At 48.1% G+C, this 283,018-nt stretch overlaps 6 protein-coding genes across 8 annotated transcripts in view; 3 read left to right on the top strand and 3 right to left on the bottom strand.

The window, feature by feature from the left end:
- MAPK4 (mitogen-activated protein kinase 4) overlaps positions 1-17,787 on the bottom strand; it is a 51,244-nt gene extending 33,457 nt beyond the window's left edge. The window contains exon 1 of one of the 2 annotated variants that reach the window (XM_041423586.1): positions 17,602-17,787. The gene's annotated coding sequence lies outside the window, so the exon portion shown is untranslated. Of the gene's footprint in view, positions 1-15,639; positions 15,836-17,601 lie in introns of those variants that run through there. The other variant, XM_041423587.1, reaches the window with a different exon arrangement.
- A 22,617-nt stretch (positions 17,788-40,404) lies between these two features.
- On the bottom strand, positions 40,405-55,843 carry SKA1 (spindle and kinetochore associated complex subunit 1). Its single transcript, XM_041423578.1, has 7 exons — positions 55,591-55,843; positions 54,713-54,816; positions 53,952-54,076; positions 52,885-52,976; positions 49,251-49,388; positions 44,390-44,559; positions 40,405-40,679 (listed from the first exon to the last, which is right to left on the bottom strand). The coding sequence occupies exons 2-7, from the start codon at positions 54,810-54,812 to the stop codon at positions 40,531-40,533; spliced, it is 774 nt and encodes a 257-aa protein (XP_041279512.1). The 5' UTR covers positions 54,813-54,816; positions 55,591-55,843; the 3' UTR covers positions 40,405-40,530.
- Positions 55,844-57,674: 1,831 nt separating this feature from the next.
- Positions 57,675-74,393, bottom strand: LOC121346095 (tetraspanin-36-like). Its single transcript, XM_041423574.1, has 7 exons — positions 74,334-74,393; positions 72,111-72,129; positions 62,515-62,633; positions 61,955-62,050; positions 61,202-61,354; positions 59,783-59,866; positions 57,675-58,954 (listed from the first exon to the last, which is right to left on the bottom strand). The coding sequence occupies exons 1-7, from the start codon at positions 74,391-74,393 to the stop codon at positions 58,868-58,870; spliced, it is 618 nt and encodes a 205-aa protein (XP_041279508.1). The 3' UTR covers positions 57,675-58,867.
- An 8,998-nt stretch (positions 74,394-83,391) lies between these two features.
- On the top strand, positions 83,392-99,414 carry CFAP53 (cilia and flagella associated protein 53). The gene is made up of 8 exons (XM_041423594.1): positions 83,392-83,495; positions 84,464-84,693; positions 86,896-87,072; positions 92,686-92,989; positions 95,779-95,997; positions 97,039-97,255; positions 97,688-97,790; positions 99,192-99,414. The coding sequence occupies exons 1-8, from the start codon at positions 83,397-83,399 to the stop codon at positions 99,412-99,414; spliced, it is 1,572 nt and encodes a 523-aa protein (XP_041279528.1). The 5' UTR covers positions 83,392-83,396.
- Positions 99,415-105,428: 6,014 nt separating this feature from the next.
- Positions 105,429-251,675, top strand: MYO5B (myosin VB). The gene is made up of 40 exons (XM_041423573.1): positions 105,429-105,455; positions 134,125-134,235; positions 138,355-138,526; positions 141,164-141,308; positions 156,167-156,323; positions 158,258-158,401; positions 159,839-159,920; positions 163,896-164,003; positions 166,017-166,126; positions 167,680-167,945; positions 172,762-172,843; positions 174,778-174,918; positions 182,102-182,224; positions 183,407-183,490; positions 188,663-188,812; positions 189,920-190,017; positions 194,417-194,503; positions 202,824-202,935; positions 204,421-204,632; positions 206,402-206,558; positions 209,572-209,811; positions 214,527-214,766; positions 219,635-219,719; positions 221,258-221,406; positions 222,151-222,270; positions 223,339-223,476; positions 225,014-225,076; positions 231,370-231,621; positions 232,432-232,529; positions 239,163-239,240; positions 241,436-241,634; positions 242,288-242,381; positions 243,390-243,533; positions 244,830-244,981; positions 245,334-245,423; positions 247,471-247,621; positions 248,478-248,757; positions 249,322-249,496; positions 250,496-250,576; positions 251,344-251,675. Exons 1-40 carry the CDS (start codon positions 105,429-105,431, stop codon positions 251,494-251,496), a joined length of 5,550 nt encoding a protein of 1,849 aa, XP_041279507.1. The 3' UTR covers positions 251,497-251,675.
- Positions 251,676-258,680: 7,005 nt separating this feature from the next.
- On the top strand, positions 258,681-276,682 carry ACAA2 (acetyl-CoA acyltransferase 2). 2 transcript variants are annotated; one of them, XM_041423584.1, is made up of 10 exons: positions 258,681-258,747; positions 262,848-263,014; positions 264,961-265,089; positions 266,821-266,937; positions 268,312-268,459; positions 270,732-270,907; positions 271,834-271,963; positions 274,139-274,209; positions 274,754-274,908; positions 276,044-276,682. In XM_041423584.1, the coding sequence occupies exons 1-10, from the start codon at positions 258,732-258,734 to the stop codon at positions 276,126-276,128; spliced, it is 1,194 nt and encodes a 397-aa protein (XP_041279518.1). In that variant the 5' UTR covers positions 258,681-258,731; the 3' UTR covers positions 276,129-276,682. The 2 variants fall into 2 exon arrangements, with proteins under 2 accessions (XP_041279518.1, XP_041279517.1); XM_041423583.1 differs by lacking the exon at positions 258,681-258,747 and adding an exon at positions 262,569-262,764.
- Positions 276,683-283,018: the final 6,336 nt, after the last annotated feature.

Below are 283,018 nucleotides of genomic sequence, written 5' to 3'. Positions count from 1 at the left end.
ACTCAGGGAAACAGGAATTCTCCTCCTTAACAGCTAGGGCAATTGTGGACAGGCCAAAATACACTGAGAGAAAAAAAAAAATAAAAGGAGAAAGAAAAATCAGACAACGCTCATTAGCTCACAGAAAGAACAGAAAACAAAGAAGAACTTGCTGACACTCACAGGGGCTTTAGGCAGTGTGGGAAAGCCACCCATGTGTCCCTGAGCAGGCAGCCAGCCCTGGCCAGTCAGCCGTGGAGGGGCTGAGCAGAGCCCAGACGTGGGGACAGGCCTCGTTGCCTGGCGGGACCCAGCGTGTGAAACAGCTCTGGGCTCGGCTGTCTGCAGCCAGACAGCCACCAGACAGTGCCTGAGCAAACACGGCCGGGCCCGCGTGCCCGGGGCCAGCAGGGCACCCTGCTGCCTGCCACCCGCCCCTGGCACGGCCCCTCGCCATGGGGACAGCCACCTGTGCCACCCACACACAGCTGCACGGCCCAGCAGCTTGCTGTCCCTGCGGCTCAGCACCAGTCCCTGGTCAGTCCCTGGCCAGTCCCAGCCCATCTCCTTGGTCAGCTCCCATCCCTGGTCAGACCCTGTCCCTGGTCAGCACCAGTTCCTGGTCAGCCCCTCTCCCTGGACAGCCCCAGTTCCTGGTCAGCCCCTCTCCCTGGACAGCCCCAGTTCCTGGTCAGCCCCTCTCCCTGGACAGCACCAGCCCCAGTCCCTCGTCAGTCCTTGTCCCTGTTCCTGGTCAGCCCCAGTCCCTGTCCCTGTCAGTCCCTGTCCCTGGTCAATCCCTGTCCCTGGTCAGTCCCTATCCCTGGTCAGTCCCAGTCCCTGGTCAATCCCTGTCCCTGGTCATTCCCAGTCCCTGTCAGTCCCTGTTCCTGGTCAGTCCCTCTCCCTGGTCATTCCCAGTCCCTGGTCAGTCCCAGTCCTGGTCAATCCCTGTCCCTGGTCAGTCCCTGTCCCTCGTCAATCCCTGTCCCTGGTCAGTCCCTGTCCCTGGTCATTCCCTGTCCCTGGTCAGTCCCTGTCATTCCCAGTCCCTGGTCATTCCCTGTCCCTGGTCATTCCCAGTCCCTGGTCAGCCCCAGTCCCAGGTCAGCCCCAGTCCCTGTCCCTGGTCAGCCCCAGCCATGCCAGCTGCGGTTCCCATCCCGCACTTTTGATGACTGACAACACATTGATTTAAAACCAGCAGAATTATCTCCGTTACCAAAATAAAGCAGTTCCTGGAACGGATGACTCAGAAGCCTCTCCCCTCGCCATAAATCAGAGCAGAAACATGATACCTCATTGGGGCAAATCACTTTGCCCTTTTGGTTTGGCACCTACAGCCTTTTCTTCCAGAAAAAAAAGAGATTAGAAATCCACAATCTGAGCCGGCACTTTGTCAGAGAGCTGAGCCTTTCCTCCCCGGGACGCCACGGTCAGGGCTCTGCCTGTGTTATCACTGGAGGGGCTGGACGAAGATAAGCAAAAGCAGGATAGATATTAAAAAAATAACTTTTTGAAAAACATACAGAAACAGCCCTAGAGGGTTTTCTTACTGTCTCTGAGAAGCCTGTGTGAGGAATTTGCCCCAAAGGAGGTATGTGCAGCATGTGCCAGCAAGGCAGAGCCATGGCAGAGCAGCTCCTCCAACCCTCCATGGGCCCCAGAGATAGGTATCTCTGCAGAGAGAGCCCTGTCCTCTCCAAACGCTGCTCTGGGATCTCACAGAAGTGCCTGCACAGCCGGGCTGTGCCTCCCCTTTAATCCTTCTGCTTGCTGACAAATCTCACCAGCTGGCTCTGGGGCAGGACCGCTCGCAGATCTGCACGCTCAGCGTGGGCAAACAGCGAGGACGGGCTTTTTGGAGAGGGGAAAAAGCCCCATCTGTCTGCACAAACCCTCGGGAAAGGGTTCACCCTGGCTGCTCACACTGCTGTGCCCCACCAGGAACACCCCGTGCCCTCAGCTCTCCCAGGAGCTGCCCCAGGGCTCAGGGAAGCTGCAGCCTCGGGGAGCAGCTGACTGCGGAGACACCCACCCGTAGCCAGCCCTGTGGCCAGAGGGACACTCCATGGAGGCCAGGGGGCTGCAGGCCACTGCTGGGCAGCAGGGCCATGGAAAGGGACCTGGGCGTCCTGCTGTGGCCAGCTGGATCTGAGCCAGCAGCGTCCCTTGAGCCAGGGGGGACAGCCCTGTGCTGGGGACATCAGGGACACCAGCGAGGAGGGGCACGGTGCCACTGGGGCTGCCACAACGTGAGGAGGCTCTAAAGCTGTCAGAGTGTCCAAAGGAGGGACACAGGGATGGGGAAGGGTCTGGAGGGGCCACGTGAGGAGTGGCTGAGGGCACCTGGCCCATTCGGGTGGAGGACACTGAGGGGAGAGCTCACTGCAGTTACAGCTTCTCGTGAGGGCAACAGCAGGGGCAGACACTGATCTGCCAGAGGTGACAGGGACAGCACCCAGGGCACGGCTGGAGCTGTGCCAGGGAGGTCTAAGTTGGATATCAGGGAAAGGTTCTTCCCCAGAGGTGCTGGCACTGCCCAGGCTCCCCAGGGAATGGGCACAGCCCTGAGGCTGCCAGAGCTCCAGAGCCTTTGGACACCCTGCCAGGGATGCTCAGGGTGGGGTTGTTGGGGGGCTGTGCAGGGCAGGAGCTGGGCTGGGTGATCCTGGTGGGTCCCTTCCAGCTCAGGGTATTCTGTGATTTGATGACGATGGGACAAGACCACCGAGCAGAGCCAGAACCCAGCACAGCCAGCACCAAGCAGAGCGAGCACCAAGCACAGCAAGAACCAAGCAGAGCGAGCACCAAGCACAGCAAGAACCAAGCAGAGCGAGCACCCAGCACAGCCAGCAGCCCCATACCCCACGCTGCCCAGCCAAGGCTGCCCCGGCCTTGGGGAGATCAGCAGGACCCCCAGCAGAGTGCCCAGACCTAGTGGGGCACAGGAAGCACAGCAGGGCTTGGCCACCTGAGCCAGTCCTTGACCCAGCTCACAGGGGCTCACGGAGCCTCTCCTGGGATCTGCCCTCTCCCAGGGCGGGCTGGAGCCCCCTTCCCAGCCCAAACTGCCCTGCTGCTCCTCGCTCAGCCAGCTTTCTGTGTGCCACACATCCAGCCTCCCTGGTGAAGCTGGGCAGGTGCACCCAGCGCGGGGAGGCATCACTCAGCACCCCAAAATCCAACTTTTCCTTGGGCTGACTCCCTAGAGAGAGGGGCCGTCCCACACCTGCACACAGGCACAGCGGGAATCCCACACACATGTGGCAAAGCTCATCTACTCTGCTGTGAGAAACCATCTCTGCTGCTTTAATGCTGCCCAGTAATTTTGGGAGACCCTGCTGCACAGCCATGGGGTGCCAGCGGCCAGCAAAGCTGAGGGACAGGGGCAAAAACGCCCTAGCATCGTCACAAACAATGCAGGACATTTTTCCCTAGGGAATCAAAGCAAAAATATTGTAAGTCCTGCCCCTAAAACACACCGACAAAACCCAAAATGTGCTCCCAGCGACTTTTAGCCACCCACATAACTGACAGGGAACAAAAGGCTTCACTGGACCACTGCTAGAGCTTGCTGTCAGTATAATCACCTACCACTATAATGAGATTACATGGATTAGCTGCATTTTAAGGAAACATCAATGAGCTGGACAGCCTTTCTAGGCAGGTTCTTAGGGCTGCACAGGATAACACCGGAAAAACCAGGAGGCTATTTTTAGAAAGCATTTCCCCAAATAACCTGGGAGGGGGGGGATCACAAGGCAGCAGAGGTGTGTGAATGCGAGCAGGAGATGAATGGACGAACGCTGCAGAGGGAAACAGATCCACCCCTGGTCTCCCTTGGCTGAGCTGCACGAGAAATTAATGGAGCCAGACCCAGGCCTGCCTTCCTCCCGTGCTGAGCTGTGGGATGGGCTCAGGGGCTGCAGGGAAGCACAGTCCTGGTCAGTCCCTCCTCGCTGAGCCAGGGATACCGAGGAGGCCAGGCTGACCCGGGATAAACACGCTGCTGTTTGCGCCAGGTCCCCCCCGGGGCACCTGCGCTCCCACAGGGCTGACAAGCCCCAAGCCCTTTGTCTGCCTGCACACAGGGGAGCTCCCAGCAAAATGTCCCCAAAACCAGGAAAACGGCCCCAAAAACAAGTCTGGAATTAGTTTTCCCGGCCACCACGGCACCATCGCCTGGTGGGACCCGCGGCTCTGTCCCACGCGTTCACCTGGAGGAACAGGGCTGCTTTGCAGGCATCACATTCCCACCCAGGAAATCCCACACCCTCATACCAACCCTCACTTTCTCCCAGCAGCCCTCAGGATTTAAGAGGAACTCTCAGGCAATCTGGGTTTTTTTCCTTGCTTTTTGTTTTTGGAGCTTACTCCTACAAAATGGCCATCAACCATCCAAAACAAACCATGCACTTCATTTTCCAAAGCCCTTTACTCTTCCTTTCCAGGATGAATCCAGCCTGGAGCTGCAGCCTGGATATTTTGCTCCCCATGTTCCATCCAGCCATAACCCTGCACCTTCTCCCTCTCGTTGTGCCTCAGCCAGAGCTCGTGAATAAAACCCAATTAGGGATTAAACATCAGAGCACACAGCAAAGGGATGGCCCCTACCCCAGGCAGCTCACAGCCTGGGATCTTTAGCTCCCACCATGGTGAAGTGACAAAAATAACCCATTAAAAAGTCTCTTTAATTGCCTTGCCAGTGGTTTGCACAGATTCCAGCTAAAGCTGGAGGTAAAAATGAATTAAAAACCTTAAATAGAATATTCTCTTTCATTACTCCCACTTTTACTCTTAAATTTTAATGGGGACGTGGTGAGGGAGGAAGCACATCTGGCCAGTCCTCCAGCTCTCCTGCAACAAGGACCAGGCTGGGGTCTGCTGGGTTTGCTCCACCACGGGCTCCTGTGCAGGTCCCCAGGCTGTCCTGGACACCCAGGCTGCCCTGGGACAGACAGCCAGGCTGCGCTGGGACAGACAGCCAGGCTATCCTGGGAGACACCCAGGCTCTCCTGGGAGAGACACCCAGGCTGTCCTGGACACCCAGGCTGCTCTGGGACAGACAGCCAGGCTATCCTGGGACAGACAGCCAGGCTGCCCTGGGACAGACAGCCAGGCTGCCCTGGACAGACACCCAGGTTGTCCCGGGACAGACACCCAGGCTGCCCTGGGACAGACACCTAGGCTGCTCTGGACAGACAGCCAGGCTGCTCTGGACAGACACCCAGGCTGCCCTGGACAGACACCCAGGCTGCACTGGGACAGACACCCAGGCTGTCCTGGGACAGACACCCAGGCTGTCCTGGGACAGACACCCAGCTGCTGCACAGCTCAGGCAGCCCTCAAACTCACATTCCTCAGGCAAGCAGCCTTAACCAACACCACGAAATTTTGAGGCGACAGACAGCCAGGCTGCCCTGGGACAGACACCCAGGCTGCCCTGGAACAGACACCCAGGCTGCTCTGGGACAGACACCCAGGCTGTCCTGGACAGACACCCAGGATGCTCTGGACAGACAGCCAGGCTGTCCTGGGACAGACACCAGGCTGTCCTGGGACAGACAGCCAGGCTGCCCTGGGACAGACACCCAGGCTATCCTGGGACAGACACCCAGGCTGCCCTGGGACAGACACCCATGCTGTCCTGGACAGACACCCAGGCTGTCCTGGACAGACACCCAGGATGCTCTGGACAGACAGCCAGGCTGTCCTGGGACAGACACCAGGCTGTCCTGGGACAGACAGCCAGGCTGCCCTGGGACAGACACCCAGGCTATCCTGGGACAGACACCCAGGCTGCCCTGGGACAGACACCCATGCTGTCCTGGACAGACACCCAGGCTGTCCTGGACAGACACCCAGGCTGCTCTGGACAGACACCCAGGCTGTCCTGGGACAGACACCCAGGCTGTCCTGGGACAGACACCCAGGCTGCTCTGGACAGACAGCCAGGCTGTCCTGGGACAGACACCCAGGCTGCTGCCAGGCACAGCTCAGGCAGCCCTCAAGCTCACATTCCTCAAGACAGCCTTAACTAACACAACAAAATTTTTAGGGTGAACCCTGCTCCAGAGTCCCCCAGAGGCCTGGAAGTTCTGTCCCACGTGTGGTTTGTGCTCCTGAGCCACTGCCCAGGGCAGAATCCCAGAAGGTGAGGGGCTGATGTGCACGTCCCGAACACCAATAGCTGCATGGTGTGGAGCCAACCAAGGGGTTTTGGGAATAACAAACGAGGACTGTTGGTAAAAACACACCAGAGAAAGCCCAGGATGTGGCTGGAGTAGGGGCCATATGAGGCAGGGCAGCATTTCTGGGACAAACCTCCTGGCTGTGGCTCCTGCAGAAAAGCACAGCCCGGCCCGGCACAGAAACAGGGATGGGGCTGAGAAGGGCCAGGCACTGCAGGGGAAAACGAGCCCATCCAAGACCCCAGAGCCTCCAACCCATCTCCAGAAAGGTCTGAAAGAGCCACTGCGAACGAGAACTGACTTGCACAAAAAGTGGGAAACTTCTCCCCAGGGAGTGGAAGATTTCAGTGTGCCCCACAAAGCCCAGGGACCCAGGACATCCCACCAGCTGGATCAACACTGGAGCCAGGACTGGTGATCTCTCTTTTCTTCTCTCTCTCTCTTTTCTTCTTTAATCCATCTCTTTTTTTCCCTCCTCCCTTTCATCTTAGCCCTTCATCCAAACTCCTCTGCTGTGTGCTTACACTGGAGATCAAGCACTAACACACCAATTCCCATGCTGAGGGTGCAATCTACCAAAACTCTGCCAGCTTTTGTTGTTCCTTTCAGCCTGGCAGTCCTGGGTGCTCCCTCATCCCTCGGGGTGGGACATCACTCACAGCTCCTCGTGTCCAGGCTGGCCAAGGAGGAGAAGCGTTCCAGCACGTCCCTTTTGGTGAAGAGAAGGCTCAAGCAGGAGGTGGGCAGAGGTCTCGGAGCCCAAAGATCCCTCAGGGGGTCACAGCCAGCGCTGCCTGCCCGCTGCCAGCTGCACAGGGATCACCTGAGCCACTGTGACCCGGCTCCCCAGCCAGACTGGAGCCCAGAAGGGAGGAGGGAGCGGGGCAGCAGCTCACAGCACAGCCGGGAGCTTGCTGGTGGTTTTTGGGTGATCTGCTCTGCTCCCAAACCTGGTGGTTTAAATGCAGGCTTAGAGCAATGCAATCAAGCTGGGGCTCCAGACCCCACAGTGCCCAGCATTTATTTAGCTAAACATTGCTCTGAAACGCCCCTTCTGCTCTGCCCAGCACTGTGAAAGAGCCATCAGGATGGAGCAGTTTCACAGCTTTAATCCCTCCCTTCACATTTGGCTCCAGTGGGCAGCAGCAAGACCATTCTGCAGAAGGAACTGTGCCAAGGAAACCTGGCTGAGGGGTTTGGTTTCTAAGTCCCAGAGACACACTTTTTCCCCTTCCCTTTCAATCTCTGCTGCTCAAAAATTCTCCTGTTTCCGAAGCATTTTGCAGCTCTTACAGCACTTTGCTGGGATGAGGAAAAGCTGACACACATATCACGGCAGCAAAGATTATTTTTGCTGTCTGAGTAGTAGCAGGCACGTGAGATTTACTCAGATAAAGGAGGTCACAGTCGGAAATGAGCTTAGATTCCAGGCTGTGAGCCCAAACCGTTGGGAATTTGGGTCTCCAGGGGGCCAGGCACCGTGCAGCCCGATGTCACCTGTGCCAGTGTCACCCCACAGCCTCCGTGGGTCTGCAGGGCTGCCTGGCCCCTCAGCCTCACCGAGAAGGGTGAGATCAGCACAAGCACCAAGCCAGGCTGCTCCACAGGGAGCAATGAGCTTCCCAAACTTTGCTGTGCCGTTTTCCTCCCTGTCTGCTCAGCCACGACACTAATCCTGCCATGGATCTGCTGGAACACACGGCATTCCCATGTCCTGGAAAGATTCTGCAAGTGTTATTACAATCGGGGTTTCCTCCCAGCTGCTTCTCTTCTTCCACAACACACCCTGCGCTCGAAGCAGACAGCAATTAGCTATTTTTTTTTTAGGATTCAATTAGGATTTTTTCGAAGCAGACAGCAATTAGCTATTTTTTTTTTTTAGGATTCATTTAGGATTTTTCTTTTAACCTTAGGCCTGTCTTCAACAGAAGAGATTGGGGGGCACTCCTAATGACTCAAAGGGACAAAGACTCTAAATGCCTTTCTGGAGAGAGGACTTTTGGGAGCAGGTGTGGCCAGCGGGGATTTTGGGAGCAGGTGCAGCCAGCAGGGATTTTGAGAGCAGGTGTGGCCAGCAGGGATTTTGAGAGCAGGTGTGGCCAGCAGGGATTTTGGGAACCCATGTGGCCAGCAGGGATTTTGGGAGCAGGTGTGGCCAGCAGGGATTTTGGGAGCACATTTGGCCAGCAGGAATTTTGGGAGCTAACACAGCTGGACACACGCCTGGCCCCAGAGCTGCAGCATCCCTTTCAGCCCAACAGTGACTCCAGGAGCTACAAGATCCCTCTCCATCCCACAGGCATTCCTGCTTCCCAAGAGTTCCCTTCCTGGCTCCCCCAGGAGCAGCTCCCTGGCCACCATTCCTGGCTCCCAGCCCTCCTGAGCACGAGGATAGCCCTTGCCTGCTCACTGCCTCACTGAGAACACGTCATTATTTCTAATTTACAGCGTTTCTGCACCTGGCCGTGCTCAGCCTGGAGGTCGTGTGGAAGGGAACTAAGCCTGGCCTGCTCTTGGCAAGCTCTGGAGAAAGCCTTTCTCAAGTTGATACAACCTCACATTGAAACAAAAAATAAAACAAACGAACAAAAAGCTATGGAGAAAGGAGAATTCCCAGAGAGCAAAAGAACTGCAGCTCTTAAATTATCTGAAATAGTCTCCTGGGTACAGGTGCCTGAACACAGGCCAGATCCACTGCTTGTAAGAGAAACACAAACCAGTGACAGAATTCCAGAATGGCTTAGGGTGGAAGAGACCTCAAAGCTCATCCAGTGCCACCCCCTGCCATGGGCAGGGACACCTCCCATGTCCCAGGAGCCACCCCACCCCATCCAGCCTGGCCTTGGGCACTGCCAGGGATCCAGGGGCAGCCACAGCTGCTCTGGGCACCCTGGGCCAGGGCCTGCCCACCCTGCCAGCCAGCAATTCCTGCCCAAGATCCCAAAATCTGTGCCTGCCCTGTGGCAGTGGCAGCCATTGCCTGTGTGCTGTCCCTGCAGGCCTTGTCCCCAGTCCCTGTGCAGCTCTCCTGGAGCCCCTGGAGGCCCTGGCAGGGGCTCTGAGGTGTCCCTGGAGCCTTCTCTTGTGCAGGGGAACAGCCCCAGCTCTCCCAGCCATCCTCTGACCAGGATTCCCCCTGGTTCAGGCCTGAGGAGCTCCAGCAGATCCATGACCTGCTGAATTTCCCTGGCCCAGGGGCCTGGTCCCACGAGCACAGCTCTGACCCCCAGAGGGTGCAGCCCCTTCCTCACCCGCCCATCCCAGCACCACTCCTGGGATGCAGGGTGGGAATTACAGCCACAGCCACCTGGAACAAAACCAGGAGCAAACCAACCTTACTGGGCACCCCTGGGGAGTGCGGAGAGGAGCCCAGCACCGAACCCAGCCCAAGGCCTCACGCTGCAATCCTGACAGAAACGCACAGATAACTGCCTTTTTTTCCCTCGTCCCATTCTCCTTGATCTCATTTTAATTGGAAGCGGTCCCAGATGGATCCGATCCCGAGAAGCCCAGCACCTACCCGCTGTCCTTGAAGTCATTGTAAGCCAGGACCTATTTCCACCCCGGCATTTCCAGCCCTGCCCCGTCGCAGAGGGTTTAATTTGCCTTTAGCCAAAGGCGCTCTGCGATGTTCAGAACTTCCCGTGTCCCACAGCGCTGGGCAGGGCACTCGATGGAGCACAGAGCCCGGACAGGGGGGTTTCCAGCCTGCCTGCAAACCCAGCCCTGCCTCCAGAGCTGCCGGAGCACCCCGTTCCTGGGGCTGGGAACACCCCCGGCTCCTGCCAGGGGGATGGATCAGAGAGCCAGAGGTGGGCAAGGGGAGCAGCCTTGCTTCCCAAGGCTCAGCCTCCCTGCTCATCGCCGCATTCCCCATCTCACTCATTCCACAGAGGAACAAGCCTCGCTGGGGGCTGGAGATGGCCTGCAGGGCTTCCTCTGGGGAGGGATTTCAGAAGGGCTTAGGAAGCCTCCAGCTGGGAGCAGCCTGCACTCCAAACCATGAAATTTGATTGGCCTTTTATCTTGGTTTACATAGCTAATTGTTGCAGGTGTATCAGTTGCCATGAAATTAATCCTGTTGTAAAATCAGGTGTAGCCAAGAATTAAATTGTGCAAACAACCCAGACAGCTGGGACAGATGGACACCAGCAGCACTCAGCTGGGGAGGACTGTCTGCTGTTCCCTGAATTCAGAGGGGCTGTAACGGGACACTGAGGCACGGCCAAAGCGCTTCCTGGGAGACCACAGGGACCCGAGCCAGGCTCGGGGCAGCAGGAGGGGGATGTTCACCCAGCAGGGCAGGGGAGGCTCGGGGCTCACAGGGGCAGCAGGAGGGGGGTGTCCACCCGGCAGGGCCGGGGAGGCTCGGGGCTCACAGGGGCAGCAGGAGGGGGGTGTCCACCCGGCAGGGCCGGGGAGGCTCGGGGCTCACAGGGGCAGCAGGAGGGGGGTGTCCACCCGGCAGGGCCGGGGAGGCTCGGGGCTCACAGGGGCAGTGTGAGGGGGGTGCTCACCCTGCAGGGCAGGGCAGGGCAGGGGATGCTCGGGGCTCACAGGGGCAGTGTGAGGGGGATGTTCACCCAGCAGGGCAGGGGAGGCTCGGGGCTCACAAGAGCAGCAGGAGAGGGATGTTCACCCTGCAGGGCAGGGGAGGCTCGGGGCTCACAGGGGCAGTGTGAGGGGGGTGTTCACCCTGCAGGGCAGGGGAGGCTCGGGGCTCACAGGGGCAGTAGGAGGGGGATGTTCACCCTGCAGGGCAGGGGAGGCTCGGGGCTCACAGGGGCAGTGTGAGGGGGGTGTTCACCCTGCAGGGCAGGGGAGGCTCGGGGCTCACAGGGGCAGCAGGAGGGGGATGTTCACCCTGCAGGGCAGGGCAGGACAGGCTCGGGGCTCACAGGGGCAGCAGGAGGGGGATGTTCACCCTGCAGGGCAGGGCAGGACAGGCTCGGGGCTCACAGGGGCAGCAGGAGGGGGATGTTCACCCAGCAGGGCAGGGGAGGCTCGGGGCTCACAGGGGCAGTGTGAGGGGGATGTTCACCCGGCAGGGCAGGGGAGGCTAGGGGCTCAGGACACAGGGGCAGTGTGAGGATGGCCGGTCCCCCGGGAGGGGACAGCCCTGCCCCGGGGAGCGCCGGGGGCACACAGCTCCGCAGACCTCCGTGCGCAGCCCCTGCTCCTTCCCTGCCTGCCGGGAACGCCCCGAGGAGCCGGGAAGAGCCGGCGGCTCCGGGCTGCGGCAGCGGCGTGGGCTGGCCGGCTTCCTACGGAGACGAGCGCTGTGTGTAATATAGAAACCGAGCTGCCTGTTCCAAGCACAACCACGCCGGCTGCTTTTTAAAGACAGGCTCGGCTCGGGTGGAAAGCGCTGCAGGAACGAGCGGCGTTAATTCCCCCCGCAGCCTCCCAGCCACGGGGAGCTTTCAGTGGGGAGATTTGGGAGCTGGTCCCGCTCCTGATCCAGCCCAGGGGACAGGGAGTGACGGCAAGGTCACCCTGGCACCTTTCCGCCGGGCTGAAATCGGCTCCTGTAAATCCTGACGGGCAATCCTGCCTGGAAAGCCCTGGAAGCAGCTCAGTGTTTAATCTCAGCTGGGCAGGGGCAGCACCCGGTGTCCTCCCGGAGCCCAGCCCGGGCTGCACCTGGCCGGGTCTGAGGGGTCACCTGGGACAGCAGCAGGAGGACATCGAGGCACAAATGAAGAGTTCAGAGTGCCAAAATAATTCTACCACGTGGCGTACGTGATTTCCCTCCCCAGCGGTGTCACACAGCCAAACACCCCAAGCACCGAATGTCACTCCTCTACCTGCACAGGGACATCTTGCCACCATCCATCACATCCCCACACCCAGGGGGGGCAAATAAAAATGCCACCATGCAAACAACTGGTGAGTGACTGCTACCAGACCCAGGGAGCTCACAAATCTTTGGGATGAGAAGCCGCTGCTGGCATAAGGAACGGGTCACGTTCCAGCATTAATTGTCCATGGAGTGGCAGCAGGTCTGCGTGACAGGGACGAGGCCAAAATGAACTGCCATGTCTAATGCAAGTCTTCTTCTATTATAGTTTCTTTCTGCTTCTCTGCTGCTCACAGGAACGGCGAGCCCAAAATAACGGCAGCAGCGTATGACTTTAAAAGGGCAAATTTTAAGAAGCCCAGAGCAGTCGCTGGCATCAGTGAAAGCAAGGAACCCGCTTAAAGCTTCTACCAAAGACCCCAGAAGTCACAAACCTGGAAAAGCAACAGGATTTAAATAATGAGAAAGCCATTCTGGCAAAAATGAGACGTGGGAAATGCATGGGAACGTGATCTTTCTAGGCACAGGAAAGGAGAGAGAAACGGCGCTGGAAAAGAAATGTCCAGTGTCGGTGACTGATGGGGACCTCTAAAGGAATCCATTAAATCCGTACAGCTAACAGAATTAATTGAAAAATAAGGCACTTTTAAAGCATGCCAGGAATAGAGAATTAGAAATCTGCCAGATTCACTGTTAGGTACCATCAGTAAAACTGATGAAACAGTTGCCAAAGAGGATGAGAGGAGCCCTCGGACCAACCACCATGTGCACCCCAGTGTGCCAAAGCAGGGCTTGTCCCACCAAACCCCCGTGCAACCTGCTCTAAAACTCCTTCACCACCCCTTAAGGCCCCTTGGCGACAGAAATTTCAGTGCTGCCAGACATCTGCCAAAATAAAGCATTTCCAGACCAACTGGTGGAACTCAGGAACTTTGAGTATTTGGGAAAAAGGCAGGAGAGCAGCAGGCAACCCGGGGTCAGCTCCAGCTAGAGCAGCAGGACAGAAATTTCAGGTAAATACACGAACTGGAGACTAAAAATACAATTCCAATCAGCCAGCTGAGTTTCCTGGAATTAGATCTATTTAGGAGACTTATTATCTATCTAAAGACACCGCTGTTGCCTCGACACAATGTTTGCCCACATTTCTGCAGAGCAAGGAATACCGAGGGTGGATCTCACAGCAGGTGTGACCAACTCCTCACGCATCAGGTGTGGCTGAGACAGCCCCGGTGTGGCTGCTGCCCGTGCAGAAACAGCATCCAAGCACCTTCCTCGGGGGTTGCTGTCACTGCCCAGCCCCATCCCTGACTCCTTCCCTGGATTACATTAAATCCCTAACACGAAAAGCCGCAGTAACTCACGGATGGTTGGTCGGTGGCCCAGATCGCCTCAGAGAGGCCACAGTCCGGGTTTGTGATGCCGGGAGATGCTCGGGGCCAGGACAGAGACCTCTGCCAGGGCCCGGGAAGGTTTGGGATGAGCACGGAGCATCTCCCGCCTACGGCAGCAGCACAGAGCGGGAGCGATGTCCCTGAGGGGGCAGCGGGAACACGTCGGTAAGGAGGAAAAAAGCGAGCTGACACCCGTGGCTGCACCCAGACGGGCACCTGGGCAACACGGCCGCAGCAGCCACGTCCCGAGGGTGCCACAAAAACCAGGCGGGGAGCAGCAGGAGCCCCGCGGTGAGAGGGGACAGCACCCTGGAGGTGACCCCGCCACTGAGCGACGAGCGACCTCCGAGACAAGGACACGGCAACATCCCCCCCCCCCGCAAGTCAAAACTAGATAAGTTCAACCTTGAAATGAGATAGCATCTCTCCAGAGTGAGAGCAATTAAATGTTGGCACACGGTAGGGAGGAAGGGGGTGGAGGGTGGGGGGGGACTCGCCGTTGCTCAGAGCCATTAACACAAAAATTAACAGGCTGCTTGTTTAACCCGGGCTTCTGCGCCGGCAAGGAGGATGAGCTGCAAATGCTTCCCTGCAGTTGCATTTCTGCAACACCTCCCACCTGGGGGGGGTGGAAAGTTTCAGAAGCATTTTCTGTGCTTGGGAAGAGTCCTGAGTGGTAGGAGAGCAGCAGGGTCATGCTAAAAAAAGCAAAGATCAAGGCGAAAAGTCTGAAAACCAAGGTTTGCAAGCACCGGGTGAGATTCATCTCGCTTAAATTTAGCCCTCTCAGAGCTCAGCTATCCAGATCAGAACCAGCACCCTGAAAGGCGTTTGCCTGGCCTGCATATGAGGCTTTCCGAAGAGGGAAACAAGCCTCACTTGGAGGCGCCTGTCCCCTCTGTTTGGTGGGGGACAGCTCGGAACAGACCCTTTTAGGGCCCTGAGCAAGGGCAAACAAACAGCATCCCCTAAAGCAGCTCCAGCTGCAAGCGAGTTGGCTCACACAGGCTGCAGATCTGAGGGGTAATTCGAGCTGGCTCACACAGGCTGCAGATCTGAGGGGTAATTCCAGCCCAGAATGCCCGTTCTGGAGATTTTGCCTGGCAGCCCAGCACCCAGGGGGCAGGAGCAGGGTGAGGAGCTATCCCAGCTCCTTCACGACTCTGTCCTAGGCGTACAGAAGGGACAAACACGACCTTCTGCATGGAGGACTCCAGGTTGGTTGAGATGTTCCCAGATCAATGCCATTCCCTCCAAACACGGGTCATCTGATTGGGGTTTCAGGTTTTATCAGTCCCTACTAACAGGCTGTGCTCAGCTGCAGGAGGGAAAGGACTGAGATGAACCACAGACTGGCTTAGGTCGGAAAAGCCCTCCAAGATCACCAACCATTAACCCTAAACTGATAAACCCACCCCTGATTCTTATCCCTAAGAGAGCCCGACTCCGCTCTGCTCCAAGGCCAGGGCAGGGCACGCACTGATGGCTCTCCCAAGCACAAAGGCATGGGTGGAACAGGGATTATCGTGTCCCTTTGCTCCCTCCTCTTTTGCAGGGATGGGGAATGCTGAAGCTCACCTGCTGGCTGTGAGATTTATCCTCAGAAGTCCAGCTCTGGCCCTTATTCCTGCAATACCCTCCTTACAGCCCTTGCTTTCCCTGCAATCCTCCACGGGGCTTGTCACCTTCCACCTGACGGACACCTGTCCAGCCTCTGCAAGGTCAGTGCACTGCAGCTCTGAGCTGCCACCCCAACCACATCCAAGGGGCTCAAAAAGATGTCCCTATCCCCAGGCCTCGTTCTGCAGGAGGCTGGGATCCTGCTCAGACCGGGAGAGGGGAAAAGCACTCTGGTTTGCTGGGAAGTTCCCAGCGCCAGATAGGATTAGTCGTGTCTAATTAACTGTGAGGAGCCAGCAAAACACAGCTGACTGCAGAGACGAGACCCCCTCCCTCGGCAGCAGCCAAGCTCTGTGTGTCCACTACCCAGGACAAGAGAATCCCTGGACACTGCACATCCCCTCCTGGGGCCACCATGTCCCCAGGCACACAGCCCGGGCAGGCAGAGGCACCCCAGCTCCTCTGACACCCAGCAAAGGCTGAGTTCTGGATGCACACCTCCGCCTGGGGACCCTCTCCCCCACCCAGCCCCACACCTCGGGGTGGAGGGGCAGCCCAGCAGAGCCACTGCCACGCCAGGGTCAGGTTTGCCTCCCCCTTCCTGGTCCTCACACCACAGCAGCCCGGGATGGATCTCCCCAGCCAAACTCACCTTCCCCACACGCCAGGCATGTCCGATGCCATTAAAGCCCGATGCCACCTCCCCCGAGGGTCTGGCTCAGGTGAGAGGAAATAAACCTGACCGAGGGCAGATGCAGCCTGCCTTGGAGCAGGGCAGAGGAGAGAAGAAATTTCTCTCTCTGGGCACAGGGAAGGGCTCCAGGTACCCACCAGGCACTGGGTTTGCCTGTGTGAACCCATGAGTCTGCACGGAGGGACACAGATGGCACAAGTGGCACACACAGCACGTGCACAGCCATGGGGCACGAGTGGGGACACAGGAAGCACAGAGCCATGGGGCACGAGTGGGGACACAGGAAGCACAGAGCCATGGGGCACGAGTGGGGACACAGGAAGCACAGAGCCATGGGGCACGAGTGGGGACACAGGAAGCACAGAGCCATGGGGCACGAGTGGGGACACAGGAAGCACAGAGCCATGGGGCACGAGTGGGGACACAGGAAGCACAGAGCCATGGGGCACGAGTGGGGACACAGGAAGCACAGAGCCATGGGGCACGAGTGGGGACACAGGAAGCACAGAGCCATGGGGCACGAGTGGGGACACAGGAAGCACAGAGCCATGGGGCACGAGTGGGGACACAGGAAGCACAGAGCCATGGGGCACGAGTGGGGACACAGGAAGCACAGAGCCATGGGGCACGAGTGGGGACACAGGAAGCACAGAGCCATGGGGCACGAGTGGGGACACAGGAAGCACAGAGCCATGGGGCACGAGTGGGGACACAGGAAGCACAGAGCCATGGGGCACGAGTGGGGACACAGGAAGCACAGAGCCATGGGGCACGAGTGGGGACACAGGAAGCACAGAGCCATGGGGCACGAGTGGGGACACAGGAAGCACAGAGCCATGGGGCACGAGTGGGGACACAGGAAGCACAGAGCCATGGGGCACGAGTGGGGACACAGGAAGCACAGAGCCATGGGGCACGAGTGGGGACACAGGAAGCACAGAGCCATGGGGCACGAGTGGGGACACAGGAAGCACAGAGCCATGGGGCACGAGTGGGGACACAGGAAGCACAGAGCCATGGGGCACGAGTGGGGACACAGGAAGCACAGAGCCATGGGGCACGAGTGGGGACACAGGAAGCACAGAGCCATGGGGCACGAGTGGGGACACAGGAAGCACAGAGCCATGGGGCACGAGTGGGGACACAGGAAGCACAGAGCCATGGGGCACGAGTGGGGACACAGGAAGCACAGAGCCATGGGGCACGAGTGGGGACACAGGAAGCACAGAGCCATGGGGCACGAGTGGGGACACAGGAAGCACAGAGCCATGGGGCACGAGTGGGGACACAGGAAGCACAGAGCCATGGGGCACGAGTGGGGACACAGGAAGCACAGAGCCATGGGGCACGAGTGGGGACACAGGAAGCACAGAGCCATGGGGCACGAGTGGGGACACAGGAAGCACAGAGCCATGGGGCACGAGTGGGGACACAGGACCAGCACGGCCATGGGGCACCTGTGGGACACACAGGGGACATGTGGGCACACGGGGGGGGTACAGCCCATCACGGCACCTCTGGATAGATGGATACAGCTCATGGAGACACCCCGGGGCACGTCCGGACTCGCAGGGCGGGTACAGACCCACAGGGACCATGGGCACACACGGCACACGTGGGCTCGCCGGGCACGTACGGACACCCAGGGACCGTGTGGGCAAACGGGGCACGTACAGACACACACCGCCCGGACAGACAGACAGACAGACAGGGTACACACACAAGCACACACCGCCCGGACAGACAGACAGGGCACACACAGGCTGGACACACATACAGAGCATACACAGGCATACACCGCCCGGACAGACAGACAGACAGGGCACACACAGACACTCGGGCACGGACAGACCCGCGGCGCACGGACACACGGACAGGGCACGGCTCCCGACGAAGCCCCCGGGGCACACAAAGACGCACCGAGCCCGCGTGGAACGGCGGAGAAGCAACGCCGGCGTCCCCGCTCGCCGCCGCTCCCTCGGGGCTGAACCCCTCCGTTCCGGCCGGGGGCTCCGCGGCACGGGAAGGACGAGGCGACACCGGCGCCGCTGCCGGGGGTCGCCGCCGCGGGCGGTCCCGCTCCGGGCACGGCCGCGCCCCCCCCCCCAGCCCCGGGAGGCACCGCCGGGGCTCCGGGCATCCCTCGCATCCCCGCGGAAAGACGCCGGAGGGGTCGGAGCCCCCCGCGCCATCCGCGGGAGGAGCCGCCCGGGGGTACCCTCCTCGCTCGCCATCCCCGGGAAAAGCCGCCCCCGGCAGCGGGTCCCCCCAACCCGTTCCCGGGAGGGACCTCCCGGGGGTCCGGTCAGCCCTCGCCAGTCTCAGGGAAAGCCGCACGGAGGGGTGCGAACCCCTCTCGCCATCCCCGGGAGGAACCGCCAAGGGGTCCGTCCAGTCATCCCTCGCCATTCCCGGGGAAAGCCGCCCCAGGGGTCGGGACCCCCCGCTCCCCCCTCGCCATTCCCGGGGAAAGCCGCCCCAGGGGTCGGGACCCCCCGCTCCCCCCTCGCCATTCCCCGGGAAAGCCGCCCCAGGGGTCCGGACCCCCCTCGCCATTCCCGGGGCGGGGGAGGCATGGAGAGGTCCGGTCCCCCTCGCCATCCCCGGGAGGAGCCCGGTGAGCCCGGTCATCCCTCGCCACTCCCGGGAGGAGCCGCCCAGGGGATCCGCTCCCCGCTCCCTGGATCTGGTTCTCTCATTCTGCCCCAGCCCCTGCGAGGAGCCGAGGGAGGGGGATCCCGCCTGGTCCCCACCTCGGGGCACCCCTCGCAGCGGAGGGTGTTGAGCAGCCAGACCCTCCTGGCTGGGCTTTCTGCCCTTTCGCCTGCCCGATCAGTTTTAACCTGCGGGTTTGCGGGTCTGCTGCGAGCCATCCTCCCGTGGCACCGTTCTGGGCCCGCTTTGGCCCCCGGGGCTTGGCAGCCTCCTCGTGTCCCCGCTCCGGAGGCGTTCCCAGCAGATGGATCACAGGTGAGGCAGCTGGCTCTTCCCACCCGCGGGTGCCTTCACCCACTGAGCAGCCTCAAAGGAAAAAAAAATCACCGTATGCTGTATTTACTGTGTGAAAGAGCAATTAAAGGAAGCTGCTTCAACAGTCTAAGTGGAGGAAGCGCGATAGCTCAATAGTTATTGATCCCTCCAGACAGGCATGCTGCTTTGTTGGAGCTGAAGGAACCCTGCCTGATGCGAGGGAAGTGGTGAGAAAAAATAAAAAATGATCCCGTAAATTAAAACTCCCAGGGAATTACATGGGAGGAAACGAAGGTGTATAAGCAATTTCTGGTGGCATAGTAATCTGTAGCTCTACTGTTTTGCTGTCTAGGATTAAAATGGATGTTCCCATCTGGTTACCCTGTGAGCAGGAAGGTATTTAATAGAAGCTTGTGCCTGTGGAAGGATGGAAACAGCGAGCAGAAAGAGGAATAGGAGCATGAGCAGTTATTGTTAAAACCTCCCAGGGAAACTGCGCCCGCGTGCTCTCTGTGCAGTGTGGGGGTTTTCCCCACGGCTGTTTGTCCCCAGGTGACAAACAGGCAGCCAGGGACACTTGAGGCATCCTGGGCAAAGCCGACACACGGGGCAGTTTGGGCGAGGGCGTTCTCAGACGGGGCCGATGTGTGGCAGCGTGCTCCCAGGTGTCACTGCAGCCAAGCGCACGGTGACACGCCCGGCTCCTGGTGTGGCCCTCAGCACAGGAGCTCCAGCCCTGGAATGGCCAGCAAAGAGGAAACAGAGCAGAGGTGTCCGTGCCAGCCTCAGGCACCCGCCCTGCCCGGGAATGAGGCAGGATCTGCCTCTCCACAGCTCCAGCCCCTCGGTGGTGGCATGTCCACAGGCTGGTCTCTTCGGACACCTGGGCCACTGAGTTGTGGGGCCAGGCCAGAGGAGGACACTGAGATGATCAGGGAGCTGGAGCTCCCCTGCCATGAGGAAAGGCTGAGACAGTCGGGAGTGCTCAGCCTGGAGAGGAGAAGATTTGGGGTGACCTAATTGTGGCCCTGCAGGACCTGAACGGGCTGGCAAGGAAGATGGAGAGAGACCATTTACAAGGGATGGAGTGACAGGACAAGGGGAATGGGATCAAAAAAGGGCAGGGTTGGATGGGATATTGGGAAGGAATTCCTGTCTGTGAGGATGGTGAGGCCCTAGCACAGGGTGCTCAGATCCAGTCCCTGGATCCCTGGGAGTGTCCAAGGCCAAGCTGGATGGAGCAGCCTGGGACAGTGGAAGGTGTCCCTGCCCATGACAAGGGCTGGAAGCAGATGGTTTTCAAGGTGCATTCCCTCTTGCACTTAGCAGTAATAACAGTGAAACACATGAATATTTTTCTTTTCGGGGGCAGGCATTGGTTTGGTCGGTAGGAGCTTGCTTTGTGTGAAGAGATGGAATATTTGGGTGCTTGTCACCCAAAAGCGCTGCAGGAAACCAGGGCAGCACCTCGCAGGACCTTGGCGACAGCAAACCCTGGCAGTGCCCCGGGCTCTCACACCGCCCTGGCAACAGCGAGGCTTGGCAGGGTCAGCGCCCGGCACAAAGGGGCTCTGTGCGGAGCGGGATTAACCCTCATCCCCGCCGAGCATCCTCCCGCGGGCTCCCCGGTGTGCCCGGGCGCTCTCAGGGAGGCAGGAGCCGCTGCTCCCGGCCCGCCGTGTTTTCCAGGCGGGATGGAGACCGCCAGAGCGCGGTAAACAACTTAATTAAACACGGCGGAGCCTGACGAGATAATCACGGCCCCTGACTAGATAATCTGTGCGGCATCCTCAAGCGCGAGGGGTCGTGTCTCTTTTCGAGCAGGGGAAGGAAGCTCTCAAAAAGCTGCCGGAGTGTTTACATCGATTTCCTGGAGATTGGCGAGGAGGGACCTGGCGCGCTCCATCAAAGCGGGCAGCGTCCCGGTGCCCGGGATGCGTCTCGGTGGCAGAGCCGCCACCATCTCTTCTTCTCACCCCGGCGCTGTGGTTTTTAGTCCAGGCTCTCTCTCTCTCTCTCCGCGGTGTGAGACAGCCACGAGCACAGGTAAGGCGTGGCTTTAGTCCTGCCTTGCCCGGCGTGGGCTGTCGGAGGCTGCCGTCAGGGAGAGGGGGCTTGTCTCCGCTATTTCCATTTCCAGCACTTATTGCCGCGGACAGAGGGAGCATTTTCGTCACCCAGCCGCAGCCCGTGCAGCCTGAGATTCACCCCTCTCACAGGCGGAGAAGCCACAAGGCACGGGGGGGATGCTCAGGCTGCTCTGGGGGGTTTGTGCCCTGCCCAGGGCTGGATTTCACCCTGCTCGTGTAAAAAGGCTCACTGCAGAATTATCTTTAATATCCCTCTGTCTCCCATCACGGGATGCATTCAGCCTCCTTCAGGGGTTAAATCGCTGGCTGCTAAAATAAAAGCGACTCGAGTGTCTCATCAGGAGCAAGTTTCAGACATGCCCTGCCAGAGCCGGGCGTGCTGACCCCGCTGAAGTGACACCAGGCAGGCTGGCACTGTCGCTTCCCGCGGGGCGCGGCACGCTCGGCACATCCCCCGCGGCACCACCTTTTCCAGACGCATCCCTGGCGCTCCACCAGCCCTTGGAACACCGCGCAGAGCTGGTCCGACCTGCACCAGCACACCCTGGGATGAATCTTCATAGGCCCAGACATGACAGGCAGAGAGCAAAGGCTCTTTTTGGGTGGTTTTTTTTTTTTTTTTTTTTTTTTTTTTTTTTTTTTTTTTTTTTTTTTCCATAACAAATACCTTAAAATGAAGTACTGATGTAAAACTGGCCGCATTTCCCGAGGTGCTAAAGCCTGTCTGCTGGGCAGCATCTCAGTGCCCTTGGGGAAAAAACACGTTAAAAATCGACACTGAGTGGGCTCCTTCTCTCTGCGTGGATGGGGAATCCTCAGGAATTGCTCTCCTCGTATCAGTTTCCTCACAGATTTCTCCAGCAGAGTGTTGACCATCTCCGAGCATGGAAATCCTACGGCAGGGTAGGGGGAAGGGGATGTAAGAGCCAGGATTTGTGTGTGAGGCAGCTAAAAAAGCAAACAGTGTTTCTGGCCTCGGCAGCCTCCTCTGCCAGCTGCAGGCTGCCTACCCCACATCCACACACTGCTCACTAAATTTTAGCTTCCCTCAGCACTTCGAGCTCGCAGCCCAATTCTGTTCTGTCAGCTGTATTATTAATCAGCAGGCTGCAAATTATGTTGCTGTAACCCACGTACTTTTTATATTTTAAATTGAAAATGAAATAAATTGGTGCATAGTAAACAAATCCCAGCTTTCTGGGAGCAGCAGGCGGCTGAGCAAGGGGAGCTGTGGGGAATCTGGGGCCAGGATAGATGGGAGCCCATGGAGAACCAGCCCATAAAGGCTGGAAAGGCATGGTGGGGCTGGAGCGTGTCCAGGGCAGGGAACGGGGCTGGGAAGGGGCTGGAGCCCCAGGAGGGGCTGAGGGAGCTGGGAAGGGGCTGAGCCTGGAGAAAAGGAGGCTCAGGGGGGACCTTGTGGCTCTGCACAGCTCCTGACAGGAGGGGACAGCCGGGGGGGTCGGGCTGTGCTCCCAGGAACAGGGACAGGAGGAGAGGGAATGGCCTCAGGCTGGGCCAGGGCAGGTTTAGATTAAATATTGGGAGGAATTCCTTAGTGGAAAGGGCTGTCCAGCCCTGGCACAGCTGTCCATGGCAGTGGTGGAGTGCCCATCCCTGGAGGGGTTTAAAAGCAGTGTAGAGGTGGCACTTGGGGACAGGGGTCAGTGGTGGCCTTGGCAGTGCTGGGGATGGTTGGACCCCGTGGTCTTGGAGGGCTTTTCCAACCTAAAGGATTCTGTGATCCTTTGATTTCTTCCCAGCTGCCACACAGAGAGCTGGTACAGCGCTTGCCTGAGTCACTGCCTCAGCCTCAAACTGCTCTGGCTGAACAGCTCTCTAAACAGGGAAAAAAGGACAATATGAAACATTTAAAAAGCTCTTTTGACTTCCTAACCTTCCGTGCAGAAAAAGGACGCACAGGAATACCGAAGGAGAGGCTGATTGATGGCGGGACCAGAGCGAGCCTCCCGTGCCCACGTTTCATATTCAAGCCCTCATAAAGGTCAGTTTATATTTCCAGCACACAGAACAAAAATGCCATTTAATAATGCATGTGCCTTTTTTGCCCTGCTGTTACTCAGAGGTGCCTGGCTCAGCAGGGCTCTGGCACACTCGGTGCTGGTTTGCACGTTGGTGTAAAGCTCCACCTGAGTGGTCTGGTTGCTCTAGGCCTGGCTTACTCACACCTCTGAAACTGCTCTGCCTTTGCACTGCTGCCACCAGGAGAAGATGAATTCTCCAGGGAAATGTGTGACAGCAGTGTGCGATCAGCTGCCCCAGATTGGTATTAATATAGAAGAATAAAGTGGAAATTAAAAACAGCAGGACAGAAAAATGCTGTGAGTGTCAGTCTGGGGAAATAAAACTGCTGCCACTCGCCATGTGCTCTGCTCAATCCTTCTCACGCGCTCTGATTTCTCCCCTGAGTGTTGTAAATCAGGTTGATATTGAATATCGCTGTCCAGGAAGCAGCTGTGCAGGTGGGGAGCTGTGCATGCAGCAAAGCAGCCCCACCATGCACACATCGGTGCTGCAGCACCTGTGCTGGTGCAGCTCTAGGCCAGCTCAATGGAATAGAAGGGAAAGGAAAAGGGAAAGGGAAAAAAGGAAAAGGAAAAGGGAAGAAAAGGAAAAGGAAAACTAAAAGGAAAAGGAAAATGGAACAGAGGAAAAGGAAAAGGGAACAGAAAGAAAAGGAAAAGAGAAAGGGAAAGGAAAAGAGAAAGGAAAAGGAAAATGGAACAGAGGAAACGGAAAAGGGAACAGAAAGAAAAGGAAAAGAGAAAGAGAAAGGAAAAGAGAAAGGAAAAGGAAAATGGAACAGAGGAAACGGAAAAGGGAACAGAAAGAAAAGGAAAAGAGAAAGAGAAAGGAAAAGAGAAAGGAAAAGGAAAATGGAACAGAGGAAACGGAAAAGGGAACAGAAAGAAAAGGAAAAGAGAAAGAGAAAGGAAAAGAGAAAGGAAAAGGAAAATGGAACAGAGGAAACGGAAAAGGGAACAGAAAGAAAAGGAAAAGAGAAAGAGAAAGGAAAAGAGAAAGGAAAAGGAAAATGGAACAGAGGAAACGGAAAAGGGAACAGAAAGAAAAGGAAAAGAGAAAGAGAAAGGAAAAGAGAAAGGAAAAGGAAAATGGAACAGAGGAAACGGAAAAGGGAACAGAAAGAAAAGGAAAAGAGAAAGAGAAAGGAAAAGAGAAAGGAAAGGGAAAAGGCAAAGGAAAAGAAAAAGGAAAAGGAAAAGGAAACCTTCAAAGAAGTTGATGCTAAATTGACGAGTTTGGGAAGCCAAAATCTTGGCTCTTGACGAGCTTAGTGAGGTGGAAGGAGCAGGCTGGGGAGGGGTCTGGGGTCCCACTGGGACTGAGGACACCACCACGAACAGCAGCCTTTGGGGCACATCCCCTCCTCTGCCTCCTTGCCTTTGGGGCAGCTCGGGCTGAGTCTGTGCCTCTCCGAAGGGAGCCTGGCTCACTCGGTGCTGGGGGAGCACGGCTGGCAGCGGGTGGGGGCCCTGCCCTGGGCTCAGAGCACTGCTGGACACCAGCATGTGAGCCAAGGCACTCCGGGGGTGTCCTGGGGACACAGCTCCTGACAAAGCCTGCCTCTTGGAAAGGGGAGTGCTCCAGAGGAGGCAGTGTCAGAGCACAGCACCTGCCAGGCACAGGTGAGGAGCTGCCCGCAGCCCTGCCGGCTCCTCCGCGGGGGATGCGGAGCTGCACGGAGCAGGAGCAGGGCTGGAGATGCTCCGGAGCAGCCCTGGATCCAGGGCTGGTGGTGTGAAAGAACGATGGAGTGGTGAGCAGAGGTGATGTCCAGACCTGGAGCTCCTGGGGCTGTGTCCGTGCGGAGAAAGCGATACCACAGCACAACCATCAACCCATCCGCTTCTTATTTATTGCAAGTCCTTGCTCACGCTCTGTGCCCTCACAGTCTGTCCCTGCTGCCCTCCTTCCTGTCCCACAGCTGCACCCAGGCGCCCTGGCATCCCGAAATAACAGTTTATTCACTTCTCCCCCCAATTGGTTTAATGCTGGTATCGAGGCACCCACCCACCCCAAGCCGGGGTGGTGAGCATTGCCACTCACCAGCTGCCAGGGACCTGCTCCTTCCACCTCACTGGCAGCAGAACTAGTCAAGAGCCAAGCTTTTCATTTCCCAAACTGCCATCAGTTTAGCATCAACTTCCTTGAAGGTTTCCCTTTCCTCCTGTTCCATTAAACTGACCTAAAACTGCCAAGGCGATGAAAAAAGATGAAGTCTCTCTCTCGTCGTAGGCAGCCACCTTTGTAAATCCTTGGGAACGGGCTTGTCACAAATTCCTGGCACCGGGGGATGCTGCTGGAGCAGCTCTTCTCTGCCCACCCACACCCAGCACCTCTCACCTCCTGCTGTTATTTTTCAGGAGCTCTGTAAGCAGCCTTTACGCGCCCAGAGCACGCTGAGCGGAGGCAGGACAGCCCCGAGGTGACAGCTCCACGTGCTGGGGCTCCAGGGATGGCCTCAGGCTTTGCCACGGCCCCTGTCCCAGCCCTGACAGTGCCAGGAACATTTTGTGCTGAGCAGGAGGAGCTCCCTCACACCAGAGCACCCCCTGCCTCGCCCAGCATCCTTCCCCGCTTGCCAAGCCGTTCATCCTGGCACTTTGCTCATTAATAAAGGCTCTGATTGAAAGCGCAGCCTCTGCCTGCTCACAGCCCCCACAGCTCCTGGTTCAGCCCTGGACACCGAAGCCACAATGGGCAGGGAGAGCCCAGGCACAGCAGGAAGGCCCCACACAGGTTGTGGGGTGCAGATTTACAGCTCTGGGTGCCCGGATCAGCTGCATTCCTGACCGTGCCCGCAACAGGAATCCAGCCACAAGAAGGAGAATGGACGGCATTATTTCAGAAGGGGTGTTTTTCTCTCTGAAAGCAGAAAGAAGCCTTTCTTTTGCCATGGCTGTCCCCAGCGTGTCAGATGCAGACGATGCCCAGGTCAAGCAGCACCACCTCAAATCTCCGACTCCCCCACCCTTTGGAGTAAATCCCTTCCAATCCCTGGATCCCAGCTGAGCTTTAACCAAGGAGCTGTCCCAGTGTTGTGATACGGCACAAAATGATGACACAGACACTGCTGCTCTCGAGGGGAACAAAAAGGAAGAAGAAGAAGAACTTTATTTTCTGACTCTAACATTTATAGTTTTCCAAAGGTGACAGTGGATTGGAGGGTGACAGGGCCACCTCTCCAATGCCACTGAACAGACCAAAGGTCCATCAATTCTCTCCACTTCCATGAAAGAATGCAAAACATAAGTTATTTACAGAACTGTGTGTGAGAAAGTTTGTTGAAAGAATGCAAACATCAGAAGGCTTAACAAAGTCTTATAAAATCAAGGCGACATCCCAGGAACAACTCACCTGCTCACCTGGGGGTTCACGTGCTTTGCCAGCTCCCAGCATTTGCATTCCTGGCTGTTTGCAGGACTGAGCCTGCAGGAAACAAGCAGCCAGGTTATCCCTTGCATGGACTTCCACGAGGCATTGCTCCAAATTGTCTGGGAGAAGCATGGGAAGCAGAAGAGAAATAAAAATGGGAGTTAGTCGCGGCCTTCCTATTTATTCATAGATTATTTTACCAGTTAATTAAAACAGCATGCTTCAGAAGGGGAGCTGCCTCCCTGAGGTGCCAATTAAGCAGGATGGCTTTGCAGCAGCCCTGGGGGCTGTCTGAGGGCTGGGCAGGGCACAGGGGCTGGGGATGGCACTGCTGAAGGAGCTGTCTGGAGCGTGTGGGCGAGCAGGGCTCTCCTGTGACCTCCAGCAGCCCGCTCTGGGCCGGCTCCTGTGTGCCAGGAGATGCTGTCTCCTGCAGGAGCAGCCCAGAGGAGCCACCCTGTGCAGCCCTCTGTGCTCCAGATCCAGCGCCCTGGGATGCTCCAGCCTCCGAAACCACCGTGCCAAGTGCATGGCAGGATAACTTTTTATTTTAGACTCCCCCAGGACTGGCTGTTTTCCTGCACTGCTGTTCTGATTGCAGGTAGTGGTTGGCAGCTCGAGAACCTGTTCTGGAGGTGACGGAAGCTGCCCAGCCTCCCGGCCTCTCTGATCCCCAGACACACTGAAGCTGAGCAGTGCCCACCTGCACTGGCCTTTCGAGAGGGGGGAATTCACAAATGAACCCCAAACACCCCAAAGCTGGGAGAGCAAAGGGCTCCAGGAGCTGGCACTGACCTCCCTGCAGAGAAACCTCCCAGCCCAGCACTGCCAGCAGCATCTGGAAGTCTCATGGGGAGAACGCTTGAGATAATGCCCAAGGCAGCTTTTAATTAGCACTGCTGTGCCTTTTCCAGAGGTTCTTAGCTGAGAGTTCACAAGGGCAGGGCAGGCAGCGAGGCAGAGCTGCTCTCTTCCACCCCAAGCTGAGCACCTGGAAATACCCTACATCCAGCCCTATCCCTTTATCCAAGCCACACTGCTATGTGGTTGCTCTGGGAGATCAGGGACTAACAACGGTGTCCATGCCAGGTGTGTAATTTACTAGTAAATCTTCAAGAGTTCTTGTGGACTTTCTGATTTTGCAATTCCTTTCAACCACGAGCATTTACAAGCCTTGGGTGCTCCCTTCCAGCAGCTCACCCTTCCAGGAGCTCCAGCAGCCCGTGGGTGGGATGCAGGCAGCAGTGCTGTGGATTGCTGGCACATGTGGCAGCCAGCAGCACAGGAAAATTCGGCTGCTGCTGAGATGCTAATGATGGCAGAGCTGAGAGCCTGCCCTTCCCCACCAGCTGGGAAGCCTGGGCAAGGCTGGCAGGCCCTGGCCATCATGGGGGGGCTCGAGCCCCAAAATCAGGCATGGCACATGGGGCAGGGCTGGGCTGAGGGTCCCCAGCTGTCCCAGGCACTTCCTCACAGCTCCCTGGAGCTGGACTGTGCTGGAGGAGTTGTCCAAAGCAGCTGCTCACATCCCCTGGCTGTCTCCTCCTGCAGGCACTGCTTTTGTGCCTGGAATAAGCCAGGAAGCCTCGTGTGTCCCCTCTGGTCCTGGCAGGAGTGCTCCTGCTCGGTGGGACACGGGGGCTGCTCCTCCCAGCCTCTGCTTTCCTGGGTGTCTGCAGGCAAAGTGTCACTGTCCTGGGGCTCGGCTGCTGTGGGGCTGTGTCCCCAGCCCTTGGCTCCCAGGGGGCTCAGATGGTGTGGGGCTGTTTCCCCAGCCCTTGGCTCCCAGGGGGCTCAGCTGCTGTGGGGCTGTGTCCCCAGCCTGGGGCTCCCAGTTCCAGGGGCTCAGATGTGTGGGGCTGTGTCCCCAGCCCTTGGCTCCCAGGGGGCTCGGCTGCTGTGGGGCTGTGTCCCCAGCCTGGGGCTCCCAGTTCCAGGGGGCTCAGATGTGTGGGGCTGTGTCCCCAGCCTGGGGCTCCCAGGGGGCTCAGATGGTGTGGGGCTGTGCCCCAGCCCTTGGCTCCCACGTCCTGGGGCACAGCTGATACTGAGCCCCTCATCCTGTGGCTCCCAAGGCCATGCTTTCCCTCTCGGTGCCCCCCAAGAACAGGCAAGCACTGCCCAGTTTCACCAGGACGTGGCTCATCCCTGGGAAAGGCTCGGGATCAGCAGCTTTTGTGGGAGCTGAGGGCAGCACCAGCCCCGGCTCGCACGGACACACAGAGCCCTGCACGCTTTTGCAGCGCTGCTTTCACCTCTCTGGCCCTCCCAAGCTTCCAAGAACAAACCAGAATTACCAGCTGGGCCACTGGTGCCAGGCAGAGCCTTTGGTCTGGAGGAGGTTCCAGCTGCCAGAGCCATCCCTGGACAGCCAGGGCAGCCCGGCCAGGCTGCTGGGGGAAGAGGCAGCACAGCCTGCAGAGGACCCTGAGCCCCTCAGCGTGGCTCCCACTAAAGGCCACAGTACCAGTGACGAGGCTGAGGAGCAGGAAGGCACTCCAGGGTTTTTTTTTACGCGTGACAGATTGATCCGTAACTTGATGTTTCCAGCCAGGGAAGTCCCACCTGATCTGGGGAGCTCTATTTGTGCATTCTCTGTGTGCTTGTGGGCTGCTGCTCCCCCAGCTGAGGCTAAAGCTTGGCTCCAGCAGAGGAGAATAAGAGGCTGGAAACGCTGCCACGGAAAGCACGAGCAGGCTGAGGAGCTTTGTGTCTGGGTGCTGCCATTAATCAAGCTAATTCACATAAGTGAGCCATTCAAGTGATATTAGGCCCAGCAAGAGCAGACAGAGAAAATTAATTAAAGCTTTGGGAGAATAAAGAAGACTCCTGAAAACACGGATCGGATTTCTGATGGTTTCTGTGGGCACATGAAGGAAAACCAGAGGGACTGAGGGCCTGGAAGCCCAGGGTGCACCTGGGGGTCAGAGCACAGAGCATGTGGTGTCCACAGCAGGCAGGAAGGATCCTCCAGCGGCTGCATCTGGTGCAGTTTGGTACATTTTTTAAATGGAGTGGTCCAGCTGGAGATTTCTAAGCACCCTTTTGGGGTCAGAGGTAGGAATAAATTAGAATTCACCGTCTTTGCAGGAACCCTCCCTGCAGCCACCACTGCCCAGGTCCCCTCCCAGGCATCATCCCCCAGATGTGGGCAGAGAGAGGAGCCAGGGATTCAACCCCTTTCCTCACTGCTTTTGGGGTGAGAAGACATTTGGTAGACTTTTTGTATCACCCCACACCAGGGTTAGGTGGTAGGGAATCAAAGCAGGGGAAGGCAAAGGAAAAAAGGTGAGGATAAAGGATGGCTTTGTCACCTCCCTCTGTGCTCTTTGTGCCTTGCAGTGTCATTGTGTACAGGTGGAGAAAACAGGAATTGTCTTCCTCAGCCACCAAGGCAGCAATTCCCTGCCTGGGCTCCCCATCCTTCACGGGAGGCAGCCTGGCTTCTTCCCATGCTGCAAAAAAGGCAGGACCTCAGCTTTGCCTGCGTGAAGACATCCCTGCTGAAGGCAGATGAATGGAAACACCAAAACAGCTGACAGCAGCGGGCTGAGCTGAGCAAAGCCTTCCAAAGCCTGCGCCTTAAGCTTGATCTGCCCCAAAAGCTGGCTCTACAAAGCTCTGCAGGTTTGCCTCCCATCCCCACCTCTGCTTCCAGCTCTCAGAAGAAAGGCTGGTTTGCTGTTTTCTGACGCTGCTGGTAACGCTCTGGGCAGCTCTCTCCCCTGCTCTGTCTGCAGGCCATCTTCCCAAGGCTTGTAAAAAATCCTTTTTACTGTGGGGCTGGAAAACATCCAGCATCCAAGGGGTGAAGCTCAGGTGGGAAGGGAAGAGAGGCACATGGCTGCACATGGGAAGGAGCTCCTGCAGCAGCTCCTGCGTGGGACTTGGAGGCAAGGAGCCCCAGAGATACTGGAATTTCCCCTTTTTCATTTCTTCCCCACTTCTGGGCACAGACACGCCAAAGCCACAGGAAGAGCCACAGCAAGTGCACAAACACAGAGAAAACCCCCCAAAAATCACAGAAGATGCACATCCTCCGTGCTCAGATGAGGACCCAAATTAAAAGTTGCAAATGGAATGATGCTGATGGAAAATTCACCCCTTTCAGCCTGTGTAGGAATGTGCCCCCTGTTGACAGAGTGACAAAACTTTGTCCCCTTAAAAAGAAAAGAAGCCCAGAAGTTTCTCTCATCCATTTGGTGAGAGAAAGGCATCTCATAGGACCCAGGGGACTTCACCTCAGAGTTATGGCAGCTAATTGGACAGAAGCCAAAAAAGTCCTGCCCGGACAATTTAGTAGGAAAAAAAAAGAGAACAAAGAAACTAATCGCTTTTGGGAGGTGTTTTTACCAGGAGCAGACCCCTGCACCTGGCTCAGTTTTTCTGTTTGTTATTTTGCCTTTTATTAAACCTTTTTCTTTCCAACACTGCTGCAGAAGCCATCCTGATTATTTTTATGCCACCAAGGGTAGCTGAGCTCTCTTGGGTGTGTTATAGACCTCCGAGAGCTTATGAGACCTGGCTCGAGGAAATATTATAACAAGCCTGGTGCCCGTGGCCACCAGTGGGGTTTGCAACGCTTGGCCCCACAAATGGTGGCACCAAATTCCACCGAATTCCAGATTCCTGGCAGCAGCATCCCTGGCTGGGGAGACACCAGGACAAGGAAGGAGAGCAGGTCTGGCTTAGAGGAGAGGGAGAGGTGCAGGGCCAGAGCTCGCAATAAGCAGCTGCTAAGGCCAGGCACAAGGATGAGAGGTTTTCCTCAGCCACGGCTGGATTTAAGCTGAATATTGCGAGAGGTTTTTTCCTGTTAAGGCAGAAACATCAGGGCTTCCCGAGCTGAAGGGGCAAAGGTGCAGTCAGGTGGTTTTAACGTGGAGTTTATAGAGTTCATGAGGAAAAATCATCACTCCCCAGGCAGGGATTTGCAAGGCTGCAGCTCGGGGGAATGTGGGGAGGTGGCAGCCAGGGACAAAAGACTTTGTGTGCAGCCTTAACCACCTGCTCGTGGTGTGGCCTTGGGAAGTACTTAAATGCCTTATCAACCCATCTTCTTTTGTACAACGGGGATAATACTTCTAACCCACGCCTAGGAGCCACCTGGGACATCGGGGCATGGTCACAAGAGAGCCCCTCCTGCTTCCCACTGCGGCACGGAGCACCAGCGACTCGGACTGAGCCAAAAAATTTCTAGAGTTTGGGGGTGGGACCTGCTGGGCGTCTGGCACAGGTGCTGGAAGAGAGCTCAGCTCGGAGCCACCCAGCAGAAGCCTCCAAGCCCATCCCGCGGCGATGGAGCCGCCGGAGCACCGGGAGCAGGTCCGGCAGGGAGGGAGGAGCGGCGCGGGGCCGGGGCGGCACAGACACCCCTTCAACCCTGCTGAATGTCACCCACGAACACGGCTCCCGCCCCACGGGCCCGCTCCTGCCATCCGAGGCTGTTTAAATTTTAATTTTCGTGCGCCTTAGTTGGGTACCCAGCATCTCCTGCCCGCGACGTTGCCATGGCACCTGCAGGCTCGGCACCGGCGCGGGGTAACCCGGGATGCGCCGGCGCTCCCCGGGCTCGCAGCGCTCCGTGCAACGCTGCTCTTCTCACTAATTGCCCTCTTCATTATCATCAGGGGAAAGCCAGGCTGGAACGCCAGCCGCTCCCAAATTTCCCGGCTGGCCGGAGCCCGGCGGGGCTGGCTGGCCGGGACAGCCCCGGCGCTGGGCTGGGATGGATCCCGTGGCAGGACCCGCCGGGAATTCGCCAGCACTCGCCCAGCTGCTCGTATGAGTATTTCCATCTCCCATCCTCGGCGTGCAGCCAGCGGGCAGCTCCCGGAGCTGTTTCCCGGCGGGAAGAAATTCCCGAGCCTCTCTCTCCTCGAGCCACGAGCGACAAGCAGAAGGAAAGGCTGCTGCAAAGAATAAACACAAAACCCAAAGTATTTCCAGCTTGTAACAGTCAGCACATTATTTAATTAAAAACCTCTATTAAGATCAGTGTGATTTCCCAGAGGGAAAACCTATCTACGTTGTTTCAGCAGCTGTTCCTGTAAGGCAAGGAGGCAGCTCTGCCCCAGACACCTCTGCACCAAGGAGTGATGAGAGGAGCAATATCCTTAATGCCATTTCTCTGTGCAGTCAGGTTACAGGGCCACCTGCGTGTTCGTGAGTCTTCCCAAGCGGCAGCACAGGCTGAGAATTCACAACCCATTTATTCAGACATGCTTAAACAAGTAACCTCAACCCAAGGGGTTTTTCTGGGCTTAGAAGGATATTGCAGGAATACATTACCAGGCATTGCTAAAGAGATAGAAAATGTAATTTTGATTTAAGCTCATCTGAAGGCAGATAGCTGCAGCACCCTAGAGGAGCAGTTTTCCTTACAAGCCTTCCTGAAGCTCTGACCAGGCAGAACACACCATCCCAAATTATTGTAATTAAATAAACCTGCTTTATCCACCATAAAAGATGTGGGTCTTGAGCAAAGTCTTATACAGAAATGAGAAACTCTTATGGCAGCGGGAGGGAATCAAAGGGTCCCATTAATCCATTAATTTCATTTATTTCCTTCCTCTTTAGCAAGGGTGCAGAAGGGGCTCGTTAGACCTTCGATCCAGGCTGCCAAGACAACCGGCACAACCACGCTCTTCCCAGATGGAAGCAGACAAGAGACTAGCAACAAACCTGCTCTTAATTAAACATTTGTCTTGCAATTACATACTTCTGTGTAATTATCGCCATCAAGACAAACACCAACTGGATTGCAGCAAGAAAAGACAGACAGTAAAGGTTAATGGGCCTTTTTCTCCCTCTGCAATTATTCCCCAGGTCTGGCAGAGGGAAGGGCAGGACGTCCGGAATGCCGCTGCCGCTGCAAGGGAGGAGCAAGCCCGTTCCAGGAACAATTAGCCTGAACTAGCAGACTCTGAAATTACATGTCTGAGAGGATGGATGATGAATTCTTTGAGGTCTCGCTGCAGGCTTGGTGTAACTCAGAGCGTGGCCAGCTGCAGAGCTCCTGCATCACTCCTCTGCACTCCCCCCTTCCCGTGTTCATCACCCTCCAGCGCCCACCGCTGAGGGTTCTGCATCTCCTCTGCACAGAGTAAGCCCAACTCCTTGCTTTTCACTTCCAGCCCTTTCTAGCCATCACTTCCATCTCACAGCTTCTCCTGAATTTCTCCTGCCAGGAGCCAGGACCTCACAGAGAGAGTCCAAGCCCGGCCCTCACTGTAATTAGCAGGCTGACTGACTGCTTTCCCTTTCTAACAGTTTGGTAGACCAGATAGGATGACTGACTGCTTTCCCTTTCTAACAGTTTGGTAGACCAGATCCTATCTGTATTTACTGGCTCACTTTGCCGTAGCCACACTGATGGATTCCTGCTTTAATCTGTGGTCTGCTGTGGCCATCAGGTCTCCAGTGCTGGCCAGCTCATTCCCAGCCTCTGAAGTGACGCATTCCCAGCCTGCAAAGCTTCTCTTTCCCACGGGTAGCTCTGCCTGCCATCATCATGTGGCACCAGGAGAAGGGGAGGCAGTGTTGGATGCATGAGGTAGGGAAGAAGGGATGTCTGGATACTGGATTTTAACAAATTTCACCAACACAGCACCTTGAACATCTGGATAATTCATTGCACCTGCCTGTGACTGAGGACAAGAGGATGCCCAGATAAAGCCCGTGAGTAACTAGCCAGGGATTTAGCACTCTGATGCTCCCACTGTGAGTCCTGCAGCAACTCTCAGCCTTCCTGACATCCCTGCCCACCTGTGACACAGCTGAAAGCACCGCAGAAAGCCAGACTACTAAAACAACTAGCACAACGTGGATGATTACATCAGGCATCTGAGTGGTTTGAATAAATCTCAGACTTGCACAGCAACTGAGTCTCGCTCAGCCGGGGCGGTTGCTGTGAAATGAACGCCCAGATGGACGGCGCAGGTCTCTCCCTGCTCACAAAGAAGGGTTTTGCTGCTGTAAGAACAAAGGTTGCAGGTAGCAGCAGCAACCCTGGTGTGTTCCCAAAGGCTGAGCCGAGGTGCTGAGCCACGGCTGAATTATTCATGGGCAGGGGGGCAGTTCCTGCCGAGCAAGGAGCACACAGGCAGCGACCACCAGGCAGCCAACCCTGCAAGGCAGCGGGGCTCACATCTACCAGGCAGCTCGTCCCGCTCCTGCTCGGGCCACAGGGAAATTTAATTATTTAGGTTTCTCAGCTGCTGCATAAATATCAAACATAAGGCATGAGCTCATAACTGAAATGCTGCTGCCCAGCACAGGGCAGGAGGAGCTGCATCAGCAGGGATGAGGCTGGCCAGCACAAAAAGGGAGCTGGGAAAAGGAGCTGGGCTTCTCTCGGGAAGGAATTCCCCTGAAATCTGGGAAAAAGGGAAATAAAAAGTGTGGGGGAGGGAAGGGCAAACCTTGGAATTGGATCAATCCACAAGGCTTCTACTGAGAATGAAACAGCCTTAAAATAATGCCCGGAGAGTCCAAGCAGCTTCGGTTCAGGAAGTGATGAGAAGGCCTGGACTCCTCATCACTCACATCAATTAAACAAGACACACTGCTCAACTGAAACAGACAAAAAAATGTGCTGCTGTTCAGCACTATGATATTCCACTGATTTTTCTGCATTCAGTACATTCATGAAGAGTAGAGGAAGTGGGAAAACCAATTTTCCTAGTGCAATTCTCCATCGGTGGAAACTGAGACTACCACCTGATACACCAAAATACCACCTGATATACCAAAATTTCGATCCCAGCTTTCTAAAATACTGAATTTTATTCAGCTTTGAAAGCAACACATTCAGAAATAAACTTTTTCCATGTTTCTGTCTGCACTGTTTTTGTTTGTTAGAATACCTCTGCCTGTACATAAACCCCAGTGTGTTTAAAGATGTTTTGTTTAAACAAGTTTTCCTGCATTTTAACTGCATCCCAGTTCCCAGGAAATTCTGTGTGACACAAAAGTTAGATTAAAAAAAAAAAAAAAAAAGAAAGAAAAAGCAGGCACTTAATAAGGAAGCACCATTTTAATGTGGAAAATGATTAACCTAATTATGAGATATTAAGCTTTGCAAGTGATTAACTGTATATTATCCTGGTTGTGACACACATAAATGCCAAATTCGTCACGCAGAGGAAGGCAAACAGATCTTTGATGGCAATCACTGTGGTTTGTCTGGATTATTCAGTCCCATGAGGCACAGCGTGCATCACCCTGGACAAAAGGTTTTATACTTCTTAATTTATTCTATATATTTTTTTTAAATTAAGAGAAAAATTTGATAAAACCTTGTATGGGGGAGATACCTTTTCCAGCTCAGAGACTGCTCTGTGATATTCCAGTATCCACCAGCTTCTTTACCCAGTTTTCTCCCGCAGCTCCTGCCAGCTCTGTTCACTCTCAGCTCCCTACAAGCAGAGATCCATGAATGACATGAAATGCTCCTTTTCTCTTCCCCCTCACGGGCTCAGTGAAAGGGAACATGTGCTCTCACAGATGGAAATCACTGCCTCCTGAAACAACACGCAGCACTAAATACTCAGGGGTACGAGCTGCTCCCGCCATTGATTTCTACAGATAATTATTTCCATTAGTGCCTCCTCAGAAGAGGAGTTAGAGGAGAACAAAAAGATCAATTTTTTTTTTTTTTTTTAAACCGAAAAAACAACAAAGCAGCAGGAAGAAAGAGCATTTTAAAAACCAGCTTGGTTTTGTCTCAACTTTTTGGAGGCGTGCATGGGTTTCTGACAGGGGGAAAGCCAGCTCCCCTGGGATGTGCCAGCTCCCCTGGGATGTGCCAGCTCCCCTGGGATGTGCCGTGCCTTTCTTGTCGCACGGGCAGCTCTGCATCATCCCTCCCTCCTCTCCCCAGCCCCTCCTCGCACAGCCCTCGGCGGAATTCCTGTCAGAACCCAGGACATCCCTCGGGGTGCCCTGGATGGCTCCAGACCCCAGCAGGGGGCTGGGGAGTCCTGGCAGGAATCCAAAGGCACTTGGGATTTTGATCTTAACCCATGGAGCAAATCACCAACCTTAAATGAAGAATCACAAGGCACAGAAGTTAAAGTAGAGTGATAATGAATTAATCACAGGGTGAAAAGTGGAATTTTGGGGGTTTTATTATAGGGGTCTAGGAGGCATGATGGAGGGACATGGGCGTTGTCCTACTCTTCTTCCTAGCCCCCATCTTCTGGGTGATGGTGGCACATTTGGATTGGTTTAGAATAGAAGCAGACAGTCTAACAGAGGTGATAGGTATTGGAAAATAATGATAAATAAAGTACATGCAATTCATAGTATAAAATGCAGACACCAGCCCAGGGGCGGGCAGTGTGCCCTTGGCAGACCTGACGGACAGAGCTCTGCGGGTCTGAGAGAAGGTATTTTAGATAATAGATAATAAACAACCTTGTGAACGCCAGCCGAAGAATCCCGACTCCTTCTTCAGCCGGCGGGCTGGGAAAAAGGGGCTCTGGGGCCATCCCGAAAGCAGGAAACCCGAGAATTTCTGGGGGAATCCAGCAAGGCACACTTCCATCTCTGCCCAGACACCCACCACATTGCCCCTGCTTGTCCAGGCCAGCCCAGGCGGGGGCTTGGCTCCCCAAATTCGTACTGATCACCCCCTGCCCCGCACAGCTCCCGCTGTCCCGGCTGAGGCTGGGGGGATTACAGCTCCCTCCCTGCTCCAGCACCAGGGAATTAAATCGGGGTGCCTCTGCCCTGTTCCCTCCTTTTGGGCAGCTGGGGTGAGGCTGGGGGCTGCACATGGGCTGTGTTTTCAGGGGTTTTGAATTAAACCATCTGGCGGGGCTGGCAGCCAGAGCTGTGGCCTGCCTGTGAAAATTGAGTATTTTGTGATCGGCTTTTTGCAAATATTGAAACGAATATTATATGTGTTGTGTTAGAGAGTTGTGCTGCATTAATTTTCTTAAGTAGCGGTGTTAAATATAGTTTTAGGTTATAACATAAGTGTTAAAACAGAAACTATGCTATGTAAGATACTTTTTTTTTAAAGACTCACCCTGAGATAGCAGCCACAGGACACCTAAATCTTTCAGAGAAAGAGAATTTATTGCCCCATTATCAGAAGAAACTAACTTCTTCCTGCCTCGATCAGCACTGAAGATGCAGTTAGCTTTAAGAAGTTGATGATGGCCAGACAGAATCCTTTGTTTGAATGGAATTTATGCATCATGTATGAGGTTTATGAATATGCAACAAGATATTGCTTTTAAGGGTTAATCCTCTGTTAACGTGGGTCCTTTTTTGGGCTTATTTTGCCCAGAAAAAGGTGCCCGGACTTCCGTAACTCTTTGTTTTTATTATCTCGTATTGTCCTAATGCTAATTGTCCAAATTATATTGCTATTTTTATAATCTTTTTATTGCTACTAAAGTTTAAAAATTTTTAGAAAACAAGTGATTGGCATTTTTCCCACTCTGTCTGCTGGTGAGTGATTCAGGGAGCACTGGAGAGGCAGAAATCAGTGCACATCCTGCAGAAAATTGCCGGTTTTTGAGGCAGCTCCTGGAGGCAAACATTCTGTCTCCAAAATGCCTTGGAGACACCAAAAAGCTCATCCAGGACAGGAGACAGGTGCTCACCGAGCCCCTGGGACACCAGGGAATTGCTCTTTTCCAGCTCCCCGGCCAGCGTGAGCTTTTGGAGGAGGAAAAGTGGAAGGGGCACAGTAGTTGACCACAATCCATGGGCAAAGCTCCTCGGGAGAAGGAAAATACAGTGTTAGGACAGGGAATTAAAATAATGAGCACATTTGTGAGAATCTGCCCCAGGGAAAATAGTTTAGAAAATTAAAAACTCCATAGTAACAGACCGAAAGCTGTTAACCAACGTCTAATTAAGCAAAAACTGAAATCCCCTCAACAAAACAAGAAAAGAAGGGAAAAATTCATGCAGCAACCAAGCTTACCCAGACCAAAACAAATACTAAGGAAATAAAACAAAAAAAAAAAACAAAAAACCTGTTCAGTGACATCTGAAGAGAAAAAACCTGACAGGAATTTACAGTGAGTAGGCAAAACCAGGGTAATGTTGTAAACTATCAGGTCTTGCTTTTTAATACCCATCAGAAGCCAAGGACAATGTCTAGGGTCCTCAAATATATTCCAATAAAATGCAGAGTAGAGACCACAGCTTGGATCCCAAAACAAAACCCCAAAATGCAACCACCACACACACACACACACACACACAGAGACAAAGGGAATCTAGAAACTCAGCAGAACCTCTTTATTGACAAAGTTCAAAGATCATTTGGGGTATTTTGCACATTAAATTTCATGTTAATGCTGACAGAGTACAAGAAGAGGCGTTTTAGATGAGATGTTAGGATAACAGCAGATATAGGCTCATGAAAGAAAAAGAACACAGCTTTTCTTACCAAAACACTTTTTATTCCTTGCAGAGTTTATATTTATCACAATAGATCTACTCTGAACCTTACTATGCTAACAAGTAATTTGAAAACAAATAATTTGAAACCTTCTATAACAAAAGCTGTAATAAAGACTTTTGTAATAAAAACAGGACAAGTCTGACCTGAATTTTCATGATTAATGTGAATATTTTCACTTCAAACCCCTACTGTTTCAGGCCAGTCTGGCTATCTGAGGGAAGAATCTGGCTGCATGATGAAGGTGGAAAAGCACAGGACTAGCAGAATTACCAATCTAGAAGCCTTTGGACCACCTCAGATCTTCCTGTTCAAGTGATGTAGAAAACTCCAAAATGTACAATTAGTATAAGAAGAAAGATTAAGAAAAGGAAATCTGGAAATTGGTTTGAGGCATTGGGGGAAAAAAAAAAAAAAAAAAAAAAAGCATCAGAGGCTTCCTTTGAGTAGCTACAGAATTTTAAACAAAGCCTCCAACTCACTGTATTGGTTTAAAAGACAGGTGTTGATGCCTTGAGAGGCTGCCTGGAACAGAGACTAGACAGTGGTAAAGGAAAAAAGGTTGGATTTATTAAAAGGACTTCAAAGAATACAAGAGCCAGGCTGAGGCTGCGCCCAAGATGGACATCATGTCATGAATTTTCACCCTTTTATAAGGTTTGGTCCATTTCTATATTGGGGTTAATTGTCCAATTACAGCTCCAGGTGATGCAGTCCCATCCTCCCAGATTGCTCTCTTCACTTTGCAATTTTTGGGCCCAAAGCTGCAATGTCCTTGATTCTGGGGCTGGAAAAGGATTGTTTTGCCTGACTAAACTGTGAGAACTTGAGGAGAAGAGTTTATATGCAGTTCATAGTTATATACTAATGCAGTATGAATCTGGAAAATGAGAAAAGTAAAACTTAAGGCATCAGTGTCTGCCAAGGAAGTTGGGAAATACAACCCCCTTCCCTCTGGATTATTATAACTTTGGAATTACGGGGCTTAGAGGAAAAGAGATGGGTGGAAGAAGAATATAAATGTAAACATATATCTGTGTTTTCTAGAAGGTGTACAGGCAGGCAAACCAACAGCAAGGACACAATCAGCAGAGACAGCACTGCCAGGGTGGTGAACAGAAAGCAGCAATGACCCCAGAGCCTGCCAGGAGCCACAGGGGTCCAGGCACTGGCTGGGTATCAGGTCAGGTTAAAGTGGAGAAAAAAGCTGGAAGCAGCAGCAGAGCAGCAGGGCTTGGCAGTGCAAGCCGGGCTCCCACAAGCAGCCAGGAGACGACCTCTCCCTTCAGAGGGGGTCAGGGTCCTGCCTGGGAAGTGCCAGCAGCCAGGAGACAATCTCTCCTTCTGGAGAGGGTCAGGGTCAGGGTCCTGCCTGGGCAGTGCCAGCCTGGCTCCTGACAGCAGCCAGGAGATGACCTCTCCCTTCACGCAAGGGCCATCAACACCTGCCACCTGAATACAGGATTCCGGGAATTGGGAATATGCATTGATCAATGCCCGGACGGTGGCTTTGTGCAGCTCAGGCTGAAGAAAAGAAAAACTTGAATATGAAGAACTCTAAAAAGAGACAAAGGGACTCTGCTGCGGGTGAGTTATCCTGGCCTCGGCAGTGCACCGGGCACAGCCCGGCTGGAACCAAATAAAGAGTATAAGAACTGTTCCCTGGGAGCAGCCAGGGTGGACCAGGGGAATTTGGTTTGATAGAGGCCAAATCCACGTTCACCCAGCCTCTCTCCTGGGGTGTTACGCTGTCAGCTTGATTGTTGGCTGTCGGGACTGCATTACGGTGGTGAATAAATTCTTTTTATTTTTATTAGAACTGTGCATATCTCATTTTTACATAAAACAAAGTAGATGGTTAGAAACGCCTCCCTGTCCCTCCCTGCTGCTGCCTGGAGCCCAGGCAGGGCTGGCAGGCTGCGGGTGGGCAGACATGGGGAGCTGTTAGCAGATGACGTAGCGGATGAGCCCCGAGCTGCGAATCTCCCTCACTCTCTGGCAGTGCCTCAGGATGCTGAGGATGCTGTGGAAGCGCTTATCCAATTTCAGCAGAGTGAACGCCTTGATATCATCCTCCACAATGAAAAATGCTCCTGGAAAACAAGTAACGGTTTTGTTACAGAAATTACTCCGCTGTAGGATACACTCAGCATTCCACAAGTGACAGCACAGCCTCTTCTCCGTAACCCCACAATCTGCAATTCATAATTCTACAGTCAGTAGGATGGTTTCACACTGAATTGGGAACTTTGCTCTACTTTTAAAACCTGTCATCAGAAAGAGAACTGCCAGCCTTCCCCTGAAGTTCAGACACTCTGCCCCGCTCCATCAGCTCTGTCTCCCAGCAGGCACTCAGGTTTGGGAATTAGATCTTTTGCCATTCTGCATGCATCAGAGCTATGTAGCCCACCGTTCCCCTGACTTACATCAGATTTGGAAAAGAAAAATCCATCATTACTTAAGAAAATTACAGGAAAAGACTAATTACTTGCAACAGCATTGTCCCTGTGTCTCCAAGAAAATGGCACAGGGAAGTCCTGCATCAAAGCTGAGAGCTCTCCGCCTCTTGTAGTTGATTAACTACTTCTATAAGCAAATTGTCATTAAAATTCAGGCTGCCCAGGGCAGTGGTGGAGTTACCACCCCTGGAATTGTTAAAAAAAATGGGTGAATGTGCCCCTGGATGACGTGGTATAGTAGTGAACATGGTGCTTGGTTGGCAGTTGGAATTTTTGATCTTAGAGGTGTTTTCCCACCTAAATGATTCCTGAATTATGTGCAGTATCATGCTTCCAAGCCTAATGGAAAGGAGGACACAAGGGTAGGGGTGTTTCAGCTTAGAAAAAGAAGATAGCATTCTCCCTCCTTGTTTTATCCTTAACACTGAGGCAGTGACATCTTAATAAAAATGGAACATCTCTTCCTTCTATTAAGTCCTTCCAGTTTCACTGGGATATAGCTGATCCAAGCTGGAAAGCCAAAGCTGCCAGAGAAGAGCTAAGGTCCAAGAATTATGTTTGTAAGTGCAGTGTCCCCCAAAATCTTGCTTAGAGCTGAGAAATAACAGCTCATGTTTTCTCACTGCCTGGCCTCTCATGAGAGTTGGTGACATATGTGTCTCACAGGGAGTAGAATCTTCCAGAGACAATAACTGTCAAAATCTAGAGATATTTCCCCAGAGAGGAACTCTGCTGGAATCTCAGAGCTTGTAATGCCACGAAATCCACATACAGATGAGAAGTAGGAAGTTTGTTTACTAGGAAAAGAAAGAAGAACTGCATTACTGCTCAAAATAGAAAACGGTCTCAAATAGAGACCATTTACCACTTCCAGGGACACCAACACACCCAAACAGTGCTGGGAAGCCAGGCATAACCTGCCTGCTGCCTTCACAGTCTGTTACATCAGAACGTCCTGAATTTTGATAAAACAAGATTCCTTCTCATATTTGCTCACATTCCAGAGTGGCAACATTCAGCAGAGCAGGATCTTTTTTTGTGAAGAAATCAGAGGTGGGTGAAGGCAGTAGTTTTGTCTACGTGCTAAACAACCAGCTAAATTCACTGAACCACCTGAGTGGCTGGAAGTGACCCTGATAAACCAGGCAGCATCTTCTCTCATCTTGAAATCAGAGAAGAGGTCAGCTGGCAATCGGCCCAGGCTGAGACCCAGTGGGAATCCTAAGCAGAGAGACACTCACAGGAGAGATTTAAACAAACAAATCAATGAATGCGGAACATCATCCTGAAAAATGCAATGGATAAAGACATTTAATCATTTTGTGCTGGCCAGATAAGAACCATCTGACAGCCTGCCAGGACTTTTCTCGAGACTTTCTAAATGATTAATCACAAAAAAACCTAAACAAAAACATCCACCACACAACAACACACGCTCTATCAGATGCTGAATGCCCTAGTTTCCTAACTGAACTTCCCACGATAAACAAGAAATAAAAACCATCTCTCAGGTGGTTAAAGAAATTAAGCACTTCCATTTTTCAGCCCCCCAGCTGACAGAAAATTCTCTATCAGCTGTAACTTTCTCAAGTTGCTAGAATGGCTTCTTCACTGTAGCCAGGATTACTGTGGATCACAGTGCAGACTGAGCAGCACTCCAGGCCCAGTGTTCAGCCTCTCTTCTACAGCTGTGGGCTCCAACTCTTTACTACTGTCCTAAGAATAGGAACAGTGACACCAAAAATGTGCTGTAAATTAAATTGATGAAGCCAGCACTTTAAGAAATCCAGACTAATATAAGCTGCTCTTCAACTGAGGCACAACATGCTTAGAGAGAAGCCAAACCACCACAGCCCAAACCAGAAGGCAGTCACACAAATTTATCCAGCTGCACGTGCTTGGAATGCTTTTAATAAAGCCCTTTACAACAATGACCTTTGCATGGCAACTGAGACCTCATCTGGAGTCCTGTGTCCAACCCTGTGACCTCAGCATGAGAAGGACATGGAGCTGCTGCAGCCAGTGCAGAGGAGGCACGGAGATGCTGCCAGGGCTGGAGCCCCTCTGCTCTGGAGCCAGCCTGGCCCAGCTGGGGCTGTTCCCCTGCACAAGAGAAGGCTCCAGGGACACCTCAGAGCCCCTGCCAGGGCCTCCAGGGGCTCCAGGAGAGCTGCACAGGGACTGGGGACAAGGCCTGCAGGGACAGCACACAGGCAATGGCTGCCACTGCCACAGGGCAGGCACAGATTTTGGGATCTTGGGCAGGAATTGCTGGCTGGCAGGGTGGGCAGGCCCTGGCACAGGGTGCCCAGAGCAGCTGTGGCTGCCCCTGGATCCCTGGCAGTGCCCAAGGCCAGGCTGGACGGGGCTTGGAGCAGCCTGGGACAGTGGAAGGTGTCCCTGCTAATACTGAAGGCCACTTCCAACCCAAACCATTATGTGATTATGCCAGTATGTCCATCAGATCAGAATTCCCTCCTTACAGAAAAGCTGCTTTTAGAACCCAGAAGTCACTGATGTTATCATCATACTATAATATCCAGAGTCTTGAAGAGCAACAAAAAATGAAGGAAGGAAGTGGCAGGAGGGAGGGAGGAAGGCAGGAAGGCAGGAAGGAAGGAAGGAAGGTAAACAGAAGGTGGGTGCCATGGTGTTGTCAGAGAGAGCTCTTTTTATGTGAGACAGAAGACACTTTGCTCCACTCTTTATGCCTGAACTTGGAAACATGAGTGCATTCTAAGGACATCACCAAGCTTGACATGTGCAGTCCGCCCCTCCACTAACAATTACATGTTCTCAAGAGGAGAGGCATGCCAAAAAGGAGATTTTAATATCAGAGATTTACTGTGCCACATGTTTTTGGAAAAACTAGCCTGTAAGTGCTTAAAACTTATTTTTCAATTGAAAGAAAGGTATTTTGGTTTTCACTCCTTTTATGCTTTGAAGAGGAGAAAACTTCTTAAGATTATCAGATGGACTTACCACTTCCACAAAGCCACTGCAGCATAATTAATTAGCCAGATTTCCCAACTTCAGAACAAATTTTTAATAGTTTGTGTCCAACCAAGTTTAAGACCTGAGAACACATTTCTATGGTTTGGTTATCAAACTAAGTTTCCAGAACTTGTAGTGATTTCAAACTAAATCTTTGTGCATCAAAGTTTCTGCCATGACACACCATTGAAGGGACATATTTTTCAAGGAATACATTCAAAAAGTGAGCCAATCACTATGGGAAAATCTTCTGTCAAAAATACTGAAAAAAAGACCAGTATTTTTATACTTCTGCTGCAACATCCAAGTGTTACGAGTTTGATACTAACAAAGGAAAAAAAAACCCAAACCTTTTGTATCCGCAGTTTCTTGTTCAATGAACCTGTGGTAGAGGTTTCTGACTGGTGCACTCATAGACTTCAAAGGCTGATACAAGATCTTGTACTTGCCCACCACAGCCTTGTTAATCTCTTGAACAACTGTATTAATCTGGTCATATGTTATACGGCCTTTCAAATACCTACAAATAAAAATAAGAATTAGTAACCAGAAAGTCACAAAGATCTGTGTTTATTCTTCTCTTTCATCTGCCTTAACTGAAGATGCCATTCCTAGTTAGAGGCAGTTTCTTCTGTTTTGTATTAAATGAATACATGTAGTAGTTAATTCTGTTCATTTCCTTGATTGCTTAACAATCCTGAAGGTAAAAAGCCATGACAGAACCTAAACCAGAAAGATAAAATATTAGAAAGCTAAATTAAGAAGCAGAATGCATTCAGTGCTTAAGCTGTAAAAAGATTTTCAAAATGGAATAAAGGTTGCTTTTATAGCGTACCTCCTACAGAGGTAGGAGAACAGAGAGAAATAAAGTAACTTTGCAGAAAACAGCAAGAAATTAAATGTTTGCCCAGGAGCACAACTTGGCTCATATTGTCACCACAAATAAGCTGTGTTTGATGTTACAGCCATTTATTGTTTGGCCAGGGCACCGAACTTTCCGGCAGCAGGTGTGGAGCAGAGCCGGGGCGCAGCGGCCCCGTGCCCACCATGGACCCTTTTGAAAATTTGTTTGTTAATGTTTGTTTTGTTGGTTGTTTTTTTTGTTTTGTTTTGTTTTTGTTGTTGTTGTTGTTTTTTGGTTTTTTGGGTTTTTTTGTGTGTGTGTGGCACCAGGTGCCATGGTTTAGTTGAGGTGTTAGGGCATGGGTTGGACTTGATGATCTTTAAGGTCTCCTCCAAACTAGTGATTCTGTGATTTTTTGGGGTTTTTTGAAGAGCTACTAGTTGTGTGTTGCCTTCTGCATTTGGCTGTGCAGCCTACTGAGCTACGAAGATAAGGTTCTGCACTACCAGCATCCATTTCTGAACTCTCAGAGCATTTCATAACACTAGTACTAGAAGAAAAAGGTCTGTTGATAACACCCTAGAGGTACAGGAAGCACAGAAGATAAAGAACAAAGTGATGTGGAAATACTAGAACACTGGAAGATTTGCAAGTAGGGCTATTCAGTATTTACAGATGTAAAGCCATGCCTTCAAGGAAAAGGAACAGTGCTGCACACTGAGAAGCCATTATACAGAAATGAAATCTGAAACTCAAACGACAAGCAGTAAGCTAAATACAACACAACATCCCTCTCCCCCCAAAAATGGCAGTAAAGGCTGGGCCAGCCTTGCAACCTGCATTGTCCTGTGGCCTTCATTCATGGCTACAACAAACCAAACCTGGCCGTTTGTGTTTCGTTCAGTATTGGTTTGCAGATGTGAGGAATTACACAAGTGTTTCAATTCATTTTAAGAATGAATGCTCTAGGTCAGTAGAGCAGGTGGCTAAAAGCTGTGGGACAGCAAGACTGAAAAGATCAATGAACAGCAAGTTCCTTCCTTGTTTTAATCTCAACATACAAGCTCAGTCTTTGGAGAACACACAAAGAATTCAAAGCAGAAGTAGATAATCAATTACAAGTTCCATATTCCAAACCAGAATTCAGACAGGCATTCTGCAATTGCCAACTCAAAATAAGTGCTGTACATTTCAACAGCAGCCAGTCTCTGCCAGGCAGACAGGACAGCAAGGTGTGTAAAACTGAATTCAAAGCAATTGCCCTGCCTCCAAACCGAGTTTGAAACTTACTAGCCACTAAGTTACTTGCAACCAGCTTTCAACTTTATTGATACCTCGATTAATTCAGCGTTGGAGGTGCAGCCATCCCGTAGCTATAAAAACTATAAAAATGCTCTACTTTGCACAGTAATAAAAGCAGCACTACCCTCCCTGAAATGCAGCCACAGCATGAGCACAGCCTGTAACCACAGCAGGGCTTTGCCTGTGTGCATTAACTGCTGTTTATTGCTCTCTCCGTGCCACAGGGGAGCGTGCAGAGCGAGGCAGGCTCAGCCCAGAGGTATAAAATACCTTTATTTAAGCTCCTGTGCTTCCACTGTCAACACACAGGCAGTGAACACACTTAATAAAGGCAAGGGAGCACCTCAGCTCATCCTGAAGCTGAAACAGGACTGGGTCGCCTAAACCTAAAAACAAATGTTCTTTGAGAAGCCCTCAGGCATCCGAGATGCTTTAATCTGAAATTAAACCCCGCCAAAACCAAATGGAATTTTTATTCTGTGCATAACTAAGGATCATAAAAACTCCAGCTGTCCCACAGCCCTCTCATGTTTCTACCCAACCATGGCTGGCAAACCCGTTAATGCTGACATTTATTTCAGTCCATACGTACGCTAATATAAAAACACAAAGTTGACAAGTTCCAAATTCAGGCATTTAATTTAGATTTAAAATAACTTTAAAATCTGCTTCACTATTTCAAATGCAATAAAAATCAAAACTCTTCTAAAAAAGATCCAGTTCTTTTTTTAATCAACAGAAGCCCTTTTTCAAAGCATTTTTCTATTGGTATGAAAACCAGAGCACAGTGCTGTGTTCCTCAGAGGAAAGAATAACATCAATATATCACATATATACCATTCTAAAAGAGATAAAGCTTGTAATGGCCACCCCCTGCCCTCTCAAAAATGGTTGGGCTAAAATAGCCATGTATTCTCCCAAGCCACCATCTTTTGAGACTTGAGAGTTATAATGAATGCACAGAATCTAAAATGCTTTCAGCAGAAAGATTTTTAGAAAAGAGTAAGAATTCTAGACACAGAATAAAGCAAACATTTTCCTTTGCCTCAAAGTCAAAAGTTAACAAAGACAGGTGCTGTGAAATGTCCTTTATCTTCCTCCAAAAAGCACCTTCCTGCAACAGATTTGAAGGGTAAGATAATTTGCAGGTTTTTTATTGTGCAAAGTGTTCTGTTTGATCAGGGTGCTCCACATCTGCCCCTTAACACAGCGTGTACCTCTGCTAAATGCCAGCTGCCCACTCCTAGGACTCTGAAGTCACTGAAGCCTGTGTGTCCCTTTTAGTGGCCTGATGGTGTTAGGAATAGATTTTCCTTCATGTTCAGCACAAAGTAAGTGAAAACAGCCTCAATTTTTCAGTGACCACCCCCCACATCCAGTGCTCACCTGAAGAAATGGGCCCTGAAACAAATTCTCTTTCTTCCAAGAGAATACATTCAGTGTAAGAGAATTTGTATTGCAAGTATTTGCTGCTTAGATTTAGTCAATCAGTATGTGAAATTGCAAGTACTCCCTCATTCTTGTACTACAACATTGCCAGGCAACAGAAATACTGGTAGATTAATAGATCTATGTAAATTCATGTAAATTTTCCTCCACAGAACAAACATGCTTCTCCCATCTGAAAATTAAATTATTTCTAGAGCTCTACCAGCACAGCCTAAGCTGCAACCTTTCCATGATGGGTACCTTCCAACACAGCTGCAATGTTTCCACAAGGGGTGCCTCCCAGTTCTGCTTGTTCTGTGGTTTTGTGAATCTGTAAGGGATAGGAAGAGGATCTGTCTGGCCTCTGTCCCCATCCTCCACGCCCATGAACAGCAGAGGAAAACCTTCCACTTTCAAGGGTTATCATAAACTCCTTTAGGTGGGAAAAGCCCTCAGACCATCGAGTCCAACCTTTCTCTGGCCAAGGCCACCACTAAACCATGCCCCCAAGTGCCCTTCCACCTGTCTTGTGATGTGGAAGATCACAGCCTTAACTGAAAGTTAAAACAATATTTGTCTGGAATGGTCTGTGTCTATTTTTCTTGCCACAGCAGAGCTAAAGACCAAAAATTCCCAGGCTCCAGCTTTATTCTCCCGTAATTTTTTCAGGAGAGAACTACCTAAGGGAGTAAATCCACAAAATACCTGAGGTGTTCTGCAGAATAAGAATACCAGCTGCATGCTCTTCTAAGAAATCCTTTATCATTAGCTCAGCATTCAGGATAAGGAAGAAAATGGGCATTACTCACCTGGAAATTTTGAAGGCTACAGAAAGAAATTATTGGAAAGCCTTAAGTAAAGTACAGACTTAAAACCATATTTCTTACTGAAACAGGTATTGTCAGGGAACACAGTAAATCTAGAGTCTCAATAACAATTTAGCCTTAGGCATCAAGAGAAATTTCTTCTTCTTGCAGCAATATTTACCCATGCCACCCAAAATGCCATTTAAGAAGTTATTCCTATATGTCAGATTTCAGACAAGGATATCCATTAATCAGGTCCTGATGTTAGGGGAAAACACCCACAGCTTTCTATTCTAGAAATTTGGGAATTTCAGTGCAAAGTGTTTTTTTTGTTTTAAATAAGTCTGATTGTTTTTCCTGTCTCAAAACAGATTGGTAAGTCAAGACTTGAAGTTTCCAGAAACCAATATTTGGGTCAAATAAAAACAGCGTTTATCACTGTTTTTCCTTCTATATGTAAAAAAATCCTCCATGTTATGATGGTTCTTTTTTTTTTTTAATGTCAGTTCTCAAAACAAGATGAGGATTCACCTTTATTTAGCTAATAAATCTCTGTTCATACAGTTACAGTGGCTTTTGAGGTAAGAGGTTTGGGTTTTAACCGATCAGTTTTCATCTTCTCAATACCAGCATAAAGAGGAGCCCAATTAATTAATTTGATTTTCATGTTTTCTAGCAATGCATTTAAACCATTTGGAGCTATTGTCATGTTTCACCCCATTAAATATTTCATCTCTGTCAGTCCCAGCTCTGCAAGAGGTCACCCTCCCAAACCTATGTGTGCCACCCAAACTGATATGCCAGGGTACAAGGGAAGCCACTCCTACTTACGCAGGAACACTTTCAAACTCCTCTGTGGTTATTAATGCTGCTTCTTTAATGACTTTTTTCTCTTTTGCAGGTTTCTTCTCATTTTTGAGTTCTGCAGCCTTTGTTTCTTCTTTGTGTTTCACAGCTGGCACAGTGTTGCTGTAAAATGAAGGAATATTCAGTGGATAAACAGCAGGTAAGTAGGAAGGCGAATTCTACTACACTACTTAGTCACAGACTAAGTTCCAGCCTATCTGTTAGGCTGGATGAACACAACTAATGATACTTCACAAAAGAAACACCAGTAAAGAAAGCCTACTCTGTTTCAAATCGTATCCTTCAGTTGACTTCAGCACAGCTCTTGGTTTCTGTGCTGCAGAGGCTGCTAGCAGGTGAGCTGGAAGCAGTCCAAGCGCAGCATGGCACAGCTCAGAATTCAATGTACCATTACATTTCACACAACACAAGCATGGCTTTTTATCAGATAAAACACAGTCCAGACCTGCAGTCTTAACGGGTAGATTTAAAATATTTCATAGCTTTTTAAAACAGGTTCAAATCTTGGGAAGCCTGACTCATCCATTAAACTTTTGAAGCAAAGAAATTCTACATCACCTAGCAGACACTTTAAAAAATATTTTAGGCGAGATTCAAAAGGTCAAATAATTTCCTGATTATTAGATCATTATTTTTATAAATTCACCCTTCCTCTAAACCCTCAGCTTACAGCCTCAAACCCCAAGGGATTTGCCAGCCACCCACCCAGCTGCTCCTCAGCAGGACAGCAAAGGTGATGCATATGGCCAAACCCACTGTCATCAGAACACATGGGCATTACTGGGATGAGCAGCAGAATTACATAAAGCAGTACAGAGCTGACCTGGACAAGGAAATAATCCTCTGCTTGGATCTGACTGTCCCCCAAGAGATCATTGCTGCACACGGGGTCCCAGGGCAGTGAAGGGCACAGCAGTGCCCCATCCGTCCCCACCAAGGATTTGAGGTGTCGCTTGACGTGTTCCCGAGGGAGAGCAGTGCCATGGAGAGGACAGGGAGTGCCACCCGCTGGGCTCCCACACTGACACAGGGACGGGAGCAGCTCTGCTCTGCGCTGTGACACGGCACAGAGCCCTTCGGAAACCCAGCACATCTGCAGCCAGACTTAGGCAGATGTCATCATCTGGAGAACATCTGTTTGCATCTGAACAACATCAAAACGAATCCTGGCACCCTGCAGCTAGCAGGGAATGTCAGCAAACAGGAGGGAAAGGGGAGGGGGGTGCATTTTGGGTGGTGGTGGAGGTGGGTTTGGAATGAAAGGATAAACACAAGAGCCAAGGGAAGCAAGTTCACTCTTGAAACTTCATTCCTCCCACGCTCCAGTCTCCTGCTCAGTCTCCTGCTGTCTATCCCACTGCAACAAACCTTTTCTAGATGATTCCCCATATCCAAACACCCTTCCTTTTTGTTCCCACCCACTCCCTTGTCCCTGCAGTGCTGCAGTGAGGTGGTACAGACACAGTTCACCACTGACCTGAACCATGAAAAGAAAAAAACTTATGCTTTTTTACAAAATCTGGCTCTGGTGCAAAGGGAAACTGAATCTCAACAAACACAGGGGATCTCTCAGAGCTTGAGAGATATTGAGCTTGCTTTTTATTTCAGTGAGATTCCTCTGGTAAACAAGAATAGAAAACCCAACACAGGAGAGAAACAATAGCTAAAGCCATGAATCGCTGAGTTTATCTGTGTGGGTGTTTTCATTTTCCCAGAGACTTCAAGGCTTGTCTCACCAGCATTCAAATGCTCCTCTGCGTTCTGCATGATCTCACAAAAATCACTCCACAATAATATTTACAGCCCCACACATCTGGGAACAGAAAGGGAGGAGGCCAGGAGAGAAGGTTTGGGGAAGAGGCCTGAAAACATATTTACACTGATACAGTGGGTTTTGAACAATTATGTCCCTTCTTACACTTCCTTGACCCTCCACTGCACAACACAGTGAATACCAAGAACTGACAAAATGGGGAAAAAAGAAGAAAGTGTGTTTTGACAAATGGCATCATCATACAATGTATTATTACTCAAGAAAAACCAGCAACAAACTGACAGTGACAGAACTGCAGCTGTGAGCTGGCTGAGCACAATGTGTAGAAAACTGTCAGAAAAGCTTTGTTGGTTTTACATATTGTGGCTCTCTCTAAAAAGGGAAGAACTGGCTAAAGTCATATCACAATTAACTTCCTAATCACAAGCAGGACAAGATTGTAAGGGAAATCAACATCCTAAAGAATCCTTTGGTGTCAGAGGTGGCACAATCACTGAACAAGCCTCATTTACATCTAAACAATTTCCAGGATCTAACACAAAGTTAAGACAAAGGATTTCCTACAATAAGAAAGGAAGTTATGGTGGAAAGGCAGAACCCAAGTGGCAATTTCTGTAGAACTTCAATTCTTACACACACAAAAAGCAACATCAAAATTGAAAAGAACACGTCACCCCTACAGACATTTTGAGAGGCTGTTTCCTAAACTGAGGGGTTCATCTCTAAAGAGTGAAAATAAGTAAAAAGCTTCTGCACAAGTCATCCTTTCACCAGCTAAGAATAGTTTCAATACAATACCTACACCAATGACCACATTGCTACACACCAACAAAAATCACCATTCATTTTTCTCTTCTAGATCCCTCTTTCAACACATTTAACCTTCCACTTTGCTGGAATATGTCTGTCATGTTTTGAGACTGAGGCTTCTCTGGCATGAGGAAGCAGACCAAGTAAAGCTGGTTGATTCAGGGCACATACTGGAAGCACTGAGTTCACACTAATGCATTGCCTTCTGACAAGCTACGAGGTGGGAAAGAAACTCTGGGATCCCCAGATAATAAGGGTGACTCTGCAAATGACCCCACCTGCACCAGACACACTAACAACACTCCATAAAAAAAAAGCATCTCCAATAGGATGGAGAAAGAAATTATAAACACAGAGTTGAAATGTCTTAGAAGCCTTCTGAGTAACAGCTGTTAATTCACATACTTGTAATTTTCACACACTTGAGCTACTTGACTCTGAAAAGCTTCTTACCACAGCCCTCTCCAAGGCAAGGGGGTGTCATAGCTAGCTGAAATAAATGCAGGATTGCTGTAGGGAATAGAGAACAAAACTACCACAAACACAATTCAAAGTCCCACAGAAAGACAACTGAGTTGGAAGATTTTTGGGTTTTAATTGTACTTAAGGGCAGTGGTGAACTTCAGTTCTAGTGACCCAGTATTTGGGTCACTAACCCTTTAATGAGTAGACACTGCAGTTTCAAAGCCTTTAATTCACAGGCAGTGCAGTATGTTTGTGATTCTAAAGGAAAGGAAGCTCAGACTCAGAGAAGCACTTGCCTTCCACTACATCACACCTACCCCTGGAAGCTCCCAATGGAACAACTTGGGATTTTATAGACTTGACCTGACAGATTTGTTGGGGTGCTGGCACAAGCCAGGACAAGAGCCAGCTCCAGAATCAACAGACACAACGACTTTGTCCCCCAGAGTTTCCTAGTGAGTGTGGAGTGAAAGGAGCACAGCTGTACAGCGCTGCAGCTGGACAGTGCCAGGAGCAGCCCGAATCCTCTTGGGCTCAGGTAGCACATACCAGCTCTGGGGTGGCTTAGGCAGATAGCGTGGAATGTGTTCAAGGAGGTGCTGTGCTTCCCTCTGATCTCTCTCAGCAGCCTTCTGCATCTCCTGAAATTAATACCAGACTGTATCAGAAATCCCATCCTACTAACATCAAGCAAGTAAAATTAGGGCAATACTAAATTAATTTTCAGCTTTTTAAAGAGGTCTCTGTTTTCTCCGCATCATCTTACCTCCTTATCTCATAATTTCCCCAGGAAAGCTAGTAAAAACACAAAGGAAAGAGTAGAGTATCTGTCCTTGCACTCAGAATGTCAGAGAAATTTGAGCAGGCAAAAGGAACTTTAGCAATACACCCTGAGCAAGGTCTGGTTGGGGAATGGTGGTGGTGGAGATGAGATAATATAGTAAACTCACCTCTATTCCCCAGACAACATTTCCACAAAAGACTTAACAAAAGCACTGCAAACACAACATAGAATAACAGACAAATATTCTAATTGAATACTTTGTGCAGCTATTGCAAAAATGTGTAAGTACAACTGCTTTTTAGATCACTGTATCTATTATAATAAAGACACTTTTTCAAGGCCAGTGACAAAGACATTATTTTAATGTACTTAGGATGAAGGAAGGTAGACTTAGATTAGATATTAAGAATAAATTCTTCCCTGTGAGGGTGGGCAGGCCCTGGCCCAGGGTGCCCAGAGCAGCTGTGGCTGCCCCTGGATCCCTGGCAGTGCCCAAGGCCAGGCTGGATGGGGCTTGGAGCATCCTGGGATAGTGGAAGGTGTCCCTGCTCATGGCAGGGGGTGGCACCGGATGAGCTTCAAGGTCCCTTCCAATTCAAACCATTGTACAATTCTATGATTCTATGTACAAGCCTTGAAAAATACAATTTTTAATGTTCATTGTTCTGGAGAACTGCTTGACAGACCACCAGCAAGCCTGTTCCAAGCCCCAGTGTCTCTTGTAAGCACATGCATCCAAACATCACTAAGAATCTAGGGGAAAAAAGTGACACATGTATCAAAGATTGCTTTGAATCTTTCAGTATTTTATGAACAGGAAAAAAAAAATTACTTTGAGTGAATCTTTCAGTTTTTCTTGCTGTTGAACTTCACTTTCCATTTCATTCAGGAGATCATGTACAAGGATCACCTCTTTCTGTATTTTACGGAGCACAGGCTTGCGGGAATCATCCTCACCTGTAAAAGAGAGAACATGGAGCTACAAAGTCTCCAAGAAAAAAACAAAATCCAATATTCCTGCCCTTCACAAGCAGTGATTATCTAACTCCCTGATCCTCAGCCACCATATCCCTCCAGGAGAAGCAGCAAGCCAAACTGTCAGCCTTGTACTCCGCACAGCCAAGAGAGTCCATGGAATCACTTAGTTTGGAAAAGCTCTCTAAGAGCTATTTTCCCAGAGCACTCTCAAGGCCACCACTAACCTGTGTCCTGAGTGTCACAGCCACATAGCTTCTAAATCTCTTCAGGGATAGGGATTCCACCACCTCCCTGGGCAGTTCCAGTTCCTGACCACCTTTCCTTGGGGAAATTCCTGCTGTGCCCACCCTGAGCCTGCCCTGGCCCAGCCTGAGGCCGTTCCCTCTCCTCCTGTCCCTGTTCCCTGGGAGCACAGCCCGGCCCCCCGGCTGTCCCCTCCTGTCAGGAGCTGTGCAGAGCCACAAGGTCCCCCCTGAGCCTCCTTTTCTCCAGGCTCAGCCCCTTCCCAGCTCCCTCAGCCTCTCCTGGGGCTCCAGCCCCTTCCTGGCTCCAGCCCTTCAGTGTCTTTCCTGGAGTGAAGTGCAAACCAAACATCAACAAGTTGCTCTTGTTTACCTAAGTCTCTCAATAGGAGACACTTTTTAACATTTGAAATCTTCATATTGATGTGGAGGCATAAATCTTCCAGGCTTGAGGATGCCATATCCTTCACCATCACACTGAGGGGGAACAAAAATGAAGGCAGGAATTTAACAAAGACCTGAGTTGCAAACATTGCCTACAAAAGCAGAATAATTAGAAGGACCCTGATCTGCCAAAGAAGGAAAGGGAACATAAATGATACAGTAAATGGAGTAATTCTCCTTTATCTTATTAAACTGAAGGCAGGAAAGGAAGCATAAAGTGGCACTGGACAAGGCAATAAGTTTCCCAGAACTTTGGAGATAAATGCAGTGCAGCGAGACTGGGAGCATCCTTACTACATTGAAGTGTGCAGTAAAAAAGGAGTTGGAATTTACTGCAAGAGCCAAGAAATACCTGGTTTATATAAGGCAGTTTTACAAGACTCAAGGAGACTACATCAGATGACTGATTCATGTTTAAAGAGGTGTGTTTTTTTTTTAAATATAACTAAGCAATAAAAAAAAATGTTAGCAGAGTTATTAGTGAAGTGTGGCAGTATCAAAACCAGCATTATATATCAATTATTATACAATAATATATGTATATATTATATGTGTACAGTAATACACAATGTGTGTATAATAATAGAGTTATTAACCCTATTATAGACAGGAATTGATTAAAATAAAAAGTTATACAATGTGGCTGACACTGTGGCCCGGCACTGAGCGCCCACACAGCTCCCTCCGGCGGCTCACACTTAGAAACTTCTAAAAAGTCTTAATTTCGCTTTTGGCTTAAAATGCTACCAACTACAGCGCTTATTAAATCCGTTCTTAGAGACCTGCCGCCTCGCCCACCCCCCGTACCTGCGTGTAACCAGGACACTGGAGGCGGATCGGGATATCCTGAGGGGGATCGAGGTCACCCCAGCGCCCGGCGGCACCGCCCGCTTCTCCTCAGGTTTTACCAGGCCCAGCGCCACTGCTTCCCGGCCTTCGTCCTGGTCCCACTCTCTCAGGAGAAGGAAGATGCTCGGCTGGGGGAAGAGGGCTGTCCCGGCCCGGTTCCGGCCCCGGTTCCAGCCCCAGTTCCAGCCCCGATTCCAGCCCCAGTTCGAATCCGCCGCGCTCCGGCGGGCGTTAGGGAGGGCGGGGAGGGCGCATGCGCGCTGAGGGGAGCGCCCGGGCGGGCGGAAAGGGCGGAGCGGGCGCCGCGCTGAGGGAAAGCGGGGCGTGGAGGCGGGAGCGCGGGGCGGAATGCCGGGCATTAAAGGGGGTTGTGGGGCAGGTGAGGGTCGGTCTCTTCTCCCAGGCAGCCAGTGCTAGGACAAGGGGATATGGTCTCAAGCTGCGCCATGGGAGGCTCAGGTTGGCTTCGGGAGGAATTTCTTCGTGGAAAGGGCGTTCTGGCATTGGAAGGGGCTGCCCAGGGAGGTTTGGAGTCCTCGTCCCTGGAGGTGTCCAAGGAGCGCCTGGACATGGCACTCAGTGCTGTGGTCTGGGTGACAAAAGGTTGGGCACGATCTCGGAGGTAGCTTTGTAATTCTGTGGGTCTGGAAGGCACTAGGAGCAAGGACGTGAGGCGGGAGCTCTGAGGGGAGCGGGAGCATGTTGCTGATTTTAGGAGCTCTGTGAACACAGATACCTTAGAGTTCACCTCAGAAACAAGACTTTGTTTATTCAGCGCAGCGTGCGAGGACGACGTTCCCACAAATCAGCTTGCCAAGGGGTAAAAAGTTACATCTGTTACAGAGTAAAATTCACATGAATACGCCCTCTTCCTGCATATCCTCCGCCCACCTAATACACATTTATTTGGGTGATGTAATCTTAACGTACGATTTGAAACAGATTCTTTCTTTCACTAGGCAAATTCTACTCGTACAAGTAACTTCACGTAAGTTACGTTTACAAAAGGCAAGAAGAAACCTGAAAGTCCTACAGGACAGCGGAAGGGAAGGGAAGGGAAGGGAAGGGAAGGGAAGGGAAGGGAAGGGAAGGTGGGGGATTCTGAGGGAAGCAGGGCAGAAAGGCCAGGAGCGGCGACGGGAGGCGGGATCACTGAGGGCAGCTGCAAGGAAGGGCGGAAGGCGGGATCGCTGAGTAGAGCCGGGCGAGGAGGAAGGCGGGATTGCTGAGGGGAACGGTCAGGGAAGCGGGCGGGAAGGGAAAGCGGGATCCCTGAGGGAGGCAGTAAGGGAGGCCGGGTCGGGTCGCTGAGGAGAGCCGAGTGCGAAGGGAGGCGGGATTGCTGAGGGGAACGGGAAGGAAGGGCGGAAAGCGGGATTGCTGAGAAGAACGGGAAGAAAGGGCGGAAAGCGAGCTTGCTGAGGGAACGGGTCAGGGAACCGGGCGGGAAGGGAAAGCGGGATCCCTGCGGGAGGTCGGGTCACTGAGGAGAGCCGGGCGCGAAGGGAGGCGGGATCGCTGAGGGGAACGGGACGGAAAGGCGGAATTTCTGAGCGGAGCCGCGGTCGCTGAACGCAGAGGGATGGGAAGGCAGGACCGCTGAGGGGAGCGGGAAAGAAGGGCAGAAGGCGGAATTGCTGAGGGGAAGGGGAAGGAAGGGCGGAAGGCGGGATGGCTGAGGGTAAGGGGAAGGAAGGGCGGAAGGCGGGAGTGCTGAGGGGAACGGGGAGGAAGGTGTTAGGCGGGATTGCTGAGGGGAAGGGGAAGGAAGGGCGGAAGGCGGGAGTGCTGAGGGGAAGGAAGGGCGGAAGGCGGGAGTGCTGAGGGGAAGGAAGGGCGGAAGGCGGGAGTGCTGAGGGGAAGGAAGGGCGGAAGGCGGGAGTGCTGAGGGGAAGGAAGGGCGGAAGGCGGGATTGCTGAGGGGAGCCGGGCAGGATCTCTCTGAGGCAGCGCCCTCAGTACCCCCCTGCTCCGGTTCCGCCGCTGAGGACTTTACTCCCTCCAGGGAATTGTGATAGCATCGACCATCAACCGCCTCACTATTTATTACGTGGTTGTATAAATTCAGTTTATTTCAGCATTTAACAGAAAACAAAGCCCTCAGTAAAAACTCAGTTTTCAACATACACATGCTGGTGCATCTCCTATAGGACATGGTCACCCATCACTTTTTTTTTCTCTTGGGGTAGGGATGGAGATAATTAAACAGTTTACACTGATCCCAAGCTATTTTTTTTAATTATTAGCTACAAATATAAAGGTTTATTTTATTAAGGACAGCTGCTTATCTCTCCAAGGAAGGAATCAGCGGAATCTCTGTTGCTTTTCCGCAATTCCCTGATACATAAAAGCTCACAGTTCCCTCTGTTCTCTATCCCCAAAATCCTGAAGAGCTTATAAACAGATTAACATACAAACGAGTTGAAGAAGGACACTGTTAAAGCAGGGATACAATCCAATCTGTGTCCAGCAGAATTAAGGAGAACAGAAAATGTGCAAAAGCAGCGCTACAGAATATTGTTGAAATTGCTTAGTACAGGAATGTATCTTTTTAATATTTTAGCAGAGTAGCATGGCCAGGGCAGAAACATGGCACTAATTCCCCCAGGCAAACCATAGAAAAAGGAGGAAGAAAATGTTCAAAAGCCCTGCTTCATAAGGAATTTTAAATATCAATAATTAAGGGATTAAAAACAAACCAAATACAGAGAGTTCTGAGCCCAAAAGCTCAAAACCTGGGTTTTTTCATGTTTGCTAGCTGCTCCAAACAACTACACAAACGCTTGTTCTAGACTTTAAGGGTGGAGTTGTTTTGCACTAACAACCTCTGCAGTAAACAGAATTACAACATGTGACATAAGAAAGGGGAAAAACCCTGAAACTGCACAGATACAGAAAAAAAAAACATACTACAGATCCCCATGCCTACGAAGAGTATTTAAACCTGGCATTCAGAAGTTTCTCTTGTTGTTCAAACCACGTCATGGGAACGATCTGAGGTTTGTGCAGAAACCCCTCCTGTGGTCTCCACCAGTTTATTGATTAAAAGATAAAAGTTTCTGCTGCATGTTGTCGGGGCAGAGGAAAGAAGGCCAGGAGAAAATTTCTTTCTGGAGCCTACTACACCACCCAGTGCTACCTGTAGTCACAGGTCCAAACTTAAGGTCTCAGAAAGCTGTGGTATGATCACAAGTCAGTTTCACCATCAGGAAGCAAGATTGTTCTTCTCAGTTTATTAAGCAAACACGCCTGAGTAAAGAGGCTGATACCCACTTTCTTCTTTCTTGCAGGTAAGCACACAGACGCTCAGCATGCCGAAGAACTGGAAAAGAGGGAGTGCAGGAGGGACTTAGTCCTGCTGTGCTTCTGTTTCAGTTGTCAGACTAAACACCTACGCAGCAGATGACTTCATCATATGAAAAAAAACCTCATTTAAAAATACATCTGCATAAAGCATTATTTTTGCATACCAATTCCCAGTAACAGTTCTGGCTGAAGTGTTTCCTCTCTGGTTTGTAACATTAATTAATACATTCACATTAATTACTAGTTATCTTTCCATGGGGAAAATTTCAGTGAAAGGCTAGGATTGTTCGGGGATAAAATGAGTTATCCAAATAATTTAAAGACAATTTTGGACAAGGAGTGACCGGAATGGCTTCCCACCAGGAAGAGCAGGGATTGGGATGGGATCTTGGGCAGGAATTGCTGGCTGGCAGGGTGGGCAGGCCCTGGCCCAGGGTGCCCAGAGCAGCTGTGGCTGCCCCTGGATCCCTGGAAGTTTTCCAGGCCAGGCTGGACAGGGCTTGGAGCAGCCTGGGACAGTGGAAGGTGTCCCTGCCCATGGCAGGGGGTGGAAGGAGATGGGATTTAAGGTCCCTTAACACCCAAACCATCCTGGGATTCTGTGACTATGATAAAATGGATTCCACACAGAATTTCCATCCCAAATCCCCTGCTATCTTTTGAATCCCCCCCATCATTGTGAGGCAGATGAAATGGAGACAATTGGAAAAACACAAGTGAGGAACAGAGGACTGAGTCCGCTCCAGAGGCAGAAGAAAGCTGTAGGCTTTTAGGACAGTGAAGATGAAGGAGATCCAAGGGCAAACAGTGTATTTTCCATGAGGGAAGAGACAGGAGTGTTTACCTTTACGATGGCAAACCCCAGGATTACAAGCATGGCGTAGCTGATAACGCTCTGCAGCCCAGACTCCAGCTCCTGCGCACAGCCCTGCCATGAAAGAGAGAGGTAAAAACGTGTTAAAAAGTGCTCATCCAGCTGGAAGTTTTTATTATTTCCCTCCCAAGGAAGCAGGGCCTGGTAAGGCCCGTTTAATCAGCACTGCAGGTTTGAGGAACTCCATTCTTGTCTCCCAGACCTGATGGCTTATTTCTTCCTGCGTGAGGAGTGTTGAGGCGAACACCTCATGCGTGGAGACACGAGGCTTGACTCCATTTTTTCAGAAGGCTGATTTATTGTCTTACGATATATATTATATTAAAATACTACGTTAAAACTATACTAAAAGAACAGAGAGAAAAGATCATCAGAAGGCTACAAAGAACAGGAATGGAATAGAATAACAAAATCTTCTGACTCAGAGTCTGATGCAGCTGCCTCTGTGATTGGCTCTTAATTAGAAGCAACCAACATGCACCATTCACAGATGCACCTGTTGCATTCCACAGCAGCAGGTAGTTTTTGTTTACATTTCTTTCTTGAGGCCCTCAGCTCCTCAGGAGGGGAAAAATCCTAGCAGATGATTTTTCATAAAATGCTATGGTAACAGAGGAGAGGCACTGACAAACTGCAATTTACTGACACTTGCTGCATCTGAATTTCCTGTAGCTCAGGTCGTTTAAACAAGAGCCCAAAACTCAGAGCCAGAGTGGCCATCAATAGTATCTATAAAAGTCAACTCGGGGGCTTATGCCCCAGACTGGAGAACCTGGTATGGAGTTAATGGAATCACAGAATAGTTTGGGTTGGAAGGGACTTTAAGGTCATTCAGTCCCACCCCCTGCCATGGGCCAGGACACCTTCCACTGTCCCAGGCTGCTCCAAGCCCTGTCCAGCCTGGCCTTGGGCACTGCCAGGGATCCAGGGACAGCCACAGCTGCTCTGGGCACCCTGGGCCAGGGCCTGCCCACCCTGCCAGCCAGCAATTCCTGCCCAAGATCCCAAAATCTGTGCCTGCCCTGTGGCAGTGGCAGGCATTGCCTGTGTGCTGTCCCTGCAGGCCTTGTCCCCAGTCCCTGTGCAGCTCTCCTGGAGCCCCTGGAGGCCCTGGCAGGGGCTCTGAGGTGTCCCTGGAGCCTTCTCTTGTGCAGGGGAACAGCCCCAGCTGGGCCAGGCTGGCTCCAGAGCAGAGGGGCTCCAGCCCCCAGAGCATCATCATCCTCCAGATTCAGCATGCTCAATCCCAGATGAGTGTTCCCCTGCCCCAGATCTGTTTAAACAACTACATCTATATCCCTAAATTCTGCCTGGCGTGCTTCCCTCCATGGTTCCACCTGGCTGAAAATGGACATGGCCCAGCTGTGACACCGAGCCCCTCATCCTCACCCGGGTGTTGAGTTCCTGAGGCCGATCCAGGTGCCCGGTGCAGTTCTTGGCCTCTTGCTGGCAGCAGCTCAGAGGAACACTGTTGTTCCCAGTGGAATTGAACCACTGGGTGTTTGTCCAGTCACTGTAGTTCTTAACCCCACAGCAGTGAAGCTACCAAACACAGGACGGTGACACAGTAGTTACTGTTACATGATGTTATACATATCTATTACTAGTTACATTATATATATATGAAAGATATGTTCATATATAAGAACGCTCATGGTGAGTTAAACCTCTCTTAGGCATAGCCAGAGCTGCCAGTACTTTGCAGCAGATTACAAGCAGCGGAAAACAGTCACAGATGTAATAAATCAATCTCCTTCACACATTATTACATCCCTCTTAGATTATTCTTTGTGGGAGCTCCAACAGGAAGGTGACAAGTTGCAGGACAGAGTCCTTCATCATGTGGCTATTTCACGGTGTGGTGTTCTCAGCAGCAGGTATTCATGTGCACTGATTTGCTGTGATGCAAAGGTCACTCACATCAACCACATCCCTCCCTACATGAACGTCACACCTGGAGCCTGAACACACCAGCTCTGCAAAGTGAGGAGCACCCTCAGCTGCCTCGGAGAGCTGGATGCTAAACACAGAGCCAAGTTCCAGGACACTGCCCCACTCATCCTCTCCCCTCCTTTCCCAGCCTAAATTCCCTGTTTAGGACCCAACTGTTATTTTCCAAACAATGCTTAAATATTTTCTTACCTGTTCTTGCAAGTAATCCACAACTGTAGACTCCGGGTTTTTGCCATCATACTTCTCAAAGACAGAGTGCATTGTACCTTGCACATCAGTTTTTACCTGTTTAGACAGAGAAAAACAATGCAGATGGTTTTAATGTGAGAGCTGAAAATTTTATCTGGTGGAAACTGCAAAATACCTGTATCCCAAATAAGGTGGGGGGAAAATTAGAAATAAGAAAAATCAAAAAATCACGCAGTGTTTTAGACAAAATTCAGGTGGCACTTAGCGGGAATCACGTTCCTGGGTAGAAGCTTGTCACCCTTGATGGAAAAGCCCTCCTTTGGGAGCATCAACAATTGTTTATTCCAACTCAGAGACTGTTGTGATATCTGCCAGGTACTTTATATATTCACTGTGTTCCCAGCAAAGACATCCCCATGCCCATTTGCTCTGCAGGTTGCAGGACAGGGGATGAAGTAAAAAAAAAAAAAAAAATCACCCAGATAAATTGGAATGATCAAACAATGTGAGATCTGTTGTTTACTTTTATGTTGGGGCAGAGATGCTAATTCTTAACTTACCTTTTCCCTGTAAACAAATCCCAAGACAAAAGCGGACACTTCTGCAATGAAGATAACCAGGATAATGGCCAAGAACTGAAAATAAAAAAAGAGAGACAGTAAGAGAGAATCCCACAGCACTTGAATTCAACTGCACAACACACTTCACATTAATTTACAGCAGTAGGTGATCGTTACCTCTTGTTGCCTCTCCAATCAAAACAGTTCCCAAAAGATAATTTAGAATAGAAGAAGCTGTGGCTGCCTCACCCCCGGAATTGTTCAAGGCCAGGCTGGACAGAGTTTGGTGCAACCTGGTTGTATTGGCTGGTCTAGTGTAAGCTGTCCCTGCCCAGGAATGTTGGGTTTTTTTGTTTGTTTTTTTCCTGAGAAAAACTCATCCTTTGCATTCTCATTAACCACCAAGGCAGGCACAAATGTACATAGTCTCAGCAAAACAGTCCCTCCTTTTCCTGGAGGAAACAGATTTCTGCAGCCTCTAAAATAATCTCTCTCCCAGAAGGATGCTTTGCTGATTGAGGCCAAGGTAGAGTGCACTAGTGGCAGCTGCCCTGGAGACCAAAGACTTTAACTCCCTGGACTGGGTATAGCCCTGAACACCAGGTGCAGCAAGTGAAGATAAGAATTGTTTCTCATTCTTTTCTCTGATCTCCTCACAACCTTTCCTGGGCATCATTCTGGGAAAGTTGTCTTTTCTCTCTGTGCCCAGAGAGCTGCTGGCACAGTAAAGGTGGAGGTGGGGACTCGCCACCTGCATCCTCCTCTGCCTTCAGCTCACAAAAAGAATAAAGGTGCATGACTCAAAAAGTGTGTCCTGTACTTCTGGCCTGGAAGGCTGGATGCACGTGTCTGTCCACCTATTCTCTGCTCTGAAGCAGCATCATCTGGGCAAGGACAGGCAAGGAGGGGCAAGCAAAGTTGTGCCAGGGCCTCACCACCACCACAGGGAATGATTCCTTCCCAATATCCCATTTCACCCCACCCTCTGGCAGTGGGAAGCCATTCCCCCTTGTCCTGTCACTCCAATGTCTTTTCCAAAGTCCCTCTCCACCATGGTGGAGAAACATTCTTCATTTTTCCTCCATACTTCATTTTCCACCCATTTCCAGTGTGCTCAACAGGCGATACAAAGGAAGCAGCACAGGACATGCCAAAGAACAAACAGCTGTGGGCAGCTAAGAAAGACCTTGCTGCAAGTAAAAGGCTGCCACAAATTAAGAAAACAAATAAATAAATTATGAAGCCAGTTCACAAAAGGCGCCTAAATCCAGGACCAGCAAAGCTCCGTGACTGCAAGACACAACCAGAAGGTCTAGTGTTAAGTTCAAGGACCTCCAATGTAAAGCACTTTCACAGTGGGTTTTATTGCAATACTCAGGCTTGCCTTGTTTCTGGTCAGAGACAAAGCACAACCAGCAAAAAGTCTACTAAAATTTCCAAATTTCCATTTCCAAGTAGAAAAAAGAAGTGTAATGAGGCAAAACCAGAAGTCTTTGGGAAAAGACTTAAAGGATGATGACCACAGGTACTGCCACAGCTTCACCCAACTTCACCCATGCTTTTTAATTCAGTGGGAAGAATCCTGAAGCCTTGAATAGCAGGGTCACTTAGGAATGGAAGGCATCACAGCTAATGACCTCTTCCCTGTTTTTTGCAGGTGAGTTCCAGAGACAAGTTTTGAAAGCAAAGACGAAAAATACTTCAGAGCTTAAATCAGAACTCTTCCCTTAAGCCTTTCCAGAATTTAAGGCAAATTCAAAATTCAGTGGAGAGACTTTTTTCACCTCAACATCACAGAACTACAGCCCATTCCTAGATCTAAGATGAAGACGTACTAAGATGTGCAAGTCCTAGAATGTATCCTAGATGTACCTAGAAGTGCAAGTCCTTTGCACTGCAAAAGATGGATCCCAGAGTATGTCTGATTAGGTTTCTGTTGGATCTCAAGAAATAAACAATCCCCCAAACACAAAAGCCAGTCTGAGCAATTACTTTTGAGGAGGAATAGATCAAATACCTCCTTTTCCACGATTAGTCAACCACCTCCTCAAACCATCTAAAATGACACACAAGGATTCTAGGATTACGACAAGAAATACACTCTTTGTCACACTTTTTTTTTTTTTTCTTGCTCTCCTGCTTGTCAGGGCCTGGCAGCTCCCACAGTGTGGGCACAAACCCCTGGGCAGCCCAGGGTGGCTCGAGGTGGACGTGGGAGAATCACCTCCCCTGGCCACCCACAGCCAGAACAACGGCACCGCTGACCCTGCCCTGCCCACGCAGCCCCTGCTGACTCACCAGGCTCCAGGAAACTGCTGCTGCTCCTTCACAGTGCTGGGGATTTCCTTAAGACAAGATGACGAGATGAGGCAAAAGGAAATTTTGCAAGAAAACCCCTTTTCACAGCTGGGCAACAGAGCTGCAGCCACCTCTGCTGCCTCACCCCCATGGCTTGCACCCTTCAAGGACCTAGCGCCACAATCAATCAATTTTTCATATCCCACGCCCTTGACAGAAAGCAGAAAAACTATTTGAGCGTGAAAAAGTGAACTCCTTGGGGCTGAGTGAGAGGAAAGCCAAGCTGTGACAGTCAGCAGATTTTCCCAGGCTGAGGCTTGGGCAGGGCCTGGGCTCACCAAGCCCTTCCACGCTTAGCTGAGCCAGGGGAGCAGGAGCACAGAGGACAAACACAACACGGGGGGACTCAGTCACACAATGCACACACAGAGCACTGTGAATATTCACTCTTCAGTCACACACACACAGAGCACAGTGAATATTCACTCCTCAGTCACATAACACACACAGAACACAGTGAATATTCCCTCCTCAGTCACACACACACAGCACAGTGAATATTCACTCTTCAGTCACACACACACAGAGCACAGTGAATATTCACTCCTCAGTCACATAACACACACAGAACACAGTGAATATTCCCTCCTCAGTCACACACACACAGCACAGTGAATATTCACTCTTCAGTCACACACACACAGAGCACAGTGAATATTCACTCCTCAGTCACATAACACACACAGAACACAGTGAATATTCCCTCCTCAGTCACACACACACAGCACAGTGAATATTCACTCTTCAGTCACACACACACAGAGCACAGTGAATATTCACTCCTCAGTCACATAACACACACAGAACACAGTGAATATTCCCTCCTCAGTCACACACACACAGCACAGTGAATATTCACTCTTCAGTCACACACACACAGAGCACAGTGAATATTCACTCCTCAGTCACATAACACACACAGAACACAGTGAATATTCCCTCCTCAGTCACACACACACAGCACAGTGAATATTCACTCTTCAGTCACACACACACAGAGCACAGTGAATATTCACTCCTCAGTCACATAACACACACAGAACACAGTGAATATTCCCTCCTCAGTCACACACACACAGCACAGTGAATATTCACTCTTCAGTCACACACACACAGAGCACAGTGAATATTCACTCCTCAGTCACATAACACACACAGAACACAGTGAATATTCCCTCCTCAGTCACACACACACAGCACAGTGAATATTCACTCTTCAGTCACACACACACAGAGCACAGTGAATATTCACTCCTCAGTCACATAACACACACAGAACACAGTGAATATTCCCTCCTCAGTCACACACACACAGCACAGTGAATATTCACTCTTCAGTCACACACACACAGAGCACAGTGAATATTCACTCCTCAGTCACATAACACACACAGAACACAGTGAATATTCCCTCCTCAGTCACACACACACAGCACAGTGAATATTCACTCTTCAGTCACACACACACAGAGCACAGTGAATATTCACTCCTCAGTCACATAACACACACAGAACACAGTGAATATTCCCTCCTCAGTCACACACACACAGCACAGTGAATATTCACTCTTCAGTCACACACACACAGAGCACAGTGAATATTCACTCCTCAGTCACATAACACACACAGAACACAGTGAATATTCCCTCCTCAGTCACACACACACAGCACAGTGAATATTCACTCTTCAGTCACACACACACAGAGCACAGTGAATATTCACTCCTCAGTCACACACACACAGCACTGTGAATATTCACTCCTGCCCAAGAAACAGAACCCTGGACTGTCCCACTGATGCAGGACAGGACAGCTGCTGGAAAACACTAATTTTATGTATTTTTTTAAAATGCAACAAGCCTCTTACTTTGTGTTCCAGGTTTTATATGCTGATGACCAAAAGCTCCTACCCTTTTCAGGAGGCTTACAGCCATGCAAATACTTCATGCCACTTAATCACAGACATAGAAGGGGCTGCTTAAAGTTTCCTCTACACCACTGCTCTGAAATACATGCAAATGCTTTATATAAAATGCTATATATATATATATATACATATATATATATATATATATATATATATATCTTTCTTCTTCTATCAGTGAGGCAGAACAGGTGCTTTTCCACCTTTACTTCTCTGTTTTTATAAGCCAACCTTACGTGATGGCTGAGAACAGAGGTTAGTGTTTGTTCACAGTTATCAGCACAGGCTTCTTTGTCCCCTGCCAAGCCCAGATAAGGTACAGCAAAGGAGCCAAACTACCAATAGGATGTTAAAAGGCAGTGTCTGCTGCTTGGAAGATTTGGGGTACTTTTAAAAAATTTTTCTCCCACCATCCTCCCATTTCAGATTGTTGATTCTATGACTCGATCTACTACTGCAAACTGGTATAAGACTTTCTTTTGAAAAGGCTGGAAAATTAAGAATAGAGAGTAACAAAGTAGTGTTAAAAGGAGAAGCTGAAGAACAGGTGAATTCTGCATTCACCCCATGTGTCCAGCAAGATGCAGCCTCTATACAGTAAAAAAATGGAGGCTGTGAGACTTACATATATTTCTCCTTTAATGGGACATTCTTTAATGGAATCTCCAATGGGACATTCCCAGGGCCAGCACTAACATCCACCACAGCACAAAACTCAGGCTGGCTGGACATTCCCTACATCATAAACTTTCTATGGGCAAAGACAGGTAAGAGAAATAATACCATTTGTCATGACACAGTAAGAGCAGCTGTCTTCTACAGCAAACTACTGCAAATACAAACTGCAAGAACTATGAATATCCACACAAACCCTTTCTGAACCACTGCCACCTAACTAATCATTAGACAGCTCACAGAGCTGCCTGATTAATTTTAAGGCTCAAATCCCACTTTTTTTCACCAGTATCTTTTCATAATCAGGTGGAAATTATTACGTCAATTATTCTTCAATTATTACTTTGACAATTACAATTATTACTACTGTGCTGCCCCCATGTCTCTCCTATCTAGAATCAGCCCCCAGCAACACTGGTCTCAGTTACAGCTGCCCATCCTCTCCTTAACACAGAAGACACTCCATGTCTTCGTTTTTTGGCTTTTTTTTTTCTGTGTACAAGAAGTGGTTTTGATTTACCTAGACAGGTAAATCTTCTGCTCGAAAGATTTTGCACATTTCCTCCATAAATAATGTATTTTATTACCCAGCAGCCAGCTTGCATTACAAAGGGAATCACTATCTGGCTCCCTTGCTGATTTATTGTACTACAAGATTTATTCTTCCACTGCCACAGTTTCAAGTCCTCCCTGGCTGCTGCACTACTCCATTTTCAGGGAGACAACAGGTTTTCTAAGGACTTTAGGGGGAAAGAAAGGCACTGAGCACTTTTGAGAAAGCTTTCTTCACTTTATCCTCATTTTAACCAGTTTAAAACTCCCCTGGGTCCACGTGGACCAGGCACTTCCCAGAAATGAGAGTCTCCCTTGGCCCGAGGCAAAGCAATGAGTGACCCCAGCTCAGCACCTCCCATCCCAAATGCACAAATTCTCTCCCTTTTCCATCCTGGATTTAGAACTCTGCCAGCTGGAAGGGACCTCCTGGCTCCAGCTACTGTTTCCTACCCTGCTTACGGTATGACAAATCAGGTACTGCCACATTTGTGTTCCCTGGCTTCACCCAGGACAGTGTGTGACTGTGCTTGGTCACTGTGAAAAAGGCTTCTGATGTTCAGAGGGACCAGGCTGTGCTTCAGCTTGTGCTCACTGGCCTGTCACTGGGCACTGACAGCACCACCCGGGCAAGGACAGGCACAGAGAAGGAAGCAGAGCTGCTGCTCTGGATACCCTGTGCCAGGGTCAGCAATTCCTGCTCAAGATCCCAAAATCTGTGCCTGCCCTGTGGCAGTGGCAGGCATTGCCTGTGTGCTGTCCCTGCAGGCCTTGTCCCCAGTCCCTGTGCAGCTCTCCTGGAGCCCCTGGAGGCCCTGGCAGGGGCTCTGAGGTGTCCCTGGAGCCTTCTCTTGTGCAGGGGAACAGCCCCAGCTGGGCCAGGCTGGCTCCAGAGCAGAGGGGCTCCAGCCCTGGCAGCATCTCCGTGCCTCCTCTGCACTGGCTGCAGCAGCTCCACGTCCTTGTGCTGCTGGAGCCAGGGCTGGGGCAGCTCTGCAGGTGGGCTCTCCTGTTGCTACACAAACTTGCTTTTCCTCCAGATCCTCACGTTGTGAATACATTGATTTACAAAATAATAAAAAACCCTGAACTCAGCATGTTGGTTTTGGATTGGAGCAAAAAGCGCCAAAGCTGTGAGCTCCTACCAGGCTCCAGCAGCACCAAGAGCCTCAGGAGAGAATTCCTGCCAATCTCACGCCAGTCATTACCCTCAAACTAAAACCTTCAAATCAGTTTCCTCACATGAGCTTACAGAGGTGGGACAGAACCCAGACAGCTGCTCTGAGCCAGCTTACAGCAAGCCACAGCAGACTCACCAAGGTCTGTTACACCAAATATTCAGCTGGGACGTACAACTGGGGGCATGTTTCAGCCTGCCTTCAAAACACACCTCAGGGCTGCTTGCTGGGTATGGTGGGAAGTGCTTGCTTTTTCCTTTTCTTCCTCAAATGAAAACAATGAGCAGCTGCCAAAAGACTCTGAAAATCTATGTCTCTCTTTCAGGAGAAAAAAAATCTCCAAACCTAAACCAGCATTTTCTTGCAGTTTACATGCTGCAAAACCACACACTCAGGGTGTAGTGGGCTTGTTTTCAAGCTATATTAAGTGAATGTCCACCTTAAGAGTTGTGTTAGCATGCTGCTCCCCAAGCATGATTCCGAGGTTATTTTCCCATCCCCAAAAGCCAGCACATACCAACAAAGCACAAATGGTGGGAAGTCCTCTCAGAGACACTGTACAGCAGTGCAAAGCAAGGAACCCTGCCCCAATTCCTACGACTTCTAATGCTGAAACCCCTGCCTTGGGGTGAGGGTGCTGCTGTTAATCGCAGCCACAGAGACAACAGGACTGGGAGGAGGAGAAACCCATTTCCACTCGTCAGAACCCCCATTTCCACTTGCCAGAACCCTCATTTCCACTTGCCAGAACCCCATTTCCACTTGCCAGAACCCCCATTTCCACTTGCCAGAACCCTCATTTCCACTTGCCAGAACCCCAAATGCACAGACTGCAGGGCATGAGCTTGCAGGGAGTGTAACTTCTGCTGAGCACGGACTGATTTATCAGCCAGTGCCAGGCTGTTTTGGATCTGAGCAGCCTGTTTGGACACAAACACCCTGTAGTTCAATATTTGCCTTCGGAACCACCCCAATTTCTCAATCAGCTGTTCCAGGCTCAGACACCAGACGCTGCAACCAAACCAAGGTGCACTTAAATCACAGCACAGCTAATCCTAAATCTTGCTAAGAGGTACCGAAATGGGACCTCTTGAGCTCTTGTAATTACCACATGCACTTCCAAAACAGGGAACCATGGAATCCCAGAAGGGTTTGGGTTGGAAGGACCTGTAAAGCTCATCCAACTCCACCCTCTGCCATGGGCAGGGACACCTTCCACTGTCCCAGGCTGCTCCAAGCCCTGTCCAGCCTGGTCTGGAACACTTCTGCTTCTCTGGGCAACCTATGCCAGTGCCTCACCACCTCACAGGAGCAATTCCTTCCCAACACCTTCCCTGAATTTCCCCTCTTTCCAGTGTGAAGCCATTCTCCCACCACTACAGCTCCTGGTGAAGAATCCCTCTTTGGTTTCCTTGCAGCCCCTGCCACACACTGGAAGGCTGATTTCCACATGGTCTCCACAGAACTTCCTCATCTCCAGGCTGACCACCCCACCTTCTCAGCCTGTCAGACTCTGGTTTTGGTGACCTGCACACTGAGAGACCTTTGAAGAGGTCTTTAGGGGTGGATACACAGCCTGGCCAGCCAGCGGGTCCCTTCACAGCCGCAGGGACCCCCCCAGCTGGGGTTGTTCCTCCAAATCTGCATCACTGCCCCAACATCTCCCCTGTGCTCACCACACAGCACCAGCACCTTCATTTTAATTTACTCCGTGAGGCCCCTACACAACACAGCAAAGCCCATTTCCCTGAAAGCCAGTTCAGTTACGCTTCCTGATTTTGGGCAGAATAATTTTGAACAAGGAGCAGCTTTACCCTTTCTAGGCATGCTGAAAAGGATCACACCAAAGTGCCCAGGCATCAGCCCCATCCTGTGACCACTCTGCACTATGTTGCTGCTCTGATCTCACCATTCAGAAACGAGCTAGAAATCCTAGAATGGCTGGGGTTGGAAGGGACCTTAAAAATCACCGTGGTTCCAGCTCCCAAGGAACCCACCATCATCCCCTTCCAAGACATTGTTCATTAGAAGTATCCAGATTTCCCTCTGACTGAGGCTCTGGAGTAAGCATTCCCAAAGTACTCATTACTGGCATGAGTGATTTCAAGCCATTCACACGTGCAGGAATTTTTTTTTTGTGGGTAAGTTTATACCTCCAAATCACTAAAAAATATTTAAAGTGAACCACAGCAGTATAGTGATTCCTTGAGCAACCTGGTCTAGTGGAAGGTGTTCCTGCCCATGGCAGGGGGCTGCACTTCTTGCCAGCAGATCAAATGCTGCTCTCTCAAATCCCCTGGTCCTACCAAAGCCCCCTGGGCAGGAACTTGTGCCTCTCCCTGCAGGTGGGCAAGTCAAGCAAGGAGGCTGGGGAAGTGCCCACGTCTGCTTAGAAGTGAATGGGCAATCTGGGGAAGCAGGATTTTCACTGCAGGACCCCACCTAAGGCAGCCCTCTGGTGATGAATCAGAATATGCTGCACTGGAGGGGACCCACAAGGATGGTGGAAGTCCAGCTCCTAGTCCCCAGGACCAGTGGATGCCAAACCCCCTCTGAAGGCAGAGCTGCTTAGTGACTGGAGGTGAGCAGGGGCAAGGTGCTGCATGCTTTGGGGTTAACAGCGACCTGGAAGGTGCTTACTGCATGTTATACAGAAATTCTGGAGTACAAAGCTTCCATTTAGTTTTAACATTCTCAGTTTCTTCCCTGCGAATCCCAGCATTTCACCTCTCTCCTTCAAAAAGAGGATCATCACATCCCACCCAGAGCAGCCCCCTCAGACATTGCCAAGAACATCATGGTCTGCTCTGACCCTTCCTCTCCCTCTTTTAGGACCCATGGGATAAACCTGCATCCCCAGCCTCCACCTGGAGCAGGCCAGCACCCGCTCACCACAACCACCACTCACCTGCACTAATTGGCAGGTGCTAAAGAGCAGAAGAGGAGGTGGGAAGAACTCCCACAGCCCGAAGCACCACCCATGGTAACCTTATAATTACATAATCTTTAATCACTGAGTTTTTGGGGGAGTTACGCATAGATCCCTCACCCGCAGCATGACCTGCACGTACAATGCTGAGCCTGGTGCTTAGGAGAAAAGCTGCTTTTTCACCTCATTTAGGAAGCCCGATTTGTCATTGTGGAAGATCTGACTTCCTTCACTCTGCACGACAACGATCAGACATCCAAAAGAGGATTTTTTGCCTTTTTAGGATATTCTTAAGTAATAGCTTCTGTCAAAGAACCACATCTGCACCATCTGCTGACTACGCAGGTGGTGAATTATTTTCCATAATCACTTCTGAGCTGGGAAAGATCTGCAGCATGCAATGTCTGGACATGAATTACTCCTTGGAGAAGGGCTCTGATGTTCTTTGCAAATCCTGTTTTCACAATCATCTGGAGCCTTGTGCTTACAGAGCCCTGACTGTCAGAAATGTTCTGCAGGAACATAAAAGAATCAGTCCCTCCATCTCCACCCTCCTAAACCAGAATTCCAGGTTCTGCAGTTCTGCTGCTGGAATGTGATTACCACACGTAATGGTGGCAGCAGCATCTAAATGCCACAGGTACTGGGCTGCACTGCTCTTACTGGGATGAAAAACAACCCAAATGGCTGCTCCGGGTCACCCCAAATTCAGAGGCCAGAGACGTGCACAAGGCTCATTACTGACAGTCCACGGAAGCAGATGAGCAATCGCAACGGGAGAGTGCTCCTACAGCAGAAGGAAAGGCACCAGAGACATTTCTAGGAGGATATAAGGCTGTTTCATTTTCAAAAACCCAAGCAGTGATGCTAACCTGAGGTACACCTGCTCTGAGGCCCAGGGGCTTTCCACATACAAACACAGGGATGCTGCAGTGTTTCTCTGTGGCTACTTCAAAAAACAAAACCAAAAGAAAATCACCACAAACCAAGCAGACAGGGTGAGCTCCTGTCACCTGGTGTGCAGCAGTGACTCGGCCTGCAGCTCCATTTGTGCCAGTGCTACATGGAGCACATGCAGCAATAAATTGTGCTGGGCCTCTGTAAAGGAGGCACAGGACGGAGGGGACGAGCTCCTCACCACAGCCAGCAGCAAGCCATGTTTTTACAAAACGGCACCACACCCCACGAGGCCCCAGGGATTAATTCGAGCAGGATTCCTTCTTTTGCCTTATTTTTTTTCTCTCCTCATGTAGCGTCTCCCTTTGGAAAACTCCGTTTCTTCTCTTCAGGAACAGCCCCTGCTACACCCAGAGCAAGAGGCGCTGCCACGCTGAGCCTGGGCTGAGCAGCTCCAGGCCCTGGCTGCCACTGGCAGGTTGGGACATCCCTGGAAAAGCCCGGTCTGGAAAACACCCAGGTGCTACAGAGCAGCTGTGAACCCCCAGCCGTGAACGCCCTCAGGTGTGTCACGGCCCCACACACCTGAGGCGTGACATGGTCCTTCCCTACAGCAGCACACAAGTCCCAGGGCGGTCCATGGTGATGGTGGGGGTTTTCCAAACTTCCCCCTGCAGGGGGAATGCCCCAGCCGGGTAACCAGAACAATCCCCAGCTCTCCCGAACAGCCAGGAGCCTGTCACTGTCACAAGGCAGCCATGCCACGAGGACACCCCCAAACCAACGCAGGTTAGGCCAAAAAGTATACAAACCACCCTCATTTTCTCACTTGCTTGTAAATAATTATAGCGGAAGCGACTTGGAAAGCCGTAACTGTGCCAAGGACATAGCTGGAACAAAGTTCTCAGCAGTTCTCCTCCCCAAAAGTCTCCTTGCCCCAAACATGGAGCAGAGCCCTTCTCAACGCCCTCGCCATGCGGCTCCGTTTGCTTCCGACCGCAAAACGTGGCTGTAGACTGCTTTAACTAAAAACACTGCTTTTACTAAAAAACCGGGTGCATTAAAAACACGCCACGAAGACAAAAACCATCAAAAAGAGTCACAACGTCTGACCTTAATTTTTTTTTTTTTTTTCCCTTAGAAACTTAAACCCGTAAATCAACTTGTTCTTTAAAAACACGTAATTCGGCGTTGCTGCAGAAATGCCCGAGCACGCAGCCGAGCTCCCTGCCCGCCCAGCGCGGGGTCGCGGGCGTGTCCCCCTGCCAGACCCCGTCCCCCCGGCCCGGGACAGCCCCGCGGTACCCAGAAGGCGAGGCTCAGCAGCAGCAGCACGGTCTTGGAGGTGATGACTCCGCAGTCCATGTCGGCGCAGCTCTGGAGTTCTGCTGCCGCCGCCCCGGACCCGGCTCCCCACGGAGCCGCCCCCGGCCCGCCCCAGCCCGGCCCGGCCCGGCCCTCCCACGGGACGCGTTTCCCCGTGGCCGAGCTGGCAGATTTCCAAGCAGGGGGTGGGGAGTGCCGGGAACAAATATCATAGCATATTACTGTTGATTTCAGCGTGGTTTGGGCTTTTTTGGTGCTTTTTTTTTTTTTTTTCTCACAAAATTTCTGCAAGTTTCCGGCGAAGTTACACTGAGCCCTGTGGAAAGCTCTCGCTGCAGCACAAAGTGTACATCAGATTTGCCCTCCAGGGTCGATAACCCACAGCTATCCCCCCTTCATCCAGCCTGTTTTGGTCTATCTGAAGCCAATCTTCTCAATCACATGCTCCATGAACAGCAGGAATATGTGGATCAGTGGTGGGAATATGTGGATCTGTGCTGGGTTAACAACTGGACTCGGTCCCTGGCAGTGCCCAAGGCCAGGCTGGACAGGGCTGGGAGCAGCCTGGGACAGTGGGAGTTGTCCCTGCCCATGGCAGGGATAGAACCAGACAGTGTTAAATGTTGCTTTCAACCTAAACCATTCTGTGACTCCACAACACAGGTTTGGACACTCAGAATACATCTCAAATGCTGGAATACAAGGCTGAGCAGGTATGGGGTGAGATATTGGAATTCAGTGGCTGCAGAGAGCTGTAAATGTCGCTTTATTCCCATCACCCAAGCCTTTACACACCAGCTGGAGGTGCACGACTGGCAGCCAGGGGTTTGTTTGTCAGAGCAGACCTTTGGCAGCCCGAGCTGAGCTGATCCCACCCCTCGGCAGGGCTGCAGGATGCAGCGGTATCGAGTTTCCTGCCACTGCCCCTTCCTGAGAGAAATCGCTGTGATGCAGCGTCTTCTGGGGGAGATGGATTTTGGAGGGGATGTGCTGAACCAGCTCTCCAGCAGGAAAGCAGGAAAGGGAGATTATGGACAGCCTCTGCCCCGCAGCCCATGAATTTAAGCTGCAGCTGCTTTGAAAGGCAGCAGACTGTGCTGGCTGCTGAAAAGAGAAATCTCCCTGCAGAAAGTGGGGTGAAGCTGATATCCAAAATTAAATTCCTTGGAGAGCAAAGATCAGCACAAAGTCAGAACCTGAGGACTGCTCACAGAGGTCTTCCTACCAGCAAGGCTCTCCTTGCCATTATAGTTTTTATTACAGCACTAAATATTAACGAAGTGTGTTGTTGTGGAGTATTTTTGAATTTAAAAAATCAGACTGATTTTTTTCCTTGTAGTGTAGCAGGATTTTTTTTCCTTGTAGTGTAGCAGGTGGACTAAGCGAAAAAAAAAATCACCTGGAAACCATTTCTCCTAGTTTTATCTGAATGATTGTTAATCTGGGGGAAATAGTGTGAAGAAAAATGGAAGGGCAAAGTCTGATGTTTGACTTAAAATGAATATAAAGGAATTAAAAAAACAAAACCAAAAGCAACCAAAATGCCAACCAAACCCCACCTTTCTTTAATATCCAGATTTTGTTGCCAATTCTGTCACTTGTTAGCTCACTAAAAGTTTTTAATTAGAAATATAAGAATAGTAGTTTCACAGTGAGTCAAAAATTGGACCCTTAACAAAAGTGTTACCACCTGTAAGCTGTTGTTTCAGAACAAAGTGTTTTTTAAAATCTACAGTGGCTGATTTTTTATTAAAGGTGATCTAGAAAGGAGCTTGCCAGAACAAAATGTGCCCTTAGAGACCTGTCCCAAACATTACAACAAGCTCTGGCTGTGATATTCTGTACCATTTCCTAACAAATTATTATTAAAATCAAGAGATTCCTGTTGAACATGAGATTTTAAAACAGCAGTAGGTTGGAATTTTCACAGCCAGCTTTGGAAGGGAGTTGGGCAAAAAAGGAAATTAAAACTATCTAACCTGATAAAGCCCCAAAGGAGGCTGTGTTTCCAGAGCTGCTGCCTGCTGTAGATCTCTTGCCCTGGGTAAATTGGTTTGGTTTGCTGAATTTCAGTCTGAGATCAGTTTAGGAAATATAGTGGTAAAACAACAGGTTTCCCACTGGTTTATTTGTTGCACGTTCATCAGCATGGCTCAATGGTTGGTACTGGAAGGTGTAACATATGATAGGAAAAGGATCTTCACATTTTCCCTAATCCACCAGACAGCCACAACGTAAATTGTGGTTTCTGCACAATGAGAGCACGTATCTGAAAATATGTCTATTTTGTTTTCCTCCTGCTAAACTAAACAACTTCTCAGCTCTGATACTTTCCAGAACTCATTCTCTCCCAGTAACTTTGTTTCTCTTGAAATGCCTGGAAACCCAGGACGTTCCCCAAGGGATGAAGGGATAAAGAAGAGGTCGCCAGAGCTCTCTGCCTTCTCCTGCAGCGCCGTGGCCTTGCTGACTCACTGGCAGCTTGTGATCATCTATTTCTGACCAAGGAACTGCTTCCAGCTCAGCTGTTCCCCATCCACTTCTCCTGACTGCTCTTGTCCGGGTGGGCAACCCTGCTGGTGTCACAGAATCCAAGAATCCCAGGATGGTTTGGCTGGGTCTTGAAGCCCATCCAGTGCCACCCCCTGCCATGGGCAGGGACACCTTCCACTGTCCCAGGCTGCTCCAAGCCCTGTCCAGCCTGGCCTTGGGCACTGCCAGGGATCCAGGGGCAGCCACAGCTGCTCTGGGCACCCTGGGCCAGGGCCTGCCCACCCTGCCAGCCAGCAATTCCTGCCCAAGATCCCAAAATCTGTGCCTGCCCCGTGGCAGTGGCAGCCACTGCCTGTGTGCTGTCCCTGCAGGTCCTCATCCCTCCTGCACCGCATCTGGCGTTTCAGCCCTCTCCTCTAAAACCTCATGATCTCATGGAAACTCTGTTTCTATGGCAGCCCTTGTCCTTAACACCTCCGTGTGCTCCCCAGATAAAAAATACTGTTTCTTCTCCAGGTTATTACTGAGGTTTAAACCCACAGGAGGCGGGACATCAACCCAGGTGACACCTAGCCACAGGTGGGGAACCCAGGGGTAGCTCCAGACAGGCCACGGGGATGAAGGTGCTTGGGGCACAGGGAGGTGTTAGAGGCCTTATCACATTAAATATACTGCTTCTTTCCCCACAAGGCCTGCTGCCCATCAAATAAGGAAATGCAATTAGCATGAAACTGTTTGTCCTTCACATATCTATGTTGCCTGATATTTGTCTCTCTGTTTTCTTCCTGCCTGCAAATCATTTCCCTGTTATTTATTCCATGGAATCTTTGATGTTGTTAATCAGGAACTGAAGTTAACTGGCTTGTGATTTCCCAGTGGTTTTTTTTTTTTTTCCTCAGTCTGCCAGCACCTCACCTCTCTTCCAAAAGCCCCACTCCATACAGTTCTTAGATGGCTGGACTCACTTTCTAAGTCTTCTGGGAAAAATCCCATAGCAACAAATTCATGTGAGAGCCGTCAGTTGATAAACCTCTGTGTAACCTGTTCTTTTCTCATTCTCCCACTGACTTTAGTCCTTTTTCCCTACTTTTGCTGTGCCAGCTGCTGATTGTGCTGGACATTTTGGTGCCCTCACTGCAGTGAGGACAGAAAATCAGTCTCCCATGACTGGCACGTGAGGATGACGCAGAAGCATCTTCATAGTACATGACCTTATTTCTTGGAATCATTTGGGTCTGTTGAAAAGCCTCATGTAAAAATAACAGGAAGGGAAATTTACAGTCAGCAGAGACTGCTTTCTAGCTAAAAAGAGTAAAATAATATTTTATTGACATCATAAAATTAGCAGGTAGCCAAGTTTGAAAAACTCAACTCAAATACTTTCACTTCCTCTTAAACACTCCAGCTGGGTTACAGAGTCAGTTCTTGTCTCAGGCGTGAAAAAAGTGTGTTTCCCAGCACAAATATTCACGTTTTTGCAGTAGGGAAATTATTCCCACCTAGGGTTGGATTAGAAAGGGAAAGACTGTGCATGGCTCTCCATCCCATGCCAGCAGAGAGGTCAGCAGGGCAGCATTTCCCTGGAGTGTTCATGTGCAAGGATCCATGTCACCAACTTGGAATTCTGATTTCTGCCACACCTCAGCACTCTGCCCCAGGTAGCACTGCCCCAGCCCCGAAGCTGTGCCTGCAGGGAGCTGCAGCCTGATGCTCTGCTCTGCTTCAGCGACTCTGATTTGCTGGGAGGGGAATTTTGACCTTGCTGCTGATCTCACCCACTTTGTGAGCTGTGACTGAGAGCAGCCAGGCAGGATGTAGGTGGTGAAACCCAAAATGATGCCTGGTGAGCTTCTCTGTGATATCTCCTTCTAATCACAAACTACAGATGAAGCAACTTGGAGATGTACAATCTTCCTGGTGAAACCTGGAGCACGCAGGGAGAGTAAAGAGATGTTTCCTGAGATGGATCAGCTCTTGGAGCAGGGAGGTAGGGAAGGACCACAGGCAGCTTTATAAAAATAAAACTGTAAATCCACTAGTAGGCTTTGGTCTGTCCTAATCATGCTGGAATTAATCACCCCCCTCTCACACCATGTTTCCTTTCTGTAATTACCCTTTGCTCTTTCAAGGCTGAGAGAAAGGAAGGAGAAAAATATCTTTTCTGCTTGCCCGTGGCTGTGGAGAGAGGGAAGCAGCTGATCCTCCACCCTCCCACCCCCTTCCACCGTGGGGATTTGGGGTAAAAAGGAGCGTTTGTCAGATGGCGCCTGGCCCAGACGTGGTCGGGGAAGAGCTCTGATCTTTGCACTTCCACATCGGCACCACAGTGACCAAGCAGGACTCATGCACGCAGCTGACACTGCCAGCCATGGCCAAAGGCAGACCTGTCCCATCAGCTGCCTCCTTCATTCACTCAGAAAGTTCACAGAGCTCTTTTCACCCTCCAACAGTGACCAAGCAGGACTCATGCACGCAGCTGACACTGCCAGCCATGGCCAAAGGCAGACCTGTCCCATCAGCTGCCTCCTTCATTCACTCAGTTCACAGAGCTCTTTTCAGCCTCCAGCTCAAAACTCTCAGTCCTCCCCTGAAGCTCCGAGTTAAATAAATGTTAAGGACTACCTGAATTTTATTGCCAGCGCTGGAAACTTGCATCTTGCTGCCATTGAATTCTATGGGGAGATACATGGATGGAACAGAAACACGTGCTGTGTCACAGGTGAATGATGAGTTAATGGGGCTTAAAGCTCCACCATGAAACATCTGTGGGACTCCCAGGCTGCAGCACTTAGAGCCAGCATGAATTTAAATTAATCACAATGGTGAGAGAGGAGAGCCAAGACGTGAGGCTGCTGTCTCAGGGGAAACTGCACAAGAGACACGAAAAATGTCTGTGTATGTTGGGGGCTCCAGGCATGAGAAGGACGTGGAGCTGCTGCAGCCAGTGCAGAGGAGGCACGGAGATGCTGCCAGGGCTGGAGCCCCTCTGCTCTGGAGCCAGCCTGGCCCAGCTGGGGCTGTTCCCCTGCACAAGAGAAGGCTCCAGGGACACCTCAGAGCCCCTGCCAGGGCCTCCAGGGGCTCCAGGAGAGCTGCACAGGGACTGGGGACAAGGCCTGCAGGGACAGCACACAGGCAATGGCTGCCACTGCCACAGGGCAGGCACAGATTTTGGGATCTTGGGCAGGAATTGCTGGCTGGCAGGGTGGGCAGGCCCTGGCACAGGGTGCCCAGAGCAGCTGTGGCTGCCCCTGGATCCCTGGCAGTGCCCAAGGCCAGGCTGGATGGGGCTTGGAGCAGCCTGGGACAGTGGAAGGTGTCCCTGCCTGTGGCATGGGTGGCACTGGATGAGCTTTAAGGTCTCTTCCAGCCCCAGCCATTCCAGGGTTCTGTGATTCCTGCTACAGCCAGGCCTGTGTGGCTCTGCACCATGACATGTGGTGCTGCCTGTGACCAGTGACGTAAGGGAAAGATTTACATTTAACTTACATTTTTAAAATACATTATTAGAAGTTCTGAGCTCTGCTCCTGATGCAAAGCATGTCACTGTGACATGGTTTTAGATTATGTGACTCTCCTGTTCCTGACTCAGCCAGTCATGTGGATCTGAGCAAACAGGAAATCCCTCACAAAAAAAAAAAAAAAAAAAAAAAAAAAAAAAAAAAAAAAACAAAAACCCTCAGAAAAAATGTACCCAAGAGACACAAAAAGCCAGGAGTCATGGCTTCCCTAAGCAAGTACTTTGAGGACTGCCTGGAGGAAGAGTCACAAGAAAGCTTGGCTGGAAGAACCTGAGATGGTGTGGAGTGTGACCAGTGAGGAAACCTCAGGGGGATTCAGAACCAGAGAGGAACTGGCAGCTTCAGAGAGCCCGGTCCTGGGAAGCCAGGGGCATCTGCAGGAGACAGGGACATTTGATCCTGCAGAGGGAAGGGGGCTGGTGTGCCCAAGCACTGACTCATGTAGCCACCACAACCCCAGACAAAGAGAACAGGCAGCCATTGTAGGGAAAATTGTCTTTTATGAGGGGTGGGGAGGACTTTGGTTCCCTTAAATAGAGGTAATTTTCTTTCTAGAGGAAGAAGCTGAAAGTTTCTTTTGTACAAAGAGGGAATTGTCCGTCAGTTGATACCAATCAGTTTCTCATGCTTCCTGGAAGGACAGAAAGGCCCCACTGTCCTTGCCAGATTTTCCCACTGCAGATTTTGCTCCTGAAAATGGGCTTTGCTTTGCTGAGCTGCTCCATCCATCAGCATGTGATGTCCTTCTTCCATGTCTTCCCAGCCCTTCCCTCCTGCCAACGGGGCTTGGAGCACCCTGGGATAGTGCAAGGTATCCCTGCCCTTGCCAGGGAGAGGCTTTAAGGTCCCTTTGCACCCAAACCATCCTGGGATTCTGTGGTTCTGTGAATAAATGAAATTTAGGTGCCATTCCTTATAGAGAGTTTTCAGGAAGGAGAATTTAATCCAGCCAGTCCAGAACAGACCATATCCTGTGTATATCCTACATCCCGTATAAATTCCCAGTGAGGAAAGCCAGTGACCAGGGTCCTCTTAGGCATCTAAGTTAAAGAGAATCTGTTTTTTCATCAAACATTAATGTAAAATAAAGTCACAAGCCATCTGTAATGTCTTTGGAACAAACCCAGTTTTCAGGAGGAAATGTTCTCAGAGCTGGCGGAGGGACTTCACGGAAGAATGGGGGCTTTAGAGAATCCACACATCCCTGTTTATTTTTGGATGTCAAACAGATGGCAGTGCTGCACATTTGTACACTGTCTATTACACATAAAGCTGATTGCTGATTTTTGTGTAGATCTTAAGACTGAGGCAACATTCCCCATTAAACACACCATAAAATACTATGCAAAACTATACAATAACAAGAACTCAAATACAAGTTTTTCAGGGGGAAAGTGATGTGAAGTTGTTTCCCTTTCACAAACATCTCAAAGACTAAGTCAAAGTAGTATGGCAGCATTAAGTCTCTACTGAAATAAACTCAAAAGATTCCACTTCAAGCACCAGCGTGGTGGTATAACACATTCTCCAGTGTGCAAATCCTGTGTATCAAACTGCTGTGTTTGACTGTGCAAGGATCCCATGGTTGACACCAGAAGTAGTTGCACTGGCTTTTAATTGGATGAGAACAGGATTTATAGCCAGGTTAAACATTGACCTTTCCTCCGTGGGATAATTTTTTTCAACTTATCAGCCAAGCTGATGTGATTATATGCAAGAAAGCAAACTTCTTGGCAGTGTATGTGTGTGTGTTCCAGAGCTTCAAAGCTTCAGCAACAGCTTTTTCCCGTGACTCCTTTGAGAGCAATGAGCTTGAAGCAATCGCTGATGCACAGCCAATGTTTTACATCCCATGTTCCTCCAGCCCAGGCAGGTCTGGAGCCTGGCATCACCAGGATGTGCTGCAGGAGGTCTCTGTGACAGTCCTGACCTGGGAGCTGAGGGTTCACACTGCTCCATCATCTGTGGGCACAGGAAACACATTTTTGTCATTAGCTCCATTTCACAGAGTCACAGAAGAGTTTAGGTTGGGAGGGACCTTAAAGCCCATCCTGTTCCATCCCCTGTCATGGGCAGGGACACCTTCCACTGTCCCAGGCTGCTCCAAGCCCTGTCCAGCCTGGCCTTGGGCACTGCCAGGGATCCAGAGGCAGCCACAGCTGCTCTGGGCACCCTGGGCCAGGGCCTGCCCACCCTGCCAGCCAGCAATTCCTGCCCAAGATCCCAAAATCTGTGCCTGCCCTGTGGCAGTGGCAGCCATTGCCTGTGTGCTGTCCCTGCAGGCCTTGTCCCCAGTCCCTGTGCAGCTCTCCTGGAGCCCCTGGAGGCCCTGGCAGGGGCTCTGAGGTGTCCCTGGAGCCTTCTCTTGTGCAGGGGAACAGCCCCAGCTGGGCCAGGCTGGCTCCATAAGACAAGAATAATTAACCTAAATCCCTTCCATTCCTGTACCAGCCTGTCCCCACTGATGTCCCAGAAGTGGCGCCCGGGGCTGCACTCTGTGGTCGCCGTGCGTGGCAGGGACAGGGCCCCTTGTGGCTCCGTTCCAACTCAGGATATGTTATGATTCCATGATTAAAGAACACCCCTTCTTCAGAAACTTTTAGGTATTTTGCCACACGGGCGGGCAGGCAGGGGCTGCCCACAGAGGGCAGCCGCAGTGGATGGTGCTCAGGAGGCGCCGGGCTATGGCTCGGGGTGCCGCGGTGTGGAGGGTTCGGAATTACAGCGGCAGTCTGGATCACCCTGAAGGTCTCTTCCAGCCCTGACGATCGGGACACCCCTCAGTGCCCTCGCCATGCCAGGACACCCCTCAGTGCTCCCGTCATGCCAGGACACCCCTCAGCTCCCCCGCCATGCCAGGACATCCCTCAGCGCTCCCGGTCTGCCAGGACACCCCTCAGAGCCCCCGCCATGCCGGACACCCCTCAGCGCCCCCGCCATGCCAGGACACCCCTCAGAGCCCCCGCCGCCATGATGCCACTTCCGTCCCGCGCGCGTCCCCTCAGCAACGGCGGCGCCTCCATCCGCCATGGCGGCGCGGCCCCCGCCCCGTCCCCAGCCCCCTCACTGCTCTCACACCCTGAGACGCCGGGAGTTCACCGGCTGCGGGCCGCACGAATTGGCGCTGGTGAGGGGCCACGCCGGGCCGCTCTGCTCCGGGGAGCTGCGGGGACGTGGGGGCCGAGCCCCAGAGCGGGGCCGGCTGAGGCGGGACCCTCTGGGAGCAGCTGGGAGGGGTCCCGCGGTGCCCGGTGCTGTGTGAGGGGTCCCGCGGTGCCCGGTGCTGTGTGAGGGGTCCCGGGGTGCCCGGTGCTGTGTGAACGGTCCCGGGGAGCCCGGTGCTGTGTGAGGGGTCCCGGGGTGCCCAGTGCTGTGTGAGGGGTCCTGAGGAGCCCGGTGCTATGGGGGTGTAGGCAGGGCTTGTCTAATTTAGAAGGAATTCCTTCACAGAAAAGACTTTCAGGCCTTGGAAGGGGTTGCACAGGGAGGTGTTGAAGTCCCCATCCCTGGAGGTGTCCAAGGGAGGACAGGATATGGCATTCAGTGCTCTGGGCTGGATGACAAGGTGGGGATTAGGCACAGCTCAGACTTGATGAACTTGGAGCTCTTTTCCAGCCTCAGTGATTCTGTGATTACCCCATAATTACTGTGAACTTGTCACTTGGTGTTAGATACTTGCACAGTCATGAATTCAACTGAAAAACATGCATATTAATAGTTTGTATTTTCAGCCATGAATGGTTTGCGTTGGAAGGGACCTTAAAGCTCATCCTGTTCCACCCCTGCCATGGGCAGGGACACCTTCCACTGTCCCAGGCTGCTCCAAGCCCCATCCAGCCTGGCCTTGGGCACTGCCAGGGATCCAGGGGCAGCCACAGCTGCTCTGGGAAACTTGTGCAGGTGCTTCACCATCCACACAAAGAATTTCTACCTACATCTCGCCTAAATTTTCCCTCTTTCACTCTGCCCATTTCCCTTGTCCTGTCACTACAGTTCCTGACGAAGAGTCCCTCTCTGGATTCACTGTAGGCCCCTTCATATCCTGGAAGGGTGCTCCGAGGTCTCCACGCTTGCCCCATTTAGTTTCTCTCGCAGATAGCCAAGCCCACCAAGAGAGACCTCTTCGAAGAGACGATTTTGGCTGAGAGGGCGCTGGAGGAGGAGCAGCGTGAGCACGAACGTGTCCTGCGGGTGTTCCGCCACTACCGCAACGTCTGCGACTGGCACAAGGGCGGCGAGGACAAATGGATGCAGCGCGCTGCCGAGAGGAAGGTCCGGGCAACGCTGCAGCAGTACCTGCAGGAGATCGAAGTGAGGAGAGAGAGGTAGCAAACACGTAGCCAGCGCAGCGCCCCTGCTGTTTTCAGTGTGTGCTCAGAGGGCCGGGCACCAGTGGCAGGTGTTCAAACACAGTAACTGTGTAGCCGAGGTGCTATTTGGAGCCGCCTGCCTGCCACAGACAAGGCCGGAAATAGTAGCATAGCACTTTAATTGGTTGATTTTTAAAGAGAATGAAGAGTACCTTGATACAATCATAAAATGATGGAATGGTTTGGGTTGGAATGGGACCTTAAAGTTTATCATGTTCCAAGCCCCCTGGCAGAGACGCCTCCCACTAGATCAGACAAGCTCCAAGCTTTGTCCAACCTGGCCTGGAGCATTTCCAGAGGTGGGGCACAGAATGATAGAATTCCAGGGTGGTTTGGGCTCAATGAGCTCATCTACCCACCCTGCCGTGGACATCCACAGCTTCTCTGGGTAGCACAGTGTCAGAAATTCAGTTCAGTGTCACTGAGGGTTTTGTTGCAAACTCATCAAGCTGATGTTTAGCTCCTACAAATAACACTTTGCAGCACAGTCAGCTGAAAAAATTAAAATTTTCCAGAAGTCTTTCAAAAATATTAAAGGTGAAGCACTTTACTGCCGTGTAAAGAAAGAATTATGCTGTTCTGATCTTTGGAAAAAATAATGTGATTTAATTTCTCAGTTACTGTTTCACGTCAAGTGACTTTGTAGCTGTGAAGGTCATCGGTTTGGTGTCCTGGTCTAATGTGCTTTCAGGGGAATTGCCCATGGGTTCCACAGAACCACTGGGGTTAGAAGGAACCTCCTGAGATGATCTGGTCCAACCCTGGAGTCACCTAGAGCAGGCTGTCCAGGAGTGTGTGTCCATTTGGGTTTTGCTTGTCTCCACACGTGGAGACTGAATCACCACTGTGGGCAGCCTGTCCAATATCTGACCGCACTCACAGTAAAAGGAAAACAAACTGTTTTCTTCTGTTCATTTGGAATTTCACGTGGTTTAATTTGTGGCTCCTTGTCCTGCCACTGAGCACTACTGAGGAGTAACTGTTTTCCTGCATCCTCTCCCTCCAGGAGTTTATGTACATTGGTAAGATCCCTCTGCACCTTCTCTTCTCCAGGCTGGACAGTCCCAGCTCTCTCAGGAGAGAAGGAAGTTTAGAAGAGATTCTCCCACTGGGAAAGGTGCTGCAGTCCCTCAGTGTCCCTGCACTGGCTCCCTCTGCTCAGGCCGTGTCCTTGCGGCGCTGCAGAGCCCGGAGCTGGAGGCAGCGCTCGGGGTGGGTCTCAGCAGTGCCGAGAGGAGGGGTGCCCTCCCTGGGCGTGCTCGCAGCGCTGCTCCTCCCGCAGCCCAAGGTGCCAGTGGCTCTCTTTGCCACAAGGGTGCATCACTGGCCTGTGCTCAGCCTGTCTGCCGGGACCCCGCGTCCCTTTCTGCTGAGGCACTGTGGCATTTGGGCTGAAATCGGTGATTTCTGCATTCGGTAGCCCCAGGTTTCTCACTGCTGGGATTAACAGAGAAGTAAATGATGATGTGTTTAAAAACTGCCTATTTGACATAATTTTCTCATCAAAGATATTTCAGGATGAAGTGTTTTGTGGAGTGGTGCTAAAATAGCGAGAGGTCATTTGAGGGAAGATACAGCTATAGATGCATAGAGGAGGGAGGGCATCAGGAAAGGTTCTTTCCCCAGAGAGCTGTGGGGCACTGACCAGGCTCCCCAAGGATGCCAGAGCTCCAGGAGCGTTTGGACACTGCTCCCAGGGATGCCCAGGGAGGGATTGTTGGGATGTCTGTAGGGCCAGGAGCTGGACTGGGTGATCCTGGTGGGTTCCTTCCAGCTCAGGGTATTCTGTGTGTCTATGCTGAAAGATAACCATAGTACAAAATCTAATTTTTATCAGCTGGTGACAAATGTAGTCTGAGAAACAGAATAATTTGATGACTGGGGAACTGAAGTCATAAAGCAGCTTTGAAAGTGGGTTTGTAAGATGAGGAGTTTAAACTGTGCTTGGACAGAATCACTCATGTTGTCCTGTAAGATTCCCTTGATGGACACAACACAAATGATCCCTGAGTTAAAATTTGATGTTCACTTCTCTGACATTTGCAAGAGGTGTTGAAGGGAGCCCAGTGGCCACTTTGTGTTAATAACAAATAAACAAAAACTTTGTCCTTCAACAGAAGGATTGATTTAGCCTTTATTCAAATGTTTTCATTACAGGCTCCGTGACTTTCTGGAGGCAGAGGAGAGCAGGCACCTTGCTGAGGTGAGAGCACTTGATGAGGAAAATGCACAGCAGAGAGAAGTAAAGATGAAGGAACAAGCAAAATTACTGAGGGAGAAGAAGGAGAAAGAAAGACTACAAGTGGTGGCTGAAAAACGAGAGCAACAGTTCAGGTATTGCCATAAAAATATCTTATAAAAGAGAATTTGCCCAAAGTAAATATACAGGGACAATTTAAAAAGAAGGTGGCAATAATAAACTGAGTAAGGAAAGATGAAAGTGATTGAAACAGTAAGACAGAAAAAAATCAAAGTAGTTAATTCTTGCAAGTGTAGTGTGTCCTCCTTGTCCCACATGAGCATCCCTGCATTTCCACCTGCCAAGTCAGCCCTTTTTGTAATTGCTGTTCCAGCTTTATACTGTTGGAGTGAACAGGCTGCAGGGAAGGTTAATTTGGCTTAAATCAAGCTTACTAAGACAATATGTCAGTAAAGATTCTTGAAAGGTTGAGATGGACTAAAAAGACTGTTTTTTTATTTATTGCATATTTTTCAAGAGTAGCAGCTGCAGCTAAGGGTTTAATGCAGCCTGAAGTTCTGTGCCAAATCTTCCTGACTGAAAGCAGTAACTTGCAGGTACTTACTAGGACCTGAGGCCTTGGCATGAAATCTCTTTCTCCCTTTCTTGTAAATCTGGTTTTCCGAGGGAGGGATGAGAGAAATAATAGTGTTATTTAATTGTGATTATTTGAAGTGTCTTTCCCAGTCTCCCACGGTACTGTGAAATTAACAACACCTGTGCACAGGCTGGGGCTAAAAATCAACATTGGCTCTTACTTGTGCATAAACACTAATTAACTAATTCCACAGGTAAATGTTTGTTAAAATGTTAAATGTTTGTTAAACCTGTTTATTGACTTAGACAGGTGTTAGAAGTGCATACACTGCCTAACTTCACATGGTGGTTTGAAAACGTGGCCCTTGCCTTTTGCAGCTTCTGATTTGTTCTCTATCTATCACACAAAGTGGTTGAAACTCACTTTCAAAGTTTGGAGGGGGTGCTGCTGGAGTGCATTTTATTTTGTACTTGTAGCTTGTTTTACACACCAGGGAGATGTTACCTAAAGGTCGGCCTCTAAGTGTTGGTATCTTTGTATTCACTGGGAAATCTGCATTCCTGTTCTATTCAAAACTTCACCAAAATCAGGACAGTTACAGGAACCTAAAGTCAGGCCCAAACAGGCTTATCCTGCCCTGTCAGCTGAATTGCACCCCAGCCTCTACTGACTTTAATTACATTCTCATTGATCAGAGTGGAAATTTAGCACATATGCAGATTCCTGTTCAGATGTCTAATTTTAGATATTTTAATTGCAAAGTGAATCACACCACTGAACTGCTTCATCTGGTGACACACACTTGAACTTTCATGCTGTAGTTGCCCGTCCTAATGTCTCAGGTCTTTTGTCTTCCTAGTGTAGGTCACTATGTCTGTAGGTCACTCAGTCTCATGGGATTATTTCATCCTATTATTATCCTTTTACCTTTCCCACTCTGCTCTGGGATCTAAGCCTTCTTCACACCACACAGCATCCTGTTAAAAAGTGTTGCTGAACCTTTGCTGTGGGTGTTCTGCTGGCTGCCAGTTTTCAGAGGACTTAGAGGCAGTGAAGCCATCTCTCCTCACAGCTGTTGTGAGTGGCAGTCTTGGGGTACCTGCATGTATTTGTCTTGTTTAAGTAGCCCCAGGTCTGCTTTTTTTTCTGGCTGTTAGATGTTACTCTTCCTCCTAAACCATCCTGGTCCAGGCAGAGATCTGGGAGCACGATTTGCTGCTCAGGAGACTAACACTTCCTGAAAATCCACAAGCAGTCTGTAATTGTGTCACAGCTTGTCCTCTGGGACAATGGTCTCCAGTCCTCTGACTGCAACCCCTAGCTGTAAAAACTTTCAACATTCACTCCAATATGTTTATTTATCAACTATATAAATATATAATAATATACTGTGCTGGTATATTGTGTACATTATAAAACATATGCACAAATAGAAATTAAAAAGGATGAGGTAAAGATGAAATAAATGCTGTTTTTTACTTTGTAATGTTATTTATCAATGGTACAAAACATATTCTCTTCCTGCACACCTGCCCCCTTTGCAGATGATTACTCCAGGGCACACCTAGGAGCCCTGGCCAGTCAATCCAGTAGCAGGTGGATATAGACATGATTTTCTGTTTTTCTTTGCCTGTGGATTTTCAACTCTTTTGAATATCTTTCTGAAACCTGCTACAGACTTGTTTGTATTTCCTTTAACTCCAAGCAAGGTACTCTGCCCTTTTGCAGGCATGGATTCTCAAACCTTGAGGTACAGGAGCACCTACACTGTCAGACATTATTCCAGAGCACCAAAAGGCAGCATTTTTTATATTTTATGGCTGGTTGCCATGGCCTGAGGGTACAGATGTAACAGCTTCTCAGTAGTAATGTTAACCAGGAGAGTCCTTTGTCACAAGGTGACAGAGGGGACAAGGCTTGGACCATGGGAGTCCTGCTGGAATTCATTTCCAGGGAGGGCTGCACTTTGAGAAGAGACTCAGCCAGTACTAGCCTGAGGACATGTTCATCATTGGTAACTTTAAAGAAAACTGCAACGTCTTAAAATTTGCATAAAACACGGATCACATCCTCTTTCTTGTGGTAACATCAGAAGCATCCATATGGGGAATGATGTTATCCCAGACACATCGTGCTGCAGCCATAAAATGAGTAAATAACTGAGGAGCTTCAGTCTTTGGGAAGTAGCCACATCCAGGCACAGTTTTAATGTTAAGAAGCTTAAGATAGCAAAGTGAGGAAGAAAACCTGCCATCTGGGGGAGCAGATGTTTATGGGTTGGTATAAAAGCTGCTTTGTGGGAATTATTTTGATGAAATCAAGGAATTAAAGGGTTATTTTATATTAAAATTCTAACAATGCTGAACATAATTCACTCCTACTCCCCTGTGGGAATTCAATAAATATCAGATTAGTTTATAATCACAGAAAAGAATAACTAGATCTTTATTCCTTCAATGCCAAGAGAACTTTGAACCCATTGTGTTAAAGTAATACAATGATTGTTAATTGTAAGATGAATCTTAATAATAGCAAGATTTAGAATCTTAATAATAGCATGTTTCCCTCACAACATTTGAGAAATATGTTTTTCATGAATACTAATTAGTGCTGTGGTCTTTCATCACCACTAACTCCCACCCAGGAGAAGAAAGCTAGACTCCAGTGGTGAAATGTAAGAAAACCATCAATGACGTAGTTCGTTTGATGACCTGCTGGGAGCAGGGTGCTCCTTGGAATGTGCCATGGCTCATGGCAGGCACATCCCTGTGCTGCTCTCTGCTTTTATTGCTGGGTTCAACTGTGGTCAGGAGGTTCCTGTCTCGTCCAAGAGGTAAAACAGCCATCCCTTTTCACCATTACTGGCACTGAACTACAGCATCTCATCATGGAATTTTGGGTTGAAAGGGGCCTTCAAAGTCATCTTTATCATGGGCAGGGACACCTTCCACCATCCCAGGCTGCTCCAAGCCCTGTCCAGCCTGGCCCTGGGCACTGCCAGGGATCCAGGGGCAGCCACAGCTGCTCTGGGCACCCTGTGCCAGGGCCTGCCCACCCTGCCAGCCAGCAATTCCTGCCCAAGATCCCAAAATCTGTGCCTGCCCTGTGGCAGTGGCAGGCATTGCCTGTGTGCTGTCCCTGCAGGCCTTGTCCCCAGTCCCTGTGCAGCTCTCCTGGAGCCCCTGGAGGCCCTGGCAGGGGCTCTGAGGTGTCCCTGGAGCCTTCTCTTGTGCAGGGGAACAGCCCCAGCTGGGCCAGGCTGGCTCCAGAGCAGAGGGGCTCCAGCCCTGGCAGCATCTCCGTGCCTCCTCTGCACTGGCTGCAGCAGCTCCACGTCCTTGTGCTGCTGGAGCCAGGGCTGGGGCAGCTCTGCAGGTGGGCTCTCACCTGAGCCCAGGGCACAGGGGCAGAATCCCCCCTGCCCTGCTGCCCACGCTGGGGATCAGCCCAGGGCAGGGGGGTTCAGGCTGGGGCAGGTTCAACAAATAGCAGCAGAATGGAAATGTTTTCACAGCAGTACTTTTCCTTTCACTGTTTGTGTCAGTGCCCTTCACCTTTCAGCACAGGCTCCCCAGCACTGGGTGCTTTAGCCAAGAGGATGAACAGAGACATGTCCTTGTCCTCAGGGAAATGTGAGGCAGCAACTGCTGAATGCCAGCAGAGACAGGACATGGTGAGCCCTCTGCTCTGAAAATTAAATAACTACCCTGACTTGGAGATTGGTAATAGCTTTGAGGTAGTTGCCTGATGAATATTTAATGTTTTGGTTACACAGGATAGTCAGCCAAAGCTTGTGTAGTGTCATAGTATTTCACATTGTGCAGGTAACTACTGCTGCCATGAAGTTGTTCATGATTCAGGCTGTGATATCTTCTGTGAATTCCTAAACACCTTTGCAATAATCTGCATAGATTCATTCAGCATGAAATTGTGAGATATCTTTTCACTTCACAGCATTCACATGTGTCTGTCACACATCCTCAGACCTTACACATCCTTCACACTTGCAGGTCTTCGCCTTTGTCTGCCAGTTTCACATTCTGACTTCATGAAAGTCTATATCCTGTTTATAGAACAGAATTAAAATCCTTGCAGATTGTTCAAATTAAATAATGTTTGATGGCATGTGTTGATCTAAATAGTGCTTTGTTTGCAAAAGTAAAAGCAGAATCTGCAATTAGAGCAGTGTTCTTCAACTGAAGATAAATTACCTCTTTATATGCAACTCAGTTGCAGAGAGTGAATGAAAATTGAAAACTGCATTACTTGTTTGACTTTCTACCTTCTCCAGGCTTTTATTGTGACTTGTCTGAATTATCCCACAGAACTTCACTTTAAAAATTAATAAATTTCTAGTGGTTCCTGCTCAACCGTGTAACCCACATTTCCACAGTCGCAGTGCTTTTCTGAATATGAATGAGCTTTCAGGTGACTTACCAACCTATTCTAAGTCTTCATTTGAATAGAGACCAAGCTGCATGTTTGGATAAGTGTAGCATGAAAGTGTTTTGTATGTTAATACAAGATATATATGCACACAACCCCATGTTCCATCTACATGTAGAGTACACATTGTACGTACCATGTGTGGATGTATTGTGTGTTCATTTAAACTCACAGAATATCCCAAACTGGAAGGGACCCACCAGGATCACCCAGCCCAGCTCCTGCCCTGCACAGCCCCCCAACAACCCCACCCTGAGCATCCCTGGCAGGGTGTCCAAAGGCTCCTGGAGCTCTGGCAGCCTCGGGGCTGTGCCCATTCCCTGGGGAGCCTGGGCAGTGCCAGCACCCTCTGGGGAAGAACCTTTCCCTGATATCCAACCTAAACCTCCCTGGCACAGCTCCAGCTGTGCCCTGGGTGCTGTCCCTGTCATAGGGAGCAGAGATCACTGCTGCCTGTTCACTTCCCCTTGTGAGGAAGTTGATTCAGGCATTTTTTACAAATTCAAATCCTTCAGCTCATTAACATCAAAACCTCCATCAGATCAGGCTTTCTGTGGTTCCTTAGGTTCCACAAGGAATCAATGTCAGACCAGGGGTATAATTGGTGTCCTGGGTTGCTGTGTTTTGGGCAGTGATGAGCTGAGAGCCTTCATTCACCACACACCTCCAGACCTGCTCATTGCTTTGAGACTTTTTAAAAAAAAACTTTCACATTGCCTTCCAGAAACCAATCTCACGAGTATCGGGAGCACTGTAAAAAACTGAGTGAGAAGGAGCTGGGTGACTGCCAGCTGGCCCAGCAGACTCTGAAGGAGATACTGAAAAAGGAAGAGAAGATGCAGGAGCGGAAGCTGGAAGAGATTTGTGAGAAGGAACTGTTGGCTAAGGACCAGGAAGCGGGGCTGAAGGCGCAGGAGGTGGCAGCGCGGATCCGGGAAATGGTGGATGTGCGTGATGCCCAGGTGGCCGTGCACGCCGCTCGCAGAGAGGAGAAGAAGCAGGAGATCAGACAGGATGCTGAAAGGCTGGTAATTTCCAAAGTGTTCCGCATTCAGGCTTGGGCAGAAGGGCCTTCTAATGATAGGCTTACTGGACATTTAAACTAATCCATACCTTATTTGTATCTTCACTGATTCCATTAGTTCTGAGCCTGTGCTGTAAAGCTAAGCCTCTTTTCCAGAGCTGTGGCAAAGGCATTCCCATTTACAGAGGGAGACACATCTTTTGAAACTCGGCACTCTTTTGGCACTCAGTCTCTCAGAGGTGTTGTGGGAAATGGAAATATTTTAAAGCTTTTGCCAAATACCTTTGTTTTTTTTTTTAATTTCCAGTTTCCTGCAGGATAGCAGGGAAGTCTTGTTTCCCAGCTGAAATATTTATTTTATAAATATTTTTTAAGCAAATTAGCAAGCAGCATTTAAGCTCTCTTGCCTGTTAGATCTGGCTGCTGTTGAGCTCACATCACATTTGGCTACCTTGGCCCAACTGCTCAGCCACTACCTTCTTTTTTCATCATCCTTTTCCATCTCTCCTGCTGTAGTTTTGCTGGCTTTAGTCTGGCTTGCTAGTTCAGTGTTGTGTGTTGATTTTGAATTATGGGAGGATATTTAGCTCAGACTCAATCTTCATTTTGCAGCTATTTACATGTAGAGGCTGAATGATCACCCAGGATACTCTGTTAGACACTGGAAGCTGGTGCTGGCATCATATATACTTCCCCATTTTATAAAAATGAGACAATAATGAATCTAAAGCTCTGAAAATGCTGGCTCTGAAAATGTTCCAAGCTAGACTAATGTTTTGCTTATTTAAAAAAAATGTAGAATAGAATTATTTTCTTGTAACAGCTTCTAAGGCACTGCCATACCTCCCAGGCAAAGAATGCTGCTCCTTAACTGGCCTTTTCAGAAAAGCACTATTAGAATAGAAGACTCTGCATCTTCCCCTGGAGACAGCAGCCTGGGGCTCTGTCAAGGAGATGCATTTCTGGTGAAGTGGTTGAGCCTCTGGGAAAAAAAAAAGCTTCCTTTGAAGGAGAGTTTCTGTATGGAAAATGCGATGTAATCCATTCTCAGCAGAAGAGGGATGTGGCAGATGGTCTCATTACAAGTTTTTCATTGAAGGCTGGTAGCCCCTCATGACCAGGAGTTTCATCTGGGTGAATGGAGAGCTAAGTGTGCATAAAGGTTTCTCCTGGTTGTTGCAATGAAAATAGAGTATTTAGTGAAGGAGAACTTGCACCTGTGGCATGCTAGACCACGTGTGTGCACCAGGATATCTCAGAGGTGGATGACAAAGCAGAGACTGCAATTTTTGCTTTAGCTGCATTAACTGCCTTCCTCCTTTGTCTTATTTGTCCCTTTAAGAATTGTGATTTCTTGCAAAGTTATTGACTTCATGTTATCCTGAAGCGTCAAGAGTTTGTGCCACAGCACTTTGGTCCTGGCTTGCAGAAGGGTGCTTGGTAACCATTGTTTGCACATTTGTGATGTTGTGTTACCCCAGTGAACAAACCTTCATGGATCCCATCCTTGGCTGCTCTCCCACAGCTTCACTGATGTCAGAATTCATCCAAAGACATGTGCCAACTTGCACAGCAGACTGCTAACTATTTTCTGCCTGCCTTCTTTTCACCTTTGCTGTTCAAAGCTTTTTGGATTTCTAATGCTATTCCTCAAATTATATATATATATATATACATATATTGAGTTTCAAAGCTATTCAAAGCTGTTTCACCATCTTCTGAAAGTGAATTTGACAGTTCAGGCATATAAAAAGTCAGCTTTGTCTCTGAAATACTGCAAGAACCCATGGGTGCTTTATGTCCAGCATAAAAAGGGGTGTTTGTCAGGGAGTGCAGGTTCTGCTTCCCTATGGAAAGATTAGACACGCTGTTTATGACAAACCTGCTAAGGCATTTTTAAAGACTCATTCACATTATAAAAGAGACATTTAATTTAAAAACAGTTTAACAAAAAACAGCGTGCCTTAGAGACAGCTGAAGCATGATTTCTGAGATAATACAGTGCTAATGATGGTCACACACAGAGTTGTGACTATGTTTCAGTGCAGTTGTGCTTGTACACTTATTCAATTGCAAGATGTCCAGAAATTATACTTATGAATTACTTAATGATGCTACTTTTGAATGTTTTTGTGGCTAAATAATCTTGAGTATACAAATATCTATTTGATCACAAATATGCTTTTCTGAGTTGTCATTGTTTCTTTCTTATGAACTCAGCTTTACAGTACATTTTTCCAATATAAAGTGGAATATAAAGTTCTTTCCAATATGAAGTGGGATGATTTGAAACCACGGAAATTCAGTAACTGTCCATCAGAACACAAAGATACAATCACTGACTTGTAGCAGCCTAATGACTGGTAGAGATGCAGTGCTCTGATCACCCAGCACAGGCAGAGGACAGATAATATCTACAGAAATGGCAGGAACACATGGCCCTGAACTTTGTCAGTGCTTGTGGCTGTGCATGAACCCTTGGATATAGATCAAAAGTGCTGCAGTGACACTGATTTCCCTAAAGAGATTACTCTATCTGCCTGAAACATTTGGAAAACACCCAGCACAATACTGTTTTTGTATTGAAGTGCATGTGATGATTACTGATAAAAATCCTGAATTCTAGTGAATGATATGCTGAAATGTTCAGGCTTTACTCGTTCTAGTGGATGACACTAAACCTCTGTTGCCAGCAAGGTTTTTCTCTTCAATGTTGCAATAAACTACCTCTAGCCACCACTTAGTTTGAAGTTACACAGTGATTTTACAGGCTGGCTACTTTTATCCTTGTAGGAAAAAGAGCTGCACCAGTTAAGGCAAGAAAATGAAGACCTGGAGAGGAGGAAGCTACATCAGCAGAAGGAATGCAGGGAGATTTGGCTCAAAGCAGTGCAGGACAGGCAGAAGCATCTTGATGCAGAAAAACAAATTCAACTTGCTGAAGAGAAGGTGATCTTGGAGAATGATTTTCATGACACCGACAAGGAACATGAGAAGATAAGAAATAAAAAAGTAAGGTGTTTCATTGTGAGCTTGGGGGGCAGTATGTCATGTAGACCAGTTCTGTGGCCCTGCACAGGGTAACAAAGAACAGACACAAGCCCTTCTCCCTGAACAAGATAATTCTTTTGTTGAACAGCCTGCTGCCTCTCCTCCTGCCAGCACCCTGCAGCTCTGCAGGAGCCCATTAGCTGTTAAAACCACAGCACTTTAAAGCCTGCTTTGCCATCAGCAAGGCTACCAGGCTGGATAAATGAGGTGAGGGCTCTCAGGAAATCCTGGAATTTTGTCCCTCCATGCTGATTTCATTGTGTATAAATCACCTGAGCTTTATCATCCTATCGTCCTTTATCATGGACATAATAGAGGCTGGACAGCTATTTTTTGTTTCATGGACCTGATGTAGTAAGTATTTGTAACTGTGGATGAAAGGAAATATTTAACTTATTGTAATAAATTAATACTAAAAAAAATTAAATTATTTAACCAAAATATATAGATAGATGCAAACTCTCGTGTTTTATTTCTTGGAGATGCCATGAATCAGTGGATGTCTCTGTAATTTCCTGAAGTTAAAACAAGTTGATTGTCCAACTTCAGTGTGCAAATAAGTCTCAGGGTATTTAGGACACAGGAGAGAGGTGGTTAGAAGCTCCTGCAGGTTAGGAAAGTTGTATCAGCTCAATGTTACACCTTGCTGCAGAATTACAGGAGGTGCTATATATTATATTACATATTGTACTGCATATATATTTACATATTACATATTATATTTAATGCAGGTGATACTGGAGTAGCCTGGTAGCTGTGGAAAGTCTGTGAAAGGGGTGTGCTGTAGGCAGCTGAGCTGCTGTGGGTAAAGGGATCACTTTGTATTTGTTCTGTGGTCTGGCCAGGTAGAGGATTCTGAGCAGTCCTTTCCCGTGGCAGGTTTTGGAATGCTCTCTGGGCTCCCAGCTCCCACACTGGCTGTGAATCACCACTTTTCTTCAGGCTTTGAAAGGCTGTTTTGAACTAATTTACTCAGATCTGCAAATGTCTGTGTGTTTGCAGCAAACGCTGTTGAAGGAGCAAGTTAATTACCTGGATCATCTGGCTGAACAGCTGAGGAAGGAGAAGGAGCAAGAAAGAGAAGATGAGAAGGTCTTCAAGGAAGAGAGGGATAAGGTTTGGGCCGAGAGGGTTGAGAAACTGAAGCAGGAGAGGAAGGCTCAGTTTCAGCTGCTGAGAGATGTCATGAACACAAGGCAGTCGCAGATGATGGAGAAGTGTAAGTGGTGGAGCACATGTCTGGGCAGAGACAGTGCAACACCCTGCTGCTGGGAACAGACTGTGTGACAGAGTGGACAGCAATGTGACCCTCCCTGAACCTGTTCCCAAAATGCTTTCCTACAGGCATTCCTTACGCTAATTCCTCGTTGCCATCACCAGGGCAAAACCTAGTAAAGTAAGGATTGCATGGGCAAACAGTCATTGTTATTAATTATATTATTGTGAAGCCCTGAATGTGAAATTTTTCCAGATCTGAGTGGATGAAAAATAAATAAGCTGAGAACAAACTTGCTGTTGTTTGTGTGCCACTTCAGAAACAACAAAACTCAAACCTATTATTTAGGCTACTTAGCCCAAATGCAGTCTCCCTGTCCCTTCAAGCTCAGCAGAGCTGTTGCCTTCTAAAAGGATTTTTGGTTTTGCTTTCCAGTGCAGAAAAAAGAAGAGAGGAAAATAGAAATTGCTAAAGAGAAGAAGGCAATGGCTGAAGCAGTCAGAAAATTTGAATATGAAGAAGAAGAAGAACGTATAAGGTATTTTTCTTCTATGCCATCGGGCCATTTCTTTACAGATCAATCTTTTAAACTTGTCACAGAGCTGTTTTTTTTTTTTTTTTCCTGATAACTCTAGAGCAGTGGGTGGACTTCCTTCTAATTAGAGAAGCTTTCCACCAGTACCTGATCAGTTCCAAGCTGCCCAAGAGCAGAGTTGTGATACTGCAGCTGGTATTAAGTCATTAATTCTGACCTCAGAAGATAGTGGTACATATCCTCGTGTTGGTTTTCTTGATCATGTGACTTACCTCAATCGTATTTCCTAAGCACATCCCCTCACACTCTGAGCTGCTGTTACGAGTGGCAGAAGCCTGGGGAGGAGGGATAATGAAAGGTTTGTTTGTTCCTGCCCCAGGAGAGCAAGTGTGTCCGGGCTTATTGCTAAACTCCACCCGCAGACATCCCTTGAACAATCCTGTGTCAGCCGCCAAAACACCACGTAACCCGGGCTGCACGGGGCTCTCCTAGTGCCTCTGGATGAGCAATCCTTACACGCAGTAGCTGGAATGTTCCTCTGGGTGTCATGCAAAGCCTTGGGCAAAGGGCCTTATCTCACTTACTCCCCTTTTGTACTCCTGCCCTTTCTCCACTCTTGTCCGAGGGACACAAGCAGCTCCTTCCCGAGCCGGTATCTGTTGTGTGCTCTCAGGGCTTTATCGGGAACAATCTCCTGGCTGTGGCAGAAGTGTCACCCTTGTGAAGGAAGCACACACTGGGCTCCAGCTGGGATATGCTCCACTTAGTAGGGATGGCACTCAGCAGTGTCAGGAAGGGTTTGTGGCTCAGCTCTGTGGAGGTAGTGCACAAGTTCTGACTACTCTGTTGGCATTCAAGTGTCTGTGTGACTCCTGCTCCAGAAGGGCCTGAGCATATAAGACTTCCTCTGCTTCTCCAGAGGGGACTGAAAGCAGTACACGAGTCCTGAGGTGCAGTGGAAGATTGATTTCTCCTGACAGCCACTTCCAGGAATACCAGTGCAGCAGGGAGTTGTTCTCAGCAGGAGGGTGAGGATGGGTGTCAGCAGCAGCACTGAGCCCGAGCCAGGGATGGACTGAGACTCAGCACTCCCATCCTCTGTCCTCTCACCACGGCTGTGAGGAGCAGGGAGGGCATGCTGATTACAGGGAGTTGTTGTTTCCCTCTTTATGGTCGAGCAGCAGTTTTACAGTCTGCTTTGTAGGACACCACAGAGTGCAGATAACTCTGGAGAGCATAAGTTAGCACGTAGCATTTGGGTAATAGTGGCAGTTATTCTTAACTGCTGAAAGGAGCTTTGAATGGTTCTTTAGTCTAAGCTTGAATGCTAACAGATTACATAATAATAAAATTTATTCTTTTTACTCACACTGCTTAAGTAACCTATTCATTTGGCATTTCCAGAAAAGCACAGAAAGCCAAAGAATACAGAGACCAGCTTGCATCTCAAATTGCCTATCAACAGTGGCTCCAAAAAGCTGAGGAAGAGAAGAGGAAGAAAGAACACGAGGCAAATATGGAAGCAGAGAGAGAGTACCAAGAAAAAATACAGTTAATTCTGGCGAAGTCCAACAAGCCTGAAGTAAAGAGCCCCACTGCAAAAAAAGCACTAATGCCTGACTCTTAAGGGCATCACTCACTCTGGTATTTAGCTGACTCAGTTGCCTTTAAAAACATTGTCTTAGGATGCTTACACCTGACTTGAGTTGGAAGAACTCTCTCCACTGTGATATTCAAAACATTTAATTGGAAGTTACAAGAAACATAGTATTTTAAAGTTTATTTTTCCCCCACGGATTTTGTTTTTACAAATCTGATCCAATCCAAAGTGCCTGACATTTTAATTCAAGAATACTGTCTACCCTCTACAATAGAATAGTGTATTATTGTGAAATGCATAATGCACAGGTATTCTTTTTAATCTGCACAAAGAAAAATTGTAGAAAACTTTTACTAAACCTTTATTAAAATGCCTTTCAAACTGAAAACGTTTGCAAAATTATTTTCCTTGTATTTAGATACCAGGTATAAAACTCTGAATGTATTTTACTGTGGGGTGAACATTAAAAAGCTGATATTCTTTTGCAAGATTCTGGTATCTGTTGAATGATCTGTGGAATACTGGAGTCCCAAGTCTCTGCATCTTCTGCTTGGACAGAATTAATTCTGCAGGGCTGAAGTTAGAGATACCTTGTTAAAAAGATTTGTTCCCTATAATTTTCACGGCACCCCTGCCTCTCTGGACTTCCTTGGATCTCCACACTGAACACATGGAATGGGGCTGGAGCACACTGTTGATGACTCCTCTCCGTGTGTGGAGACACGAGGTTTGACTCCATTTCAGAAGGCTGATTTATTATGTTAGATATTATATTAAAATGCTACATTAAGACTATACTAAAAGAACAGAGAGATCAGAAGGCTCAACAAGAACAGAATAGAATAACAAAAATCCTGTGACTGCTCACAGCCTTGGCACAGGTGGCTGTGATGGGTCATCAATGGAAAACAATCCACATGGACCAATCATGGATGCACCTGTTGCATTCCACAGCAGCAGATAGTAATTGTTTACATTTCTCTCCTGAGGCTCCTCAGCTTCTCAGGAGAGGAAAAATCCCAGCAAAGGATTTTCCATAATATCATGGCTACAGCACACCATAATTTAAGGCAGCAGCACAGAAGCTGGCTGGATGTCCCCAGGAGGGACAGTGGGAGCAGGGACACCTCGCTGGCCCCTCTGTGCCCTGGTGCAGAGGAGCAGTGGGTGACATGAGCGTGGGTAGGGCTGACCCTGCTGCTCCCCACGGTGCTGCCCTTGGCCAGCTCCTTGCTGTGTGTTCCTTTAGTTTGTCCTACTCAGAGGAGGGAAGTGAAGGACCCATGTAAAACCCCTCGTCCTTTCTTGCTCACAGACTTCGTGGCATTTGGAAATTCTTTATGTTCTTTTTTTCATTTTTCCATATGAGTCTCTCCTGCTGCTTATCTGCAGCTGTTTCTCTCTCCTTCAGCCTTTCAGCTTCTGCTATCTTTCCTCCCACTCCAGCTTTTTCACCGTTTTTTTCCAAAACTTCCATCTTTCACTAGCCACTTGCTCTGCCATTTTTGTCCTCCCACCTTCCTTTTCAGCACGCGGGTCCCTGTTGGCAAACCAAGTTTTGTTTGTATTCTGTGAGAACATGAATGCATGTGCAGAGGAGCTGATAAACCGCTGGGATCAGAGCTCAGGAGTCCCAGATCCCAGGCATAAACACCCTGCAAAGTTGTGTCCTCTTGTTTTACAGCAGACATCAAGCTGACAAACGCCTTTTTGTCCCCTGTGGAGAAAAAGGCCAGGTGGAGATGTGTCAGCCTGAAACAGTACCAGTGGTCTGAATCCAGCTGATTCTGGGTGTAAGAACCTGGCCCTGCTGAGGGCATAAGGAGCGTGGTGGGATTTTATTGTTACTTACAGACAAAACTTCCTGAGTCACCAGGTGGGAGAGAGACAAGTCCGCTGGAACTGTTTCCTTCCTGGCAGGGAGCCAGACAGACCAGAGCAGTGCTTCTCAAGGTTTGTTCCTTGGATTCCCTGGATCCACACAGGACTTGTCCTACAGGTACTGAGGAAGGAAGCTTCCAGGAAGGCAAAGCCTCAGGCTGGGAGAGGTGGGCTGGTAGCCAGGGTGTCGTGCCCTTGCACGGTGCTGTTGAGCAGCCATCTCCAAAGCTGCACAGAGGGCATCAGAGCTGCTCCTGCCTTGCAGGTGGGAAAGGCCATCCCAGATAAAGGAAACAGTTTCATCAGTGCGGAGAGCTGAGGTAGTCACAGGTCTGTGCTCCCACCACTGAGTCAAACTGGCAGAATGATTAAGAGATTAATTTCCTGGTCTGCCGCAGACTCCTGGAGTAGCCCGTGCAAGCAATGTAGATTTTCCTCTACTATTGTGACCTCCCTTTGAAAAATGAAGATAATAGCACATCCAGAATTCCAGGATTAATTAAAGCATGTTATTAAAGGCTGTGACATTTGTTGGGTACACCCGATATGAGAGATAAAAAAAAATACCACATTGGTGAGCTTTGTGAATTCAAGTCATCCAGAACCATAATAAATCTCCCTTTTTAATAAAATAATAACTCAGAAGAGGTGGTCAGAGCTATCAAACATTTATAGAGTGTCTGAGCTCCTGCTCCTGGAGGCAAATTTCCTCTGCAACGAACATGAGGTCTGCACAAGATTAAAAGATCAGACTGGAAGAAGTTTGCCTTCAGCAGGGGTGAATTCCCATGGGATAACGGGCAACTAAACTTTTCTGAGACAGTTGGTGGGTGAGCGTGCTCTGGGGCCGAGCCCTTTGCTGCCAAGGGCTTTTCAGGATTCAGGTTGGTCCAGAAGAGCTGGTGAGGCTGGCTGGGTCACAGCCTCCTTGAGAGGCACCTCCTTGCTGCCCCAACAGATGAGCGATGCAGTAAGGAAGATTTTCTCTCTCAGGACTGAAGGTTTTCCTTAATCCTGCAGATTTCCATCTTCTTCCAGCTCCTTGGATCTCCTGGCAGTAAACTGGGTAAATAGGGCACCAAGCAGAACGTGCTGCAAAGCTTGGTGGTGCCTGTGCCTGCCTTGGGCCAGCGCTCACGTTACACCTCTGACTTACAGGTCACCAGGCAGCAACAAGCCAAGCACAGCTGGAATTGTGGCTTGCAGGTGCCAGGAACCTCCAGAGTGCTCCTGAAATCCTGTGGCATTTCCTGCCCCAGTGAGCAATCCTGCAGGGAAACCAGCTATTAAACCTGGAGCACAAGGACACCACTGGTGAGGGAAGCAGCCTGGCCCAGGCTCGAGCTTGCCCTGCACCAGGGCTCCGAGCCATGCAGAGACAGAACCACTGGCATTTAGAATCCTGGCAGTCACAGCCTCTTCGCTTAGACACGTACCAGGGCTCTGCAAAATATTCTTCCCAGTACTTTTAATTAAATTTGTCATGGTGACAGAGGAAGAGCAGAGGTGTGGAGCGTGTGGGTGGCTCGCCTGTGGCAGGGCTGGGAATGCCAGTCCCTGATCACATCATCCCAGACTCACTCCAGGGTTTGAATGCTCAGCATCTCCCAAGGCTTTAAGACTTTTCTGCATGTGCCCATCTGCTTACAAGGGCTTTTATACTGATCCCAGGGCTTTCCATGGGATGTTTTTGGCCACACACAGGACAATGAGCTCTGGAGTGGTTCCCCATGCCCTGTGGCATGGTGCTGGCTTGGTCCCTGCTCCCTGGGGCTGGGTTGCAGGGCTCTGGACAGAATCAGTTCTATTTGCAGGAGTGTTAATTATTCATTGCTTTATCACCTGGAATAATTTATCATTACTTTAACCCAGGCAGGAACCCTTGCTGCAGAAACAGCCCGTGTGGCCACACCCAGGGTGCTGTGACTCTGCCAGGGCCAGGACTGTGCCCAGATGTGGCACGTGGTGACTTCTGTGTGGCTCAGGAGGAGAGAAATCCAGATCTGAGGTCTTTGGGACAACTTTGTATGCAAAAATTCAGGACCTGGGGCTGTACTTAACAACAGCCAGCCCTGTTCTGATGACATTTAGAGCTGTCAGAATTGTTGTTCCTCACTGGCCTGTGCCATCACCTGTCCATCCATCCATCTGTTCCTGGGGTCTCCATGTGTCACTACAGTACAGGACAAGGCCAGGACCTTAAAATGAACTCCTGTACTTGTAAAGAATCCACTGGCTGTGCTTAAAGGGGAAAACCCCCTGGTATTCAGTTAATTTTTACCTCAAGGTGCCTTCCATATGAATGCAAGAGGGGGTTCCATAAACTGCTATTTAAGAGCCTGTGCCTGTTAAATTTGATCAACACAAGTTTTGATTCCCAAATGGAAAGAAGCTTCTCTCTCCTGAAGGAGACAATTTCCAGCAACTCAGCAGTCAGGATGTACTTCAGGGATTCTGTATGTATTTTGGGGTTTTCAGTTTCTGAGTTTAATTAAAGTTTTAGATTAATGGAGAATCGCATGTGACACCAGCTGGTATTTCACGGGAATGTCTGTACTTTGCCTCTGGGCTATCACTGCTGCCCCAGCTTCACTGAAAGCTTTGCTTCTAATTCCACCAGTGCCGCACGTTTTGTTTCTGCAGTTGATTTAATGAAATGAGAGGAGTAAGTTTTGTTTGCCTGACTAAGCTCTCTTGGAGGCTTTGCAGGGATTATGCTGTCAAATTTTCCCAGGGCAATTTCTAGACATGGTGCAGTTTTTTTCTCCCCTCCCTTCCTCCTTCCCAGACTCCCCCCAGAGCCACCTGCAATATTTTTTTGTTTTGGATTCATCAAGGATATCAGAGCTGGAAAAGAGAGGCATCTGCAATGCTGGCTGTCCTTCCACCACATCAGCACTGCTCCCTGCCAGGCTCTGGGGTGGAAGAGGGAAAATATGACAGAGGGGAAGAGTTTTATCCTGCAGGGGACAAGGAGCAGAGTGTGAGATGCCACTCTGAGGAAAGGCTGTGGGTGCCTGTGAGTGGCACAGCCCGAAACCACGGGAGGAGGGATCCCAAGTGACGGAGCAAACAACGGTGACAGGGAGCAGGACCAGCCAGTGAGCTTTCTGCCTGCTCAGTTAATATGCAAAATACCTTGAATGACAAGGAATAGCAGTAGTGGTTAATTAGGAACATTTTGCATTTCGTTCTCCTTCTCAGGCTCTGAAAGTGCCGTGTAAGCATGAATTGCAGAACAGGGTGCTCCCGTGGGATGGAGGGAAGCAGCACGGCCACAGACTGACGGGCTGGGATCAATTTTTGGCTGTTGCTGTGGAAGTTGCAATTCCTGCCGTCGGTGTAGGAGTGCGCACAAGCAGCACCCAGGAGCAGCGGTGCTGGTGGGACCCCAAGCCCACCTGCAGGCAGAAGACAGAGAAAAGCCTATCCCTGGCACAATTCTCGAGTGATTTCCAGTGGGTCCAGCAGGCCAATGCTCGTGTCCCGGGAACAGGTGTGTCCTGGCAAAGGACACCCCGGTGATGCCGTCCCTCACTCCTCAAAGTGTGGGGGATCCCCAGAGCCCGGTGGGCGATGGAAGACCCGAAAACCACCAACGGGCACCTGCTTGGGGCTTGATTACTCTTCTTCTGGGAGAAAGGAAGAGGGATAAAAGGCAAAAAAACCTCCCAAACGCAGCACACCAGCCTGCGCTGCCGAGGGGACCCTGCCCGGGGGGCGCCGGAGCTGGGCGGGATGCCGAGGACCGCGGGGGAGGCGGCCGGGAAGAAAAAAATATTTATTAAAAATAGGTTATTTATTTATTTATTTATTTGTTTGTTTGTTTGTTTGTTTAGTCATTTAAAGAAAAAGAAATAATAATAAAAGCCGAGCCGAAGGGAGCCTCGCCTCGCCACGCCACCCCATACCTGAGCGGGGCGCGGCGGAGGCGGAGCGGCGCTGCCTCCTCCTCCTCCTCCTCCTCCTCCTCCTTCTTCTCCTTCTCCTCCTCCTCCTGCCGCTGCCGCTCCCTTCGCTTCCCCTGCCCGCGCCCGGCCGGCCGCGGCGGGTGTAAAGGTCGGCGCGCCGGTGTGTCGGAGTGTCCGTGTGTCCGTGCGGCCGTCGGTCCGGCCGCCCGCCGCCCCCATGCCCCGCGCCTAGCGCCGCCCGCCCCGGCCATGTCCGCCGCGCAGCTCTACACCAAGGTGAGCGGGGAGGGGCGCGGGGCTCTGCGGGCTGCTCTCCGTGCTCCGTCCGCCCTCGGCGGGGCCCGCTGCCCAGCCCTGGAGGGGCCCCGCAACTTTCCCGCACCCGCCGGGACGGCGGCCGCAGGTGCGCGGGGTGCGGAGCGGGCATCCCCGGCGTGCCTTCTTCTGTCCCGGGCCTCTCCCGGGCCTCTCCCGGGCTTCTCCCGGGCTTCTCCCGGGCCTCTCCCGGGCCCCCGGCGTTCCACCCGCCGGGCTCTCAGCGCTGGAGGGTGGACTTCGCCCGTGGGTCGCGGCGGTGGCCTCGCCCTCCGTGCGCTCCGTCACCTGCGCGGCCAAAACACCCTCAAGCCTCCCCAGATCCCCCTGGAATTATTCTGCCCGGCTGTATTCCCGAACCACGGGGTGGAGGGGGAGGAAGCCCCTAGAATCACAGAAGCGCAGAGCAGGTGCCGTAACTCACCGGAACGCTTCCGCGGTGTCCGGTTTCCAGAGCCCTTTTTGTACCACAAGTCCTGGATGAGATCCCTTGGCAGGGGTGCGATGGGACGCGCCCGCTTCCTCATGGCAGCCAGGGAAGGTGACACGGCTGGTGGCCCGGCTGGCACCGCGCCCCGACCGGCCCCGCGCTTCCCGGGCGCTGGCTTTGCTCCCAAAAAGTCATCGCGGCCGTGATTGGAGGCTCAGGTGCTCTTTTTAAAGCAGAGCCTGAGGTCTGGCACCGTTTCCACTCTGGTTTTAAATTTTCCTTTGTTATTTTGTGTCTGTGGGATACCTGGGTAACCCCAGCCCTTGGCCAGCCCAGGCTGCGGGTGCCTCGCACACCGTCCGGGGCTTTTCCCTCTTTTTTCCGGGGAGAGGCTTTTGTCCAGGGAGATCTGTGCCGACTGAGCTGTCCCCATGAAAGAGCTCGTCGCAGGCAGAGCGAGATCCGCCTGGCTCGGGGCTCTCTGCTGTGGCGAGAGCGCTCTGGCTGCGCCCTGCATCTGCCGGGGCTGCTCGGGAGCGCTCCGGGAATGTGCTCTGCCAGAGCCAGCGGCAGCGCCGGGCCGGGGCTCACCGGGAGCAGCGCTTGGCTTCAGGAAAGGCTTTGCCGTGTAACAGTGTCAGCATCATCTGCTGCCATAATGAGAATTTTAGTGGCTTGGGTTCTTCCTGTGGCCGCGGTCAGCTCATGGAGGTGCTGCCAGATTGGCACCAGAGTCACTTTCTGTCCCCCGGGCTTAACTTTGCTGCAGATTTCTGCTTCTGTAACTCATTCTGCCGACAGCTTTTTATGTAATGTGCGGGGTTGCCACGTATCTTTTCTTTGGCTGTCGCTGTCAGAGGGATGCAGGATGAATGGAGGATCCAGTGATCTCCTCTGAAGCTGTGGGGATTGCAGAAGCCCTGCTGGACTGAGCTGGGCTGTCTGTGAGCGGGATGACCTCCATCCTTCCTGGGAGCACTTCAAAAGCCAAGTTTGGAACATCTTTTCCCCTTGGAAAATCCGGAGAGGAGCAGGAGTAAAGCTGTGGCTAAACAGCTCTGACGTGCCGAGCACAGCATCTCTCAGGATGAGAGCATGGATGTGATGGGAAGCATCCCTGGGGAGGAGGGAGGCTGGCTCCCAGCGCTGTGCTATCCCTGTTGATTAGAGCAACCTGGTTAATTGATTTTTGACTTGAGCAGTAGTTAACCTGCGTTGTCTGTTCTCTGCTGCCTTGGTTTATATTCCTGTTGGACTGTTGAACAGGTGTAAGCTGCCTCCTGGGGCATTGCTTGGGATCTTGTTGCTGTCTAGGGACTTTCTGATGAGGAAGTGGTGGGGATTTGGTGGCAACCTGTGTGTGTTGTTAACTTTAGATTTATTTTTAACAACAACAAAGTTTGTTGTTGAGGGCAGGTGTTTCAGCACTGGCCCTTCTGCTGTTGCCTGTCAGTTTTGCAGGAACATTCTAGGGATGCAGCTGGTTTTTTAGGTGGTGGGGCCAGGGGCTGGAGCCCACATGGGCTGTCTGTGCAGCTGAGTCATGGCGAAATTTGGGACTGTCCTGCTGGGCAGTCTGCTGCATGGGGCCTCTGTGCCAGCTCTGGCCTTTGAAGCAGCAGGAAAAATGTTTCCTGTGACTTTGAGAGTACAGGAAAAAGATCAAAGAAGGCTTAAAACCCACAACAAACCCAACAGCCTGGTGGTGCTGGTGGCTGAGGAGGTGAAGGGGGTGTGTTGGTCTGTGGTGCTGAGGAAGGTCTTGGTGCTCACCTGCACATCAGCTCCGTGCAGGGGTGATGCCCAGGGCAGAGGAGACAGCCCAGGGACAGGGGTGACAGGCCAGGGTAGAGTGGACAGGCCAGGGGCAGAGGTGACAGCCCAGGGGCAGAGGTGACAGCCCAGGGGCAGGGGTGGTGCCCAGGGCCTTATCCTCACCCAGGGACAGGGGTGATGCCCAGGGGCAGAGGTGGCTGCTCAGGGGCAGAGGTGACAGCCCAGGGGCAGGGATGATGCCCAGGGACAGGGGGTAATGCCCAGGGCCCTAACCCAGGGGCAGGGGTGATGCCCAGGGACAGAGGTGCCAGCCCAGGGCAGGGGTGAGGCCTCCTGGGTCTCTGCTGGCAGGTGAGGCTGTTTGGGGGGCGCAGAGGAGGGGGAGATGGGTGATCTGGGGTCAGTGCAGCTCACGAGAGCCTGTTGATCCCACAGGTGCTGTTGTGCTAGCACAGCCACAACTGCACCTTCCTCTGAGTCATTCCTTCTCCTGCTGGAGACAGGACGAGAGAAACTGCTGAGGAGCCACTTTGGAGCCTCCAGGTGGGAATTCTCAGGTCTCCTTCCTGCTGAACTGCAATGGGAGCTGGTATGTGTTGTGTGGAGGGCCCTTAACTTCCATGTGGTGCTTGCAGATGGTTTTCTGGGACCTTGTGGGGACATGGAGTAGTTTTCTTGGCGTGTAAATTTGTCACCATGCTGATGAATTTGGTGTGTTGGATTGGCCTGGGGAGTGCTTTAGGCAGGAGAGGGATATCCTGGGAACACCACAGCTCTGAGCTTCTGCTGGAGGCCTTCTCCATGGGATGCAGGATGCTGTGCCCCTTCAAGATCAGGGCTGTTAATACCCCTGTCAAGCAGGATAATTAATAACTCTGCTTAATTATGAGCATGAGAGTAGTCCCAAAACTGCCTCAACCTTCCAGCACGTAGGACTCCACTTTGGTAAATAGTTATGGAGAGACCATTCCCTCTTCTCAGTCCCACTGCTTCACCTGGGCACTCTGGGATTATCTGGCTGTGGATTTTATTTTGTGGTAGAATAAAACAGCATCTGAGCAGCAGAAAAGGAGTTCTGTGGCAGAGAATGTGACCTGGCACCAGACGGTGCAAGAGGAACAGGGCAGGTGCTGGTAGAGAGGATTCCAGCCTGAAAAACCCTGTCCCAGATGGAGAGCTAGGAAAACTTCATTTAATCTCTGCATTGCCAAGATATATCATTCCAAGGCTGCTTGTGCTGACCCTGCTCCTGCCACGTCCCTGATGTGCCCAGCTGCAGCCCTGCTCAGGGAAAAAGCTGCTGGGCAGGGGAGTTTGTCAAATCCTCTTTACCTGCAGCAGGGGGAAAAGGCAGCTCATGAGCCCATGAGCCTGTGCAGGTGCCAGTGTGACCCTGGTGTGGGATAACTGAGCCTGTGCAGGTGCCAGTGTGACCCTGGTGTGGGATAACTGAGCCTGTGCAGGTGCCAGTGTGACCCTGCTGTGGGATAACGGGTTGCTCTGTGTCCTGGGCTGGGCACTGGGCAGGAGGGATGCACCAGGACACCCCATGGAAGGTGCCATCATCATCATCAGTGTTGATTTGCAGCGCTAAACCAGAAATTAGACTTGTTTGTGTGGCTGATGTTTGTTACGTTGTAAGGTGAAGCGCTTCCTATGACAAAAACAGCTGTAATTGCTTTGGCTTCTGGTGTTCTGCTCTTTTAAAGGTGCTTCTTAAAATATGTTAATTGTCCTTGTAAGTATAGCCTCTGATCCTCATGCAAAATAGTGCTTCTGCCAGGCTAGGGAATAAGCTGTGTCTTTCTGCTCCTGGGCTGTTGTGCAGCTCAAGATATGCTCTTCAGAAGGTCTGCAAGCTCTGGGTAAATAAGAAACCAGGGTATTTTTTTTTCCTATTTTTTTCCCTCTCGTTGTGCAAAGCAGCTGCTACTTGCCAAGTGTTTTCTTACAGACCTGATGCATTAAAAAAATCCTCTTCTAATGGCTGGTGTTGGGTATAGAAGACTCTGGTTTTCGCTTAAAGTTGTATTAAATGAAATAACTGAAATGAATTGGTGATTTCTGACCCTGGGGAGAAACTTCTCAGAAGTGCGTAAATGCTGCCAGTGTGATCACACACTGATTGAGTCAATGAATTGGCACAAACCTTCTGGCATAAAACCTTCTGAGAATTATTTATCCTGCAAGGCTCAGGGAGGATTCATCCTTAGCGTGTGCTGTGGGCTGGCTAGGGGCTGAGGAGCAGCTGGAAAGGGGAGAGAAAATTTTCTGTGGATTGTATAGAACAAATTTCTGGGAATAAGTGCTGGGGACAGGGAGTGTTTGGGGTTCAGTCCCAGGACATCCACAGGATGCTGCAGAGGTCCTGAACTCCTGCTGCTGCCATTGCAGTGAGGAAAAGCAGGTTATAGCTGAAGGTTTTTGTCTTTTTTTGTTCTTTATTTTAGATGATGAGGACGTGTCTGGGTCATAGCACAGAGGGCAGGGACAGCTTGGGGTTTTTATTTAAGGATGGGGCCGTGTCGCTGAGGGAGCCGGCTCCATCGGCATCCCCGGGCTCCTCCTGATCCTGCCTCATTATGAGCTGCAGTGGCAGAGAGAAAATCATTGAAATGTAAACTCTGATTGCTCCAGCCAGCTCTCTGCAGCTTGGGAGCGTGCCAGGGGCACGGCCAGCGCCGCGGCCGCCCGGGGCCCCCTCGGCTTCCCCGTGGCGGCACGGGAGAGACAGGCACAGCCAATCTCTGCCAATTTACCTGGCATACAGTTACCATTTATGCCAATTTAAGCCCCTTTGCCATGGGACTGAAATATCCTTCAGCCCACTGGGCCTGGGCCTTGCGTGGACCCCAGGGAGGTGACAGATGGTGGCGTGGGGGGGCATTTCCCTGCCTCGACGGGAACTGTGTGGGTGCACGTCCCACCACAGGGCACGCTGCTCCAGGGGCTCTGTGCTGCAAAAATAATCCCATTTTGGTCTCTGTTTGTGCAACTTTTTGTCTCAGTTGTGCATTTAATAATCCCTGTGCTTGGGTCAGGAGAGAGCCGCTGAGCCAAGGAGCAGGGAGCTGAGTGCCGGTGCTGGGGCACAGCCCCAGGAATGGCTCCAGCAGGGTTAATCAGCTCGGTCCCAGCTAATTGTGCCCTCTTGCTGGCTGGGATTGATCAGTTTGCTCTTTTAAAAAACTGGTTTTTGCGAATTCCTGCCCTGATTCTGCTCCCAGGGTGTGAAACAGTGGTGTGGAAATCGCAATGTGTGCAAGCCCCAGTTGCGGTGGTTTGCTGGGCTAACCCCAGGGTGAGGGCTGGGACAGCAGTGGGTGCTATGCTGGTTCTTATGGGATTGGGTGGGATGACTCCTTCCTGCCCTTTCCTGCCCTGAGGAAGGAGTTTATCCGAGGTTATTTGTTACAGGCAGCCTGGCTGCTGTTGAGGAATGTATTTACAGGGGAGGATTTTTGCTTTGTTGTTCTTTCTTGCTGCCAATTACCAGGCAGAGAAAATAATGACCCTGAATGTGAACTCATGCATCTCTTCTGGTGACCAGAAAAGAAGGCTGTGTATGTTTGTGACTGTGTTTTTATACGTATACGTTTAAGCTTCCCAGTTTGCTGTAAAGCAGTGCAGTTCTAGATGTGTTGGACTTGTAATTTACACACCAATTAATTTGAAGCCCTGTCCAAAACAGGAGTAATGTACCCTTACTGTGAAGGCTGTCCACCAGGGAATCCACAGGAGCAGCCCCACTTGAGCATGAAGGTGGACTTTGGGCTTTCTGGGTTAGCTGTGAGTGTAATAAATGTCAGGTAAGGCAGGTGAAGCTCTGAGCTGGGTGTTTTTGTGTGGTGCTGGTGTCTGATCTTTGACCCCTCCTGCACACGGAGGCGTTTGCTGGTGGTTAAAGGAACATCAGAGCGAGCTACAATCCAGGTCAGGAAAGTGACTGCTGTTATTGCAGCCAGACCTCGAGCTGTGGCAGACACCTGAAATATTTGCAGAACACTTTAGGGGAGAATTTGCTGCTTATCAAAACTGAAAAAAGTTCCCTGGGAGCTTTCTGTGTCTCGAGCTGGTTGTAAAGCTTTGCCCTCGTATGCCTCTGGCCTGCTCTAGGACACGTCTTGTGGGGTTGGGTTGGGTTTTGGCTTAGCCTGAACCTTCAATTATGAGCAGGGACCTGTCCAGAGATGGTGGCAGGGCTGGGAAGGACCAGGCTTGGTGGGTGATGGGCTTCACATGGCTTTCCTCAGTGAACACTCTTTCATGTGTTGTCTGGATCGTGGTGAACTCATCACTTGTACTAGTGAAGCTTTTGAGGGTTTGGCATTTCTGCCCTTTGCCTTTCCTGTGGTATCCAGAGGGTTTGGAGAAGAGCAGCCCTACAGGGAAGAGCCTGCAGCCTGGAAATGTGAGGCTCTCTCCAGCTGTGCTCTCCTTTTGTCCTTGGTTTGTCCGTGTCTGAAGTCTTCTGCGGCTGACTGAAACCTGGGAGTCACGGGAATGACTTACACCTGTGCAAGCAGGGACTGTGGGACTGCAGGAGCAGCACAGGTCTGTAGACCCTCCCTGTGAGCAGTGATTAGCTGCAGGTGGTGACTCAGCCCTGGCACGGTGCAGGGGGCTGGGGTGGTGCTGCTGCTCCTCCAGCAGCCTGGGCTCCTGACCTGCTGTGCCACCATCCTTTGCCATTTTTAACCAAACCCCATCTGATTGTTCTTTTTGAGATTTCATTATTAGTTTCCCCCTCCCTGAGGAGTTTTCTGTGGCACTGACTTTTAGTGCCCTGTGTTTGTGCCCAGGAAATTCAGCAGGATCAGCAGTGCTGTAACCCCCTGTAACTCCCTGGCTCTGTATGGTGCAGGGCAGGCTGTTGTGACCCTGCTCACCTCCTCCTTAACCCACAGCCCTCAGCTCCATCTCTCCACGTTCCCACACGGGCACTGTGGTGGCACCACTGGGGTGGCTTTGCCTCCTCTGGCTGCTCTAGGTGTTTGGTGCTTCCATGGATCCTCAGCGGGGGATATGTGCTGTGTCATGGAATCCCAGAATGGTTTGGGCTGGAAGGGACTTCAAGGATCTTCCAGGTCCAGCCCCTGCCATGGGCAGGAACACCTTCCCCTATCCCAGGTTGCTCCAAGCCCTGCCAGCCCGGCCTGGGACACTTCCAGGGATCCAGGGGCAGCCACCCTGGGCAGCCTACACCTCTGGGAAACCCATGTCCATTCTGACTTTTGGATGTTTCTCTAACAAAGCCCTTACACCCAGCTGATGCAAACCCTCCCCTTCCCGTGAGTCACTGCCCAGGCTCCCTGCTGGAAGCGGCACAGCACGTGAGGTGCTGCCAGGATGTGCTAACCACCACTCACAGCCTGCTGGCAGCAGGATGGCTCGTGGGTGAATCACGGCCACTCCCTATCACAATAGCATGCTGCACCTCAGGGACGTGGCCCAGCCAGTCACTGCTCTTCAAAGGGAAAAAAGACCCTTGAAGTGTTTAAAGAGGGCTTTTTAAGCATCATGGGCATGTCCGGTTTTTTTCTGGAAGCCCCGCAGGGATGGTTTCAGGTGGCACAGGCAAACCTACAGCTGCCAAAGCAGGCTGGGTGTGAGCAAGCTCCTGGGGCTGCTGACGTGTGTACTAGCAAGTGAGCATTGAAAAGGGCTTTGAAACAAAATAGGAATAAAAAGTGTCTGATCCCTGTGCCTGCTGAGGAGCTGGTCCTTGGTGCTACACGCCAGGCGAGCACGGTTGGAGTGAGCACATCTCAAGGCAGCCGGTGGATGCCAAGATGCTGAGATGATAGAAGGTGTAATTTCCAATCTAATTAAGCTGAGTAACTCCTTGTGGATTGATGCTGCTTAATTACTGTGAGCTCTGGGAAGGTGGGTGCTGTGGGTATGGCTGTTCTTTGCCCTGGGAAGGGCGTGGGGCTCGTTCAGGGACACTCAGTCTCCTGGTGGGGTGGGCATGGAGAGCTGGAGTGAGTTTCACCTGGCAGCACTGGACTGCTGGGGTCTTGGCTTGGTCCCACATCTCCTGCTAGAACCACGTGTCCTGCTCTGGAGACAGGCTGGAGCAGAAGGTTCTGCTGCAGAGCAGGAGTGGGGTGTGGGAATACTGCTGTGGCTCTTGCCAGCTCTTCCCACAGCTGTGGGCTGCCTGCCTGTTGCTTATCTGATTCCTCTTTCACCGCCATGTTCAGTGGTAAGGAGCACAATAATGAAAGAAATTGGAGATAAAGAGCTGCCTATCCAGAGCTTGGTCAGCGTCTCTTGTTTTGTGCTGTCCCTTTGATTCCTTCCAAGGCCAGGTGAGGCAGGAAAGTGTAGGAATGTGCCCCCTAATGACAGAGTGGCAAAACTAACCTTTGTCCCCCAAAAAAGAAAAGAAGCCCAGAAGTTTCTCTCAACGATTAGGTGAAAAGCCACCTCATAGGACCTCAGGGACTTCACCAAACACTAGAGAACATCTAATTGGATAGAAGCCTAAAAGTCCCGCCTGAACCATCAGATAGAAAAGAACAGAACAAAAGAGTAAAAAGGCTTTTGTGAAGTGTTTTTACCAGGAGCAGACCTCTGCACCTGGATCGAGTTTTTCTGTTTGTTATTTTGCCTTTTATTAAACCTTTTTTGTTTCTAACACCATAGCAGAAGCCATCCTGCTTATTTTATGCCCCCAAAGCAATAGCTGAGCTATCCTTGGGTGTATTAAGTTTCTTTCGAGGGCTCATGAGGACTGGCCCAAGAAAAACAACTTAATAGGAAAGTGATTCTCTGCTGGGTTAGACTGTGAGCTCCTGCACTATCCCCTTGCAGGTAATGGCACCAAGGCGCGTTCCAGCTGAAGCAAGACCACGGGAAAGCTCTCAGGGAAGGCAGGTCTGCAAGAGCTGTGAACATCTCACCCGTGGGCTGTGCAGAGCTGCCCCCAGGGCTGTCTGCAGGGCTCCCCTGCCCCTCTGAGCCGGGGTTTGTCCCTGTGTCCTTCGGGGAGCAGAGGTGCCAGGGTGACAGCCCTGCCCTTGGCTCTCCTGCCGCACACACCTCACAGCTCTGGCCAGGGACAAACAGCTCCTGTCCTGCTCCTGTAAACCCTGGAAGCACCAGGTTTGAAACCTCTTGCTCCCCCTTCCTTCTGCTTGTTTTCTCTCTCCTTCTGCTTTCCAAAGCCTTTGTTTTTGTTTGGATCCTGCCCCAGCTAGGAGACGAGCTGCTCCTCCCGGCGCAGAGCGGTGAGGGAAGGCCCGGTGGCTTTTCTGCCCTGAGGGAAGGCCCGGTGCTTTTTCTGCCCTGTCGCAGGGGATGGAGGCAGAACTGCTAAATAAAACACTTAATTTAAAAACGGACAGGAGGGAAGGAGGAAAATCTGGGTGTCTTAAGTGTGCAGGTCTCCACTCTGCAGCAGCCTGGCGCTGAGGGTTGAAGGGCTGCTGCTGTGGGTGCAGCCGGTGGCAGGGAGAGCTGCGGAATTCAGCCCCGGGGCAGCTGCTGCCGCCCGGCCCCTGCTCCTCAGAGCTGCTTTGAAGCCTCGTGTGCTCTTGCCATGCCAAAATAAACTCGGAGTCGAGGCTGTCAGAGCTAATTTTCGTCTCCCTGCACTTTGCCCTGGCCGCTGCGGCTGCGGTGAGGGATGGCAGTGCTCGCACCCCTGGGTTTTGGGCAGGCCTGGGGACTGTCCCTGTGGTCCCCGCTGCTCACCAGAAGTGCTGGCCAGCTTGGAGCAGCCTGCACTGCCTGCTTGACCATCAGGGTGGGCCTGGACCAGCCCTAGTAACAAAACCTGACTGAATTTCCCTTTCAGCACTCTGTGCTGGAGAAGGTGGGCATGGCTGAGGCTGCTCCAGGCTGAGACTTGGCAGTCCCCAAAAACTGCAAAACTCCAAACACGAGCTGCAAGCAGGTGGAGAAGGTGGGCATGGCTGAGGCTGCTCCAGGCTGAGACTTGGTAGTCCCCAAACACGAGCTGCAAGCAGGCTTTTCCTCCCCAGGCACTGCTCTGCCCAAAATACAGGGTTTGCATCCCAAAGTCCACCACCTGGCATTTGAAACAGTGTTCTCACCCAGATGGAATCTCCCTGGGGCCCCTCTTTTTTATTTTGTAATATGGATTTCTGCACCACGCACTTTTTATCTTCGGATAAAAAGCCAGTTCCCAGAAACAGAATATTCTATCTGTCATTGTCAAAAAGGTCTGTAGGCTCTCTCCTTCTCCCTCTTTTTTTAATATTATTTTAATTTATTACTTTTTTTTTTTTTTGACTGAAGAAAGTGCTCTCTCCTGCCAGCCTTTGCTCTGGTGCAAAGTTTCAGCACTGGGGGGTCATGTGAGGTAAATCAGCAGAATACAACCCCTGCTGTTATTGACTAAACTTTGCCCAGATTTCACCTAATCACCAACCTGACATGTATTTAAGAGCTCCAGCTCTTTTCCTGTGAGGAGAGAGCTTAGCCCCACACCAGCACGGGAGCAGCCCTTGGATCCTTCCAGGGTCCTGGCATCCTTCTGCTTCAAAGGGTGATATTTTTGAACCCTTTGGATATAACTCATGCCTGAGTGATTGTTTGCTGTTACGTCCCAGTTATTTGATGGTATTTTCTTTTTCCGGGGTAGCAGGTTTACTGCCTTTTTTTTTTTTCCCCTTATTTTTTTCTAGTCTGATAGGATTAATTCTGCTGTAATTTTAAGTTATTTGAGAGGCATTGCCCGAATTTAGGCTGTTATTAACCCCCAGCAGGATGGTTTTTGGTGTCCCTGTGTGAAGAGCAGGCTGGGTGTTGTGGCTGATAGAAAATCTCCTGTGTGCACAAGTGTTTTAACTATGGGACCACTCAGCTCACAAGTGGAGAGGTTTCATCCTCCTAGCAGCTCTGAAGGCAGTTTCTTGTCTCTCCACTTCCAATCCTAAAGGCTGAATGTTTCCAAAGGAGAAACCTTCCAACAAAACAATTTAATTTCCCTGGGTAACGTTTTGGGCACAATCTGTTGGCGACTCTTTTATCTGGCGTGCCATCTCTAGGCTTATAACCCTCTTTGATGTGGCTCATTCAGGGGAAAAATGGCATTACACACTACCTCAATCATTCAGATGTCAGAGAGGAGATTGCATTTGACTAATCGGGGGAAATTTGGGAAGATTTAGTAATGCCAGGAGACATGACCCACTTCCAGTTAAACGCTTTTCAGACAATAGAGGTTGTGCTAACTGGTGGGGGAGGGAGAAACACAGAGTAGAAAAAATTAATAGTTACTTAGAATTTTAAATTTTGTTGTGCTGACCCTTTCCTAGGTTCAGGATGGGCTTGCTTTCTTTTTGTATTTACTTTTTTTTTTCCCCCTGAGGAAAATACAACACTGACACTGACTGGTTTTCAACAGATGTGTGTTCTCTGGGGATGACCATGGGCACCTGTCACCTTTGGGTGTGGCTCTGCTCCTGCTGTGGGTGACCAGCAGTGCCTGGGCGTGTGGAATGTGGTGTGGGAATGGATTTTGGCTGCCCCAGCTCAGGAAGGTGCCTGCCTGATGATGTGCACCTTAAATGCATAAAGAATATTAGTCCACCAAGCGAGATTCAAGTGTTTTTCTCGTGCTCCAAACCTTCAGAGTTGCTCATTCCTCATCCTATGAGTGTCTGGCCAAAACCAAACAGAAACTGCAGAGCTGCAGCTCTGTGATGTTGTAAAACTGTGAGATAGCCAAACCTAAGTTTGTAGTGAATAAACTTCTACTTCAAAGGCAACAAAGGAGAACATTCTTTTAAGAGGTAACTCCATAATTTTTAGTGCTGCAAGTTCTGTCAAGCAGCCTGTGGCTGTTGCTTTGTGCAAGGTTTTATCTTTGCAGCCATGTGAGCTGAGCAAAAGCAACCTACTCTGCTTAAAGCTTATTAAACCCCTTATTAAAAATAGTTCTGTAATCCTTCTGGAGTATGGCAGCCACACTTCATTGTGGCCTCAGTTCCACGTTGTAGCTAAATTCAGGTTGTAGCAATGTGCAAGGGGCTGCTGAGATGCAGACACAACGATATTGCAAGATCCTGGAGTGGATGTCCAACGTGATGGAGAGCCCACCTGAAAAGGGGAAGAGGAGCTGTTCTTCATGGGCAGCGTTTTGGGGCAAAAAATCCACCCTAGGGTTGTGCTGGAGCTGCTGCTGGTTTCTGGAAGGTACTCCAAGACTTCAGCCTTTGTTGTTGTTTTCCCTTTTGTGTGATCATTCAGGTGCAGGTGTTTTTTAATGCTCTGCTTTTGCCTGCAGCCAGCGTTGCCCTGCTCTCCTTCCACAGGATACAATCCACTCTGGTTTTCTGAGCTGCTCCCCAAAAGCTGCTCTTTGAAGGGCCACATCGTAATGTAACTCGAAGCTTAGAAACAAACTTCAAGTATCTTCACCGAGCAAGTTAGCACCTTCCTCGGGTTAAAATCTTGTTTCTTCTGTCTCAAGCCTCAGAGCCAGTAGACTGGCATGTTTTAGATGCATCCCTGTTGCTAAATGCTGCTTTTACGTGCAGTTACAGAGATGGCTGGAAGAGATGTAGCCCTGATGCTTGTCTAGATAAATTAATTTCCTTTGCACACACCTCTGGGTGCCTGAGTTGGTAACTGGGGGCTCTGGACTCCGAGTTGCTCCTGTGCTCCATGAGTGACTCGGGAGGAATTTCTGCAGCTTTAGTGGTGGGTGCTGGATGCCCAGAGCTCCTGTGAGGCTTGGGGGGCTCTGCAGCCACGGCCAGGCTTGGGCTGGGCAGCAGGGTTGCCTCCCTGGTGCCTCCCTGCTCGCTCCCACCTGCCTGGGAAGCAGCTGGAAAGCTGGGAACAGCTAGAATGTACCTGGGATCTGGACAAACCTGTCCTGGCGTGAGGCTGAGCTTCAATACAGTTAATTTGTCTGGGAAGGGAAAAGGCCACTTTGGAAGGACTTGGCTTCTCTCCTCCTGTTCACACAAAACAAATGTAATTTTTCAAGTCAGGGCAGAGCAAATCAGTGCAGAGCTGAACCAGAGCTCATGTTTTGAAAGCTGAAGAGCTTTTGAAACACCCCAGCAGATGGAAGAGGCCCTGGCTGCATCTGCCTTACCTGCTTTAACCCCATAAACAGCGCTGACCCTTGTCTCTTACAGGCTTTGTGCATAATTTATGTCTGATTTGAAAGTTGTCTGCTCTGTTAACACACTTGTCCATGACTGATGCTGGGAGGGGTCTGGATGCCCAGGGCCTGTGCTCGATGGCCGAGGTGCATTAAGGATGTTTGAGCTGTGGGGTGGAAGCAGGCCAGTTAAAAACAGAGACACGGCTTTTCCCACCCTTTGTTTGAGGCAGGGTTTAGGGGGAGCTGAAGCTGCTGTGTGGGCTCTGTGCTCTGGCAATAAGCCAGCAGTGAGGGGTGGGTGCCATGTCCTTGGTGCCACAAACCCGGGCCGGGCTGAGCGTGAGTGTGGGAATGCAGCAGTGACCCTTGGCACTACACCAGCCCTGAGTGTCTGCGGGCTTGGAGTGACATCTTGGTGGCTCTCTGCAGGGGCTGTGTGTCCTGTCAACAGCCAAACACTGCTGGGGTGATGTCCTGCAGCTGTGTCCCTCCCAGCTGAGGCTGGGATGCTCCATGAGGATTCTCTGAGCCTCCCGAGCTGCCTGTGTGGGGTCAGCAGCTGCTGAACCCGCTGCTTGTGTCCAACATCCCTTCCACATGCTCACAAAATCCCCCCACTTTGGGGGAATTAAGCAGTCTCTTGCATTTTATTCCTGCAGACTGCGTGTAAGACACTGGGAATAAATTTGCTGCAGCAATAAAACTCAGGTTAGGAGTGACAATGATATTAACTGTGGCAGTCTGTCTCACTACCAGAGCAGCCTCTACCCTCTTCTGTCTCGTGATGAGGGGAGATTTGTGGCTTATTTTTCCCTGTGTCAGTGCAAAATGAGATGTGGGCTTTCTTCTGCACATGCAAATCCTGAAAGAAGTGTTGGAGGAGCGGGGAAATTCCAGCTTTCCCAGACAGTGTTCCTGGCTGGAAACAGGCTGTGGGGATGCTGAGGTTTGCTGGCTTCCTTTGAAACAAAGCCCAGGTCTTTGTCAGTACTTTGCTTGTAGATGGACAGAGGGGAAACCTCCTCTCTGAACGGGCTAAAATGCCTTTTGAGCAGGTTAAACTGCTTTCCTGTGAAAAGAGCTGTTGTGGAAACCAGTCCCTTGGGATTCCTCCCCAGGACATCAGTGCTGGCAGTCGGGAGCTGGCTTTGTGGATGTGCTGGTGGCAGCCAGGCTGTCCCCAGATCCTGCACTGCTGTGGCCATCAGTGCTGGCCTCGCAGACCTGGCAAGGACCTGGGACGGGTCGTGTCCTGGACGAGGTGCCTTCTCTGAAATGCATCAGTCTGGAGATGAGATCCACAATCCTACAGCTGGAAATGCCAGCAGCCAAAGGAGCATGGAAACCTGGGACTTCTGCAGACCCTCTGTGGGGAAATCCCACAGAAGAATCCCACAGAATCACAGAAGGGTTTGGGTGGGAAGGACCTTTTAGTTCATCCAGTTCCATCTGCAGGGACACCTTCCACTGCCCCAGGCTGCTCCAAGCCCCATCCAGCCTGGCCTTGGGCACTGCCAGGGATCCAGGGGCAGCCACAGCTGCTCTGGGCACCCTGGGCCAGGGCCTGCCCACCCTGCCAGCCAGCAATTCCTGCCCAAGATCCCAAAATCTGTGCCTGCCCTGTGGCAGTGGCAGCCATTGCCTGTGTGCTGTCCCTGCAGGCCTTGTCCCCAGTCCCTGTGCAGTGGCTGAAATCAGCGACTGAAGCTCCAGGGAAATTCCAGAGGGAGGGAGGTGAGCCCTGGGCTGAGCTGGGCTGCTCTGCAGGGCTGCTGGGTGTGTGGCTCTGCTCTCTTGGCAGGTGGCTTTCCAGCCTGATGCAGGGGACAGCCTGTCGCTGGAAGTGACCCCGATTTGCAAATACAACACGGGAGGATGGGGAGAGGAGGGGAAAGCAAATATTTGCCTTTCTATGGCTGAATCCATCTCGCTGATGCTCTGATAGGTCCCGCTGCTCTCACACTCGAGTCTCTGCACTTACTAGAGTATTTTTGTTTATACAAAGTGGGTCTTATCTCCACTGTAGCTGGGCACTGGAGGCTGTGCTGTGGCAGTGCCTTTAGTAATGCCCTGGTGAGGGCTCGCTGCCCCTGGCAGGGAGAAGGAAAGCCAGCCTTGCTGCCTTGGCAGGGAGCAGAAGGTGAGAGGTGCCACAGGGAGGAGGGAAACTGAAACAGTGGCACAGGCTGGTTTGGTGTCTGGGGTGAAGAGGGTTTGGATGGCAGCTCTGCACGATGACAGCGCCATGCCATGATTCAAATCAGGATTTTTATTTTTTTTTTAAATTTAATAAAGTGTCTGAGAGACCTCGTTGGAAAGTTTGCAGCAGCCTTCAGTGTCCCCCCAGTGTGGGATGGAAGGTGGAGCAGCTGTGAGGGGACATGAGCTGCTCCACATCTCTGCTTTTTGCAGATCACATCCACCAGTGTGCATGGCCTCTTCTGATGCGTTTGGATACCAGGGAAAATTCCTTTGTGGAAAGGGCTGGCCCAGCTGCCCAGGGCACTGCTGCAGTCCCCAACCCTGCAGGGATTTCGGAGCTGTCTGGATGTGGCACGTGGGCACATGGGTCGGTGGGGGCCTGGGCAGTGCTGGGAATGACTGGACTTGGTAGTCTGGGGGCTTTTCCAGCCCGATGATTGTGGGGCTGTGTATCTGGGGCCCTGTGGGACAGACCCCTGCTGTGGGATGCCATGAGGGCACGCTGGCAGTGCCTGGGGTGCCCAACCACTGACCCCTGCAGTCTGAAGGAACTCAGCTACTGGGACTGAGTATTTTGTCAGAAAAGGCAGAAACCTTTGGTCTTGCACATTCTGAACTGGGAACTCAGCACGGTTGGCAAAAGATTTGATTTTACAATGAAATAAACTTGAATAACATAAAGTTTATTCAATTTTATTCATTTTATTCATCTACCTAGCAAAGCATGACGTCATCCCTTAGAGGAGAGAGAAAGGTGGCAGAGCAGTGTTTGGTAGAGGTGGATTTGAGTTACTCTTCAGCCCTAATTTTAGTGACCTCATGACTTGTCTCCATGCACTCTGAAACTGCTGTAACTTCAAGATCTATTGTTATTTGTTTTGCTGCTTCTCTAGTTAATAACAAATTATTATATAAATTATATGTATATTTATATATTAATATATATATTTAATATATAAAATATTTATATAAAATATATTTATACATTTATATATTTATAATATAGAAAAATTATAAAAATATAAAAATAGATAAATAGATACATAGATAAAATAGAAAAGTATATATATTTAAAATTATATATTTATATATATATATAAAAATTATATATAAAAACAAACTCACCTTGGGTGGTAAGAGTAGGGTAACTGAGCCTTGACACTGGGTAAGTCCTGAAGCTGAGCTGGTGGGACCTCACGGCTCCACAGCAAGTGGCATCAGGTGCTGTGTGACTATAACTGCTGTCCTTCCCCAAGGGAAAGGCATCCCTTGGGCAGGAACTGCATTCCCTGGTGTTGGGGCAGAGCTCCTTGGGCCCAGCAATGTGGCAGAAATCTGGCAGCTGGGGTGTCCCTGTGATGTGGGAAGAGCCAGAGCTGGGGCTGCCCTTGGTGGCAGCCCTGCCTGTGTCCCTCTGGAGCCTGCTGGGGAATGAGGGAATGCTGCTGTGGCACGGGGAGGGTGTTCCTGTGAGTGCACACATCTCCTGCTGGGACAGGGGTGTCCTGTGTGCCACCCAAGGGTGGCTCTGCTGTGGGGATGGGGAAGGCAGGGGCAGCACCCCACGGCTGAGATAGATTCTTTGGGTTTTTTCGAATCTGTTTTTATTTTCTCCTCTCTTTGGGTGCGTTGTTCTGTGGACATTTCAGTGTTTCATGACAGCTGTGTTTGATCTTCCTGGGAATGTGTGTTTGTGCGCAGCTGGGGCAGCCACTCTTCCAGAGGGAAGAGATAACCTTGGATTTGCCTGACTCTTCTGGGGACATTGCCAGACCAGGGGAAAAAAATCAAAATTCAAACCAGAAGGTGAAGGCTAGAAAAGATACATTTTGTGGTGGTGATTTTTGTTTTGGTTGGTTTGTTGGTTTTTTTTTTTTTTTTGGTTGGGGTTTTTTTTCCCTTTTTTTTTTGGTTGTAGCTGTTGCTTTGTTTTCTTTTTTCTTTTTTTTTTTTTTTTTTTTTTAAGTGGGTTCAGGTGCCCCTCTTGTCACCATTTTCCCACTTGGCTTCTGCGTGTTGTTCCCCTTCCCTGAGCCCTTCCTGCAGAACACAAATGCTGCTTTGCCAAAGGTACCACCTCCCAAATCACCTTCTGAGATTCAAAATTCAGGGGTGGATGGAGATGTTCCTTCCTGCCTCCTTCCTCATTCAAGCTTTTATCTCCCCTGCCCTTGTTGGAGGAGATTGGATGTGGCATTTAGGGGATGCTTTTCCATGGAGTTGTTGTGTGGTGTAAAGAAGAGGCTGCAGGTTACGAGTGCAGGAACATCTGGAGAGCCAAAATCTCAGAATTTCAGCTGGACAGCTAAAACTGTGAAGGAATGAGAAGGAAAACAGCTGACTGTCCAGCCACGCTGTGCCTTGCATTCCATGTATTAAAAAGAAAACCAGTGTTAGTTCAGCAATTGCAAAATCTTGCTGGTTTATTTAACAGGAGGGAAGAGACAGAGCCTGTACATGAACGTGGAGTAACTCATGACACAACTGCTCCTCTGAGGTCTGGTGTAGAGACAGCTTGGGAGCAGCAGAGCCAGTGCAAATCACATCCCCAAATACCTGGAAACTGCTGCAAGAAAGAAATTTAGGAAGAAGTTCTTCCCTGGCAAGGTGGGCAGGCCCTGATACAGGGTGCCCAGAGCAGCTGTGGCTGCCTGTGGATCCCTGGAAATGTCCCAGGCCAGGCTGGATGGGGCTTGGAGCAGCCTGGGACAGTGGAAGGTGTCCCTACCATGGCAGGGGTGGCACTGGGTCCCTTCCCACCCAAACCATTCTGCCATTGTATGGAAATGCAGCAGCAGTGGTTCCCTCCTTTTCTCTGCCCTTGCATTCCTCAGCAGCTGGGAGTGTCTGAGTGTTCACTGCTTCAGTTACTTTAATTGAACATATTTAGTGTCTTGATCACTGGGGCTGTTCTCCAGGTGTCTAATGTCTCCTTTCTAACAGACCTTGTTGCTGGAATTTTTTAATTACCTCTGGTAAAACGCTGCTCATTGAAATCCCCGGTGATCAATTTGTTTTCCTTCCGTTGCTCAGCAATGAAAAGGATGCAGAGGTGGCCCCAGGGGTCTTTCCAGCATAACCCTCTCACTGGAAAATGCTGAAAAATGTCCTGTAACTTTAAGTCAAACCCCTTTGAATTAACTATGCCTGAGTGATGTTCCAAGAGGGGGTTTAGTGCCCGAGTTCTGGAGATGTGAGGGGTTACTGTGCAGGTTGATTAATCCAATTACTTCTTTTGAATAAGGTTAACAGCCCAGTCTGGTGGAGAGGCTGCACTGCAATTAATGGTAGATTTTGGTGCTGTTGGGGTACAGTGGGGAGGATGGCTGAGCTCTGCAGGGGTGGGGGATGTGCTGTGGTACCCTGGATTTTGGGAGATGCTGGTGACAACCCTGAATGCCTCTGGTGTCACCGCAGCTACAGGCAAGGAGCAGCCACTGCTTTAAATTTCTCCAGCCCTGCTGTCCCCTGGCTGCATCCCTGCACCCCAGAGGCAGGCTCCTCCCAGGACCATTTTCATCTAAATTCATCTAACCTGAGGTGGTCACTGGGAAGTGAAGGTGCTTGTGAATTTCCCTACAGCACCACAGGGCTGTGTTACAGAGAGAGGACTCTGAAAACCCAAGGGGAAAAGGCCATTTCTGGCTATTTAATTAAACCCAAAGGCTGTTAATTTTAACTATTCATTACCAATCAGCTGTAAATGGTGCGTATTGAGCATGTTTTGGATCCAGCTTGTGCTCACCAAGGAGTGGTGAACTGGCATGGATTTTGCATGGAAAAAGGGACAGTGAAGGCAAGGTTGCATCACATCACTCATAAGCATCACTGCTAAAGATTTTGATTAATTGAGAATTACAGGAGAGAAGGGTAATTAATGCCAATCAAGAGGGATTTGCAGAAAGCAGCCTGGAAGGATTTCACTCTTGCAGTACGACAAGCTGTTTGTGAAAGTCATGCTACGGGGACACTCGGTCCCTGCATGGAGTTTTTGGTTAAAAAGGGCAAAACCCGGATCTGTAAAACCCCAATAACCCTTACTTTAATTAAAATTTGTCTGCATGGATGAGCTGTGTGTGAAAGGCTCATCCTGCATCAAGGATTTTTTTTCGTGATCCTGTGCAATGTGGGAATTTTTCATCAATCACTTGCAAGGAGAGGTGAGGAGTCCAGAGGGGCTGATGTGGCTGGGTGGTGCTGGGGTGTGGCCAGGAGCACCCGTGGCTGCTGGAGCCAGGCAGGTGCTTGGGGAAGGGCTGCTGAGTTCCCTGCTCCAGGATGCTGATGCCCACAGCTCTTCCAGGGAGATCCCAAGTGAAGTCGAGTTACCTGCGTTGGCTTTATCGCCAGATTTTTGTACTTCCCAGGGATTTTGGGGGCTTGCAGAGCATCCCTCTTTCTGGCAGGGGCTGGGCAGTGATGGTGAGGAGATGGGAAGCGTTTGCAGGGCTGAGCCAGGCCTGACAGAAGAGAAGCTCGGTGCTTCTGTGGGGCAGCGTTGTCCTGCTGGATGGACCCCAGGATTTGGGGAGGGGAGCAGCTCTCTGGCTGCTGGTATCTGAAATAAATGGGGCTAGAGATCTTTCTTCTTTTATAATGCCTTTATTGAGAACCAATGGGTCACTCCTGTGCTGCCACTGCTCCCAGGAGTGGCACAGAGGAGGAGGAGGAGGATGATGATGCAGCTGTGTCCCCTGGTGTGCTGGCAGAGCTGGGGCTTCTGTCTTTCCTGAGAGCACCAGGAGATTCCAATTTTTCAGTTTGACATTCGAGCTCCTCTTTCTAGCCAACATCCTTGAGGTTAGGGTGAGAGGTAAAAAGGATCTTAGCAGACACTTGATTCAGTTCCTCACCTCTAGACATCATCTAGATCTCTTAATTCCGTGGTGGCTCGCTGTTTTGGGGGTTTTTATTGCTACATTCGGTGAGGTGCTTCCTTATTTGCATACTAGCTTCGATGTCACCTCCTCCTCACAGTCCCGGGTGTCATTTTCCAGGGAGCAGCAGGGGGATACCCGACTGAGAGGGATTTCTAACCATCAACAGCATGTAATTAAAGAAAAACTATTAACAACAGGTGATTACAACATGAAGTTATTAACAACAAATAGTGAAACCTCCAACTTAGCAGCAACTGGTTTAACTTGTTAACTCTGCAACTTAAAAAAAAAAAAAAGGACAACTTTTCTACTCATAACAGCATCTCTTGGAGCTGCTCTAATCCCAATGAACACCAAGTTTTGGAGGGCTTTGCAGGGTCAGCACATGCTGTAAGTCCGGGTTTAGCCCCTTAGCAGAGGGAAGAGCCCTGCCTCGCACGCTGTGTCTCGCCAGGCTGCTCCCAGCTCCCAGCTCCCAGCTCCCATCTCCCTTCTCCCAGCTCCCCGCTCCCATCTCCCTGCTCCCATCTCCCAGCTCCCCGTTCCCAGCCGGGGCAGTGCTGTTTTGGAGCTCCCAGGGCAAAGGGCCGCTGTGCTGGTCCCGGCTGGAGGGGACTGCAGAGACAGCCCTGAGTGCTGCCAGCTCCCTTAACCCGGCCCAGCTCTCCCCTGCCACACCTGGGGCTGCTCTCATCTGTGTCCTGGGGTGGTGCAGGTGACAGTGCACATCCCCTGTGCCTCGAACCTTGCTGACCCTGCCTTTGGTTTCCTTGCTTTTTTAAGGGGTAGAGAAACAAAGTGAAACCAGAAGTTGCTGCGCTGCCAGGGGCAAATCGTGGTGTCACAGCCCCCGAGGCAGCAGCTCCCCAGCCAGGGAGGAATTGCCTTTTGTGCCCCAGCTGAACACCAGATTGTTTGTTTGCACTGTCCCAAAGCACCTGGGGCTTTTATCTACTTCTGCAGCGTCTGATGACTTACTGGAAGAGGAATTTTGCAGCGAGAGCAGGGCTGTGTGTGCACTCAAGACCTTGACGCTGAACTTGTCACTCTTAATTAAACCTGCAGTAATGAGCGACGCCGAGATGCCACAAAAGTGGTGGGGAGATGTTGGGAATACACGAGTTGTTGGCTGTTAGTTACATGTAAGACTATTGATTAGTCTTGGAAATCGTCCTGAAAACCACAGCTAATTAAAGAAAAGCCTTCAGGGGTACCCCCAGTGTTTCTGTCCTGGTGTCAGGGCTTGCCTGCAGCCCCCCTGTGCTCTTGCCAGTTTTCTGTCTGCCTTTGGTGACATGGGGTTGGTGCAATGATGAACTGAAGCCTTTTAAAAGCCACTTCATTAGAAATGCTTCTAACGAGCCAGTGGATAAATGCTGCAGATGCTGCTTGTCCGAGCACTGCTCAGCTGCTGTGACACTTTATGCAAATCGTCGTCGGAGTTAATTTGGGCAGGGGAATAAAATTACCCAAGGAGAAACAGAGCAGATTTAGTGCTGGTGGGAGACTTGGAGCCATACATCAGCTCTTCAGAGGGAGAGGAGAACATCCCTGTGCCTTGAAGGCATCGTGAAACACATGGTTTGCTGAAATTCGGGGGCCCTGCAGTGTTCAGGGATGGAGAGGTGCTCCCCAAAATTTAGGAGCCCTGCCTTAAAGGAGGCGTTGTCTGGGTGTGCATTTGTGTGTTTGTCCAGGATGCATCTCCACTAGCATGAGGATGATAGGGAATATGAGGGATGGTGCAGATAATGCCCACCTTCCTTGGCTCTGCTCTTTGTTTTTGTACATTTTTATCAGCCCTGGGAAACACTCAATTTGCTCGTTCTCATGTTGAGGAATTAGAGATGCTCCTGCAGAGTGCCACTGTCTTTCCCTTTACATTTAACACCCTCAGCAGGTCAGCACTTTCATTCTATAGCTCAAAATGACGGTTTTTGTGCTTTTTAAGAAGTCCTGCCTTAAAGGAGGCATTGTCTGGGTGTGCATTTGTGTGTTTGTCCAGGATGCATCTCCACTAGCATGAGGATGATAGGGAATATGAGGGATGGTGCAGATAATGCCCACCTTCCTTGGCTCTGCTCTTTGTTTTTGTACATTTTTATCAGCCCTGGGAAACACTCAATTTGCTCGTTCTCATGTTGAGGAATTAGAGATGCTCCTGCAGAGTGCCACTGTCTTTCCCTTTACATTTAACACCCTCAGCAGGTTAGCAATTTCATTCTATAGGTCAAAATGATGGTTTTTGTGCTTTTTAAGAAGCAAAACACTATTTATCTTTTCCCCCATCCCTAAAGCATGACGCTGTTGTAGTGTGTGTCCCCCATTTGGAGTTGAAATGATGAATTGCCAGTCCTTTTGGTGTTTGTGGGGATTTAGGGTGAGGAAGAAGTTGTTCTTTTGCTACTAGAGGTCCCTGTTTTGAGCAGATCCCCTCTGGACTCGCACTGGGGACGCTGGATTTGTGTTTTCCACCCCGCCAGCATCAGGCACCGGGCAGGGGAGAGATGCACAACCCTGGGACAGCCCTGCCCGCCCTGCAGCAGGCAGGGACGCCCTCTGCCACCCCGTCCTGTGCCCTGTCAGGGTGTGCCAGCTGGTGGTGCCCGGCAGCAGGCAGGGAAGCCAGCCCAGGCTGGGACACCGGGGTCAGCAGGTCCCGCTGCCACGGCGCAGCTTAGGCAGCCCTGACCTCAGTCTGAGCTTGGCTCGCCTGTCGGGCAGGGGAGAAGATGCTCCTGGGATGAAAGTCTCACTCAGAGGATGGGAAAGGGAGGATTATGGTTTGCCATCTGCCTCGGTTTTCAGTAATGTAAAAAACAAAAAAAAAGGTAATGATCCACAAGTACCATAATGAAGATATTTTGCTGCGTCACGGGTGAAGCAGATTTTTCTCCCGAGTCACTGCCAAGCAGGGCAGAAGGGAACTTTAAGGCAGCAGGGCACCCAGGAGAGGTCCCTTTCTGTTGTGGTGCACCAGTTTCGTTGTGCTCTTCTCCCGAGTCACTGCCAAGCAGGGCAGAAGGGAACTTTAAGGCAGCAGGGCACCCAGGAGAGGTCCCTTTCTGTTGTGGTGCACCAGTTCAGTTCTTCTCTTGCATGGGGTGATTGGGAATTTGCACAGAATAGTTTTGTGTTGCACTGTATATGTTACATCACGTGGTTTGTTATCCCTCTCCCCATCTCCTGGTCTTTCCCCCACCCACCCCAGTACCCCCGGGGGTCTCTGCCCTGGGTCACCCCTCCCCTCACACTCCTCACTGGTGTCCCACTGGCTGGGGACTCTCCCTCTGTCCCCATCCCGGGATATAAAAGCTCCCTGCCATGAGGGAGCTCTCTCTTTCCTCCCACGGGTTTGTCTGCCTGATGTGTGTCTTGGAATAAAGGACAACGTTTCCCACGTGGAGAGGAGCACTTCCCAATCTTTTACCTTCGTCTATGAATTATCGTGTGGGCAAGGGTCTGTAGCTAGCCAGAGTGAACCCCAGCAGCCCAGGAAACTCGATTCTTCACCTTTCCATGTCCCCCTCCTGCCAGCACGCATCCAGTGGCTCTTCCCAGCACCCACGGGTGCTGCTGGTTTGCAGACACAAACACATCAACCACTGCAGAGTCGCTCCTTGCACAGGCACCTGTGGGACCCTGCTGCCTTGGGCACAATGGCAGAGCGTGGCCCAAACCACCTGTGCTGGCTCAGCCCAGCTCTGTGTCAATGAAGATTAACAAAGAGAAGTTTGTTTGGTTTAGCACAGAGGCTGAGAGAGAAGCTGGGGACATCCAGACAGGGGCTGCAAGTAAAGTCCTCTGTTTATTTATTCATTTATTTATTTATTTTATTTCTGGAAGAGCCTCTTCAAATTATCTCTGGGGAGTGATCTTCAATACTAGTTTAAAAAGGAAAATAGGGAACAGAAAAATGACCCCCTGAGTGTGTGACATGGCCACTTTTAATTCCACATGCAGCTTGTACTTTCCTCTTACTTGAGCAGAGTTTGGGAAAACCTCAGTTTCAGTAATAGATGGCTTGTGAGTGAGAGCTGGAAGGTGGTTATTGGTCTCTTTGAGTGTAAGCTGCTTACCCATTCACATGCTGTGCGTGTAAATATATATCTAATATATAATTCTCAGGAAACCAGGACTGACATTTGTGCTGGTTTTTCTTTTGCATGTATTTTTTGTCCTTTTCGAAGGCATCCAGCAATACTGGACACAGAACAATATAGAATGAGGTTAGAAATAAGCTTACTGCAAAGGGAGAAAAGTAGAAGTGTGCTTGCTTTACAGAGAAAAATATACAGAGATTTGTCCTGATTTCCACCTTGTTCTAGTCAACATTGGTGCATTCACCTTTGATTTTTTTTTTAAATCATTGTTTCTGTTTTCAGCTGAAGTCCTTTCATAGGATTTCCTTAACCTGTGTGGAAGAACCTTTGTCAAATCATTGTTTCTGTTTTCAGCTGAAGTCCTTTCATAGGATTTGCTTAACCTGTGGAAGATCCTTTGTAATGACATACCATGTCCTCACCTCTGTTACTGAATTCCCAGTGGTGAGGTGGTTGCTGCTATTTAATTTCAAGTATTTTTGCTGCTGTGCCCTCCCTCTACAGTTTGTTGGAAGGATGCCCCTGGAAGTGGTTGCTGCTATTTAATTTCAAGTATTTTTGCTGCTGTGCCCTCCCTCTATCTGCAGTTTGTTGGAAGGATGCCCCTGGAGAAATGCCCTTGACCCAGGAGCAATGAAAACTTCCCGCGGTCAGCTGTGAGTGTTGGCATTCCTGAAATAACTCAGGGGATTAAAACCCAGCAATAATAAAGATGGATTTGTCCAGTTCGAAGTGAAGACTTGCAACAGCCAAACGGCCCAGACGAAGCTGAGATTGCTATTTTTTAATATTTTTTTACTCAATGAAAGATCATACAATTTTCTTAATGTAATGAAAATGATGCTCTGTCCACGGAGTTGTAACTCCTTGCCTGCAGACCTGCATCCCTCCTCACTGAGATGGAGCACATTGCCCAGAGCTTGCTGGGAGTGCCTTTGGCCAACACTTGAGGGCTTTGAAACAGTAAAACAAGACCTGCCTCGTCTAATTTAATGTTGGTTTTAATCTGCATCCGCAGCGGCAGCCTGCTAAAATCTAAATCAAATCAGGAGGTGGGGATTGAATTTATTAAGCTCCTGCTTAAGCTGTGTAGAATAATGCAAGAGGCAGTGAGAGCACTGAATGACTTTAGTTTTATTGGGGATCTGGTTAAAAAAAAATCACAAAGTAAACCAGATTTTTAAAAACATTTTTATTTTTAAAGGCTGAGCATGCAGAGCTATTTCTAGTTAATTTTAGCATTTTGTTTAAAGGCATCCTCAAGGACTGAAGGAATCTTTTTCTTAAAAAACAAATTTAAGAAAGAGAAAATGTATGGCAACCCTGGAGTGTCTGGAGGTTGAGTGGCTTTGCCAGGGTTGTGTCTTCTGAGCCCAAAGTTAAGTTAATCCTTCATTCCCTTCAGTGCTTTGAGATGGGCCTGTGTGCCCTCTCCCTTAGAACAAGCTCCTCCAGCAAGATCAAGAGGCTGTTTAAGCTCTCAGGAAGCCTGGACAAGGCTCGTGGAGTGGTAAAATGATGCTAGGAATGTGATTATTGGAAGCAGCAGCTCACAGGGATGCTCTCCCCACCCACCTGCCCTGGTTTTGGTGACACTCACCCGAGTGGGTTGGTTTGTCAGAAAGAGGGGGTATGAGGCAGTTTTGGGAGCAGCTTGCGGAGGTCAGAGGCAGGGAATGCAGGGGAGGTGAGGGTGGTGAGCCCAGCGTGACCCCACCGAGGGCTGCCAAGCCTCCTCACGTTCTGACTAAAGCTGGCCCCGTGAAGATGTACCCGTGACAAAGTGCTTGTGGTTGATAAACCACATATCTGGGATTTATGGCTGCAAGGGAGGGCTCACATGGGGGTTTGTGTGTCCTGCCCTGCCGGGAGGATGGTGGAGAAGCACAGCAGGATGAGTGGTGCTCCCCTCACGCACGACAGGACAGCATTAGCGATGCTTGGGGAGCTGCATCCACAGCAGCCTGTGCTAACAGCCCCTGCCTCTGCAGCAGGGTGGGCAGCACTCGCTGGGGGAGTGCCTGGCCACGTCTGGGATCTGCCAGCCAGGGTTGTCCCAGGGCTCCTGGGGCCTTGCAAATATATCTGTCCTGTGTGATGCATTCTGTCCTGTGGTGCATTCTGTCCTGCATGGTGCATTTTGTCCTGCATGGTGCATTCTGTCCTGTGTGATGCATTCTGTCCTGCATGGTGCATTTTGTCCTGCATGGTGCATTCTGTCCTGTGTGCATGGTGTGTTCTGTCCTGCATGGTGCATTCTGTCCTGCATGGTGCGTTCTGTCCTGTGGTGTGTTCTGTCCTGTGGTATGTTCTGTCCTGCATGGTGCATTCTGTCCTGTGTGGCTCCTTGCACATGGGTGTGTGTGCACAAAGTCTGGGAAAATCAGCTATTATTATTATTATTATTATTATTATTATTATTACTACTACTATAACTCTGTAGTGCTGTGGTCAGGGTGGCTGGTGGGGTATGGAGCCTCCCACCACCTGGCTGTGGGCAGTGGGTGCTGAGAGCTGTCACCCTCCTGTCTCATCTGGGTGGCTCCTGGCCATGGCTGGTGACAAATTGCTGAGGGTGGTGGCCCATGGGACCTCTTGCTGCTGCTGGAGCTGTACCCAGGTGTCACCCTCAAAGCAGTGACAGGCACCCCATTTCAGGCTGCTCCGGGGTCAGAGTGTCCCTGTCTGCAGCCACCAGCCCAGGCAGGTCTGGGGCTCAGCCCAGCCCCTTGTGCAGGTGGAACATCTGCAGGGCTGCCAAGACCAGCAACACCTTGTGTTTGAAGCTGCCCTGAGCCGGGTACATCCTGATCCTTGGCTATTCTGGGCACTTCTTGAGTGTGTCTGAATCTCACTTTTTGCCAGCAGAGAGCTGGCACTGGATGAATCCACAGTGGTGGGGCTGGCAGGGGTCCCAACCAGCCCCTTCCCCACTGCAGCCTCCTTTCTTCATGGCAGGGAGAGCTCTGAAGGCTCATGAGGTGCTAGAGCTGGTGTGCTGAGAAAATTCTAGTTTTCACATCTTTTCCCTCACTCCCTGGTAAAACTGTTGTTCTGGGAATATGATTGTGTGGCTCCATTAACATCTAAAGGTTCCTGCTGCTGTAGCTATTGAGCAGCTCTAAAAATAATTACGTGTGATAATGTATAAAAATCTATTGCTTTTCAGCTGCAAAGTGGCCTGTCAGGTGGTGGCTGCTGCTGTGTTAACTCGTTGGTTGCCACAAAGTGTTACTTGGACATTTTGTGCTGGGGTTTGCTTTCAAATGAAGGCCAAAACCACTTTTGGGGCTCTGGTGCTGCTGTCACTTGGGCTGGCTGGGATTTCCTGGTGCTTTGAGTAAGTTTCTGTAGCTCTCACTTCAACCAGCAGGAGGAAGAGGGGAGAGCAGCCCCAAAGGGCCAGAAAATCCCTGGGTGTTGGAGGGCTCCTGTGGGCTCTGTGGGCTGGAGGAGTCCAGCACCAGCCTGGCTCCGTGAGTCCGACAGCCAAAACCCTCACGTGCACCTGGGCTGGGCTGCACAGGTCTGCCCTGGGGCTTCCCCCTTGGTGGCCCCAGCTTTGTAGGGGCAAAAAAAAAAAAAAAAGGTTAAATTTAACCAAATTCATGAATTCGTTTAAATCCAGGCGTGTTCTTGGAGCCTGTTTTGTGTTCACCTCCAGCTGAAGGAGTTGGCTTTGGTGCCCTCATTTCCCTGCCTCTGCCTGTGGCTGTGGGTGTGGGTCAGGGCTTGCTCTGTGGGGACCAAACTGCCTTGTTTTGAGCAAAATAAACACACTTTGGTGTAGGGACTGCTGGGGGTGAATTGTGTTATTTCGTAAAAGCCTTCTTTTTTTTTTCTCCCAGGGAAATTAAATTCCACATTTACCTTGGGACTTTATCCTGCTTTGTTAGATTGGTAACGAGCCAGTGTACACTTTGTCCAGGAGAAAATTAGACTGAAAATTAGACTTCTGGTTTGTAATTTACCCCAAGAACTAAAACTGGATTTATTTTTTTCTTCTACTAAAATAAATGGCTTAGCTGCATTGACTTTACAATGAGTGTGAGACTGTACTAACGGAGAATTAATTTATTTCTCATTCAATTTCCTGAGGTTTTATCATGTTTAAACTTTTTATTTCTTTTCTTTTTCACCTCTCCAGTACACTAGGGTTTGGATTCCTGACCCTGATGAAGTTTGGAGATCGGCAGAAATTATCAAGGATTACAAAGAGGGAGATAAAAGCCTCCAGCTGAAACTTGAAGATGAAACTGTAAGCTTTTGAATGTCATTATTCTTTTTTAGCAATTTAAAGCTTCAAATTAATGTGTGAAGAAGCCTGAGCCATTTCATAGTTTCTGTGAAGTGGTTTAAAATGTGTTTTATTGCCTCAACACTTCCAGCTTTTCCCTGCCTGCTCCCTCCCCAGACACTTGTGTTACAGTAGGTTGCGAGAAAAACCCTTGACCTCCATCATCTCTTTTGATCTCCTGGCAAACTGGTAATAGTCTGTGATACCAGGATGTATTTTTTTTTAATAGCAGCAGCGTGTCAGAAATGCCAGTTTGTGCTTTTTGCTGCTGAACAAATTGTGGAGAGCACGGCTGGTGGCATCCACTCAGCCTCGGGTACTGATGGAAAACCCACACACGGCTCGGAGGTGACTGCTGTGCAACAGCTTTCTCCACGCCTTAGCTTTTCTCTCTGAGCACACTCTTACGTAAACCCCTTTTTTCTCTGCTTCATTTTTAAGTAAGAAAAGCTTTTAAAAGGGAAAAACACAAAACTCATTTAAATGTAGATGTTTTCTAGCCGGTGCTGGTTCCAAATGCGCCAACAGCCCGGGCTGTAGCGTGTGTACAGCCAGCAATTAATCACCCCCAGAGGGGGTGAGGAGGACACAGGCTGGAAGGAGCAGCTGCTCTCTGTTCCACACAAAACCTCCTGGGGTGGGACGTTGGGTGACAGCAGGGAATTGCAGATGAAGTTAACCACGGCATTTGCATCAGCTGCAAATTCACTTTATGGGAAGGGACCAGCCGTGCTGTGTGCCCACCATGAGCTTCCTGCTGTAGCGGGAAGAATAAATACATTTTTCATGAAGAATTGCACCTAAACCATCTTTCTTCATTGAGCAGGTGGGGTTTCCTGAGCTGTCTAGAGTGTGATCTGCTCTGTTGCCTGTAAGAGTTAGTAGAGACCATGCAGAACAGATTCACATGTGCCCAGCAGGGCGAGTAATTCCCATCCCCTCCAAGCCAGACCTTTCCCACTGTGGGGAGCATTTTCCACAATATTGCCTGATGGAAGATGGAGAACAGGAATGAGCTGTGGTTGATTAGGTAGTTTGTCAAAGCAGTTTTTCTTTCAGAGCAGCTCAGGCTCGGGCTGTTGGCAGTGTGTGAGTGTGCCAGGTTTGCAGAGATTGTTGTTGATGTTGGGGTCTGCACCCAGTGCTCAGTGCTGTTGCTTCTTCCTGGCTCGGCCTCAGCTGCTTTTGTTGTCCTGCCCAGTTTGTTCTTCCAGCACAGGGCAGCTTTCTGGGGAGGATAAAGGATGGAGGATGCTTGATGCCTTTTTACCTTCCACAGTGATAAATCTGGCTGAGGAGATGCACAGATGACACTTTGTGATCCCTTGGAAGCACCAGGCACAGAATCATAATTTTATCGTGGAATGGTTTGGGTTGGAAGGACCTTAAATTCATCCACTTCCACCCCCTGCCATGGGCAGGGACACCTTCCACTATCCCAGGTTGCTCCAAGCCCTGTCCAGCCTGGCCCTGGGCACTGCCAGGGATCCAGGGGCAGCCACAGCTGCTCTGGGCACCCTGTGCCAGGGACTGCCCACCCTGCCAGCCAGCAATTCCTGCCCAAGATCCCAAAATCTGTGCCTGCCCTGTGGCAGTGGTAGGCATTGCCTGTGTGCTGTCCCTGCAGGCCTTGTCCCCAGTCCCTGTGCAGCTCTCCTGGAGCCCCTGGAGGCCCTGGCAGGGGCTCTGAGGTGTCCCTGGAGCCTTCTCTTGTGCAGGGGAACAGCCCCAGCTGGGCCAGGCTGGCTCCAGAGCAGAGGGGCTCCAGCCCTGGCAGCATCTCGGTGCCTCCTCTGCACTGCCTGCAGCAGCTCCACGTCCTTGTGCTGCTGGAGCCAGGGCTGGTCACTGATGGGTGCCTGGGTGCCCATCTCACCCACAGGAGCTCCTTTCTTCCCCTTGTGCTCAGGCTGCCAAAGTACACCTGTCTTGGGTTTCTGTTGCTGTGATGACCCCGAGGTATTAGAAAGTCTTTTTTTTCCAGTCCCACAACCGAAGAAGTTGAGATTTGTTGGTTCTGCTTTTCAAGGTTGTTTATTTTTCCTTATCTATAACATTCTTTCTCTGACCTGCTGAGATCTGTCCAGCAGGTTGGGTTGTGGCACAGCGCCTGCTCTTGGGGTGGTGTTAATTTTTATACTAAGAACTACATGTACTTTATTTACAATCATTTTCCAATAGCTATCACCTATGTTAGACAGTCTGTCTCTACTCTAAACCAATCTAAAAGTGTCACCATCCCAGCAGAAGATGAAGGACAAGAAAAAGGAGAAGAAGGACAGTGCACACCCAGATTCCTCCATCTTGCCTCTTGAACCCCATTCTAAAACCCCAAAATTCTGCTTTTTCACCCTGTGACGATTAACTATCATTCTCCTCAAACTCTTGTGGCTTGTAAATCTTCACACAAAGTTGGTAATTTTTTCCATGGGCTAAAATCGAAGGCACAGGTGTTTTCTACTCCATGCCAAGGTCTCTGAGCCCCTTGCCAGGGTCTTGAATCACCCAGGGCAGCCAGAGGAATGTCCTGGGTCCCAACACACCTGCTCCTATTGCTGAGTGCTACAACCCTCCCTTCCTGGCTGAGATCTCCTGCAGTTTTAGTACTTGGGCAGGAATTATTTTTTTCCTCTTTAATCTGGATATTTCCCTGGAAACTAAAGGCACTGAGGAGCCCTGCAAGGTCAAATCGTTTAGTGCAGCTGAGTTCAGGATCAGCAACATTAAAGTACAAGGTGATGAAAGGATTATGAGGTGTTGTAGGTAGTAGCTTAATAAGCATGTCACAGTCATGGTGAAACATGGACCATCTCATTTTGGGGTTGTGCAAGAGACCTGAGGTCTCTGGGAGTGCCTTGTTTGATGCTTTCCTGTATGAAGTCCTGCCTGGATCTGTGTCATGTTGGTCTGAAGTGCTCTAGCAAAGGGGAGCAGCACTTGTGTACATCAGTTTGGAGATACCCAGCACACATACCTTCAGGGGATTCAAAGCTGTAGAAAGCCTTTTGTTCCTGACAACCAACATGCATTACCCAGCTGCTCAGTGCTTCCTTTTGTCCTTGTGCTTTAAGTGTCTTCACGGGTTTTGTGCTTTCTGGCTCTGCTCTGTATGCAGGAGTGCTCCCTCACAATGAAGAGCTGAGTTAAACATCACAGGGCATCCCTGGTGTGTTTGCCATTAAGATGTGAGACCGAGTGCAAACTCTTGAAAATTGGCATTGACAACGTGGAACTGGAGGATAAAACCAGCCTGAGGTTGTCAGACACGCTGAGGGAGTCTGTCGTTGTGCACTTGGGTCAGCCTTCCTTGTGCTGTTTGCACGGGCAGGGACCCAGTGCAGTGACAGGGGTTTTGCTTGGAAGCTGGGATTCCTCCCTTCTGATGGGAGCTGATCACTAGGCCTCCTTTCTGAGGCAGTATCACTGGTAATTTTTTTTTGTCCTCTCTACAGAAAAAAAAAAAAAAAAAGCAGTTTTTCTTTAGTTGATGGCCCTGTTGCTCATTTGGGGACGAGTCAAAAATAGCACAAGGCTGCCCATATGCCAATTTCAGCAGCGTAACCTGGCTCCTCAGACACTTCAGCAGCAGGGACTTCTCCCTGTCCTCTCTGCCTCAAGGGGTGCCAGGTTTCAGGTATGAAAGTAAATTGAATTTAAAATGAGCTGAGAAATGGCTCTAATGATAAGAGCCTGGTCTAATTTGGAATGAGGCTGCTTTTCCAAGAGCAGGAAGATGCTTAGATCAGGTGAAGCTGTGGGTTTCTGCAGCTGCCAGTCACTGCTCAGAGCTGGCTGAAGGCTGTTTGTCCCAAGGCTGAAGATGACTCAGGCGTGGCCAGTTTGGTGCTTGTGGACCATCAGTGTCCACCAGGACCATGTGATGGTCAGCTCAAAGCCATCACCAGAGGGGTGACCTGGCATCTGCCATGCAAGTCCCTAGAGCATTTATCATCAAGAGGCTTTTAGTTTAATGCAGAGCAGGGCACGTAAGCATTTAACACTAGCAGGAGTTACGCCTGGAAAAGTTACAAGCCATTAAAGGGGCTGTTGTTTTTTTGTGCTCCTTGTGTGTCTCCTCAGCTCTACGAATATCCCCTCGACCTCCCAGGGAGCGAGCTGCCCTTCCTACGGAACCCAGACATCCTGGTGGGGCAGAATGACCTGACAGCCCTCAGCTACCTGCACGAGCCTGCCGTCCTGCACAACCTCAAAGTCAGGTTCCTCGAGTCCAACCACATCTACACCTACTGTGGTGAGTGTCCAGAGCACACCTTCAGCTCCCGAAAGGTTGTGGGGCCACAGAGAAACCCCTTGAGACCATCAACCTGAGGAAATCCTGGGGGCAGTGGGTTAGGGTGGGTGGGATGCATGAGCATGTGTAAAAGAGGTGGTTTTTGAGGGCTGGTGAGCACTGTGGTCTTGCTGAGCTCATGGTCCATCTGCTCTTGGTGGGAACATCTTGTCAGATGAGTTTGAGGCCAGCCTTGCATGTGCTTGGCAGCCCCCAAGGGGTTGGGTAGGACTTAAAGTAGGGGTAGGACTTAAAGTACGGGTAGGACTTAAAGTAAGGGTAGGACTCAAGTAGTAGGACTTAAAAAACAAGTGAACAGCAGCATGCCAGACAGAGAGGTAGTACTGAGGAATGTCTGTTGCAAGTTTTCCTCCAGAAAAAAATGCAAAAATCCTTCCAGCGCTGCCATTTCCTTCCTTTTCTTCATGGCTTTGGGAATTATCTAACTCCCAAATTCAGAGCAGGAGGAGGGCAGGTGTGAACTTGGGTTTGTGATTTTTGGGGAGGGTGCCTTGCCAAAGATATTCAGGACAGCAGTTACCTGTGGGTGGACAGCAACAAGTTGCAGCTTGAAAAATTAAGAAGAAAGGAAAGAAGGCAATTCATAGAATCCCAGACCTGTCTGGGTTGGAAGGGGATTTAAGAATCATCTTGTTCCAATCCCCTGCCACGGGCAGGGACACCTTCCACTGTCCCAGGCTGCTCCAAGCCCCATCCAGCCTGGCTCTGGGCACTGCCAGGGATCCAGGGGCAGCCACAGCTGCTCTGGGCACCCTGTGCCAGGGCCTGCCCACCCTGCCAGCCAGCAATTCCTGCCCAATATCCCATTTAGCCCTGCCCTCTGTCAGTGGGAAGCCATTCCCTGTGTCCTGTTAAAGCTGGTGTGTACAGCTGTGACTGCTTTGCAGTTTGGGGCTGCAGAGGAGATAACTGGCAGGAGGGGATGGCTTTTTAAAACAGCGCCCTAGCAATAAGTAGCCGCTGTGGCTCTTTGTAGTGTTGACTTTCAGCATTTAATGATGTGTAGGGTTGGATTACTGGCATAACTTGCAGCCTTTTGCAGCTGCACAGGTGCCTGCTGTCACCCAAAATCAGTGAGGTTTTGTGAGGGCAGCTTCTCATGAAGGCTCCTGATGGTCAGGAGCGCAGCAATAATGGAGATGCAGGCGTCTGGGCTGTGTAGGTTCAGTTGCAAAGCTCTGCCTGGTTGCAGCATGCCTCGTGCTTTGGTTATAAAGTGCTGAGAAAGGCAGGAAGGTGCTTGTCTGAAGGGAGCAGAGCCCTTCAGCTTGGTTTGCTTCGTGGTTTTGGTGAGTCAGGGAAAATTGGCGTGTGAACTGAGCAGAAGCGGGAAGCAAGCAGGCAGGAGCAGGGCTCGGGGAGGTGAGGCAGCTGGGCCAATGTCATGCAGGGGCAGGAGCTGGGACAGTCACTGACCTTTGCCTTTCCTGGTGTTTGCTGCGAGCTGAGAGCTCCTGTGCTCCTGTAGTGGGAGTGTGCCTGAGCCCTGGGCTGGCTGGGCTGGGAGCACAGGACTGGCCCCAGAGCCAGGAGTGTGACACTGGCCCCACAGCCAGGAGTGTGACACTGACCCCAGAGCCAGGAGTGTGACACTGACCCAGAGCCAGGAGTGTGACACTGGCCCACAGCCAAGAGTGTGACACTGACCCAGAGCCAGGAGTGTGACACTGACCCACAGCCAGGAGTGTGACACTGACCCAGAGCCAGGAGTGTGGCACTGGCCCACAGCCAGGAGTGTGACACTGGCCCCACAGCCAGGAGTGTGACACTACCCCAGAGCCAGGAGTGTGACACTGGCCCCAGAACCAGGAGTGTGACACTGACCCCACAGACAGAAGTGTGACACTGACCCACAGCCAGGAATGTGACACTGGCCCCACAGCCAGGAGTGTGACACTGGCCCCACAGCCAGGAGTGTGACACTGGCTCCCCAGCTAGGTGCTCCTGGGGCTCCTTGCAGGGACAGCTGAGGCCTGCCCGACCCAAAACTTATCAGAGGTGGAGCTTGGGTGCAGAGCAGCTCCCTGTGTGTCTGGGCCTCTCATTAGCTCCCAGCTCAGTGCCCAGAGCTGGAGAGGAGGCAGATATGAAAGCCTCAGAGCATGCTCTGGCATTCCTTCCCTGTGATTTACGTATTTCAGTTTGATTTGGGCACATTCTTTGCTGGGAGTTTTCACTCACAACCCAGGCCAGGGGAAAACCCGGGATGTTTGTTTGGGTCTAGCAGAGCTTTGGTTGCACAGGAATTGCTTTTCTGTAGTGCTGGCTCAGGCTGTGTTGATCTCTCCTCACCCCTCCTGCAAGGCCTGTCTTCACACAATGGAGATTATTGTATATTTTTGCTCTTCTCACCAGCTTTGTGCATCTCCTTTGTAGCTGTACAGGGGCTTACTGCCTTGCTGTTGAAGGGGATGCCGAGATAAGAATTACGAGCCCTTCCCCATTCACTTCCTTTGTTAACTCTCAATCACTGCATTTCAAAAACCTTACCGAAGGAACTAAGACAAGCCCTGGAAACCCTGAAATATCGACCCCCTGCTTGGTTTGGGACTTAACCTCCTGTCTGTCTGCCCTCAGGTATCGTGCTGGTGGCCATCAACCCCTATGAGCAGCTGCCAATCTACGAGCAGGATGTCATCTACGCCTACAGCGGCCAGAACATGGGGGACATGGACCCCCACATCTTCGCCGTGGCCGAGGAAGCCTACAAGCAGATGGCCAGGTCAGGGGGGCCCAGCCACGGGGGTTTGGGTCAGAAGTGAGCAAAGATGCCAATAAACGCTGCAGATACTCAGTGAAAGGAAAGTGGTGAAAGGGAGCGTGCTGGAGGTCAGGTATTTCTAATTAATTCTGCCTAATGACTTGATCCCAGTACTGCACCCAGGCTGCTGGGCTGATGGGGATCCCTGTGGTCCTCAAGAACTCAGGGAGATCCCTCTCTTGTTGCTTCTTGGATGAGTTTCCTGGAAGAAATTCGAACCACTGTGCAAATGTCATGTTTAATAGCTTAGAGGAAACCACATTTCAGATAATTCGGTGAGATAATCAAACTAAATCCAGGAGATAATGTTAGTTGTTGCTTTATGGAGATATTGTGATTTTTGGGTTAGGTGGTAACTGGCAGATACTTGGAGATATTTATGGATCCCTAAAAGCAGTGTCTTCACCAGATGGATATGGTGAGAGTTTTATTTATTTCTGTGCTTCTTGAGTTGCTGGGGACAAATGTAGGATTTTGTTCCTAAGAAATAAGTCATGATCCAAAAGAGAATTGGAGAGCAAACTAAAAATTGTTGTACCAGGGATCATTTTATTATAGTTGTCAGGACTCACACAGTGTGTTTTTGTTTGCTTGTGAATTAGCTGAGATTTTTGTACAGCCCTGGCTTTTAATAGCAAAAGTAAGCACTGAACCATTTTCCAAGGCTCTTTCCTTCTGCTTTGTCTGGGTTTTGGTGGTGAGATAGGATGGATTTCTAATAAAAATGAGCTGGATTTCAATCCAGAAATGCATCTGGAGGAGCACTGCCATGGCCAGAGATCAGATGGATGGCATCCAAGCTGAGCCCAGCCTGCAGTTCACTCCTGCAAGTGCTGTGCTCTGGGCAAAGCCTCTTTGAGAAGAGTTCCAGGATTTGGGGAGCTGCCTGCAGAAAGAGGAAGGCTTAGGATTTTGTCCTTGTGTGATTCCAGACTGAGCAGCAAGCTGCAGGGCTCTTTTTAGAAGATACCAGGGTTTTGCTGACCCGTGTGGATGGGACCTGTGGGTTTTCCAGGGCAAGTGTCTAAAACACAAGGCAGCAACTCGCTTTTCTGCTGAAGTTTGTGTAGAGACAAACTTCAGGTGATGAAGTTTGCTAGGTGCTGTTCTCTCCCACATCCCTCAGGAATCTTGCAGGCAGTGGGATAACAGCTCTAGCCAGCAATGCTTGTCTCTGCTTCCCTCCTTATCAGAACAAAGCTGCTTTTGACAGCAGCTCATAAAGTATAACTGCTGTCTCTGGGTGGTTCAGACTGCTGTTTTCAAGGGGACAGGAAAATAACCACCTTCAGAGCTCTTAGGCAAGGTGCTCACTGCTCAGTGCTCCCCTGGTGCTCTCTGTTTTGGGCTGTTATTATTGCAATTGCAGGCTTTGGTACAAAAGGGGGTTTCAGACAGGGCTGAGAGGAGATTGGGATGCGGATTATAGGAATGTACCTGGTTATTTAAAATGTGCCTGAAAATGTGGCACACTGAGTTTTAAGTCTCTGAGTGCTCCTGGGTGGGTGTTGTGCTCTCTGCAGCTTGATCCAAGCTTTTCCCTCCACGGTGCTCCAAGGGGAGTGGAGGAGCTGCTGGGGCAGGGGGGGTGGATGGCATAGCTCCTGGGTGATGGATAAAGGGCATTGAAAAGGACTCCTTTTTGCCCTTTTTCAGCTGAAATGCTGACTGTGGGATGCTTCATGTCTGCAGCTCTGCTTTAGTTTTAGGGTGAGATGGGATGTGGCTTGTTAAACTGGTGCAAAGATATCACTTGTTTTGCAGTTCAGCTTTTAAACAATTGTATTATGACTGGTGCACCCTTATAGATCAGGAATAAAGCTCAAGGCTGCTGTCTCAGAAGGTCAGACTTGCAGGAAAACAGTCTGGCCAGTCCTGGGGGTTTTTGAATATTTTATGTCCATTAGTGGCCCAGAGCACACAGGGAAAGCATAGTGAAGGGTATTGAATGGGATTGAGTGGATGGCAGGGGAAAAGGGCACAAAACTTAAGATTCTTTGTTAAATGAGAAAAATTGGAGGTAATTAGATTTTATTTCTGAGCTTTCCATGCAGAGGCAGGGTGCCAGGGCAGAGTGTAAGGCAGTCAGTGGGTACAAGTGTTAGTGACTTTCTCCTGTGCTTTCCCACTGCCTCAACCTCAGTGCCCAAGAGATGGGACAGGAAGCAACTTCACAGGTGACTGTATGGCATTCTGTGTTTGCTTTTGTCCTGTCATCAGAAAATGCCAATTTAAAAGGAAGAAAAAGAAAAAAAAAAAGGAAAAAAAAGGAATCATTGATGACCTGTTCAAGTGGCTGCGGAGGTTGTGTAACAACACCTGACCCCTTTTTTGAGTCAGAACTTTTCATAAAGCACCTGAACACCTACAGTGGATTCAGTGTGTGTTAAATCTCCCCTTTAAATAAGAGCTTTTCACAAAAATGATGTTTTTGCAGCACTTGCATGTGAAACAGCTTAAAAACAACAACAACAACAACAACGAAAAGCAAGTGATTAAAATTAATATGTGACATCCTCTAATTTTTATAGTGACCATCTCTTTAGAAACTCCCCAGATACCCGGTGTGGGAGTAAACACACTCAGTTCACTGGAACAGTGCTGTTTTAAACAAAATGAGCAGCATTTTGTTTAACAAAACGAGTCAATTTGCTCCAAGTGCTGCTGCTGGAGGCAGTGGAATCAAATGTTGGGATGGTGGAAGGATGGATCATTTAGTGATTGTTAGTGGTGGTGATGGTTAGTGGTGTTGGGAAGGTGGAGGGATGGATCATTTAGTGGTGGTTAGTGGTGGTGATGGTTAGTGGTGTTGGGAAGGTGGAGGGATGGATCATTTAGTGATTGTTAGTGGTGGTGATGGTTAGTGGTGTTGGGAAGGTGGAGGGATGGATCATTTAGTGGTGGTTAGTGGTGGTGATGGTTAGTGGTGTTGGGAAGGTGGAGGGATGGATCATTTAGTGGTGGTTAGTGGTGGTGATGGTTAGTGGTGTTGGGAAGGTGGAGGGATGGATCATTTAGTGGTGGTTAGTGGTGGTGATGGTTAGTGGTGTTGGGAAGGTGGAGGGATGGATCATTTAGTGGTGGTTAGTGGTGGTGATGGTTAGTGGTGTTGGGAAGGTGGAGGGATGGATCATTTAGTGGTGGTTAGTGGCCCTGGGTTGGAAGCAGTGAGTGCCTTGGGACATGGATTGCCTGCAGGGCAGCGCAGGCAGCTGCTCTGGTCAGGGTCCTGTCCTGGAGAGGTTCAGTGGGGCTGGGGGGTCACAGAAGGTGTTTGCCCTCCTGGGAGCAGCCTGAAAGCCATGGTCACATGGAGGGACAGCATAGCCACTGATGGCCTGGCTGATCCTGGCTTTTCTCGCAGAGGAACAAAAGGTGCCTTGTGTGCCCACATCCTGGCTCTCATTTCCCTGTGTGTCGTCCCTCTGGGCAGGAGCCTGGAGTCTGGCAAAAATTCCCTCTTGAAAACCTGCATTTCTGCTGCAGTCAGCCTGACCTGAGCAGCACATGTTTCACACTGCTCGGTGCCAGCACTGCTGAGGTTGAGCTGGGGACAGCTCGGACCCTTCTTGGCAAGAAGGACACGAGGGGCTGGAGCGTGTCTAGGGCAGGAAACGGAGCTGGGAAAGGGCTGGAGCCCCAGGAGAGGCTGAGGGAGCTGGGAAGGGGCTGAGCCTGGAGAAAAGGAGGCTCAGGGGGGACCTTGGGGCTCTGCACAGCTCCTGACAGGAGGGGACAGCCAGGGGGGTCGGGCTGTGTTCCCAGGGAACAGGGACAGGAGGAGAGGGAACGGCCTCAGGCTGGGCCAGGGCAGGCTCAGGGTGGGCACAGCAGGAATTTCTCCCTAGAAAGGGTGGTCAGGCCTTGGCAGGGGCTGCCAGGGAGGCGTTGGAATCCCCATCCCTGGAGGTGTCCAAGGACTGGATGTGGCCCTGAGTGCTCTGGACTGGTGACAAGGTGGGAATGGGGCACAGCTGGGACTCCATGGACTTGGGAGGGCTTTTCCAACCTTAGAGAGTCCATGATTCATGCTCTGACCCCTGAATGTGACCCACTAGTTGTTGCCAGCTCCATGGAGGAAGTTTGGATGGTGACAGTGCAACACCAGCTCCCCCCTCCCAGCCTTTGGGAGCTTTGGCTGTATTTTTGGTTAGATATTCCCTCTCTTGTGTGCAGCTCCATTTTAATTCTTGCCAGCTTGACTTGTCAATGTGGCCATCATGTTTTCATGTGATGCTGGGCTGAGTCTATTAGGAAAATCACCACAATGGATATATTTGTGTGACTTTTTGTGTCTTTGGCCCTTGTCTCTCCCTTTTGTACCAACTGGGGTTGTTCTGGGAACAAGCTAGGAGTTGCTAGTCCAAGTAAGGTTTCTTATTGCTTTTGGGTTTGGTGAGGTTCTATTTCTTGGTGGTTTTTGTTTTGTGTGGGTTTTGTTGCTGTTGTTGTGTGGTTTTTTGGTGGGTATTTGTGAATGCCATGGGACAGAGAGAAACGGCAAGCGTTTCTCACAGTGGCCTGTGGGAACTTTCAGGGAGTTGTAAGGATGTGATAACTTGTTAGTATAAACAATCTGCAGGTGTTTTTTTTCTGCTTTGTCTTTCTGTTCTTCTCAAGGACGGTCTATGAGGAAGGTGTTTTTGTTAGTTAGCCAATGAAATAGAATCTATCGTATCACTCTATATAAACCGTGCAGTTCTTTGGAACAAAGCTTTCTTTGCTCTTTCTACAATCCTTCCTCTCGCCTGTTCCTGTGCCACTTTCGGAGTGATAAGGTATTTATTTATCTATTTATTTATCTATCTATTTATTTATTTAAATAAACCCCAGGCATTATACTTAATAGCATACAGAATTGAACAGCACTAGGTGAGAGAGGCATGTGCTGTGGGCAGCGGAGCAGAGGAATGGGCCCTCCCAAGGCTGCCAAACATGTCTCAAAAGCAGGGAACAGGCAGCAGGCAGAGGTGATCTTTGCCCAAATCATAAATCAAATACTGAAGGTATGGTCAGCCCCTCCTCTCGGTGTTTTCCATGGGGCAGCTCTGGGTCTCGCTGTGGCTGGAGCATTGTCTCCCTTGTGTGGGCCCCTGGATAGTGTGACATGGCAGCAGCCCATGCCAGGTGATGGACACAAAGGGAGTCCAGTGTCCAGCTCTCACTGTGGCAGAGATCTGGGGTAGTAAAGGGCTTGTGAAAGTCTCCTGAGAAGTACAAGGACTGGGTCAAGTGCCGTGGGCTTTATTCCCTGGTGCCTCTGTCTGGCTGATGCTTTCACAGGTGCATCCCAGCAAAGCTGTTCCACGAGGCCAGGCAAAAATATTTTGGGTCTGTTTCACATGAAACTGCTAAATCCGAATTGCAGAACAGTGTGATGTTCTGCCAGGAGCACGGAAGGGCTCTGCAGGCCTTACCTGACCCCTGCAATGTCAGTGGAAGGCAATTGTCCTGGTGACTTGTTGGTTGGACTGGAGTTTCCTCCTTCCCCGCTTGAGGATCAGCTCACAGTGTTGTCGGTAGTCCTTGCAGAAGAAATAAAATGAGAAATGCAGGAGTGATTTGATGGATGAGTTCAACTTCTGCATATCTTGTCTGAGCTGCAGCTCAGTGGGTACCAGATAACCCCTGCCTGGTCTCTGCAGCTCCAGCCGGGCTCAGCATCTGCTGTGTAATTCCCGAATTTTAAATTGTATGGAAATAGGGGCCTCCTCTCTTCAGCCCCACTGCCCACATGCTGCTTCAGTCACCAAGTTCTCAAACACTTGGACTGCAGGCAGGTAACTCTTTGTAGCAGTGGCTTTCCATTTTTATTGGAAGTTGGTGCTCCCAGGCTTTGTGCTGCGCCGTCAAAATCGCTGCTCCCTGCAGCCACAGGGGAAATGTCTGTTCCTGCAGAGAGGCAGGTGCCTCTGGGGCTGCCTGAGGTGACCACGGCTCTCTTTTCTGCTCTGGAGGGCAAGGCTGGAGCTGGAAAAGAGCAGAAATTGCAGCTACAGCCCTGCACACAGGCAAATAGACTCAGGGAGGGGTATGGGCACGGCGGGGGATGCCTTTCATAGCACTTCAGATTTCAAGCTTTTACAGGAGGATTTAAAGCCGTACAAAGAGAGAGCAGATAGGAGTTAAAAGAGAGATTAACCCCCGACAGAGATGTGAGGGGAATCAGACTGGCACGGTAAATAAGGCTGAATCCTGTGTTATATTAAAGGGTTTTGTCTCCAGGGGAAAGAGGCTGGGTGGGGGCTTGCAGGGAGCTGTGGGGCTGAGCTGTGCTGCTCCTCACCAGGCTGTGCAGCAGGGATCATCCCAAAAATAAAGCTCTGGTCTAAAAAGGGGACCCGAAGAAAAGGAACTCAAGAGCCTTGAATTTAGGAAGCTGCAAAACTGAGGGGCTTCTCTTCTGCTTAGAGTTAAAAGTGGGATGGGGATGAGGGGAGGAGGTTTTGCAAGAGCTATCCCATGAATGTGCTAGTGCTGGTGTAAGACCTCAGGGATTTCTTTTCTTCTCTTGAGGTGATATGTAGAAAAAAATAAATTGGGAGACACTCCAGGAAATGTTTCCCAGGAATTGGAGGAGAAACCCTCTGGTCTTACTTGCTGTGGGAGAGAATAGAGGTGCTCTGAGAAGCGGCCAACTAATGAACTTTTTAAAAATGAATTTTTTTTTTTCATTTTGGCAATTTAGAATAAAGACCGTGCTATTTGCTAACAGATTTAATAATAAATGAAACATCCCTTATAGAAAAATCATAAATACTCATAAATGGGGCAGAACTGGCATGGGAAAGCTTAAGGTAGAGAAAGGCCTGAAAGTAATGAGTGTGTGTGTGTGAAGTATCACTGACCAGGAAGGAGGGATAATAGCCTACATCAAACATGTAACTACTGCTGTGATGCAGGAGAACTGCTGGAGCTCTGAGGGGAGACAGCTGTAACACCAAGTATCATTAAACATTCAAAACAGCACTTATAAGCAGCATAATTACATCAGAGCCCAAAAAATTGTGATTGGCCTTGCCCACCTCCCAGTCACTGCTGGTCACCTCACATCCTCAGTGAACTCCTGGAGGTCTTGGGGTGGGGAACCCAGAGCATGGTTTCTGAAAACCTCTTTCTGGGGTTTTCCTAATGTTCATCAATTAATTAGTCAGATGGTACTGCGGGAGTTTTCCAAGCAGCAGTGGCTTAGCATGGTGGTCAGTCAGAAGGACCTTCTTTCTGGGACTGGCATGGGGTGGAAGAACAACTGACTTTTCCTCCTGGTGCTCCAAAGCTGATCTGCTGGCACAGCATCCCAGGCTTCCTTCCTCTCTGTGGTGCCTTTTGGGAGGACACAGCCCCACGCCTCCTGCCTCTGCAGCGCTCCAGCAGCTTGCAGGTGGCCTGGGACGGAGCCAGGGATGCTCTGTGGTGTGATCCCGGCACAGAATAGAGCATCAGGGTGCCAGAGAGCTGGGGAAGCTGGCCAGGTGCGTGTTTTTCTCTCCTTGGGAACGGCACACAAAGGAATTGCTGACCTCGTTTCCGTGAGGCCGCGGAGCTTGTGCTCCTCCTCGACGGGGTGTGCAAGGCATCAGTCCTGTGGGAAGGTCATCCAGACTGGGCACAGCTCAGCATTTCGCAGAAATTCAGAGCTGTGAGGGTTTTCTGTGTGCTGTTGGAGGGGTGTTTCCAGCCGGCTGTGTGGAGTGTTTGGGGAGAAGGGGCATTAACAGGCCGGGGCCTGTGGGAGTCCCAATGCTCCCGTGGGGAAAACGCCTGGAGCGCTGGAACGCCTCATGAAAGCACTCTGACCTCTGCAGAGACGCCGTGGTCTGCTCCGTGGGGTTTGGTCCTGGCGTTGGGAATGTGGGATGGATGGGTGTTAAAGAGAGGGAGCAGCCCTGCCCTGCCGAGCTGGCGGAGCGCGCCGCGCAGGAGAAGGTCACTGCTGCACCTTGCCAGCTCTCCATGTGCCTGCTCATCCTTGCCCATTCCAGGCCAAACTGCTGCTTTTAGGCTTCTTCCCAGCAACTGAGACACTGAAGGCCACATTTTCTGTCTGGCTCCTTGCTGATACCCAGTGGGGTGTGAGCAGATGGGCTCCAAAGCTGCTCAGGGTGGATCGCAGGGACGGCATCACCCCGAGTGCACCTCAGAATCACAGAACATGCTGAGCTGGAAAGGACCCATCAGGATAATCAAGCTCAACTCAAGTCCACTTCTTTGGAATCCAACTCTTTCTTTGTGACCAGACTGTATTTTGAAGCTCTGATATGGGTGTGGGTTGTTGGTGAAAACAGTGTTATCTTCCCCCACGGGTATGTGCCACTGTATCAAAAGTTATCCCTACAAAAAGAAAATGATCTATGTTAAATATAGTTTTCTGTGTAAAAAAAAGAAGGACAAAAAAACCGTTGTGTAGGGTAATCCCTACACAATTTATGAAAGATACAGAGTAAGAAATGACCCAAATGAACGTGTAGCTCCTGAAAATCTGTCCTTGTAGTGCTGCTGGCTTCAACAACTGCACCATAAAACATGGATTTGCAGCTGATATTTGAAAATGCAAACAGAAGACAAGTCCTTAAGCATTCTTGTTCACCTGGATGAAAAATATCTTGGGTTTCTCTGAGGGAAAAGTGTAACTGTCCCTAAATTGTGGTTTTCTCTTTGCCTTGAGTAACAGTGCCAGGGATTTAAAAAATCCAAATTAGATCCAACAAGTAAAAGAATCTGCTGCCTCTCTCAATAGTCACGCTAAAAATATCTTGGGTTTCTCTGAGGGAAAAGTGTAACTGCCCCTAAATTGTGTTTTCTCTTTGCCTTGAGTAACAATGCCAAGGATTTTAAAAACCCAAATTAGATCCAACAAATAAAAGAATCTCATGCCGCTCTCAATAGTCATGCCGCTCCAAATTCCAGTTATCCCACAGAAATGGGAACAACTCCTGGCTTCAGAGACCACTTCAGAGAAGGCTTTTCTCTGTGTTAGGATGCTGCAACACTCTGATTTTCACCTCCAGAGTGCAACTTCTGTTTGCTTATTTGGAGGCAGAGTTGTGCTGTCTCAGTTTTGCATCACTGTCATTAGCACTTGAGGGATGCAACCCAGTGGTAGTTAAGTTATTACATTTTGTATATTTCTAACAACACAGTAGCTATGCTCATTCTTAGACTTGCAGCACTGTCAATGGAGAAATGCATCGGGGCTTTTGTGGGCGTTCTCATTGTAGTCAGGCTCAATTCAAACCACAGTACTTAAAGGATTTTTAATCTTCAGATTGCTTTATGAACACTAATCCTGCAAGCAACCTGAAAGAAGTAGGTTAAATATGATTTCCATGGTGGAGAGACTTATTGACTCGTTCCACGATGCCGAGAATTAGTGTCAGATCTAGGATTAAAGCTGGAGTGACCCCTGACAATTATTCACAGGGTCTGGCTCTGCCTTCATTTATTCCAGATCCTTTTCCCTCTTGGAAAAGCTGTGTTTTTAGTGCAACTGGTTTTGCTCCCGCTGCAGAATCCAGGATTAAGCTGCTTGTGCCAGTAGTGATTTTCTGAAGGGATGAGTATGAGAACAAATCCTAGATGTTCCAGGTCCCTCCTCATAGGTTTGGATTGCTGCTTTAAAGAAAGCTGACTTCGGAAAAATTCTGACTGGTGATATATATGTCCGAAGAACATTTTGGGTATATTTGTCTTCAAATACTGTTTTCAAGCAGTGTTGCTGAAGGCTGAGGGTGTACATATCTGCACTGAGGTGTTCCCTGTCTCCTCTGTCTCCAGCAGAGCAGTGGTGGGAACCATCCATGGATTCAAACCCTTTTTTATTGCAGTAGCTCGAACATGCCCTTTTCTGGAGTGAGGATTTTCCAGGGATGTTCTGCCCTGGATTAATTAGATAAAATGGTGAGGGGTGCACACGGAAGCACTGAGCAGTGCCACACCTCTGACTGCTCTGATGCAGAGTGCTCTGTGTCCAGCTGGGCAGCTGGGCTGTGGATGCTTCTCCACCTTTCCCAGGCTGTCTGGGGGCTCCTCTCAGGGCAGCAGTGCTCTCTGTGTTGCTGCAGGTGAAGGACTGACTGCTTTGACAGGCAAGGAAATATGTTCCCTGGATGTAAAGGCCGATAACTAGCAGCCTGTGCTAATCAGCAAAGGAATCTGAGGTGCCCTTTCTCTTCATAGCCAACTGACTTTTGTTTGCCTTGGGCAGCACCTTTAGATGTTGCCTTTCAAAAATGGTATCTATTAGACTTTTAGAGCAGATATAAAGAAGGAATTTCTACTGGTTGCCCAGAGCAGCTGTGGCTGCCTCATCTTTGGGAATGTCCAAGGATGAGTTGGATGGGGTTTGGAGCAGCCTGGGGTAGTGGAAGGTGTCCCTGTTCATGGCCTTTACTAGATGGCCTTTAAAGGTCCTTCCCAACCCTAGCATTTCTATGATTCCATGCTGTTTTTCATGTGTTGTAAAAGCACCAGTGACCCCCTCTTAGTTTTGCTGGCTGGAGACATCACCCATCTCTCTTAAGTGTGGTCTTGAGGGGCACTGCTCTCAAGCTGGCAAAGACCTGCAGAAAGATGTGTAACCCACCTCCAAAGCACCTCTGGAGCTGCTGGTGCCTCTTGCATTGAAGAAACAGTTCTGGATCTTGTTCTGGCTGGACTTCTCCTCCCTTGTGGTTTTGTTTGCCTCTCTGATGGGTGGGGGCTGTAGCCCAGATCGTGGTGTTTGTTTTCCAGCCTGAGCATCATGTGAGCTGTGAGCCATGGGTTGAGGAGCCCTGATGCACTTTGTGGCAGCATAAAAAGTCGTGGTGGTAGCCCTGAGGTGCTCAGGAGCCCACCCAGCCCCAGGAGGAGATAGGGCAGCACTGCCATGCTGCAGCAGAGGCAGTGTTCACCCACAGACACTTCATTTTATCCAAGTTCTTTTCAATAATAATTTTCTCCTGCGCTGGCCCTGCCAAAATGGAATGTATTTTAAGCATCCATGTTGCACACTGTGCCTGCATGGTGGCCAAACACTTCAGTGTCTTTTATTCCACACTGAACACAAACACCTCCTGCCTGGCTTTAACCATTTCTGCTGCCTGAGCATCCTGTTTGCTGCCATCTGCTCCGTGGGGTTCATCAATCTTCCCCTGCTGGCACCAGCAGTTGGTTAAGTTGTACACTGGAAAGGCTCTAAAGCCTTTATTCCTGAAAGCTTTTATTCCTGAAGTTGGAAAATAAATGTCTGAACATGAACTATCCACCAAAAAAACCCAGAGGAGACACATTACTGCAAATGCAGGAGGTTGAGTGGCCTGCTAAGAGCAGCTTTCTTTTCATTTTACTTTATTGATATAATCCGTAAGATTTTTGTGCCATGGAGAGCTCACCTGGCCCACTTCATATTGCAGCACATCAGCTATTAGGGCAAATTCTTGGGAAACTCTGTGAAAATGGAACCTGGCTGCAGTAGCAGTAAATTGTGTTGGCCATACTTTTGTCACTAGGCTTAGTGTCTTTTGGCAAATGTCTGTTTAAAAGGAGGCAAGCCAGAGGGAGGCATAAAGCACTCAGAATGCCACTTGAAGGCATTTTTGTGATGAGATCTGAAGCCCAGGGGAGCTGTTGGTCCTTAGCTGGGGTCTGGGGTGGGTTGGTCTCTGCCTTCCCAGCCTGGCCCACCCCAGTAGGTGGTAATAGAGATATTATGAGTGAGGTCAAAATTGGTGACAAGAACTCATAATTGTGAAGCTTAAAGAGAAAAAAATGGGCTACCAAATACTACCTTGCAGCAGTGCTGTCTGGATGCCAGATAATGCATCTTTTGAGATTTTGGCCTCATTTAGCTGAAGACTCACTCCCAGACTGGTGGAGCTTTTGTCTTATGGCTTTAAGAGAAAAGTGGCAGGGAAATGTTATCTGAAATGTGCCGCTTGGGCCATGCCTGTCATGCAGAGCAAGGTGGGAAACAATAATTTCAAAGTAACTTTGAGGCAAGCGTAGCTGTAAGCCATGACAGCTTTGCATTTGTAGAGCTCCTTTTGCAGGGATTTTGGTTGTCACCTCTCCCTTCTGCTTCTCCCTCACCTCTGAGCAAGGACAGTCTGTTCACCCACCCTTGCAGCCCGTGCCAAAGCCTCTGTCTGCCCCTTTCTTGGCAGCTGACAGGAATTTTGTCTGTTGGGTCCTGCTGATGGCCAGTGTGGGATTTCACTGGTGGAGATCAGCAGTCCATGAGTCACAGAAACCATGGATCCACTAAGGCTGGAAAAGGCCTCTGAGATCAGGTCCAGCTGTCAGCCAGCACCACCAGCATGTTCACCTTAACCATGTCCTCAAGTGCCACATCCACACTTGGTTTGAACGCTTCCAGGCAGGGGGACTCCATCACTGCCCAGCAGCCTGTGCTGGGGCTTAGCAGGCCCTTCCATGAAGAAATTTTCCCAGATATCCAATCTCAGCCTTCCCTGTCACAGCTTGAGGCCGTTTCCTCTCCTCCTTTCACTTGTTCCCTGGAAGGAGAGACTGACTTCCCTGGAGATGATCAAAGCATCCATCAGAGCTCAGTCAGAGGTAAACCAGGACAGCCACCAGGTGTCCCAGGAGCTGCTGCTGTGGGTTCACCCAGCTCCCTTCTGGGGCTGTGCTGAGTTTCCCTTCCCCTCTGTGGAGCTGGCGCTGCTTTTCCTCTGCTGGCTGCCCACGCCTGCTGGCTGCTGCTGCCAGGAGAGGTTTGCTGCACACCTGTGGGAGTCCAAAGGTGTGAGACTGGCACGTTGGCAGCCCCGTGCCTGGATCCTGCCAGCTGGCTGTGGGAGAGCCTCGGGGGCTTTGCCAAGGCCTGCTGAGGTCACCATGCCGTGACTTAGCAAGAGCAGGCTGTCCCCACCCCGGTGAGTCACCGGGAGCGGGAGCGTGGCTCCTGCTGAGGTCACCATGCCGTGACTTAGCAAGAGCAGGCTGTTCCCACCCCGGGTGAGTCACCGGGATCATGGCTTGGGGATGCTGGCTCCTGGCTCAAGGAGGGTGTGCCCTGCTCACAGCCCATGTTCCTGCACTGCTGCCTGGCTCCTGGGCTCCTCTTGCCTTCCCACTGATACCCAGGAGAACCAGCTGGCTAGGGGATGGATTAAGATACACTTTGAGAATTGGCGTATGAAAAATGGAGAGAGCTGGGAATTATCTTGTCAGTCTGCTGCTGCTGAAAGCGTCTCAAAGTCATGGCTACACCAAAATGTTATATGTGACTTGGCTGAGGCTTTTTCTCAAACCAATTACCTTGAGCCTAGAAGGAATTAAGATGTTTGTGCCTGACAGTGGAGGGAAGTAATGGTGTGGTGTGTCTTTGTTGGAAGTACAAAAGTGGGGTATGGCAATCATTTAGCATCTGTCCTCATCTGGTATAAACTTGAACTGAGTATCTTAAATTGGAATGTGTTTTGATGGTGTTTCCGAATGTCAAGAGACCTGCAAGATATAAATTTATTGTTGTACTTGTGTATGGGATTTTCTGTGCCTGCTTTCAGCTGTGATTCATGGAAGCCAGGGCAGAGTCTGGGAAGCTTAAGTTGATCTTACTTAAAAACTCAATTATGTCCTTACAGCTTACCCCAGAGCTCAGGCATTTTGGGAGCTTATAGCAAATCATGCAGTGAAAACTCTGCCCTTCCCAAAGTCTGCAGCTGAATTGCAGAGTTGCTGGGTTTGCTGTGTGCTGATGATGCCCCGGGGAGCAAATCCCACTGCAGCAGAGGCGCTTGGCCCTGGAGCCAGAAAACCTTTCCTTGGAGGGATGTGGGTCTGAAAACGAGCTCCTCTCACTGCCTTGGCCCTTTCTTTGCCTTGCAGCTCAAGCATGTTAAACAGATTAATTATTGGGACGTATCTGGTGGGTGCCATGCTGGGAAGGACTGGCTATTTTGTGGTGACTTCTGCAATGGCTTTTGCGTGAACGATTAATTTTGCAAGTGGAAAAAGGCATTTGGAAGAGTCTGTGCTCTGTGCAAGGCTCAAGAGCTGCATGAGATGGTTCACTCCCAGCTTCTCTGTGGAAAGTCTGGGTCCCTGGAGGTATCTGGTGAAGTACCTCTGCACTTCAGCCACCTCACAGTGTCACAGGATTTAGGGATGAGTCATTGGTGTGAGTCTGATGTCAGACACGCTTTGTATTGTGGTTGTCAAAGTTTTAACCAGATGCTGGGAGTTGTGTGAAAATACTGATACTCATATAATTGTACGGGGAATCAGGTGGCTTCTTCTGTGTCCCAGTTTTAGGATGCTTGGTTTTGCAACTTCAGTGTTTTTAATACGTTTTGAGTGTAGGGGAATCTTTCTGAGTAACTGTGTTTTAAAAGCAATTTTCACAAGCTGACTGTGTTTTAATGAGCAAAGTCTCAAAAACTTGAGTGAAGGAGCTGGGAGGGAAAATTAAATATACAGTATTAGGAGCTGATATTCAGCCAGTGCCTGTTAATAGTTCTCCAGACAGGTGTCCAGCAGCAGAGGTTGGGTGTTGTATAAGAAATGGGCTTCCCAGAATCTCAGGGTGAAGGAGGCAGCAGTGCTTCATGCAGTTGCTCAGTTCCCACTGTCTCTGCAGGCCTCTGGGGATCTTCTGGAGATGTCCAGTGTCCTTCATGTGTTCTCTGGGAAGTGTCACAGCTGTGCATTATTCACTGTTACTTTCCTAGTCCAGAAGAAATCCAGCGTCTGTAGCACAGGTGGCCACAGGGCGAGGGACCAGCGACGCGGGGAGAGGGTGCAAGCAGCTGACAAGGAAATGGATTAACTCAGAGAAGCTTGTCTTTTATTGACTCTGCTGCTCTGGCTCCCCCCAGGGATGAAAAGAACCAGTCCATCATCGTGAGCGGGGAGTCGGGGGCGGGCAAGACGGTCTCTGCCAAATACGCCATGCGCTTCTTCGCCACCGTCGGGGGCTCCGCCAGCGAGACCAACATCGAGGCCAAAGTCCTGGCCTCCAGCCCCATCATGGAGGTAAAAGCTGCTCCCTTTCCTTTCTCCTGATCACTCTGTCTTGCCCTAAGTCACAAGGACAGTGAGATGCCCCGGGGGTTTGAGAGACGGGTCTGACTGACAGCATAACAATGTCCTGGAGCTGGACTGACACGCAGAGATGCACCAACAGCCTCCACCTAGACCACCCCAATTGCACCTGAATTTAATGGCCTTAAAGCTGAGCCTGAGTATCTCCAGCACATCTCCAGGAGCTGGGCTTTGATGGGGCTCCAGGGTGGAGAGCCCAAGCAGTGCAGCTGGCACTCTTAGTCTTTTAGCATCTTCTTCCTCCTTTGTCACTGCATGGTGCCCCCTAATATCCTTATTTTGTTGTACAAACATGGAATAGAGAAGGAGGGATTAATCTGAGATATTTAAATTAATTTTTATTTTTGTTAGTTTTCTGTTGCTATCATTCATGTACCAGCCTCTTCCCCAGGCAACAGCAATGGGACAAAAGGACATGGTCTTAAGCTGTGCTGTGGGAGGTTTAGGCTGGACATTAGCAGGAATTTCTTCATGGAAAGGGTAGTCAGGCATTGGAAGGGGCTGCCCAGGGAGGTGTTGGATCGCCCATCCCTGGAGGTGTCCAAGGAAAGCCTGGACATGGCACTGAGTTCTCTGGGCTGGTGACAAGGTGGGCAGCAAGCACAAGTTAGACTCGATGGGCTGGGAGGGTTTCTCCAACCCCATTGATCTGTGATAGGGAAAGAATGTCATTATAGGAAAATCCCTACTCTGAAGGAAAAGAGTTCTTCTTATAAATACAAAAGAAAGGGAAAAAGCAGGTTTTTTTCCTTTCATTGAAGCCAGATGCTGAAAATAAATGCCTGAGTGCCTAAATCCCATTTTCCAAACAGATTTTGGAGCCATGAAGTACCTTCAGTTGATTTGGGCTTTTTCAAAGTCCACGAAGCTCTTCAGACTCGTGTGACTTTCTTTTCAAGGCAGGAGCCAGCAGTGCAGCTTTAGTGGAGTGTGGTGTTGTGCTGTGCTTCTCCTTAGGCTTGGCTCAGCCTTTAGGGAGGCTTCCCATCACGGTGCCTTGTACCAGATTATCTGACAGACAGAGAGGGGGTGGCTGATCGAGGTGAGACACAGCCTGACCTGTGGTCTAACACCCTGCTGCCCCATGGGGGTGAGCTGCAGTGTCCAGGCCAGTGGTGCTGCAGGTGAGCAGTAAGAAAATCCAGCAGGTGTGTGGCTGACAGGAAAATCTGGCTGGTTTTCTGCTGGCTTACTCCTGGTAAACCTGCCTAAAGTTTATTCCTTTCCTCACCCATCTCCCCTGCCTCTGTGAAATGTAGCTGCAATACCAGGGGGGCACTTAAAACCATCCAAGAAAAAAATTCATAGTGCGCCCTATTCTTCTATATGACCCCAGAGTTTTATTGCTCTAATTTTCCTGCCTGTGTTCAGTTCTGGCTGTAATTTCTAAGTGCTGAGGCCAGGCAACCTGCCTGTCTTTATTGGAAATTGATGAGAACATTGCCTATGCAGAAAAAAAAAAAAACATAAAAGAAAACTGCCTGGTTTGCAGAAAGACCCTGAGGTAAATGGGTTTGTGGGGGAAGGAGACCCATCCAGGGAAGCTGCTGGTGTTGGCTCTGAACAAAGGTGGGGGCATCCTATAGGGTGGGACACAAATGTTAAGGCTTTTGGGACCTGGATGGTTTAATTACTGTACAAATATTTGTTGCTGTTTGTATGCATTTTTCTTCCATTTTTCTTCTCTTTTCAGTGAAGAGTCCTCCCCAAAGTCACATTGCTTCTCTGCCTTCTGCATCTGTGAAGGGGTTTTCCTCAAAACCTCCTATGTCTTGTTTGTATAACACTGATTGCAAAGCAAAGTGTTTAGAAGAATTCAAAAATTCAATTAAAATTTAATGTTTAATTTTGTTTGTTTTATGCAGGCCATTGGAAATGCTAAAACAACAAGGAATGACAACAGCAGCCGCTTTGGGAAATACATTCAAATAGGCTTTGATAAAAGACACCATATCATTGGTGCCAACATGAGGACGTATCTGCTGGAAAAATCTCGGGTTGTATTTCAGGTGAGGAGTTGTGGAGCTTTGTCCTTTTTTTCTTTTGGGTGCTGTATTCCAGGAATTCAATACTCTGGGTCTTTTCTATGGATTGAAAAAAAAAAAAAAAATCTTTTTACCAGTAGAACTACAGAATCATTCAGGTTGGAAGTGACCTCAAAGACCATCGAATCCAACTTCCAGCACTGCCGTACCCATCACAGAATCATCATTATGGAATGGTTTGGGTTGGAAGGGATTTTAAAGATCATCTCATTCCACCCCTGTCATGGGCAGGGACACCTTCCACTGTCCCAGGCTGCTCCAAGCCCCATCCAGCCTGGCCTTGGACGCTGCCAGGGATCCAGGGGCAGGCACAGCTGCTCTGGGCACCCTGTGCCAGGGCCTGCCCCCCCTGCCAGCCAGCAATTCCTTCCCAGTATCCAACCTAAACCTGCTCTCTGTCCATGGGAAGCCATCTCTCCTTGCCCTGTCCCCCATGCTCCTGTTCAAAGTCCCTCTTCATCATCCTTGTGATCACATCCCCAAGTGCCACCTCCACATGGCTTTTAAACCCCTCCAGGGTGGGGACTCCACCACTGCCCTGGGCAGCTGTGCCAGGGCTGGGACAGCCATTTCCATGGAGAAATTGTTCCTGATAGCCAACCTAAACCTCCCCTGCACACCTTGAGGCTGTTTCCCCTTGTCCTGTCGCTTTCTTGGTGGACACAGCTTCCAGATGTGTCTTTTGGACTCAGTCTTGGAGTTCTTTATGATTCCAGCCTGATGGCCCTTGTTCTGGGCTAAGGTGTACCTGGGAGACTTGTTAGATAAGGAGCCAGGGAGAACAAATGGCAGGCAGCATTCTTCAGTTTTGAAGATGAAGAAGGGCAGGAGAGGGGCTGAGAAGGCTGATGTCTGCCCCAGGACATCCCTTGGGGTTCTTGTGCAGGCTCAGGAGAGGCTTTCTTAGTTTCTGCTTGGGGTGTAGATCAGAAGCTACCGCAAAAATTTTGCCCTTATACAAAAAAAAGAATGCCCCAACTACAAAAATCTTAAAAACCTGACAACTTTGAGAAGCCATGAAGAGTAAACCACCTTCTTTTATATTACTGTGGGTTTGCAACTCCATGCTTGCTGCTCCATTAAGCCTGGTCACTCCAGAGAGGGAAAAGATGTGGAAGGTAATACAGAATTATTTGCTTTCTTTGCCAGGTGGGCAGTGTGTGTTGGTCAGGTTTGTCACCTTCTCTCTCCCAGGTGGCAAGGAAGAGTCGCTGTGTAGGTGTCACTGACAGGTCTCAGTGGTGGGAAGAGGGGATGGGACCGGGGTGTCCCTGGGCTCAGGGGGCAGCAGTGTGAGGGTGGGAGCACTGCTGTGACTGCTCTGTGCCTCTGCTAGGATGTGAGGGTGGGAGCACTGCTGTGACTGCTCTGTGCCTCTGGTAACTCAGCATTTCCCCACAGGCAGAGGACGAGCGCAACTACCACATCTTCTACCAGCTCTGTGCCTCCTCAAGCCTCCCAGAATTCAAAGACCTTGGACTCAGTAAGTGCTGGCACATCCCTGTGCCCTGCTGGCTGCTGCCTGGGTCTGAGGGCAGCAGGAGAAGGTGGTGGGGTCAGAAATGTGAGCCCCTGGGGAGGCCTGTGTGCCCTGGGAGGGGGGCAGGGGGGTGAAACTGAAGGGCTCTGCTGTGGGGTGGAGCACAGGTTTGCTCACCCCATCACCAGGGATAGGGCAACTTGGTGAGGGTGGGCAGGTCCTGGCACAGGGTGCCCAGAGAAGCTGTGGCTGCCCCTGGATCCCTGGGTGTGTCTGGGGCTGGGTTGGATGGGGCTTGGAGCAGCCTGGGACAGTGGGAGGTGTCCCTTTAAGGTCTCTTCCAACCCAAACCATTCTGTGATTCCGTGATTTTGTAAAAATTGGCAGTGAAATGGCTGTAGTTTCAGCTGCAGTGAAACCACATTGCTGTGGTGTATGCCAGCTGATGCAGGAAGATCATGTTTTAACATTGTACCAACCTTGCATAAGGTATGTGTTTTAAATCAAATGTGAGTGTGGACTGATCTGGCCAGTGTCTTGGCAGGAGTGATTGTGTCCTTTGAATTCATTATGTTTCTTTCTTTTTAATGGCTAACTCCTGGAGTGGGTTGGGTTTTTCCCCCCAGGATTTGCAGCAAAACCTCTGTAGAACACCTGATTCAGAGGGTTTGCAGTCGCAGCGGGAGGTGCAGGGACGAATTTTAATTATTTTTTTATCTTGAATATTTGCTATTGCTCAGAGAGAACAGCAAGGTTTAAACCAGGCTTTTTACCTATTTTGAATACGGAGCAAGGCAGGTTCTGATCCCATCATAGGGTCTTGCAGGAGTTGCCATGTGGAATGGTAAATGGAGAGAGGGGATTTCAGTTTCTGGGTAATTCTGGGCTTGTCTTAATGACCTTTTGGGTCACTGTAGGCACATTGCCCACACAGAGCACACCACATGGACTATTTTCAAGAGTTTATGCCATACTTATGTCCTTAATTTTTAAAAGCATACCCTGGGTAACGATGATGTTTGCTGGCATCTTAAAATTCAGACACAACAAGTTTCATCTTCTTGTGGGAGATGAGTTGATGTGCGCGAGCTCCAGCTGTGAAACCACTGCTCTCTTCTTGGGAACATGTGGATCAGGGGAAATACCAGTCTTACTCATCAGAGCTCTCTAAAAGCATCATCTGTGTTTGTGGTGAGTGGCAGGAGTGCAGGCTGAGAGGCCTTTGCTGTCCTGGTGCGTCACCCAGGACACGTTTGTGCAGTTGTGACTGTGGCTCTCAGCTTCAGCATCTCAGGGATGAATGTGTAATGGCAACAGCTGGCAGTGCAGAAGGAATGGGTGCCAGGGCCATTAGCTGCAAGGAAGCCTCCTTGGGTCATTTCCAATTAAAATTTGGTGCCAGTGCCTGTCAGTCTCCAGCTGCTCTCTGTGACACTTTGCATTTGCTGTGTCACAGCATGCTCAGGTGTCCACCAGGTGTTGGAGAAGAGGCAGCTCTTTCCAAAGGTGAAGGAGTGTGCCCTTGGTGTTTCCTGCCCTCTCACCTTACAATAGCTGGGAAAAACCTCCCCAAAGTGTTTTGGGGGCTGTCAGATGTGGGGCTGCGGACGGGCTCGGTGGGGACAGGGGTGTGGGTCCGTGAGCTGCTCCTGTCGGTGTGACACAGGCTCTGCCCTTGCCTGGGGAACTGCTGGTGCTGGGCAGGGGGTGCAGAGGTGCACAATTCCCTTGTTTGTCTTTCTTTTGAGTGATGTTTTTCATTTCCAGCTTTGCCTCGGATTTACTGGCCTGCTTGAAGATGACTAGTCAGAACTTAGATTTATTTCCTTGTGTGAGCTGTACTTACCTGTCAATCTTGTCTTCCCAAGGCTTATACAAAACAAGAGGTGTCTTGATGTGAAAATCCACTTTTTATTTATTACTCATGGAGGATGATGTATATTTTTCCATCTAAAAACCAGGAGCTATTGCTTCTCCTTTGGGTCTTACAAATACAGAGAATTGTTATTACTTCCTTTTATGTTGCAAGATGCTGGAAAACAAAAAGAGTCTCTAAACATACATAAGCCCAACAAAGCAAACCAGTGCTGGCTTCAGTCAGAGTGATCCTAATGGGTTTAATTTTAAACTAGAAAGTAAATATTTGACTTTAAATGGTGATGTGCAATGCAAGTGCCTTTTGAAGTGTGGTGTCTAGCTTAATGATGCCTGGGCAGTGGTGCAAGGCAGGAATGTGTTTTATTTGCTTGCAGTGAATCAGAGGGTTTGTGTGGTTAAAATAATTACGGAGATCTTGAAATACAGAGATTGGAGTCAGTTATACCAGGGATGACTTGAGGCAGGAGCAGATCCCGGTGTGAATGTTGAAAATGGAAAGCTGACATCCTGGTCCCATCAGCCACCACCAGCCCTGGCTGCTTCTTGCAGGGCGATGTGCAGCAGCACCAGGCTGTGGGTGTGATGTGCTCCACCATGGGCTGGGTGAGTTCCCATTGTGCTGGGGGACCAGGAGGGACATTGTCTGCCTGACCCCAATCAGCATTGTCTGCCCCTCGCTCCTGATGCTCCAGCAATGAGTGGAATTACCGAAGTCTACGGGTCGCAGGGCTTTGTGTGCCAAAAGCAATTAAATGTTTTTCTTTACAGCCTGAAAGTGCAGCTAATGCAGAAGCCTGTGGGAGGCCTGGGAAGGGAGAGGGAGCTTCTGGTGGCAATTTGAGTCAAGAAAAGTGCAGATTGCAGTGATTTTAAAGCTTACCACTAGGCTAGTTTGGAACGCAGTAGGCTTCCTTCTCTCTATTCACCATGTTTGGGAAATGCGTTTGTGTGTGTTAATGAGTGGGTTTTGGCTAATGACTCCTACTCAGCTCAAAACAGGCTGAGGCTGGTGCTGAGAACTGATTCTGGGTGGGGTGGGGTGGGGTGGGGAGGCTGTCCTGGGGCTGGGCTCGCCAGCCCTTGCAGGGAAAAGCTCTGGCTCTGCCAGGGCTCAGCCAGCAGCCGTGGGCACACATCTCACTGCTCTGGGCCTCCTGGGGGGCCTTGTTTAAAGGAGGGGGATTACATGTGCAGCTTTCTTAAGTGGACACAAATCCTGCAATCTCTTCTGGTTGTATTTGCGTTGGAAATGCCTCTCAGCCTCCACAGGGTTTATTGGTGTCATCCTGGAGTAACTTTGCTAAAGCACAGATGTTCGGGTGGTGTAATGCAGGCACCATTCTCCATTCCCTTTGCTCCCAAGGATTAAGGCTTTGTGTAGAAAAGGTGTTAAAATACCTGAACCAGTCACGGATGTGTAAAACAGGATGAGGATTTACTGAAAGGAGCCCCTCAGTGTCTGAAGTGGTCTTCCCCATGTGATGGAGCTGTTACTAGAATCCCAAATACACCACAGACTGCACTTGCTGTGCATGGAGAAGAGATTTCACCACTGCAAGAAGCAGCTGCAGCCACTTGCCAAAGTTCTGCTTCATCCACCCCCGAGCAAACTGTGGTTCAAGGGACGCAGGTGTCCTTCAGGGAGAATCCCAGTGCCCATTTGGGGCAGTGCTGCAGTGGGGTGTGGATACCAGTCTGGTCAGAGAGAGGGAAACCTAGACAAGCTTTCCCATGGACTGGTCTGGGGAGAAAGCTAGATAAGATTTCCCATGAACTGGTCTGGGAAGTTTTAGGGAGGCGGAGAGAAAGAATTGTAAACTATCTGCAGGTGGTGTTTCGAGCAATTTGTTTTTCTCATAAGGTGTTTACCAAGGGGTGTCTTCTTAATCAGCCAGTCATGTGAAATGTGTTGATTAAATGACTAATTAGTTCCCCCTGTATTGGAACAGTGCATCAAAGAAGGGGTTCCAATAAACTCGGGGTTTCTGTCCTCTTCACTTCTGACCTGGAGTTTGTGTCACTTATTATCTGTTCCTGACTCAATGGTGACAGTGGGGAGGACTGCTTGCTGACCTGTTTCTCCTCTCTCTTCTCTCCTAGCGTGTGCTGAAGACTTTTTCTACACTTCTCAGGGAGGTGACACGGCCATCGATGGCGTGGACGATGCTGATGACTTTGAGAAGACCAGACATGCCTTCACCCTGCTTGGTAAGGAGTTGCTCTGCTTGAGGCCTGCCCAGCAGAAGTCTGGCAGTGGTTTTCAGTGTTGTGCCTGAATTATGACGTTCCTGTTGACCTAGTTGGCTTTACTTTGCTATTTAGTAGTAGCTGCAGAAGTGTTTCTAGCAGCTGTCTGTGGAGCAGCAGTGAAATGGAGAGGGATGCAGAATTTAAGGGAAACCATTCTGAAGTCAAAGAAGGGCTGCAGTATTGATTTGCTATTTTTTATCCTGTTTACGAGCAGGAAAAGAGCTATTACTGTGCCGTTCAGTCTGTGTTGTGGTTGAGGGTGATGTCACTTGCTGGATCACAGCGCTGTGCTGGCTAGCTGATTCCTGGAAATAATGAGCTGAGTACATCCCTGCTGTGCAGAGTCCACATCCACATGGCCGCTGCAGGAGATGTGGCTGTGTCCAGCCTCTGTGCTGGCAGCAGGGGAGCAGAGCTGTGCCCTGCTTGCAGCAGGGCTCTTTGAAAGGAAAAACTATCTGCCAGGGAAAACTCGCCCAGATTTGTATTTATCTGAAACCATGTTTGTAAATCCTGGTGAGTCTTGGTACCTCTTGGTTCCTTTTCACAGGTTGTAATTTGTAATAATTATTATTACACATGATATTTATAATTGCCTGTGAAATCCCCTGACCAGCTGTGCCTACAGTGAGTGTGGGGACTCACTGCAAGCTGTAGAACTGCACTTGTTTCCCCAAAATTTATCCTCTTTGTGTTTTAGATGAGCCTCATCTCTTTCTCTTTAGGGTCTTGTCTTTACCCTCCTCTTGTTCAGCTTGTGTGGGTTCTATTAACTGCTCAAATAATATGATTCCTATTTGCTCCAAACTTGCCCACAGGACTGCAATCCCCAGAGAATGCTCTCCCCATCCCCCTGGCATGTGTAATCTCTCCTTGGTCCCCTTCTCTGGCTCCCCAAGCAGCTCCCCTCTCTCCTTGCTGGTCCCTGGGAAGCCCTGTGACAACATCTTCTTCTGGGGCCAGTCTGATGAGGATTTTCTGTTCTTCACATGCTCCTCTGTCTCTGCTTTTTCTCATTTTCCTTCAGTGTTTCCCAGCTCTGCTTCCATTCATGGCCCGGTGAAATTGCTACTGCAGTTTCCAGTCTTGCCTTTTCATGTGTCTGCAAATCCCCAATCCTAGCCAAGCTTAACTCCAACTAAGAGTTCCAAGTGACAGCAGAGCATTGCTCCTTTCAGTAACCTTGAATCATTTCTCACTGTGCTGATAACAGAAAAGTCCCAAGAGAGAGAAAGGGAGGCTCTGGATAATTCAGAAACCAGCAGGTGATGTCTCAGACCTTGGGTGGATAATTAGGACACCGGCCCTGAGCACAAAAGGGACACAGAAACCCAGCTGGGATGTTTAAAAAATGCAAGATACGGCAAGAAGGCCAAGTGTGGGCTGCTGCTGAGCAAAGCTCCTGCTGGGAATGCCTGTAAAGAAAAATAAATAAAGCAATATATAAATAAAATACACAAAGCAATAACATCTTACACGCCCAATAAAGACCCACAAGTGTTTCTTGTGGAGACACTGGGGACAGTAAGGCAGAGCTCCCCATCACCTCCCTGGTGATTTGCTAGATCCAGCTGTGCCACCAGTGTGGAGGCGTTGTGCAGGGCTTTATTTTCCTTCTTTTCGTGGGATGTTGGCAATAGGTGTAATGTGTAATTTGTGATTTGTAGTTTGTGTGCTTTGGTTGCCAGCAGACTGTGATGACAGAAGAGCAATTCCTTGTTCTGTGAAAGCTGCAGAGCCCCTGTAACTCTGCTCCTGTTTGATCACTGTGGAGCAGCATCCTTGGGTTTGTGTATATTAAACCCATCCATGTTAAAATTGAGAGTTTAAGGTATATTTGCTGGAAGAAGCCTCATGATTCTGAAAACAAATTGCCTCGAGAGGAAATAAAGCACTGCAAGCACCTTCAAATAAACTTAAAATTGTGTTTCGTTTTCCTTTGTGACAATCAGCCATCAATTGTTCCCGCAGGAGTGAAGGAGTCTCATCAGATGACCATTTTTAGGATAATTGCTGCCATTCTGCACCTGGGGAACTTGAAAATCCAAGGGGAACGAGATGGGGAGGTCTGCAGTGTGTCGGTAGGTCACCCTCAGGAGATGGGAGCTTGGTGTGCTCAGGAGTCAGGCTGGGCTCATGTCCTTGGCTAGAAAGCCCTTTTCCTCCTGGTTTTCTTGCCTTTTTTTTTTTTTTTTTTTTTTTTTTGAAAACACATCAAAAGTTCCTAGTTGCTTTGTTTGTCCTGGGAAATAATGCATTTTTCCTCCTCTCTAGCCAGCCTGCAAGCAAGGTTGTTCAAAAATTGCTTACATTCCTGACATCCCAGCCCACCTTAGCTCTTCTTGCTTCCTTAGAATGCCCTGTGCAGGGTCTTGGGGACTTGTGACACTGCTTGGTGACACCGGCACTGATGGTGATGCTTTGCAACCACTTTCCTCCAGGCAAAGCCACAGAGCTGCTGCTTGCAGCGTGGCCTAAGGAGCACTGCATGGTTAATTAGCAAAAATAAGTAACACTAAAGATGCCTTAGAGGCGGTTCTGTGTTTGTTCAGAGGTGGGGGAAAGCAAAGCAATTATATGGAAAATACTGTCCTGTAAATTACCATTGTATCCCAGGCTGGGTCGTTTGTTCCTAATTAAAGTATTAAAAGGGTTTTGCATACACTTCAGTGTTACCCTAGAGATAATGTGGTGTTCAATGTGAGATGCTAGATGTAATTTATTTGATATTTGGCAACATGGATATGTGAAGGCTGCCTGCTTCAACGATGTGGAGCTCTGTTAATGAAGTTCATGTTGTTTAATTACCTTCAAATATAATTGCAAGGTATTAAATCAGTTCTGGCACAACCTTGACTCTGGTCAAAAAGGTATCGTAGCAATAAAACATCCTAGAATTCTTGTAAAATGACTTCTTTTCTGCATCCCCAACCCCATCCAGCATTTCCAAGTACACTTACCTAACTGGAAACAATTTCCTTCCTATAGACATGTATTATTACACAGGGGAGGAGGAAATTGTTTTATCATTTTCCAAAAGGCAGTGCCTGCTATCTGGCCATAATAGAGACTCAGAACTGCTTTGTCTTAATTTCAGAGGGGGGAAAATACATTGCACTAAAGAAAATGAAGTTCACGTTTCATTTTATTAATTGTGCAAAGCCTAAGCCCTTCTGGTAATGCATGATTTATAGCTTTGTTATTCAGGAGGGAGCTATTTTGTAAAAGGCATGATGTCCTGGCTTTCCCTAAGCTTTAGTCTCAGGCATAACCAGGGCTGCCCTGGGGCAGGGTGTAGCTTCAGCTCGAGGAGGAGTGAAGCGGAGAATTCTTTTTCCTGTGGGAATGTTCTTTTTGTGAAAGCCGAGAGCTCAAGGATAACCAGAGCAGGGCCAAGCCTTGGTTCCACCATCCAGAGCTCCGTGTGAGCTGTCCCACCCTGTCCACGAGGACTCCCACAGCTGGATGGATGGGTGTCACCGCATTCCCACTCCTGTCCCCCACAGAGACACAGCTTTCCCTAGACAGTTACAACAAGCCACCATTCCTTGCGCAGAGCTGTGAACTTGGGTGTTAAAATACCGCTTTGGGGTGTCACCAGCCTGCTGACTTTACTTCTGGTCCCCCCTCCCAGAGTGAGGACGAGCACCTGAGCAACTTCTGCAGCCTGCTGGGCGTGGAGCACAGCCAGATGCAGCACTGGCTCTGCCACCGCAAGCTCGTCACCACGGCCGAGACCTACGTGAAGAGCATGTCCCTGCACCAGGTGGTGAACGCCAGGAACGCCCTGGCCAAGCACATCTACGCCCAGCTCTTCAACTGGATCGTGCAGCACGTCAACAAGGCCCTGCACACCACGGTGAAGCAGCACTCCTTCATCGGCGTGCTCGACATCTACGGGTAGGCCCCTCCTCAGCTCTCCGGGCTGCTCAGTGACCCCTTTGTAGCTTGTCTTTGACTCCTTGCAAAGCACACGCTGCTTTGTCTGGTGACAGGTGATGGGAATGATGGAAAGGAGCACAGAAAAGTGGTGTGCAGTTTGCAGTTTTGATCCTCCTTCAGAGTGTGCCGCCTTCAGCACAAAATGGTGCACACGCAGCTGTGCGAGCGCTGCGTTCTGGGATTTACCTCCCATGCCTCTCCCATCTGGAGTTCCTGTCTCCTGTGCTGTTTAAAACAGCTTTAAAGATGAGCTGGGGTAAAGGTGCTGCTGTGGAGAGCAAGGACTGCCTCATGTTGCTGTGGGGTTTGAGGACGCTCCTTCACTTCATCTGTGAAGCCGCTGCTGCAGGGCCCTGGTGCAGTGAGAGCTTTCAGAGGAGCTTAGGAACCTCTGGTGGGGGTGTCAGGTGCAAAAAGCTCTTGCAAGGCTTGCAGCCTGTGCCCTCAGGGGCAATGAGCTGCTTTAAAGTTGTTCTGGGTACCCATTACTGCCCGGTTTGTCATCCTGAGTGGTGGTGGAAGAGGGATGTGAAAGTTGTCTGAGCTTATTTTAGCTGAAGTGCTGCAAAGAAGCAGAAGATGGAAGAGAAGGGAAGGGATTCTGTCAGTTGTGAAGTGGAAAAGGAAAGAGGACTTGTGGGTTTGGGTTTTACCGTCCATTTTTTCAACACCCTTTTTTTGGTGTGTGTGTGTGTGTGTCTGGGCAGCAAGGGCAAGAGAGGGTGGCCCAGACAGCAGGTCCATGCAAGGCCAGGTTAGATGGCACTTGGAGCAGCCTGGGACAGTGGAAGGTGTCCCTGCATGTGAGGACTGGATGACCCTAAAAGGTCCCTGGCAGCCCAAAACCCTTCCGTGTTTCTGTGTTTCTCAGTGGGACAGCAGTGGTCTCCATTCTCCCTTACTAATTCAGGTGCTGAATTGATCCTGTCTGGGAGGGGAAGGTGGAGTGCAAAAGTTGCAGCTGCTCCAGAAGCCAGTCCCTAACCCAGCTGTGCTTGCTCAGTCCCCAGTCCCGTGTCCTCTGGAAGCCTATCAGCTCTAGGAGAACCTCAAGTTCAGACTGAAATCCTGCCAAAGCAGTTCTGGATCAGAACAAAAATGCAGTGTGATTTTAGGGCTATGACACCTACACAATTGCTGGAACTGGGTCTTGTGTATAAACCCTCCCACAAAATTTCTACAGCTACTGGTGTCTGGGATGATAGTTTTGGCATCTGGACAATCACAGCAGCAGAAAGGATACCAGAAAGTGCTGGAGCAGCAGTGCAGTCCCACTGGTTGCTGGTCTCCATCCATAGCTGCTGTCATGTGGCAAGGTTTGCAGGAACACTGCTATCAAGGGTGATAACCACACAGTTCTGTTTGGTTTGGGATTTCAGTGGGATGGCTCGAGGTCATGAGGTTGCTCTCTCTGGTTTTAAGTTTCTGGGCTCACTTGGGAAGATCTTAAATATGGCACAGTCTGGTTCAAAGGCTGTATGAGATAGAGAAGCTGTTTCCCATCTCTTCTCTATGAGAAAGAGAAGCTGTTTTCCCCCACAGAAATTTGTGAAGGCTGGAGCATGATAAATAAAGCTTTGAGATGGAGCCCTGTGGGTGATGGTGAGTCCATACAGAAAATTGGATGCCTGAGTTAGAGGATCAGGCTTTCAGAAATCTGAATGAAAGGAGGCTTGAGGATAAGGCTCATAAAAGATTAAGCTGGGCTTGAAAATCTGTTAATGTGGAAGCAAAACCTCCTTCAGCTGCCGGTCCAGTGCAGGGGCCAGCAGGTGCTGTCAGCCCTGGTGACACCAGCAGGGCTTTTCCACAAGGACCTGCAGGTCCTACTAAAGAGGTAGATTTGCAGGGGAAAGTGTCCATGTTCTTGGCTGAAATGCCTGTGGGAATCTGGTGTCCTAAAATGACCTTGAATCCCTTTTGTAAATGGGTGTTGCTGTCTAAATGCTGAGTAATTTACAGTGCAGGGAATGCGGGTGATGGTAGCCTGACTGCTGAACTTTAGAGTGGTTTGGTTCTCCTAACTCGTGTTTTTTGAGTTTTTAATGCATTTTTCTAACAATCAGACTTTTTTCCCCCAAGTGGATGTTGTTTTTTTCCTTTCCTTTGGGAGAGGGATTGAGCTGGAAAGGCAGGGAGCCTGCAGCCAGCTTCACAGCACATCCTTGACATCCATCTTCAGAGCTTCTGTCCCAGTGCTCTGGGTGGGATTTCTAGGGATGGGATCCAAACAGAGGGTGCAGAAGCTGTAGGGCTTTTCTTCCAACTTTGAAATGCTCGACTTTGCATCCTTAATTCTCTGTTAACACTGAGGTGAGAGGGTGCAGCACTGAAAGCCTTTCTGTGTTTATTGAAATGGTGTTATTTGCTGTAGCACCAGTACTGAAGTCAGTCAGAAGAGTGGGTTCATGTGGCACTCCTGGACTTGGTGGGGACAGCTTGTTCCCCCTCTTGTTTGCCACGTGAAGTGTGAACACCCAGGCAACCAGCTGTGTGCTGGACTTATTCATGAACCTTAAATATTTTAATACAAAGCACAAACCTTGGTGCTTCAGAGGACTTAGGAGAAGCTAGCAGAATGGGGAGCTGCAGAAAAACCAAAATGCAGCATTTGCCCCTTGAAAATCTACTTACAAGGTCTGTTCCCAATCTGGATGTGCCTTCCAGGGAGCCACAGCGATGGGCTGGAGTGGTGAATATGCTTGTTTTTTCCACCAAATTACAGTGCACTAAAATGAATAGAGACCCAACAGGCACTGTTTTGCATTCCCCATCAGGATGTTGCCCTCAGTGCAGTCACTCTGAGCAGGTAGGGCCTCCTGGCGTGCACACACGTAGGGCTGGCGACTAATCTGCTTTGTCAATTAGCAAACTGTGCTAGTAGATTCCCTTAATTAGCAACGTTGTGAGATCTCCCTCGGAGCTGGAGTTGTACAGCAGCTCTGCCCCTGGCTGGCACTCACAGGAGGGTTCATAAATCACATCTGGTGTCTCAGAAGGGGAGAAGTTTCCACTCCGATTTCTTCTCCTCATGCACTCCTGCCCTCATTGCCTTTTCCCACCTAGCTTGCTGTGCCTCTCCATCTACGTTTTAATTAAATCCTTCCTTGCCCTATTGCTGTGATCATGCCTGCAGCAGCTGGTATTTCCAGAGTCCTGGGATGCCACATTCCTTGAGTGGCAAGGGCTGGAGGCGCAGATTGGCTCAGCCACGCCACCAGATCGAGCACAGAGGGGGCTCTCCAGGGACACATCCATCACTGAGGGCCAAGACATGTCCTTAATGTAATAATTTGTTGTCCCAGGCACCAGATTCTGTTGCATGAAAGACTGTAAAGCCCAGTTTTTGGGAAGGGGATGGCACCAGGTGCACACACACACGCAGATGGAACCGGTGGCACCAGCTGTGGGGGCAGTGCTGGGCACGCAGAGGGAAAGCAGTCCCAGGTTTCCTCAAGGGCTGTGGGGGTGATAAAAGCACAAAACCAGCTCATTTCTCCCATTGCCCTTTTTCTTTTGCCATTTGGCATTGCATTTTCCTAGGGACTCTGGCATTTTGTGTGGTGATGGCATTGTCACCTGGAAGTACCTGGGGAACAACTGCATCACCTGGGTAACAGCAGGGTGGTCCTCAGGAAGTGGCAGAAGTACTGAATTTTGAGGAAGAGAGGCTGGAAAGAAAGGGCTTCATTTATTCAGTGTTTAAAGACTGTTCTGCCAGCTCCTACGGTGCCTATTACCCCAACAATTATTTAGTCGCATATTTATCATTACAGCAGCTTACTCATTGAACACAGGAAGCCTTCCCACTTCTCCCCTTGGTTTAATCCTTACAGTCATGTGTCAAAGACTTCTTTTTTTCCCTTCCCCCTTCCAACTGTGCCTTAAAAATAGAAATATAAGACACATAATTCCCAGAGGTAGCTCAAAATACCCTCTTTGGGTTTAAGAGCAGGCCTGGCTCCCTGTGCCTGTCCCTGGGTGTTTTGTGTTTCAGCCTCAGGGGCTCTGCTGGCTCCCTGCTCCTTACCTGTAATCTGTCTCACTAAAACTGCATATTTTTTCCTTTCTAATTGTGACTAAGAAGCTATTTTTGGGCTTGTTTTGGAGCTAATCTGTGACAGGGTAGGATAATATGTTGGCGTGGGAAGCTGTGGAAGTCTTGGTGAAGAGGTGGATCACAGAGTCCAGCAACAAGGACCCTCTAAGGGTCCTCTAAGGAATGTGGAATTGGAGCTGAAATCACCATTTTTCCCCTTCTCCCTTCCAAAAGGTGCTTACTCATGTGTGTCTAATTTTTGTGCTAACAGGGATGCAGTACAGAAGCTATAATTACAAATTTAATACCTTCTTTTTCTGCTCTATTAAATTCCATTAAAAGTAGCATGCTGGGTCTTTTAAGACAGCAGCTACTGTTTCTTCATCACCTTTGCAGTGAATCTATTTGGAACTTAATATTTCATAATATTTTTCCCCAGGAGAAGCAGTTACATTTCTTGTCTCAGACAGAGCTGATGGGCAGGAAGCTGCAGTCGTGCCAAATATCTCATTCCTGTGTACCAGGAGGGACCTCTTGAATCCCTCGAGTTGTGCCAAGGAAAGAAAGATGTTTTGAGCAAAAAAGTGTAGATCTGGGGCAGGAGGAATGGAAGGGATGGTTGAGTGTTCCCCCTCACACGGATGGCATCGTTGCAGGAAAAATGAAAAAAAAAAAAAAAAAAGAAGATTTTGAGACAAAGCAACGCCTAATGCTGATTTATTCATTGCTTTGCAGGTTTGAAACTTTTGAAGTGAACAGCTTTGAACAGTTCTGTATCAACTATGCCAACGAGAAGCTCCAGCAGCAGTTCAACTCGGTAAGGTCAGCTTGGAAACTTTCCATAAAACCGAGCAGAAAATGTAACTAGGCAGGATTGTGGTGTGCCTGGCTTCTGCTTTACAGCATTTACCTGCAGCCTGGACAGCTCATAAGGATCCTTGGCATGCCTCTCTCCCAGACATTTCACTGCAGTGCTTCTAGATATTCCTATCAAGTTGGAAAATGTTGCTTAGTTGATGTATAAACTTCATCCTGGAAATGGATTTGCATGTGGTTTGTGCAAAGGCTTACATATTGCTCTGAATAAATATCTAATCTGCCTTCTTCCTGGTGCTGTTTCAATCCTAAAACAAAACATGGATGGCCTCATGCTGATTTCCAGCGTGAATTAAAATAAGTTATGGGTGTGGAAACCTTCCCATTAAACATGGCTTAAACCTGTGAGATGAAAACTCTGTATTAAATAACAGAATTGGAAACACTCTCCACTTTTCACTTGGCCATGCCTCACAAAACCCAGAAGTTTTCCTGTTTTATTTGAAATAAGTATTTACCTTCACTGGTAATGGAACCAGTAAGAAGTTGTCTTCTGTATCAGTTGTAAGTAAGGAAAAAAATACTGTTAATTTCAGGATACAGGGGAAAACTTGTTAAATTTGAGCATTTAAATACTGCAGATTAGTTTGGCCCTTTGAAGCCATATCTTATGCATGGACATGAACATTTGCAGTCTATCTAATGCATCAGATAGATCACTGCTGCTAAAATGAAAAGTAAATTATGGATTGTATTTGCACTATTCATATCTTACTTGGTGTGCCTGACTATCACTTCTGAAGCTTATAAATTCAAACTCCAAGATGACATGTTTGAAGAGATTTTAAAAAGCTATCTTTGAAGGGGGGAAAAAAAGTGCATTTGAAAAATCATTTTTTAATATGCTTTAGAGTATCTCAGAAATAGCCAGAGACAATTTATCTGCTTGGGCAGAGGTCTGAGATACGTAAGCCATGCAAAGATTTTTTTTATTATTGGTTCTTTTAAACAATAATTTTCAATAGAAATGTGCCTGAGTCAGTCAGATGCTGCTGCTGATGTCCCTTGTGGGATGATGGGTGCTCTTTGTGGAGCCCTGCTCGCAGCAGGGCTGGGCTCCCAGCCTGTGAACCTGCTTCAGGTCACAGTCAGCAGAGCAATAAAGCAGAGGAGGGTTTTTGTCAGCCCAGGGGATGTATGTGTCACTGCCACACCAGTGTATGGCTCCCACCTCGTCGCAGTGACAGCTTCAGTCATCCTGCAGTGGAAGTCATTTCAAGCCTTGTTTTTCCCTGCGCCGTGGTTTCCCAGTGTGATGGTTTTGTTTTCCTGGCCAGGAAACTGTGTGAACGTGCAGGCTGTATGTGAGGGCACCTCGAGCCTCTGTGGCCTCTGGATGTGCCCAGGGAATGCTGGACTCCAGTGTGGGAGTGTGCTTTTTGATGACAGAGTGACAAAACCATTTTTTGTCTTTCAAAAAAGAAAGAAGCTTAGAAGTTTTTCTCAACAATTAGGTGAAAAGCTACTTCGTAGGGCTTCAGGAACTCCACCAAAAACTTAAGGGCATTTAATTGGATAGAATCTAAAAAGTTTCACTTGAACAATTAGGTAGAAAAAGAAGAAAACAAAGGAGCTAGGGGCTTTTGTAAAGTGTTTTTACTAGGAGCAGACTTCTGCACTTGGCTCGGGTTTTTCTGTTTGTTATTTTGCCTTTTATTAAACCTTTTTGTTTCTAACACTGCAGCAGAAGTCATCTTGCTCATTTTATGCTTTCAAGAACAGCTTAGCTATCTTTGGGTGTACTATATTTCTTTGAGAGCTTATTAGACCTGGCTCTGAAAAAGAAAATATAATACTCCAGCAGGGATAAGGGGAAGGGGCTGTGCTCTGCTGGCTGGGCTCACACTCTGTGGCTCTGCTTTCTCCCACTCCCAGCACGTGTTTAAGCTGGAACAAGAAGAGTACATGAAGGAGGGAATCCCTTGGACTCTCATAGACTTCTACGACAACCAGCCCTGCATAGACCTGATAGAGGCCAAGCTTGGGATCCTGGACCTGCTGGATGAAGAGTGCAAGGTAAAGAGGACCTCCTACCTTTTCACCTGTGCCTTTGTCTCTGTAAAAGATCCAAGAATGGGCTTTAATCTCTGGTGTCTTGCAGGTGGGTAAACATCTTCTTTCATGTGAGTTGCTGCTGTGCTCATGGCAAGAGTAGGCTTGAGCTGGGATTTGCTTTGGTGTGGGATGTTCCTGGGCAGGTGTTTGCTCCAAATCCAGGTACCTGCACTCAGTGTGCAGCCAGTGCTCATGTGTCTGGCCTGGCTGCACTGAGGGACAGCCTTTGACTGAGACCTGGTGTCTTGGGCATTGCCCAAAAGGAGCTGGAGCTCCTCTCAAGCCTTATTTTGTCTCAGGGGAAACCTGAGTCCTCTTGCAATAGCTCTTTAAGGTAAAGCTCACTGCATTTAGCATGCAGACTTCAGAAGGTTGTAATGTTGGAGAGCAGTTTACTGTCTTTTGCCTTCTCTCTCATACTGGTCAAAGTGAAATCTTGTTTGAAATTTGAGAAGAGCCAGAGTGGCAAACCTTGATGACAATCCAGGAGAAAGGTTGGGCTCCCTGTTCACACATTGCTCAGTCATGACTAATCAAATGTACACAGGAATAGGGAATGTCAGAGGGCAGGTTTCCTTGGGAGGCTGTGATACCTGTTTTGAAGCTCTTTGATGCTGGAGATGTCCTGTTGGAAGGGTATGGGGGACTGCCTTCCTGCTGGGTGTGGCTGCCTTGAGGAGCCTCAGCCTGGTCTTGCTGTGGGGTGACCCACGTTGTCCTCAGGAAGGGTTTCCATTGAGGCTTGGATGTGTTCTGTGCCAGGGAATATCATTCTGACTGTGGGAGGGCCCTGAGTGTTTCTGAACAAAGGCAGGGAAGAGTGAGACAAAGTGCTGGGAGAGCTGAGGTGGATAAAGGGCCCAGCTCACCAGCATGGCCAAGGTGGTAAGGAGGACCCAAGGAATTCTAGTGGTGTCTGTGGGATCCATGAGCACAGGACAGATCTGAGCACAAGTGTACATGTTGTATCAGAGGGGAAGGGTTGGGATCCATTGCTCAGACTGGTTTCCCTGGATGAGGATGTAGCACCTGTGTTTGTCTGGAAGGGGGTGACCTGTGAAGTGTTTGCTGCCCTCCAGGTACCAGGGCTGCCTTCCCAGGCACAGCAGGGCTGTCCCAGCCTGCACATCCCACGAGCTCAGCCCTGCTCTGGGCTACAGACACTGGCTTTGTCTTTGGGGTGAGCCAGAGGTGGGGCTTTGCCTTTTCAAGTCTGCTCTCAGGAAATCTCCTTAAAAATGAGAAAAAATTAGATTTCATTTGATGTCCTTAAAAGTAGTATCTCATCCAGTGCTGGTTTGGAAGGAGGTCAGATTATTTGCTTGATATTCAGCATAATTTCATCTGCTCTCTGTGCTATTAAGCCAGTTAAATTCTGCAGGCTCAAACTGTCTCCTGGGTGCTATGAGGACCATAAAGGAAGTTTCCCTGGTGTTGGGAGTCACACCCTTGTCTCCTCTCTGGAGCACCTGGCACTGGTTGCTGCTGGTGGCACTGCTGGTGATGACATTGCAGCTCCCATGTACCAGCAGTAGATTTACCTGGTACTACTTTTTTAGCCCATACTTATTTTTTGACAAAAAACCAACCAACCAAAAATACAAAAATACAAAAAAAAAACCAAACAAACAAACAAAAAAAAAAAAACAAACCAAAAAATCAAACCCAAAAACAAATTAAAAAAACCACAACCCCCCCCCCCAAAAAAAAAAACCAAAACCAAACCAAAACAACAACCAAAAAATCCCCAAAAAGAAAATAAAAAACAAAACAAAACCAAACCAAAACAACAACAAAAAAAATCCCCAAAAAGAAAATTAAAAAAAACCCAAAACACCAACCCCAACTCCTCCACAACAAGATCTATTCCCTCCCCCTTCTCATCAAATGCCAGTTGTCTGGGTGTTTACCTGTCAGTGGGGGATGCTGTCATTAGTCATAGCCCCTTATTACTGGCCCTGTAATTGCCTCTTTTATAACAACCTGCAAGTGTTCTCCAGATTTATGAAAATTTCAGCAAAGCCTGTCAGCTGAAGGCAGCAGTTTATGGATGAAAGCCCTCACCCCCACGGCAGCGTTTTGGATCCTGGGGTGGGATCACAATAAGGTAATTACATGCCACCTTGTTGGAACCTACAGCAGTGGATGAAAACACTCTGGGGCGTGAAACGGCACCAGGGGAATATTTGGTACATAATGGAGCATTAGTGCAATTGCAGAGGGTTTGTCACCAATGTTCTCACTTCACAGTATGGGGTTTTTTTTTAGTCCTTAATGTGTGGTTGGAGAGGAGGTGGCTGGGTATGTGCTGAAGCAGCTCAGGAAGTGTAGGTCACAGGAGAGTCTTGTTGCTGTTTAGGGAAAAATTGATGTAAGAATTGGCAGTGAAAGAGAGGGCCCTTGAACTGGGATTGGAGTGTTAAGGACTAAACCTGTCTCCTGAAAGCTAATGAGAAAAACCCTACTTCTTAAAACAGACCTTAGCATATAGAATCAGGGAATCACAGAATCACAGAATGGTTTGGTGTAGACCTTAAAGATCATCCTGCTCCACCCCATGCCCCATCCCTTCCACTGTCCCAGGTTGCTCCAAGCCCCATCCAGCCTGACCTTGGGCACTGCCAGGGATCCAGGGACAGCCACAGCTACTCTGGGCACCTGTGCCAGGGCCTGCCCACCCTCACAGGGGACAATTCCTTTCCAATACCCCATCTAACCCTGCCCTCTGGCAGTGGGAAGTCATTCCCTGTGTGCTGTCACTCCACATCTTTGTGAAAAATCCCTCTCCAGGAGGGAGATGTTCATGTTTGGGTTTTTAAAAACAGCTTTGTAATATAGGAGTTGGAAGCTGCTCTGGAATTATTATGGTTAGAGATGGCTTCTGGAGCTCATTTGGTCCTTTGTCCTGTTACATCCTTGGTCTGCCAAGGAACCCTTATAATCTCTCTGGGCTGTGACCTGTATCCTCTGCTGGGGGAGTCCTGAAGTCCTCGAAGAGCCTTTTCCCCATTTTCTGCACTGGAGTTTCACCTGCCTGGATCTGTAGCTTTTAGGACCTCTTGGTTTTGCTCTGATGCCAGAGGAGCAGCAAGAGTTCATGTCCCCTGTTCAGCAATCTTGGCCAAGGCCACCACGCTGGTGGTGGGATGCTGATGTGCTGTAGCACAAACTGATGAGCCCAAAGAGGTGGGAAAGGGCAGAAGGGCATCCAGGAGAACCTCCCCTTGGTGAGCTGTGCAGGGTGGGTCAGTCACCTCAGTGGGGCTGGGGGAAATAATCTGGAAAAGGAGAAGAGCCTGTCAGGAGGAATGAAGGATGGGGGTTGTCTTCTCCAGATCCATTGTGGGAAGATTGGTTGGATATTTAGAATAGATTTAGGGTATGGTTGCACTTGTGGACGGAATTACTTTGATGAAGGGGACAGCACACTTTGGAAGACTTTGAATTCTGAGGAGACATGTGGAATGACTTGCACTCTCTGAAGAGGAGCAGCCAGTTAGGGTTGGTTTTTCAAGAGATTTAGGTTATCCTTAGAGGAAACAGAAAACCCTAAGAAATGCAGCTGAGCCTCTGTCAAAAGCTGTCCAGCCTTTCAGACTGAAGCTACATGCCATGTGGGCGTGCTGCCTGCCTTCCAGACACTTCCCAAGAACCTTGCACAATGCTCTCTGGCACGGGGTGGCATTTTTGGGGCTGTCCTGTGCAGGGTCAGGAGCTGGACAATGCTGGTCCTTGTGGGTCCCTTCCAGCTCAGGATATTCGTGGCTCTGTGGTTCTGTTTGGGAGTACAGTCAGAGGTTACTGTGGATGCCCAGGTTTCTCCTTCACGTGTCCTGCTACCTCACTGTTTCCTTGCTTTTGCCTTGGCGTGGGAGTGAGAGTGAAAAAAATTAATGAAAAACCAAATGTCTCTTTCCCTTAAGTACAACCAAAAGGGTTCAGTCAAGAGCAGGCTGATTGGGAAGGTTCACTTGTCAGTGTTGTCATCATTGTCCGAGATTTTTGAGGGATCTTTCTGCTGGTGGAGCAGCCTGACCCTGAGGCTGCCAAGGGGGATGTGTCTCACCAAAGCCCCCAACTCCCTCATGCTCTTGAGCTCCTCTGTGGCTCCATTCTGTGTTCCATGGCACGTCGCCACTGTGTTATGCTGCTAATGTGCCAAATGCATTTTCTAGTGCTGTTCAGAAGATGCTCTTTGACCCTTGCTGTGTCCTTCTGTCAAGTGCCAGGAACGCTGCTCTCCGCTTCTGGCCGACTGCTTTTCCACCCCGCCTGTCTCCGTGCATCGCTGCGGACTTGGGGATCTGAGCAAATGTGTTTTCCTTGTCTGGACTCGTTAGTTTTTTGGACATCAGGAATTAGCACATGGCCTTCCTGTCCGGGGGGGATTTCTGCTCCACGAGCAGAGGTTGGACCCCTGGGCTTTCCTCTGGGGTGGGCTGCCCGATGAGCAGCAGAACAGCCTCCCCTACGTCACGCTGTCAGCTCTGATGACTTTAAAGTCAGGCACATCACTTGCAGGGGAACGTGTTTCTGGAGTGTTACTGCAGAGGCAGCCCACGCTCTTTTCAGGCTTTTAACTTCTACTGGAGTGCTAAGGAGTAAAGAAATAAAATGTGAGCAATTCCTACTGGGTTTTCAGAGGGTTGACTTTCAGATCATTAGGTTGGAATCACAGAATCCCTGAATGGTTTGGGTGGGAAGGAACCTTGAAGCTCACCAAGTTCCAGCTCCCTACCATGGGCAAGGACACCTTCCACTATTCCAGGTTGCTCCAAGCCCTGTCCAGCCTGGCCATGGACACTTCCAGGAATGGAGCAGCCACAGCTTTGCTGAGTAACCTGTGCCAGATCCTCACAGGGAAGAATTTTTTCCTAATATCTAACCTAAATCTACCCTCTTTCACCTTAAGCCATTGACCTTTGTGTCTTCTATCCACTTAATTGTCCTTCTGTTGGAGGTGGTGGTGGAGGGAGTCTCAGCCTTTAGTCCAGGCAGTCCCAAGCATCTCCTCTCGTGGCTGGTGGGTTCTTGGTCCTGGGATGCAGGATGGATCCTGTGGGGATGGCCCTGGCTGCAGTGGGTGGGTGTGATTGTGGCTGCAGGAGCTCCTGGCAGCACCAGGAACAGTGGATCCAGAGGGGAGGGACAGGGGAGCACAAGCAGTGACCTTGTGCAATTCCTGCTGTCAGCTTTATCCTGTTTAAAGATTCTGTTCAAAATTTGCAAGGCAGTAGTTTATCCTCTTCCCCATCCCCTAAAAAAAAAAGATGAGATAGCCCATAAATAACTTTCTCAGTTGCTCTAAGGGCCTCAAACTGCCAAGGTAATACCAAAAGCTGTTATAATAGTGTAGATAATGGTCTCCTTAATTTTTATCTTTGGAACTTGGTCCATATCAGTTGCTTCCCAGGCAGCTAAAAATACCCAGGCTGCAGGATGGTGAGCAGGGTATGGCAAACCTTCTTTCTGGGAGGCAGGAGCAATGCCTTTGAAGTTCAGCTCCCAGATAAGCAGGTTTTTCAGCAAAGTGGATGCCCTGGAAGAGAGCTGGTGCAGGATAAATCTGGCTCAGGGTGGCTGCAGTGCTCCTGCTCTGCACCTGTGGCTTAGTCCTGCACAGGGGGCACCCAGTGATACCTCCAGAAAGGATGGTTTTGCATGCAAATATTAAATATAACCGATGAAAAGAAACACATTTACATTTATATAACCCCATCGTTTAAACATGCGAGTCTTACCTTGCATAAATAAAACATGTATTTAATTGCACAGCTAAGTGCCTTTCAATATTTATATATAGCTTGTGTTATTTCTGTGTGTATCCATAATTGGCTAAACTTAAAAATTGTAAAGTGTAAACAAATGTGGGAGAGCACAGCTTGCGTGAATGGCTGCTGCATTTAATTCACCCTCATTACAGGGATTGGCTGGAGATGCTTCTCCCTGTGTTCAGAACCCTTCTGCTGTGTTTTGGTTTTCTGTCATGAAATCAAAGGCTGTTTCAGAGCAGCATAAAGAAATATTTCTCACCTGTCTCGTGTTTTCCATCTTCCTGTTCTCTGTCCCTGTTTCCTCTGTGATTTTTCATATAAAGGCCTATGTAAAGTCCTGATGGATGATCGAGAGCTCTCTCTGCTGCTGCATGGTTGTTCTGTGGTTTCTAGGCTTTGTCCCATCTAAGCTTAAATATTGACTGAGACTTTTCTTCTGCACCATCTTGTTTTCTAACCTAAATACCCAGTTATCAATTTGTTTTTGTTAAAAAAATAAATCAGTATGTGTGTATTTGTGCAGCCACTGCAGTGCTCAGCAGTGGGTCGTGGGATGGGGATGAACCCCATCAGAGGTGGCTCTCAAGACCCCAAGAGGAACAACTTCACTGTTACATAAACCAGAACTTCATGCATGTGGTCTCATGTGGCAGTTTCTGGAAATTATTCCATCACCTAAAACAGCATTAAAAAACAATGTTGGTGCCTGAGTAGTTAACGTATCTTATGTGTAAAAATACTTCCTCAATATTTCTGTTTTAATTACTGGGGGTTTTTTGTTGTTGTTTGGGGGGTTTTAGATGTGTGTGTGTAAATATTTGAAGTGTTGTTTCCTTTGTTTCTGTTGTGGCTTTTTGTTTGTCTTTTTCAGGGGGGAGATTTTGGGGTTTTTTTCTTGGTTTATGATTTGATTTTGTTTGTTTTGGTTTTTGTGTGTGTTTTTTGTTTGGTTTTCTTACAGGGTTTTGTGGGTGCTTTTTTGTTTCAGGATTTTTTTTTTGTTTGTTTGTTTTTTGGGGAGGAGGTTTTGGGCTTTTGTTAGTTTTTGGATTGCTTTTGTTTGTTTTGGTGGCTGTTTCATTTTTGTTTGTTTGTTTACGGGGCTTTGTTTGTTTTTGTTTCCTTTCAGAGTTTGTGAGTGTTTTTGTTTTGTTTTGGGGTGCTTTTTGTTTGTTTTTTTAAATTTGTTCAGCTCGTTTTGTTGGTTTGCTTTGCCTCTTTTTTTCCCTGCAAGAGCCGTTCCGGCTGCGGGAACAGAACCAAGATTGGGGTGTTTCCTGCTGGAAACACAGTCTGGGTGTGTTTGTCAGGACGGCAGGTGACCCCAGAGCAGCAGCTGGCCCTGCAGTGTCCCCTTTGTCCCCGTGCAGGTGCCCAAGGGCACGGACCAGAACTGGGCGCTGAAGCTGTACGACCGCCACGCCGCCAGCCAGCACTTCCAGAAGCCTCGCATGTCCAACACCTCCTTCATCGTCCTGCACTTCGCCGACAAGGTACCCGGCAGGGAGCACCCAGCAGGCACGGGAAAGCCTCCTGCAGCACAGTAAATCCCTGGGTAGCCCCCTGAGCTGCTCCTTGCTGCCTGGAGGGTGGTGGTCCTGGCTCCGGTGCTCAAGTCTGGCTCAGCCGCGAGGGTTTCAGCCTCCTGGCTCTGAGCTGTGAGTTGTGGATTCTCCAGGAGAGAAAAATCCTCTTTCCCAAAGCTGCGGTGAAATGGGCTTCTGTAAGGGCAGCTTGGCAGAAAATGTGTTTGTGTTTGAATAGCAGGAGCTGTGAGTGTCAGCAAGGCACGGCGCAGGGAGGAGGTGAGAGGTGATCCCAGGCAGATCCCAGCTTTTTGAGGGAGAAGATACCAACTGTGGCACTAAACTAAACCAAATCCCAGTGCCTGGTGCTCAGGGGTCTTGTCCATGGGCTCCAGCTTCACTGAAGCCCTGATGTAATAGGTGTTACCCACAGCAAACAGGAATCTCAAAAGCTTGAAGTTACCCCAAACACATATTTGCTGGGGAAAAATTAAAAAGATAAACCCAGGGATGTGTCTGAGGAGCTGGACAGCATCCAGCTGCTGTGATGCTCTACAGGTGCTACTCCTAGCCAGGTTTGCCCTGGATGCCAGAGGCACTCACCATGGCAAAGGCTGAGGGTAAAGGTACTCACCTTTCCTTAGGCAGCTGGTTTTGCATATGGATCCTTCATTAACAATATTTTGTAGGACGTTTTTCTTTTTTTTCAAATATGAAAAATGATAAATTTTCTTTTGTTGTCCCTAATTTATTTTTAAAATTTTTTAAAATTCCTTTGCACCCCAACCCTCTGCAGTTTCAAAACCCAAGAGACCTACAAGAGACTTAGACAGGGCATATTTTGAGGTTTATTGATTAGCTTAGGAGGAGTTGAGGAGTGAACAAAAGAGTGTGTAGTGTTACTGATGATCCTTGCATTTTTTACCCTTGGCTTCCATAACAGCAATTTAATGACTAGGAAACAATCTGTGGTTGCAGTAAGGATTTTGCTTTCACCCAGATTCACTCTGATAGAAAGTGACCTTTAAGTTCCAGTTGTTCCTTTCTCCTTTCAGGGCTGAGCTCCTGACAGCAGGGGGGTGGTGGGAGCACCTTGTCCCTGTATTCTGGACTTGTCCCTCTGAGCTTCTTCCCTTTGTGTCCTGGCAGGTGGAGTACCAGAGCGAGGGGTTTCTGGAGAAGAACAGGGACACAGTGTACGAGGAGCAGATCAACATCCTGAAAGCCAGCAAGGTAAAACAGGGCAGGTGTCCAGGCTGGAGCTGAGCTGTGCGTCCCTGTGCCACGCCTGGCTCAGGGTGTGAACGTGCAGCTGCCTCCAGCCACTGACAGCCACCAAAGAGACAAATCAGTGGGGTGTGGAGCAGGGAAAAAGAGGGGAGAGGAGGGTGCTCGGGGTTACAGTTGCAGCCACGCGTGGATGTGGGTGGTTGTCTGCCTTCCTTCACCCTGGTGTTGGTGTCCTGTCAAGATGCGTCACAGAGTTAGTTTCCAAACCTGCTGATCCTCTTCTTCTTTTTTTTTGTCACCAAGGGTCAAAATTAGGCACAGGTAGTTTTTGGGCACTGTAAATCCCACTTAGCTCTTGCTTGGAGCTCCCCACCTATCACCCAATCACCCATCACCCATAGAATCACAGGATGATTTGGGCTGGGAGAAAATTTAGGAATCATCTTGTCCCAGCCCCCTGCCATGGACACCTTCCACTAGACCAGGCTGGTCAAAAGCACGGGGATCTGGAGTTAAAAGCCACTGTGACCAGTGTAGTTTGTACATTGACCAGCACAGTCTTTCTGGTCCTATCCCCTTCCTGTGTGAAAATAGCTGTTCCTCTTAGCTGTAATCCAATCCCATCATACTTGTCCCTGTGACCTCTAATTACTTCAATAATTACTGTGCAAAAACTGGGGTCAGTACGTAATGCTGGAACTGTAACATGAACTCTGAGACACTCCAGCTGCTGTGGAGCTGTTTTACACCGCTGCCAATGTGTAACTTTAACAAATTAACATTGGTGTCACTTGTCTTTTACAAGGTTTTGTGCCTGTTCCTTCTCTCTCCTGAGTGCTGTACAAACAACTTGTCAACATCTCATTGCACCAAGTGCCAGCAGGGATGTATTGATTGGCTTTGAATGCCAGGTCTCCTGGTACAGGCTTTTTTGGCTCTTGCTGTTTAAAATTTCCTGTGGGCTGTGGATTTGGTGGGATGTTGGAAGCAGAAGAGCTGTGGGGCTCTGAAGGCTTTGGAGTGGGTCATGCCTGCAGTAAATGATCATTTGACAGTGGGCTCCAAGCTGAAGATTTTACAGTTTTCTATATAAATTGAGTAGATTTTACACTGCCTTCCAGTACCATACTCCTACTCTCTATGGGCATTTGGATAGGCTGGATTAAAAGTGTCAATAGCACAGACAGCTAAGGAATTTCAGACCCTTGTTGTTGTAAAACCAGACCAGAAGTTCTTCCCTGCAGCCTTGAGTCTTTCATTGTAGATTAATGAGCTGAAACTTTAAACAACATCATCTCTCCCAGGGGCAGTTTTATTAAGCAGTTAGTGTGAAAATGCAGACCTGCAAAGTCCAACTCACCATCCAGCAGCCAAAACCCAGGCTGTGTGACTCTGGAACACCGTTGCTGCTCCAAACCCAGTGTGTGGTTTAAGGAAGGAGTGCATCTGCTTTCCTCCAAATCATTTCAAAGCCTTCCACAGCATAGGTCAGCATGTTAAGTTGTTTGTTTGTTGTTTTGGGGTTTTTTTTGGGGGGTATTTTTTTTTGTTGTTGTTTTTTTTTGGGTTTTTTTTTTTTTTTTTTTTTTTTTGGGGGGTTTTTTTTTTTTTTTTTTTTTTTTTGGGGGGTTTTTTTTTTTTTTTTTTTTTTTTACATTACAAATTTTGAAGGCCCCCTGCATATTGCAAGCAAATGTATGTCATATTCAGTCTTCTTTTTGTGACACCCTTGGGTGTGCTGCTGGCTGTGACCCTCTAAATGCCACCCTGAGTAAGGAGTGGGATGAAGGGAGGTGGAGGAAACATTATGTTTAGGCGGAGTTTGTTCCTGTCAAAGTTGGAAGAGATGAGAATGGGAAATTATTTAAGTGTTGTCAGTGGCTTGGCCTGTTTCACAGCAAGGAATTCTTGTGAAGATGGCAAGATGAGCAATTTTCTCATCCATGGGAGAAGTTGTGAAATTAATAACTATGAAGCTGGGTTTTAATAACGCCCAAATCAAGAGCTCTGCATGTTCAGGAAGCTTCCCAGGGAAAAACTGGGCATGATTAGAGCTCATTAGAAATGCCAGGTAACCTCCAGGAATAGTTGATGCTGCATGATTAATTATTTAGCCAGTGCTGAACTTGCTGTTGGAGACAGTGCTGCAGAACTGGCAGTGTCTGATAAGGATTTCTGTTTGAGTGTTTGGTGTAGAGGAGAGATTATAACTCATTGAAGCAGTGTGGTATAGAGTGGTGGAGATCCTGGAAATCGTTCCCTAAAAACACAGATATAAAATAAAGGCTCTCTGGTCACATATAGGGACCACAATATAACATCAGAGCAGGCTGGACTTTTCTTTAATAGCTGGGTTATAGGGGATCTTAAATCCCATCCAGTGTCACCCCTGCCCCTTCCACTATCCCTGGTTGCTCCAAGCCCTGTCCAATGTGGCCTTGGATACTTCCAGGGATGGGGCAGCCACAGCTGCCCTGACCCAGCCCAAAACACTCTGAAATACACTTGGGTCTCAGAACCTTTGGGAGATAGTTTGTTGAATTTCTGCCTGTAAGCCATTCCCCTAACAGCATGGGAGCAGTGGCTTTTATCAGCCTGTGCTGATCCCGTGCTGTTCTGGAAGAAGAGCAGCAGGAGCATTGTCACATTCCTCTCCCAGATCCTTCAACACCTGATGATCTGCTCTTGCTGCCCCTTACCCCTGTTTGCCAGCAGATTGTTTCCCTGGTATTTTTGCTTCTTGCCTGCCATTTGCCCTCCAGGGCTATAAACAATTAGAAACAATTTTGTTTCGCTGTAAAAGGCAGCCTGGTCTCTCTGAACCAGCAAAAGCAGCAGTGACAGTGCTGAGTCTGCTACTCAGATGTGTAAATTTAACTAAAGCTCAGATCTGTGCTGCAGAGGGCTGTGCTGTGAGGACTTTGTCCTGTCCTCAGGATCAGGCTGGCACACAGCATTCCCTGCATTCTTTTTGCATTGCCACTAAAGCAGCACAGAGGGCAAGGGGGAACACTGAATTTAACACAGCAAGGACCTGGGCACCTCCCTGTCAGCAAGCCATCACTGATGAAGCACTTCCACCAAGGCAGAACTGCCTGCTGCTAATTAGAATGCAATTACTGCCATCAGCAGGATGGTGGAAGAGACTTTATAAAGCATTTAATTAGTTCTGTAAGCGCTGGTCAGCTAAAACAGTTGAGAGCTGATGTTCTTTGAATTAAAGGCAATGATTTGAATGCTGATGGAAAGCATACGGGCATGCTGTGAAGGTATTATTTTCCAGTTCTCTGTAATTACAAATAATGCACCAATGGTTTTGACACTTCCAGCTGGGGAGGGGGGATCTGTCCCTCTTTTTTATGCCCCAGAACCTGTGGAATGGCTCCTGCTAGAGATGGTCCCAGTTCCACCAGGTTTGCATCATGCAAGCTGAGGGCTTGGCTCTGAGATCCTTCTCCAGCTCTCATTCAGGAACAAGCACTGCTGTTATTAATACCAAGTGGATGGAGGGATCAATGGCCCTTCCTTCTCAAGCTAACTTGAGAAGATATTTTGAAACCCAAGATTACATGCAGGGATTTTACCACATTGTCAGGTGTGAGGCAGTAATGCAGAGCCTGTGTTGGATATCTTCATCAATACATGTGCTGTCCACACCTCCCGTGCTTGCAGGAGTCAGAGCATCCCAGATGGTGATGAGTCATCCACAACAACTGTCAGGATGTCTTTTTTAGGGATAGAATGCCAGGTGAAGAAGGAGAGAGACTTTATTGTGGTAGGAGTTGAGTGAGCTGCAGAGATAGCAGTGAAAGCTGAGTGTGAAGCAGATCCTTAGCTGGCACTGTCGTGGAGCCTGCAAGAAATTTGCTCATGTCATGCAAATAATATCCTTCCCACAGTGGAGTTGAGGCTGCTGCCCTAACAAGCTGTGAGAATATCCCACAGGACAGGGCTGGAAGTGTTCCTGTCTCAGCCCAGAGATGTGGCAGAGCGCCAGGGAGCCCTTCACAGCACAGGGCTGTCTGTTTATGTCTAAAATGTGGTAAACCACAGCACTCTTCCTGGGATCTTAATGGAAATACAACCAGGCTGGGCTTTTGGAGGAGCCTGAGGTGGGGGCAAGAGTGCTGGGTAGCTGCCACTGCCTTGTACTGGTGGTTTTGGGATGGATGTGTTGGGCATGGTGAGCCATGGATGTGGGGAATGTGGTTCTCCCCCTCAGGTGCTCCAGCATCCGTGCTGCTGGCAGGCATTGTGGGTGCTTTGGCAGTGTCACTGGGCAGGAGCCCAGCTCAGCTGCTGATACATGACATCCCACCTGCTGACAGAGAGGGTTTTTTTACATTTAAGGACTTCCCCTTTGAATGTAAGTGCAGCTGTGGCAGTAGCCAGTGTGGGTGTGTAGATGGATTCAAGATGTGAAAATTCAACAGCCTTGCTAGCCAGACCAGATTTATGGTGGCTTACTTAATATTCAGGTTCCCCAGCCTAACATAAATCTGAATATCCTACTCCCTAAATAATAATAATAATAAAAAAGGCATTAACTGCCTTTGCTGCCTCACCTGTTGTTTATGAAGCAGAAATGTTGCTGCTGGCTTGCAAGAAATCCCAGGCTTAGGGATCTGTCGAGCTAGATGTGGTGCTTCCAGGGTTGTGGGATGGTAGTGCTGCCCTGAAAAGTGAGTAATTAGGGAGGAAGTGTTTGTGTCCATTAATTTTTTGAAAAGCAAAGGTGCCTCTGGGGCTGTGGTGGGGTCTCCCTGCTGCCTGTCCTCACAGGAGATCCTGTTCCTGGGGTATGTGCTGTGTAGGCAGCATCCTTGTTGGGGCAGGGCTGGATAAACACCCAGAAACAAAGCCTTGGGAGCAAGAGTCACCTCCTGTTTGGGAGGTTTTGTGCCTTGGCAAGACCTCAGCAATCCAGCCTCTTTTTCCTTTTAGGCTAGTTTGATTTAATGTGCACATTTCAAGGTTTCATGACCTGCAGCACGGAATGGTCAGCTGTCCTGCTGGTGTGGTTTATGCAGACAACTCTTCTTGCTTTCACTTTCTTGCCCTTTTCCCCCTTCCAGGTTTAGGATGGGTGCAAGATGACCTGAGCAATGGGAGCTGGGTGGGTTCATTCCCCAGCGAGCAGGGCCAGAGGTGCTCAAGTGCTGCCTTTTGTTTCAGTATCAGATGGTAGCAGACTTATTCCAGGAGGAGAAGGATGCCGTGCCAGCCACGGCCGTGCCAAAGAGAACACCGCGGATCAACGTGCGCTCTGCCAAGCCAGCCTTCAAAGCTGCCAACAAGGAGCACAGGAAAACAGTGGGACACCAGGTAATGTGAGGTCTGAGTGAGTCACTGACGACAGAGCAATCCAGTTAACGTCCTGTTGCTTCAGTTTGAAGCAGAGGTAAATAAAAAGCTGTTGAGGGTGGAAAGAGGCTTTCCCATGATCTCTGTTCAGCTGCTGTGTTTTGGATGACTTCTAGTGGTGTCCCTGGAACAGGAGGATTGAGAAGTCTTGGCTGAAAGCAGCTGAGACAGGAGGGTGGAGGCCACTCTGGGATTCACTGGACAGTGTCCCAATATACTGTGGAGCCTTTAAACTGAAACAGCTTCAGAAAAGGAGCATTTTCTCCCCTGTGGGCAGGGGCAGAAAAAATTCAGCAGGGGCACAGAGAGGTTGTCCTATCTCCATCCTTGTAGATGTTTCAAAGACCCAACTGGGCAGAGTCCCATGCTTTGTTGCTCATGACTCTTTGAGGTGGAAGCCCTCAACCTGGGACCCTCAGTTTAGGAAGGATGTTGAGATGCTTGAATGTGTCCAGAGGAGGGCCACAAGGCTGGTGAGGGGAACACAAGCCCTGTGAGGAAGGTTTGAAGGAGCTGGGGTTGTTTAGCCTGGACAAGAGGAGGCTCAGAGGTGACCTTATTGCTCTCTACAGCTTCCTGAAGGGAGGTTGCAGTCAGGTGGGGTTGCTCTCTTCCACTGGGCAGCACTGACAGAACCAGAGGACACAGTCTCAAGCTGTGTCAGGGAAGGCATAGGTTGGATATTAGGAAAAAATGTTTCACTGAAAAAATAATAAAGTACTGGAATGCTCTTCCCAGAGAAGTGGTAGAATCACCATCTGTGGATATGTTAAAAAAAGACTGGACATGGCATTTGTGCTATAGTTTAGAGTCTGAGTTGTGGTGTTAGGACATGGGTTGGGCTCGATGATCTTAGAGGACTCTTCCAACCTCAGGATTCTGTGATTCTGTGATTCTGTGATTCTGAGCCCCCCAGTGTCTCCTCTGGGTTCCCCCTGCCTGTGCTGGGTCCATGGGGAGGCTCACGCTGTGTCACACCCACGGGTGGCTTGTGGCACCCCTGCTGGCTGGGGCTGCAGGGTCGCAGCTCCTTCCTCCCTCCTCCACACGAGTGGTTTTGTCTTTCAGTTCCGCAACTCCCTGCAGCTGCTGATGGAGACCCTGAACGCCACCACCCCGCACTACGTGCGCTGCATCAAGCCCAACGACGAGAAGCTCCCCTTCAAGTAAGTGGCCCTGCAGATGGGCAGATGTGTTCAGCTTTTTGGCAGCAGGGCGTGCTTTGGGCTCTTCCCCCTGCTGAAGAGCTTGCCCCCTCCTTTTAATGTTGTTCCTGTAACTGGAAGGGCTGTGTGGGTTGCTGGAGTCACCTTTTTTGGTTTCAGCATGGGGGGTTTGTGCCTCTGAAATGAAGACTAATTCAGGTTCTAATAATTGATAGATATGCTCTGAATTATGCTCTGCTAATACTGAGGGTCCTTGCTTTGCAGTAAGAGGGTCTTCCTGAAGTTTTCGTCTTAGACTTCCTTTGGTTTAAATGATTACAGCTCCAAACAGTGAAAAGAGAAAGACATGAAGAAGAAGAGATAAGTAGTGGGCTTGTAAAAGGAACAGAAATATCTTGGTGCTTCCAAAATAAATGAAGAAAAAGTTAAGACGTGGCTTGTATCAACTTCAGGCAGGTGAGCAGCTGAAGCAAAAGGCCAGTCCTGATCTTTGTCCGTAGTTCAGAGATGTATCAGAGGCAGCAGCTGTGAGCAGGTAGTTGTTAGCCCTGTTTGACTTCCTGGTTATGGACTTGTGCCCAGTTTTCTTCCCTATAATTCCAGGAAAGCTTGGCCATTAGTATGCAGGGGCCTTACAGATGTGATGTCCTCAAAAGGCATCAAGTGCAGGTGGTGACCTTTAGGGAAGAAGGTTGTAAATGTAATCCAGCAGCAGGGAGGCATTTCCCTCCAGCTGATCTGATGCAGGCTGAGTGCTCCCAGTGAGCACATCGCAATTTAGGAGTGCAGAGACAGCTCCAACAGTGTCCTGGAAAGAAGGCAAAGCTTCTGTAAACAGACTCAGCCTTGGCTGTGATGTGCTAGGAGAGATGTATCCACAAGGAAGTTTCCTGGCTTGACTCTTCTGCCCCTGCAAACAGCAAAGTGAGGGGTATTAATCATTGCAAGACATTCAGAAACTGGTTTCTATTTACCTGATTCCTTAGATGAGTAGTTAGCAGCCCTGGAGAAGGCTGGCTGTGCTGGGATCTGTGTTCCTGTGCTCTGCTGATCTGTTTCACACACCATCCTGTAGGTGCAGGATGTGCTCTGGCCTTGGTCTCCTTTTGCCTTTTTAATTTAGATGAAGCACAAAATCCTTCTCTGACTTGATGTAGTGAGAGTGTGGTAGATGCTCTGGGTGGTGAAGTGGCTTCATCATGCCAATGGGTCTTTCCAGAGCTCCATGTCCCTGCTTGGCTCTCCTTTCAGCTCATCCTTCTTCACTCCTCTGCCTTTGAACTTTCAGATTCCGTTTTTCACGTGGTGCTCAGGATACAGCTAATATAATTGATGGATGTGCAAGCTCCTGGCTTTCAGGGGGCAGTAGCTGAATGAACTCAGTTGTATCCCTAAGATATTATGGGTAGCAAGCACCAGGAGGATAATTCTGCCAGTGCCTGCTCCTAGTCCAAGTGATGGCTCTGCCCAATGTGATGCTACTATTGGTGAATGTCCACGCTCAGGATTTTGGGAACAAATTACAGGCCAAAATAGACACAAGGATGGTTCTGGAGGAGGTTTTTTTGGGTTGTGGTCATGGGGTTGCATCCTCATTCACAGCGGGTTCAGGTGTCTCCTGTGGGTGGTTCTGTAAGAGACTCCCTCACCCCTCATGGATTGCTTAGTTGGCATTGTCACCTGGGGGTCGTGGTCAAGGTTGGTCTTGCTGCTACCAGCTTGAGGAATTTGTATCCTTAGCCTGGCTCAAATAAAGTCACAGAATCCCAGGGGCACTGAGGCTGGAAAAGTGCTCCAGGATCATGGAGTCCCAGCTGTGCCTGATCCCCACTGTGTCACCAGCCCAAAACACTGAGTACCACATCCAGGCCTTCCTTGGACGCCTCCACTGCAAACCTCCCTGGCAGCCCCTGCCAAGGCCTGAGCACCCTTTCCATGGGGAAATTCCTGCTGCTGTCCACCCTGAGCCTGCCCTGGCCCAGCCTGAGGCCGTTCCCTCTCCTCCTGTCCCTGTTCCTGGGAGCACAGCCCGACCCCCCGGCTGTCCCCTCCTGTCAGGAGCTGTGCAGAGCCACAAGGTCCCCCCTGAGCCTCCTTTCCTCCAGGCTCAGCCCCTTCTCCACCTCCCTCAGCTGCTCCTCATAAGACTTGCTGTCTTTTTTTAATGTGTAAAAGTGGGATCTAGAGACACATGCTGGAAAATGCGCAGTGCTGGGAAGTACTTGTGAGGTGAAACATCAGCATTGCTCCACGTTAGCGCCCAGGTGTCTATAGCATGTGGAACACTTGGTGTTATGTTTGTTGTTCAGTGAGAAAATACGTTTTCTCTTTCTAAAACATAACATTTTTCAGCTCACAAGAGCATTATGTTTTTGCTAAAATGAGGTGTTTACCCCGGAGAACAGGAAGGAAGCAGTGGCAGCCCTTCAGTACTTAGAGGGGCTACCACGAGGAGAAAAGCCTGCTCTCAGCAGTGGTGTGTGGTGGGAGGAAGGAGCCAATGGCCTCAAACTGACATGGGAGGTTCAGACTGGAGATGAGTAAACCTGGTTTTCTTCTCCCTGAGGACAATCTGTCAACGGAGCAGTCTGCCCTGAGAGGTTGTTCAGCCTCCATCTGTGGAGGTTTCTGTCAATTTTGACTGGATGAACCCTGGGCTATGGCTTTGTCCCCATAGCTGTCCCAGCTTTTGAACATAGTGGGTTGGACTGGAGAGTTCCTCAGGTCTCTCACAGCCTGCATTCCTGCTTCACAACTTGCTGAGAAGATAAGATCTGTAATGGGGCTGGAGGGTGTCAGGCTCCCATCCTGGGACACCGTGGCTCCATGCAGGGATGTCTGCTGCATCTGACTGCAGGCTGGGTCTGAGGTTAATTCCTGCTGGAGAAGACTTCCAAAGAGAGATGTGCAAGGGGAATGCCTGACTTCAGGTTGTTCCTCTATCAGTTTTCCTTTTAGATTCTGCTTCAGGCAGGGTTTGGGATCTTTGACTTCGGTTTCCAGGCCAAAATCAACCTGCCAGGTGCTTCTACCTGCCATGGCAAAGAAAAGGAGTTTGTAATAAGGTGTATTGTCCCACTTTTAAGGTCTTAATTTCAGCATTAGCCCATAGCTGGAGCTGTTGCTGACAGATGACTGCAGCCTCTCTGGTGACTGCATTTCACCCCCACTGAGCAGGGCTTTGCTGCTTTGCATGGTTTCCCTTGGATACCAGAGAGATTGCCCTGGGATCTTCCAGGACTGACGCTTGCCTGTCGATCTGCCACTCCTGTTTATTATTTATTGTTATGGAAATTGCACCCTTGTGGGTTCTTCCTTGAAGTGAGTGACAGCCCAGACTGATTTTTCACCCTGCACAGTGTTGGTGGTGTTGCAGTGAATAACTTGCTTGAAGACTTGACAGGTCCAGGGAATTAAAAAAAGCACAAAGAGACTATTTTTCATGCTGCTTTTGTACAGCAGAGAGCAGGCAGAATTATTCATGTAATCTTGACTTGCAGGTGTAAATATTTTGGGCTTTCAGAAAGGGAAAAAACTGGCATTGTATGAGAAGCTTTGTTCTGGAAACCTCACACAGCTATGGACATTGCATCATGTGAGTCTGAGCTTGATGTAGGGACCTTTTCCAGTCCCTTCCAGAGCTGGAGAACTGGAACCTCCTTGTGCATTCAGAGTCAGGGTGGAAGGAGGGAACAGCCATGGGAGATGCTGGTACCTGGACTCACTCTCTGCAAGGATAGTCTGATCTGGCAGTGAGTTTTGCCAGGAACCAGAGGAAGCACTGCCTGAGTATTCAGCTGGAAGTTGCCATGAGGTTTTTTGCCACAAATTCCTGATGGAAATGAGATGCCAGTGGTAAGGGAAGATGCAAGCTTTAAAGAGGAGGGCAGAAACATCTTGAATTTCGACATGGTGCCTACCGAAGTCATTAGTCTGGAACATGACCACCACCGTTCTTGGAAAACTTAGTCTAGAAGCTTTTGGGACTTGTTAATTACCTGGTTTGGGTATGGAATTGAATATATCAGACTTATTTTGCTGTTGAATGTGATTTCTGTAAATTTGTTGTTGCCCTGATAGCTGGTTCACCAGGCAGCTTGTGGTGGGGTAGCCAGTTCCCTTCTTTATTGTGACTGTATTGCTTTACAAAGCCAGGTAGATTCTGGCTAAGGTGATCATCAGGTCATCCTGTCCCAAGAACACACCTGGCATTGATGGCAGGGTGGTAGCAGGGTTTCAAGCAACTTGAAAATCAGACCTTTGTGACATGCAGAGAAAAGGTGTGACATCTGTGCAGCCTGTTCCCAAAGGCAGGCCTGGGTTATTCTGAGGATTGAGAGGCAGTGGCTGTGGGCTCCCTTTCACTGTGTGTTAATGTCTGTCCTAAATCTAATTGCAGGTTTGATCCGAAGAGAGCAGTGCAGCAGCTGAGAGCCTGTGGAGTGCTGGAGACCATCCGGATCAGTGCAGCTGGCTTCCCATCCAGGTGCTGGGCTGGGAATTCCCTGGGGTTGTGCTGCTCCTGTTGTTTACTCAGCAAGTCCATTGTACCCAAGGCCAGGTTGGACAGGGCTTGGAGCACCCTGGGATAATGGAAGGTGTCCCTGCCCAGGGCATGGGTGAGACTGGGTGAGCTTTAAAGGCCCTTCCAGACCAAACCCTTCTGGGATTATCTGAGGTGAGGGAGGAAGAAGAAAACACTTGTGTTCTCAGGACAATGTTCATTTAGGTTTGTTTATATCCAAGATAGATTTTCTGCTTTTTATATATTTTTTTTGTTTTATTTTGCTGAACTCCCGCTACGTCCTGGGTTCCTCAAGTCTAAGAGATTCATTCTCAAGCAAAGAGCTGCAAAGCGGGCATGACAGAGAGTGTGTTGTGCTGTGTCCAGTGTTCCAGCTGGTGCTTTCAGTTTGGTCCTGAGAGGTAATTTGTTCTCATGAAACCTCTGAAAAAGCTGATGCCTGGCAGACAAAGGACTCCAGCTGGGATGCTGTACCTAGGTGGACATGAAGTAACAAAACAGCTCTGAAAGCAAGCACTGCCCTAAAGCACTTCTTCACTGTTTGCCTGAAGCCCCTTCCACTGCTCAGTTTGCTTTTCTTTGTGTTTTTTTTTTTTTTCCCCTGTCTTCAGAAATCTGCTGCAATCCTCATTTCAGCCAAGAAGAATTTTTGATTCTACTTGCAGAGGAAGAAAATAAGGGTCGTAAATTATTGTTGTAGACTTCCACACTGCACATCCGGAGCATCCTAAGCTTCAAACTCTTGCATCATAAAAAGGAGGGTTGTGGGTGGCGTGCTCCTGCTGATTGAGATATAAAATTCAAAAGAGGTTTTTAAGGCCTAATAAATCAGAAAACATAGACTATACATAAGTCCTGAAGGTGACAAGGGCAAATAATTCTAAAAATGCATCAATTGCATTTTAGTGCCAAGCAGCTTTGTGTTAATGTCAGCAAAGCCATCAGCCATTTTATATGGAACAAAGAAGTTATAAATATGCTCAGTGAAGTGCAGGCTAAGCGTGATGTGGAGCACCATGGGGAGCTCCCTGTCCCGGATTTTGGGGAGGAGCGTGCTGCTCTCACCTGGAAGGCTTCAGGGGGTTTCTGGCAGCCGAGGGCAGCAGCTGAGGTTGAGGTGGCTCTGCTGCCCTTCTCCTCTGCTGGCCAGTGGCCTCAGTGGGCAGGCCACAACTGGCCATGGGCTCCTCCCTGACCAGCTGAGTCCAGCTGCTTAAGGAGGAAGAAGGGAAAACAGAAGAAGGAGAAGACGAAAAATCTCATGGAAACCAGTTTCTCGTGTCCTCTGCCAGTGTGGGAGGGTGCAGATCTAGGACCTTATGTTGGGAATCTGATCCTGTTAGAAGACCCAGCATCACCTTTGACTCTCATCTCTGAAGGCTTCAGGGCTTCTGTGGAAGCAGCCAGTAAAAAGCTGTTTCTTCATGACATGATCACTAAGCCGTGGTGGGGAATCAAAAATTCCAGCCCATGGGTTTTCTTTTACTACCATCTTTGTTGCCAGGCCAAATCTGTCAGTCCTCTTGTAGTACAAGCCCTGACAGAATGAAAAAATCTGGGTTTTTTTCACGTGGAAAAGGCCAGAGAAATGCAGTTCTTTGCTCTCCAAGCAAGCAGTCACACTGCCCAGTGCAGTCTGGGCCCTGGCTCTGTCGTGGTGGGTCCTGGGACAGTTTGGGGAGCTCTGACCTGAGCACTGGGCATTTTATGAGGTTTGTTACTGATCTTATCACAGCTGCACAGATACCCTGCTCCTCTCCATTCCTAATTATCCTACAGATTTGTGGCGTTTTTCCATTTCTGCTCACTTAACTGCAGTTAATACTCTACAGCACTAAAATCAATGTGAAATGAGTAACCGGGGAGGGGGAACAGAGGGGACAAACCACTGCAGCACCTGGAGACCAGCCAGAATCTATTGACAGCAAAGAACTGACCAGTGCAAGGGTGGTCAATTCTCCACCCTCACAAACTAAAAAGTGATGCTCTCAGCTCTGCTTGCATGCTTTTGCTTATGAGATCTTTTCCCAGGACACTTAAGAATTCAGAACTCTTCCATCACTGCAATTGTCAGCTCTTGTTCTTCCTCCAGGGACAAAAAAAAAGGGTGCAAAAAGCAATTTCAGCCTTTTAGAGTGACCTTCTCCAAAGTTTGTGATTCTTGAAGGACAGATCTTTGTGTATTTTAGTACTTTTAGGATATAATTGTGTGTAGGAGCAGCTCTGCACCAAATAGAATACTCACTTTGGAAGGCTCACCTTCCTTACTCAGAAAATTCCAGTCTTGAAAATCCAGACCCAGGAGCTGGATGATGTCATTGAAAGATTGTGAATAATCTGTGTATTTGAATTGGCTTTACAGACCATCTCAGGAAAAAATGCTTCCACAGGATCTTGTTTTGTAGGAAAAGTAACAGACTTTTAGTTCTTTCTTTACTTGTGTTCTCTCTGAGTTTTCATCACAATGAGCATTGATTATTCCTCTGTATTTCCTTATATTTTGAGACAAGTTGAGTTTATATTGCTTGATTAAGGATAAAACTAAAAAGGAGAGTCATTGCATTAAATTTAAACCTCTTGTGAAGGCTCTGAATTTGGAATACTTTAAAAATAATAACAGAAAACTTGATCTTCATGACTTTTGCTTCTCTTGGGTGTAAGCAATTTACCCATAAAGCAGCAGGGAATTTCCAAATTTGTTTACTGCAAGGGGAGTTTTATCCAGAAACAATAGAAAACCTCTTGTTTTCATCCTGTGATGTTTACCTCTGAATATATTCCAGCATACTGTCACTAGAGTAACTTTCTGAGAGTGATGTGGCTTTGAGTCAGAGATCTCTGGATAAAACCACCTGCTGCTGAGGAGTTCAGTGTTTTGAGTCCTTAATAATTTTTTTTTACCTCTAAAAAAAGAAATAATTTTTAATACAAGTGTTAGTTGTTCAAGTTGTTCAAGCTATGTAATCTGAAGCCTGGGGCTCCCCACTTAGGGTGTTCCTGGGTTTATTTTACCATTTCCATGGTAGGCTGCGCTCTGGCTGTGTCTGAAATAAATTGAAAATGTATAATTTGCTTTGAAATGTTACTCAGCAGTTAAGAAATCTGTATCTCTTAGCATGTACATAAATGACTGTGATGAATGGAGTGTCTGAGGTGTGTAGGTAGTAAATCTATCATCAGCTTCCCTGGATGAAGTGTGGAAGTTGTCTCTGTGCTGTAAAACCATTCATCTTCCTTACAGAAACTGGCTGCATAGAGACGAGTCTGTAGAGAACTAATTGGTGCAGATCTCCATGAATAGCAAAATAACTCTTTCAAACAAGTTTTTAAATTGGTTCTATCAAAACTGTACTTTTTTTTCCCCCCTGCTGGTTATGGTGGTTTCCAGTCAGTGGTTTTCCACAGCAGCAGTGATCTCCCACCACGCCATCACTCTGAATAACCTCATCACTGCAGTTCTCTCTGAATTACCCTCTTTGTAGTTTTTATGTATTTATAGTTTAAGTATCCTTGGCATTTGGCTGCTTCCTCTGGTCGCTGGAGCTCACTGTCAGATTCAGCATTTTTGTATCAATTCAGTGTGAAATCCCAGCTGCTAAACTCTATAAATATTAAACATTCATAATTGAAAACTATCATGGACATCCTTGGATATATAATTTTTTTATAGAATGTGCCTTTAGCTGTCTGGCTGTCATTTCAGATAACAAGACCTATAAATTGCTTTGGCTATCAACAGTTCTGTTTGCCCACACCCAACAAAGGTGTAATATGTAAATGGAGGGGCTTTTCCCCCCTTGTTTTTCTCTTTGAATATATTCCAGCTAATTTCAAGCCAGGCCAGCCTGCATGGTTTAGAGCTAATTGAAAGGCAAATCTGTTCTGCTGCAGTAAACAAGGCAAGAAAAATTTTCTCCCTGAGCTGCATCTTCTAAAATAATTTCATGTCAAATCTTGGCTCAGAGATTGAACCTGCACCCTTCCAGACATATTCTGACTCCTCTGGAAAGATCACTATCATCCAGGTTCTTCCTGCTTCATATATTGACCCCCTTCAGGGGAGGGTGCCTTGTGGTGCTGCCAGGATTTCCTACACAAACTGAGTTTGCTCAGCACCTGGGGTGGTCTTGGGTGAATTGTGTACTCTGAGTGGAAACAGTTCACGTCCAGTTATTTTAGGGTACCAAAAGAAACCATATTATGGTTAAGAGTTTGAAGCTTTTTTGACCTATTACACTGCTTTCAGCTGTTCACTCAGTGCAGCTGGCATAACATTGCTGAAACAATGGGTTGTGGATATTTTGGGCAGTTGTTCACTGCTTGGAAAGATGCTTTTTGGAAGCTCCCTTAGAATGTCAACCCCAGTTTCCTACCCACGCTCTCTCTTCAATTTGACATTGTAATAAACGCAGCTGGCTCTGCTCAGGTTCATAACCCCTAAGATTTGGACAGGAGCAGCCCCTTTGCTTTGCACCTGGTTGCATTTTTTGTGTCAAACATCCAAATCTGGTTGCTTAAACTGCAGAAAAAAGATTACTTCATCTGTGGTGTGTGCTGCATCTTATTCCCTCTGTTTCCTGTAGGTGACAAAGACTTTGCTGGGATGACCAAGTCTCAGGCTCTCAGCCAAGCATCCTCCTTGCTGCTTGAGCCTAAGGAGGGTTTTTTCCACAGGCATAAGTTATTTACCTGCATCCTTCCTTTCCCTTTATTGCCTTTTTCCCCTAGTGACCTGTGCTGCCATCAAAGCAAAATTCAGCTCTTTGAGGTTGGCTTGATCTGAGTTTGAGTAGCATCTGCCCAGTCCTTTGTGCCTCCTTCTTCCTGTTTCTCACTTGTGCGGGTATAAAAATCCCCTGATTCCATCTCTTTTCTCTGCATCACTTATCTGGATCTTAAAATATGATAATAATATGGAGCTGTATTTATTTAGTGTCCCTTGGTGGTTTCCAGCCCCTTGCACTGAGGCTTGCCCGTGCTGTGTGGCAGCACACCAAGCTCCTGAAATCTGCTTTTTTTTTGATACCTGTCCACAAGTTGAACTGAGCTGTACCCTTCCCATAGTCTTTCCTGACCTGCTAAAGTGTGGGGTAGCATAGCACTTCCTTTGTCTCCTGCTGGGAGCCAGTGTGTGGCTTGGCGAGTACGAATAAAGTTTTCTTTTTTTGTTTTAATAGTTTTTTTTTCTTTTCCCCTTTTAAAATGAAGACATTGTACCTAGAGAAAAAAGATGTATGCGTAGAAAAATAATTTTAAAAGTGTATGTACAGCAAAGCACTGAGCTTCAGTATTTCTGCACTGGAGAAATCTCCCTTGCAGGGCTGGGGGATCATGTTTGTTTCTCTCCCAGCACATAGTTGTAAGGAAATTTATACAACTTTGAGCCTTGAGTGGTTCAATGAGGCATGTTACATTAAACCTGAGTGCTTTAATTGTTCCTTTCTCTGGGGAGGATTCTGTAGCAGCACCTATGAACCCCTGCAGCTCTCTTTTGCTGGTGAACTGGGATGGCAAATATCTCAGTGAAACTCCTCATGGGCTGGCTCAGCCCTGTTGTGGCACAGATTTCATCTTGGTGCCCCACGGTCAACAATACAGGAGCAGTGTCAGGGCTGTCATCCCCTGACAAATCAGAGAGTGGTGAGAGCAGGAGTGAGGCACTTCTGTGCCCTGGGGCTCAGTGTGGGAGTTGTGGCTACGGGGCTGTGGATGCCACCAGTCCTGTAAACACCTTGGCAGAAACCAGGGAGTGTATTTCCCAACTCTTCCAGCATCTCATGTGAGACTTACTCCTGGAAAATGAGTCATTTTTAATAAGCATGGACATGGAAAATCAATTTTTGCCACCTTGGGAAATGAGAATGACAGGCTCTGGAGGAAGACCCACTGTGCAGTGACCTATGATCTACTTTCAAGGAATTACTGCAGGTGTCTGACTCTTGTTTGTGAGCAGGTGTGGGATCTCCATCTCTGCCGTGGTCCTTGAAGATGATGGATTTTGCTTTCTGCCCAGCTTGGACCTGTGCCCTGAGTTTCATATTCTGCCTCTTCACCATCTGCTCTTTGCTGGAAGAACCTGGGTGGCACCTGCAGGGTGATTTTTTTCCTCTAGATATCAGCAGTTAATAATGCCAGTGCCTGAGCTGACTCTGGCAGGTTAATGGGAATACTCCCTCCTTCTCTCTTCCCCCCTCCCTAGCTTTCCCAGGCTGGAGCAGTACCCGAGCCAGCCTCGTGTGCTTGGCTGGGTGCCTCGGGCTCTGCATGCTCTGCTTCTCCTCTCAGGTTTGATTTGGAGCTGTGTAAATCCCGGGCGTGCTTAAAATGAAAACGGGTTTTATTTGCACAATGCAAAATGGGAAATGTAATTATAAAACAGAGGCATGGGGAAAGCAAGGAGAAGGCAAGTTTAAGTTAAACCTTACAGGACACAAGCTTGTAGTCTTGCATAAACTTTGTGTTCAGTTTTCACCCCAGAGGGAGCTCCCCATAGCTGACATCTTAGTTTTTAGTGGTAATCCAGTATTTTTGGTTATTTGAGGGTGAGTAGCCTTAGCTGCCTGGCCTCAGGACTAGCCCATGGAGACAGAGATTGAATCAACACTAAATCTGGCTGTTCCAAAGCCAATCTGAGCACTCTGAGCATGGGAAATCCTTTCATCACAGTTGCCCTCATGCTTCTGCCCCCATGAACTCTCTGTTTTACCTTTGGCTTTAGGTGCAATCCTAATGGTATTCTGTTTTTTGCCAGTCCCGTTATTCTTTACTAGTTGTGTCCTGGGTGCTGTGTGTCCATGCAGGAGTTACATGCGGCTTACCAATCCACCTTTTCCCCCCATTTACTCTCTTCATTCCCTTTGTAAACATTTCCTTCTACTGTACTCTTGTCAATGAAAAAGAGCATTGTCTTTCCTCCCCTCTTCTGAAGTGACACAAAACTCTGTTGGTTGTGTCTTTTGAAATCAGCAGTATGACTGTCTTAGCAAATACCACAGCTCTCAAGGTGTTTCATGAGAGATACCAGCAGCTGGAGTAAATCATTGTGCAGGTCCCTTCCAACTGAACTGTTTTATGTCATGATGTATTTTGTAGACCTGGCAGCTGTGGCTGCTCAGGTGGTCTCACTCAGCCTCACCACTGCAAACTGGCCACGACCTGTCACAAGCAATGCTCTGGCCCTTTGCAGTTTATTTTCCCTCCCACACTCTTAATCCCTGGAAGTGTAAAAATAGGAAGAATTTGGTGCAGTAATGCAAAAAGTTAAGGTATGCATGGGGCTTGTGGGTGAAGAGGATGTTTCTGTATGGCAGATCTTCACAGTTTGTTCTCATCCTGGTTTCCAGAGCATCTCTGCAGGTAAGGATCAGGCTCACAGGTGGTTTTTTTGACTGAGGGCAGAAATCAAATCCTCTGCGATTCTCTCCAGTCTCCGTTTGACGTTTGTTGTGTGTATTTTGTTGAAATATCAGTGATCATTCTGGACATTGCTGGAAAAGTTTAGTGTTAATTAAAATCTCAGGTTTTGAGGGGTTTATAACTCACTGTGTTAATTTAGAGAAGGCTGAAACTTGGCAGATGCTGCAGCAATTTCAGGATCGCAGTCTGCAGGCTCTACATCTATCACCAGCAGCAGGAGATGATATTTCTAGCAGCAGGATACAGTGCTCTAATTCCTTCAATTAGCATTGCCTGTTTGAAGGCTTTGCTGCTGGAGACAGTGAGGCATCTTCTGAGGGGCTGCTTTGTCTTTCCAGAGCCAAAAGATTTTGTGTTTGTTTGAAGGGTGTCAGTCAAAGACCTCAAGATGGAGCAATTGGGGAGTCCTTTAAAATTAGTATTCAGCAGACTTTGGGAACACAAAAACAAAGAATATCTATTTGAATAATTCTCTACAACTTTATCAAGGTTGCTGTTTGATTTTTATTTTTGGGCAATCCAAGATTTCTCCAAAGTCAGCTTCTTCTTTCTGATGGGAATAGCATTGTTGCATTTGAGTGGTAAAGAGCAGCAGATTGGGAAGAACATCAGGGATGAAAACAGGGTGATCTGTGGCCTTTGTGTTCCAGCTAGAAAGGCCCTGAGATGGTCTTTCAGTGTCTGAGGCTGGGGCCAGGCTGAGATTGGGAGTGAGTAGCTCCTTTTGGAGTTGGTCCATGCTGAGGGTAGTGGTGAGAAATCCCTTGAAATATTTCACACTTTGGCTCATCTATGACTCCAGCACTTTATTTTAGTGAAGCAGTGCCCAGCATGCAGACTAACCCAGCGTGTGCTTTGCTTTCAGGTGGTCCTACTCTGACTTTTTCAATAGATACCGTGTGCTTATGAACAAGAGAGACCTCTCTAAGAATGACAAGAAGCAGATCTGTCAGACCCTGTTGGAAGACCTCATTAAGGTGAGCTGGGACCAGATCTTTGTCACTGGTGCTGAAAGCACTGAACTCATGGCTTTGATGTGGTCTGAAATTGCTCCACCTTCACCTGCTGCACGTGCAGGTGCTTCTCCACCCCAGGCAGCCTGGGAGTTTTCCCAAAATGAGGAGTCTTGTGAGGAGCTGGCAGGGAGAAGTGGGACATGGGATTTCTTGGTTGTGGTTAAGAGGAGTGAATAATTTCAGTGCTGGTGAAGTCCAGAGTTTTCTGTCACTGGCTGGGCATGAATGACTGGGAACTTTTAAAAAATGTGTCCCCCCCATCCCCTCCTTCTGGTTTCGTCTAGCCACAGCTGGAGCACATTTCAGGGGTCCACCCTAGGACAATGTCATGTTGTCAATAGCCTTAATCAATCATTAAATGACTCTTTGCACAAATGAGTAAGGGGAAAGTGCAGTAATGCCTAATCTTGATGTGTGGGACACTTTCAGTGGCCCTATGTGGAAAAAACATCCCACAGATTGGGACATTTTTACCATAAATGAATCAGAAGGTTTTGCCACCTCACCTTACCAAAACTTTACTGCTTGCTTGTATGCATTTTTAAATTGCAAATGTGCATGCAAAGGTTTTTTGCTGTGGAGTGGCTCAGAATGTGCACAGCACCTTAGACAGGTTTTAATGTTTGATCTATAGTTTTCCTGTGGGGTTTTGAGGAATTTACCCAATTGTGTTCCTCTTTTTGCACCCAGTGTTACCCTTGGCTGAGAGCCTTTTGCAGCACATATATGACTTTGTAGATCTAAACACTAATCTTTTTGGAAAATAAATGTTTTTCTTGAAGTGCTCTGGTGTTGCATTCTAGTCTGGTGTAGTGGAAGGCATTCCTGCCCATGGCAGGGAGGTTGGATATACATGAGGTTTAAGGTCCCTTCCAACCTAAACCATTTTGTGATTCTGTGATTTCCGTATTTATGTAAAAACCAACAAATAACAAAAAACCAAACAAATCCAAACAAATCCAAACAAAAAAACCCAAACCTCCAAAAACAAATAAACAAACTTAACCCAAAACAAAATAAACCCCAAATAAACTTCTGCACCACAAAAACCCAAAACCAAACAACAAAAAACCCCCAAACCAACTAAGTAAAAAAAACCCCACAAAACACAAAAAATCCAACCCAAAACCCCTTCAAAATTTGTGTAAATATATGGAGTTTAAGACTGAGTCCTAGTGCTGCATTCTTTAATGGGTGTATAGATGCTCAAATGTAGTAAGTCTAATGATATCTAATAATGTCTAATAAGTCTAATAATCTAATTTATCTAGTAATGGAGTCTAATAATATCTTCATTACCCAATTAATAAGACATGTCAGTTGATAAATTTGATTCAAAGTGGTGTTTTTACTCTGTATCTACTGATCAACTTATACTGAAAACAAAAATTAAAAAAAGCAATGTTTGCCTCAATTAAATATAATTTCCTTTATGCTTTTGAAAAGGATCCAGACAAGTTCCAGTTTGGCCGTACCAAGATCTTTTTCCGTGCAGGCCAGGTGGCATATCTGGAGAAACTGCGGGCGGATAAGTTCAGGGCTGCCACCATCATGATCCAGAAGACGGTGCGGGGCTGGCTGCAGAGGGCCAGGTACCAGAGGCTGAGACGAGCCACCCTCGCCCTGCAGCGCTATGCCCGCGGGCACCTGGCACGCAGGTGGGTCCTGGGGAGCCCCAGAGAGGCCAGCTGGGGAGCCGAGTGTGAAAACACCCCTGGCCCACCTGGGTTTTCAATCTGTCGCATCTTCTAGAACTTAAACTTGGGGGTTTCATATGAGGAGCTTTGGAAGTGCTCTGCTCGCTTGAAAGCGAGACGTGTAATGTGTGTCTGGGTAAAACTGAGAGTTTCTGGGCTAAAGGTTGAACTTACTTATTTCTGGCTCCTCTGTCTGGCTGTATTTAGGGGCAAGTGATCAGAATTTTTTGCCTCAAACGGGTTTCATATTTATGTTAGTTTAATTTCTAGGTGCTGGGCCAAGGTCATAACATAGACAATCTGGTTATAATGAGGTGACTACAGTACTCTGAAGCATTTAGGTGAAAGTATTTCACAGAACTAATATTTTCCTGGGACTGCCTTTGGTAAAGGGCATTTGGATCAGCTGGGGAAGGGCTGCCTAGTTGGTATGCACTCCTCCCCTGCAGGGACAAGGTTTGTGTCTCCTGATGTCCAGGGGGAGTTCTCAGGATTGATTGGCTCTATCCTTCGTAATGAGGAAAATCACTCCAAATCACTGGCAGGGGGGCTGTGTACAGTAGATAATAAAGGAGCCTAATGTTAACCCTTTCTGTGCAGGAACCCTTGTGTCAGTGGCTTGCTGGGGTTTCTGCAGGTAGCACTCTGCTGGAGGGTGGGCTGCTGGTGGCAGGTGTGGGGTGGATGTGAGGCAGGAGTGAAACAATGCAACAGCATCCCAACACGCTGGCCACCTTCCTTCATGTGGCCCTTCTATAAGCCAGACAATCAGCAGAAGAACATCAGAGATGCTAGCTGAATTTGTGGTGTTATTTGTGATTGTGAAAGGGGTTGGTGTCAGTGAGAACCAGCTGCTGCAGAGTCTCTTTTACATAATTTTTCAGTTCCCCTCATTGTGCAGGGTTTGTAGGGTGGGATGGCATCTGAGTAACTACTGTCTCTTTTTCGAGGCAGACCATCCCTTATCCTCTTCAGGAAGCCCTGGCTCAGTGGGTCCTAATGAGAAACCGTTTACCTCAATCAGATGAAGATATGAGCTAATCTGATGTGGCTCTTAGTTTTGATAGGCTTTTCACAAAATAAAAGAAATGGATCAAATTTCTGTACAATGCTGCATGCTGAGAGCAAGAAATGAATCATAAATCCAGCAAAACAAGCTAATTATCAAATTTAATGGAGGGTTTATGGGCATTTATTAACCGGTGTAACAGCAAATTGAACATGAGTTCAGCTGGAGAATGGGAGCAACATGGTGCAGAGCTGACCACATCCCTCATTATTTACTGTCTGTGAATGCCTCGAGGCTCTGCTCAGGAATGTTGCCAAAGCAGTGCACACCAGTTTAAATGTCAAATCAATTTGCTGCTGTTTTCACTGAGTCAGTGGTGTGCTTTTTATAGTCAGGGAGGTGTTGGAGCCAACCTGGGTGCTGGTTGGCGCAAGGACACAAGGCAGAGAGTTCAAACCAAGGAAAACCTGGGGAGTACTTGGGTTTAATGCTGTTTGGGAAAAATGGGGTGTGCTGATCTGTGGTTTTAGTGCTCCTGGGTTCCATGGCTGCTGTCTGACAGCATGGAGGCTTTCTTAGCCCAGCTGTTGGGGTGGTCTTTCCTGAATGCCATCAAGCCACATTGGACTAAAGTTTTCCTCTCCCCCTAGTTTAAAACTTACTGCATCAGGGAAAAAGTTGAGTTTATTTTCCCTGCTTACCCTCCTCCTGTGCACTGCAGGCTTTTCCAGCACCTGAGGAGGACGAGGGCTGCCATCATCTTGCAGAAGCAGTACCGAATGCTGCGGATGCGCCGGGCCTTCCTCAGGGTCCGCAGCGCCACCCTCACCATCCAGGCTTTTGCTCGGGGCATGTTTGTCAGGAGGATTTACCACCAGGTACATCTCCAGCAGGGTCTTTGCACGAGGAAAAAGCCTTTATGTTTACTTCTGTGGTGTGTTTGTTGTGGCTGTGTTGATGCTTGTGAAGCTGACAGCCCTCAGTGTTGCCAGAGAATGGATGGTTATGGCGAGCTTTGCTATTTAAAGCTGAGCAGCCAAAAACCATTTTGGCAGCAGCACCTCAGCAGAGCAGCTAAATGGAGTTGGTCACTGTGGTGCCAGGAGGTGTTGTGGAGATGTGGAAATGTCATTTGGTCTAACCTATGCTCTGCTGAAGTCCTCCCCATCCCTGTGTCGGGGCTGCATGCAGGGGCTGTTCCCGGTAGGGTAGGAAGAAAAGGAGGGTCTGTCATGGAAGGCAGAAAATAATTTATTGATAGAAATACCTCTTTAATAAGGTCTCTCCTTTATCTTTCTTTGTTAAACCTGGAGCGGGACACAAAGGATTTAGAGTTTTCATGACAGCAGTGACACAGTAATAAATAATTGAATTCTGGGGTGGTTTGGGTGTAAGGGACCTTAAAGATCACTTCTCTACCTCCTGCCAAAGGCAGGGACACCTTCCACTGTCCCAGTTGCTCCAAGCCCTGTCCAGTTTGGTCTTGAGAACTTCCAGAGATCCAGGGACAGCCACAGCTTCTCTGGGAAACATGTGCCAAGGCATTGCTACCCTCCCAGCCAGCAATTCCTTCCCAATATCCCATCTGTTCCTGCCCTCTGGCAGTGGGAGCCATTGCCCTTTGTCCCGTCCCCTCATCACTTGTCCACTTTCTCCAGCTACACTCTGTCAGAAAACTGAGAACAGCTTTGGAGAATCTTCTGTCTACTCCTCAGACCCAGCACTGTGTTGGTAGTTACCTAAATTGGTGCCTAACTGGGTTGTGAGGCTACTCCAAGTGAGAGGCATCAAGATAGAAAAGCCTGTTCCTGGAAATAATTGAAACTACCTGGACATTTAGTGACCTCCCAGAGAGACCAGGGCTGTCCTTTGAGACACAGCAGCTGGTGATAAGGAATTTGTGCTGCCACTGCTGTTTCAGCATCTATTTTTTAAAGTGGGAGCTTCTGCCGAGGAGGCAGCTGGTCCAGCAGTTAAACTCTCTAAGATTCAAGGCCACCCAAATCTTAACCAGGTGTAGAAGTTGGCTGAAGGCCAGGCCTCTCTAATCTGAGCATCCTTCATCTCTGGAGCACATGGGTATAGGTTTTAGATATAAGTGTTGGTTCCCGTGCATGTTCAGTGACAGATGCAGGGCTGTGGGTGAGGGCATGCCCAGTGCCCACCCAAAATTTCGCTGTAAAGATGAAATAAGTCGCCAAGGCAATGCAGTGGGGTTTCTTCTACCTCTTTGGGCATCCCTAGCTTCCGCCGTTTATGAATGCCGAGGCTGGAGACATACAAAGCTCATTTCACACCCATTCTTGCTGCCTCCTAAATTCATACAATCCCTTTATTCTGAATTAAAATTTGCAACTGCAAAGAAAGCCTTAGGGTGAAACAAAGTATTTGTAAGAGAAGCTGAGAGGATAACCTTTTCTGACACAACTTAACCAAACTAATAACAATAAAATGTCTTGTAATCTTCAAATTCTCCTATTTATTTCCTTAGCAGGCTGAAGCATAAGGAAGTTATTAACAACATGCTGTTTGTATCTCTAAAATGTCAGCCTTCAATTTTAGAGAGCAAAATTGAACTGCCACTGACTGACAGATAGCTGTAAATTTCGGGGAAGAAATTCAGTGCAAACATGCCAGAAATTTCATGAAAACAGGTAAAAATTGAAACTACAAATTGAACCGTGCTAGAGAACTAGCTGCAGACTGTAGTGAAAGGACTCATGGTTTTATTTCAAGGTTATACACATGATATGAAATCCCATCAGGACAGCATTTATCTGCAGTAAAAATTATCATAATGCAGAGGCGGAACACAGAAAAAAACCCTACAGATCTGTTCTGGTTTGGGTGATGTCTGATGCTGAGGGGACAGTAAGTTCATTGCTGAGTGTTGGTGTGTCTGTTAATGAATGTTTATTCTGGAGCTGTGGCTCTGGTGGATCTCAGTACTCTTCTGGGGTGGTCCACAAAGTCGCACTTGAGCCCAGATGCTCCCACCAAGTCCTCACTACCAGGATAATATCCCCTCATGTCACTGGCCAAGCAGGTCTTTACTTTGAGATCAAGCAGGCTCCTAGGAGAGGTGTCCTGCCTACATCCATTGACAACAGTGCCTGTCGGTGAAGGAGGGTGCAAAACCACAGCCTCTATTTCCAGCCATTAGCACCTGCATCTACCAGGACGTTTCTTGGAGCAGAAGCCCTTTCCACGGCGGTTTGGGAAGAGTTTAATGTTTGCTGCGGCCAAACCAGAGTTGCTGTACAGGTGACTTTCCAGGAATGGCCTTAAGCTGAAGGAAAGTAGATTTAGAGAAGATATTGGGTGTTGATGATTCCTCTCCGTGTGTGGAGACACAAGGCTTGACTCCATTTCAGAAGGCTGATTTATTATGTTAGATATTATATTAAAATGCTACATTAAGACTATACTAAAAGAACAGAGAGATCAGAAGGATACAACAAGAACAGAACAGAATAACAAAATCCTGTGACTGCTCACAGCCTTGGCACAGGTGGCTGTGATTGGTCATCAATGGAAAACAATCCACATGGACCAATCACAGATGCACCTGTTGCATTCCACAGCAGCAGATAGTTATTGCTTACATTTCTCTCCTGAGGCTCCTCAGCTTCTCAGGAGAGGAAAAATCCCAGCAAAGGATTTTCCATAATATCATGGCTACAATTGGGAAGGCTGTGAGGCTGGAGAGGCCCTGGCGCAGGTTTCCCAGAGCAGCCAGATCCCTGGAAGTTTCCAAGAACAGGTCGGAGGAAGTGTCCCTGCCCACGGTGGATGATCTTTTAAGGTCCTTTCCAACCCAAACCGTTCTGTGTTTCCTCAATTCCGTGCCTCGCCTCTGTTAACTGCCCCGTTGTGCCCGTGTTTTTGCAGATGCTGATGGAGCACAAGGCCACCGTCCTGCAGAAGTACGTGCGGGGCTGGCTGGCCCGCGCGCGGTTCCGCCGGGCCCAGGCCGCCGCCGTGGTGCTGCAGTGCCACTGGCGGCGCCTCAGGGCCCGGCGCCAGCTCCAGGCCCTCCGCATCGAGGCACGCTCGGCACAGCACCTCAAGAAGCTCAACATCGGCATGGAGAACAAGGTGGTGCAGCTGCAGAGGAAGGTGGACGAGCAGGTACGTCCCGGGCTGTTCTGGGATAGGCCCGGCCCAGACGCTGCTTTGTGCCTTTTTCCGTGTCGTCTGCGAAGGGTCGTGTTGGTGGCAGCCGAGCGTTTGTAATGGCGGGACACAGCTTGCTCCAGGCTGTACCGGAATTGTTGTGGGGACTGCCCAGCAGGACTCGGAGGGGGAAAACAGAATGGCAGTTTTGTAAATTGTTGCTTGAAAACCAGCTCCATGTGTGTTGGTTTCTCTGGGTCTGGATTGAAGGCACTTGACACAGTAGTTCATGTTCAGACTCAAGTGTTTATTATTTCTTATCGGTAAAACAATCTCACTACGGTGAGTTCAGCAGCTTTTCATTAGAAGGCACAAAATGGCTAACTATTTCGTGTTACAAGGACTTTTAAGATTAAACTCTCCAATTAAGAACTGAGACCTAGAGTATTTTCCCTTTTAACCCAATAACTGATCCCAAAGAGCCCACAATGTGGACTTTTCTGCCCAATTACAAAATGCCACTCAAACCCATGAAGAAGAAGGAAGAAGAAGCATGAAGGGATGACACCCTGTGCCCTCCATCTTGCTTCCATCCACAACATACTAAAAATCCCAAATCCTAAATTTCTCACCAAGTGATACACCAACACTACTCTCTATAATCTATTTCACACATTTGTGGATTCTGGTCTGTCTTGAAGTGTAGGAAATTTATTCCATGAATGAGGGTCAAAGTCAGTGGTCCCCTGGCGGTCAGGGCACCCCAGAGCAGACAGAGAAATATTCCCAGTGTTCTGGGTTTCCACACACATGGGATCCACTGTCACGGGTTTGGGGCTGAATTGCCCTGCTGTGCTCTTGGCTCTGTGGGCACTGAGCATGCAAAGTGTGTGCCACCACTGGTGTTGTGAACTGTGTGTCTTAGGAGTCACATTCCCTGGAAAATAAACAGCAGTTTAGGTAAATGCTTTGTGTTATTAGACACAACAACTCTCCAGGAGTAAGGGGAGGGTGGGATGGTGTGATGTGACAGATCCCTGAGTTGATGACCTTACACTGACTCTTTGATCACAGGGGTCTTTTCTTCAGTAGCCATTTGCCATTAATGAGCTGCAAAATAGTGGTTTGATTTTTACAGACATACCAGAATAATTTTTCACCTACTAATGTGTGCAAGTTACTTAGTTAAATACCTTCTGTGTTGCTGTACAAGGAATTGAGGTGTGATCATAAGAAATGCTGAATGAGACCAAGTTGTATTGAGTAATATCAACAGGGAAATTCACATCCACTTGTCGCCTTAAACCGAATTTTTACAGGTAGGAGAACATTCTCTTCAGTTGGGATTGCCCCTTATTTGCAGTACCAGTTTGTGGTAATTCCCGTTTATCATTCTGAGGTGTTGTCAGAGACCCTTGTCCGTTCCACACAGCTCCATCACCAGCTGAAATCTCCCCCACCAGCTGAAATCTCCCCACCCCAGTATGACAGGAGCAGTCCTGTGTTGGGGGTGGTGACAAGTGGCTCTGTGTTGGCTCAGACAGTGCAGAGTCAGGACACACAGGGGGTTGCATTGCTGTGGTCACCCTCACTGCAGTGTTAATTGTCTGCACTGCATTAACTGCACCCCAACAGGGTCCAACTTCCAGACCCTGGTGTTTAATTTTAAAATGCCTGTTTCCATACTTAGATTTTGCTAGTGGTAGTTTAGGAAATGGAAACTCAGAATAAGGTTTGAAAGGTATGACCTTTCATCCAGAGGGTATTTTGGTGGAATTGAATAGGATGAGTCATTCCAGGTCGAGATAATTTGGGCTGCACTCATGCAATGAGTGTGAACATCAGTGCTGGATCTGCTGAGCAGCTGGACTTGACTCTGGAACATCAGTAATATTTTATAGTTTGTATTTTCCCCTATTTTCTTGCTAGGAGAAGTGTGGCAGTAGAACAGTGAAGGAAAAAACCCCAACATTTGGTTAACACTGGCTTTCCTGTCATGGGTTATGAAAGCAGCAGAAGGATCTGCTTTAGGGAAGGAGTCATGGAGAGCTTTTAACCAGGCAGAAATAATGGTCTCAAGCTCATTTTTCTCTCCCTCAGTCTCTCCACAGACCATTTTGTAGGAGTTTCTTTGCTGTTTTCCGTGTAGCTTTTCCTGCTCTGGGTTACACATGGTGGTCTGTCCAGTGAGCTGAATTTAACCATCCTTCCAGGGCTGCCAGGTTTCCCTGGGATGCTTTGGAAGTGCTAAGGAGCACCGTTCCAGTAGATTCTCTTTTCAGTGCACTGAATCTTTTTTCTGGCACGGCGCGTTTGCAGTATCGTAGTTTCCCTGAAGGATCTTGCTTTTAGTCCTTGCTAATCTATGAACACAACCTTTGAAAACACCAATTAACTTTACAAGAAAAAAAAGCATATAGCAGGTAACCTGGAGAGCTGCAGCTGTGTTGGTGTTTTTGAGTAGCTGTGGAAGAAAATGTTTCTATTTCTGCTACTTTAGCTCATGCATGAGTAGAGATGCAATCCTCCGTGTGCCCCTAAGGAAGAGATCTTTCTTTGAAAACATTACAACCTATTATTGTATGTCAGCCTCGGCTCAGATGCTCTGGCATCTGTAACTGGAATCATTTAATTAGGTTTTTTAATCAGTGAGCGATTTTTTGCGCACAGAAGAAAGATTTTGATCTATTTTGCTGCAAAACATCCTCACTGGAGCACTTTCTTTTCTATTCTCATTGGACCAATTCCTTCTCTTTTTTTCTTCTGTTTGTTTGCTTTTTTTTTTTTTGTTTTTTTTTCCCCTTCAGGTAATTTTCTCTAAATCTGTTTTTTGGAATTGCCTGAGACACTTACAAGGCATGTGCCTAATTTAGTGTTGCATGTTCTTGCAGCCAATATTTAGAGACACTGTGAGCTCTCTACTGTGCAAGCACTACTATCTCTGTGAGCATTTTTGTGAATAAGATTAGTTTGAGTAACAAGCTGAAGAATTTGTTACATCTGCCTCTGATAGCAAAATAAATTAGGTTTTTTTACAGAGCCTGGGTTGAAACCAGGACTGTCTCAGATCTGCAGGGCTGGATAATAAATTGAAAAAACAGCAAGTTTGAATTTAACAGGGTCTGTTGAACAATCTCTGATTGCAGTGGGGAACAAGCCAGTAAATGCTCTCTCATGTCAGTAGTTTTTAATAAAAAATCCCAGAACCATTCCTGTGCATTTATCTTGTATTTCATGAAAATCTTGGTTGGGTGTTGTGTAAAACCATATACACAGGGTTCTGAACATGCATTTATTTGGAAATATCTTCAGAGCCCCTCTGCTCTGGAGCCAGCCTGGCCCAGCTGGGGCTGTTCCCCTGCACAAGAGAAGGCTCCAGGGACACCTCAGAGCCCCTGCCAGGGCCTCCAGGGGCTCCAGGAGAGCTGCACAGGGACTGGGGACAAGGCCTGCAGGGACAGCACACAGGCAATGGCTGCCACTGCCACAGGGCAGGCACAGATTTTGGGATCTTGGGCAGGAATTGCTGGCTGGCAGGGTGGGCAGGCCCTGGCCCAGGGTGCCCAGAGCAGCTGTGGCTGCCCCTGGATCCCTGGCAGTGCCCAAGGCCAGGCTGGAAGGGGCTTGGAGCAGCCTGAGACAGTGGAAGGGGTCCCTGCCCGTGGCAGGGATCATGATGTCCCTTCCTGCTCAAATCATTCTAGGAGTCTATGAAATGCCTTTGGTCATGCAGAAATTATAATTTCCTAATATGATACGAATGCTGAATTTTGATGTTCATTAATAATTCATTACTAGGGAGCAAAGGAAAAAATGTTAATATGCCTCATTTACTTGTTTTTCTATTTGAGATGTGTCTTTATCTTGCTTCAGAGCACTGAGATGCAGTGAGAGGGGGTGCTTTGGGAGGTCACCTTAAGAAGGGCCAGAAGGATGATCAGAGCAAACTTGAAAGAACAGAATGCATTTTCAGTTTCAAAATGCTTCTTGTGGTATCCAGATTATCTACCCACAGTCAGCGCAGCTTATCTAGTAGGCTTTTAATGAAGCTCTAGGTCTTTGGCCTGGGGATGCCTAATAATGATGATGTTTCATTAATCACAATGTAGTACCCATTGACTTTGATTTGAAGCCCAAAGTTCAGCTAGGCCTGCTAAATTTTCAGTTCTCAAAAGTGGGGAGAAAATAAGTGCTAAGTGCTAGAAGTGAAAACCTGAGCAAATGAAAGGATGGCTGAGCTGGCACATGACCTAACTGGAGTCTGGGGAGCTCCTTGTGCTTGAAGCTGCAGTTCTGTTTTGTCACTCCAGATTTCTGCTGGCATGGGGTTCAGGAACAGAAGTGTAAACTGCAAAAGAAATCCTACAAACCCCCCAGAACTGCAAACCAACCACATTAAGCAATGCTGCTTGGAAGTAGAAGTGTAGTATTTTGGTTTGGTTGCCAGTGCTACAAAGAGTTATTTGCCTTTGCTCTGAGTGATATCAGCGTAGTACCAATTTGACAAATGCTTCCGTAATTGTTGCCAAAATATTATTGAGTTTTTGTCGCAGTCTGGAAATAGCTTTTAGCTTTATGAGCTTCATTAGGATATGCATGGAAAAGTTTGTTATTGTGGGTCTGTCATCCACCATGCTTGAGGATTTGAGTGGTTACTTTTGTAGTGCATCACTGCATGCATTGATGTCACTTGTGCTCTTGTTTTCTTCTTTCTGGGATGCTGGCTGCAGAACAAGGAGAACAAGCTTCTGAATGAGCAGCTGTCCATGCTGACATCAGCCCACTCCTCCGAGGTGGAGAAGCTGAAGAAGGAGCTGCAGCAGTACCAGCAGACCCAGCAGGGTGATGGCAAGCAGCTCCTCAGCCTGCAGGAGGAGATGGAGAAGCTGCGGATGGAGCTGGAGAGGGCTCATGGGGAGAGGGAGGTCCTGGAGGACAGCCACGGCAAGGAGAGGGACCTGCTGAGGAAGGTACCTCTGTCTGTCTGTCTGTCTGTCTCCTGCAGGTGTCCATGCTGGTGAGAGCTTGCTCTTCACAGCTCTGAAGGGGAGTGTTGTTCTTTGAGTGTTATTTCTGCTGCTGAATGCCCCTAGGATTTACCCCAGCTCCTGGGGCAGGACAAGTGGATGTCCCTGCAGGAGCAGTGGCTGCTTTGTGTCAGGACACCCCAGCCTTTTCTGTGCCTTTTGTGCTGCCAACCACAAAGAAATGCCCCAAACCCGAACACATCTGGAAATCGGGATGCCTAATATAACCATGAACATCATGGAATCACAGAGTTGTAAAGGTTGAAAAAGACCTGTGAAATCACCAAGTCCAACCTTCAGCCCAGCACCACCCATTCAGCACTAAATCATGTCCTCAAGTGTTGTGTTCAGCACTAAACTGTGTCCTCTGTGTGGTTTTTGAACACTTCCAGGGCTGGTGACTCCACTGCTGCCCCCAGCAGTCTGTTCCAATGCTTTACAAGCCTCTTAGTGCAAAAAGTTTCCCTAATATCCAAGCTAAACCTGCCCTGGCACTACTTGAAGCTGCTTTTCTTGTCCTGAGATTCATGTAAATGCCAGAGCTTCATGTGTATACAGTGATTTCTCATGGTGTCTAATGCAAATTACTGGGGAGCTCTGTCACAGCTGCTGCAAATATTAGGAAGATGTAAATATTCCTCATCCCAGCCCGGGATAGGACACAAGGCTCAGTTTCTGACATAGCTGGTGTTGTATGTAACACAGAGTATGATCAATGTGTGGACCAGCTTCCCTCCCTGTGGAAAGGCACTGCTCCAGCACCAGCTTCTCATTCTAACAGGCTTTTATAGCATTTGGAGCTGGGATATACACTAAATAGATTTATTTTTTTTCTTCCTCCTTCGTGCAAGCCCACAGAATATCCTGGTTTGGAAGGGAACCACAAGGACAATCAAGTGCAGCTCCTGTGCTTTATCTCTTGGGGTGGGAGTGGTCCAACACTGCCACCCTTGTACAAGAAGGCATTCTAGTGGGAGAAAGTGATTTCAGAGTGTAGAGTTTGATCTGCAAATAGCAAAGATGGGCCTTTTGCCCTGAATTTCTTCTCTGATCAGATTAATTCTGAGTAATACCCATTGTCTTAACCCGAGGCACTGAGATGAGAGTTCAGTTTCCTTCTGCAAATGCTTGTGGCTGCTCAAGTTAAATCCATGATATCTCTTCTGCATCAAAAATTGAATTGAATCTTTGATCTTGCTATTGGAAATAATTTAGGGCTTTTCTACTCAATAAATTGCAAAGAAAAAGCTGTTTTGCAGCTGTTATTCTAGAACAGTACATGTTGTGTGACAACCTGAAGAGGAGTCACTTTTGGAAATTAAAAAAAAAAAAACAAAAACAAGAGCCCTTGAATTAGCTGTGTTATTATTACAGGGGAAGAATGTTCTTATGGGGCTCTTCTAGTGCACTTCACACAGCACCATTGCTGTGGCCAGCCTCCCCCCGAGGCCGAGCCCTCAGGTGGTGGGTTTGGCTGAGGAGCTGTGGTGAAGGACTGCGGTCAGGGTGATTTACCCTGAACCTCTGGCATGACTGAAATGCACTTTTGGGTGTTCTTCTCAAAGAGATGAACAGTCTGTACACTTGCTGTCCTTGGCTGGACCAAGAGAGCTGCCAGGTGATCACTTGCTCCACTCCTGGCACTTGTGGTGCGCCACACAGGGACATGTGAAACCAGTGATTTCTTTTTAAAATGATTAGATTCTTTTTGGCACAGGGCTCTGTTCATTAGCTGGGTGCAGCATAGGCTTTTAGGGCCTGAAAGGATGCCTGATTTTAAGGGTGATGAAGCTGGGGATAAACTGTGTCTCTTTGTTCTTGATTGCAAATCGCCCTTGAGCACTTGGATAGAAGGTTGGATTAATCACTGAAGAAATGCTTTTAAAAAGCATGAAAACAAAGCAGAAGCTTTCCGTTGTTGTAAAAGTGCCCACAGCAGAGCAAAGACTGTGCATTTCACCATGAAAATAGACGGTTTAATTATAAAACATTTCTAATGGTGCAGGCTCCTATTTCTGGCATTAGCTTTACATTGCTCCCTTCGGTTCCTTGTAAGTAGGAAGATGGAGAGGACTTGTGTCCTACCTGAAAATAATAATTTAGCCATAACACTTCCCAAGAAAAATGCTGGGAAGAGATTTTTGAGTTGTTCTAATATCTGCTAGAAGCTGGGAAGCATAATGAAACTAAATTCAGGTGAGAAACAGTTTTTGCCTTCAATATCAAGATGACACCATGGGCATGGTTGTACTGGGACAGATTCCCAAAGACATCTCACTTCTGACTGAGACTGAGATGAGCCTTTAATTTTTCTGAAGCTCCTGCAAATCCATGTCAGTTATGATTTAGTTACTGACAAAAAGGCCTTTAATCTCTTCATCATAGCTATTCTGTCCTTAGTTTTAGAATAGCTCTTCTTATTTAATTTTATGATAAAGTTTGAAACATCTGGGTAAGTACCAACTGCTCCTTCCAGGGCTTTTGGAAGCACCTATTCTTCTCACTTAGTAGGCTAGGATAATTCACAGCCTGGCCAGGAATTTAATTAGGAAAGTGCCAAATGCCATCATCCTTTCCTTACAAGACTGGGGGAGGATGGAAGGCAGGCCTTATGAGCAGGTTTTTCCAAGGAGACACTTAGATAAGAGCTGCAGCCATCACAGGTGCTCCCTGCTCAGCATCTTCCACAGAAATCTTTGGAAGCAGGTGCTCTTGCATTTGAAGCACCTCCAAAGATCTGTTTCCTGTGGAAAGAGAAGCAGGAGGTACAAAAGTTGTCCGTGTAGGTATCAGGGATGGAGTTGGTGTTGCTTGGCCATTGTGTGACCTGCTCCCTTTGCCTCTCCCCGGGTGTAGTGGACCCTTCATGTTCCCACTGGCCTTGGTTACACACAGGTCTTGATCTCTGAGCTTGTTCCTGTTTCACGTAGAAACAGGAATGCAGAAAACAAATCCAGTGGCTTAAGAGAACATCTTAAAAATACCTCTGCCCAACCTGGATTAGAAATTTAAAAATCTGAGAATGATTTTTGTGGATTGTCTTAAGTCTTGCTCTTCCAAATATTCTCTCAGCACAGTTGAGAATACTCAGGATTTTTGCCCAGTTTTGTTTTCCAACCATTATAGCTTTGGGCAGAGAATTCCTTATCAGCACCCAATAAAAAGCATTAGTAAAATAATCCCACTGTCTTTAATATTTTCCTGATGGAATGAACAAGTAGAGCTCCTTGCTGTCCCACTGTAGCACAGGTTTTCCTCCATACTGTCACTCCTGCATCTCTTCTCCAGTTTTTAAAGAATTCTTCCTACCTTGAAGACACTCGTGCCAATCTAATGACAGATGTGATTTATGTTGAAGGAGTGCAGTTGGTTTTGGTATAGAATATTAAAATCTTGGCTCAGTTCACAGCATTTAAAACATGAGTAGCTCTGTATGCTTAAATTGTGGGGTTTTTCACTTTCTAGTTGTACATCCAGACTCCAGCCTTCAGTGAGAGGTGCAGACAGATGTAATGGAGACAGCTGGAGTAAATTAACAGGGAGAGTAATGAGTGGGGAGGTTTTTCAGTTTGTGCATGGATCAGGACTGATTCAGTTGTGACTTACAAGAAAATATTCACTGTGCTTTGTCCTCATCATTAGCATGTATCTGGCATCCAGTGTTTGATAAAATGCCTTAATTTGAACATGCTTGTGTGGAAGACTGAAATCTGTGCTAGGAATGCACGCCAGCTGGGCTGCCTATAAATTCAATCTAGTGATGACAGCAAAATTATTACTCTTGGGCTCTGAAAACTCTTATTGTGGTGATTACATTGTTGTTTATTGTTGTCGCCTTCAGATCCTTCTGCTGTGTGTATCTGTTTCCTAAGCAGTGACTACAGGAAGTGAAGGAGCAGGCACAGGGGATGACACGGGCTGGGATGATGTGTGTTCTCCCCCTGACAGCAGCAGAATCATCCTGCTTAGCTGTGGCAGCGAATTTCACTTGACAATATGATGGTTGTGTGTTTTGAGATAACGCTGTTGAATGCACCAGAATTCAGGAAGCTGACTAATGTTCCAGGATTGGTTGCTGTCAGCATCAGTCCAGCCTTGCAGTTGTGACAAGTGAAAATAGCACTTTTGAGGATTTAGTTCCTGTTCTCATTATTTTTTATGAGGCAATTGTTGTTAATAGTTCCTAAATATGCTGCTGTTGTTTTGCTAAGGGCTCTGGTACATGTCATTCCTCGCTGTACCAGAGGTTCTGTAGCTGTGGGAAGCACTGAAGTGACTCATCATGCTGCATGGATTGGGTACAATAAAGTTAAAAAAGCCTGATCTATTCACTCAACTCACATTCACTGTGTCCATATCAGCTCCTGAAGTGCTACATCTCTGGGAACAAGCATCAGATTTATTTCCCCAGCAGCTGTGACTTGGTGCTGTGACTTGAAGACAATGATGAAGCCCATTGAAATCTAAATATAAACCTCTGATCTGATGACCTGATCACTTACAAGAACTGTGCCCCTGCAGGTCATGGCCACCAAGTCCAGCTGCTCAGTATTTTGTAAGATTCTGCTGAAAATGTTGATTTAAGGGACAAGTGCACTCAGGAAGGGGAAAGTTATTCTCTTTTGTAGCATTGCATTTCTCCCGTGTTTCTGCTACTGGTGTACAAAGGATAAGTGGCAAAGCACAGGGGAACAGATCTTTTAAAGAGCAAAGAGAGGCCGAACAAAGCCCCCTGTCTCCTGCCAGGTGAAATTAATCCCTGCAGGAGCTCTGCCCTGCAGCCAGCAGTAACTCTCTGCCTTGTTCCCTAGCGTATCTCCGACCTGGAAGAAGAAAACGCTCTCCTGAAGCAGGAAAAAGAGGAGCTGAACAGCAGGATCCTCTGTCAGTCTGAAGGTAGGAAAAACTGCCTATGGCATTGTCATGCCTCCATTAGACAAGGGCTTAATCTTCTCCCCTGAAGTTCATTTTCCCTGCCTTGAAAAGTGCTAATCTTCCTATGACCCTTTCCTGGTGGCTTTTGTTTCTATTTTGTTGTGCAGGTAGTTCTGTTCATGCTATCCTACTGCAAGAACAGAGCTACCTGCACAATATGTAAACCAGAGGCCAGTTTAAGTGGTGAAATACAGAATAAAGTACCTAGCAAGGCTTTTTAGTTCAGTTATGTTAAAGCATTTCATGCAGACAGTGTGGGAGGCAGTGAAGCTGATGGAGTAGGGAATATCTGTGTCCCAAGAATAATTAATAAAGGATCCAAAGGACAGCACAATTCACATTATTGAGCTGTGGCAAAGGATTTCTCTAGTGTGACAAGAGCCTGTAAGTGTTTTTTAGAAGCAGAGACTTAGCTGGCAAGTCATACATAGGGGAAGCAACTGGGAATATCCCGTTTCACAAAAGGAACTCTCTTGCATGTATTGTGCTTTTCTAATTTTTGTTATCCTTTTCAGCTTTGATTTTGCAGCAGGATTTACAAAGGTCATCATGCTGTGGATGTAACTACCACTGCTCTGTGGTACTTGTGAAGTGCCTTTTGCTCCTAGCCTAACACAAAATGAAGGAATGACGATAACATATGAAGAAGAAACTTGCTGCAAATATTTATTCACCTCTTACAGGATGCTTTTGGAGCATCTAAGATGGGAGAAAGAAAGTGGAGTGGGTTGATTTGTTGTTCACCCATTTAGAACAACACATGGGCAAAATGAAGGAATGACGATAACATATGAAGAAGAAACTTGCTGCAAATATTTATTCACCCCTTACAGGATGCTTTTGGGGCATCTAAGATGGGAGAAAGGGAGTAGGTTGATTTGTTGTTCACCCATTTAAAACAACACATGGACTACATTTGCCTGGTTCCTCAGGAAGAGGAGAGGGCAGGTTTGCTTCTAGAGGGGAGTTTTTAACAAATAACTGAATTTATTTGGATGAAAACTTCTTTGAGCCCCACAATCTTTCCATGGTAAATGGTTAATGATGACATGAGGAAGAGCTGCAGCTGTTGCTTTCCTCCTGTGCCAAAGCTGCTGGTGGGAAGCAGGCAGGAAAGTTTCTATATGCAGCAAGTACCACCTTTTCAACCCAATGTATTTCTGTACCATGCTGGTCTTTTCTTAAGTGGGTTTTTGGCTGGTCCATGGGAACTGGAGCTGCCACAGTTAAATGACAGTTTGTAGGCACTGGAGATTTCTCTTTAACTCGAGGCAAAGGACTGCTCTGCAAGCAGAAGAGCTCAAGCTGTTTCAAATATTGAGGAGACAAATGCAGATTATAATAGTCTCTAAATATTAGTGAATGCTTACATGCATTTTAAAGGCTCGTGGCAGAGTATTTTGTTCATTAGTAGTTGTTGTTGTTCCACATGTTTACAATAAGCTTGTTTCTCAGCTAAAGTTTGTAATTTCTTTTTTTCCCCCCTTCCTATTTTAAAGATGAATTTGCACGAAACACAGTTGAGGAAAATATGCAGATGAAAAAAGAGCTGGAAGAAGAAAGATCTCGTTATCAGAACTTGGTTAAAGAGTATGCAAGTCTGGAGCAGAGATATGACAACTTGAGAGATGAAATGACCATTTTTAAGGTAATGAAGCTGGAATTATCCCTCGTGCCCTGGACCTGATGTTGGCGCCTAGATAACGTGGCTCACTCACAGCATTCAACAGAACTGCCATTAGTGGGCAGTTTGTGCTTGATATTTCTAAGGATACCTATCTGCACAGCAGCCAAAATTTTGTGTGCCTTGCAAAAGGAGCTTGGTCTTGCGTGCTTCTCTGTGAAATGCTTAGAGATGTCTGTGAATCTCAGCAGAAGCTGGGTCATGCTTAATGCTGTTATGCTTTTGTGTCAGTGATGTTCATGTGTAGGTGTTGGGTTAAAAAAGCAAACAAACAAAACCTCCAGCAATATGACCTCAGAATTGCAAAATTGCAAAACCCAGAGTTTTTATGGCATTGCTAAAGTGTTAGAAAAACTTTTGAAAATCAGAGTGCTGCTGGATTTGATGGAAGGCTGGGTGTTTAAAGAGGGTCCTGGAGGGTGCTGTCAGCAGCACAACCTTGAGCTCAGATTTGCATGTTCACACTTACCAGGCATTTGGTGTCATGAAGAGCCTTTAATTCATGCAGAATTTTTAAGCTGAGCTTCTATATCACTTCTGCACTTTGAGGTGTTAATGTGAATTTTAAGGGTAGGGCACAAAAACTTAGAACATGTAATTCTCTGTAGGTAACAAGTATGTAGTCACATATTTGCTCTCAAGAAGCAACACTTGGAGAGGAATCCTTCAACACTGGGTGCTTTATGTGTCTGCCTCATTTCTTGGCAGCAAACACCGGGGCACAGGAGAAACCCATCCAACCAGAGCAGCTTGGAGTCTGATTCCAATAACCCATCCATCTGCACCTCTGAGATCGGGGACACCGAGGATGTGATACAGCAGGTGGAGGTACAGCAAATGGGGAGGGAGGGCAGAGTGTGATGGGTGTGGGGTTTGCAGCACAGTGGGGCAGTGCAGGCTGGGCAGTGAGGTGTGATGGACGAAATTGATTCCATGGTGTAGAAATGCATCCTCAACTGTGTGAGAGGGACTGCAGGGTTGTGGTGCTCTGGCAAATTCTACTTGTTTGCAGCATCAGGGCTCTAAAAATAATACAGTGCTGTCTTTGGGCCATACCAGCTTGAAGACTGATGAAAATTCATCACAGCAGTTACACCCAGTGCTGATGGATCATGACTGTATCATGATCCCTCTCTGCAAGGACACCAGAATTCATTGGCCTCTTGCCCTGAGCATTTTCATTCCCAAGCATCTTCACTGATGCTTTGCTGGCCAGCACGGCCCTGTAATCAAATCAACAGTCTCCTAATGCAGAAAAGAGCAGCACAAATTATTCCTTGGCTATCAAGAAGCCTGTGGAAAAGGGAAATGTGTTTTTTACTTACATCTGACAGAATAGGCTGCTTTTTAAACTCCACTTTTCTGACTCTCGAGCACTTACAGGTGATCAGTATCCCTAGGGCCATCCCTACCCTTGCAGGACCATATTTTATGTCCCAGTACACGTGTGCAGAAACCCCCATTTCCCTCTGCTGGCTGCTGCATTATATTGCTTTGGTATTTTTGAACAGCTCTGAAAGCATTTTCTGAAGTTAAAATAATCAGTATTGACAATGCATTGATATAAAATATTCCAGGTGTGGGCAGTTAAAAAAACCCAACAAATAAACACTTCACTAAAAGGGGCATTTTTTATATTCTTAACCCACATCACCTACTTCTCTGTTGGGCTGTTAAGCATTCAGTGATGTATCAAAACAAGTCAGGCATTTTACTGACATTAAAAATAGGTGTTTAAAGTGTGGATTTGCTCTTTGGAAGTGCATGTGTTTCTTAGGATGCTCTTGTTCTTGGCTGTGGCTGATGTACAGACAGGGTGCATCCAGCACTGTGTATGGGTATAGGACTTGACACTGAGGTCTTCTCTTTTTTCCCCTCCCTCCTGTCCTTCTCCAGGAGATTGGGATGGAGAAAGCAGCCATGGACATGACCCTCTTCCTGAAGCTACAGAAGCGAGTGAGGGAGCTTGAGCTTGAGAGGAAGAAGCTGCAAGCCCAGCTGGAGAAAAAGGAGCAAGAGAACAAGAAATCCCAGGCAAGAGACATCTTTTCATGGATACCAATATTTCATATTTGTAACTGGCTTTCCTTGATTGCCTGAGGCCACATGATGTAGGAATTTAGCTTTGAGAATGACAAGTTCAACGTAAGAGGCAACAAATCCATCTGGAAAATGGAGATAAATTTTTTTGTCAGCTAAGGACAATTGGACAGGGGAACTGCTTTATTTATTTGTTTAAACAAACTGGTTATAACATGTTTAGGGCAGTACCTTGAGCTTCTTGAAAGCAATGAAACGTGGAATCAATTTTGGCACATATTTTGGCACCAGCACTGAGCCTGTGTCTCACGTGTGGCACCCTACATGTTCAACAGACCTCCCTTTTGGATGATTCCTGTTATTCAATCATTTCTTTGCTGTCTTGGCTTCCCCCCCATCCCCACCCCCATGCAGTGTGGCATGAGCTGAAAAGCACTTCACACACATGTCAGTCAGGCTGGTGTCCCCAGTTTGCTTTTATCATCATCTCTGTGTCTTGGTTAGGTTTTTTCCTCAGTAATGATCATAGAGAGGAATACAGGTTAAAAGTAATGTAGTAAATCAGAAATATCAGGATAGCTGCTAGAAGAATGGGTTCTTAGGCAGTGATAGTATTTTGCTGTATTCTTTCTTCCTTATGAAAAAAAAACACCAAAAAACCCAAACAAAAAATAACTCCAAACTCCCTAAAATTCGAATTGCTTGCCTGAAAGCAAATTAAAAACATGTATATTAAAAAAATTAAGATTACTGACAGCCCAGTGATAACTCAGGGGACAGGAATGTGTGAGTCTGAAAATACAGCTCTCTAGGTTGTGGTGAGCTGACTTCTGGGTTGGGGGCATTAATAGCAGATCTCTTGTATGTTCTTTCCCTGCCATCTGTAGCCAAGGCTCTGTGGCTTGTCAGAGGCCAGAGTGTGCTATTAAACAGTGCTGTGTGCTTGGTGTCCAGAAGTACTGAAGATGCTCTTTTACAAATTGTTGGGCAAATGCCATCCCTCTTGGATACATATTTGGAATTTCTGGGGCTTCTGTTGCTTTGTTTGGGAATTATTTTCATTATTACTCTCCAGTGTGAGATCAGTGTACCTTTGAACAAATGCAGTAGGAGACTCAACAAAATCATCAACAGTAATTATTGACTTGCTTCACTAGATACACTTATTGATCACCCCTTGCAATTTGCAGGAAACACACGAGAGGGGAGACTTCCCCAGCCTCTCATTCCTGCTGCAGGAGGATTAAAAATGTGTTTTCCAACTGCTCTGTTGGAGAATGTTCCCTTAATGACTGTCATTGCTTGAAAGCTGCAGCGAGGCACAGTTGTCAAGATATTAATGAGAGACTAAACCATTTTCTCTTGGAGTGTCCTCTGCCCCACTGGTGTTGCTGGGATGCTGTCTGATGGCAATTAATGACATTATTATGGTTGAGCTGGCCAGCAGGGCTGAATGCTGATGGAGATGTGCCCAGCTACCCTGTGCTGTGTGCCAGTTCCTAAATAAAAATTTACTCTTTAATCTGCACAGGTAATTGAAATAAAGACGGAAGTGACTTCAGAACATGAAGATTTTGCATACAACAGCCTGAAGGTGAGTGAGAGGCTTCCCCTTAGTGCTGTAACCCATTGCATGGCTCCAGCAGCCCAAACAAGTGGCGTGAATGTGATAATAATCCCAAACCTGCTGTAATCAGCTCTGTTACAGAGTATCCTGGTTCCAGCCGGGCTGTGCCCGGTGCACTGCCGAGGCCAGGATAACTCAGTGGAGGCTCAGACCAGGGCCGATCTCCCAAGCCATTCCCAGCTGCAGGCAGCCAAGCAAGCTCAAGTGATTTCAGCTCTTTAGTGATTATCAGCTCTGTGTGATTATCAGCTCTTTTGGCTTGCTTGTGGCCGTGGCAGACACAGGGAGGGAGAGGAGAATGCTGTTGGACGATTCCGCAGGATTCTTTATGAGGGTCTCCCACGAAGGGTCTCAGTGACAGCTCTTCTGACAAACCAGGCAGAATTAGGGGTTTTTATACCCTACAGGGGTTTTGGAAACTGTCCAATAGTAAGGGTCAGGGGAAAGTGACCTACAGGCTTACAGAGAGATAAGCAGGGTCCAAAGGCAGAAGAGAGGGGCTTCTAAGGCCGAGTCACCGTGACTTGGCATTTCCTGGCTCAGGCCTCTGACCTCCATGGAGGCCTGGCAGGCCCTGGGCCTGCTACAACAGAGGGCAGTTGGAAATCTGTAGCTTTCCTTCTGCTCCTGGACATGGGAGGGGCTCACATGTTTCTCTCTGGGGTGACATCTGTTTTCTGCTGATCTACCTGTCTGGAGTCATCCATGGAGGTAACACACCCACTCATGGTGAAGGGGGCTTTTTCCATGGCAGGTATTCCCTCTGGGACTTTGTTGGGTTCCCTTTGACGGGCACTGCAGGTCTCAGCAGTCAGCCTTGCAGCAGATGTAAATTCTTATGGGCTGTTTCTTGTTCCAGGCTCCACCTCTGCTTCTTAGCCACCTTCTGTGCTATCCCAAGGTGCCACTCAGGTCAAACCCAGATAAATCTGTGGAGTGATTTGAACCTCCTTAAATGGCTCCATCTCCCAGCAGAGCTGCTGGCTGAGCACAGTCATCCTGTGTCTTCTCAGTATTGCCCTACCCTGGAATTTGTCTTGCCCCCAAGCTCTAAATCCTGACAGTTTTGACAGTCCCCATCACTTTCTCCCTGTGACAATCAGAGCAACTGAAACCTCCTGGGGTCCTACTGCATCTTCTGTGGGTTCTGTCCTCCTGCTCTAACTGTATTCAAACACTTCTGGCCTTAACTGTCTCAAACCAATTTTTATGTCCTGGTTATCCTCAGAAAACCAGTTCCTAGGATAACGTTAGTAAGGAAAATTTTTTTATGCTGTTGGTTTTTTCAGTGCAGACCTTCCTTTCTGGTGTTCCTTCTCTTCCTATCCCATTAACAAATATTGGAACTGAGAAGTCTGGAGGAACATATGTTTTCCAGAAGAGCATGATGCTAAACCATCTGTCAGTAGTAATATCAATTTTTCCTTCTGCATCATCTCCTCTGAAGGATAAAAAAAAAAAAATGCAAGCAGAAATCAGAGATGGAAAGGGTGTCCAACCCTCAGTAGATTTTTATGACAGTTAATAATCCAATTTTATTTTCCTAGCATGATACTGGTGTAGCTCTGGCCAAAATGTGCTGTTTGTGGTGGAGGGAAACCCCCATGAATTTCCTTAGTACCTCTCCATAGTCCCTTGGAGAAGAAGCATGGCCAGGTCACTGCACAAGTGTCCTCCAGCTGGTTAAACATATTTGTGGAAGGTTTAACCCTCTTGACCTTGTAAAGCAAAGTGGAGTTGCAGTTTAGAAGGGGGAAACCCAGCAGATGAGAATGTCCACCTCCTTAAATGCCTTCTGGAATTCTGACTTCTTTATAAGTTCACAAACTGTATTTTCTTCAAAGTTTAACCCTGTAAGTTCAGAGTGGAAATACTAATTTTGGATTTTCCTACTTTCTGCATACTAACATAATAGCATTCATAGTTCTACATTTCTAACAAATTTAAAAATAATAAAATGTTAAATTTTTAACAAATTTACCAATTAATGTTAATACTATTTATAAGAATAGGTGGCATGTGTTGCTAAAAATGCAGGGTTCTTTAAACTTTAGTCTAAAAAAGATGGAAAATGAATGTGCAGGGAATTCACATTTCCTGTAGGAATGTTTTCCTGAGAAGGACCACTGAAAAAGAGAAACAAATACACCTCCCTGCTGTTGTCCCCACATCTGAACAAGGACACAGGCTGAAGTCTCTGTCTGCAGCACAAGAGTGACTTACTGCTGATTTTGAGGGCTTCTTTTCCCTCCTTCCCCCTTGACAGCTGCTTCCATGGCTATGACAAAGCTGTTCTTCTCTTTCTCCTGCTAATTTATATCTCAGATGTTTGTACTATCTCTGGTTCCTTTAAGAGTTTATTGTGAATGTGTTTATTTTTCATTTTTACCAGCTTAAAAAGACTTTATCTTGGGGAAATAGCCTGAGGTGTCTGAAAGCTCACACACGAGACAGGCTTTCTGTGGATGCTCTTGAATGGCTTGTGAGGCACCAGTCTGTCAGGAATGGACAGGGACACCTTCCCCTGGACCAGGCTGTTCCCACCTGGCCTGGGACAATTCCAGGGATCCAGGGGCATCCACAGTTCCTCTGGGCACCCTGTGCCAGGCAGGGCCTTACCACCCTCAGACAATTTTTTTTTCTCCTTTATGATCTAAACCTTCTCTCTTTCAGTTTGGACAAGATGAGCTTTAACTTACAAACTATTTCCTTATTATTTTAAAGTATGATTCCATACTTCTATGTCACATTTCAGGCATTTTTTGGCACTCACAGCCCCTCAAGCAGGACAATACAAGGTGTGGATACTACTGGATGGCTGTGCTGGTTTGGCTTCTGCAAGCAGCCCATGGTCTGATACTTCATAGGTGTCTGCTGTCCTCCAGCTTGGTGTCTTGGTGTAATTATTACCATAATTATTACTGTCACGACACCCATGATGGCAGGGATTTGCCTTTGGATTTAGCATGTGGTGAGGAGCCCATTCTTGATGCAGATTCTGATGGAGGGAAGTGGATGAGGCACAGTGCTCCATTAGAGAGGCTCATCTGTTTTTTTTAGTTTCATAAGACTGAAATGTGTGAAACTTGAGCTAACACTGATAAATTTACAGGGAGAAGTTACCTGTCCTTTGTAATGGAGAAAAACATTTCTCAGAAGATGCTGTCCCAAAATATACCCAGACAGATGTTTGGTTAATCATTATCCAGGAATGCAAAACAGGGAGATATGTCCCTCAGACATGCCAGTGAAAAATGTATTCTCCTTGTTTTTTCAAGCTGGGAAAGTGGCAGTGGGAATGAAAGCACCAAGGAGCCCTTGCTCTGACTCTGTGTTTCTGAGCACCCTGCTCTAGTGGCAGCTGTCTCTGCAGCTGGACTAGATGGCTTTTAAAGGTCCTTCCTAACTCACACATTCTAAGATTCCAAGCAAGTTTCTCACTCACTTCATCCCTTAGAATTGGAAGCCCATCATAAAATGAGCTGCATGGAGGATTTAATTTTCTTTTCCTGCAGAGTACCAGAAGAGAGGGGGCAAAATCCAATCTTGGCATGGCAGTGCTAACCTTAGGCACTTAGTTGTGACTTAGGCAGGCTCACACTTCCCTGAGCACTGCTCTGTAGGCTCTTTGCTAAAGAAAAGCTATTTCCATCACCATTAGTGCTTGGGTAACCCTGTCAGAGCTCTTTAACACTGCATATGTTGGGACAAGTATGAGTTCAAGTTCAGTGCACTCTGACTGTAAAATATTTTGGTCAAATTTATTTGCCAGATATTTGTCAAATAAATCAGCATGACTGGATTATGCTGAAAAAAAGAGCATTTTTCATTTTGCCAGTAGAAATCTCTTTCCACATCCATAGCATTTTATTTTAGCTGCTGATCTTCCATGGCAAGTGCTGATGCAAAAGGGTGTGTGAGCTGGGGACAGAAGGTGTTTTAACACTGCTCCATGAAATCCACAAAGAAAGGAGCATAGAATATACTTAAATGTAAATTTTGAAAGGAGTGTATGGCAGGGGCTCTTGGAGCAGGGTTATTGGTATTTGCTTTCTTTCCTGGTCTTCCTGGTCTTCCTGGCTTTGTTTCTAGCCAGAACTTGAAATGACCAGGCCTTGGAGTTGGCAGTGTGGCTGACCCATTACAAAAAAGAGAGGGAGAAAGGGACACAAAGAGGACGAGGACAAAGGTTAAGAAAAAGGAAAGCAGAGGTCTTACCCAGCAAATAACAAAACCCACCAAAGAGTTATTTTATTATTAAGAGAAGAGTAGAAAAGCAAGTAACTGCTTTCACCATCAGTGAGGGGTGATGTAGCAGGAAGAGTTAAACCCAGTTTGATACCAATTCCCACCATGCACAAACTTCCAACTCCTGCTTTAAACACCAGTTACAGAAAAGCCCATGTCTCATATACATGGTTAATGTGGAATTAACCAGATGATGGATCTAAGTAATTTCTTATCCTTTTGGTAGTATTTTTCATGACAGATGGTATAAAGTACCTTAATATGCCCTATTACTGATGTTGTCTGTTCAGCTAGGAGCGTGCTGCCCAGATGCCAGATCAGCTATTCTGCTCACACCTCTGCTGTGATAAGCCATGCTATTTATAATTTGTAAGGATTTATAATTACAACACCCGTTTCCTATGGAAATGGGGTTTACACAGCTGTGCTAGCTACACACTGTGTAAATTGGATAAATTGCCCCCCCCCCCCCCCCCCCCCCCCCCAGCCATTTTTGGATTCATTAGCTTGACTCAGCCCAAGCTGATAATGAAGCAGATATCCCAGAGATAGGAGGGGTTGTGAAAGGAAGCTGTGGAAAGGCTCAGTAAGCAGCAGGATGAAGAGGCACGTGGGTGACACTGGGGAATGATCTTGCGCTGTTGCAGACACTGGAGAATCCACATGGATGGGGGTTGGTCCCTAGGAAAGAGCTGACCCCTCATCAGACAGCAGACTGTCAGCTCACGCGCAGGGGTTGGTTTGTGCTGTGTTGGACAAGGGTCCTGTTGGGGTTTGGCATTGCCAGAGAAGTCTGGGGGCATGGAGATGGGAGGGAGCACTCCTGGGTGCCACCCAGCCAGAGGTGCAGGATCATGCAAAAGGAGGTGGGTTGTTGTGAACAGGACTCCAAGGAGCCTGGCTCCCAGCCAGTCTGTGACCCACAGCAAGGACTGATGGTTTCAAGCTTGAAGAGGGCAGATTTAGATGGGATATTGGGAATAAGTTCTTGGCTGTGAGGGTGGTGAGGCTCCGGTGCAGGTTGCCCAGAAAATCTGCCCCTGGATCCCTGGAAGTGTCCCAGGCCAAGTTGGAAGGATCTTGGAGAAGCCTGGGACAGTGTAAGGTGTCGCTGCCCATGGTAGGAGGTGGAACTGGATAAGCTTTAAGGTCCCTTCCAACCCAAACCATCCCATGATTGTGTGATTGCACTGTGTGCAGGAGCAAAGCTGCTCCTGACCCAGCAGGGATTCTCCAGGTGGGTTTTGGGTGGTGGCAAGGCGTTCCCAATGTTATGCTGCCACCTCCAAACAAAGCTTTGTAGTGACAGACTAAAATAAAGGCTGTACTGCCTGTCAGAGCTCTATCCTGCTGTCTTCTGCTGCCATGCAGAAATGAATAAGCCCTTCAGTTATCTCAGCTAAGATGTTGTTATTCAGGAGAATCAGTTGGCATCAAACCAGCGCAGTGTTGGCCCTGCCTGTCAAACACCAGTGGCTGAGGAGATATCAGGGTGAGGAAATCCTCCAGCTATAAACACTGCATTGGGGTGGGGGAATTACAAAGTGTATGAGAAAAGAAGAAGGAATTCACAGACCCTGGCCCACCTAAGGGATGCCTGCCATGATGATGGTTTGGGCAAACCAGCATCTTCCAGCTTATCTAATGAATGTGAAAGGTGAGCTGAATGTTGTGGAGGTTGTGTGATCTATTGATTCAGAAGGAAAAGAGGTGGAGGAGAAAAGAGCATGCTTAGCTGCTTTAACAGACTGCTTTTGTGTTTAGAAATAGTGTCAACAAATAAAAAATACCCTGGGTCACTCTGTAGTGTTGTTATTAAACAGCAACAGGCTGCTGACTAAAGCAAAAGCCTTCCCTGAACCACAGATGTCTAGGCTGGCAGCAAAATGCAGATCCTGGCTTGTATTGATCTGTAACCATCGATAATTGAGTCAGCCTAGAGGCATCTCAGAGCAGGATGAGGCACCACAGGGCAGTTTATCTAAACTGCTTAATGGCTCGGTGTTTTCCAGAGGCAAGAGCTGGAGTCGGAGAACAAGAAGCTGAAAAATGAGCTCAATGAGCTGAGGAAGGCCATCGCCGACCACGCCACCCAGAACAACTCCTCCAACGACGTGCAGGATGGCTACAACCTCCTTCTGAACCAGCTGAAATCCGCCAACGAGGAGCTGGAGGTGCGCAAGGAGGAGGTGCTCATCCTCAGGTCGCAGATCATGAAGGCAGCCCAGCAGAAAGAGACGGGGAAAAACATGGTAAAGGAGAGGGTAATGGATTTTCTTTGTACCTTCTTCTCCTCTGTTGATGGAGAATCACTGGCTGCCTGTGCAGTGCCATTTCTGCTCTGGTGGGCAGGATGGCACAGGGAGGTTATGGGGGGTTGGCAGGGACACAGGATGTCCTGCCTAGGGATGAGATGCAGCCCCTGGCATTTCAGATAGCCCGGGACTATCTGTGCCATAGTACTGCTGTAGGGTTCCTACCCCCACACCTGATGAGGGTAAGCCAACCCACACCACCCTGCACCAATGTGTGTGGTTCAGCATGTTCCTGGCAATGTTTTGCAGCAATAATCTTATTCTGCAAGGAAATGAGGTGAGGTAAAAGAATTTCTAGAATTTCTAGAATTTTTCTAGAATTTCTAGAATTTCAGATTCTGCTCACTTTGGGCTGGTGCAGCTGTAATGTGTTTGTTCTGATGTGCAGGCAAGAATGGAGCCTGTCTCTCAAACAGCTGGGATGGAATTTGTATTTAGAGCACATTCCAATGGACATCTTCCAGAAAGTCAATCTTTATTGATTTGCTGTCTTACCATTCCTCAAGGTTTTGGTGTGTTTTGTATTTCAGACCAAGCCAAGCACCCTTCTTATCCTCTTCCCAAGTTCACTGCATCTTTTTTCCATCTCTTATCTCTCCTGCTGCATGTGTGTGGATTCACAGAAACTCAGTCGTGTGGTGGATGCCCCAGGGGTGCTCTTAATAGAATAATTGGGAGTTGTTTGGTGTCAGGTCCTTTCAGGGCTGGGCAGAGCTTTAAAGCAGGAAGTCACAGAGCTGTTTTGCACGTTGGCTTTAGGAGAGCATCTCCCCCAATGCCAGCTGGCCCAACAGTGACCGGCACGTCGACCAGGAGGACGCGATCGAAGCCTACCAGGGCATGTGCGAGACCAACCGGTAAGTGTGGCACAGACCTCTCCAGCACGAGGGGTTTCTGTGGGAGAGAGGGATCCACACCACAGTCAATGTGTCCTTGAGGGCTGCCAGCCTCTGGATTGTGCTGTGGACTCAAGGGTGGGCCATCAAGAGCACACATTTTACGGAATTGTAGAATGCCAGAACGGTTTGGGTCAAAAGAGACCTTTGAGATCATCTAGTTCCAGTCAGATACTGAGCAGGTGGAAAGGCAAGCATGGAAGTGAGCAAAAGGGTTTTGATTTTGCTTCCAGTATGGAAATAACAGGAAGACTAAGATTTGGGACTGTATTTGTATTTATTTCACAGAATTCACAGAATTTACAGAATGACTGTGTTGGAAGAGACATTCAAGATCATTGAGTCCAACCCAGCCCCAACACCTCAACTAAACCATAGCACTGAGTGCCACATCCAGTCTTTTTTTAAACACATCCAAGGATGGTGACTCCACCACCTCTCTGGGCAGCCTTCCAGAACTTTATCACTCTTTCCATGAAAAGCTTTTTCCTAATATCCAACCTAAATTTCCCTTGGTGCAGCTTGAGACTGTGTCCTCTGGTTCTGTCAGTGCTGCCTGGAGAAAGAGACGAACCCCAGCTGATTACAACCACCTTTCAGGAGCTGTACAGAGTGATAAGGTCACCCCCGAGTCTCCTTTTCTCTAGGCTGAACACCCCCAGCTCCATCAGTTGTTCCTCAGGTGTCTCATACTCTGTTGGGAAGATGCCATGATGGTAAACTGAGCTAACAAACATGCTGTATTCCCCGGAAACACTCATATTATTGATTTTCTTGCACCCAAACTGAGTGTCAGGAACAACTGTTTTATTGCCAGTTTACCTCAATGAGGATTAATACTTGGAACATGTGTCTGTCTTGACAGTAACAATGGGGTGATATTGCCAAGCATTAAATCACTCCTTGCAGCTGCCCAGGAGGATATAAAATAATAAAGCAGTATCTTGCAAGAAGAAAAAAGTATATGGATTAAACAGCAAGATATGTGGAAAAGTAAATTTTTGTTTTACTTCAAGGAAATGGAATCTTTATTCTTTTTTCTCTTGGCAAATACAGATGTTTGAAGCTTTTTTTCCCCCTAAATAATTCCCATTCAGCAAGGAAGAAGATCCTATTGTGGATTAATAGCTTTTAATAACACAATAGGGTATGCTACTTTGTAGAGTGGTTGCAGAAGGTTGTTAACATTCCAGGCTGGGACCTGACTTAATGAGGATTTTATTCACGCCTGTATGAATATGAGGAAAGGCACATTTAAGTGGAGCTCAAAACCCTGATGGCTGGCCTGGGGCTCTGCCCAGGCTGTTCTGCCAGCTTTCACCGGGTCTGGAGGCCTGGGGCAGTGGGGATTGTTGGGGTCCAGGGCTCTAGTGACTTTGGTTTCTCACCTGGGCATCATGTCTGGCTAGATCAGGACTAGTCTTTGTGTTTTTTTTCAATTTGCCGTTGAATATTTTGCTTTCCTGAAGTGAACTTGCTGATGAAATTTCTGCCCCTCCTGCAGCAGAGGTGATGAGATCAATTTGCACATCACATTCTTGTCAGTAAATCAGTGGAGCTCAGTGTGCTTCCTGCAGCAAGGAGTAGGTTTTGGTCACCTAATGAATTCTATAAATTTTTTCTTCTTTCCTTCTTCTTCCTTCTTTCCAACATTCTTCTGGAGCTGTGGGTGCTCATACAGGATGTGAAATACCACTGTTGTGCAGAGCTTTAATTACTCCCTAAATTTTCCAGTGTGCAGGGAATGTTAGTTTGTGCTCAGGGGTTGGTGAAGGAGTCAAGGGTTGCTGCTTTCACAGGATGTGTGTCTGACCCCGGGGTGTCACTGGCTCCCAGTATAAGTTGGTATCTGGCCATACTGGTGCCCTTTGCCTTCTGTAGCCTGCCAGGAGGCTCCAGTCCTCCTCCCAACATTCTGCTTTCCACACTTGACTTCTACAGAAAGAACGGAATCATAGAATCATTTTGGCTCAGAAAGGTTTCCTGAGGTTCAGCTCTTCCCCCAGCACTGCAAAGGCCAGCACTAAACCATGTGTCACATCCACATGGATTTTAAATCCCTCCAGGGCCTATAAGTTTCCAAGATCTAATTTTCCACAGGGGTACAAATCTCTTTCCTTGCAATTTCATGGGTGAACTGCAATTTTAAGAAGTTCATGTGATCTGGCCTTGGTGGTTTTTGGTCTCTTAAGTTTTGGGAGGGGAAATCTGCAGTCTCCAGGGTCAGTTCATTATTCTCTCTTTCGCATGAAGCTTGACTGGAGCTTGGCTCTTGAAATACAGCAGCAGTAGCTCTATATGCTCTCACCCTGATTTTCTGCAGTGATTTATCCAGTGGCTCATTAAGCACTACCAACCTCCCCATTACAAGGTTCCCTGTGCAAGTTGTCTGTTTATTGGGTTGGTTTATAAGCTGTAGGCTGGTGTTGATGGCAATAAAATGGATGAAGACAAATGCTTGGGGAGCCTGGATTATTGTGTTTGTGAACATAAATTAAGATTCCCTCCCTCAGCAAAAAATTGTGTTTGTATTTACACAGCACTATACCTAAGGGTGTCAGCATGAGAAACAGAAATGCTTTCCCTTTCTCATCTTGATCAATACCTATTTTAATGAGAAGCTTTTCTGGTGGGGTTGCAGTTCTGAAGTGGGATTTATAAGCAAGAACCAATTCTTCTCTCACCTTCTCTGCAAGAAGCACTCCTATTTCTCTTTCATAGATTGGTTTGAGTTGGAAGGGACCTTAAAGCTCATCCTGTTCCAACCCCCAGCCATGGGTAGGGACACCTTCCACTATCCCAGGCTGCTCCAAGCCCCATCCAGCCTGGCCTTGGACACTTCCAGGGATCCAGGGGCAGCCACAGCTGCTCTGGGCACCCTGGGCCAGGGCCTGCCCACCCTGCCAGCCAGCAATTCCTGCCCAAGATCCCAAAATCTGTGCCTGCCCTGTGGCAGTGGCAGCCATTGCCTGTGTGCTGTCCCTGCAGGCCTTGTCCCCAGTCCCTGTGCAGCTCTCCTGGAGCCCCTGGAGGCCCTGGCAGGGGCTCTGAGGTGTCCCTGGAGCCTTCTCTTGTGCAGGGGAACAGCCCCAGCTGGGCCAGGCTGGCTCCAGAGCAGAGGGGCTCCAGCCCTGGCAGCATCTCCGTGCCTCCTCTGCACTGGCTGCAGCAGCTCCACGTCCTTGTGCTGCTGGAGCCAGGGCTGGGGCAGCTCTGCAGGTGGGCTCTCACCTGAGCCCAGGGCACAGGGGCAGAATCCCCCCTGCCCTGCTGCCCACGCTGGGGGTCAGCCCAGGGCAGGGGGGTTCAGGCTGGGGCAGCTCCAGCTCTCACCCACAGCACCCCCAGCTCCTTCTCCTGGGGCTGCTCCCGCTGCCCATCCCCAGCCTGGGTTGATCCCAGGGCTGCCCTGACCCAGAAGCAGCTCCAGCATTTGGCCTTGTTAAACCTCATGAGGTTTCCTTGGGCCACTGCTTGGACTTGTCCAGGTCCCTCTGGATGGCCCAGTCCTTCAGGGGTGTCAGCTGCTCTATACCCCCTAGTCTGAGGTGCTTTTTGACCAGGTGGAAGTTTTTCACCAGCCCAGGCTTATGGATGTGGTGACATCTACTGAGGAGCTGTTCCTAGCTCTAAGCCATCATGTCTTAGTCATTTAGGCTGAGGACAGAGCATGGCTTTATTTTGGTGGGAGATCAGCCTCTTATTCTCTCCATGTCTATATCATGCAGCACTTCTCAATACAGCAGGAGGAAAAGAGGAAGAACTCTGCCAGGTGCTGCTAACTTTGCTCATGTATCAATTCTCTCTCCACAAAGCTTCCAAGGAAAGCCCTTTGATTCCAGGTCAAGGGCAAGTTTTAACTGAAATCAGCTCTTTCTTTATAAATGCCTTAAATTCAGCTTCTTTCTCCCTTCCTTCCTTCCTTCCTTCCATCCTTCCTTCCTTCCTTCCCTCCTTCCTTCCTTCCTTCCTTGCTTCCTTCCTTCCTTCCTTCCATCCTTCCTTCCTTCCTTCCCTCCTTCCTTCCTTCCTTCCTTGCTTCCTTCCTTCCTTCCTTCCATCCTTCCTTCCTTCCTTCCCTCCTTCCTTCCTTCCTTCCTTGCTTCCTTCCTTCCTTCCTTCCATCCTTCCTTCCTTCCTTCCCTCCTTCCTTCCTTCCTTCCTTGCTTCCTTCCTTCCTTCCTTCCTCTTTCCTTTCCTTTCCACTGAATTTCGGCTGCTAAGAGCAAAATCAAGTTAGCTCCTACCTCATTTTTCTCCAACACTAACTGAATCTAGAGCTAAGTAGGCTTTTTGTTCCTTGTTTCAGTTCTTGGGATCATTCTTTCAAGCCTGTTTGATCTTGGTGGAAATGCAGAGCCAGTGAGACCAGGTGATGGTGTTAAGAGATAATAAATAACCTGACAGCTCAGAGTAAATCAGGCTGTGTCTTTGAAATTAGCTTCCATGATAGCTTCCAAGTGATTTCTGTAGAGAACATGGATTTATTTTTTTTTCTTTCCTGGTGGGCAAGTCCCACCTGCAGCTGCTGTGCAAAGGGAAGAGCTGATGCTGGCTTCACATGAGGGATGCTTTTGCACCTGGGAGAGACCATCCTGTGGAGATTGTACCATATCTCTGCCTCCCACTCTCCCATGGGTATCCTCCCACTCTGCCATAGATCTAGTCTGTGATGCACAGTATTTTTCCTTTTACCTAAAACAAAAAGGTCCACCTGTGTCTGAAAGTGAAATGTCCCCTTTTTTATGAAGAGAGGATAATTTACTGAAGATGCTGAAATCAACATCTCTGGGTTTGGGGTACATACACCTCCTTTAAGCTGCTTTCACAGGGCAGGGGTGTGTTTGGGTAGGAATTTTTTGCTTTTGATGAAGACTGTTTGCTGACTGCAGGTCCTAGCTGCTCCCCAGACCTGTGCCTCCAAGGTCAGGATAAAGGGAAAACACAGCTTTGGTAATCAGCCCTTTTAACTCCTCTCCAGCCTTACTTGAGAATAGGATTGACCCAGGATTTTAGGAAATCAGGTTTCAGATGCCAATTACTCTAACTACATTGAAAGGACCCCTTTTTTACGTCTTGGTCAATGTGACCTTCTGGGAGAAGGGGGAGTGCAGTGATTTCTGAGTCAGTGCTGTGTTGATAGAGATGGACTGAATGCTTATTTCCCAGTGCAGGTTTACCTTAAAACGGCATTTTTATATATTTATCTTATAATGGCATTTTCTTGAGTGCCTCTCCTTATTTACCTCAATGCCTATGAATAAAAAAGGAAGGAAAGCTATTTTTCCAAGGCTGTTATCTCTTAAAAATGCTGCTCAACATGTGAGATTTCACAGGTTTCTGATGTGCAATAAATAGTGGGGACCCTTCCTGCTTTTTCCTTTGGTTTTCAGTGCCTGAGGACATGTCCTGATAAAATTATATGAACCAAAAAAAAAAAGACTTTACTAACAAATTCATGCAACTGAGACCAATAAACCTCCCTTTATCTGTCAGCCTGCAGACCCTTTTAGAAACCTGCTACGTATGGGATGGCAACAAGGTTTTAATTTAAATTCATACGTGTGGCTGTAACAGATGAACTTTGCAAGTGTCAGTGCCTGAAATGTTTGCCAGGTTTGAGAAGTGCTGTGCTCGAGCACTGGCATAGGAGGGGTGCACCAGTGTCTGTGGTGGTGAGGCACCTCCAGAGCCCCTTCAAAGCAGGGCTGCAACACCACACTTCTCACTGCTTCCCTCCTGTGAAAATTTGCTCGTGAATGTTTGTGTGTTGTGCTTTGCCACTGAAATATGCAGAGATTCCCTTGCCAGGGAATGGCATCTGCTACAGCTCTTTTCAAAATGTGTGTTTGGCTTTCTTCTTTTTATGTTTTGGTTTTGGGTTTTTTTTAAAATTTAAGTAGAATGATATATTAAGTTTGATGGTTTCCTTGATTACTTTTAAAATTGCTATTGCTTAAAACAAACACCTTTTTCTAGCTGACATCAAAGCCACGTAAAATCTTGCTGTAACAAGTGTTTCTGATCAAGCTGACCAGCTTACCTGACTCATTTGTTATGTGTTCAGCCCCTCATTAAAGAAGATAAATCAGCTTCTTGCCTCATATAACTTGGAAAAAAAAAGCCCCAAACAATCTGCTAAAAGCAGACTAAAAAAGCCAACTGCTAAAAGTATTAAAGTGAGATGAGACTTTCCTGGCCATTATTCTGCCTGGATGTGTACAGAGGAGATTGATCTTGTGTGGATGCATGAGGTGTTTGGACCAAAGGTTGCTCTGAGGAACAACTGATGTGTTTGAGTCAAATGCTGAGGAAACCCTTGGCTGAAGGAGGAGTAGAATTTATCTTAGACCAGTGGGAGTTGCTGCAGTGAAAAAGAGATGGAGAAACTTGTTTTTAAAATGTCATACAGGGCACAACCAGGGAAGGGCTCTCCTCTGTGGTAGAAAAAGAAATGCAATGCAATGAAAGTGTGCTCTGAAAATGAATACTGAATGAAATACATAAGGCTTCTGCACCTTTTCCCCTTCTCTTTCAATTGACCTTTTGTCTTTCTCTGTCCTCTTCTTTCCTTTTTCTGTCCTTTATTTCTAGCAAGACTGAGGACTGGGGCTATCTCAATGAAGATGGAGAGCTCGGCTTGGCTTATCAAGGTTTAAAGCAAGTTGCCAGGTCAAACATTTTCTGGTTTCCCCCACTGCTGCTTCTCCCTTCTCCTGCCTTTTCCTTGCCCTGTTGTTTCTTTCTCTTGCTCTGCTGTTGCCATGTGGTCCTGGGCAGGACCCACTGTCCTCCTGTCTGGGAGCAGCTGGAGGTAGGATTTCCAAACTGCAGGAATTGAGACCTCCTGTAATTTTCAGAGGAGTCATGGTTCCAGTTGGTCATTGCTGGTGGTGGCTGTTGTCACTAATGCCTGAGCTGTGATCCAGTAAGGTGGCAGTAATGGGAAACTGGGTGATGGGAAGCTGGGATCTCCAGGAAGACAAAAAAACCCTCCCATTTTAATTTTTTTCTCCCAAATTGCACTAAGACATGGCACCTCTCGGAAGTGTATTCTCCCAGTCCTTGACCTGTTGGAAGGGGAGGCTCTGTGCTTGTATCCCAGTGCTGTCACCTTTGCATGATCCTGGGGATTTTGTGCTCCCATCCATGTGTTTTCTGTGGGTGAGAAAGGCACGTGATGGACACATGGTGCCCTCATTCCACAGCTCTCCCCAGGTCCTGCTCTGCTGGGCAAACATCCCTCCTGGATTCTTGTCCTGCATCACCCCCGTGCTTGGTGGTTATGGGGCTCAAATATATATGATTTTATATAAACTTTTAAGGACATTAAGGAGATGAAAATTTTAAATGTCATGTATAGAGTAGTCTAAAGTTGTCACATCTAGAGGTATCAGGGTAAAACCAGACAGTAACAGGAAGAAATAACAGAGATTATTTCATGTGTTTTTCCAAGCAAAGTAGAGACTCAGGTTCTTAGAAGGAGCATGTTCTTCTGAGGGTGTCTCACAGATTATCCAGACTGAATGCCAGCTAATCCCAGTATGAAGAAATAAAATGAAAATTAAGTACTTAATACTTATTTCATGGTGGGTCTGTATTTTTCCAAGCTTATTAAGAATATAACTCCTGACAGGATTATGAGGCTGACTGCATAATTGCTCGTGTTTCTACAGGTGGAAAACATGCTTTTCTGTCTTGTGCTGGGATGTGGGAGTAGAGACTGTGTCGTTAAGTTTTCTAAAGGCAACAAAAAAAACAACCACACAAAACAACCTGGGTTTGATTGGTACTTTTCATCCAGGAATCTTCCCTGAAAGGATGCACTCTTTATAAAAGTTATTACAGAAAAATGCCAAAACAACAACAAAAAAATTCCATGCATAGTTGTTCCTGTAAGGGAACAGTTGACAGGTGTGGGTCACAATCGATTTCCCAATGGACCAGAGCGAGTTGTGGCTCTGTGTCTGTGCATGTTCTGGGTCAGTGTGGAGCTGTCAACAGCAGAATCCTCCTCATCTTTGAGGGCTGCTGTTTGCATCCAGTGTCAGAAGGCCCTGAGCTGGGTGTGAGGTGACCCACAGCTCTGACCAGGCACATCTGGGAGCTGTGGCAGGGGCAGGGGCTTGGTAGTCCCCTTGGGTCATTCCTTCTCTTGGCCACCATTGTCCTGCATAATTTGGGACTATACTTTGTAGTTTCTGGCTTGGTGGCCCTCTCTGAGATTCCTCATACTTTCTGGAGTCACTTCAATCATCTGGCAAGAGCTGGTGGGCTGAAGAGAGATTTCCATGTAGCAGAGGGTAGGGGACACTTAAAATCAATTACCATGTCACCTGTCAGGTTGTCACCATCACCATCAGCACAGGTGTCTGCAGTTAACATCTCAGTGATGAGTCATTTTTCCACTGGATTTAAAAAGGCATTCTGGCTTAGCAAATGGCATTTTTCAAGAGTGAGGATTTGTGTTTGACAGGAAAGGAGCACAGGAAAAAATGTCCTTCAAGCCGAGCTTTTGAAAACAAAACCTGCAGGTGTTGATCTGTGCTGCTTTCTTGCCATGTATTTGCTCTTTGCAAGTGAAGGAACCTGGATGCTTGATGCAGTTAAATAAAAAAGGGTGCCTTGGGATTTATTTTTTAAAAATCCCAACCTTCGATTTAATATCTCTTTATTTCAAAAGTATTTAATCTGTAGTATAGCAAATGACAGACTAGTGTGGCAATAATAGCTTCTTCTTCGTCAGCTTTATAGGGAGGTTGACAGAGTATTTCCCAGGTTGGCTGATTTTGCAGGATCTAAACTCAAGTGGTGGTTACTCCTGTCATGCTGACACCACAGACTGATCAATGTGGTTCTGTTCTCAGATTGCTGGAAGCACAGCTCCAGGACCAGCGAAGGGAGCACGAGGAGGAGATGGAAGCTCTGAAAAACCAGGTGGATTTAATGCAAGAGGAGCTGGAGAAGCAGCAGCAGGCATTCCTGCAGACTCTGCAGCTCTCTCCAGAGGTCCAGGTGGAGTTTGGACTTCAGCAAGAAATTACACGTCTGACCAATGAAAACCTGGTAAGGAGCTGTGCTAGGGCAAAAAACAGTTTGAGAGAAGGAGATATGAACCATAACAAGGAGGGAAGGGCACTGGGATCTCTTTCACCCCTCCTAAACTCTGCAGAATCCATCAGCATCTCCCACTGGTGCATTTGGGAGTGCTGGCACCTGGCCTTGAGCTGATGTTCCATGGCTGTATGGCTTTTGTGACTACATAGGTGCTTTATTTTTAATTTTTTTAAAATGCTTTTTTAAGCCTGTCTACTTTGTGGCACTGTTTTCCAAATCAGATCACTGGGGACCCTTCTACTCTGTTAGGCACAGAGGCAGCACAGGTCTTTGATCTTGCTTGCTTTTATTGGAAGTGTGGAAAGGCAGTTGCCACTGGATGATCATAAATTTTCCCTTTCTCCCCTTCTGTATCTGTGTGCAAATTCCGGAGGGAATGTTGGTACCTCCTGAGTTTTTGCCTTTTTTCAACAACTCCAATGTCTAAATAAAACCATTTAAATGTGATTAACAGCCAGGATTAAATGCTATGTGTGGTGCTGAGATGCTCATGCCATGTCTTGGTGATGCACAGACCAGACTCCAGCCTCTAACTCACCCCAAATGAGTTGTTCTTGGGTTTAATGTTGGAAATTCTTTTAAATGTGTCTTCTGTCTTTCAGGATCTTAAAGAATTGCTGGAAAAGTCGGAAAAGAATGAAAAGAAGCTGAAGAAGCAGCTGAAGATTTACATGAAGAAAGTCCAAGATTTTGAAGGTGATTTGTGCACTGGGAGATGCTGGAGTGGGGGAACTGCAGTTGGGTTTTACTTCTTTGGCCAATCTTGGAGAGCTGCAGGGTTTGGTTTTTTTGGTTTTTTTTTTTTTTTTCTTTTTCTTTCTATGAAAGTAAGATTTTGCTTGTTCTGGCACTGAACTAGCAGCAGGCTGAGCTGACACTGACCCGTGCCAGGGTTTGGAGGATATTTAAGGAAACTTTTTTGCTGTCATTGCAGTCAATGCAGTGACCCAGGCAGAGATACAAAAAGGAGCCCAGTGACCAGCAGGAAAATGCTCTGATCTGTCAGTTTTGAAGGGGGAATTATAACCCTTTAGTACCAAATTGTGTATGTATATTCTACTTAATGAGAAATCATCTTAAATGTGGCATCTGTGTTGTATAGAAAGCACTTCCTGTTTTCTGGAGAAGCCGTGATTAATCAGAGAGCCCCATTCTCATGAGTTAATTTCTGGAAACCAGGCATTAAGTGAAATTAAGCTGAGTAACTGGAGGGTTTCCACGGCTCGCCCAGCTGCTCTCTGTCAGTGTGATTTGCATGCTGCTTGCTGCAGTATTTGCGTTCTGGTCTCTTCTGCTTTATTACACTTCAGCAGTGTGCCACCGTGGTTTGCAGCTTTGCAGGCAGACAGAAGATGCCATTCTTAGGGATTTTGCATTGCCTGCCTGCTTCTTGCCTGGCTCTGTGAAAATCATTCACTAGGGTTGCTATCTTCTAGCCTGTGGTCTCTTGGAAAATAAAAAATGGCTTCATTTTTTCCTCTTCTGAGTTCAAGTTTTGTACTTTTTCCTACATCCAGAGTCAAAACTCTGTGGACTGGTGATCCAGGACCTGATTGTTTATGTTTTTATAAGTCTGTCAAAGCTGATGACATTATTGGGAATTCAATATATAACTTTTTGACTTGCACTAAGGCTAGTGGAGGGCCCAAATAGTTGTTGATTTCCAGGTGCCAGCCAGGTGTTGATAACCTTTTCTCTTCACAGCATCCCAGACAACGGTGCCAGTGGAGAGGAGGCCACACGAGCGGAACATGCAGGTTGCTGTCCAGAGGAAGGAGAAGGATTTCCAGGGCATGCTGGAATATTACAAAGAAGATGAGCCACTCCTCATCCGAAACCTCATTACAGGTGGGGAACTTGCTCTGCTTCTCTGCCTGGCTGCTCCCTCTCATTGTAAACTTGAGATTAGAAAGTTAAGGTAGACAAATAGATCTTCTCAGTCCCTTCTGGGGCTGCGTGTTCGTGGTGATGGCAGTTTGGGTAGGTAAAGTGGTGCTGCACTAAGCAGATAGACCAGCATGGACACGATCCCTTGGGGATAGCAAAAAATGGGAAACGCAAAGCAAGGCTACAGTTTTTAGAGCAGGCAGTAACTTGCTGAGCTTCATATGAGGGGATAGATGGGGAGGGTGTGGCAGAAGGACAGACCCCTGGGATCTGACACAGCAGTGGAACAAAGGTAACTCGGTTTATGAGGCAAAAACAGACAACAGATAATGAACTTGTGAGCTCTTCTGCGCTGCACAGGCTGGTCAGAGTTGCTGCAGCATCCCCTCACTCAGTGCTGTTTCAGAAGTCAGGCTTCCCTGGCAAGGTGTTGGTATTCACTACAACTCTAACCCCAGCAGAGCCTTGTGAGGATCCAGAAAGTGGTCACAGAGCAGTGCTAGCCCATTGCTGTGGGCACTGAACTTCCCCTAATCAGACAAGCTTGTTCTTTAGAGGCTCCAAATGCCCACAGCTGCCATTAGGATTCCGTATCTTGAGGGAAGGAGTGATTTAATGTGTCATCAATTCAGGCAGAGGACTCACTGTGCAGGTATTCCTGAAAGCTTCAGGGGGCTCGCTAGCCCATTGCTGTGGGCACTGAACTTCCCCTAATCAGACAAGCTTGTTCTTTAGAGGCTCCAAATGCCCACAGCTGCCATTAGGATTCCGTATCTTGAGGGAAGGAGTGATTTAGTGTCATCAATTCGGGCAGAGGATTTACTGTGCCAGGTATTCCTGAAAGCTTCAGGGAGCTGTTCTGAGGTGGTTTGTGTGCTGCTGGGGTAGGGTTTTACAGGGTAGAGGAGCTCTGGCTCCACTGTGCATCCATAAGGAGAAATGGGGTGTTGTCACAAGCCTCAGTGCAGGCAGGGCTGCCCTCCCAAGCCTGAGTGCTGAGGGTCTGGGGCAGGTCCCTCTGTCCTGCAGCTGAACCTCTGGCTCTGTGTCTGCTCTGCAGAGGGGGATGCAAGTTGCAGAGCCAAAATGTCATTTTTCCCAGGGCTGAGGGGAGAGGGGTTTGCCTGGGTACACTCCAGCTCTGGCATTCTCTGCTTCACTTGTCAGTTGGGGAAATTTAAGTTTGCGGGTTTTTTTTTGTTTTGTTTTTTTTTTTTTGGTGAAATCTTTCATTTTTTAAATTGTAATATCTTCCAGATCTCAAGCCCCAGGCAGTGTCTGCTACTGTTCCCTGCCTTCCTGCTTACATCCTGTACATGTGCATCAGACATGCAGATTACATCAATGATGACCAGAAGGTGCACTCCTTGCTCACCTCCACCATCAACGGCGTTAAGAAAGTGCTGAAGGCAGGTGTCCCTTTGCTCTTGTCTCGGGGCTGAGGGGCTGTCAGATGGTAATAACCATGTCCAAGAGTGTGACACTCAGCTCTCACAGTGATTTTCAGGGCAATTTGCTCTTAGACCCTCCCTTTTTAGAAGAGCGAGGAGAATTGTGATCTTAGCAATAAAATTGTTGGAATTTAGAGGTTAAAAAAAAAAAAGAAAGTTCGCAGGGAAGAACAGCTAATATTGCCCAGCTGCAGAGGGGAAGCTGCCTGATTATGGGTGGGGAAACTCAAAATTGGTTAGTTTTGTGATGCCATCACCCCCCACTGAAAGGGAGGGTGGGATCTCACGTGTTTTGACTTTGTCTCTGCAGAAGCACCAGGATGACTTTGAGATGACGTCGTTCTGGCTGGCCAACACCTGCCGCCTGCTGCACTGCCTGAAGCAGTACAGCGGGGAAGAGGTGAGAGCTGGGCCGGGGCTGGCATCCCTGAGGGACCGTCCTGCCTCCCCCTGGCACCAGGGGCTTCCCTCTGGCTGTGGGATGGGGCTGCTCTGACTGCCCTCCTTGGCTAATCCGGGAATAGCACAGCAGTGCTATAATCTGGATACAGCACGGCTTGCTTTTCCTGGAAAAGCTCCTAAAAGCACAGAAGGGTTTGGGTTGGAAAGGGACCTTAAATCCTGTCTCGTTCCACCCCCTGCCATGGGCAGGGACACCTTCCACTGTCCCAGGCTGCTCCAAGCCCCGTCCAGCCTGGCCTTGGGCACTGCCAGGGATCCAGGGGCAGCCACAGCTGCTCTGGGCACCCTGGGCCAGGGCCTGCCCACCCTGCCAGCCAGCAATTCCTGCCCAAGATCCCAAAATCTGTGCCTGCCCTGTGGCAGTGGCAGCCATTGCCTGTGTGCTGTCCCTGCAGGCCTTGTCCCCAGTCCCTGTGCAGCTCTCCTGGAGCCCCTGGAGGCCCTGGCAGGGGCTCTGAGGTGTCCCTGGAGCCTTCTCTTGTGCAGGGGAACAGCCCCAGCTGGGCCAGCCTCCCTGTGGTCTTTATGGGGGGCCATTTTGAAGGTTGTTCTGGTTTTAGTTGGTCCCACAGCTTTTCATTAAACAATATTTCATAGCTTGGAATAAGATTTATTAAAGATGATCCCTTTCAAAAGAAAGGGATTATCACAGTTCTACAACACTGCACACTGGCATCCTTATAGCTATGTATTCTGCGTATTAAAATTTTCAACAGAACCAAATACTGTTATTTTTTTTAGTCTTTAGATATTTCTTTAGATATATTGAGCATTCAAACTGAAAAAAAATCATAGAATTAAATTAACTATTCAGGTCATTCAAAAGATAATGGTTTGTGTGTGAACCTCAGCACTGGGTTTTGAAGATTCAAAATTAAAAGTTAAATTAAAAATATTTCAGAGAATACTTACTAGCAGTTGTGCTCTTGTTTGCCCTCTTCTGTCTGGATAATAATACTGCATTTAAAGAAAATCCTTTCCAGTAAACCAGCTGGGTTAAACCACAGTCATAAATTTTATGTTCTTTGCCATGATTTACTGTGTTAAATGAACTAGCTGTTTGCAAATTTCTTTGGAAATTTTTGCAAAATATAGAGGGGAGAAACTTCACAGCAGTTTGCCAGATACTCTTATCTTTAGATTTTTAAGAAAAGGCTTAAAAGAAAACCCCAACTCACATGCAGTCCTGTCAGGTGAAGAGCATGGTGCTTTATGATAAGTCAGGAAAATGGGGAAATTGTGAAATCAACTCATATTGAAAATACGTGTTGTATTTTTGCATTTTGCCAGTCAGCAACCACCAAAAACAGTTTCATAGTTTTCATTTTCACACCAAGTAAGACCATATGAACAGGCATTAAAGGATCTGTGTTAATTAAAACATCTCATTGGCTTCCACCACTAAAACTGGTATTAATATCTGACCCCAGAACTGAGGGCTTACAGCAGCCAAATGCAGGATTATAGATCAGCTGTATCAGCAAAAGACAGGCAACAAATTCAGTTATTTCAGGAGATTTATGAATTTCAGAACAATTTAAAATGTTGTCAAAGCAACACGTAACATGCAGTTGTAATTTTTTCTTCAATTTTCCAGAAACTTAATTTAAAAATATTTTGTTTCCCATAAACAGTTGGAACTTAAAGGGATAAGCTAAAAAGGTAGATTCAGAGGGCCTAAGATGTAATTTTCTACTCCTATATATGTTGCAGTTAATGCAAATGTGCAGATCCTTAGTAAGGATGAAATGAAAAACTGGTAGTTTAATGATTTTCTTCAAAAGATAGTTCTCTAGTAATAATTTATGAACAAATGCCTAGGTAATTGAAAGGTGATTTTTGAGTTTTGATCTTTTCTGTAATGTACTTTGGTAACATATTTTGGTATGCTGTACTGTAGGGGTGCAGGGGGGGTTAATGCAGTGGTTTTGATGGACTGTCAGTGGGTGGGATAATGAGCCTGGGTGTTTCCATCTCCTGTTCAGGGTTTCATGACCCAAAACACGGCGAAGCAGAATGAGCACTGCCTGAAGAACTTCGACCTGACCGAGTACCGCCAGGTGCTGGGCCACCTCTCCATCCAGATCTACCAGCAGCTCATCAACATTGCAGAGGGCATCCTGCAGCCCATGATCGGTGAGCCCACAGCTGCCCTGCAGATGGGTGTTTCTTGGCCCAGATTATCTGTTTTCCAGACCTTTGCACAGTGACAGCATGACCCAGAGAGTTTTTATCTTCCCTCACGGTAGGAGCTAATAGGGATGAGGGTTTTTTTCCCTCCCACTCCAGAAGATATCTCTTTTATTTCTGTTGGGGAGGCAGTGGAAGAGGTGCGGTTGTGTTGGTGGGTTTGCTTTCTCCTCCAGACCAGGTTTGTGGTAAATCTTTTTATGGATGGAAATGTACATTATAAGAGAGGAGAGGACTGGGAAGAGGAAAAAGACTCATAAAGACCTTGTTTTTGAGGGTGTGTGAGAAGGTATGAGAGGAGTTATCTCTTCAGCCAAATCCCTGAGGATTCATCTGGGGAATGCCCCATCCCTGGAAGTGTCCCAGGCCAGGTTGGACAGGGCTTGGAGCAACCTGGGATGGTGGAAGGTGTCCCTGCCCATGGCAGGAGTGTTTGACCTAAATAGCCTTTAAGGTCACTACCAAACCAAAATCTTGCATAGTTCTATGATATTTGTGTGTTTTTAAACTATTTTGTATTATCAGAGTAAGGCAGCATTCATGGATCTGTCCTGCTGTTGGTTCTCGCAGCGTCCGTGGTGCTGCATCACTGAGACTGATACGTGTTCATTGCAGCCCTTGGAGGGAGGGATCAGTTCTTCCCTCTAATAGATTGACAGTAGATTGACAATAGATTGACAGTAGATTGATGCAGGCGACTGATACGTGTTCATTGCAGCCCTTGGAGGGAGGGATCTCTTCTTCCCTCTAGTGACAACAGATTGATGCAGGCTTTTTAGCCCATTTCCCCCCCTCTTTTCAGTGTCTGCTGTGTTGGAAAATGAGAGTATTCAAGGGCTTTCCAGTGTCAAACCGGTGGGCTACAGGAAATACTCCTCCAATGCGGGTGACAGCTCCTACAGCTTGGATGAAATGATTCGCCAGCTGAACACATTCCACAGCATCATGTGTGACCAGGGCCTGGACCCAGAGATCATCCAGCAGGTGTTCAAGCAGCTCTTCTACATGATCAACGCCATCGCCCTGAACAACCTCCTGCTGAGGAAGGATGTCTGCTCGTGGAGCACGGGCATGCAGCTGAGGTGGGGCTGGGGCTTGGGGCAGGGCTCTGCCTGCTTAGGGAAGTTTTGTTAATGTTATAAGTTGGTGGAAAATAGGAAAATAAAGTGCACTTCTCAGTGCAAATTAGTTAAATCTTCCTTTTGCTACCATCTCCCCTTTCCCGTGCTGGATTTTCCTGTGTTCCCCTTGAGGCCAGTGGGCACAGTAAAAGCATTTTCTGTGTAGATATTCTCAAAGGTGTCTGAGTACCTTGCAGGATCTTGTTAGCATTTAAAAGCTGGTTAAAAGTTTCATTTTAATTGTTGAAACTTGGAGGAACCTGAATACTGTAGAAAAGCACCTCCCTTGTGCTGTCTGGCTGTTACATGGTTCATCTATTTGTAAGGTACTTGGAGTATGCGTTTTACTCTGAGTTGTTGAGTACTAAGCTTTGGTCTGATTGTCTCTTGCTGCGTGTATCACAAATATACATCACAAAAAGCCACATACACCAGCACTGCAATATACCTTGAGCCCCAAAGAGGAGTTTTGAAGATGCTGCTTTTTACCTCTCAGCTCACATTTTGTCTCGGTTGCTTTTCCAGGTTTAACATCAGCCAGCTGGAGGAATGGCTGCGTGGGAAGAATCTTCAGCAGAGTGGAGCAGCACAAACTTTGGAGCCCTTGATTCAGGCAGCGCAGCTCCTGCAGCTGAAGAAGAAAACCTCAGAGGATGCTGAGGCCATCTGCTCCTTGTGCACGTCGCTCACGACCCAGCAGGTAGGGAGCAGGGCAGGGGTTTACAGCACAGGTAGTTGAGGAGTGGGAAAGGGTGGTCTCCTGCTGCCAGCTCTTCAGTGTGCCATTCCTTCCGTGGGCACAGCTTGTGCTTTTCAGGACTGATGTTACATCTTGGCCCCTCCCAGGGGTGGTCACAGAGGTGGCCCCTCTCTTACAGTGCCACTGATGGCACTGGAGCTCCAGAAATGTGCTAAAATGAAACCCAGCCCCGAGGAGTTTGATGTGTAAGTCAGATCCTGGGCATTTTAAACCCACCTAGCACTAATGGCAATTCTGCTCTCTCTGAGGCCTGTCTTTTGCAGCTTTCCCAAAACCCACTAATTTTAGGGCTTCCCACACCTATTGTCTTTTGCCAGCTCTTAAACTGGCTGTGTCTGCAGGATGCCCACCAAGGATTCCTCCTTGGGGCGGGAGGTTTAGAAGTACCAACCTAGGCTGCCTGGATATGACCTTGAACTTTGAGACTTCATTCCAGGAGGATATAAACTCACATTTTTTACTGCTGGATTGCCTGTCCTTTATTTGATACTATTGTAGGAAGGGAGAAGTGGGAGGTGTGAGCTGATTTCCAGTTCTTCTCAGAGAGCCTTTCTAATATACCTGCATCACGCTGTCCTGAGCATGCATTTTTGAGAAAAGCTGAGGGGAGGAGTGGGAGTGAGGGAGCGTCAAGAGAAGTATTGTAGAGGTGACATCAGAAGTCATCCATGTCACCATGTGCCAGCCCTGTATAAATCTGTTGTCCAAGTCTGTTGCCAGTTTACAGATGTTTCCATAAGTGATTTTGACAGGTCTATAGGATCTTGCAATACCTTACAGCAGGCAAAGAAAAACACCAGGGTGATATTTCTGCTGCTTCTTTTCTCTGTTTTATCATGGCAGACTTGTTGTGGCCATATCATGACAACCTGCTGCTGGTGCTTTGTGTTCTGGAGAAGCTGGTTTCTCACGACTGTAACCATGTTTTCTTTTTAACAGATTGTAAAGATACTCAATCTCTACACTCCTGTGAATGAGTTTGAAGAACGTGTGACTGTAGCTTTCATACGAAACATACAGGTAAATTTAAAGGGCTGTCAATTGGAGGGCACAAATGACATCTCTGTAGTTCTAGTGACATCTGTATTACATCACTGCTAACCCGGGCATTTTATAAAAGGCATGCTGCTGCAGGCTGTCCTGAATTCAGTGCTCTGTGTGTGCACACACACTTACAGCACACAGCTGCAGGGATAACCAGGCTGTTAACCACAGAGGGCAATAAGCACCCAAATCCCAAGCTCAGCTAATTCAGCTCTTCAGTAGCAACACGATTGAGGATTAAGGTTGCAGGAGTCAACAAAGTGTTGGTGAAATCGAGTTACTTCTGAGATAGGAGGTAGAAATTGGTGACTGAAGGAAAAATAAGCAAATTAAAGCCAAACAGCTTTTAATGCTCACAGGGAGCAGGGAGGAAAAGGAAGGGCATGTGTTCAGCTACCCCCAGAACATATCACCATGGCTGAGCAGCTGAATCAAAGGTGGTCTGCTGGTGTCATGTACTCCTGGTTTTGCCAAGGGGGTCATCTTGTTTTCAGGCCCTGTACCTTTGTGGTCATGTAGAAAATGTAACCCCGTTCTCCTGAAGCAGTGTTTCCTACAGTCTGTAAATTCCTGTAAATACTTGCACAGAATGAAAGGTGCTGCAGAAGAAAACAAAATAGTTCTCACCGTTTTCTGCAGTATCCGTAAAATGATGCACATTCTCAAACCTTTGGTGGTGTTAAACACAACAAGAAAAGGCAACAAGTGATGCTAAATTTGTTTTCTTCTCCCACATCCAACAGAAGCAGTTGCAAGAACGGAATGACCCTCCACAGCTGCTGTTAGACTTCAAGCACATGTTCCCAGTTCTGTTCCCCTTCAACCCATCTGCCATCACCATGGACTCCATTCATCTCCCTGCTTCTCTCAACTTGGATTTTCTCAATAAAGTCTGAAGAAAGTAGTATTAAACTCACCTCTCACTAGAGAGTCTCCCAGAGACTTCCAGCAACAAAAGAAAAAAAATCATAAAAAGAGCTCTTTAAATATGGACCAAACAGGCTTATGGAAGAACCAGTACACAATAACAAATGGATGCTAAAATGTACACTAAAAAAGACACTGGTCTGTATGTGATTTTTTTTTTGGTAATTTGCATCTAAGAAATAAGGATACTTGAAAAATAGATTTATTTTTTACTTCTTGATTTTATGTTGACATAGTTCAAAGCCCATAATCATCTCCAGAAGCCAGGAACTGGGAGACAGCTTATTTTGATTTTCATAGGTGTCTATGACAAAAACAAAATTTGAGACACTTGTGCTGCCTTGAAGGATGTGTCATTTGTCTAGTAGCAGGTGGTCTTGTGTGTATGAATAGCAGAACATGCAGTTCTGCCTTCAGTTCTTGCTAGTAACTGCATTCATGATAGTGAATTGAAAAGGTAAATTGCAGAAGGTATGTATTTATCTCATCATAAAGGTAAAAGGTCTGGGATGCTGCTTGTTTCCACTAATATGGAATTTGTCACAAATTGTAGGTTTGAGAAATGCTGTTGCTCCTTCTAAACACATTCAGTGCATCTGCTTAATGGAATTTAGATAAATTGGCAGGAATTTGTTCCATTGGACTTTCTTGCATTACCAAATTTACATTAGTAAAGGTTTTGTCCTAGTGAAATAATCATGATGCAAACGACTGCCTTAAGCCTTCTGCTTCTAGTATAGCATCCTCCTGATCCCTGCTGTTGGCTTTCCTTGTGCTCTCGAGTGTCAAACACTTTCATCCAGTGGCTGTCAAGGTTTTTTTACCTCTTACATGGCCAGTGTCAGAATGCCATGCACAGATCATGCTAGGGAACCCACTTTAATCATCCAGCCCTACCTGTGTTCAGTGGGTTAATCCTAGCTGTAGCTGTCCATGGCAATACTCCATTCAGTTCAGTAGCCATCCAGAATGTCAAGAATCATGCAAATACACAGCTTGGATAAATGAAGAATATTTTAAAAATGTTAAAATTTCTAAAAGAGATGAAATGTTTTAACATACACCAAAAAAAAAAAAAAAAAAAAAAAAAAAAAAAAAAAAAACCAAAAAAAAAAAAAAAAAAAAAAAAAAAAAAAAAAAAAAAAAAAAAATTTTAAAAAAAAACAAAAAAAAAAAAAAAAAAAAAAAAAAAAAAACACAAAAAAACCCAAACCAAAACCAAACAACAAAACAAAACAAACAAAAAACAACATCAAAACCAAACCAAACCAAAACAAAAAAAGCTGTCAGGTAGTATGTTAGAAACGTAAGCCATTTCTTTAAGAGTTAACCCAAACTACAACAACCTTAAATGAATAATTGCTTTCAATTCAGATTCTGTTAGGTTTTTTTTTAAAATCAGACTTACAAACTAAGCCAAACCAACCCTCTGACCTCAGCACACAGACGCTGAAGGAGAGCAGCCGCTGGTTTTTCTTTGCTCCTTGGCAGCACACGCTGAGCTCTCGGTGATGCTGGGCAGGGGAGGAGGTGGGTGGGTTCCCCAGGGTCGGTGTGGGGATGCTTCTGCCACAGCACAACGTGCCAAACTGCAGTCAGGATGTGTGGCTGCCAGCATTCTGCCCTTTCCACTCCCACAGTGGTCTTGTTTAAATCAATCTCAACTCACCTGCTTTTGCGGCTCCTTCTGTGGTCCGCAGCTCCATCATGACTAAAAGCTTTCTAAGAAAAATCCACTCTCTCCATCTGACTCTTTGTAGCTGGTGCAAATCCAAACAGCAAATTTATGACCAGGTAGGCTGTCTGCTCAGAGACTGAGAGCAGAATGTGAAGCTTCTTGGAGATACACAACTCCTGTCTGCTGCAGTTTCCTTTCTAGGCAAGGAGCATGTTGTGATTTAGACATCATGTACATAATCGGTGTATATACAAACTGCAGTAGTCCTGTATGTACTATATGTGTATATGACTATCCAAAAAAGCACATTTTAAAAGAAACTGTTGAGTGCTGTGCAGAGTTACATCGCTCTGTGCCAGTGGGTAAATACCTTGACTCAAACTGAGACTATAGTTCAGAGCAACTGTTACCACTGAAGGACACACTTCTGGCTAAAAAGTAATTTTTTCCCCCTTAACTATCACCCATCAAATTGCAGATATTTTGCTTGTAAAGAGCCAGGGTTTTCTCCAAACTGCAGTCCTTGGGCACTCACCTCTGCTGTGTCTTCAGTAGTGCCTTCATCTCCCCTGGCTATTCAATGAGGGTAATGCCACCAGTCTGCAATGCCCGTGCCCAGCAAGCCCTGCCACCCACTCACCCGCAATTTCTATTTATTTTCACCTACCTCTCTTCGCAATGAATGTCCTTGCAGTGCTCTGAATTTTGTTAGTTGTCGCCTCTCCTTTCTTTCCACTCCCCAACAGTCGTCATGGTTTAAGAATTAATAATTCCAAGCAGGATTCAGCCTTTCTGTAAGGTGGTTTAAACAGAGAGCTGTTGCTCAGGATTCTTGTTAGGTCAGCAGTTTCAGGCAGTTCGGTCTCTACCTCTTTCTGATGTAAATTATTTGGAGTACAATTCCCAACTCATTGATTAAACCTATGCTTATCACTCAGACTAAGTGACAGGTTGCTGCAGAATCCTCTTCTGCAGTGGTTTTGTTGCTGATTACCACTGTAAAATGTGCTTAATGGTCTTCTAGGGGATAATGGTATTTCACTGGCACTTTCAGAATTGTAATTTATATGTTCTTTCTTAAAAACTCTTAGTATGTGTAGATGGGAACTGGGATTTAACATCTTGATCTGTGATCACGTAGTTTATCCACTGAGATCCATCTGGAAGAGAACTCTGTATGAAATACCTTTAATATATGTTATCTTTTCTTTTAGCACTTTTAAAAATTTGTATTTAAATGTTAATTTAGTTAAATTGCTATGCTCAAGCATGCCTTCTTTCCTCAGATTTACACTTCTTTATTTAAAAAGCAAAATGAACACAAAGCATGGCTTAGAGAAAGCTGGCTCTTCTACAGATCTATCTTTATTTTTAAATATTGATTATTATGTTTAGCATTTCCCCACTCTGTGCCTTCAGCTGTTTAACTCAACCACTCTTTCTCTGAAATAAGCATTAAAACAGTGGAATATTTTTATTATTCTGTCATAGAAAAAGTTGTCTATGGATATAAAAACCTACTCATAAAACCTTACATTGAGGAGGTCTGCAAAAACTCTTTGAAGTTCTTGGGGGAAAAAACCCCAAACAATAGTGACCCATGATTTCTGCAAATATGATGGCTTATATATCAGAAAAGCACTATTGGGAATAAAATAAAATAAATTAAACTATCAAAACGCCCAAATCACCAGCATTACAGAACCAACACTTCAAATATGAGTTGAGGCATTTGCTGGCTGACCTACAAGAAGCATCCAGGACAATGTCCATGTTTCATTTTTACCAGAAAGTTCATTTTCTTCTTCCTTTTTTTTTTTTTTTTTAATTGGCATTTTGTAGCTGAGGTTGCTTATCTTATCTGATAAAGCTGCTGTAGGTAACTGTAGAAAAAGAACATTAGACCTCAAGACTGAATTTTTGCAATCCTACATTACAAACATTTTTTTTTGCTCATGCAGTTTATTCCACTGGATCTACAAGAATTTCTTAATGTTTGTGAAACAGTACCAAAGTGTGGGCATATTTTAAGCACAGTGGCTGCTTTTCATCACCCTGCAACTTGAGCACTGAAGTTTTGCAGGACATGATTCCTTGTTTGTGTGGTTTGCAAAAGGTACAAATGAAAAAGCTACAAAAAGGTACAAATGGTACAAAATTTGTATAAAAGGTACAAATGAAAAAGCTACACAATGGTTGTTTTCCTCTATTTTCAATAGTAAATGAATAAAATTGTGCAAACATATTCTTTCAGACCATTAACTGAAAAATTAGCATTTTATCATTGCATATAAATAGAACCTAATTAAAATGAATTGCATGAACTTCCATAAAGCTTTTTCCTCAAACCTTATTGATTCACATATATATTACAGTCATAAATTGATCTTTTTTTTTTTTTTTCTGAAAGAAATTGTAGCAAGGTAGATGTTAAGTAAAACAATCCACAAGACATAACCCTGATGAGTATCCAAATTATTTCAAGGTGTGAATGCCAGTGGACAAAGACTTTCAAATTAATTTGAAATCAGAAGAAAAGAAGTATATTAAAAAAGTGCTACTATATTGAAATCTTTGGGGATATTTTTATTTTATTTTTTGTGGTGTGAAGTGTCATTACCTTAAGGAGCAGAAGGTATAGCTGCTGTCAGAGTTGAATGATATACATGAGTGAATACTGTAGATGAAATACTACTGCTTATAAAATATTTTTCCATTTTGAACAAATCTGTAAACTACACCTTTGTTTTTAAGAAAATGCTTGTAATAGTCACTGTAATATTCAGCTGGGGATAAAAAAAAATTTGTGAAATAAAACACTTTTGAAGAAATTGTGGCTCTTGGTCAAAAATGGGAATGCAAAAAATAACTCCTTTCAATATATACTTCCATCCAATAGAAACATTTCTAAGTAGTTTATAAACAGAAATTAGGAGAATCACTTTTACTTATGACACTGGAGGTTTTAGAAGTTATAACTTGATTTCAGAGGTGCAGAAATATTGGCAGCTAATTAGAAACTCACAGAGTGTGGAGTGTTATGGCCCTGAGAGCCATTGTAAATGAGTGGAGAAAAGGAGAGGAAATGCCACCTGTTGTGCATGTGGGTAAACCAGCAGGTGGGCTCTCACCTGAGCCCAGGGCACAGGGCCAGAATCCCTTCCCTTGCCCTTAAATGAGACTTAGATGAGGGAAGTCAATGGCAAAGGGAGAAAATACAGCAAAACCTGTTTTTTTCAAAGACATTGTTCCACGTTCACTGATTTATAGATTTATTCAATCATTGGAATTACGTAGAGAAAGTAGTTGAGAGATTATTTTAAATGAAAAATGTGAGTCTTCACAGGATAACATCTTCTTCTAGAAAATTTACAGAACTTTAAATGCATCCCTGAAGACATATGGTAATTTTTATTTGTACACAAAATATTTCCACTGGCTTCCCTGTCTTCTGCCTGACAGCTGGGATGGTTCCACTGGAGCAATTATACAGATAAATCACACCTCAAGGTGCATTTAAACCATCAGAACTCTGGAGGGTGGGTTTTGTGGTGTACCTTGAAGGCCCAGATTCCTGGCTGGCAGGGTGAGCAGGCCCTGGCCCAGGGTGCCCAGAGCAGCTGTGGCTGCCCCTGGATCCCTGGCAGTGCCCAAGGCCAGGCTGGATGGGGCTTGGAGCAGCCTGGGACAGTGGAAGGTGTCCTGGCCCATGGCAGGAGGTGGCACTGGATGAGCTTTAAGGTCCCTTCTAATGCAAGCTCTGGATTCTAGGATGTTTGTGTGTGGTTTCAACTCTTTCATACTATTAGAGTAAACGTATTAGAGTAAAATGTATCTGTCCTGCTGTCTGTTGTCGCAGCATCCATGGTGCTGCATCACCGAGACCGAGCCTAGGTGTTCACTGCAGCCCAAGGAGGGACCAGCTCTTCCCTCCAGAAGAGGGAATACATGATTGCAGGTTTTTTACCCCTTTTATCCCTGTGTTTTTCACTGTCTGCTATGTTGGAAAATTTGGAGACTATCCAAATGCTTGCAGGTTTCAAACCCATGGGCTGCAAGCAGCTCCTGCTCATCTCCATCTGTGCTCAGGGAAGCCAAAGCTTGGAATTCGGGGCAGCGGTGGCTCAGCCACGAATTGTGCAGGAATTCAGGGGTGCGGCCCTCCACGACCTCCTCGAAGAGGTTTATAGATCTCACCTGCGCCAGGGCAGGCTCAGGTTGGACATCAGAAGGGATTTCCCCAGGGAAAGGGAGGTCAGGAACTGGAACTGCCCAGGGAGGAGTTGGAGTCCCCCTCCCTGGAGGTGTCCAAGGAGGCCCGGACGTGGCACCGAGAGCTCTGGGCTGGGTGACGAGGTGGGGATCGGGTGACAGGTTGCACTCGATGATCTCGGAGGTGCTTTCCAACGGAAGCGATCCCACGATTATCTGCAATTAACCGTGACACGCTGTAATTACCTGTGAGGAGGGCGGGGGGGACCCTCTCCCCTCAGCCATCACCTCCCGCCCCCGCTCCCCCTGCCGCCGATTCGCCAAAACCGCACGAAAAAAATATCAAACCAAGCTGAAGCAAAATTTTAAAACCAACCAAACCCCCCCCCCCGCCCCGCCCCCGCGCAGCATCCATGGTGCTGCATCACCGAGACCGAGCCTAGGTGTTCACTGCAGCCCAAGGAGGGACCAGCTCTTCCCTCCAGAAGAGGGAATACATGATTGCAGGTTTTTTACCCCTTTTATCCCTGTGTTTTTCACTGTCTGCTATGTTGGAAAATTTGGAGACTATCCAAATGCTTGCAGGTTTCAAACCCATGGGCTGCAAGCAGCTCCTGCTCATCTCCATCTGTGCTCAGGGAAGCCAAAGCTTGGAATTCGGGGCAGCGGTGGCTCAGCCACGGATTGTGCAGGAATTCAGGGGTGCGGCCCTCCACAACCCCCTCGAAGAGGTTTATAGATCTCACCTGCGCCAGGGCAGGCTCAGGTTGGACATCAGAAGGGATTTCCCCAGGGAAAGGGAGGTCAGGAACTGGAACTGCCCAGGGAGGAGTTGGAGTCCCCCTCCCTGGAGGTGTCCAAGGGGGCCTGGACGTGGCACGGAGAGCTCTGGGCTGGGTGACGAGGTGGGGATCGGGTGACAGGTTGCACTCGATGATCTCGGAGGTGCTTTCCAACGGAAGCGATCCCACGATTATCTGCAATTAACCGTGACACGCTGTAATTACCTGTGAGGAGGGCGGGGGGGACCCTCTCCCCTCAGCCATCACCTCCCGCCCCCGCTCCCCCTGCCGCCGATTCGCCAAAACCGCACGAAAAAAATATCAAACCAAGCTGAAGCAAAATTTTAAAACCAACCAAACACCCCCCCCCGCCCCGCCCCCGCACATTTACAATAAATTTATCAAAAATCTAAAATTACGCGTAGAAAATAACTTTAAGCAAACTGCCTGCCCGGCCGCCCCTCCCGCCCTCAGCGTGGCGAATGTGCGGAGCCGGCGGGCGGGGCGGCACCGGGCCGGGCGCGGTGAGGCCATGGCGCTGCTGAGGGGTGAGGATCCCGTCCCCCGCGATCCCTGCCTCCCTGAGGGGCTCCGCGCGGACCCTGAGGGCGGGCGGTCACGGCTTGGACGCTGTAGGGGCCCCCAAAGCGAGGCAGCTCGTGGGAGCCGCAGGAATTACAAAAGTGGAGCCCCGAGAGCCATTCCCGTGCCTCCCGGGGATCTCCCTCACCGCTGTCCCGTCCGTGCCTGCTCGGCCAGACAGTTGGAAGTAATTAGGAACTTCCCAAAAACTCAGGGCTGCGTGGGTCAGAGGGTGGGAATGATCGTCGTAGAGTGGGAATGGGGTCGGGGGGTGGGAGTGGGGTTCAGAGAGTGGGACTGTGGTCGGGAGTGGGAATGGGATTGAGGGGGTGGGAATGTGGTCGGGAGTGGGAATGGGCTGAGAGAGTGGGAATGGGGTCGGGGTGGGAATGGGGTTCAGAGAGTGGGAGTGTGGTCGGGAGTGGGAGTGCGGTTCAGAGAGTGGGAATGTGGTCGGGAGTGGGAATGGGCTGAGAGAGTGGGAATGGGGTCGGGGTGGGAATGGGGTTCACAGAGTGGGAATGGGGCTCAGGGGGTGGGAATGGGGTCGGGGTGGGAATGGGGTTCAGAGAGTGGGAATGGGCTGAGAGAGTGGAGAATGTGGTCGGGAGTGGGAATGGGGTTCAGAGGGTGGGAATGTGGTCAGGGGGTGGGAATGGGGAGCACAGGCTGGGGAGGGGGTGCAGAAGGTGAGGAGGGGGTCAGAGAGGGTCAGTCACAGCCTCTGTGTTCAGCACTGTTTTCTGCAGTAATTCAGTGTTTGGCTCCCTGCCTGTTGTGCTGCAAACAAGCACACAGCGAGGAGTGCGGTCTGTCATGTAACTGGGAATTTGAATTGTGTGTCAGGAGCAGTTTCTCCATGGAAAGGGCTGTCCAGCCCTGGCACAGCTGCCCAGAGCAGTGGTGGAGCCTCTGGCCCTGGAGGGATTTAAAAGCCGTGTGGATGTGGCCTTGGGAGGGCTGGGGAATGGTTGGACTCCATGGTCTTAGAGGTGTTTTACAGCACAGATACGATTCTGTATTTGTGTGACTCTCTGTTTACATGCAGTGACTCTTAAGTGACAGCTGAACTGTCAGTGACAGGGAGTTTGTCACATCCAGGCCCTGCCTGTGTTAGCCCTGAAAGTGCAGGATAAACTCCTTAAGTCGCCACAGCTCCTGAAAGTGTTTGGTGCAAAGAACTAATTTATTCTGTACATTGTTTAAATTCTTTGACTCTTAAAAATGAGGTAAATGCACCTTTTAAGACCTGCTCTTATGAAAACAAAATTGAATTTATTGCAATAGGAGCTTTTTATCTATTTGACAGCACTTTGCTACTTGACAGACTGTGCCTAAATAATAACATACATGTCAGTCATGGTGTGAGATTGCAGTGCTAAGGCCTGTGTAGTCAGCATTGTGTTAATTCTGATGGTTTTGCTGAGCTGGATAGCACAGAGGGCACCTTGCCCATAATAGTTTGATTTTAGTTTTCTGTGCCCACTGCAGGATTTATTTCTTATCTCTTATAATCTCTTATTTCTTATCTCTTATATCTTACCTCAATCCACAACACTTTAGTGTACCATTCTTGCTTCTCAACTTCCTTTTTTATGTTATTGATTGTTTTCTAGGCTTTCAGAATAGGATCTGATGAATTATTTTCATACCAAGTGCATTTGAGATATGTTGGAGGATTAAGTAGTGTTTCAGTTCCCTGTTTGACAGCAAGTGGTTGACAAAAACAGTGTAAAAGATGTGTTTGGTAAGGATTCAGAATGATCTTGGCTTTCTTTCCCCACAAGTTGTCAGATCTGTATGCATTTGGTACTATTCTGCTCTCATGCAATGTTTATCACCTTGGAAAATTGCAGAGACCCTGGAATCTTTCTCTGATAATGTAGGACAGAACTAATTAATGGAAATTTAGGAAGAGTTACTAAAGGTCAAAAAGTCCTTTTTCACTCAGCACTTCATCCACCCCTTGTTGCCTCTCCTGAAGTTCTGGGGAGGGGGTAGCATTTGTAGCTGCCTCTCCAGTCAAGCAAAATTTGGCAGGCTCTGGAGTTATGTGTCCTAAGGGAGTGTCTGTGTCCAGGTTAATTCAACACAACACAGGCTGTGCTGCTGCTCCTTCATCTTCTTCTTGTACTGGTTCCGTTCAGTCTTCTCTCTGAGCCTTGAGTTATTGTTTTATTGAGCAGCCAGAAGGTGGACTCGGGCACGGAACTGATCCAAGGGAAAATGAGGCCCTCATTTTCTGCTGAGTTGGTGTTCGGCTGCCTCTGTTGTGTGACCTGCCCTGGTTTATTTGACCCGTGGTGCTGTTGGGAAGCGGGCAGCAGTGAGCAGCCTCCGTGCAAGAGAGAGAGGTGGTGTCGATGTGAAAGGAATGTTTAAGGGCAAAGTTCCGTCCTCGCCCCTGGACTGCTCGTGAGGCAAGGCCACGGTGGATGTGACTGAACAAATAATGTGGAAAACTGACAACCTGGCCAAGAGGGAGAAGAAAGTTCTTTTAGCTTGGTCTGCAGCAAAGCTTTGTGATCAGTTAGGGTTGGCGCAATTTGGAGGAGGCAGGGAATCAGTGGACAGGAGGAGTGGTGAAGAATGTGAGTATCAAGGCCTGTTTTGCTACAGAAAAGATATGCCAAGGAAGGAAGGTTTAGATTGGGTATTGGGAAGAAATGCTTTGCCATGATGTGAGCCACTGGCACAGGCTTCCCAGAGCAGCTGTGGCTGCCCCTGGATCCCTGGCAGTGTCCAAGGTCAGGCTGGGTGGGGCATGGAGCAGCCTGGGACAGTGGAAGGTGTCCCTGCCCATGGCAGGGGGGTTGGGACTGGATGATCCTTGAAGTCCCTTCTAACCCAAACCATTCTGTGATGTGAGTCTGAGCATCCTCCCTGCACATTTTATGTCTCTACACTCTGTTCAGCTCCTTATCAGTGGGGAGCCTTGACCTTGACCAGTTTGGAATGTCCTTTTCTAGCAGTCGTGCAGCCTGGGGGTGCAAATACATGCGGGGTGGAGGAGCACCCTCTCTCTGACAAAACAGCCAAGTCACACGGATCAGATGACCTGAAATCAGTGCTCACGAGCAGCTCAATGAGCAGGCATTTTCATTTGTCTGCGTTCTTACATCTGTGTGTGTCCCTGCAGTGTTCCCTAAAATAGCTGGGAGTTTGATGGGAGCAGTGGAAACGGGGGTTGTGCGCGCTACGGTTCAACTGGGGGAAAGTTCACAGCCTGCCTCCCACTTGTTTTTCTGCACGTGGGAGCAGAGAGCCAGTGTGGCAGGCAGCCAGGAGATGGTTTGCTTCGGTTCAGAGATGGCTTCCCCTGAGCTGGAGCTTGTACTGACTGCTCCTGGCCCGTGCATTTGTTCACAAGTGCTTGCACATGGTCTCCTGCCTAGTAAAAACTGGATTTTCTTCTCAGACACCAGAAGATTCACAATGAAGCAGTTTAGGTGGCATATGTATTTCTGGTGGCGGGAGCATGAATTTCTTGGTTAGGGAATGTTTCTCCTCTTAAGCTAAAGTACTCAAAATTGAAATGCATATAAAAAGCAGGGGGAGGGGTGTTGTGCTTTATTGTTTGGTTTGAGTTTTGGTGGTTTTTGGGTTTTTTGGGGTTTTTTGGGGTTTTTTTAGCAGAAACTGTTTCTGCATATAAACCAAAAACCTGCTGATTTTTCTAGGACAAGGGAATGGCCTCTGCCAAAAGCACTGTTCCTTACCTAATTTTTTCACAGGTGTCTACTACATGATTTCTTAGATGTTACTATCATGGTTTTAGTGCATTAGCACTAATTTTTGATGCATGTGGCAGCCTACTCCGACTCCACACGTGTGTCCAACCTTACTTCGTGGTCAAACCTCACTGCATTCCCAGAATCTTCCCAGCTTTCCTTTCCGGCTGTTAATTCTCCATGCCTTCCCCTGTCTAAAGCACCATTACATTACTTATCTCGAGCTTCCTCGTTTGCCTTGCAAAGTTTCCTGTGAGTTTGGGGTGGAGGCTGGCTTGGCGCTCTCCTGCCTGCGATGTGCTGTGCCTGTGGATAATTTCTGCCCCCCGCCGCAGGTGTGTTCGTCGTGGCAGCCAAGCGCACTCCCTTCGGGACTTACGGGGGCTCGCTGAAGGATTTCTCGGCCACCGACCTGACGGAACATGCCGCTCGAGCCGCGCTGGCCGCGGGCAAGGTGCCCCCCGAGATCGTCGACAGCGTCGTGGTGGGCAACGTCATGCAGGTTGGTAGCTGTTGATGATTCCTCTCCGTGTGTGGAGGGGACACGAGGCTTGACTCCATTTCAGAAGGCTGATTTATTATGTTAGATATTATATTAAAATGCTACATTAAGACTATACTAAAAGAACAGAGAGATCAGAAGGCTACAACAAGAACAGAATAGACTAGAATAACAAAATCCTGTGACTGCTCACAGCCTTGGCACAGGTGGCTGTGATTGGTCATCAATGGAAAACAATCCACATGGACCAATCACGGATGCACCTGTTGCATTCCACAGCAGCAGATAGTAATTGTTTACATTTCTCTCCTGAGGCTCCTCAGCTTCTCAGGAGAGGAAAAATCCCAGCAAAGGATTTTCCATAATATCATGGCTACAGGTAGCCTGGAAAATCTCCTGCTCCGGGGGGCTATTTCAGGCACCCTCGGTGTGGCCCTGCAGACAGCTGCCTCTGGATGGCAGCCAAAGGGGTCAGTTGCAGTTTGCAGTCTAGTGTTTCTTGCTTGTGCTTGAGGGATGTATCCTGTGTGATCTGTGGTACTGTTGGGAGCAAGGCTTAGCTTGCTTTTTTTAGCGCCAGAGGTAGTTTAAACGGGGACAGGACGAGCTGACCTCCTAAAAGTATGTGTCAGTTAACTGGTCAGTTGCTAATCCCAGGTATGTTTCCCTTGTTTTAATGGCTTGAGCTGTGTGACTTGGTGTTTTTCAAGAGTTGCATAAATCCCTTTCTGTGTTAAGCCTGTAAGTGATTTGAGTCAATTTCTCTTGTGCTTTCCATAGAATTTTTTTTGAGTGAACATGGGTTTCCTTTGAGCTGAAAGGATACATGCTTTGATTGGCAGAGACATTTGGACAACTGTGTCTTTTCCAAAGAGGATGCTGTGATACGCATTGCTGAACTGCAGTTACCCACACATACAAATGAAGATCTTTGTTTTAGGCAAGACAGCGAAGAACATTCCTAGTTATTTTTTGCTTTGTATTCTGATTTCACCATTACTATTAAGGGTGGGGACTTTTATTTTGCACTGCATGTTTCAAGGATGCAGAAGAAGCAAGTAGCTGAGAACTTGGACAATGAGCAAAGAAACAGGCGGTATTCCTTCTTTGGATTTTCAGCCAAAAGAGTAACTTTAAATTATTCTGTCTCCTACAGCTACCATCTAAGCTTCTTTTATTCAGCTTTTCACTTTTTTAAGAGCTGTTTGTGGCCCAGGAAAGCATTGCTGCACTCACATCTCCTGTAGTGCTTTCACATAAAATATAGCAACCTCCTGATAAAGTTTCTTTTGATTTTGAAATGTCTTTTCCTTTGCATTATACTTCTCCATGCCAGTAGATTTATTTTTAAAAAAAAATTTCTGGTTTATTGATATTGTTTGATTAAGTTTAATTAATTATGAATGTATGACTATTTCAAACTCCCCTTCTTCAGCAGAAGTGGCTTGATTTTTTTTTTTCTGAACTTGGAATAGTATTGTAGCAGTGTGCACAGAACTTTGTTGTTATGATACATTTTAGCTTGGGGCATGTTCCCCAAGAGCACAGGTGTTCTCTCTGGTTTTGGGAGGCCTTCCCCTGTTAGTCTAAGCAATATTAATTTACCTTAAAATAATTGCAGCTTGCCAGGCAGGATCTGCCCTTGTGTCAACCTGCTGTGTGGGTGCTGTTTTGAAAATAAGGGATAAGGGAAAAAAAACATAAAGTTGCTGACTTAACAGAGTTTCTTTAAAATGCATATTAAGACAGTGACACTTCCAGATCCTGTAGGATAGTGTCTTCTTGAGCTAAACCAAAGTGCTTCTGCTGAGTGATAAAATTTCTGCTCAACATACACCATCTTCTGTCTGGGATGCAATTACACCACTCTGACTTTCCATCAAGACTTTTTTTGCTTTCCAAACCAATGAGAGTGTGACAAAACCTCTTTCCTGTTCTGCCTGCAGAGCTCCTCAGATGCCATCTACATTGCAAGACACGTTGGTTTGCGTGTGGGAGTTCCCATGTCTGTCCCAGCCCTCACTGTCAACAGGCTCTGTGGCTCTGGCTTCCAGTCCATTGCCAATGGCTGTCAGGTACAAAGCTGTATTTCTGTGTCAGTCGTAGCTTTTGTCAGGCTGTTTTAGGAACATTAGGACAACATGTCCTTTGTGTTTGGGATGGGTCTTGACATGGATTTTTGGTAGAGATTTCTATTGTCCAGTGCAGCTTTTTGCAGGAGTTCAGCTACTGTAGTGCCACGTTGTGTGGTTGGTTCTTAAAATGTAAGTATTGTAGTGATTCCCAGTTGAATATGAGGAATGCAGCAAGTGTTAGCTGGTGAAATGGAGCTCAGCTATGCTGCAGTTTCATCTCACAATCCTGTTTGTATGGACTGGAATTACTAGACTCCAGGAGTCTTTAATCTCTTGATCATTGTTTGTATTCTCACCTGGCTAGCTGTGTAAGCAGCAACCTGAGCTTTTTAAGTATGCTTTTGCTCAAAGATCCAAACTTCTCATGGGTTAAGTAGTTCATGGTGTCACTTCTTTTAAAATAGAAGAGAATGAGCTTCTCTTTGAGGAGCTGGCCAAAACCACTGAGTCAGAGCACAGGGATTTTTATTTCATTTGCTCATACGTTGCTTTTATGAATACTTGAACAAGCAGGTTGTTGATTTTGTGGGATTTTTTTTTGTTTTCCTTGGCTAAAGAATTATTTTAGGTCTGATCCTCTAGAAGAAAAAATGTGAAGATAAGGTTACGTGTTTGCAATAATATCCACCCAACTGTTTTTCCTAGTGCATTTTGCAAAGGCCATACACATGTTTGTCCACACTGAAAAAATCTGCTGCAGAATGTGACCACGTTTATTGGAAGTATGGTGGTGAGGTCCTTTTCAGAGATGGCATTTCTCAATGCAGCCAGCGCTGCTTAGGTGCTCACAAAGTTTTTAGTAACTGTAGGGAGCATCTCAGCACGTATTGCTACACACAAGTTATTAACTAGAAATCTCAAATGCATATCTAGATCACAGAATAATGGAACTGTTTGGGTTGGAAGGCACATCAAAGGACACCCAGTTCGACCCCCCTACCATGGGGAGGGTGCACCATCCCAGGTTGCTCCAAGCCCTGTCCAACCTGGCCTTGGGCACTTCCACGCATGGGGCAGCCACAGTTTCTCTGGGATAATTTAATTTTCTTTCATTCTAGTTCATAAAAAAACCTCAAAGTCCAACTCAGTGAAGCATTTTAAGGAGGTACTATTTTCGAATGATCTGTTGGTGCATTTAAGAATTGCGGCTTTTAGGTTTTGTGTGCTTTGCCATTGATGAATTAGTGTGTTTTGGGTACTTACTTCGGCAGCTACCTACCTATTGTCTTCTAAAATTATTATGTCCCATTTTTTTCTTTAATTGTAAGGTCTTACTTCAGGCTTTGAAGTGTAATTTGTATTCCTTTTGAGAAGAGTGGGAGCTCAAAACCACAAGCGCAACCATTTGTGAACCAAACCACACAAGCATGCAGATGCCTGGTGTCTTTGTTCCTCTGCTCTGTCACGTGTGCACACCCATATTCTCTTCTTCCCTCATGGATACAATCATTCTTTGCTGAAAGGAAGAAAAAGGGACATGGCATGAAGGAGACAGACCCCACCATTAACAGGAGGGTAAACCCTTCATGCGTGTACACCCATGGCTAAGTTTGGATTCATTCTAAGTTCATTGCTTTGCAGGTGACAATCCCTTCTCTTAAAACAGTTGTTATTTTCTTACTCAAACAGCCAGCTAAATCCTGGATGTGCTTTGTTTTACTGTGTTGACAGGAAATTTGCCTGAATGAGTCAGAAGTTGTTCTGTGTGGCGGAGCTGAAAGCATGAGCCAGGCTCCTTACGCGGTTCGAAAGGTTCGCTTCGGAACCAGATTAGGAGCAGAACTCAAGGTACTTCCTTTGTTCTGTGAGCAAAGCATTGCTGAGTATCAGGATTGTAGGCACTAAATCCTTGCAAATGAAATTACTGGATATTAGATCCAGAATTTGTAGTTTAAAGCGTTTATCTAGTATTCAGGCAGTATCAAAACAGTAGGTTCAGGCCATTTGGTGAAGTGTGCCCATTTTCCAGCTTTTTCAAAACCATTTTTGAGTTCCTGTTCCATGTTAAATATACCAGTAAGCTCTTGGACACAAAATTTAGTTGACTTGGTACATCCTCTGCAAGTGTTACGTACAAAATGTCTGTGAAGCAGAGGCACACACAGTTTAGGCAAGTAATGCTGGCAGTAGATAGATAGACTGGTAAGGAGCACATATATCTCCAAGCTGTGAACATCTCTCAGTTTCAAAGTGGATCCATTGACAAGGAAGTTAAGACAAGGAAGTTATCTTTACATTTTCTTCTGAAGATAAGTCCTAAGTGAATACTGTGGGAAATGTGCAGCAGGATAAATTGATAACATGCAACCACTTACTCAGTAGGTCATAACTGACATCAGAATGCAAAATTAGGACATTTCAGTGTTTCAGCCCTTTGGGGTTTTTTCCACCACTGTATTTCCATTGTGAAGATGGTGAATATGATGTCCTTGGTTCTGTTCTTGTGTGGCACAGGTCCTGCAGGCAGCACCTTCACAAGGGTGCTGATACACCAAGTAGGTGCAGCTATGTTCTTACCATAAAGATAACTGAATTACACAGTGACAGGTGAATGAATGCATTATCCTGCAGAACTTTACTACTGACAGAGATAACAAAACCCATCTGAACTGACTGGACTTACCTTTATCAGGTTGAGTGAAGGTAAACATGGGTATCTTCTCCCCTGAGATGTTATACCCACAGAAACCTTTGACTCTAGTAAGGGGATTTTACCTGACAGTAGAGAAAGAGCTAAAGAATCATTAGGCTGTTGTGCCTTCTCACAGTGCCTCCCATTTCATTCCTGGCAACCAGGAAGTTTGCTCACAGGGCTCTAAGAAATAATTAATACAGAAGCAAAATATGATGAAATATTAAAAATCTAAAGCTTTCCCCGAGCCTCTTGTGGCCATGTGTGTGTGAAGAAAGAATTGCACTAGAGTGCAGTGGAGATTAATTAGAATATCACCCAAGAACTTGCACACTGTTTTTCATTCTAATAAATCAGTATTATGTTCATTCTAATAAATCAGTAAATTATCTGTAGGTAACCTGAATTAATTTTACAAAGAGCCATTAGTTTCTAAGAGACCGCTGAACAGTTAGAAGCTGTCAGTAATAAATATAGTATTGCCATGCTTTCTGATTTTCTTCTTCTGATGTTCTTCTGATGTTCCACAGCTGGAAGACACGTTGTGGGAAGCCCTAACAGATACACATGTTAAAATACCTATGGCAGTGACAGCTGAGAACCTGGCTGCAAAGTACAGCATCTCCCGGGAGGACTGTGACCGGTACGCGCTCAAAACCCAGCAGAGGTGCAAAGCTGGTGAGTGAATCGAGCAGTGGAGGCGTTTATGTGACACCAATTTCAAGTCTGATCAGTTTTTAGCATTGGTTCAAGGTGTTCTAAGGGTTTCTCTGGCTCCTGGTGCTCTTGTCCTTCTGTTTGCGTGCTGTAATGTGTGATTTTTTTGTCCCCATGGTACAAATAACACATTCTTAGCGGGGGTTTGACTTTGAAATTGTGCTGTGAGGTGTTGCACCCCTCAGAAGGTTTAGTGGGAGCTCCTTTCCACTGCCTTCCTGTGCCTTCCTCAGGGACATTCCTTAGCTGTTGAGGCAGCAAACACCACTGGCTGGTCACGGGTCAGCTCCTGCCTGAGCAGGATTCATGTTGGTGAATGTCATTTGTTGGTGCCCCTCTGGTGGGATGCAGCATTGTCCCAGGCATGCCTGACTGCACTCCTTTCTTTCCTCTCCACGGCAGAACAGTCTTCCAAAGTGACCCACATCCTCCTTGTGAGCCAGCAAGTGCTGTAATTAATCTAAATCCTCTGCTTTCTTTTGCAAATTGAATGTTCTTGAATGCTTGAACAGTCAGAGCACATGGACTCTGAAGAGGGGATATTTGTTTAGGAGCTGTGTTTTAAACTGTTCTCTGGGTGGTTTATGTGCCCAAAACCATAATTCAGAGGCATTTAGCTCTGGGCCTCCAATGTAAGAAGGACGTGGAGCTGCTGCAGCCAGTGCAGAGGAGGCACGGAGATGCTGCCAGGGCTGGAGCCCCTCTGCTCTGGAGCCAGCCTGGCCCAGCTGGGGCTGTTCCCCTGCACAAGAGAAGGCTCCAGGGACAGCTCAGAGCCCCTGCCAGGGCCTCCAGGGGCTCCAGGAGAGCTGCACAGGGACTGGGGACAAGGCCTGCAGGGACAGCACACAGGCAATGGCTGCCACTGCCACAGGGCAGGCACAGATTTTGGGATCTTGGGCAGGAATTGCTGGCTGGCAGGGTGGGCAGGCCCTGGCCCAGGGTGCCCAGAGCAGCTGTGGCTGCCCCTGGATCCCTGGCAGTGCCCAAGGCCAGGCTGGATGGGGCTTGGAGCAGCCTGGGACAGTGGCAGGTGTCCCTGCCCGTGGCAGGGCGTTGGAGCAAGATGGACTTTAAGGTCCCTTCCAACCCAAACCATCCCAGGTTTCCATGACTCAGTTTCTGTGAAGTTTAGGCCAAAATCCAGTTGAATGTGCAGTGGCCATCCTGGGACTCAACATACATTGCAGGCCAAAGGTGAACATAAGAAGGAAAGATCTAAACATGGTTTTAGATTCTAATGATGGTGCATTTTAACAGCTGCACTCTTGAAGGAAGATTTTGTATTTTTTCTAATGATGTAGAAGTGCTTTTTGTAACATTTCTTCATCGTTTATTACCTTTCCTACTTGTTCCTCTTGTTACCTTACTCCTGCAGTTCCTGGAGCCTTTGCTAGAAACTGTGTTTCGTGTTTTCTAGGATCTTAGCTTGCTGTTTTTATTTCTGCCTGTAGGACCAGGTCATCTTATCCCACAGTAGAGAGAGAGCCCTGTGTGTAATCAGGAAAGAAAAAGGTTTTGAGGAATTTATTGAGAAGCCCAGAGGTAGCTAAACAACATAAGATCTGACAATTTCAATGTCTTAGTTTTAGATCTCTCTCATGTTATATTAGGCAATCTGGCCAGATGCTTTTTTGGGCATCTTAGATACCTCCAATGACTTGAATTGTTTTAGGTTGTTTAGGCAGCTGAATCTCATTCCGAGATTCCTGCTTGGCGGTAAGAGCCTTTGGAGGATCACCTTGAGCAGGATTTTGATTGATATACAGTATTTTATCGACAGAAACAATGTGGCTCAGGAGGTTTTTTGCACATTCCTCTCTGAGTGAGATTTACATCTTGGTCATCTGAGAAATTACATGGTTGTAAAATAAAGCAGCAGGAAAGGGGAATATATACTAAAAATAAACCTAGTGGTTTACACAAAAAAAACCAAACCAGAAAGAGTTTAGCTGTTTAAACCCGAAATAAAGTTTCAGTATTTGAGGCTTTCTTTGGAGAAGTTTGACAGTGTACTTGTTTAGTTTTTGCCCAATTTCTTAAAATAACAAAAACCACAAAAAAACCCCAACAATAAATAAGCAAAATAAAGCACAAATATTGCTGTCCCTGAACTTTTGGTTCGAATAGAGCAAGAAGCTGTGTGCACATGAAAATATGATTGTTGGTCATGCTAGGAAATCATCTTGATGTTTTTATCAGGTCCTTTATATTTTCCTTTTTGTGGTTGCAGCTAATGATGCTGGCTACTTTAAGGCTGAGATGGCACCAATTGAAGTGAAGACAAAAAAGGGTAAAGAAAGCATGCAAAAGGACGAGCACCCCAAACCCCAGACCACCATGGAACAGCTGACAAAACTCCCATGTGTCTTTAAGAAGGATGGAACAGTCACAGCTGGGAATGCTTCAGTGAGTACATCAGACCCTTGGGTTGGGCACATGTCCCCTCTGTGGTTCTCCAAATTTATTGCCACTGTTTTTATCTCTCACTGAGTTGGCTCTCGGTGGTGTCTCCTGACGAAAATGACTTCTAATTCTGCAGCTAAATGCCCCAGCTGACTCTCCCAGCCTCGTGCCAGGTGATCCTGGCAGGTGCCAGGGGATCCTTCAGTCAGCTCCTCAGTCCTAAATTTGATTCTGTGGATTGCCACTGATATTGCAGTGGGGCATTGGCATTTCCTCATCAGCCTTGAGTTGCGCAGCTGGGGCTGCAGTGGTTGTGTAACCACTCTACTTTTTTGGGGGACAGTGGTAACTGAACTTACTTGCTTTAAACCTACTTTTTTTTTTTTTAGTGTGCATACTGCTGCTGTTCATCTTTGACAGCTACTGTCCTCACTCCCCCAAACCACATTCTGGTCTTACCCAGAATATACTCAGTGCTTAGCAGCATGTCATTGTGGACTGTTCCTCTGAAAGTCATTATCTTAATTAATTGATTAAAGTGCTTTGGGCCAGATGGAGTGCTGTGATCATAGTCTCAATTCATGCCTAAAATAGATCATAGCCACAGTAAGTGTGGGTGTCTGTAAAGTATCTTTTGTAATTAATAGCACATACATTATCCATTATTAATAGTGTTCTTGCAAGTCAGCAGAATCATATTTCCAATGCACGGAAGACTTACTTTTCTTTTCTAACACATTAGAATTCATGAAACATTTATCTGTATTTAACTTTATTTCCCCCAGATTGTTTTTTGTTGTTTTGAAGAAACATTGTTAAATGTTAGTTATAGTACCTTAGACTCAAGCCGGTTTTGGGGGTTAAAGAGTGTGAGGATTTTTTTGTTTCTTTGTATTTTCTCACTAAGAGTGCTTCTCTCTTACTGCCAGGGTGTGTGTGATGGAGCTGGTGCAGTCATCCTTGCCAGTGAATCAGCACTTAAAAAGCACAGTCTCACTCCTCTGGCAAGAATAGTAGCTTATCACTCAGCTGGCTGTGACCCTTCCATCATGGGCATTGGTAAGTTGCAATAAAAGCACATAATTTATAGCTTAAAGCAGCACTAAAATGTTCTTGCCATGGGCATTCTAAAGGAAAGGAAAGGATGCTTCACTGTGCTCAGGCTGGTGGCTCTGAAGGTGTTTGTGTGTCCTGCTGTCCAGCCTGCTGTGTCAGTCCATCCCTGTTGTGCAGAGGGACAGCTTTGCTCCTCAGTTTGGCTGGAAGGGTGTGAGCAGTGTCTGACCCACAGTAACAGCACGAGCATAGTCCCCCAGGCTCTTCTTTCTTCCCCTTTTTTACTGTCTCTTTCAGTCAAGAAAACAAACACTCAGACATTTTTTAAAACCATTTTCTCCTAAAATTCACTTTTGTTTCCTGTAAGCTCTAAATCCCTTAATAATATGTGTAACTGTGAGTTGTCTGCCTCACCTCTTGCTGATGGGGTATTGTGACCTTTCAGCAGTTACTCAGTGGCTCAGGCTGCTTGAATCCCAGGATATGCATCTGTTCAGATATTACTTGGGAAACCAAACCCTTTCTTGGTTGCTTTAGTCCCATATTTTCTGTTTCCTCATTAGGTATTTTCTGTTTCCTCTCTTAGAGCAAACAGTCCCTCAAAGCCAATCCAGACACCACAGGATTTTTCCCTTCACTTTAGTTTGCAGACAGCATTGTGTCCCAGCATTGCTTTTCCTCTCTGTGCTCTGTTCAGAGGAGCTGTTGTTGGCAGGTTCTGTGTGTCAGTAGAAATGCAAATGAGGCATTGTCAGATTTGTTTTCCTGCTCAGACTGTCTGACTGACACAGCCTTCAAAGCAAACGTGGAGGGAGGGTTTGTTTTGCTGGACCTGGTGCTGGCATTGTGCTTCCTAAACTAGCCCATTCTCTCTAGCTCAGGCAACTCTCCTAGCTTGTTTAAAAACTTAATAAATCATATGGAGGATCACTTAGAATCCAAACTCCTTCACACCACAGTTTGTCCCCAGCAGCTCAGAGAGACCAGATGAGGTTTACTGATGTGACAGCAGCAGATCTGACAAACAGGAGCTCAGTCTGAGCCACTGTCCTTTCACATACTGATAGCAGGTCCTGTCTCACAGTGTTCAGTGACAGAATTCATTGTTTTAGAAAAGAGAGAGAGGGGGAAAAGTTTACTTGGCTGTCATTAGGGGTCTTTGTGTTGTCTACATGAGACCCTGCCATTACTCTCATGCGTAACAGGCATACTAAAATCCTTCCCTAATAAGATGCACTTAGTCTGGTGTTGAGCTGCCTGGGGCTCCCTGAAACTTCACTGAGCTCTGAACTCGTCCCTTACTTCTTTTAATTTTTCTGTCTCTTTGGTAATTTTACTTATTTTAATGTATTTATTCTTTGAGCTCTGTGTTTTCAATGCCATTTTTTGGTGGTGTGATAGCATGTAGGATTGTTGGTGTTTTAGAATGGAATGATCAGCCACCACCCAACATCTCAGTATGTTTCTCCTACAGGCATGTACCTGATTAACCCTTCCAAATTCTCTTTGAGTGTGTGTTTCCTTAGCTAGCTGTGTTTGGGATTAATTTCCCTTAGTAGTTTGTATTAGGTTAAAGAAGGCAGCTTTCTTCCAGAGGACAGTGTTGTTGCCAAAGTCTTAATAGTCTGAAACCCAAAATCTTACTTTCTTCAGTTGTCCAAGGCCTGGCTCTGAGGGAGCATTTAATTGTTTGGAATAAACTAATTAAACATTTGGCTTTTTACAAGAAGATTTTCAGCTATATTAAGAACACCAAAACAACAATACCCATAACTAAGCACATGACCAGCAAACTCTAGAGCAGCCTGTATTTCTCCCGTTTTGTTTACCTGGAGGCTGCAAGTTGTGAGGAAAGAATAAATGGAACCAAGAGTACTGCGAAGGAAAATGCCTCAAAACCATTGTGAAGTTGTTTTTTTCCCCTGGGGACTGTCACTTCTCTTGACTCAAAAGCTCTGTGTGCTGCAGTAGTGGCACTCTTGGCTTTCTCTGGCTGTATGTTGGCAAGGAGACCAAGTAGTTTTGAGATTTAGGAGCTCTCTTACCACCTAATAAAGCACATGAGTGGCATATCCAGAATTCATTGTCTGCACAGAGGCTCGTGGGAGGGGTTCTAATGAGGCTTTATGAATTTATCCTATTTTTAAATTTAACTAACTGCATGTGATTTCCAAACAGGCCCTGTACCTGCAATAACAGAGGTTTTGAAGAAGGCAGGACTGACCCTGAAGGATATGGATTTAGTAGAGGTGAGATGTTTTTACAAGAGCAGTGATTTTACCCCTTATCTTTTTAGCAGAAGGATTCCACTCATGCCATGTAGGTGTTGTTGCCTGTCAGGAACCTGCCTGACCTCTGTCCATCCAGCTTCTGCTGCACAGTCACCTCAAAAATCCCAGGCACGTGGAAACTGGAAATGGTGTGATCGCATTCCGTGGAACAAAAATATCCTCATGTGACATGATGTTTTACTCCGTTGGCTGGACTGCTCATGTTTTTATTTAGTGATACATGTGAACAGGGCCTTTTTCTGTCAGAGCAGCAGGCTCTTCATGGACCCACTGCCTCAGAACATACTGTACTTTTTTTTTAGAAAATACACCTCATACTTGCTTAGTATTTGAATTTAGTTGGGTTGGATTGACAGATGTGTGTTGGCTGAGCATGCTGTTGTAAACACAGCATTTAACGTTTCAGAAGGACCTGGAGGACCAGTTCACCTCATTTAATCTTGTTTGCACACATACTGCTGAAGGCTGGTGTTAAAGTTCTGTCCTTTCTCTGGTGCTTTAGGTAAATGAGGCATTTGCACCTCAGTATCTGGCTGTGGAAAAGGTGTTGGGCCTTGACCCTGAGAAAACCAACGTCAACGGAGGTGCCATCGCCATCGGGCACCCTCTGGGGGCCTCGGGGTCACGGATCACAGCTCACCTGGTGCATGAATTAAGGTATGCACACAGACAGCAGCTGCTCAGCGTGGGTGCACTGCTGCTGGATGGATTTATGCCTGCTGGATGGATTTTGAGCACGGATACCATGTGACTAAGCTCTTCCAGTCAGCCAGCCTAAAACTCTCCTGGCTGGAATCGGCCGCTTTTTGTACTAATTTGCCACCTCTGTGCTGCAGGGCAGGTCCTGCACTTGCCTCACATCCCATCCTGTCGTCATGACAGCATTCATTATTCACCTACGTCTGATTCAAGCCTCCAGGAGCCTGTGGGAAGGTTTTCTTTTTTTGAAATGGCCTTTGAGCAAAGTCTGTTCTCTTCTTAACGTGGTGCATTTCATAGAGTCATGGAGTCCTAGGGACAGCTTCCACTATCCCAGGTGGCTCTAAGCCCCATCCAACCTGGCCTTGAGCACTGTCTGGGATGGAACAGCCACAGCTGCTCTATGCACCCGGTGCCAGGGCCTGCCCACCCTGCCAGCCAGCAATTCCCTCCCAGTATCCCACCTGTCCCTGCCCTCTTGCAGTGGAAGCCATTCCCCCTTGCCCTTTCCCTCCCATGTGTGAAGTCCTTTAGCTACTGGAAGGGGATGCTTTAAAAGACTTTGTTGTCACCTTCTCTCTCCTTTAGCCCATTTTCAGAAATTCTGGCTCTTTAGCTTGCTTAATATGCTTAGCACCATTTTAATTCCCCCCTCAGGGTAGAGATCACTATGTCTCTTTGGTTGTACTTGCAACACTGTCTTAGTGCTCAGCCATGAAACTTCAGATTCGTTTGCACCTTGCAGAAATCTGTTTCTTGGAGTGTGGTTGTAGGAAACCTAGCATTTAAAAACTACCTCAGCAGTGTTCAGGTAGTTTAAAACTGCTCCAGAAATGTTCAGGTGGGGTCTAGTGGAACAAGTCTGTGCCTGTGGCAGGGGGTGTAACCAGATGATGTCTAAAGTCACTGTTCAGAAATATTGCAACAGCACTTAATACTTCGTGGTATTTTACTAGAAAAATAACATAGGCATTCTGAAATGTCATTGTCAGTGACACCCAGCTGGTAGCTGGTTTCCTCTCATAAAACCAGGACAGGAGGTGCTGTGGCTCCCTGCAGGTAACTGATCTTCCCTGTTGCTGTTTCTGAGCAGGCGCCGTGGCGGGAAGTACGCGGTTGGGTCAGCGTGCATCGGCGGTGGGCAAGGCATTGCTGTGCTCATTGAGAACACAGCCTGAAGCCTCCTGGGCACTGCAGCCTGGCCTGAGCTGCTGATTCCCCGAGAAACCTGCCTCCTCTGACACCAGAGCATCGCTGCCTGCCTTTCCTGCAAGGTAAAGGAACAACCGAGAAGTCAGAATTCTGAACAAAAAAAATTCATTGATGTCTTTCTAACTAAAGGAAGTGCAGCATCAATATAATTTCACACTGATTAAGTATTTTCTAAAAGCCTCTTTTCAATCAATGTATTTCTGTAGGCAAAATTATTTTCATTTCCTGGGGATATTGCCTGTCAAACTTTCACCCAACCTGCCTTAAAATAGCAGTCAGTGTAGCTTTTTAAGCAAGTGTTGCTTAAACTTATTTCAGCTACAGACACTGTCTGGCACATGTGCCTCTTTTATTATCAGGAAATGTGAAAATGTAATCAGAGACTTTCTGAAGTATATACTGATTGTAGATTGATGGCTATTAACCTGTACCCTGCTGTTCTGCAAGGGAAAGGAGCAGAAGCTGAAATTTTCATTGTGCCTCCCAAAAGAATAATAAATATAACACACAAAGAAAAAAAGGCTTGGTGTTCTGTTTGTTAGTTTATTTTTAAAGTAAATCAGTGTGAGAATTGTTACTTCTGGGAAATCAGTGTTGGGTTTTGGAGAGAGTGTTTCTTTTGGTTGAGGAATAACTGGTGTTTATAAGGTAGTTTCTAGAGAACTCCAACAAATCTGCCAGGCCTTTGAGAAGGGCTGTGGCTGCATCTGGGCTATTATCACACAGTAACTGCATGGATTGACCATCTCTTTCTTAAACTTTCTCTGATAGTATCACCCATATTTCTTGGGTCTGTTGGTGTGTGGCTGTTCTTGACCAGTTTGGGAGGTGCAGCTCTGAGGAAGCTGCCTCAGATGCAGTGGAGTTGGAGTTACGAATTGTTTGACAGAACCAGCAGGACATTGAGGTGAAATGAAGTCTTTGTGCTCGCTGGAGTCCTTCAGGCTGCCGTGCACAGCTCGCAGCTTGCTCTGATGTGCGTGTCTGCATCAGGGACTCACTGGGAGAGCCCTGTCAGGGACAGCACTCAGCTCTCCATAGCCCTGGAACAGCACCAGAGACTTCAGCCTTTACTCCTGCTCATTCTGTGTCCACTGTCAAATATTCCTTACCTGCAACAGCTTCTTGCCACTCTGCTGGCAGGGGATGATTGTGAAAGCCAGGCAGTTACTCAAACCTGTCTGCCTAGCTTAGCAGGAAATTCGGGTCAAGGCAGGTGTTGCTACAGCTGATGGATAACAATTGAAATATGCTGATCACCTTCCCAGGGGTTTTCATGGGTGCATTTAACAACTGTAGAGATATTTAGCACTGTTTATATGGATTTAAAAAAATCTGCAACCAACCAACCCAGCTGCTGTAGGGCAGCAAACCAGATGTTTATCTATTACAGTATCAGTTTTTCTCTTTCTACTCTTATCATAGTAAATTTGGATTACTGGGATTTCACTGCTGAAATTGCATTTGCCATGTGGATTTTGCCACATCTTTTGCAGGAGGATTTTTGTTTAATAACCCACAGTGCCTTCTGTAATAACCAATAACTAATTCCCTGTTCCTTCTTAGAACCATAGAAGCATGGAATAATCTGAGCTGGAAGGGAACTACAAAGACCAGCTCCTGCCCTGCCCAGATCCCCAGCAATCTCGCCCTGAGCATCCCTGGCAGGGTGTCCAAAGGCTCCTGGAGCTCTGGCATCCTCGGGGCTGTGCCCATTCCCTGGGGAGCCTGGGCAGTGCCAGCACCCTCTGGGGAAGAGCCTTTCCCTGATCTCCAACCTAAACCTGCCCTTACAGAGCTTCATGTCATTCCCTCAGGTCTGGTCACTGGTCACAGAGATCATGGATAGGTGTTGCTCCTCTTCTTGCCCTCATGGAGGAATTTATGGGCAGGAATTTATTTGACTGTGGATGATTACTGAATTCTGATTTTCAGAGAACTGGATATGTTTTCCAGGATCTTATCCCTCTGCAATAACAGTTCTTTCTGAGCTCATCAATGTGTGTTTGCAGTAAATCCCCTTCATGTGCTTTATTTAGCACATAATGTTTCATTTCCCCTTTTTATCACTCACATCTTTGACATTCATGTGTAATTCTAGCCATGAGAGCTGCATTTGGTCATCTTGAATTATGGTGTATTTTCTGCAAAATGCATCGTGATGTCTACCTTATTTTCCAGAGAACTTTTTATGCATAAACTACAGCTTCCAGATAGCTTGACAGATGTGTTATCAGCACAGATGATGTACATCCTCCTGCCAGTAACCTTTCTTTGCAGTGTGAGCCAACTGCTTATTCCCATATAATTTAATTTTTCATTCCTGTTAATTTTCTGTAAGAACCTCTGCTGACAGGCTTTGCCACACTAAAGTGAGGCAGTGAAAAATCCTTTCCCATGAAGTTACTGGGACTTCAGGCAGTGCTGCTGTAACACTTGGAGCTTCTTCCACATCACCCAGCTGAGGTCAGCCAGGTCAGTGATGTGTTCATGGAATCACGGAATGGTTTAGTTGGAAGGGACCTTGGAGATTGTCTCATTCCAGCCTCTGCCATGGGCAGCGACATCCTCCACCAGGTGAGATTGTTCCAGCCTGGCCTTGGACACTTCCAGGGATCCAGGGGCAGCCCCAGCTGCTCTGGGCACCCTGTGCCAGGGCCTGCCCACCCTGCCAGCCAGCAATTCCTGCCCAAGATCCCATCTAAATCTTTGTGCAAATTAAACTCTTGAATGATTGAGACCAGTGACAATCCCTCTGCGTTCCTCTTCTGTAGTTCCTGATTTCACTTCTAAGCCTAGAGCATGGCATTCCCAGAAGGCCAAAACCAGGTTCTGTGCTAGGCCCTGCACCAACACAATTTACTGTGCTTCAGAATACAGAATCACAGAATGGTTTGGTTTGGAAAGGGCATTAAAGATCATCTACTTCTAACCCCAGTGCTATAGGCAGGGATTCAAAATACTGGCTTTTTTCTTGCTGAGTTATCGTTAAAGATGAGCATAAGCATTGATGTTTTATTCCTGAGCCTATCTTCCACATTCCCTAGGAGTGCTGAGCCTTGAGGCTTTGGTCTGAGCTTGTCTTTGCGAGTAAGCCCTATCATTTATTGCAGAATAACAGCAGGAATACCTGATCCTTGTACTAATTCCCAGCTATGTTCTCTGATTTCCTGGATGTAACAATGGTGGAACTGTGTTTCTGCCTTTGGGAAATTAAGGCATCTCTGCTGAGAGCAGTTGGGATTACGGGAATTTAAGTGTCCTGGAAGAAGTGGGAGATAAGAAATGTGTTAGATTTTAGAGGGATAATCACATACTTTGAGTGTACTGAGTGCATACTTTTTTTTTTTTCCCACTTTAGGCTCAGTTATATTCTTTACATGAATAGTTTCTACTATGCAGTATGACGAAAATGTTGATTTCTTTCTTTTTTTGATCCGTGTGGGGAAAGAAAGCCCGTGTGGGATTTATTGCCCGTGTAGAACTGTGCAGGATTTACTTTTTCAGGCAGGTGTAGCTTTCTGCCACTGGGTGGAGCGTTTTAGACACCCTGCAGCTGTCCCAGCCTCGCAAGGGCATCCTGAGTGCTTGGTAGGTTAAACCTTGAAACTGAAACACTTGAAAATTCAGGCCCCGTTTCTCTTTTTACGGGTTTTAAACAGGCAGCTGCCATGACACCAACACGTCTGTGCTGCTCTGCACCCCAGAGCTGCTGGTGGAATCCAAGGGCACTGGGAAGCATTTGGTGTTTCACAGAGTGGGTCCCAACTGCAGTTTGTGGGGAGATGACTGGGGTGCTACGTCTGGCAGGAGATGAAGAGAATAGATTCTGTGGTTCCTCAGTCCAGAAAAAAAGCTATTAAACCTTAATCCTAAACAACTGTATGTGAGAGGGAGGGAGAAAGTACAGAGGCCTGACAGAGACAGACTTACCTGTTGCATTCCTTTCTGGATTAGATGTAAGCAGTTCTGCTGCACTGCTAGTGGAGCTCCAGTAATGAAGATGGGATGTTGTGTAGCGTTCTATGTATAAAAAAATTACATGTTGAAGCTCCTAAAGTGCACATTTTTGGGGAAGTCTCACCTCATCGTGAGAGTATTTCTATTAAGCTCTTCCTCCATCTGCAAATCCAGACGTTTTCCATCTGGTGTGATGCTGTTAAGCTGGGCAGGGCTCTGTCTGGCCTCTCCACCTGCCAAAATCTGTGCTGTCTGACTGGGATGCTGAGGGGGATCAGAAGGGAAATTAATCCTTCTGAGAGCTCAAAGCTAAGGGTTTAGTAACAGGGATGCACTTCCCCTCTTCTGGAAACAGCTACAAGGAACCTAGTGCTGGTCATGTCTTTGCTGACTTTGGTACATTTAAATGAAAATGTAAATTCAGCAGGTGGGTTGGAGCATGAGTTAAGTTTGAATTACACATATGGTTGTTGGTTTTTAGTTTTATACTGGATAAGTATTTCTCATGGAAGTGAGTTAAGATCAAAAGGTAATTTTTGGACTTATTTGAGGGCACTCTTTGAGAACAAGTCCAGCTGTAGAGCCAGTGATCTTGGTCAAAATGCTGCAGCCATCGGAATTGCAGGGCAGATCAGGTGTAATCTCAGGCTGCTAATCCACAGCTGTTTGAAATTGCCATCATGCCAGACTCCTCCTGGCAGGTACTAAACCAGAGCTGCTATTGATTTCCCTCTTGATCATGCTCTTGCTCTGATTCAGCAGAAGCAGGGCTGTGTGTTCACACCTGCCTGGGCTGGATGAGTTTTCTGTGAGATCAGGCATTGCCCAAATGTGGCATTAATGATTGTGAAAGCAGAGCTCTAATCTCTGAAAATCAGCGAGACAGGGAGCTGTTGCACAGAAGCTGAAGGCAGCAAGCTCTGGGAGTGAACCTGCCAGTCTGGAGAGGCTGTGATGCCCAGCCTGGACACCAAGAGCCAGGCACCCCAAATTCCTGTCTGTCCCAAACACAGACATCACACCAGGTCCTCCACATTAGCAGCAGGGGACAAAAAAAAAAAAAGAGAACAAAGTAAGCATCTATGAGCCAAAACCTGAGCTGTGGGGTTGCAGGAAGCAGGAGGAGGGGAAAGGCTTTGTGCCCTCATTTCTGTGTTGCTGCCTGATAACCTCTGTTAACCTATGAAATGTTTTTCATTCCTGTTACTAACTAATCAGTTAATGGAGCTTGTAAGCACCGTCTGACCACATCTCAAAAGAAAACTCACCCAAATTTTGCTTTGAGAGATTTGAGCACTGACAGCAAGCTGGAAGCTCAGAATTTTTATGGTGTTAGATTCTTCTGCGAGTTCCTCACTGCACTGTATCCAAACATGTTTCTTCAGTGTTGAGTGCATGTCACATATTTTCTCCAGTATTGTATTTACTTTAGCCTTTGCCAGGGAGGAAAAAAAAAAATTAATCCCTCTTTATAAACATTTAGCTCTAGTACAAGATACACATGATATAATCATTGGGCTTTCTGTTTTTCTTTTAAGAGAGTTTTACACAACAGTGTTTTTCCCCTCTGCTGTGGTTATTTATAAAGAGAGATTTTTCAGGTCTTGAAAAGGGATTTGCAAAATCTAGAGTGCCAAGCAGAAGACAGCGTAAGGTTAACATGGGAGGGAGGACTTAAGAGATGGCAGAGCATTGAGAAGTTGTATTTACTGGAACACTAACTGGATAGAGCATGAAAATCTCATTTTCAGGAGCCTCTTCTGACACTCACCGGGCTAAAGTTCCTCACCTGTACAAATTAAAGATGTGCTCTTTTTAATAAAAAGCCTGTAAAAAAGCCTGTAAAAATACATTCACCTGACTCCAGAAACTTCTAAATCACCTTAAAAATAATCATAAAGCTGCGCAATTCAGCAAATCTACAGTTACTAGAATGGTAAAAAGTAATACTAATTTGGAGAAAAGCATTGTGAGGTTGTGATGAGCAAAAAGTAGAGCGTTTATGACTACTTCTCTGACAGTGGCAAGTGTCAGTTTGCAAATAAGATCCAAGAGAGATTGTAAGGAAGCAGAATATGGAGTAGGCTGAGTGTGGGGTAGGGTATGGAGTAGTTTGAGAGAAAGGGCAAGCATGGATATGAGCAAAGAACTCACTGTGGCAGGTATTGGATGCAGCTACACAAACAGTAGTATTTATTCATTAATGCTGTTTCTAAGAAAAGGATGAGGTTCAAGTGCTGTGTGCCTTCACCAGGGGTGTCCTGCCTCTGGCACCAGCTGTAGCATTTTGTCCTGGAGATGGGGAGCCCCGAGTGCTGGTGCTCTGGGCAGAAGTGTGTGCTGCAGGGCTCTGTGCTGCTGTTTTCTCTCAGAACAGCTTCCAGGTGGAGGCCCATGGCTCTTGTACTGCAGAGCAGGTGTGCCCCTCGCTCAGGTCTTGTTTGGTCGAGGGCTGGTCTCTGTCTTCAGCCTTTCCTGCTCTGCCCAGCACTGGGGTGGGAGGAAGGGTCATGGAGTGCCATGGAAAAATGCAGTTGCAGGCCTAAAAATAGATTCCCTGAGGATGACTTGAGAACCAACCAAACCCAGGGAATTTGTGGTATGTTGCTACCACCTGTGTAATTCCAGTCTAAATCACTGGCTTCAGAGGAGGATTTCACTGTGACTCCCCTGGGTAGGAAGGGGGAGTGTCAGTGACTCCCATCCCTGCACATGTGGAGGATAAGCAGCTTGGGGCTCTCACCATACAGAGATGTTCTCTTTTTCCTCTCTTTACACCTTTCCTTCCCTGCTCTTCCCTTGTTCTCAGTGTGGTTTGGGCATTGGTGCAGTTACTTGGCACAAGGTTTGGAAGCAGCCAGAGTGACAGGGGTGCCACTGCTGGAATGGGCCTCTC

The sequence above is a fragment of the Onychostruthus taczanowskii genome, unplaced genomic scaffold, assembly GCF_017590055.1.
Source record: "Onychostruthus taczanowskii isolate IOZ18803 unplaced genomic scaffold, ASM1759005v1 scaffold79, whole genome shotgun sequence".
Taxonomy (NCBI): domain Eukaryota; kingdom Metazoa; phylum Chordata; class Aves; order Passeriformes; family Passeridae; genus Onychostruthus; species Onychostruthus taczanowskii.
This window is presented reverse-complemented; position numbering and strand designations above follow the sequence as displayed.

Excerpts from the sequence above, each read along its gene's own strand:
- LOC121346095 (XM_041423574.1), bottom strand. The coding sequence starts at position 74,393 with ATGGACTGCGGAGTCATCACCTCCAAGACCGTGCTGCTGCTGCTGAGC. Across the intron at positions 62,051-62,514 it reads GATTTGTTTACAGGGAAAAG|GTAAAAACTGATGTGCAAGG; the intron begins GTAAGTTAAGAA and ends CTGTCTAAACAG. Across the intron at positions 59,867-61,201 it reads CTCAGGAACTCAACACCCGG|GGCTGTGCGCAGGAGCTGGA; the intron begins GTGAGGATGAGG and ends CTTTCATGGCAG.
- SKA1 (XM_041423578.1), bottom strand. The coding sequence starts at position 54,812 with ATGGTGAAGGATATGGCATCCTCAAGCCTGGAAGATTTATGCCTCCAC. Across the intron at positions 54,077-54,712 it reads TCTCCTATTGAGAGACTTAG|GTGAGGATGATTCCCGCAAG; the intron begins GTAAACAAGAGC and ends TCTCTTTTACAG. Across the intron at positions 49,389-52,884 it reads CCTAAGCCACCCCAGAGCTG|CAACACTGTGCCAGCTGTGA; the intron begins GTATGTGCTACC and ends TTCATTTTACAG.
- MYO5B (XM_041423573.1), top strand. The coding sequence starts at position 105,429 with ATGTCCGCCGCGCAGCTCTACACCAAG. Across the intron at positions 166,127-167,679 it reads GGGAGGTCTGCAGTGTGTCG|AGTGAGGACGAGCACCTGAG; the intron begins GTAGGTCACCCT and ends CCCCCCTCCCAG. Across the intron at positions 219,720-221,257 it reads GATCCTCTGTCAGTCTGAAG|ATGAATTTGCACGAAACACA; the intron begins GTAGGAAAAACT and ends CCTATTTTAAAG.
- ACAA2 (XM_041423583.1), top strand. The coding sequence starts at position 262,584 with ATGTGGCAGCCTACTCCGACTCCACACGTGTGTCCAACCTTACTTCGT. Across the intron at positions 263,015-264,960 it reads TGGTGGGCAACGTCATGCAG|AGCTCCTCAGATGCCATCTA; the intron begins GTTGGTAGCTGT and ends TTCTGCCTGCAG. Across the intron at positions 274,210-274,753 it reads AGGATATGGATTTAGTAGAG|GTAAATGAGGCATTTGCACC; the intron begins GTGAGATGTTTT and ends CTGGTGCTTTAG.
- CFAP53 (XM_041423594.1), top strand. The coding sequence starts at position 83,397 with ATGGCGGCGCGGCCCCCGCCCCGTCCCCAGCCCCCTCACTGCTCTCAC. Across the intron at positions 87,073-92,685 it reads AAACGAGAGCAACAGTTCAG|AAACCAATCTCACGAGTATC; the intron begins GTATTGCCATAA and ends ATTGCCTTCCAG. Across the intron at positions 97,256-97,687 it reads GTCGCAGATGATGGAGAAGT|TGCAGAAAAAAGAAGAGAGG; the intron begins GTAAGTGGTGGA and ends TTTGCTTTCCAG.